Source organism: Xyrauchen texanus, chromosome 23 (genome assembly GCF_025860055.1).
Source record: "Xyrauchen texanus isolate HMW12.3.18 chromosome 23, RBS_HiC_50CHRs, whole genome shotgun sequence".
Lineage (NCBI taxonomy): Eukaryota > Metazoa > Chordata > Actinopteri > Cypriniformes > Catostomidae > Xyrauchen > Xyrauchen texanus.
In genome coordinates, this window is record NC_068298.1 from 43,112,341 (window position 1) to 43,400,698 (window position 288,358).

General features: G+C 39.6%; 1 protein-coding gene across 4 annotated transcripts; it reads left to right on the plus strand.

Moving 5' to 3' along the window:
• Positions 1 to 30,804: 30,804 nt before the first annotated feature.
• Positions 30,805 to 208,200, plus strand: LOC127617079 (ephrin-B1-like). 4 transcript variants are annotated; one of them, XM_052088959.1, is made up of 5 exons: positions 30,805 to 31,122; positions 123,310 to 123,587; positions 176,518 to 176,610; positions 194,279 to 194,392; positions 205,168 to 208,200. In XM_052088959.1, exons 1-5 carry the CDS (start codon positions 31,007 to 31,009, stop codon positions 205,542 to 205,544), a joined length of 978 nt encoding a protein of 325 aa, XP_051944919.1. In that variant the 5' UTR covers positions 30,805 to 31,006; the 3' UTR covers positions 205,545 to 208,200. The 4 variants fall into 4 exon arrangements, with proteins under 4 accessions (XP_051944919.1, XP_051944920.1, XP_051944923.1 ...); XM_052088960.1 differs by having other exon boundaries at positions 194,279 to 194,335; XM_052088963.1 differs by lacking the exon at positions 194,279 to 194,392.
• The last annotated feature ends 80,158 nt before the right edge of the window (positions 208,201 to 288,358 follow it).

Sequence of the window (288,358 nt, forward strand, 5' to 3'; positions counted from 1 at the left end):
ACACCGGGTTGTTTCCTCACTCGCTCCATGCTCCTGAATTAGAGAATCCCCTCGACTAAATAAAATTATTTAAAAATATATATATTGCACTTCTTTTAATTAACCTTGCCCTATAATTTTGTGAACTAAATTACATTCTCAGACTGTTCTACACTTTTTTAAAATCAAAAATAGATAAGACTATATGTCTAATGCGGAGTTCACTTTTAGATTTTAAATCTACCTCTCTCTGTTCATGTTTATTGAGCTTCTTCATCTGGAAATGTATAATGCATAAACTAGCCTACAGCACTAAAATACAATTAACATATTACAACCAAGACATCCCAGAAATACAATGAAGATGATCTATAAAAAAATAAGTTCCTGCAAGCGTTTTTCTCTGTAAAATCGTTGGCGGTGTACAGAGTAAAATTAAGGCTCTGCCTTTCAAGATGACACAAAATCTGATGGCACTACTTGGCTATTTTGAATAAAACTACACCCCATTTTTAAAAATAGACTTTGGAGACAGGCTCATTTTGTTTATGAGACTCTAATATACAAGATAATATACAGTTTTACAACATGAATGCTGCTCAGATTGCAGAGTTTGTTGAAGAACGATGATGAAGGGTAATTCAAGCGAGATCTCATGTAAACAATGTAGAATATATAAATATTTCTCAGCTTTATCATTTTTAAGGACAAAAAGTGCTATTGGATGTTTTTCATGAACGCTTGTCATGGACATTTGACCCAAGTGTGGGTTACTGGATTGAACTGGATTCATCTGGCTATCGTGTTTTCATAAAAAAAGGTATTAAGTCCTGTTTTGATATTGCATGTTTTCATTTGTACTCCTGGCACAAATAACTAAATTGCTATTTCTGGAGCATTGCTATCGTGAAACAGAGATCGGATATCAATGTTGAACCCTTAGAACTTTGAAAAGATATATAATTTGTTAACATTAATTACATTTATAGACGGTAAATTATATATTAAATGTAAGCAGAGTGACGTTAACATTATGCCAAGTCATTGAAGATGGTAAATTGCTAAAAGATTTTGAATGGTGTTGCCATGGCGAGGCAATAAATTAATTGCAAAAAACAGAAAGTGTCTTATTTCTTCTGCATGTATTGTGCAATTTAGATCAAAATTGAGCTGTATGTTTGGTCACTCTGCTCCAGCTCCACTCCGGGTTGTCCAATTCCCTCTCATCACTCGCTCCACGCTCCTGAATTAGAGAATCCCCTCGACTAAATTAAATTATTTAAAAATATTTATATTGCACTTCTTTTAATTAACCTTGCCCTATAATTTTGTGAACTTTCTCAGACTGTTCTACACTTTAAAATAGATAAGACTATATGTCTAATGCGGAGTTCACTTTTAGAAAAACTATCTTTTGGATTTTAAATCTACCTCTCTCTGTTCATGTTTATTGAGCTTCTTCATCTGGAAATGTATAATGCATAAACTAGCCTACAGCACTAAAATACAATTAACATATAGGCTCAGCGGTTGAGGCTCTGGGTTACTGACCAGGAGGTCAGGGGTTCAAGCCCCCGCCATGATGCCGCAAGGCCCTTGACCCTATCTGCTCCAGGGGTGCTGTATCATGGCTGACCCTGCACTCTGACCCCAGCTTAGCTGAGATATGTGAAAACAAATTAATTTCACTGTATGTGTGTATAATATGTGACCAAAAATAAAAGCTGTTTTAGGTCGTTAAAAGTTCAATTCTATTTAATGCTGGACATAGTAGCCTACAATTACATTTGTATTTTTTGTCACATTCTGTATATCATTTATATCAGAAATTCCATCTTTCCTTCATGCCAATAGTCTTTAACACTGCTTAACACATGATAAATTATTGCAATAATTAACAGGCAGAGGTGTTTCCAGCATTGAAGGACATCAGGGGCTTAGCCCAGACCATTTTATGCAAATACAGGGATCACTCGAAGAGTTTTTTTTTTTTTTACAGTAACACTTTACTTTCAGTCAAAGTACATCTTAATTGTGTAAAACATAATATGAACTGTTGTGTATTGGTATATTACATTTTAAGTCAACAAAACAACTGTCCTAGAGAGTTCAGTCAATCTCTTTTCACCTGCTCCTGTCGCTCTCCCTTCTGATCAAGTGTTGCTGTCTTTTTCTCTCTCCTTCCACCAGAAAGCTACCAGAGAGACAAAAGGTGTTTAATGTTAACATTAGTTTAACATTATGTACACACACATACACACACTCTCTCTCTCTCGACACACACACATTCAACATACAACATACACTATTCACCTCTTGCTGTCTATCTGGTGTCCTTCTCATTACTTGTTATATTTCACTCTCTCATCCCCTGCTGTTTTTCTCATCACTTGTTGTTGTTTCTCTCTCTCTAGTACTATCCTCGTCTAACTCATCCTCTCTCCTCCCTGAATCATCTGTGATGCAAAAGAACAGATACAGCACAAAACGTATTGCAAATCAGCTTCAAACAACTAATTCATCAAGTGCTACATATTTCAAATTGTAGACCAATACCATTGAAGAAAATGTATTAGGAAGAGCAGTCCTCAGTCTGTAGCTCATCTTTCTACAATACCCTCTACAAAAACATTTAATCAAATCAAAGTGTATATTTACTACAAACTAATATCACAAAACAAGTCACACATACATTTTATGTTAATGCTTATTGGTTATCCTTAGAGAAAACAACACCTGATATTCAGTGCAGTGGGATAAAAGTAGTGTTTCTGGCTATATACAGCATGAACAATAGCAAGGTAATGTAGCCTACACTTTTCTAGAAATGGGCACACTTATCTCGAAATGTGTAGCCATTGTTTATCTTCAAATGCGATGATAAGCATGCTGGTCCAAGTGCTAACGTAGCTGTGGCAGCGGGGGCATGGTCAAGCGCCCGTCCGGAGAGAAAGCGGTAAGGGCTTGCACCTGAGCTAAATTATGTTTAACACCTGTCTCTAATTTCAGTGAGCACGGGGAGAGCAGCCACAGAGCCTCCAGTTGAGAGAGAGAGTCTGATTGTGTTATATTTACTGACAAAGAGAAAACGGCAATTAAAGCCTTACCTGTGTTTTCGAAGTCCTGTTTCCTCTGTCCTCCTTCCCTCCTTGAAGATGAGTTTTACAGTAGCCTATAGTAATAACTAGCCTACTGTGGGTGAAAGCAAGCCAGATGATAATCTTCAGACTTTAAGGACCAAAACATTTTTGAATTCTTACCCACTGACTTCTTTCGGAAAAATCCCCAAAGCCTCATTTGCTTAATTTTTGCTGTCTTTCCTGCTAACTGCTGTTAACTCGCCACTAAGTAACGTTAGTTGATGTCAACGACTGTGCTAGCTCCTTCACTACCTGCTGCATATTCAACATATAGGAAGAAACGGACAGGGTCTGCAGCCAGTTTGATAGCCAATAACAGCCAATAACAGAGTATGCATCTCTAATTTGAAGTGCACAATTACACAGCAGGCACATGGTGTAGGACAAATGTATGAGAGTGCTCCGGGAAGCTTCACCACGCTTTCACAGTTGGCTTCAAAGTCTCCATTCACATCTTTATTCTCTTCCATCAAATGAATATAGATGAATTCTCCAAAATATGAGTTCTCAATTTTTTCCTATCATTACACAGAGCTGGTACGCACTCTCTGTCAATCACACATGAAACCAACAAGCCTTCATTAAACTGGATTAAGCCAGCGACTTTTGCCATGTCTAATCCTATTTCTGTTGGACAACGGACCTTCAGCCTGCACAATCGGCTATCTCTACTTGCTCTTTCAATGTGGTGTTTGACCTAATGTTTGATAGATGAATGGACCTGCTGAGTTGTGCTTGTAATGCCATTAATATGGAGAGCAATACTCATCCTATAGCCAGCTGTGCATTCATTACAACTCAACACAGCCACAAGTAAACATAATCACTTTTATCACTGCTTCAATCCCGCTAGACACAAGGCAATTTTCAGAGCTGCTCTTGATTTTTATTGTGAAAATATCTTAATTTTTAGCAGGAAACCAATGGAGTGCGTACTCCAGGTAGGGAATGAGGTTTTGCCCCAAGTGAAGGAGTTCAAGTACCTCGGGGTCTTGTTCACGAGTGAGGGGACAGCGGGGGCGGTATTGCATTCGCTCTATCGCACCGTTGTCACGAAAAGAGAGCTGAGCCGAAAGGCAAAGCTCTCGATCTACTGGTCAATTTTTGTTCCTACCCTCACCTATGGTCATGAAGGTTGGGTCATGACCAAACAAACTAGGTCGCGAGTACAAGCGGCCGAAATGGGCTTCCTCAGAAGGGTGGCGGGCTTCTCCCTTAGAGATAGGGTGAGGAGCTCAGTCATCCGTGAGGAGCTCGGAGTAGAGCCGCTGCTCCTTTGCGTCGAAAGGAGTCAGTTGAGGTGGTTTGGGCATCTGGTAAGGATGCCCCCTGGCCGCCTCCCTAGGGAGGTGTTTCAGGCACGTCCAGCTGGGAGGAGGCCTCGGGGAAGACCCAGGACTAGGTGGAGAGATTACATCTCCACACTGGCCTGGGAATGCCTCGGGGTCCCCCAGTCAGAGCTGGTTAATGTGGCTTGGGATAGGGAAGTTTGGGGCCCCCTGCTGGAGCAGCTGCCCCCGCGACCCGACTTCGGATAAGCGGTTGAAGATGGATGGATGGATGGATATCTTAATTTTTTATTTCAGAAGAAAATGTAAGCAGTGTTGCAATGTGATTGCTAGGGTGTTGTATATGGTTGCCAGGGCATTGCCGTGCAGTGTCTAAGATTGTCAAAAATGCATGTGACCACATCACATATGCATCAGACAAATTCTTTTGGAATGTCTCACTGAAGTTGCATCACGTCTTAGTGGTGTCTTTATTCATGAGCTTTTTAGGAAGTTGCGATCCCTAAGGAGTGTAAAACTTCTAAAAAATGCATCTGGAGAGCACTGCACAATCAATGCTATTTTATTGAACAGCATGTTTTATTGACATACACTGTCAATAAACCAAGCAGAGGCAGCAGAAGGAAATAAAAGAGGTAATATAGTGAGTGAGCTGAGGCACCCGGGTTCTGAGGAGAGCAAGTAAATTCACAAGGTGAGTAATGATTAATCTGCAAGAGAGTGCAAAAGATTGGCAGCACTGCGACTGGAACAAATCGACAGGAGGACAAAGCAGAAGTGAGTTTTCACACAGAACAATCTGCAAAAAAACTGCAACACAAGGGAATATAAATAGGACAAAGGTAATGGGAAACAGATGCTGCTGATCTACTGATGAGCGGTGCAAATTAGCGTAACCAAGGATACGTCACCCACATCTCCAGGTGCCACCTGTAAGCACAAAGGGTGAGGGAAAATAATCAGCTCTCCTAGACTGTTACAGTACCATCCCCTCAAGGATGCCTCCTAGCATCCACAGAAGGGTTACCAAGATAATGATGGAATTCCTCTATGAGAGAGTGATCCAGAATGTACCGGGCAGCTCTCGTCAGGACTATAACCCTCCAGGTATTGGAATCTTCTGCTTCTCCATCTAGCATCTAATAACCTATAATATAAATGTATAAGGGTAATTTCCCTTTAAAGAGCCGGGGAGTTGGAGGTATGGGTGTGGCGAGATGGAGATACGAATGGAAGATTGGTTTGATCTTGGAAACGTTGAACACCAAATTAATTCTACTAAAACAAGGACACAATTTGAGATGAACAGCTACCGGACCAAGCACCTTGGAGATGGGAAACATGCTGATAAATATGGGTCTGAAAAAGTCTGGTTTCGGTTGTCCAGATTCCAGTACGCAGAAGGCTTCTCTGGCAATTCTCAATCTGCAACAACACATTTGAATGAATGTCATGGTAAGCCATGGGAACCTCAGTTATTCCACAACCATGTCCTGCAACATAGAACAAGAAGAAACAGGCAAAAAGGGCAGACCAAGGCCATGGGACAAAAAAAGGGCTCCTAACCAAAACATGGATCTTAATCTAGTCAATATAGGGATTGTGTTTTACCAGCCATGGGTGCCACAGGACCACGAGAGTAGAAGGTGACTTGATGAGCAAAAAGGAAACCTCTTTCTTGTTTTTGCCAGAGATGGTCAAAGTGAGAAGAATTGTGGCATTGGTGAAGAAAGCTAATGGAGTGCAGCAGAGAGAACTGGTGCAATGATTTCCTTTAATGTGATGGTAGGTAATTCCTATCGGGTCGCTAGGTCAATGTTAATGAAATTTCCTTCAGCTCCTGAATCTGTTTAGGCAGAACACTGGTGAATATTGGAACCACATTGCAGCCTGGCCAGCAGAAGAGCTTCAAGTCAAGTCTAGTGGTTTTTTTATTGTCGTTTCAACCATATATAGTTAGTACAGTACACAGTGAAACGAGACAACGTTCCTCCAGGACCATGGTGCTACATAAAAACAACATAGGACAAACACAGGACCACATGGGACTACACAACTAAATAAAATACCTATATAAAATACCTATATATACCTTTATAGTGCAAACATGTGCAAAAAGTACGGGACAGTACAAGACATTTAGGCACAGGCACAGTGGACAATAGGCACAGTGAGAGACAGTGCAGCACCGACCAGTACACAGTAGTGTAAAAATATGACAGTTTCTAAAAACATAAACAACATACTGTTGGGAATGAAACTTGGATCTCGTTGTAGTTTAGCATACAACACTTCTACCATCAAGAATTCCTCAGTCCCTTTCTGTGCATGCCCAGGTAAGTGCAGCCGGGAGTCTGCGTATCTGGAGACTTCATGAAGTGAGAATAAAGAACGACAACACACAGTTGTTTATATTCAATCCACTCAAAGTTTATTACGGCAAGCATAATATTTATACCTTTCATTTGTTATTCATATAACAAAGAACAACCAATAGCCAATAGTATAGTGATAGCAATACTTGCGAGACAGCCAAGGACAATAAATATTGACCAGAATAGCGTGGGAATGGTAATCATATGAGGTCAAGCAGTCCTAGATATGTGTTATGTACGACTGAGATATTTAGCTCAAGGAAAAGAGTATGTGCTGGTTGGAGCGCAAAACATTCTGAAAGAGGATAAGACAAGAGAAACTAACAACATCTATGAAGGTCATGGACTCTTTGTGCGTGTGGTGTGATTCTGTGATTTGCACACATACATTCAGAGTTAGATGTCAAACTAAAGACAGCATGTACAATTTATATTTGTCACACATACTATGAGATAGTGTTCTATGCACATAGCAGTTATTGAGGTAGCAGACTGTTATAAAGTGACAGTAATTAAACTCAGGACACGTGTGTGTGTGTGTGTGTGTGTGTGTGTGTGTGTGTGTGTGTGTGTGTGTGTGTGTGTGTGTGTGTGTGTGTGTGTGTGTGTGTGTCAAACCAGTCTCTGAGTATTGAGGAGTCTGATGGCTTGGGGGAAGAAGATGTTACACAGTCTGGACGTGAGGGCCCGAATGCTTCGATACCTCTTGCCAGACGGCAGGAGGGTAAAGAGATTGTGTGAGGGGTGTGTGGGGTCGTCCACAATGCTGGTTACTTTGCGGATGCAGTGTTTTTTTGTAAATGTCTTTGATAGAGGGAAGAGAGACCCCGATGATCTTCTCAGCTGTCCTCACTATCCTCTGCAGGGCTTTGCGGTCCGAAACGGTGCAAGTCCCAAACCAGAGAGTGATGCAGCTGCTCAGGATACTCTCAATAGTCCCTCTATAGAATGTAGTGAGTATGGGGGGTGGGAGATGTGCTTTCCTCAGCCTTCAAAGAAAGAAGAGACGCTGCTGGGCTTTCTTGGTGATAGAGCTGGTGTTGAGGGACCAGGTGAGGTTCTCCGCCAGGTGAACACCAAGGAATTTGGTGCTCTTGACGATCTCCACAGAGGAGCAGTCAATGTTCAGCAGAGAGTGTTCACCCTGTGCTCTCCTAAAGTCAACAACCAGCTCTTTTGTTTTGTCCACATTCAGGGACAGGTTGTTGGCTCTACACCAGTCCGTTAGCCGCTGCACCTCCTCTCTGTATGCTGACTCGTCATTATTGCTGATGAGACCCACCACGGTTGTGTCATCGGCGAACTTGACGATGTGGTTCGAGCTGTGCATTGCTGCACAGTCGTGAGTCAGCAGAGTGAACAGCAGTGGACTGAGCACACAGCCCTGGGGGGCCCCCGTGCTCAGTGTAGTGGTGGTGGAGATGCTGTTCCCGATCCAGACTGACTGAGGTCTCCCAGTCAGGAAGTCCAGGATCCAGTTGCAGAGGGAGGTGTCCAGGCCCAGCAGGTTCAGCTTTCCAATCAGGTGCTGAGGAATGACTGTGTTGAATGCTGAGCTGAAGTCTATGAACAGCATTGGAACGTATGAGTCCTTTTTGTCTAGGTGGGTGAGGGCCAGATGGAGGGTGGTGGCGATGGCGTCATCCGTTGAACGGTTTGAATGATACGCAAACTGCAGTGGGTGTAGTGAGGGGGGCAGCTGGGTCTTAATGTGCCTCATGTCGAGCCTCTCGAAGCACTTCATGATGATTGGTGTGAGTGCGATGGGACGGTAGTTGTTGAGGCAGGACACTGAAGACTTCTTTGGCATGGGGATGATGGTGGTGGCCTTGAAGCACGTTGGAACGACGGCGCTGCTCAGAGAGATGTTGAAGATGTCGGAAAGAACATCTGCTAGCTGGTCTGCACATCCTCTGAGCACTCTGCCAGGAATGTTGTCTGGTCCAGCAGCCTTCCGTGGGTTGACTCTATGTAGAGTTTTCCTCACATCCGCCGTGGTAAGACAGAGCACCTGGTCGTTGGGAGGAGGGGTGGTCTTCCTCGCCACCACGTCATTCTGCACTTCAAACCGAGCATAGAAGTCGTTCAGCGCATCTGGAAGGGAGGCATCTTTGTCACAGGCAACTGATGTTGTCCTGTAGTTGGTGATGGTCTGGATGCCCTGCCACATGCGCCATGTGTCACCGCTGTCCTGGAAGTGACTGTGGATTACTGATGCTGTGTAATACTGGTAAATAAAAAGGTCTGCATCTAACAGTCACAAGCTCCAACAGCGATGGACAGTAACTAGAGACTAGCATAGAGTTTTTGCACTATTCCGTGTTGATGTAAACACACAAGCCACCACCGTGAGTCTTACCTCAGAGAGCTGTATTTCTGTCGGCACGAAACAAGGCGAGCCCATCTAGCTGAATGGCGGCGTCTGGAACTCTGTCACTGAGCCACGTCTCCGTGAAAACCAAGACGCAGCAGTCTCTAAACGCTAAACTGGAGTCGGATATAGTACAGTTTATTGTCCAGGGAGCAAACATTTGAGAGCAGGATAGACAGGAGAGCCGGCCGTCTAGTGTTTGTTTTTAGCCTAGCATGGACCCCCACCCCCCACAGCAAGCCGAATACGCGTAGCGCCTCCTGCAGGTCATCATGCAGCTAGGTTTTTGCATGAGTCTTATGTTTCAGTAGTGTCTGGCGATGGTAGACATGAACACCGGTTGCTCCGATGTCCATGTGTCGCAAAGGTCGGGCTTTTTTAACAAAAATAGCACCATTTTGGATCCGGAGTGGCTGCTGCGTGCTACCGTGTTGGATCAAAAATGCTTGGAGTATGCATTCCAAGCGTTGCCATTTGGCGTTTCTCCTCCGGATATAGCCAAGCTCTCCCCATCTGCATGGGCTCACCCTTAGCGATGGTCTAATGATCAAAAACCTTGTGAAGTTCCATGGAGAAAGACTGGAATGACAAGTGTCACGGATATTTGTTATCCTGCACAGCAGTTTCCTACTCATTAGCCAGGAGGAAAATGACAACCAATTCTCAGAATGCTATGAATGAGTTGGAACCGCAGAGGAAGTTTTGATTGATGAATGTTGTCATGCCCGAGACCCTTATCACAACACAAGTGGTCCAAAGGGACACATTGGTTAAGTTCACATGGTCAGTGTTTAGGATTGACAACCATATTTACTTAAAGGCGTAAGTCTTGAAATGTCCCGTTCATACAATATGCTGTCTGTATGAGCGAACAACCAAAATGGGGCGACGTCATAACACCGTCATATCTTATCACAATTGCTAGGGTATTATTCAATAATGAGTCCAATCGAGGTGCAAGTTCATCCATCAGATCATAAGTAACAGCAAGCGGCTTTGAATGCTTTTTAACAACGTGTAGAGCGCAACCTTTGTGTCACGCAGATTTGCCGCGAGCAGCCGGTGGAAGACAGTGGCTGAATCTTCCAATGACAAGCAGCTAATTTCTCCATCTCTGTGACATGACATACAAGACACACACGTATACAGTGCAGCGTTTCTCTTATTGTACATTACCTAATTATCAACTAGTTGTCCAGTACAGTTCAGTTCACACAGCACCAGTGGTGGACAGTAACGAAGTACAAGTATCTGTACTTTACTTGAGTATCATTGTTTTGTGAGACTTTATACTTTGACTCAACTACATTTCGAAGTGGAAAACCTTACTTTTTACTCCACTACTTTCCTAAAACCTGTCGTTTCTTTCTACGTTCCTTTCCACGACATACATGCGTGACCAGTGACAGGTCCAAATAAGTGCATGTGCTCCGCAAGTGTACCAATCAGAACACATCGTGTTTCGTGCAGTTTGGGCGCTGCTGCTGGCTGCGCTTGGCTAGAAATAGCCTAACGTTACCCCCTAAAAATGCCATTTACTTGTCAAGCTCGTTCATAGAATGTGTAGTGTGTCTAAAGAAATTCAATGTAAAATGATGAAAATGCATTTAGGCTTCTATTTGACTAGGTTTACATGCAAGTTATGATTGATTGGTAGCTACTTGAACAGTAGCCTGCGATTGATGTAGGCTAGCTAGTTACTCAGCCTTCTCGGCAGCCTACTGTACATGCAAAAAAACTATTTTCAAAATTATGAAATTGAGATATATTGCTGTGAAGATATGATGTTCATGATGTGTTTTTCCCCGTTTCTTTCCAGAGAAAGCATTCAAGTCACTTGGAAAGATACAATGCACTGACAGCCCCTCGAAAAAAGAAAAGCTGAAAACCCAGTTCCCTCCACTTCCAAACAACTGAAATTAGGAGAAACGAAGATTGTGAATCAAACAAAGGTAGACAACGTAGTCATAGATTTTGTAATTCAGAGTCTTCAACCATTTACTGTGGTAGAACAGCCCGCGTTTCATGCTTTAGTGCAAGAGCTACAGCCTAATTCACGTGTGATGTCCAGAACTACATTGCGCCGGAAAATAGAAGAGGGTGCCCAAGAAATGAAGAGAAATTAAACAAGCAATGTCCTCCATTGAATTCATTGCCACAACGACTGACTGTTGGAGTGCAAGAAGGAGAGGATTTCTCGGGGTCACTGCCCACTGGGTGGATCGAGATTCATTGAAGAGGTGCTCTGTGGCACTCTGTGGCGGATTAAAGGGCCACACACTTTTGATGTGTTGGGCAGTGCATTGAATGACATCCATTCCGAATTTGGCATAGAGAAAAAAATTGTTAGAACCACCACAGACAATGGGTCCAATTTCATAAAGGCATTTAGAGAATATGGAGAACAACAACAAGATGAGAACAATAACTGTGCCTCCAGTGAGACTGAAGAGGATGCTTGCAGTGATGATGATGAACAGGAAGAGGAAGGTGTTGATGTTGACTTCATTGAGGTAACACCGATCCTAATGGAAGATGATGGCTTACAATTTCAACTTCCAAAGCATCATCGTTGTGCATGTAATCTATTAAACCTTGTTGCCACAGTTGATGCAGCCAAGGCCAATTCCAATGACTCCTATAAAAGACTGTCACGATCAGCTTTTGCGAAATGCAATGGCTTGTGGAACAAGACATCTCGATCCTCCACTGCTTCAGACATCATAGAGGAAACATGCAAAATACAACTGATCAGGCCAAACGACACACGATGGAACTCATTATTTCTCTCTGTTGAAAGAATCGTGAGAATAATCAAAGATGAAGGAGAAGGGGCCCTGAGAACTGTATGCACTGCACTGAAGTTGCCAATGTAAGTGTAACTTTTTTTAAATATACCTTTCATTCCAATATGTAATATTGGAAAATATTGCTTAACTATTCAGTTGCTTTAAGTAAGGGGAAATGGAGGACAATTATAGTCCGAGCAGCGTCACCACTTGACACACACACACACACACACACACACACACACACACACACACACACACACACACACACACACACACACACACACACACACACACACACACACACAAGACTTAAGTGTTCTTTATGTTTGTTAGGTTGAGTTCAGTTGAAATTTACTTTCTGGAGGAATTTGCCATAACCATGGGTCCTCTCGCCAAAGCCCTCAACATCCTTCAAGCTGAGACGGATGTTCAGATGGGATGGCTTCTGCCAACTCTGACGCTCCTCATCAATAAGCTTGAACGAATCCACATAAATTCCAGGTAGAGATTCTTTCCCCCCCATGTTATTAAGGTGTATTCCTTATCATACACAATTCAACTCCCTTAAAACTTCATATAGCATACGTGTAGGAAGTTAATGTGTGCCATTAGTAAAATGATTAAAAAGAGGCATTTATGAACACATATTGACCAAGAACACAATAAATGTAAGACCGTCAAATCATATTTAACAATTTAGTATTGGGATGCTTGTTATTGTCATTGTCTCAGTATATATGCATGCTGTAAATGTTGTGATATTGTACTGTATCAGTTTCTCTCCCCCACCTCTAATTATAGGTACTGCAAACCTTTGGTGGATGCAGCCCTAGAGGGACTACAAAAGCGCTTTAAAGACATGATGGCAGAACCAGAGTTTATTGCTGCTGCCATCCTGCTCCCAAAATTTAAAACAGCGTGGACATCTGATGAGAACCTATTAAACCTAGGTATGTATCTATGTATGTACATATGTTTTGTTGCATTTTTATTTCAGATGTCATGCACTTAGTTCACAAAACAAAAGTAAACAAAAAACTAAACAAGCACATTTATATAAGTTTATTTACTTAAAAGGGTGGGGGGTGGGGGGTTGTGACCTGGATTCATATATATGCCTAAAAGTCAAGTTTGATGTAGATGGACCCCATAGCCTTATTGTTCAAGGTACTACATACTGTTCATGTTGTTCAGGAAAAAGAACAAGGAAATTTGACACAACCTAGACTGAGTTGTGGCCAGGGAAGTAAAGCTGATCTAATGGGGCATAGAAACTGATCTTTGCCCTCATATGTCAGCTTTAGCTGCCTATCCATAACTGTGCATGTTGCTCCAAAGTAGTTCATTCTTTTTCCTCTGTACTGTACACCGGAATTGCTCTATCATTTATATAACATGATTTCTGGCATCTGTCCCAATATATGTTGTATATTAGGACTTGCCTACATCAAGGACCATCTGGAGGAAGAACATTCACATCAGTCAGCACCAGCCAATGGATCGAGTGCTTCAGATGATGACGATGACTTCTTTTCAAGCATGAAGACAACTCATGGGCAGGAAAGTGTTAAACAGCTAGAAGGGTACCTTGCCTCTAAAGTAGACAACAAAGTGATACTGCAATCTTATCCTGCGGTTTGCAAATTGTCTCTTAAAATCAACACTGCCTTACCAGATTCTGCTGCATGCGAACATCTCTTTTAGCACTGCTGGACAAATTTTCAGCCCAAGAAGGGCAAGATTGGATGCCAGAAATTTTGAAAATCAGCTCCTTCTCAAACTAAACAAAAAATATTTTAGCTTTAGGTAGGTCATACAGTTAACAGTACTATTTCTGTTATTCATCTGTTATAGCACATCACTGCTAGTTAGTAGTTCTACATACTACGTAAGTCTTCAGGGAAATCTGATGGTGTGTTAGTTTCTGTTTTTGTGTGATTTATGCAAACACTGACATTTGTTTTTAGAGTGGACATACAGCTGTGTTGTAAGGAGTCATGTTTAGTAAATTGGAAAAAAGACATCCTTTGTAAACTTGAGTAAATACGTTTTTGCAAGTTATTGCACAGCTGTGATATAGTAAAGGAGCAATGTGCCATGTGATAAAGGATTTCTACATTACTTCAAACAATAAACTGTTAAAGAAATACGTGTCTAATGTGGTTTCCCCAACCCTATTTATTCCTAATCGTGTGGTTTCCATTTAGAATGATGTGCTTATGATAATTTCAAAAGATATCAGTACCAGATATCATAAAATATTGTATTTTTAGAGTGGTGTTAGTGGACTTAAATGACTTGATTGAGTGTATAAAGGACATAACAAGACATTGGAACTACATTACACCAAATTACTTTTACTTTTGATACTTAAGTACATTTGAAGCCAAGTACTTTTATACTTTTACTCAAGTTGACGTTTAAAGGGAGCACTTCCACTTTTACTGGAGTAATATTTTACACTAGGTATCTCAACTTTTACTCAAGTACATGGTCTGTGTACTTCGTCCACCACCGCACAGCACACATTTGCCGAGAATGCGGCTGAGACCTGAATATTTGCAGGTGTCAACAAAACCATATTAAGCACTCAAAACAGGACTGGCAACTAGATTCTGCTGCTTCGTGAATGTTGCCATTGAGATGCATGTCAATGTTGACCACATGGGGTCGGATCAACCATGACACATAAAACGGTCCTAGGGTGTTTTATGTAAAACCAGGTCTAAAGAGGCCACCCTCAATTCTCTATGATTTTCTGACCTCTAGATATGTGTGTTATTATTGTAATTTGGCCATTGTCAATATAATACATTTTTTTGGGTGATTTTTCCTCAGCCTTACGAAAATTGTACGTCCAATCAATAATTAATCGCTGTGAATCGATTCAAATTTTTAAACTAATTAATCACACAGTTTACTGTGATTAAACGTGATTAACAACAATTAAATAATGGTACATGATGCATTACAACAAACATTAAAATATCCTAAAAATATTTACTTTTGTATGCAAGCAATTTGTTACGCATCATTTAATTTAATAATTTAAATATGAACACGTGAAAATGTTCAGGATTTATAAAAAAAAAAAATGCGGATAGTTAATTAATTTTTATTAATTAATTATATATTTTTTATTAATTATTAATCTTTGATATAAGTATACTATGTTGCCATAAAATCAGTGGTCATGTTGTAATTACAATTTGGACAAAATCTTCTTCAGTAGACTTTTTTTTAATAATAGAATCAAATATGCAGATTCAATTAATATCTAACCTTATTGGCAAGAGAAACATATGTGTACATTGCCAATGCATTATTAGACACTATATATACAGATATAAAATATATTGACTGCTGAAGTTTAATTTGTTGTAGTTTAAAATCTCAAAACTATTATTTTCTCTTTCTGTCATTCAGTCTCTACAAGTGTACCTGTCTACAGCTTGCTGAACATCCAGGTCCTTCTCGTGCATACACTGGGTAACAAAGGCAGTAGTTTCACTTTTGACACTGGTTCAAATGAAAGTATAAGTGAGCATTTGGGTTGAGTGAAGAAACACGGCATTGTGGTGTTTATTATGCCCAGGACATGTGTTGCACATAATGAATGACATGAACAAATGTACATTGTACAGAAGTTTATCATGAAGTGTCTTGGATTAGTGTATCAGCCAATTATTGTGGATAATGTGTCCTGTAGAAAAGCATTTGTTGGTGTGGTGAATCTAGCGAATGAGAGGAGAGACATGATAACCGATGCAGAGCAGCATAATGAAGCTCAGCATTTTAATGAGAATTGGTGGCACTCACAAGTGTTTGGAGAGGGGGAGTTAAGATGGTCTGATTCACACCACGATTCAGGAGAACCAAACCTTACTAAGAAGAGTTCAGTGTATGGCTTTGTCTTTAAAATGACTGCTTTAGATGACATTCTGCTTATAGAGATTATTAATGGTGATAAACATTGTCTCCCAGGGTGCGTTCCATTCAGAATGAATCACCCCAAAGCCCTATTCACTTCGAAGACTTTACCATCCACTGTGAGTGCTGAAATGTGTGGAGCTCAAAAATAACAGCCAGGTGATGTTATTATAGTTATTATACTTTTCAATTCATGCGTCTGTTTTTTGTATTCAACATTCAAGGAAAAGGACAGCAGAGCATGTTCATCTCTTATGCATCTAAAGAGCACATACAAGTTCAGGTGTTCACTAGGTATGTGTTTATTCAGATGTTCAGACAGGATATATAGTGTGTGTACGGTGAAGGCATGACAGGTGTTTTCTGTCCAGTGAAAGAATCAATAAAGCAGTAAGACACTTGAGGCCATGTGTCCAAGTTATTTTACCATGATTTAGAGGTGTTCTTAAGTCACAATGTAAAGTGGGCAAGTAAAGCTTTCATAACTATTGTAAAATAAGTTGGTCTTGAGTGGCTGATTGCTTTTATAAAAGACACCAATGTAAAAACAATATATTTACATTTATTTAATAACAATAAACAACTAGTGTGCCTTGCAATCTACTTTATTAGTCGAACTGGAAGAAATATTGTTGATATTGATAAATTGGTACATTCATGCAAAACTGAACTGATGTGCAGTCGCAGTATTTTACAACAGCTTCAAACGCAACTCATCTGATTGCACAAGTCTGATTTTAAAGTCAGAACTTTCGGTACATGTTTTTCATTGGAATTTTTCATGAAAAACGTCTCGGGTTACATGTGTAACCCTTGTTCCCAGAAAAAAGCGGAACGAGATGCTGCGCTGCTAAGCGCTACGGGGAACAACTCTAGCTGTGAACCGAGCTGAAATAGTGTGTATAACACGTCAATGAACATTGACTGGAATTTATAGCCTCGGCTGATGTAATCATTAGATGCACCTGTGGCCAGGCTATAAATGGATACGTCACCAGGTGTCGTCAGATACTTCTTTTTGAAGAGCAGTCCTGGGACGTCCCAGTGCGGCAAAGCAGTGCAGCATCTCGTTCCGCTTTTTTCAGGGAACAAGGGTTACACATGTAACCCGAGACATTCCCTTTACAAAAAGCTTCACTTTGATGCTGCGCTGCTAAGCGCTATGGGGAACGCAATACCCACGCCGCCGCACTTGGGGCTGTCCGGACCCCTACGGTTGTGCAGTGTACTCACAAAAACGCGAGAGGTCTCAGACATGAGCTTGAGATGTTGACTCAAGGGCATAAGAGCCCGGAGTAGCATAAACATCCAAACCATTCAATTTTGATGAATGTGTGCGGAGAGGACCAGCCTTCCGCATCACAAACTTGTTCAGGCATGAGCTGAGATGTCGACTCAAGGGCATAAGAGCCCGGAGTAGCAAAGCATCTAACCCATAAAGTTCGATGAATGTGTGCGAAGAGAACCTGATCGCAACACAAACTTGTCATAAAAACTGATGAATGTGAGCGGAGAGGACCAGCCTGTCGCATCACAAACTTGTTCAGGCATGAGCTGAGATGTCGACTCAAGGGCATAAGAGCCCGGAGTAGCAAAGCATCTAACCCATAAGTTCGATGAATGTGTGCGAAGATAACCCTATCGCAACACAAACTTGTCATAAAAACTGATGAATGTGAGCGGAGTGGACCAGCCTGCCGCATCACAAACTTGTCCAGACATGAGCTTGAGATGTCGACTCAAGGGCATAAGAGCCCAGAGTGCAGAACATCCAAACTAAAAAAGTCCAATGAATGTGTGCGGAAAGGACAACCTGCCGCATCACAAACTTGCTGCAGAGGGAGACCTCTAGCCAAGGTTTTAGAGGAGGAGAGCCCTCTGGTAGAGTGCGCCCTGAAACCTACTGGCGAAGCTTGACCGCGCGCCTCGTAGGCCCGGGCAATAATGAGGATGCCACTTTGAGGGCACCCCACCCACCAAGCCGTGGCAAACCGCGGTGGCCACATAGAACCTGGCAGTGGTGAGGCAAGTGCCCGCTGACAGTTCTTTCTACAGAAAATCCAGAACTGAAGCAAACTGGCAGTTAGCTGGTTCTGTAATAAGAACTTTAGTAGAAGGAAACGCATGCAGGCTCATTTGCGTTACTACATTCAGCCCCTCCCGAGGGGGAGGGGGGGGGACTGGGCGACTCGGGGAGAAGTAGAGGAGACATTGCGCTATCAACAGAGGCGAAGAGGGCCTCTTCTGCCCTGTAAAATCTACCCAGATCAGTTCCAAGTGGAGGGAGCCCTAGCACTTGAAATGGTCTCGATAATCTCAAGAGAAAACCCTGTGAACATCATTTGGTACCCTTAGGGGCCAGACATGAAAGGTTTCACAATTCGGGCCAAGGATGAGAAGGTCCTCCCTGTTCGGAATCGCCCAAGGTGAGCCGTCGAGGAGAGGAATTAGCTCCGAAAAACATATCCTGTTCGGCCAGCGCAGCGCCATTAATAGCAGGCAAGACCCTTGCTGGTGAACATCGCCAAGACTCCTGGGAGCAGAGAAACCGGGGAAAGAAATGCATACAGACGCATTCTGGGTCATGTATGTGTCTTAACGTCCAGACCCAATGGGGCTGGGTGATTTCAGGGAGAAGTAGAGGAGACATTGCGCTAGTCATAGAGGCGAAGAGGTCCTCTTCTGCCCTAAGATCTCACCCAAACTTGTTCCAAGTGGAAAAAGCCCGGCATTTAAAAAGGTCTCGATAACCTCAGGAGAGAGCCCTGTGTCTTTCAGTTGGTACCCTCAGGGGCCAAACATGAAAGATTCCACAATTTGTGGCAGGGATGAAATATTGCCCTGTGCCTGAGATAGAAGATCCTTCCTCTTCGGAATCGCCCAAGGCGAGCCGTCGAGGGAAGAGATTAGCTCCGAGAACCAAGCCCTGTTCGGCCAGCGTGGTGCTATCAGTAAGAGGCAAAAACCCTTGCTGGCGAACTCTGGGCAACTACTACCTTAGGGTGGAGTTCTTAACTCCCCTGTTGGTATTTTCTGTCTGGACCGTAAATCTGCTCCCATATACGGGCATCCAGGGATATAACTGACCTGAGTGACAGGAGCTTGCCCTGGGCCCTAAGGAGAACCCAACGTGTCAGAAATACAGCTGACAAGAACGTGGGTCTCCTTGATGATTTGTATAAGAGGCTACCGCTGTATTGTCCACCCGCACCAAGACATGGCAGCCTCAGGAGGAGGTATTTCAGGGCCAGAAATACAGCCATCAACCCAAGACAGTGACTGTGACAACCGAGCTGACGACCCTCCTATCCCCTTAAGCTGGACTGACCACTTAAGGCCGCTACCCGCCCATCAGGGAGGCGTCTGTCGTTAGCAGCCTGCGACAACAAGACGCACCTAGAGTGGGACCCAAGGCAGAAAACCGGGGTCTGAACCACATAGAAAGGGAACGAAGCCTGAGGCGCGTAACCCTATTTAGCCTAGGGGTTTTGGCCCTTGGAAGAAATCCCCCGGCTTTTGGCCACAACAAAAATGGTCTCATGAGCAGAAGGTCCAGAGGGATCACCGTGGAGGCGTTCGCCCTGAGACCTGGAAATCGTTGATACTGATAACAGTGCAACCTTGACCTAGCCTGACTTTTCTCAGGGTGATCTGAATGGACTCAATACTAGCGGGAGACAATTGTGCCCGCATTGTGATTGAACTCCATACGATGCCCCGATAGACAGTGTTCTGAGTGGGAGAGAGGACGCTTTTCTTGCCGTTGAGCCTCAACCCCAGAGAAACAGATGAGCTAAGACGATGTCCCTGTGCTGAACTGCCAGTTACTGGAACTGCGCTAGGATCAGCCAGTCGTCTACATAATTCAGAATGCAGATGCCCCGGAGTCGCAAGGAGCCAGCGCTACATCATGCATTGTGAATGTGCGGGTAAAAAGGGCTAGGCTGAGTGAAAGAACCTGACCCTGGAAGACTTCGCCCCCGGAAGTGAACCTCAGGAACTTTCCATGTTGTGGCAGAACTTCTAAATGAAGTATAGAAGTGCGTCATAAGATTGATGGTGACCAGCCAAACGAGTTGTAGGTCTTGAGACACGACCGTCTTGACAGGCATCATCTTGGACCTGAACACCCACGGGTAGTTCGAGCTTTAAGATCTAAGCCAGACGCCACCCCTCACCCTCCATGGGAAATGGGAAGTATTTAGTGTAATAACCTAACTCTCTCTCTGGAAGGGGAACACATAACATGGCCCCTTTAACCAGGAGATTGAGTTTTTTTTGTTTTTACAAAAAAAGAAATCCGGTTTACGGTAGTGAGAACACGCCATTGAAACACGGAAAAGCGGCGAGTGAATTAAATCCTGACACCCTTATAAGACCCACAGAAAAGAATATATCCGGCAGAAGTTTCCACGCTGCCAGGATCTCTGAGATGGGTATTATATTTGAACACTTCCTGTTGAGGGGTTGTCGGGTGTTTCGCGTCCTGAATAAAATGCAGGAACAGCGAAAACACCCAATTTGGCGGAAGCCTCTGCAACCCGAAACACCAAGAGGTGGCGGGAATGGAGGGGCTTCGAGGGGGTACCGGGAGGGGTGAAGTGAAGCACGCGCCCCGTCCCGAGGGGAGCTACCCCCTAATCTAGGCACAAGACCATCAGGGTTTTCTCTTACTAGAAATGATAGCCCTGAGGTCTTGCTTCGGGGGCTGGCGACGGAGGCAAGACTGTCCCCAATCCCTGGGAGGAGGAGCACGACTCGCCGTGCTTTGCTTTTGAGCCTACGTTCCGACAGGACTAAGGCGGGTCTGAGGCTTGCTCGTCAAGCGCAGAACCCACACTCAGGTCGTCCGGGAGGTCATTCTGGTACACCTGTAAAACAGCATGGTGTGCAGAGCAGCACCAGCCTGACCTGCTGTTTGATAAGCCCTTCCCACTAAAGTGGATGGGTTGTCCTACAAGGCTTTGAGGGGAGAGAGGGCTTCTTAAGTGACGATGCCGAGCCTGGTGAGAGATAGCCTGCAAGCGTCTCTTCGACCAGCGGCATCACTGAATACCCCCGTGCCTCAGCACCCACGATGGTCAAATATAATGACGTCGAGGGTATGTGAACACAGGAAGAAAATATATATATATATATATATATATATATATATATATATATATATATATATATATAATTTATTTTATTTTATTTTTTAGGGGTTCCTCCATGAGCGAAAAAGCTCTTCATGGAGGTTATCAAAGAAGGGAAGGGACTCATGAGGCGTTCCCTTTCTTAGACTGGAAGATAAAATCTATCCCCTAATTTGGAGGGTTTGGTGTCTCTTTTTCGAACGCGCTTCGAGATCATGTGAAGGACCAGCTGGGTTTGGGGAGAGAGTGAGAGAAAGGGAATAACCCGTCTCTTGCTCCTCAGCCAAATCCATGCAAGAGCCCCACGAACGATCTTTATATTTTTTTTCGTGATTGCTGACTCCCGGAAGCAAGCGAGGCGAGCACGAAACACTCTGCCTGTTAAAGCAAATCGCAGTGCTCGCACCCACCCTGCTGCAACGCGAGAGCAGCGTGCTCTTACCCCCAAACAAACAGAGCAAAAACTGATGTGTGTCCTCTTCAGCTGTAGAGCAAGAAGAGGGGAACACGCACCGTTTGCGGCTTTCAGTCATTCTCTCTTTCTTTCTTTCTTTCTTTCTTTCTTTCTTTCTTTTTTTAGAAATGTATATATATATATATATATATATATATATATATATATATATATATAATATTTTCTAAACAGAAGAGAAAGAAAAAAGAGAACAAAAAGAACAACGTTCACTGCACACTGCCTAACAGATTCTAACTCCTAACAGAGGAAAGAAAGTTTTGACAGGGTTTGTGAAACACACAGAAACAGAATCGCTCTGAAAAAAGAGTTTCTGACGACACCTGGTGACGTATCCATTTATAGCCTGGCCACAGGTGCATCTAATGATCACATCAGCCAAGGCTATAAATTCCAGTCAATGTTCATTGACGTGTTACACACACTATTTCAGCTCGGTTCACAGCTAGAGTTCTTTCCCCATAGCGCTTAGCAGCGCAGCATCAAAGTGAAGCTTTTTGTAAAGGGAACATGTGCAACTTTAATTTAATGAGATGTTAGGCATGATCCCCTCAAGTTCCTGCTTTAAGCTTGAATCAGACAAACAATAATAAGTAGACAATAAATACAACAGGGAAATATATCTTTTGTAATAATAATAATAATTACAAGACCAATATAACAATGCTGGACACAAGTAGACGAATACGCAGTGTAGAACACAAGTGCAGTTTATTTACAGAAGTGAAAATCCCAAAAAACATAAATACACACATGAACTTGACATAGACTAGACGACATTACCAATATACTGTACACATTCAATACTAGACAATGGTAAACATGAGGGCTTAAATACATGACATGGGTAACAAGACACAACTATAAACAAGATAACAAGACTAATAAACTAAATGACAAACTAGAACTGATAATGTGTAACAAGACAATGACCATGAACCAATGGGATCAAGACACATGAACATGAAGGAAAACAGGAATCACATGACTAGGGATACAGGAACTAAACTTTTCGAAATAAAATACATGAAATACATGAACACACACATAAACATTACAACCAATAAACATTAATTACAACATAAGAATCAAGTTAAATTATTTAAGAATCCAATGGCAGCTGGGACAAAATAGTTTTTAAGTTATTTATCCTACATGTTGGCATATTACATCTGTGGCCAGAAGGAAGCAGCTTAAACTCCTTAAACGGGGTGGCTGGAATCAGACAAATTTGACTGGACCTTCTTCACCTTATTGAAAAATAAAATCAATCATGCAAGGTCGTGCCTGCAATTTTGCTTCACACTTTAATGATGAACTTCAATCTATATGTATTTTTGCGATGAAAGAAAGCATACAGAACGTAACAGATTCAATAATCAAGAATATGTCAAAAACACACATTATGTCAGCATTGTGGCACCTGACCTTTCTAAAGTTGAGTAGCCCTGTTTCTGTATATATATATTGATGTAGTAAGCTTTGTGTATGATATGCTTTTCTCTTAAAGGGCTTTAGTGGGGTGGTTTATAAGGGTTCAGAATTTATGTTTTTAAGTGTCCATCCATCCATCCATCCATCCATCCATCGTCAACCGCTTATCCTGTGTACAGGGTCGCGGGGGGCTGGAGCCTATCCCAGCTAACATTGGGCGAAAGGCGGGGGACACCCTGGACAGGTCGCCAGTCCATCGCAGGGCCACACATAGACAGACAGTTTTTAAGTGTATTCATAATAATAATAATAATAATACATTTGTTGTGTGGCCCTGTATAATGTTAGCTACTGTTTCTTCATACCTGTTTCTTCACATTTGTTCCAGCATGCTATTTCATCAGAGTTGCCACGTTGTTTGTTTTGCCAAAACATGTTGCATTACATTTGTCTTGTTTCTACATTGTACAGTACAAAACATTACATTAAATACCTCATTATAAATAACATAAGTGTGTACTGTATGTTGTTCCAGAAATAAAAACCTGACAGATTTATACAAAAAATATATTATAATGAATGCTTGCCAAACAAGAGCGATCTCTAATGAGTTGGGCTCAAGTACACTCAATAGGGCAGAAAATCAGAGTCAGCTTTATTGCCAAGTATGCTTACACATACAAGGAATTTGTCTTGGGGACAGAAGCTTTAAGTGCACAACAACACAAAACAACAACAAGACATAGATAATAATAATTAAAAAAAACACAGCCACATTGACCTTTTACATATAAATTGTATTCATTTGGCAGATACTTTTATCCAAAGCGACTTACTAAAGAGGAAAACATAAGTGAATCATATTAAGGAGACAGTGGTATAAAAGTGCCATATTACAGAATTTCACTAGCATCAGAATAGTATCCACAACATTGCAAAATTATTTATTTATTTATTAATTTGTTTTTGTGACTAGTTAAGTGCTCTTGGAAAAGATGCATTTTAAGAAGTTTTTTGAAGACAGAGAGTGAGTCTGCTTCATGGATGGAGTTGGGAAGGTCATTGCACCAACGTGGTATGATGATGCTGAAAGTCCGAATAAGTGTTTTGGTGCCTCTTTGTGTTGGTACAACAAGGCCATGTTCCTTAGCCGAAAGCAGGCTTCTAGTGGGTGTGTAGCTCTGCAGAAATGATTTTAGGTATGTTGGAGCAGACCCAGTGACTGTTCTGTATGCTAGCATCAGAGCCTTGAATTTGATACGCGCATCAACTGGTAGCCAGTGGAGAGAGACAAAGAATGGTGTAACATGTGCTGTCTTTATTTCATTAAAGACCAAACGTGCTGCTACATTCTGGATCATTTGTAAATGTCTAATTGCACATGCAAGGAGGCCTGCAATGAGAGCGTTACAGTAGTCCAGTCTAGTTATGACAAGTGACTGAACAAGCAGTTGTGTGGCATGTTCAGATAAGAAGGGTCTTATCTTCCTGATGTTGTAGAGTGCAAATCTACATGATCTTGCGTTCTTTGAAATTTGGTCTGTGAAATTTAGTTTGTTATCAATGGTTACCCCTAGATTACTGATTGTTTTTGAAGGCGTTACTGTAGTCGAACCCAGCTGCACGGTGATGTTGTGTTCAACAGCAGGGTTGGCTGGAAAGACCAGGAGTTCGGTTTTGGCTGGATTGAGTTGCAGGTGGTGTTCCTTCATCCAGGCCGAGATGTCTGCCAGAAGAGAAGTGGCCCAAGCATTGATCCCTGAGGTACCCCAGTAAGTATTTGATGTGGGTTAGGGTTGGTGGTGGGGTGGTTGGAGATGCGGAGTTTAGAAACAAAGTGTTAGTCAGAGGAGAGAATGTAGAGAAGAGTTGCATACTGGCGACAGCTGTTTGATTGGGAGTGGTGCTGTGAATGTATTGCTGATGATTGTAACCTTATTAGTAAAAAATTTGGCGAAGACATCTGCTGTCAGTAATGTGTCAGGTGGTGGTGGGGGAGGGCAAAGCAGTGTGTTGAATGTTCTAAACAAACTGCGAGTGTCTGTGGTGTTGTTGATCCTGTTCTGGTAAAAATTTGTTTTTTGCAGATTTAACATTATTAGAAAAAGTTGCTAGCAGAGACCCATATTTACCTAGATCTGCTGGATCTCTAGATTTCCGCCATCTCCTCTCAGTTGCCCTGAGATCAGTCCGATGTTCCCGAAGGACGTCAGACAGCCAAGGGCTAGGTGGTGTGGTACGTGTTGGCCTAGAGGAGAAAGGACAGACGTTGTCTAGACAGGTTATTAAAGTAGAGTTTAGTTTGATGTAAACCCATGGCAGGGTTTACATCAAGCATGGAAAATACATTTTGTGTGGGAAGAGAGGTAGAGACATGTCAGCAAATCTGCCATCTTCTGATCAGAAAATTCAATTGCATTCCCTCCCCACCAAATTATATGGAAAAATGACAATCCTGCACAGTATGAAGCTGAGCTCCACAGCACTCATGTTCAGAATATGATTATCTACACCAAATTTAGACAAGACAAGTATCAATTCGGCAACAGAACAGTTAACTAAAATATTTCATACAGTGGCCGGCAAAGCCCTGAGAAAAAGACAAATGTACAGAAGAAAGAAAATATTAAGCCGATTGGTTTGATAAAGATTGTCAAACATTAAGAAAGGAAGTACGATCATTATCAAATGAAAAACACAGTGGTGTGCAAACCAGCACACACGACCCACATATCACTAAACACTGAACATGTACAAGTCACTACTGAGAAGGAAAAGAGCTGAACATATGACAGCTAAACTCAACAAGATTGAGGAGGCTGTCAATAAAAACTACTTTTGGGATTTATGGAATAATTTAGAAAAATAAAAAACATCAAATCCATTACCATCTGTAACCCAAAACTCTGGACAGAACATTTCGGAAACCTCTATTCACAAAATGAACCAAACCTCAGCCAAAAACATTTGACCTCTCAAATAAATAATCTGGAACACACAATAAAAGATCAATTAAACAATTTGGATGCCCCCATATCTTTAAATGAACTGACTGAAAAGATGAAATCCCTCAAAAATAACAAATCTTGTGACTTGGATGGAATATATAATGAGATGCTGAAATGATTCAATCTATTATTAAAATCAGGACACTTTCCTCAGAATTGGAAGAAAAATGTCAAATAAGGGGACAAGTACAAGCCAAATATTTACAGGGGCATTACAGTCAGCAGCAACCTCGGGAAACTCTTCTGTTGCATTATAAATAACAGATTTGTGAACTTCATTCAAGAACACAAGACACTAAATAAATGTCATATTGGTTTCATGCCTAAACAAACAACTAATCATATCTACGCAATCCACTCACTTATACAGAAATATGTTCAGACAAAACAAGTCAAAATATTTGGCTGCTTCATTGACTTTAAAAAGGCCTTCGATTCTGTTTGGCATGACGGACTCTTCCTGAAACTCATTCAGAGTGGCATCGGAGGAAAGACATACACTCACCTAAAGGATTATTAGAACACCATACTAATACTGTGTTTGACCCCCTTTCGCCTTCAGAACTGCCTTAATTCTACGTGGCATTGATTCAACAAGGTGCTGAAAGCATTCTTTAGAAATGTTGGCCCATATTGATAGGATAGCATCTTGAAGTTGATGGAGATTTGTGGGATGCACATCCAGGGCACGAAGCTCCCGTTCCACCACATCCCAAAGATGCTCTATTGGGTTGAGATCTGGTGACTGTGGGGGCCATTTTAGTACAGTGAACTCATTGTCATGTTCAAGAAACCAATTTGAAATGATTCGAGCTTTGTGACATGGTGCATTATCCTGCTGGAAGTAGCCATCAGAGGATGGGTACATGGTGGCCATAAAGGGATGGACATGGTCAGAAACAATGCTCAGGTAGGCCGTGGCATTTAAACGATGCCCAATTGGCACTAAGGGGCCTAAAGTGTGCCAAGAAAACATCCCCCACACCATTACACCACCACCACCAGCCTGCACAGTGGTAACAAGGCATGATGGATCCATGTTCTCATTCTGTTTACGCCAAATTCTGACTCTACCATCTGAATGTCTCAACAGAAATCGAGACTCATCAGACCAGGCAACATTTTTCCAGTCTTCAACGGTCCAATTTTGGTGAGCTCTTGCAAATTGTAGCCTCTTTTTCCTATTTGTAGTGGAGATGTGTGGTACCCGGTGGGGTCTTCTGCTGTTGTAGCCCATCCGCCTCAAGGTTGTGCGTGTTGTGGCTTCACAAATGCTTTGCTGCATACCTCGGTTGTAACGAGTGGTTATTTCAGGCAAAGTTGCTCTTCTATCAGCTTGAATCAGTCGGCCCATCCTCTGACCTCTATCATCAACAAGGCATTTTTGTCCACAGGACTGCCGCATACTGGATGTTTTTCCCTTTTCACACCATTCTTTGTAAACCCTAGAAATGGTTGTGCATGAAAATCCCAGTAACTGAGCAGATTGTGAAATACTCAGACCGGCCCGTCTGGCACCAACAACCATGCCACGCTCAAAATTGCTTAAATCACCTTTCTTTCCCATTCTTGACATTCAGTTTGGAGTTCAGGAGATTGTCTTGACCAGGACCAGACCCCTAAATGCATTAAAGCAACTGCCATGTGATTGGTTGATTAGATAATTGCATTAATGAGAAATTGAACAGGTGTTCTTAATAATCCTTTAGGTGAGTGAGGTCATCAAAGACATGTACACAGACAATAAATGCTCTGTGAAGATAAATGACAAAAGAAGCAATTATTTCAATCAGACCAAGCCTCAGCCCAACTCTATATAATATCTATATCAATGAACTGGCCACAACCCTTCAAAAGTCATCTTGCCCTGGACTGATCTTAGATGGCACAGAAATCAAATGCCTCCTTTACGCTGACGACAACCTGCTGCTGTCCCCTAATGAAGAGGGAATACATGAAAGCCTCTCCATTTTAGAAAAATATAGTAGTGATCAGGCTTTACTATTTAACATGGAGAAGTCCAAAGTCATGAGAAAAATAATTGCATAATGAGCAATAAATATATATTCACAATCGGGGGAACAATCCTTCATCATGCCAACCACTATAATTATTTGGGTCTTACAATCTCTGCTTCAGGACAGTTTGATTTGGCAATAAAAGATCTGACTGACAAAGCCCGTAGAACATATTATAGTATAAAAAATCATTATTTAAATTCAACCCCCCCATTAAACTGTGGCTGAATGTCTTCGACAGCATCATCAAACCTATACTTCTATATGGCTGTGAAATTTTCCACCTAGAATCTGGGTTGTAGAGCAGAACTGGGCCGGTTCCCTCTCCACACTGAAATCCAGAAGAGAGCAGCTAAATTCTGGTTCCATTGGTCAGACACACCATACAAGAGACGAGGTAATGATCCGAGATGTCATCACTCTGCTGCAGAATTTCTATATTATCAACATCAACTTCATATGACAGAATTAAATCTAGCGTACGATTATGCCGATGAGTTGGTCCTGTTACATTTTGTCTGACTCCAAGAGAGTTGAGGATAGCGATAAATACTAATCCCAATGTATAATTTTCATTATCTATGTGAATGTTGAAGTCACCAAACAATTAAAGCTCTATCTACAGTAACTACAAGATCTGATAAAAAATTAGCAAATTCATCAAGGAAATCAGAATAAGGCCCGGGTGATCTATACATTGTAGCAAGGACAAAAGAGGACAGAGATTTTTTATTTATATTTGACGGTGTCACATTAAGCATCATTAGTTCAAAAGACTTGCATTTATATCCTGTCCTCTGAGTAACACCAAAAATGTCACTGTAAACCCACACACACACACACACACAAACAACAAACAAACAAAAACAAAGTCTCAATTAATGTGTCAGCGTGAAACTGGAACACAATATGCAAACAATAGCATCCTCATTTATATAACGTGTAAAACATTGGTTTACAGACGTATTTAATCAAAGAATCAATTTAAGCACAAAAACAGATTAAATGCTCCACATGGATCAGGTTAGCCAGCAGAGGCGTTTCCAGCATTGAAGGACATCCAGGGCTTAGCCCAGACAATTTTATTTTCACACTAGCAAATCTGTAGTCCAAAGCTGGTGAGAGGGTATTCTTTGAGTTTTGCTCTGGCTGGGCCTGTTTCTACAGTTCCTAAATCTTCCACTCTAGTACTATCCTCGACTAACTCATCCTCTATCCTCCCTGAATCATCTGTGATGCAAAAGAACAGATACATCACATAACTTATTGCAAATCAGCTTCAAACAACTAATTCATCAAGTGCTACATATGTCAAATTGTGGACCAATACCATTGAAGAATGGGAAGAGCAGATCAGTGGGATTGCCTTAAGATCTATCATGATTCTTGAATTTTCATGTACATTACCATAAAGTCATCGCAAAAGAGTTATATTAGAGGGAGTAAAGTGAGGTAAAAAAATGTTTTATATAAATAAACATAAATAGTCAAAATGATGGATAAGATCCTAAGTTAAAACAATACATGAATAACTTTAGTCTAAGTTCATTGACACACTATGGCATCGTACTGTATATTTACATTTATGCATTTGGCAGACGCTTTTATCCAAAGCGACTTACAGTGCACTTATTACAGGGACAATCCCCCTGGAGCAACCTGGATTTAAGTGCCTTGCTCAAGGACACAATGGTGGTGGCCGTGGGGTTAGAACCAGCAACCTTTTGATTAACAGCCCTGTGCTTTAGCCACTACGCCACCACCACTCCTATATATATAATTCTCATCATCTCATTGGGATAAACAATGTTTCACTTTTAACTTTCTCTAAAGTAAAGTGACTGATTAATTGTTACCAGTTTCCATGCCTGATTCTGGCACAGCTGCTGCTGCTCCTCAGTCTATTGCTCATCTTTGCTACACTCTACAAAACCATTTAATCAAATCAAGATGTATATTTACTACAAACTAATATCACAAAACAAGTCACACATACATTTTATGCTAATGCTTATTGGTTATCCTTAGCGAAAACAACACCTGATAAACAAGAAAAGTACACTCCGAACGGGACTCGAACCGCGGCATGAGAGGCGAAAGCGCTAACAAGAAGCTACCAAGATGTGTCAGTCTATAAATGGAGGCACACGTCTTGAGGTTTAGCCTACTATGGGTGAAAGCCAGCTAAATGATGATCTTTAGACTTTAAGGACAAAAACAAATGTGAATTCTTACCCACTGACTTCTTTCGGAAAAATCCCCAAAGCCTCATTTGCTTCATTTTTGCTGTCTTTCCTGCGAACTTGCCACTAAGTAACGTTAGTTGATGTCAATGACTGTGCAAGCTCCTCCCCTACCTGCTGCATATTCAACAGAGAGGAAGAAACGGAGTCGCCCATAGGCTACCGGCAGCAAAGGAACTTATTCTATAGGCTAGATTATGCCTATGTCTATTTTTACAGGCTGTATGCAGTATGTGCAAAGCCAAAGCACAATGAAATAAGGCAACTTATGATTTCGGAGGTTTACATAGGCTTTTGTCCGGTTTCATATTTGTCAGTCAACTTTTCAAAATACATTCGGGGCTGAAGCCCCGGCAAAATCGGCTGCCGCCGCCTTTGTTAGCCAGAGAAATTATGTGAACCGTTTTGGAAACCTGTCCAGTGAAAGGAAGAATTCGGACAAAACGAGGCTCTTAAAGGAATCGAACTTGGCGCTGTGTGTGTGCGTGCGTGTATGTGTGTGCGTTTGTGTGCGCGCGCACAAAGCGTTGTGATTGGTGGAGGGAAGCAAAGGGGTTTGTCGAGCCTCCCTGAGCAGCAGCAGTCCTCCATCATGAACATTATCGAATCAGTCCAGTCTGGACTAAACGAACATGAGTTCACTGGAGTTTGATGGATGAACGGACACATGCGATATACAGAGTAATTGAGTTTTACACACCAGCGATGAGTCTTTACAAACATTATATGACTGTGACGCCTCGGGATTACTGGATTATATACTAGAACACACAACTCATTTAATTCCTTCAGTAATCATATTTGTGCGGTGTTATTCGTCATGGCTGGACACGGATGGTTGAAATATTATCTATGGATTAATATCTTCACCTACAGGTTTATATTCGCATCATCCATATCACTGGAGACCATCATCTGGAGCTCTCAAAACCTCAAGTGAGTCCCAAAACCGCGACTCACATTTAGCAGCTTCACAAAGTTTCAAGACTTTAACATACATTTGACCCACATCACCTTTATTCAAAAGTTATCCATAATAATACAAATATTTATGTTTATGATATACATTTTTGGGGTTGTTTTACTATATTTACAATATTGTCACGTTGACAGACAGATTATATCAAGGTGGCATAAAATTAGTATCAGATTTTTTTTTGTGTGCAATATTGTAAAATGATTTGAACATGTCACTCCAGTAGAGTTTAAATGGGTAATTGATAATGACCAGGTTAAGCACTGGTTTATTCATGGGTTGAAGAGTAATTCATTTTCACCACACAAAACAATGATGAAATTGAATATCACAAATGAAAATAATGTAACCACAGCTCATGATTGCTTTTTCTCATGGTGTGATGGTGATGTCCTGTTTCCAAAATCACGATCACAGTGAACTCCTCATTATCAGTGTGTTTGCATGGAGAAACTGAATGACTGTACTGGGCTTTTCCATTATTTCCTGTTGTAACTCTTTATTCAGACGTGGTTTTTAAATACATGGTTGTTTCATTTTATAACTATTCACAGAGTAAAACACCAAACCAGAACAGATATTATAGTAAAAGCAATTAAGATTATTGTGTGTTTGATGGTTTTAGGTTCTTTCACATGTTGTTTCACTGTAAAACTGCTTTACCCATCACACTATGTGTCAGTGTCTTCATGAAGTCCAATGCAGTTGAAACACATATGACAGGACACATACAGCAGAAATCAATTAACATCCATTTAACTTCTTTCACGTGTCAGTTTCACAGTAATTGCAATTGTTCCTTTACAAGCTCATTAAAATGCTTTTATAATATTGTAGAATAGGAAGACAGGCCAATTTAGGTCAACATAAATTAGAAATCAGATACACAGTTTTTGTCAATGCTGCTACATTTAAAGTGAATATTACATTCAATGGGTTGAATGTGACTGGTTTGAAGATCAGTGCACTTGCACCACAACACAAATTACACTTACTATTTTTATGCTCTGTGCCAGTATCAATATTTAATTATCACTATGATTTTATCACATAACAGAGTCTAATTATTGAGCTTGATGATCCTCAATATTGTTAATTATAACAATGAGTTAATCATTGTCATAGTTGGTGTTAGTTAATCAGAAAGTTATTTTTGGTATTGCTCAAAATTGAAAAAATAAATAAATAATTACAAGTTTAAGAATACTTATTGAACAGACATCCTCAATAGTGGTTCTCAAATTCAGCTATATTCAGCTAATATATATATATATTAGGGATGCACCGAAATGAAACTTCTGGGCCGAAACCGAAAATCCAGGATGCACTGGGCTGAAAACCGAAACCGAAATTTGTACCTATTTAAAAAAATAAATAAATAAAAAAATGGTGTATATAATTGTATTAACTTTATACTTTTTCATTAATTTCATGAATTTAATGAATCTGAATTGAAAAACTACAAACCAATAAAATAAATCACACTTTTATTGAAAGTAACACCAAAATTGGACAAAAAATATATTAAAACTATATTAATATTCTTCTTCTTTCAGTTCTGTAAAAATCTAATTTTACAGATTTTGTTAACAATTATCCAAATAATGTAAAGTTTTAGAAAACTACTATATGAAAAACAACATTCAAGTAATGAACTTAGCTAACATCTTTCAAAAAGTTTAAATATGCAACAGTAATTTTAATTAAAACAAAAGGCAGAACACAGAATGGCAGAGGGCCTCTATTCCACTGATCTATATATAACTATAATATATAATTATATATATATATATATATATATATATATATATATATATATATATATATATATATAGATCAGTGCTCTATTCTGTGTATGTAAACGTATGTACACTTTAAGTGAAAATTATTGTGCAAAACAACAGTGCAAAACAGCAGTAATTGAACTAAATCCAACCTCAACTGTAAATGACAGATGTATCCTCGAGTGAAGAACAAGTGTAATGTAATTGCTATACACATCAAATTGGACTGCTTTCTATTTAACTACAAGTGACAGGTTTCTCTTCAAGAACAAAAGTTGCTAAACTTTCTGACAGTCTCTCCTGTCAGAAAGCTCATCAAGAACATGAGATGCTGCACTGAACAGTCTCTCACTCTCTGTGCTGGTGCTTGGGCAGATAAATACCTGTGTGCAATCCGCGCAAGCAAAGGAAAGCGGTCTTTGTTTATGCGACCGTAGTCAAGGGGATTGTCGCTTCTGGCATAGTTCCGCTAGATAAACCTCAAGTTATGTTGTAGCTGCGCTAGTTGTGACACTTTCCTGTAGAATCTCTTGCTGTACTCTATATATATATATATATATATATATATATATATATATATATATATCTTGACATTTCTGCTGAATAAACACTGCAGATCGCAAATTTGATGTCCTTATCAGAAACTTTGAAGAATTTCCACACCACTGACATGATCGGCCTTTGTTTGGAAGCGCTGTGATAAGGGCTAGATCGATCCAGAGTGAAATCTGAGCACTGAGGGGCGGGGCGAGGAGGTATTTTCGGTGCATCCCTAATATACAGTCACCTAAAGGATTATTAGGAACACCATACTAATACTGTGTTTGACCCCCTTTCGCCTTCAGAACTGCCTTAATTCTACGTGGCATTGATTCAACAAGGTGCTGAAAGCATTCTTTAGAAATGTTGGCCCATATTGATAGGCTAGCATTTTGCTGTTGATGGAGATTTGTGGGATGCACATCCAGGGCACGAAGCTCCCGTTCCACCACATCCCAAAGATGCTCTATTGGGTTGAGATCTGGTGACTGTGGGGGCCATTTTAGTACAGTGAACTCATTGTCATGTTCAAGAAACCAATTTGAAATGATTCGATCTTTGTGACATGGTGCATTATCCTGCTGGAAGTAGCCATCAGAGGATGGGTACATGGTGGCCATAAAGGGATGGACATGGTCAGAAACAATGCTCAGGTAGGCTGTGGCATTTAAACGATGCCCAATTGGCACTAAGGGGCCTAAAGTGTGCCAAGAAAACATCCCCCACACCATTACACCACCACCACCAGCCTGCACAGTGGTAACAAGGCATGATGGATCCATGTTCTCATTCTGTTTACGCCAAATTCTGACTCAACCATCTGAATGTCTCAACAGAAATCGAGACTCATCAGACCAGGCAACATTTTTCCAGTCTTCAACTGTCCAATTTTGGTGAGCTCTTGCAAATTGTAGCCTCTTTTTCCTATTTGTAGTGGAGATGTGTGGTACCCGGTGGGGTCTTCTGCTGTTGTAGCCCATCCGCCTCAAGGTTGTGCGTGTTGTGGCTTCACAAATGCTTTGCTGCATACTTCGGTTGTAACAGTGGTTATTTCAGGCAAAGTTGCTCTTCTATCAGCTTGAATCAGTCGGCCCATTCTCCTCTGACCTCTAGCATCAACAAGGCATTTTCGCCCACAGGACTGCCGCATACTGGATGTTTTCCCTTTTCACACCATTCTTTGTAAACCCTAGAAATGGTTGTGCGTGAAAATCCCAGTAACTGAGCAGATTGTGAAATACTCAGACCGGCCCGTCTGGCACCAACAACCATGCCACGCTCAAAAATGCTTAAATCACCTTTCTTTCCCATTCTGACATTCAGGTTGGAGTTCAGGAGATTGTCTTTACCAGGACCACACCCCTAAATGCATTGAAGCAACTGCCATGTGATTGGTTGATTAGATAATTGCATTAATGAGAAATTGAACAGGTGTTCCTAATAATCCTTTAGGTGAGGGTATATGTCATGGGTCTGTTGAATGCTTGATTCTGATTAGTTGACAGATGTTCTTAGGTGTTCTTAAGTAAATTCTTGAATGCATCCAGGTCTTGACCGCATAACGTTTCCATATCACTTTGCCAAGTTATTTCAGTTATTTAAAATAGGCCTACATGCTACCACAACAAAATAACGAAATAAAACAAAGACACTGGTTAAGTACATTGGATAAGAATGACAAAAAATATCTATAATATCCTAAATGTATTTCAGTTTTGATTGAAAAGTATCCTTGGGCTCTCTCTCTCTCTCAAGTCAAGTCAAGTTTATTTGTGTAGCGCCTTTCACAACACACATTGTTTCAAAGCAGCTTTACAGAAGATCAGCATTAATAGACGATAAAACTGTTATGTCTATAAAGTCGATGAATCATCATTGTGCAATTTAGATAAAATACGATTCTTAATCGTGTTTAAAAATAATTAAATAATAATTGTATTAATAACCCCAGTGAGCAAGCTGTAGGCGACTGTGGCAAGGAACACAAAACTCCATAAGATGTAGATTAATGGAGAAAACTAACCTTGGGAGAAACCAGACTCCCTGTGGGGGCCAGTTCCCCTCTGGCTAACATTATGAATAATGTAAATATTACTTGTGTATAGTTAAAATCATGGTTTAAAATGATTAAACTAAGGGTTAAGGGTCAGTGTTTAAACATCTATTGTGTTTGAACTGTAAGATTAATGACCACAGTCTTTGAAGTCCATCTAGATTAATTGCAGAAGTTCACATAGATGTTAATTGGCTGATGTAGGCTTTTGTTGGCAATTGTTAGTCTATGCATTCCATTTCAAGATCGTAGTCCATCAATAGACCGAGGTGATGCAGGTTGGAGTTGGCATCAGTTCATCCTCTGAAGTCCATCATAATAGACTGAAGTGATATATGGCTGGCACCGGCTGAATTTAGTCATCATAATTCAGCAACATGTAGCAGTGGAGTCCAACACGAACCAGGAATGGAGCTGGATCCAGCCGGTTCTGGTGACCTCAGGATAGGAGTCCCGAGGTTGAGACAGGGAAACAAATATAAAGATGTAAGCATGGATGCCATAAAATTTATTGCAGAGTTAGAGATCATGATCACTGTTTCTGGTTCCGGCAGACCCAACTAAAGCAGCCTAATTGTGGGTTGGAGGATAAATTAGGTGTATGCCTGGCTAAATAGATGAGTCTTTAGTCTAGACTTAAACTGAGAGAGTGTGTCTGCATCTCAAACAGTGTTTGGGAGACTATTCCATAGTTTAGGAGCAAAATAAGAAAAGGATCTACCTCCTTTTGTGGATTTTGATATTCTAGGAACTATTAACAGGCCAGAATTTTGCGATCTTAATGAACGTGTTGGAATATAGCGTGGTAGAAGATCACTTAAGTACTGTGGAGCTAGACCATTCAAAGCTTTGTACGTAGTTAACAGAATTTTTAAATTAATACGGAATTTAATAGGTAGCCAATGTAACGATGATAAAATGGGGCTAATATGATCATATTTCTTGGTTCTTGTTAGCACTCTGGCTGCTGCATTTTGAACCAATTGAAGTTTATTTATTGATCTTGCTGGACATCCCCCCAGTAATGCATTACAATAATCTAGTCTTGAGGTCATGAACGCATGAATTAGTTTTTCGGCATCAGCAACAGAGAGCATATGCCTTAATTTAGCAATATTTCTTAGGTGGAAGAATGCTGTTCTACAAACATTTGTAATTTGATTTTCAAAGGACAGATTGGTATCAAATATAACACCTAAGTTCTTCGCTGTTGAAGATGATGTAACAGTACATCCATCTAGAGTCAGATTATATTTTAGCGGCTTGTTTTTAGAGTTTTTTGGTCCAATAATTAGAACCTCTGTTTTGTCAGAATTGAGTAGAAGGAAATTTCTGGCCATCCAATCTTTTATTTCATTGATACATTCTGCTAATTTTGAGAATTGTGAAATCTCATCAGGTTTTGAATATCTCTCTCTCTCTCTCTCTCTCTCTCTCTCTCTCTCTCACACTCACTCTCACAACTTTGGAGGTATGCTTGTGGTCATGGTCATTGTTCATTTGGAAGACCCATTTACAACCAAGTTTTAACTTCATGGCTGATGTCTTGAGATGTTGCTTCAATATATCCACATAATTTTCCTTCCTCATGATGCCATATATTTTGTGAAGTGCACCAGTCCCTTCTGCCGCAAAACACCATCACAACATGATGCTACCACCCCCATGCTTCTTGGTTGGGATGGTTAAAAAATGTTTTCATTAGACCAGAGGAAATTTCTCCAAAAAGTAAGATCTTTGTTCCCATGTGCACTTGCAAACTGTACTCTGGCTTTTTATGGCGGTTTTGGAGCAGTGGTTTCTTCCTTGCTGAGCAACTTTTCAGGTTATGTCGAGATAGGACTCGTTTTACTATGGTTATAGATACTTATCTACCTGTTTCCTCCATCATCTTCACAAGGTCTTTTGCTGTAGTTCTGGGATTGGTTTGCACTTTTCACTCCAAACTTCATTCATCTCTAGGAGACAGAATGTGTCTCCTTCCTGAGCAGTATGATGGCTGCATGGTCCCATGGTGTTTATACTTGTGTACTGTTGTTTTTACAGATGAACATGGTACCTTCAGGCATTTGGAAATTGCCCCTAAGGATGAACCAGACTTGTGGAGGTCCACAATTTTTTTCTTGGTCTTGGCTGATTTCTATACATTTTTTCCATGATGCCAAGCAAAGAGGCACTGAGTTTCAAATCAAATCAATCAAATTCTTTATTGTCACTCAACCATATACACAAGTGTAACAGTGTGTGAAAGTCTTGGGTGCAGTTCCAAGCAACATAGCTGTATGACAATTACAATAAACGTCTGATTTACAAATCGTGTTAGACCACATATAATATACACCTAATAATATACAATACACAATATAAGAAGACTGTATTACAATAAAAATACACTGTGTCTCTGATCCTCCAAGCTTTTTACACGCCGCCTGGAATAGTTGTCCTGGAGGAAGGGAAGCTCCCCTCCGATGGAGTGTCTGGCAGTTTGCACCATACTTTGCAGGGCTTTGCGGTTGAGGGCAGTGCTGTTGCCATACCAGGCAGTGATGCAGCCAGTCAGGATGCTCTCTAAAGTGCTGGTATAGAACCGTGTGAGGATGTGGTGGTTCATTCCAAACTTCCTCAGCCATCTCAGGAAGAAGAGGCGCTGGTGAGCCTTCTTCACAACAGCCTCTGTGTGAATGGACCATGTGGACACTGAGGAACTTGAAGCTGCTGATTCTCTCCACCGGTGATCCATTGATGGTGGTGGGGCTGTGTTCTCTTTCTTGAAGGTGGACTCTCCTGAAGTCCACCACAAGCTCCTTGGTCTTACTGGCATTGAGGGAGAGGTCTGCTTGACAGGAAGTCCTGGATCCAGCAGCACAGTGAGCTGTTTAAGCCCAGAGTTTCTCATCAAGCTTGGAGGGCACTATGGTGTTGAATGCTGAGCTGAGATGTGTTCCTTTTTTAGGTGGGAAAGAGCAGTGTGTATTGTAGATGCAGTGGCATCATCAGTGGAGCAGTTGTTGCGGTAAACAAACTGCAGTGAGTCCAGTGAGGCAGGCAGCACAGGGCAGATGTAATCTCTGGTTAGCCTCTCAAAGCATTTGCTGATGATGGAGGTCAGAGCAACAGGACACCAGTCATTTAAACAAGTTTTTTTTTAGTAGATTTGGTACAGGCACAATGGTGGACAAATGGTTTTAAAGCATGTGGGGACCACAAACAAGGAGAGGGAAAGGTTGAAAATGTCCATAAAAAACCAGCCAGTTGGTTCGTGCATGCTCTGATGACACGGCACGGAATGCCGCCTGGACCTGCGGCCTTACGGATATTCACCCGTCAGAAGATGAACTAACCTCTATAGCTTCAGCCACGAGAGCTCTCTCCACAAGGGCTGAGTTGTTTCCCTTGAAACGAGCATAAAAAGAATGAATCTCTTCCGGGAGTGAGGCAGGGGTGTTCATGGCAGAGTTTTTATTCCCTTTGAAGTCAGTGATGATATTCATTTCCTGGCATATGCTTCTAGAGTCGGTGTTGATCTGTCCTTTAATCTTGTCCCTGTACTGGCGTTTGGCTGCACTGATAGATTTGCGGAGGGCATAACTGGCTTGTTTATGCTCCTCTACGTTCCTGGAAATAAAAGCGGAGGTCCGCATTAAGTGCTGCATGAACGTCACTATTAATCCACGGTTTCTGGTTAAGGTAGATCTGTATTGTTTTGGTCGACACTACATCATCTGTAGATGACCTAAAAAAACTGTCAAATAGCAAATGTTTAGTTTAGCAACTTACATCTTATCTCGCACTTGGCCGACCGTAAATTGAAGCGTGTCGAGTCGCTCCTTTACTGTCGAGTCGCTCTGCTAAATTCGCGCTGTGAACATAAAGCCCGCCTACTTTCATTTGATTGGTCATCTCAAATATTCTGACATTGACGAGCAGTGACAGACCAGTGAGGCTCAGATGAACACACACACACACACACACACACACACACACACACACACATGCTCGGCACCGCTGCGGAAGAATGCGCTGATAACAAGACTGAAGCGAACACGAAGGCTTATCACATATTTAAAGATGGAAAGGGAGAAAACAGGACAGAGTAACACGGCGAATATCGCTCATATATATTTTTTTGACGACGTAGTTAAGGCGGCAGGCATGTGTTGCTTAGGCGGCCGCCTTAGTTTCAAAGTGCTGCGGGAAACCCTGGTTGTAAGTATTTCGGTGCTATTGAGTTGCCTTTGTTAAAGTCCCCGGTCACAATGAACCCTCAGGGTGCATGGTTTCCTGCTTGCTTACACTCTCATACAGTTCCTTGAGTGCCCGGTCTGTGTCTGCTTGTGAGGGGATGTACTCAGCTATGATAAAGACCGCTGTGAATACCGTTAGTAGCCAGGAATTCAAGATCAGCAGACCAGAAAGACTTGATAGAATGTACGTTCCTCTGATCACACCAGTATTTGTTGAACTTAAAACATACACCACCTCCTCTGCTTTTACCTGTAGGTCTTTCACTCTGTCCACTTGGTGCACTGAGAACCCCTTGGGTTCGATAGCTGAGTCTCCGCAGACATCCAAATTTCTGTAAGGCAGCAGTCCCTCGTGTCTCGATGAAAAGAGATCCGCACTCTCAGCTCGCAGAGCTTGTTGTCCAGAGACTGAAAATTTGCCAGTAGAATGCTGGGTAGCGGGGGTCAATTTGTGCAACATCTTAGTCTGGCGAGAATGTCAGCTCTCTCTCCCATTTTCTGGCTACTTTTCCCCAGACAAAGGGCTGCCCAAAAATAGCAAGTCGGTGGATTGAGGAATGTAAAGTCTGGTTTTCAGTGTGCTATTGAAGAACCAATGTCCAAAGGTATTTGTCTATCATAGACAATAAGGAAGACGGCCTCTAAGATGAAAAAGACAAGAATTGTAGATAAAACAAACAAAAAATTGCAACGTTGGGTCGGAGCTCACAGTGCAGCAGCCATACTCGGTGCCATCTTTGAAGGTAGGCCTTAAAATGCATCCAGAGGTAAACCTCCATTTTAGGACACTACCTATCAGAAGATAACTGGCTAATTGTCTAAAGGATTGACATCATTTTCTGAAATTTTCCAAGCTTCTTAAAGGCACAGTTAAGTTAGTGTATGTCAATTTCTGACCCTCTGGAATTGTGATATAGTCAATTAAAAGTGAATCAATCAATCAGTCTGTAAACAATTAGAAAAATCGCTCGTCCATGCAAAAAGTAGATGTCCTAAAGGACTTGCAATAGTTTGTTAAGATGAAATCTTTGGAATGGTTAAAAAATTTGTTTTAATGACTTCAACATAAATGTATGTACATTTCTGACTTCAACTGCATTTTGCTGGAGTGTTTATGGCATGTTAAGTGTGTTTCACTGCTGTAAACTACCTCACCAAACACAGATTACACATGAAGACCTTATGTATTGCACCGTTTGATTTACATAACAACAAATGCATCGGTCTGTATCATGTGACTTGTTTTTGTTAAACGGTTTAGTTGAGCTAAATGATCCCCTGAATTGAGTATGTAAATTCTGGGATATTTTTCTTATAAATTGAGCTGTGCATATTTGAATGACATTTTGCTCAAAAATGAATAACAGTTTGTTTGTGTGAATTGAGCCTTGCTGTTTGTGTGTTAATACTTCATCCACATATTGTGTGAATCCTTTGTATGTTTGACTGACTCAGTGTAGTAGGTTTAATCGCCTGCTTGGCACCCCAATTAATTAGGTCAATCCGTTACAATGTGTATATGCTGTGTGCACAGCTTTTAAAGACAAATATGTAATATCAGGGTTTACATATGATACATTCCTGATATTCAATATTTTGAACAATCATCTAATCTAAAGCATTGCCATCACCACTGCATTATGTCTCGCACATTTGTCCAGCAACTTTTAATGACCAACTGAATTTGATTATCATCTAAAATTTATTTTAGCATCATAATGCAATTTACATTTCCTGAAGAAGCTCAGCAAATGTGATCCAAGGTAAAGAGGGTTAGATTTAAAATATTTCTCCTATTATTGTATAATTATTTTTAATTTAAAACATGTTTGTGCACAGAAATTGTATGTTTTTGCATTGTGGGCTAATTCCGTGACTAACGTCCATTATTTTTAACAGTGTGAAAAATAAACTTTAATAAATAAACGGATGTCTACCATGATTAAGTTAATGGCAAAGAGTGGCCATTCATTTGTTCTCCATGCACTCGTCGATGTGTGATACGAGATATTTGTGTTGGCACACCTGTAAGTGTTGTGTTTGCGATCAGATCTATATGCCGTTAAGATCAATCCATAATAACGTCATGATTGACACAGGCTAACGATTGTGTTAAACTCTGTCAAGTGACACTACATTATTGCGTTAATGCCAATTTTCTCGAGAAAAAGTGTTTCCAAACCAGTTTTTTGCAACATTTGAAGCGAAACTTGTGAAAGTTTTGCGATAATATGCATTTCTATCAGCTTTATTTTGATGCGCTAAAACTTTTTTTTTTTGCAAAAAATCCTTGGATGGAAACGTAGTTTTGGGCACGTTTTTTTTTTAGCTGCAGCTTGTTCTTCGGTGGAATCCATGATAAACCGGGCGCTGCCATTTTAATTATTCCATTGCGACGCGCCGACACATGTTATGCAAATCGACGTATTTCTGTAATCGATGATGTCGATGAATCGTCCCAGGCCTATTCACGATTAATTGTCAAGTTGTGCTTTTTTTCTGCATGTGTGCTTCATAGGGGTGTGCGATATTGACAAAAAATTATCTCTGTTTTCTGGGATTTTGCCGATAACGATAAACAGACGATATTTTGCATCATTCAAAACAAATATAATTTTGCATTCAGGTAAGAACAATACAAAACACTGCTCTGATGCAAGGTGAACTGTTCAGCATACAAGCAAGAAGCAAAAATATGATATTGTAATAAGTAGTGTTCTCAAAAATACCGGTACCCCGGTACTCATACAAAATTATTTACGATACCAGAATTTCTGAAGGTACCGAGCACCGGGTCTACCCGCTTTTTATTTTCTGACGATAGGAGGGAACACATCAAACTTAATAAAGCACATGAAAGACAGACACCCGGATTTATTCACGCAAATAAAGCAAGTGAGTTTAAACTTTCACAGTTTATATTATGTGCATCCCAAAGTGTTAGGGAATGATAAAAAAAATAAATAAAGTACATTCAGAAGCATGTACCGTTGTGGAGGAAACATCCCGGCATTAAATCTTAAATGCAGTCAAATGTAATGCGTTATTGCTTTAGTAAAGTTCAAATAATACAGAAGCAGATCATGTTAATAACTATAAACTCAGAAACTGGCATTTCTCTGTGTGGTCGGTGCCTCTTCTGTAAGTTGCGCGAATGTTCCAATCTAAGGGGGAGAGATTGAAACTGCACCGGCTGAGAGAGGCTCTGCCTCGGGGAACTCATCCCTCGCACGCTTAATGCAGCTAGATTAGAACGCGATTGCTCGCGACTTTAATCATAATATGATATATCTAAATATATGTCAATATGCATTTCTTATCATGAAGAAAAATGGCGAAATGCAGCTTTATTAATTTGAGAGCACTTTGCACATTAATTTGGAAATAGTTTTTTATTAATTCTATTGTATGCTTGTTTATTTAGGTTTTGTTTTTTAGTAATTGGTAAAACCAAATTAAAAGTTTCAAAAGTTGAAGCAAATCTTATATAAGTGTTTAAAAAATACTTTAAGCATACATTGTTCAGTTTTGTTATAATTAAAAAATAATATATTTAAATTAAAGTGTTGCTCAATGGCATATTTTTGTTTTTGTGTTTTGCTTTGGTACCGAAAATGGTACCAAAATTTCACTGGTATTGGTACCGACTACTGAAATTTTGGTACCGTGACAACACTAGTAATAAGTCACCAAATGCAAACTTCTTTCAAACACAGCACAAGAAAACAAAACTATTATTGCATTTGTAAACAAATTATACCCTTCTGTAAAATTTTGCATAGTTTAAAACCACCTCTCAACTGCTTGAATTGGCACCATGTCTTTTGCAATGTAATTGGTGACAGCATTTGTTATATCTTGCCATCTGTCGCTTTTTTTGTCGTAAGGAACTTTTTTGCTAAATGATTCGGCCAAAGTTTGTTGTGTTTTTTTGCTTTTACCCCTTGCTGCAGGCATGTTGTGTTCAGTTGACTCGCAAAGCTTTTCATATTCCTCATATTCAGTGTGGTTGGTAGTTCGAAGGTGGTGAAACAGGTTGGTCGTCGAGCTGCTTTTGACTGTAACCGATTTTGGGCACAGTTTGCAGATTGCTGTCTTTTGACTAGCATCTGACCTTTCAAAACCAAACCACATCCATGTTATTAATGACGACCCATGTCTAGCAATTTTATCTATGAGGTGGGTTATGAGGTTGTTGGTGTTTGATCTTCTCCTCTCGCTGTTTCTTTGCTCATTTTTAACTTCTGTCATACACACCGCAATCTAATGTGCAACATCACAACCTGAATGCGCATGTGCAGTAGTATGTACTACTCTGCTACAGCACGCAGTAAATTAATGTACACTTAATACGGCTTTTTGATTGGTTTTTGATAATGAGTAAAATACTCGATAATGTGATTTTGCATATCATTAAAACAACAATTGCGACATTATCGTAGATGATATATATCGCACACTCCTAGTGCTTCATACACCTTAATTAATTTTTACACATTTAACTTGAAATATATTTAGCAAATAATAAAATAGGGATATGATTTCCTTTTGAAGGCTTTAAAACTTTTGAATGACATGACTGACATGAAAAAGAACGTTTTAAATATCAAAATATTTCTAAATAAAAAAACGTGATTAGGTTTCTTATCTGATGTCGTAACGCGAGTGAGCCCATATTAAAGTGGAGTCAAAAGGCTTAATCTCATTCGTGTTATGTGTGATTAGAATTAGATGTTACTGTTTTTGTTGTTTTTCATCCACAACTGACGTTTTGTGGATGATTAACACCCTGTGTATGCACACCTGATGAACAAAGCAGTGATTGTGTAAAATAAAGATCGTTCCACACAAAATTATTGCAAAACAATGTGTAGCTATGTATGTAATTATGTTAAACGTGTATAAACTTTTCCAGTGAGGTAAATTACAAATGTTTATAAAGTTACGCACAAATATAATGAAGTTACAATGATGAGCAGCACTATATGCTCACATTTCAGAACCTCGCGCATGGACAGTAACTCTCTGTAACGCATGTTCATGTTAAGTGATGGTGGTGTATTGGGCTAAAGCACTAAACTGTTAAGCAGAAGGTTGTCCGTTTGATTCCCACAGCCACCACCATTGTGTCCTTGAGCAAGGCACTTAACTCCAGGTTGCTCCGGGGGATTGTCCCTGTAATAAGTGCACTATAAGTCGCTTTGGATAAAAGCGTCTGCCAAATGCATAAATGTAAGTGCAGTTTCCTTAGTTACGCATGTAAATATAATGAACGATCGTAAGGTTGCTCATGTAAATGTTCTTAACAACCACCAAGATCAGTCGTTATTGGGAAACCGGGCCTAGATCAGTCCATAGCCTTTTGCAGGGAGTCAAAATTCAAAATGCACCATATAACTAATCCAATCATTCACAGCAGTCAATTCAGTTCACCAAAGCATACCAACATATCAGACTAACCAGAAATGATGCTATGCAACTGCTATGACCTATAGTCCTTTACACATATTTTTTTATGTATTCCTACTCGGGCGTCAAATAAAAATGTGAATTTCAAATATTTGTCGAATGTAATAAAAAAATGCACATTGGAATGCAAAAAACGTGCATTCAAATTTTAGGTTTGGCAGGAGGCGCGCAAGACATAATGATGACGTAGCTGAAGCAGTTTGTTTTTGTTAGCCTATTCAGTTCAACCCATTAGATGCGGCACGGCTGCGTTGATAATTTGAAAATTGGCTGAAAAAGAGAGTGAGGACTCTGAGTCGGAGAGGATCTTACTTACACCAAAACATCTTAAAAGTGCTGTGTGGCGGTTTTCCTTTGGTTTCTGGAGTATTGAAGGCGAGATTGTTGACAAAACCAACGTATAATTTTTAAGTTGTGTAAGAAAACGCTGCTATATCACTCCACAACATCTAACTTGAGAACACACATGCAGTCTTCTCATCCCGAAGAGTTTTTTTCGAGAACATCATGATGAGGGGCCCTTATTAAAACACTCTAGGGTATTACTGGCACATTGGTCAAGAGCTGAGTGTGTGCTTTTATCAGCTGGAAAATTGTCAACAAAAACATGTTTTTGACAAACAATATGTAGATGTGAGTGAGTGGATAGTTTCAGAATAACAAGTTTGCCATTTTGTGTTAACAATACATTACGCTGTCTGTTGAAGCGTGAAGTGGAAGACCATTAGTAATATGCACTTTTTTTACCCCAAAATCCTTGCGTGCACATTTAGGAAATTATATTTGATCCATGAAAGATTGTTTAAAATAACACTTTATACAGTCATTTCATTTCAATAAAAAATGCTTGATTTGGATTATATAGGAGACAATACAGTACTGTTTTCCCTCTAACATAAAGTAATGTCTTTAGAATTTGAATATTACTATTATTTAAGAAATTAGAATTTAGTTTTTCAGCCATTTTGACAGCCCTAATTCCTACCTTTACTTAAACATGAATTCCAAGTGTCCCACCTTGAGAATCTCTAAAAGTTGTTATGTTCGCCTCTTTATCTATTGAATTCAGAAATGATGACAGCATCATCATCTTTGCTTTCTGAGTGAAAAGATCTTTAAAATCATATTTTGTGTGGCCTTTGAACAACAATTCCCTTTTAGCTCTGAATTTAACGTCACCTCTTTTACGTCATTACAAAGACTAGATAATAAACAAATATAATTGAATTACATGTCTTCTGCTTGTGTGAACCTCGCTAAAGCGTGATAAAGACCTCAAGTTCAAACACTCAGTGTTCTCTCTTGTTTTTAGGGGAATTAAAATGGAGTCAACTGTCAGTGTATGAACATGGGGCACATTTTATTTTGTGATTTGATTATCTTAACACTTTGGATAATAAGTGTCGTACAGTACATTCTCCTTTTCTTTTTTTGCTTGTATTAAAGAGACTTTTTCAATTGGAGACTGTTTATTGTAAGCGGAGTAGTTTTATGTTTGAAGTTCGTTATGAATTCGCTTATGATGCGGTGTGTAAGGGACCATCTGAAATATCCTCCAACTGCACTAAAATGTCAGTGGTTGAGATCTGGCCGACAGGGGGTGGGTTGCTCAGAGGTCAAAGTGTGGGACACTTGCTGGAAATGGCTTTCAAAACTCAACATGCAAAGGATTACCTTTATAGAGAATGAAGTCGGTGTGAGTGCAGAGAACAGATCACTTCCAAGTGTGACACCAGTGGAAAAGGGAATGTTTGGGCTGTGCTGTTGAATAGAGGAAGAGGGATAAACATCATGAGATCATGGCTCTGAGAGGAAGGGACCATGTAACGGATGGATGTGACAGGCATTTCAAAACCCATTAGAAAAGCCTTCCGAGAGGGGATCTAATCAAATGGAGCATCCTGTCCCTGCTGACCACGCTCCAGTAAGTGTGTCACCACACCAGATGGACTCTTCACGTACAATCCCCAATGTTAATTATAAAACAGTCTTAATCCACGTGGATCCAAGTAGATAAAGATTCAAGAAAAACAAAGCATTATCCATACATGGAAATGGCAGCACGTAATATATTTCCAGAGGACAGAGAGACAAAAACACACATTTTTCCATGAATCTATTTGAAAGAATTTATGGTTAGTTAGATCTACGTCAAATGGGAAAGCTGGTGAATTCCGATCTGATCCCTGATTTCTCCACCACACTGTGTCCGTGTTTCTCAAGCATCACAACAGAGCCCCCTGAAGGCCCCGTTCACTCATTTCTATGCAGACACGCAGCGTGACGTGTGCTCCCTCCGGTGCCACACGTTCATAAAAGAGTCTGTGTGAAGCTGTCCATTCGACTCTCCGAATCGATAAGACTCCAGCCTGTGACACTTTATTCCCTCACGATAGGAGCCAAAAACTGATTCACACATGTTTTACCACACTTTAATCCCATAGAAATCCCAGAGTTGCAAACGATAGCCAGGAAGCACCACTGTTTAAATCGGACACAAACTCCTGGAACAGTCACAGAAGAGGATTTTTAAACAGTATTGAAGGAGTTCCCATGTATGTTGGACAATTTTGGCTGATTTTCCTTCACTAATAAATTAGCATTTTTGTGTTATAGAAATGTATTTATGTCTACAAAACCAGTTTCAGGCATTTAAACATGAGCTTTTAGATCAAACGTTCTTTAATGATCATGAAAAACATAATTCAGTCAAGTATATCCAAATTGGCACTGTATATAAAATTCTTGGATAAGAAAAATGTATAATTAATTCCATGACCGTTCCATGACCTTTCCAGCCATTTGTGATTATTGGATACAGATTTTTGAAAATCATTTTAAGTCCATTGTGACCTATTCATTGACTGGATTTGCTCATGAATCAGACATCAGACATCACTATGGCCTGTAATATATTCTACTATATATTTATATTATTTTATTATACTATATTTTATAGAGGTGTGAATCTTCAGTGGCCTCACGATTCGATTATGATTCAAAGGGTAAGTATTCAATTATAAAACTATTCTCGATGCATCACGATGCATCTTGTCCTTCGATATCTTTCTTTTTTCAGTTTCTTCAAAATTTATTTTTAACTCTCTATTTTTTCTCTTTCATCTTTTTATTTAACAGCTGTTTTAAAAATCAGAACATAAACTGGCCTTTTACATTCAGTATGAGCAGTGAACAAAACATGGAACATCCACAAGATTAAATAAATGCTTCTATAATTTAAAAGAAGATCTCAGTTTTTCACTTTCTTTCTTTAGAACCTTATAAAAAATCTCTTAAAAGCACAAAACAATATTGGTTCTCCATCAAAACAAACCGAATACTATTACTTCAACTGAGTTTATTATTATTTTTATTTTTAAGCATTGTAAATCATTTAGTAGTATTTCATTATTATTTCAAATGAATCTATGGCATGCTATTCATTTTCATTTTGAAGCACAAATGGAAGTATATATCTGCTTCTATGAGAGTGTATCTGTCAGCTTCTCCTCACCTGCACAGGTGTTAGTAAAGCGCTTTAAATAGCGCAGTTGTTGCTTCAGAAATGTAACAAGCATCCCGTTTGCACTGCTCAATCTGTTTGCTCTGCGAGTAGAAGATAAAACCTTTATCAACAGGTGTGCGCACTGTCCTGACAAACGAGTGACCGGCAATGACAAAAGCCAATGAAATGGAGAGAGCGCAAGAGTAGAGAAAGGCATCAGGGGGTTGGGGGAGGAAAAAATCATTAAATGAAAACATCACCAGCATCTCCGAACCACTGTCTCCTCATTATTTTCTTCTGTGTTTTCCCACATTGTGTGCAAATCTGTGCAGTTATGGGTGCGAGCTCATCTTTCATGTTGTTTGTTGGCTTATCACTAATAAACTCTCCTGTTGCTATGTGCGTAGGTTTGTGAAAGAAGTTCGGGATCGTAGATTCATTCGGGCACAGATGGTCATGTGTTTGATACAGCTGGTCTGCAAACAGTCGTGTTTGTGCACTTGACTTTAGTGTATGCACTTAACTCACGTCTTTGTTTCCACATCTGTCTTTGGCGTGCACCACTGCTCTGCCGTGATTTAAACTGAACTCAGAATCGATTCTGATTCTTTTTTTTTAAACGATTCAGAATCGTTTGTCTATAAATAACGATGCATTGCTGAAACGATTTTTTTCCAACAGCTCTAAAATTTTACTTCAATTACTCTTCATTGGTCCAGGAGAGGGGTATGAGGAAAATGACCCCTTGGACCCAGCCATGCAACATGTGCTGTTCATGGCTTTTATATAATCGCTTAAAATTCCATAATTTGGACTATAAAATGTGATTGGAATTTGAAGTGCACAGCAGTCACGACAGGCTTCCAAGTTTAATGTGATTAAATTCATCAGACAGAACTCTGCCAATATGTAAGATTGAGTCAGATGAGATGAAGATGTCAGTGTCATGCTTTGGCTGGGATCACAGCGAGAGACAGAAATGTTTTGGCATGCTCTAGTTTCTCTCCACTCTTATTTTATCTTATTTTAGCAAACTGATCTGAGCTACATTTTTCTGCCCATGGTTAGGAAGCCGTCTCCTCTGGCCCCATGTGTTTTTCATTACCTCCGGTGTTTACATTTATGATGTGTTTAGGTATTAAAGCTGTGTGTCTCCATGAAATTGAATACATGATATTAGCTCATGAAAGGCTACAGAAGATGAATATTTATTTTGCAGACCACCTGAATGAGATATTATTTTCCTCTCGCAGCCGGATCGGTTGACGTCGTAAATGTGAAATGCTGAAGCAAGAATTTGTGCATAAGATGAGCTTTTTAGTTTGGTGGCATCAATAATTCATTCTTGAGTGATTATTCTGGATGTTAAAAGGCCATTGAAGCTTTTAGGATGATTTATGTCGTGTTTGTACTGGATTGTGGGTTTGCTGCTACAGTACCGTGTGAATTATTCAACACTCTCGTCATTAACTTCAGTGGCATTTTTCTCTGATTGGAATCTTTGTTGTGACAACTAATTGTATATATCATTATTTGCTGAGACAGGACTCTAAAAAGGTAATTCAAAAAGAACAATAAGTAATCATTAAATTAAATAAAAATTCTAGTGTTTCCCCTAGGATTTGTTTCAGCAGCGTGTCCCAGCTGACACGCAGCGAAATGGAAGGCAACCACACACCCGACATGCGGGCAACCAAGAGATACACAAGACAGGACCAACTAGGCAGAGAGAGTGAGGCTAATTAATTCACACCAAACAACAATCTAGCTAAAAGATACCTAGAAAATTAAGGGCGTAAGAAGGGAGTGAATTAGAGGAGAACAGGTGTTGCTCGGCACGCTAAGCAGTGGCATGATCAGCGTGCCCCTGGGAACAATCAATGTTCCTATGGAAATGCCAATCTTGCATGCTGGCTGCTTCTATGAGACATGAGGGAGAGACAACAAACCAGTTTCAGCCTGGGCCACATCAGGGTTTGTTTGTGCCCTCAAAGGGCCCTTTGAAAATGTGGCACCAGCACCTGATTTGGTAGCACCCATGCAAATACCAATAATATTTCATGCTATGTGCATTGAAATGCACATTTGACTGTACATCATTGATTTTGAGGTTGGGATGCAGATGAAAATTATGATATTAACAAAAATGGGAAAAGGAAAAAATGATCACCTACATTTTATTTGGCTTAATTGAAATATTCTAGCAGTATGACTAAGTTAGGTCTTCTTTACAGCTTCCTTTCATCAGGCTCATACTAATTAAACTACAGTTATGTCTTGGAATTTCTGAAGGCAAACAAAACAGCTTACATTTTCCTACAATCAGAGAGAATTACATGAGTACAGATTTTATATAGATGGAAAACTGATAGCTTGGTCCATAATTATGAAAATGCCCCATAGTTCTTCCATACTATCCATATTTAACAATGATATTTGTAATTAGACATTGACTGATAATCGAATATCTTTTTTGTAATATCCGATCCAAAAATAACTGGTGGAGTTTCAGAAATTGCACACAAGACAGCCATTGCGAAGTGCATGTGAGAGGTTGTCCACAGGTAATGTAACATGCTTTTGCAATGTATTGCTTGAATTAATACATTTTATTAAACGTAAGCCATTCATGCTCTAGTGAGATGTACTGCATAAATGCTTGATGTGTAGTTTAAGCGCTAAGAAATGGAGACCAACTCATGTGAAGACTGTAAAGTCCCAAAGACGTAACATTACTTCACATGAATCAACTCGAAAAACATTAGATGAGAGCATGTTGGAAATATGATGCTTTGATAATATGTTCTGTTCACTGTGTTTAATTACTCTTGTAAAGTTGCCGTTCAGGTAGATAGATGCTCATGTTCCAATAGACTGGCAATATGTCAGAATGGCCACCTTATGCCAGCGCATCCCCTCATTTCAAATTTCCTAAATTATATTAACTTTTACTTTTAAACTTTATTTCGCTATGAATCATCTCACACTAATTATCTCTGCGACACCGTTTGAGTAAAAGACATTCATGGGACAAAATACTCTTGTCACAATAAACGTGTCTAAAATAGCTTTGTGTTGGGTGACAATGAGATCATTGATGAGATTTGCATTTCATTTGCTGTAAGATAAGCTGCAACTGTACCGTTTTACAGTACTGCTCATAGGGCTGGGCGATAAAACGATATCGATATATATCACGATAAAGAAAATCCACGATTAGCTTTTGAGGAATTTTAGATATTTACTGCATGTCGCTAACACACAACCATTATGGCTTTCTCAGGCTGCGTTTCCACTGGCGCTCACAGCGCTAGGAGAGAGCTTGCTCCACACCGCTGCCAATCCTACGATCCACTTTGCGAGCATGATGCTCGGTTTCATAGGAATTAATTGAAAACGCTCTCTGCTTCGCTCACAATGCACCAGTGGTAACGTAGGGTCAGACTGGAAGAACTTGCTAATGCTAGCTGCCTTGCTAACAATTAGGTTATGTTGGACACCGGATTGATTCCATCTGCACCGCAAGACTTCATGACAATGGTTGCGTCCTCTCATCGTCTCTAGTGAAGAGCGCGACAGAACAACAGTGATGTGGACAACAGCTCTGATCTTTCTGCGCTGTAATCTTGAATATTGTTCTCTAGCACCAAACATGCATAATTTCTGCCCTGTCCCTCTCCGCACGCGTCGCCGCTTTTCCCTGCATGTGTGTAGACATGAAGCGCCGCATGAGTTTACGTGGTTTCAAAGCACCTTTTAGACCATAAAGTTTTTCCCTTCTAAATGTATCTTTATTAATCAGCATGTTACAAGCCTTTGATAATAAACAAATCCAATAAACAAATCGATTTCTGTTCTTATTTTGTGAGAATTAATTAGATGTCTGGAATGGATAAGGAAAGACTAAAATTACTAATTGGTAGACTAGTCTCTCACTTTAATGAAAATATACAAATGTTTTTTACATTTTTTTTTTTTTAAATGTTTTCTAAATTTTCTCTTGGGACCCCCCTGAACCCACATTCAACATCATTCCACAGTCACAAGGGCTTCTATGCCCCATACTTGGGTATCTGAATCTAAAGAAATATAAAAAATATTTCATTGCTGTCACTATGCTTCAGAACAATCAGATGATCATTTAACATTAATTTTCAATTGATATATGGTAAAAGATCCCGCTGACCCCTCTGCTTTGGCCGTCTCTATACCCCCTGTGCAGTTTTGTAGAGACAATTTTGACTGTTTAGAATGTATTTTTTATTCTTTTCTTCCGTCGACTTTGGGAAAAAAAAAAAAAAAAGAAAGTGCAATGTGTAAATGCATATCATGATAAATATTGATATCGAACAATATGAAAAAGATTATCATGATAACCATTTTGGCCATATCGCCCAGCCATAACTGCTCACTGGAAAACAAAACAAATATAATCTCTGTCAGCAGGTGTTTCGGAAGATGAAACATTATTAATAATTGTGATGCCATTCGGGATGGACTCTGTAATCGCAGCATTGTATTTGTTGTTTTTCAATTTCCTGAGAATGTATACTTATTCCAGTGGACTATTTGCCTTGAGCCTATTAAAAAACAACTAAACCTTTAAACTGTTAGTCTAGTTTAAAATAGTAAAATTTTTGCACATTTCTCTGTTGAACTGTAAACTAAAGATGAAATAAATAATTATTTAAAAAAATCGTTTTTGCATATCGGTTAACAGATATGTAAACATACAAACAATCGTTATCGTATCAGTTTTAAAAAATCAATATCGGTTGATCTCTATTTGTAATAGTTCATGGTAATGATAAAACCACTTCCATGGTAAGTAAATATTGTTTCTATATAAAGAACTATTTATAAGCATTTGTGTAATGAAAAAAAGAAAGTTTAATGCCACACATACCATACAGTACAGTTAGGTTGTGTTCACACTTGGCAGGTTTGGTTAGATTAAAATGAACTCTGGTGTGATTGCTCTGTTAGTCCGGTTCATTTGAACAAGTGTGAACGCTGTCACCCGAACCTTGGTGCATGTTAAACAAGCGAACAGAGACCACCTGAAAAATGGGTCTTCCAAACGAACTCTGGTGTGGTTCGATTGATCGCAACATGGACCAAAGACGTCTAAACGGACCAAAAACAGGAAGTAATTTGCCTAATACTGACCTCAAGCATAGCTGGTTCTTCTCATCATAGGAGCTATGTTGCCCATTACAGTTTGGTACAGGCGTCGGAACCGCCTTCAGCCGTCCTAGCAGCATATCTTCATTTGTGTGTGCAACGGAGGAATTCCTGGCACTGTTTTGACTCCTTTACACATATTATTAACTCTTCGGTTGTTCTCAGCTGGTAAAAATACCACCATATATACATCCAACGAGCGCATTTCGCCAGCATCGTTTTGGATGTTCGGTAATTTCCGTCAAAAAATATACGTCATAAAAGCTGTCCAATCAGATCGTGAATTTTCCCTGATGCCTTTGGTTTTGTATTGTTAGGTTTGGTGTTCAAAATGCCAGTGTGAACGCTAAACGAACTAGGACTTGGAATGTATCATTTTCATTTTTTGTCCGTGCCAAGAGAACCGAACTACAAGTGTGAACGCACCCTTTGTGTTACTTCAGTAAATCCATGGTACATTTTTCTAAGCGTTGTGATCTGTGAATTGAAAAGCATTCTAATTATTTTTCTTTGTCAGTGGTCTTTAGAATGTGGGGGCTGTTTGTTTTAAACTAGTTTCATCACCGAGACATAAGAGTTTTGCAATAGACAATTCTGTATCGGATTAAAAATGGGTTTCGCAATCCCCGCCGCACAATTCACTGGTTCACAAGCACATTTAAATAGTCTGTGCGGTTCAGACCAGTCTGCGAATTACCTCACTTGCTCTGCACGTGCTGCTCAATCCATGATTGAGCCATGTTGATAAATGACGCATGTAGCGCTGTTTCATTCCACTTTTGAAGTGAGCAAAATGCACTCAAACATACAGATGACAGGGGAAGGCTCATTTATATTCACAAGGAAAGCATTAACTGATAGTTCAGTGAAACATTGCGATCCCCTGCCATCCTATGTTTCAGAAATGAGCCTGTGGGCCACTTGAAATGAAGCGAGTTTGACACTTGTTATAAAACAGTATGTTCCATTCCTTTTAAAATCATGCTGTGGCTGTGCTGTTTGTGGTGTGCTGACTGCCCCCTGCTGACATGTACTTCAAGATTGAATTGCTCTGATGTGAGGGAAACACATACTTTTATTACAGAATTTACATGTGGGTCAGAAGGCATTGTGTACAATATTTAATGTGTTCTTTTTATATTTATTTAATCACACTAAAGGTACATGTTAAATCAACAGCCCAATATTTAATAAAATATCATTGTTTGTTGTAAAACTGTATGTATGTATGTATGTATGTATGTATGTATTTATTTTTTCATTGGGTGTTGTTATCATGAACATTTTTCACCGGTTTTGTGAGATTCAGATTCGATCTTGACTCGATTTGATTATTCTGTTAGCAGGGATGAATGTTGGTGCGTGGAGTCTTCAGACGATCTAAACATTTGTTTTCGCTTTTATTATTTCAAATGTTCATGCTATTGCTGCCATAAATATTTGATCACAGAATATATCATCCATCTTCAGATCCTGAATAGAAGGATCTATTCTATACTCCTATCTATACTGAAGCAGGAACACCTGCTTTTCACTGGTGAAAAATACATCCTCACAATATGCAGAGTAATAGCACTATCGAGGCGTCTGGATTGCTTATGTCAGATTACACGTCAAGATGGCGTATGCTGCTCTCTATATTTTGGTTGAAAAAAACAACAGGATAGAAAAATAATTTTCCAATCATACTTCTGTTCAGAAGTGATCAGCTCCCACAGCTGCGGCCTGCAGATGTTTAGTTATAAGAATCTGCTACTGGAGAGAGTCAGAAGAGTAATGGATCTGTGATGAACACAGCTGCTCACACAAATACAGTCTGAAATACAAAACACTTCCACAACACTTCTTACACAGGGCTTCAGTCATGACACCAGAAGTCACAATGATGTTTTGATGTTAATCACTAACTGCTGGAAATCTGAAAATGTTTTGTGGATTTTCTCTACAATATTCTAGTCTTTAGTTAAGAAATTGAGCCCCTCCTTTTAAAGTCAGTGTGATTTCTTTTTTCACTCACTTTATCACTGTTTTGTTTATGTTAAAGTTAAATTAACAGGATAAATATGTAATGTAAAAAGCTTTTTGAGAAAACAAGGGCAGTGAAATGGCTCTAATATGTCTCAGGATCCCGACTCTCTAGTTGAGGTTTTGTTTTCCCAGGATCCTTGTCTTTCTGTGTTTGTGCCTGTCTTGTGTATCTGGTGTCAGGATCCTGCCACTTCGGTTGGTCTTGTTGATAGTTTTTGTGGCTGGATCCTGACCATAGTGTTGTATGAGTGCACTTGGCTTTGTGTTTTCTCATTGCCATGTGCACTCGTGTCTGTACTGTCTTAAGTGAAACCCCACCCCCTTGTTTGTTATTAGTTCCTTAGTTTCACCTGCCCCTTCTCGTTACCCTATTTATTTTCTCTCCTATTTATTCTCTTTTTGTTATCTGCCATTTGCCAATTCGTTGTGGGATGTTTCTTGTGTTTATGTCCCCTATTAGTTCTATGTTGGTCATGTTCCCTGTTTATTTTGGATACTTGTCAGTTTCCTCCTCCAGCCCAGCTATCATCTGGTTTATAGCCCTCGACAGTTTTATTTATTTTTTGTATTAAATAAAACCCATTGTAACACTTTGCGTTTGATTCCTGCCCTTCCTGCTACTAAACCTGACAGAAGGTCTAGCAGCTTGGGAGGAGGATCCAGGAAGGGGGCGGAGTCTGGCGACTGGGGAGGTGGCTCCAGGAAGGGAGCAGGGTCAGGCGGCCTGGGAGGAGGATCTAGCAAGGGTTCTGGCTGGTCAAGTGATGGGATGAGGTCAGAAAGCCTCAGGACAGTGATGTGGCTGGGCAGACCAAGAGTAGGGAACGAGGTCAGGCAGCTCCAGGATAGGATTGAGGAGAAGGATGGTAGCAGCCACTGGGCAGGGGTTAGGTTGGGTGCTGGCTGCTGGGCAGGGGTTAGGCTGGACGCCGGCCGCTGTGCTAGGTAGTGTTGTCAAAAATACAGGTACCCCGGTACCAAGTTGGTACTCAAACTTTCGAACGCTCGCAACAAGCAAAAGATTGCGGCAAGCAAAGCTGCTGCAGAGCTTCAACTGAATCTTGTCGAAATGAAAAGTGGAAAAAGCCAGGTAATTTGAGGCTGATGAAAAGGGATCAGCAAAAACCTATTTGTAAATGCTGCTTTTGCAATTTTCTGACAATAGGAGGGAACACATCAAACTTAATAAAGCACATGAAAGACAGACACCCGGATTTATTCAAGCAAATAAAGCAAGTGAGTTTAAACTTTCACAGTTTATATTATGTGCATCCCAAAGTGTTAGGGAATGATTAAAAAAAAAAAAGTACATTCAGAAGCATGTACCGTTGTGGAGTAAGCGGAGGTGGAGCTCTTTAAAGGAAACATGCCGGTGTTACATTTTAAATGCAGTCAAATGTAATGTGTTATTACTTTATTAAAGTTCAAATAATACAGAAGCAGATCATGTTAATAACTATAAACTCAGAAACTGGCATTTCTCTGTGTGGTCGGTGCCTCTTCTGTAAGTTGCGCGAATGTCCCGATCTAAGGGCGAGAGATTGAAACTGCACCCGGCTGAGAGAGACTCTGCCTCGGGGAACTCATCCCTCACGCGCGCACGCTAAATGCAGCTTGATTAGAACTTATTTAATTGTAATATCTATATATATGTCACTGTGCATTTCTTATCATGAAAAAAAAAATGGCAAAATGCAGCTTTATTAATAAGAGAGCACTTTGCACATTAGTTTGGAAATGTTTTTTTATTCATTCTATTGTATGCTTGTTTATTTAGGTTTTATTTTAGTACTTGATAAAAACTTAAAGTAAAAGTTGCAAAAGTTGAAGCAAATCTTATATAAGTGTTCAAAAATACTTTAAGCATACATTGTACAGTTTTGTTATAATTAAAAAATTATATATTTAAATTAAAGTGTTGCTCAATGGCATATTTTTGTTCTTAGTTCTGCTGCTGATGTTTTGTAGACTTTGTTATTAAAAGAGTGTTGTTCAGTAACCTGTTTTTGTGTTTTACTTTGACAGATTTATCTCTCTGCTTTTACTGCTAAATCTGTGTAATATTTGATTTAATGTTGTGTTGTTCTGTGAGCATTTGGCAGTCTGCTGTGAAACCCGCTCAGGACAGGTGTTGATCTCCGAGCACAGGCTTTGGGAGAAATACGAGCTCTTTTGGGAAAGCTGGAAGACTCATTAGCCTCGTATCAGCCTAATCTCCATACTAATTCATTTGGTTCTCTGAGCTCATGTATTCATATCCCCTCCATTGCTTTCTTGTGGGATATTGCACAGTATCCATGGTGATGATTGTGTGTCATTATTTTCCAGTCAGGCAGATAATATCCCAGAGGAGAGTGCTGGCTGTTCCTCGGCTGTCTGGACTTGAGTGGCTCATTAGAATTTCAAATATGCCAGTTTTTGCTTTCATCGTGTGAGCACCATTAAAGACAATACAGCAAATGAAAGGCCACCGTTACAGAGACCAGATGATCCAAGGCACATGTCAAATGCCCTGGATGTTCAGCCATTATAACCATGATTCACTCAATGATATTAATCATGTTTCATCATCATGCATGCTTAAAGGAAACAGTTCACCCAAAAAGGATCATTCTCTCACCATTTACTGAAACTTGTATGACTTGCATTATTTTATTTATCTGTTTATTTTTGAGCAAACACTTTATTAGAATTAAAACTTGAAACCATTTATTTTATTGAAGTATTTGTTTAAAAGTCTCCCTTTTGAAAATAAAATAAATAGAAAAATAAGAAAGCTAACAGAATTATAATAATCAGAATTATAAACATGATACAAATATCATGTAACTATAACATGTTATATAACTAAAGCATGTTAGTTTACATGTTAAATGAACTACTACATGAAAAATAACATCAGCTGTGTGAACTTTAAAGTAATGTCCTATGATTATTAATAATTAACATATACTGCTCCTTTTACATTGGAAATCAAGTGTTGACCTGCCATAGATTAAACATAACCTGTATTTAATGTATCCTGGGTCGCATTTCCATTTATGTTGCATCGTTTTGTACATGATTTTCCAGTATAAGGACATGCATCAAGTGACATTATTTTTGTTGTTGATGTCAAAATCTACAGGAAGTTTCTCTCCCCCTTTTAGAAATTGAAGAGCATATTCACTTATATGGGCCCATTATTATCCTGTTTTTTGCCTAATGTTAAATATTTATACACATATTACACAGAAGGAAAGGCTCCTCATTACCATGGTCAGTGTGCTAGTCTTAAATAATAGTAATATAATAATAATGTATTTATGAAAAATAAATATTAGCTGAAACACATCTTGAAACTTTAACTACAACTGCCACTGTTGATATAAAATGAGGTCTAATAGATTCTACCTTTTAGATTATCTCTTATAAAACTAACATTTTGTCAAAATATAACAGTTATATAATAATAATGTATTTATGAAAAATAAATATTAGCTGAAACACATCTTGAAACTTTAACTACAACTGCCACTGTTGATATAAAATGAGGTCTAATAGATTCTACCTTTTAGATTATCTCTTATAAAACTAACATTTTGTCAAAATATAACAGTTACTTTTACTCATGTAAAATCCTGAGTTTTTTTTTAAAGGTGATGGTGTGTAATTTTTTATTAATTTATTTTTTTGCCGCATAGCACAGTTGCTCTTTTCCTCAGTGCTGTTTGGCGTGTCAGGGCTGCTACTGTTTGAGAGGTTCGAATTGACAATCTCCGTAACACTTTAAACTAGAAAAGTCTCACTAGAATTGAAATTGGTCGCATCAGTCGTGGTATACCGTGAAATCGGTTTCACATAAAATGTCATAAAATCATCAAATTGGTCTCATTAGATTCAGTAGGGCATATCGAGTCCAAACGATATAAAAAATTCCTATGTCGGCCATTTTGAGTTTAGTTATAAAAATTTTTTTACGAACGACTTTTGTCTTTGGCGCCATGCTCTGTAGTGACTCAAGATTTTCAGGACAGTGCCACTCTGTGGTAAAAAATTATAGTGCTATTTCATAAAAATGCTAATATCTATTGACTCCTTTTGACTACTCTCATGAATCTGGTCTTGATAGATTCTCTAGTTCATATCAAGAACAATGCAACCAATTATGTCATGATCGAGCAAACTTCCTGTCTGCCATTTTTTTATGTTTTGAAAACGTACCTTTTAAACTCGTCCTAGGCCGTTTTTCCGATTTTACAAAAATATTGGCCAGCATCATCTAGAGGCACTCACGACAAAATTTAACTTTTTCTCTGTAACGCTTTGAGGGATTGGGATTAAACTTTGTACACTGTCCCCTACTGGTCAAGAGATTGTTGTTTTGGCTTATAACTCTTGTACACTTTTTTGCATAACTATCTTGCCCAGATAGTACCTCAAAAGTGAACTAGCTATTTTTATTTAGATTTAAAATAAATGTTTGTTTTTTTATGATTTGAAGTTTAAATTTTTCTGACTCCTCATACACTGTTCATCAGACTTTTTCCAAAAACATATCACAAAGAGAATTATTATTATTCTCCTTGCGCCCCAATATCTCAGTCACTGGTCCAAAATTTTCTAATTTGGCAAATTGATACTACAGGCCAACTGGAATCCCCACACCAGAATGGCCCACATTCATGCTACAGGCCATGCCCAAAAGTCCCATTTTTCAAAGTGATGGTATTTCCACCCAATTTGTCCAATTCTTCTGAAACTTGGTGTATATGCCTCATTTCTTATGGGGAACAAAAAAGCCTCAAGGACCCATCATTTCTGCCATGATGGATTTTCTTGTACAGTGAAAATTTGGGGAAACCTACAAAATTCTTCTTCTCTTAAACTATACATCTTTGGTGTACATGCCTCATTTCTCATGGGGAACAAAAAAGTCTCAAGGACCCATAAGGTCTGCCATGATGGATTTTCCTGTACCCTGACCATTTGGGAAAACCTACACTCTTGAACCGTAGATCCAAATGACTTGAAATTTGGTACCCATGTGTAGAATTGATGTCTTTCAATGTGTTACTTGGCAAACATGAATACAATACAAAATGACTGAAAGTGGCGTATTTATGTAAATGTTCACATTGCCTCAATATATATGAGTCAATAAATCAAATGTCATTTTGACTGATGGTTTTTCAAACCTAACATTGTGTAACAGTGAAAGTTCACTTGATATGTCAAAAGATGACTGAATTACAGCTGTTTAAACCTGGGCCAAATCTGACAATGCTAGCCACTGGTTCTTTTTTTAAACAGAAACTAAAAGCAGAAATACTCAGCAATGGGAATAGCTAACTTGGCTTAGATGTTGTGCTGGTAAGTGAAGGGTCAGAGGTTCAAATCCAGCCACAGAAATCATTTTTCATTTAGGATTAAGACTGAAAGATATGGTTTTTTTTTAGGATTCGTCCATTGGGAGGGTTTAAACCTAACCCTCTACTGATCAATTTTTTAATTATTTGACATTTTGAGGAGGAATCTGCATTCATGCTTGCAGCTATATTTTTTTAGTTTTTATTAGTAATCATTCCAAAGCAGCACATAGAATTGACTGCCCTATTTTAACATTTGTAAATTACTTAATATATTTAAAGTGTTCTTCGTGTCATTCTTTCCCTACAAAGTAGGGAACCCTATGTTTTTGTAAGATTTTCTGATAATTGTTCTGTCCTAAAAATGTTTGGGCATCAGGAACCATATATCGCCGAGACCCCAAACTTGATGGGATGGTTCATAATTGCACCCACTACTCAGGAAAACAAACACTAGTTGGCACTATAATAACGTCCTCCACCTTTTCTATGTCAACTCTGGAAAAACCTACTTTTTCGAACTCCTCTTAGGCTGTATGTCCAATTTGCACGAAACCTCCTGACAAAAAGCTATCAAAAGTATTTTGATTTGTCAAAGTGTTGCAGAGATATGAATTGGTCATGTGTCATCCATTTTTTACGAATTGATGTATATCTACCAAGGAGAAGGGCAAACATAATGAAACGTGATACACATAGACAACATGTCTATGTGTATCAAGACTGCATGCAAAGTTGTGTCAAATGACGCCAACAGGGGGCACTAAAAAAAACAAAAAAAACTCCACAACCATATGATCAATGAAGTTGAAAATTGGTGGACAATTGGTTTTTCGCAAATGCGAACTTGTATTACAATATCACTTAGACAAATAAAATAACATGGCCACCCATTAGCCAATCAAATTTCAGCAGCTAATAACATCAAATGTGAATGGCTGACCATTAGGGTTAGTAGTGTCAAAACGAGGCTGTGTAACACATTTTTTGAGAATCGGCCACAAAGTGGTGCTATAATAAGCAAATTTCTGTTTGTGTTAACTCCGCATCTGCACAGACTAAAATTAAAGTTCTTGTTCCATCTGAATCCTTGCGTCAGGTCCTATGAAATGTATATCTCCATTTTATTTACATCTCTAAATTGTTTCCGTCATTCAAATTTTCTGAAAAACATACTTTTTCAAACTCCTCCTAGGGCGTTCATCGGATCTTCACCAAATTGTACATACGTCAGCTCTAGACCATGCTGGCAAAAATGTATCAAAATAATTTTGATTGGTAAAAGTGTTTTGAAGATATAAGCCAATGAAATGCCTGGGCCTTGCTCATTTGGAAAAATTTACCTATATCTGCAAAACGCAAAGCAAACTTAGGGAAACTTCATATACTTTGATAAAAAACCTTTTGAGGATGCTACAACAAAAAATATGCATGCAAAGTTTAGACCAATTTCATCTGTCATGGACGCTACAACTAAAACTGGGTTATGACTATGTTTGACTGGTCTCCTTATTAGAAGTTAAACACAACAGTTCACAAAATTACATTGTTTTATAAGTTAGAGGGCCACATGTGTTTTTTATAGAAATACATATTTGTCTTAAAAAGTGCTTAAGATAAATACTTGTGGACTTATAAAGTTTTGAAATGCTAATTTTCTCTACACTATAACAAACTAATTCTTCTATGAGCAAAAGTTCATTATAAATCTGAAATTATTTTGGGAGGGATCTTCATAGCAATTTATCACTAAACTGGTTGAGTTTCAAAAATAAATAAAAAACAATATAACAGACAATTTATTTTCTTAATATGGATATATTATAGAACTAAATACACCAAAAGTGCAAAATCAGAAACACAAACTTAAAGTAAAGTAACATTTTCCATAAACCAATCATAAAAAATAATCCCAAATATATACAAGAATAAATTATAAATGCAAAAGAATGATCTGCGACTGGATAGTTGCATATAGTGAAAGTGATAAAACTTATCTGAATTAGTCCTTTGATGAATGATGAAACCTTGTTGTTGATGTTGATGCAATCATTTCTTTAACCCTCTGGGTTCTGAGGGTGTTTTGGGCCCTGGAGATGTTTTGACATGCCTTGACATTTGTGCTTTTTTCAGTTGCTTAAGAACATATTAATGGCTAAAGTCTGATAACACTGTATTCAGCACAAACTGGGCTAAAATAATATGTAAGCAACATGTCTGTACGTCTATGTGAGAAAATAATGTTTATGCATGGGTTTGAAAAAAAATTAAATTCTAAGTCATTGAAATAAGGCCATATAAAACATACTAAACATTTGTCCACAAGCCTTTTGAGAACTGGATCTTGTAGCCTAGAGTTTTTGCTACAAAATTATGTGAAAACCATCCTGATCACTCATTCATACAAAACAATATAGTAATTGAACTTTTGTAAGACAATTTTAGTGTTGAAAGGTAATATGCGAGGAGGTGTGAACGATCATGAATATTGAGGTAATTCACACCAGAGGAGACAAAAGACCCCTCCCCTGGGCATATCAGTGAGCAATGTGACAGAAAGAGAATGAATGTGAGGAGACTTAATGATCAAAATCAAGTTTTAAGTTAAAAGAAGATATCTGACTATATATTTTCTTTACATAAAGACTTTACTTAATTTTAGACCTACCCTACCATTTAAAAGAAGTCTCTTCTGCTCACCAAGACTGCATTTATTTGACCCAAAATACAGTAAAAACAGTGATATTGTGAACTATTTTTACAATTTAAAAGAACAGTTTTCTATTTGAATATATTGTAAAACGCAATTTGTGATCATAGCTGAATTTTCAGCATCATTACTGCAGTCTTCAGTGTCACATGATCCTTCAGAAATCATTATAATATGGTGATTTTCTAATATGGGCATATTTAAAGTAGTGTTGTCACGGTACCAACATTTCAGTAGTCGGTACCAATACCAGTGAAATTTCACAGTACTCGATACCATTTTCGGTACCAAAGTAAAACACAAAAACAGGTTACTGAACAACACTCTTTTAATAACAAAGTTAACAAAACATCAGCAGCAGAACTAAGAACAAAAATATGCCATTGAGCAACACTTTAATTTAAATATATTGTTTTTTAATTATAACAAAACTGAACAATGTATGCTTAAAGTATTTTTGAACACTTATATAAGATTTGCTTCAACTTTTACTTTAAGTTTTTATCAAGTACTAAAAAACAAAACCTAAATAAACAAGCATACAATAGAATGAATAAAAAACATTTCCAAACTAATGTGCAAAGTGCTCTCAAATTAATAAAGCTGCATATTGGCATTTTTCTTCATGATAAGAAATGCATATGGACATAAATGCATTTGGCGTGCGCGCTCGAGGGATGAGTTCCCCGAGGCAGAGTCTCTCTCAGCCAGTGCGATTTCAATCTCTCCCCCTTAGATCGGGACATTCGCGCAACTCATTGAAGAGGCACCGACCACACTGAGAAATGGCAGTTTCTGAGTTTATAGTTATTAACATGATCTGCTTCTGTATTATTTGAACTATTTGAAAAGCTATAACGCATTAAATTTTACTGAATTTAACACTAGAACTACCACGGCGTTCATTTTAACAATTTTAAAATTTTGCAATGTAATAACTTAGTTGAAATAAAACCCATATAAACATAGGACCATGACTTTTCTTAAATGTGTGTATATTTTATTCTAACATTGTTATTTATTTATTTTTTTTACAATTTGTTTATTATTTTTTGATTACACAAGACAGTTATTTTGGAATATATACATGAATTTAGGCAAAATATTCATCTTCAATATATTAATCCTTACTATCAATGAAATTGGTAAAGATAACCATCTCTCTAGATCTTTTAGATGTTGATTCCATTATAGCATTATAATTTGTAGAAATTATATTTTCTAATTGGGGAACTATTTTGATACCCAAATATGTAAAGCTGGGTGATATTTTCAAGGTAAATAAATGTGATGTATTTGGATATATTATCCAGATATATTTACGAATTGATTGATCAGATCTAAATGTGCAGGTAGAGAGGCGTTTAACTGTTTTAAGAAAAGCACTACATCGTCAGCGAATAAAGCTACTTTGTTCCTTGCCACCCATTGTTATCCCTTGTATGTGATTGCTAGACCTTACGGCTATTGCTGGTGGTTCGATAGCCAAAATGAATAAAAGTGGGGACAGTGGTGAGCCTTGAGGGCACCCTCTTGTAATATTAAATGGCTCAGAAATCACCTCATTGGTTAAGATTTCAGCCACTGGATTGGAATGTAATAATTTGATCCAATGTAAAAAGGAGCTTCCAAATCCAAATTTTACACTAACGTCAAAGAGATAAGCCCATTCGATTCTATCGAAAGCTTTCTCCGTGTTAAGCGAGAGAAGAGCCATATCCTTTTCCTCTTTTTGGCTATGCTTACGTTATGAAATCCCTGTCTGCTCTTAATGAACCCACCTTGATCATCACCCACAATGCCCGGAAGCACAGTCTCTAACCTTTTTGCCAAGATTTTACATAGTATTTTGGTATCGGTATTTATTAGGCTTATAGGTCGCATATTTCCACACTTTGTGTTCGGTTTTCCTGGTTTTGGTAAAAGAATGATCAATGCCTCTCTCATAGAACTAGGAATACATTCATTATTATAACATTCTATACATATAATTTTTTGTGATCAAATTTTTATTAGGTTACAGAATGTAAATATACAAAGATCAAAAGTAAAAATAAAATAACCATAGTTCTGAACACCCCCCCTTAAATTACCCTCCCATTTCCCCAAGGCGACCATACCCCCATCCCCATCTCCCAGAAGTACATACAAAGCATGAATAGATAGCCTTAGATGAGTGTAAATCAAAATCGAAATACAATAAATAAAGACATAAAAGTAGAAATATGAGACATATATCTTACAACCGCTCCTTAATTTCTGAAATTGCATCTAGCCATGCTGAGATAGTCCTCTGAGAGGCACCATGTAACCTTGCCACTGAGAGCTCCATGTTCACAATGTCCTAGAAGAATGCATCCAGTGAGTCCACGCTAGAGAGTGTGGAGGTTTCCAACGTAAGGCAAGCATTTTCTTAGCAGCAGTAAGTCTACAGAAAAACAACTTTTTCTGCATTAAAGAGAGAGTGTAAGAGGAATCATCACTTAGAACCAAAAGTCTCGGACAGCATGGTACCTCAAACTCCAAAATGTCCTTCAACGTCGTGGAGACATGTCTCCAAAATTCTTTGACTTCAGGGCAGTCCCAAAACATGTGCATGTATGTGCCTATACACCCACTTGAGCAAAAGTTACATGCAGGAGAAGTGGAAAGCTTCATTAAATGACGCTTCCTGGGAGTGAGATACATCCTATGAATCATCTTGAAATGGATCAATTGATGATTAGGGTTTTTAGAGACATGTTTGAGGTTAGCCCATATTGAGTTCCAACATATGTCATTACTTTTATCTGAGCCAATCCCATAAATATCTCTGCTCCAAACATCTACAACTGGTAACTTTTTGTAAGAAGCCTCCAGAAACAACATGTATAGGGATGAAACTATACCCCTTGTATTTCCACATGAAGTAAGCAACGTATGCAAAGTCAGACAGGGAATACTAGAGCCCCAAGGAACCCCATATGCACGCATGGCAGATCTTAGGCGCAGATAAAAGAAAAATGAAGTGCCTGGTAAATTATATTCAGCACGGAAATCATTAAACATTCGTTAAACCATTGTCCCCCCAAACATCAGCCAAAACATGAATCCCTCTATCACTCCAGTCTGAGAAAACAAAAGGCTTATTATCTGAAAGAAGACCATGATTACGGAATAATGGAGAATGAGAATGCCATTTATAGTCATCATTGGAATACTTTGAAGCCGCCTGCCAGGTAGAAAGGAGATATGTTATTATTGGGCCAAAACGCTGTTTTATGCTCTTCAACGGAGTATTACAATAAATTAAATCCTGTAATCTATAAGGTAAAACCATATTAAATTCAATTGGTTGCCAAGATACAGCAGAGCCTGGCTTTAACCATACCGTGAGAGCTCGTAATGTAAAAGCCCAATGATAAAGCCTAAAGTCTGGAAGCGCAAGTCCACCAGCATCCTTGCAACGATTTAATGTTGAATACTTTATATGAGGGGACTTGCCATTCCATATGAATTTAGAAACCAATTTTTGCAATTTAGACCAGAAATCTAAAGGTGGAGACAGAGGTATCATAGCAGAGAAAAAATTAACACGAGGTAATATATCCATTTTGATGACAGAAATTCGAGCTTGTAAAGAAAAAGTTAGTGTTGACCAGCGAGTCAAGTCCATCTCTACATGATTATATAGACCCTGGACATTTTTCAGAGCTATTGTGTGTAGAGACGGAAATATATCCACACCCAAATATCTAAAGCTGGCTACTATTGGTATAAAAGATGGTAAAACCGACTTAGAGGATGAAGTATTTAAGTGCATTAATGAGGATTTGTATGGGCTGAAATATGTGCCACCAGAAACTGAATTTGAACCATTTATATTTGAATTTGAATGGCTAAACTTGAATAATTGCATTGAAAAACTGAATTTGAATCACATCATTTGAAATTGTATTGTTTAATTAAAATTGAATTTATTCAAAAACTGAATCTGAATTGTATCATTTGAAATTGAATTTATTCGTTTGGAACTGAAGTCCAATAAAATTTGATCCTCACTGAAAATTAAACTCTCTATATATCTTCACATTCACTTCTCACAATTCAGATTCAGTTCTCAAATTCAATTTCAAGTTACTGAGACAGACATCCGGGTAGTTGGAGGATGAAGGAAGAGCAATCGAGCGCAGATCGATAGATAGCGTTCATTGGCGCACAGGATTCCTCTTGGGCCAATCAGCACCAATGTTTTGGAGCACAGTACGTTACCTGCCATGAAACTATGTAATTACGATTGTGTCAATAATAATGAATGTAACTTTATAAAACTGAACGTAACTTTTTCAGAAACTATCAAAAATATTCCATTACAAAAGAAGAAAAACACAATTAAAATGAAAAAAAAAAATGAACTCAGTCGCATCGAATTTAACAGGCTCTTCAAATATGCTTCATTTTTTGTTAATGTTTTTCAAAGATTCGTTTTCGCAAATCGTGGATTCTGAATACATTGCCACAGATTTCAGCTTACGCTTCGCAGTTTTTCGTTTGCTGTTTTGAGACAAACCTCTCGTGGGGGTGGGCTTAACAGTGATCTACTCTGATTGGATAGTGAGCTTTTGATGGACAGGTGCTCTCTGACACGGATGTGCAGACGTCACTCAGTGGCGCGCATATTAGAAAGCTCTCGCGGTGATTTGTAGTTATGCAATACGTCGTGCTTTGTTGTATTACTTACTAACAATATGTAAATAATATTTGACCTATAATTATATAATTTAATATTATATGAGACCTTCGATCGTCTAATAATCATCTTCGATCAGTCTGTAAAGATGAGCTCTCAGGAGAGACACGGAGCGGCATCATCTTCCTCCTCTTGTCCTTCAAGGCAGCTTGAAGTAAGTTTGTGTTTCTGAAGTAACCAATAACATCGATAAAACTTTTATTCATGTAACGTTACAGTGTGCAACAGTTCTGGCTTTATTTTGCAAATTTATTGTTGTATTGTAAATGCATGCTAAATAAAATGTTGCTGTTTTGTCATTGTCATGACTGCAAAACTGAAACCTGGCCATATCTTGGTCCACTGTTTGACTCTGCCCCGACTGCTGAACGGACTGCTGCTGACCCTGCCTTGTGCTGGTATTCCCGAGCGACTGGTTAAGAATTTCAAGGTTGTTATGTACAGATGCAGCATCTGCACCAAGATTTCTGCCTTGCTGTAGAATGAAGACCAGTTTGATATCTGCACTGTCTACATTGACACGTCCTTGAATATAATAACTGTGCAAAAGAGCAAACAATCAAACTACATAACATCATGACATGACATCAGTGCATTGCAAACTTGTGAATGACAATAAAAAAATTATTAAAAAATATATAAAATTATGATATTTTATATGTGTTTATCAAAACATTGTGAATAAATATAATAAAATATATGCAATATTCCACCACTGTGTTGAAATTTAGAGTGTTTTCTGTAAAATTAGAAAATTGTATCGATGTTATTGGTTACTTCAGTAACACGAACTTACTTCAAGCTGCCTTGAAGGACAAGAGGAGGAGGAGTGGAGCATTTGTTTAATAAGCAAGGTCTTTTATTCAGATATTCAAAATTTCTTTCTGAATACCAAATACCAGTAACCCCAAAAGAATTTGCTACAGTAATGGGTGCTATTCCCTCTGGTTTATGTATGCATTTTAAAAAAAGTAATTACTTCACACCAGTATCTACTGCATCCTTTCCTAAACCTTGTGATACTTCTGTTGGTCAAATCTGTTTTTCAGAGTCGAAAGCTAAAAACTATAAGATCTTTATTTCTTAAGGATTTGATTTCTGTTCCACCTGTTATTTCCTTTTGGAATAATTTGTTTGGTAACCTTAATTGGAAAAAATCTGGTCTTTACAGCAGAAATTCATTCTCACAAATAAAGTGAAAGAAATTTCCTTTAAGTTGATACACAGGTTCTATCCTGTTAAGAAATTTATACAAAGATTTAAATCTGACATTGAGCTAACGTGCTCTTTTTGTGTGAATTCTGATGAAACAGTGGTTCATTTATTTTGGTCAGTGTCATTACACTCAGAAGCTCTGGAATGAAATTGATGTTTTTATCAAGTGTAAGATTTTGCCAGGCTTCTCAGTACATATGAGAAACATTATATTTGGGTATTTTGATTCAGACCCCACAAACGAAAATGTCTGTTTTGTTATTAATTTAATTATTTTCTTAAGCAAATTCTATATTCACAAATGCAAATTTTTAAACTGTAAACCTATCTTCTCTGTCTTCTTAAAAGAAATAGAAAATTATCTAAATTTGATTTCAGTATCTACTAATAAGAAAGCCATAAGGACTGTTAGAATCTGCATTGCATTTGATCTCTTCATGTGAACATTTTTGTGTGATGTAATGTCCTACCTCTTCTTTTATTGTTATATACATTATTATTATTATTATCTTTTTTTTTTTAATTATTATTATTTTTTCTATTTATTTTTGTCTTCTTTATTGTTTTGGTTGATATTATGTGATGTACGTATGCTTTCTCTTTTGTATGTTCCTGTTCTTTGCATTAAAAAACATATATATATATATATTTTTTTAAATAAATAAGAGGAAGATGATGCCACTCCATGTCTCTCCTGAAAGCTCATCTTTACAGACTGATCGAAGACGATTATTAGACGATCGAAGGTCTCATATAATATTAAATTATATAATTATAGGTCAAATATTATTTACATATTGTTAGTAAGTAATACAACAAAGCACTGACGTATTGCATAACTACAAATCACCGCAGAGCTTTTCAATATCGCGCCACTGAGTGACGTCTGTACATCCGGGTCAGAGAGCACCTGTCCATCAAAAGCTCACTATCCAATCAGAGTAGATCACTGTTAAGCCCACCCCCACGAGAGTTTTGTCTCAAAACAGCAAACGAAAAACTGCGGCAATGTATTCAGAATCCACGATTTGCGAAAACGAATCTTTGAAAAACATTAACAAAAAATGAAGCATATTTGAAGAGCCTGTTAAATTAGTATGCGACTGAGTTCATTTTTTTTTCATTTTAATTGTGTTTTTCTTCTTTTGTAATGGAATATTTTTGATAGTTTCTGAAAAAGTTACGTTCAGTTTTATAAAGTTACATTCATTATTATTGACACAATCGTAATTCCATAGTTTCATGGCGGGTAACGTACTGTGCTCCAAAACATTGGTGCTGATTGGCCCAAGAGGAGTCCTAGTCGCCAATGAACGCTATCTATCGATCTGCGCTCGATTGCTCTTCCTTCATCCTCCAACTACCCGGATGTCTGTCTCAGTAACTTGAAATTGAATTTGAGAACTGAATCTGAATTGTGAGAAGTGAATGTGAAGATATATAGAGAGTTTAATTTTCAGTGAGGATCAAATTTTATTGGACTTCAGTTCCAAACGAATAAATTCAATTTCAAATGATACAATTCAGATTCAGTTTTTGAATAAATTCAATTTTAATTAAACAATACAATTTCAAATGATGTGATTCAAATTCAGTTTTTCAATGCAATTATTCAAGTTTAGCCATTCAAATTCAAATATAATGGTTCAAATTCAGTTTCTGGTGGCACATATTTCAGCCCATAGATTTGTTCCAATTAATCTTATACCCAGAGAATTGGCTAAAAGAGTCAAATACTAACAAAATATGATGAATAGACACAGCAGTATTACTAACATATAAAAGAATGTCATCTGCATATAACGAGATTCTATGAGAAGTGTTACTAAATGTGATAGGACTAACCAAAGAATGTTGACGAATTTTCTGTGCAAGAGGCTCAAGAGAGAGTGCAAACAAGAGTGGTGAGAGAGGGCATCCCTGACGAGTCCCACGTAATATAGAAAATTTTGAAGATGTGTTGCCCCCTGTCATGACCACAGCAGAGGGATTAGCGTATAATACCTTTACCATATTAATGTAATCTCTGCCTAAACCAAGATGTTCCAATACTGACCAAAGGTAATGCCATTCAAGCCGGTCAAAGGCTTTCTCAGCATCTAAAGACAGAGTTGCACACGGTATGTCCATTCCACTAGTCACGTGTATGATGTGCAATAACCGGCAAACATTATCGGCCGCAAGACGAGATTTAATGAAACCAGTCTGATCATTATGCACCAATTTAGTCATGAATGCATTTAAACGGGAGGCTAAAACTTTGGCGAACAGTTTCACATCACTGTTTATCAGAGATAGTGGTCTATAATTGCCACACTGGGTCGAGTCTTTATTAGGCTTAGGTAGAAGAGTAATAATTGCCATATTAGTACTATTATTAAAAACACCCACCGAAATAGAATAATGAATCATATTCAACAGAGGCTGTCCCAGCTCATCCCAGAAAGAAAGGTATAGTTCAGGTGGGATTCCATCCCATCCCGGAGACCTACCCCTCTTCATACGTACAAGAGCATCCCTTAACTCGTCTAATGAAATAGGAACATTTAAAGATGTACCCTCTGCTTCGGAGAGACATGTAAGAGTCAAATCTTGAAAAAATTTGTTGCATAAAGTTTTACTGAAAACTAAATCCGGCCTATATAAATTCTGATAAAAATCTTTAAACTCTCTATTTATGGCTTTAGGTTCACTTATCAAGCTATTAGGAGATTGAATTGCCATAATATTTGAATTCTTTTCACCATTCCTTAATCTAAGTGCTAAAAGGTGACTTGGTTTAGAACCATTGAAGTAATAAGTTCTTCTAACTTTGTGCATTAAAAACTCAGCTCTATGTCGTAATAATGAATTAAGTTCTGTACGCATCACCTTTATTTCTTTCTGAACATCTTCAGAGTGACAAATTTGCTGACAATTCTCCAGCCTGTTTAATTTTGTCTCGAGAGTGCTTATTTCCTTCAATCTAGACTTACTTAATTGTGATGCAAAAGAAATGGAAGAAGACCGTATACAACCCTTAATAGCATCCCAGAGAAAGCGGGGATCGTCCACCGAACCAGCATTTATCTCTATAAACCAACTCAATTCTTTTTTGAGCATGGCTGTAGCGTCTGGAGGAATCAATGGACTAATCATTCTGAATAACAAAGAACCCACTGTTAAAACTCCCCTAATCACTGAAATAGCGCCAACTAGTCTCCACAGCACAATGCGCTATTGACAAAGAGACACTCCAGCTATTGACAAGCCCCCCCCTTTTCCATGTGACTCGCCTCACACCGCGTGCTTTACCATGTGAGAAAAGCCATGTGAGACTTTGAACGTAAAAATGTGTGTGTGTGTGTGTGTGTGTGTGTGTCTTTCAGTTAAAAAATAGAAATGTTTATTCTTAAGGAAATATGTATAATACCTGTACGTTGTGTATTTCTGATGATAGATCAAAACTAGTTGAAATTTGTTTAGTTGTGTAGTAAAACTCTGAGGCTGTATATTTAATAGCCTAAGAGTGTATATCCACTTTTAAGTGTACCAAATACACGTTTCTTGGTATCAAAGTAAACCTTACGACTTGATACTAGCTGAATATAAATATAAGATCACCTTAGAATTGTATTCTGCTAGGTTTTTACTGCCTTTTGAGTGAGTCAACGCAAAGTCCTGACCGAATCATAAAGTATGCAAATGAGCCTTGACCAGTCAAAGGGAGCAAACTCGCACCCAAAACGGAGGGGTCTCATTGGGTCACTTCTCCCAAAGGAGGTGTGACCTCCCTACCTTTAAAAGTCAGGACCGGCATTGAAATCGCTCTCTCTTATCTCTTCCTTCTTCTTGGCTGCTCCCAACTCCCAACTTACTTCATCTCTCCTCCCTTCCCCTTGGACTCCCCCCGGCACCCCTCTCTCTTCTCTTCTGCTGAACATTGCAACTTCTCGGAACAACCCTTCAACTCTCTCTTCAAGTGAGTCTCAACTCCATGCTCTGGAAACACCGAACCGAAATCCTCCGTCTCAAGAACGCCACGAGGACACGACATACACGCAGTCTTGCTCAGCCACATTAAGGTCCATTTTGCAAGTATTATTTCATCTGAAATCCAAACGCGGTAAAGTGTGTAATTCCATTTGCTGGCTCTTAAAGGGTTAATTGTTGTAATAAGTTGGCTATCCTTATAATAATCCATCTATTTTCCTTATTGCTTTTACTGTGTTTAACTTGCGTATTTTATGTTTATTTTATGTTATATGTTAAGTGTCTGTTTGTCAAATGTAGTGATATATCCCAGTACCTTGTATTAAAATCAATTATACGCTTGATTGTCTGTGGTTGTTGGTCATAGAACAAAGCCTCTTTAATGTGCGATTTTAAGCTACGAGCTGATATTATCAAAGTTAACGTGCTTTGATGAGTAAGCTTATAACTAAGAATAAACCTTCAAGGGAATTGATCAGGAATATTTAGCAAAGCGGTTCGCGGGACGAACTGACTGATTGCGGTAGCCTACGGGTCAATTCCATTGAGGGTTTAATTAAATTAATATAGCCTGTCTGCATATAATGTATATTCCTAATTAATTATAATTCATTGTGTTTAATTATCTATATATATTTGAAGCAGACTCTTGGACTATATAAGCCCTTTTTGGGGCGTTTTTGTATGTATTGGTATCTGGGTCAACCCGTATGATTAATCATTGATTACGATCATTGAAATTAATTGTACATTCCCCAAACCTGACCTGGATACCTTACATTGCACAGAAATCTTTATTTTGTAACAGTGTGGTATTAAAACGCCAACGTGACGCTCTAGAAGGTGCAGACACAAGAGAGATTTTAGCTAAGACCACACTATGATCAGATAAAGGACAAGACTTTATATCAACACTGTGCAATTCTGAGTATGCATGAGATATAAGTATATAATCCAACCTAGAATAACTTTTATGTCTGGCAGAGTAGAAGGTGTACTGTCTCTTTGTAGGATGAAAAATGCGATATACATCAAGTAGACTAAGATCAGACATAAACTTACGTAATTCAGTAGATAATAAAGATTGCGTTGGATAATTTTGCATGCAAGAACGATCAAAAGAAACATCAACTACCGCATTCATATCTGCACCAATGATAAGAAAACAATCTTGTATGCGCAATAAAGTTGTAGTGAGAGTAGGAAGAAAATTTGGATCAAAATGAGAAGGGGCATAAATTGAAATAAATGCAAAATTCTTACCCGCAATAACTGTTTTAATGTATGATACTCTGCCTTCCACACAACTATATCTTTCTAAAATGCTAAACGAAAGCTTCCGTTTTAACACGACCAAAGTACCCCTTGATTTACTATCTATTGAGGATGAGGCTGCTACATAATAAAACTTGTTAGAAAACCTTTGAATATCCGATTTTCTTAAATGTGATTCTTGGATAAATGCCAAATCAACCTGTTGCCTGTGTAAGTAATCCAGACAGGCTGTACGTTTAATGGGACCATTCAGCCCATTTGTATTCCAGCTAATTATATGCAGCATTTCTGTAGCCATGAATTAGCTATAAAATAGTATAAAAAGATCAGGAAAACAATGAACTGGGAATAAAACAATAAACAGAATGCACCAAAAAAATATATACTCTACAATGGGAGAAATACCCACCCACCCTGGTCGCCACAACCCAAGAGAACACCCAATTACCCACACACACAAAAAACCTCTAACAAGGCATCCGCTAACAAAGGAAAATAATTAAAAAAAAAATTATATAACAAAAGAAAAAAAAAAAAGCAATCGGGTGAACCATTCACCACCTTATGGAAAACGTGACCCCGAGAAGGGCGGCAGACACAATGTTACCGCTCCCCACTCATGATTAATATGTTGCTAACCAAACTTGGCAATGAACAAGATGAACAGAGAAGCTTACATACACTCAAATGTAAATTGTGACATTTCGTTTGTGTTATACAATTAATATACAAGAATGAACTAATGAAGAAAGGGAGAAAAACCTCTAGGACATATAATTAATGTCAGTTTATCCTTCCTCATTCTCCTGTGTAACCAAACCATTGAGAAAATCTTCAACCTCCAAAGGAGACTTGAAAACGTGCCGAGTCGAACCTTGCGTTAACTTCAGCTGTGCAGGGTACATCAAAAAGGTATGAAAGCCCATTTTCTGCGATTTATTAGTAGCCTCCAAAAAGGAATGCCGCCGGTTAATAGTGAAAGCGCTATAGTCCGCAGCAAATCGGATATCTTTCCCATCCACCTTGATTGGAGATTTTCTGGAAGTTCAGAGAATTAAATCACGATCCATATAGCGTAGCATCTTCATCATGACTGTGCGAGGCCTGCCAGAGTTGTTGGGCGGGCCGATACGATCCTCTCATTATCTCGGTTTAGCATCGCCACGAAGGAACCATACAGGTAAAGCTCCAGAGACGTATGCCGTGAGGTTCGTGGCTTCCACGCCTTCCGGGAGATTCATGACACGAACATTATCCCTACGGCTTCGGTCTTCCAAATCAGCGATCTTTTCCTCAAAGCTCATTAATCTGGCGGCAGATTTGTTGTGATTTTTCTCCACTTTACCGACCCGGCTGTTCAGACTGGAATATCCATCACGCAGTTCTCTCACCCCATTAGAGCAAATAGAATGCTCCGACTGAATCGTATCTAGTCTATCTTGCAAAGTTTTAAACTGTGCTTCAATAAACTGCTGCTGTTTCTCCATAGCAGAAGCAATCATGGCGGCGAGAGAGTCCTCTATCTTATCTGCCTCGTGCGTTTGATCACGCTGTGTTTGCTTGCTGGACGATTTTCCTTGGCGAGAAGACATGCTCATCAATATATGCCCAATATTCAAACAAAAAACTAAATGTCGAGCAACTAGCGAAAAAGCTTAAGTATATAAATGAAAATTGAGTAGGGCTGCCGGAGTCACAACACTATGCTGCCATCATGCTCACAGGTCACATGACCCTTATTCTATATACATATCATGGAGTGGCCTAAACATTTTATCTTTGAAATATTTGTATAGGTCAATGGGCAGGCCATCTGGTCCTGCTGTTTTACCACCTTTTAATGTAGTTATAGCCTCCATAATTTCTTCTGCAGTAAGCTCACTATCTAACTTAATTTTGAGTTCCTCAGATATTTTAGGGATGTTGAGATTATCAAAAAACGCGGAGTGGGTATCAGTCGTGGCTTTGTATTCAGAGCAATATAGCTTTTCGTAGAAATTTCTAAACACTTTATTAATTTCCATCGGATCTACAGTCATATTTCCATTTTCATCCTCAATATTAGTAATTGCTCTTTCTGATTCCTGTTGTTTTATACGCCAAGCAAGAAGTCTGCCTCGTTTTTCTCCCTGATCGTAAAATTGTTGCTTTAATCTTAATAAATTGGCTGCTGCTTTTTCATGTGTTATTTCATTATATTGGGTTCTTAACAATAGTAATTCTTTTTCAGAAAAACATTATCAGTATTTTGGCCTGCTTGTAAACTCTTTTCCTCAAGTAAGCGAATTTTAGTTTCAAGGGTTTTAGATTTCGCTTGTTTCTCTTTTGTCCTCCTGCTCGTATAGCTTATAATTTGTCCTCGTATAAAGGCCTTATAGGCTTCCCATCTAATTGTAGCTGATGTTTGGGTGGTGTTGTGTTCAAGATAGTAATCAATTTGTTCCCCTAAGAACTCAAGAAATCTTTTGTCTTGCATCCAGTGTATTTGAAATCTCTATTTAGTACGATTATGAATAAGCTTTGGTTCAACATATGTCAAAGATACAAGAGCGTGATCTGATATAAGAATACTACTATATTGACATTTTCTGATACAGGAAATTAGTTCAGCTGATACCAGAAAGTAATCTATTCTTGTGTATCCTTTAGAAGTACTCGACCAACATGAATATTCCCTTTTTAGTGGGTTTTGAGCCCTCCATATATCCACCAGGTTAAGTTCCTTTATAAAATGTTGTAAAGCTTTCCTAGACCTTACATGAGTGTTATCGATACCAGATGACCGGTCCTTACTGGGCTGCAAAACACAATTGAAATCACCTGCCACAATGTGTTTTCCAGGCATTGTGGAGATTCTCAAAAATAAATAATTATTAAAAATTTGCTTTATCATCGTTAGGTCCATACATATTAACCAGATTAATCAGAGTTGATAGAATATTTCCCTGTATAATCACAAATCTACCGCTGGGGTCTTTAGTTACTTTATCAATGCGCAAAGGAATAGACTTATGTATCATAATTATAACTCCTCTGGAATTAGAATAGTAAGCTGAAGACAGTACCTGACCTGGCCATCTACGTTTAATTTTGATTGTCTCATGCTCTAGCATGTGTGTTTCCTGTAGGAATATAATTTTGGCTCTTAGCTGTTTTATTCTACCTACTATTTGTTTTATTTTAGTAAGTTTACGTAGGCCTCTACAATTCCAAGATACACATTCAACCAAAACGTCTGTCATTTGCTATAATATCATGGTTAACATAAAGAGAGGTAAATTACCTTGGTGCAAGCATAGCAATAAAAAACTATAAAGGGGTACCATTTGGAATAAAACCAAAAAGAAAAGAAAGAGAGCGACCCACCCAAAACCCAGGCCTGTCCCATTAGAACATACAGGCTCCCCCAAACCCCTGAATAACTTCCCTCCACTATCGGGAATAGGTCCACGCTATACTGAGGAACTATTCTCCTGTAAACCAAAACTCAGCTCAATTGCTTGTCTATGTACAAAAATAATCCGGATAGGCCATATTTATCTAACGTTATCAACTGTATATAGAATATGCGTCATACTACATGCACGTAACTTTCAGCCCTCACTTGAGAAGCAACTAATTGCACTTTAAACGGAAAACAAAAGAAAAAATAAAATAAAATAGAGCTTTAAACAGGGCTTATTACAGTTTTTTTCAGTCGCTAAAAAGTGTTTGTCCAACCAGTTGTCACATTTTCAAAACTCTAAACACAATTAGCACAGCATCTGTCTTTTGTGGCCATACCATTCACACATTTCATGTCGTTTTCACACAATATGCAGTCAGTGAACACATTTCCACAATGCTTACATTTTCTTAACAGACAAGCTATACCTCCCAACAAAATTATGGATTGTTTTTGTAGTATTTACAAATGTTAACACACACCATCCCACAATAGCAAAAACAATATTCCAAACCTGACACACAGCTGATTTATGTTGGGTAAATTTGGCCAACCACAGCTGATTCCAGTCTGGCTTAGACTCGGTGGCAGGGGTTATTTTTTTCTATTACATTGACACTTATACAGTAAAAGGAGAACTTTGAGGAGTGATGTTTTTGGAAACAGAAACAGAAAAAGACAAACACTGTAATGTCTGGACGTGGAAGAGTAAGGGGCCCAGGGAGAAGAGCAGGCCCAGTGAGAGGTGCAGTGAGAGGTGCAGTGAGAGGTGCAGTGAGAGGTGCAGTGAGAGGTGCAGTGAGAGATACAGTGAGAGGAGCAGTGAGAGATGCAGTGAGAGATGCAGTGAGAGATGCAGTGAGAGATGCAGTGAGAGGAGCAGGAGCAGTGAGAGGAGCAGGAGCAGTGAGAGATGCAGGAGCAGTGAGAGGTGCAGGAGCAGTGAGAGGAGCAGTGAGAGGTGCAGGAGCAGTGAGAGGTGCAGGAGCAGTGAGAGATGCAGGAGCAGTGAGAGGTGCAGGGAGAGGAGCAGTGAGAGGTGCAGTGAGAGGTGCAGTGAGAGGTGCAGTGAGAGGAGCAGTGAGAGGAGCAGTGAGAGGAGCAGTGAGAGGAGCAGTGAGAGGAGCAGTGAGAGGAGCAGTGAGAGTGCAGGAGCAGTGAGAGGAGCAGGAGCAGTGAGAGGAGCAGTGAGAGGAGCAGGAGCAGTGAGAGATGCAGTGAGAGGAGCAGGAGCAGTGAGAGATGCAGTAATTTTGTGCTTTTTTTAGTTCCCCCCTTTTTATCTGGGCTTTATGCTGTTGTTTTTTTGTTCAGAATGCGCTTGTGTGTTTCATGGATATTTTGTTCACTGTAAGCAGTACTGTAAAACATTTCTGTTCTATTATACCGTGTTTCTACTGTACCTCCTGTAGTAAACAGTAAAGGAAAATAAAACTGATTTACTTTTTACTGGAATGCTTTTGAATGTGAACATTACTGTACATGTGGACATACAGTTCCCAACCAAGAAATTTAGTGTATAAATGGTGGATTGCATGTTTTGCATGCAAATACCTGTAAAACTGAAACATAAAAGTCTATGCAGTTTTTGTGATGTCAACAATAGCCAGAATTTTGAAACCTGGTGTACTTTGATTGACTGCATGTACCTTGTGAAGTGAAAACAAAAATTCTTTGACAGAATAATTTCATTTTGAGTCAGATTTCCAGTGTTTTGGTAAAGTTAGTGTGTGCAGAGAAAGATGTGTTCTAATTTGAAATGAAGTGTTAGTATATATTTAACAAAATGTGTTTTTGAGAAGAAAATGATCCATTTGGCCAATTGTGTTTTGTAGGTGTGAGTCTGTGTTAAGAGTTTAAAAAAAGTATCTGAAGTATGGGTAAGCGCTTGTTAGCGATTTTTAATACTTTATACTTGTATTTTAACCAAGTCTGTAAGTAGTACAATGTCAAGTTTCCAACAGAATTAGGCCCTACATACCTCTTAGTTTCCAACAGCCACATCTAAAGAGATTGTAAGTTTAATAAAAGTTCTCAACAAGACACACTTAGTTTAGTCATCCTCAGTCACCGGCTCGAGCTTCTTGATGTACTTGTTCACGTCCGCTGGTGTATTGAAGATGAGTCAGCAGGAGCCGTGCGGGGTATATGATCCGGTGCTTGTCCAGTCCGAGTTCCCGCAGCCGCTTCCTCATGCCGTCGTACCTCCTCTGTTGCTTGTACACCTCCGTTGGCAGGTCAGGAAGAAATCTTACTTTGTTGTTTTGGTATGTCACCTCTTTCTGTATCTGCACGGCTTTCAAGATATTTTCACTGTCCTTGTAGTTTAAACACTTGATGATGATGATGGTTCTCGGATACGTGGTGGAACTTTGGGTCACTGTTATCCGGTGGGCTCTCTCCAAAACCGGTGGGGTTATCTTCAGAATATCCGCTATCCATTTTTCCATAAAGGAGCAGGTGTCATTGCCTTCTACTTTCTCGGGTATGCCCAGTACACACAAGTTATTACGTCTGCTCCTCCCTTCTAAATCTTCGACTTTGTTAGTGAGGTTTTTTGTCTTGCTCTCAAGGTTTTCGATGGTTTCTTTCAGGGTTTGTATCTCGTCTTCTGCCGTAGATATCCGCATTTTGGCTTCCATGATACGCCCACTGCAATCTTTAATGTCCGTTTGGACATTTCTTATTTCCATCAGTACACTGTAAATGTTTGTGTTAAAGTCTTGTTTGAGTGAGGTTATGGCAAGCATAAGGTCCTTTGTTGAAGGATTATCCATGTTTTTGACTTGTTCAGCGTCCGTGGGAACAGCAGCGGGTACCTGCTCCGGTGAGCATGTTTCCCCTTCAGCTATCTCCTGGCATGACTCCTGGCCTACATCCTCACAGCTCTCCATCGTTTTCTTCTCCTTAGCCGCTTTTTTTGGCATGTTTGAAGTAGTTTACTCTTACACCATAACCGGAACTCCTAACATTGTTATTTTATTACAATTTCAAAACAAAGAGTTCTGAGTGTTTCTACCTTGAATGGCCATAACTGTCATTTTGACTATAAAGGAACGTAAAGGAACAAAGGGCGCTGTTCACCACAGAGGTGCTGAGATGTGACAATGCAAAGCTCACAGTCTATCAGTGCAAAAGAAGGAAAGCACTGTCCACACAGCTGTTGCCATCACAAGTGTCCAAAAGGCTAAACCAGAGACAGTCACATACTACAACAGAACCAAGTTCGTAGTAGAGGAGATCAAACGGCGAGGAAATACTCTGTGAAAGCATCCACATGTAGATGGCCAGTGGCTGTGTTTTATAATATCCTTGACCTGTCTGCAAAACATGCTTCCATCATGTTCAAGAAATGCACAAATGAGAGAATGTCATGGAGGAACTTCATAATGCGACAGGTAAATGAACTTCGCTACAGCCATATGAGAGCAAAAGCCACACAGCTGATGGTGTGAGGACCCAGACAGGAGCAGCTGATGATGGAGAGGGGAAAGGCAGTGCCAAGTGTGGAGAAACTGCAAGAAAAACAAAACTAAGGACACTTGTGACAAATGTCAAAAGGTAGTATGTGGGAGCTGCACATGGAAGGTAGAGAGTACCTGTGTTGACTGAGTAATCGATTCACAAGCGTCAGTGAATGATGTGCGAGGTTTGCCCCCAAAACAACCAGATGCCTTGTTCAAGTGAGCCCACTTTTAGGAGAATTCGTTCATAATGATTTTACAGCATAATATTTTCATTATAGTTTTACAGCATGATATCTAAACATTCATATTATTTTTATATCATATTACATATCATTTATATCATACAGCATACAATTTAAATACCTGCTTTAGCCAAAACAGCATTTAAATGTATCTAAAACTTGCCTATTAGGAGTCATATTTCAAATGTCAATACTCTGAATCCTGGCTGGCAAGTCTGGAAACAGTCCCACTAGTAAAATGTGTACATGTTTATATAAAATAGCATGTCAACTAATGAAATCTCAATGACTTACTCGTCCGAAATAGTATCCTCGGCTGGAATCAAGTCTCTTTTCAAAATACAAACATTCATCGGAGTCCCGCTCTTCTTCTGTGGAAAATGTGGACTTTTCCTAACCTGTGTATCCTCCCATCTTCCAAAGGCTTAGAAAGTGAATGAACTTGATGTTTTTAAGGCACAGTCGGGGGTGTTCAACATTTGCATTGATCGTCTCAGCACTTTAGCGTATGAATAGCATCCTCTGCCCGTGGGTGTGATCACATTAGGGATAATTAGCTGAGCCAGGAGAAACTGTACATCGCTTTGTTTCATACAGATTACACTGCAGGAGAATATTTGTTTTTTATTTAAAAGTAGACATTTTAAGCTTTCTATAGACATATGTTTCATGTTTATGTGATAAGTATTTGCAGAGTTTCAGTTCATTATTGTGACGCGTTTCATAAATATGCTCGCAAACCCAGAGACTGCTGAAAGCTCACCCTTTTTATTTTCTTAATTTTACAAAAGCACAAGGTTTTGTTGTTATTGTGAGTGTACACAAATAAAAGTAGACCTTTTATAGTCTCTAATGATGTCTTACACTTATCTGTATGCCCCAAAAATCCAGCAGGACATGCCGGCGCTTCCGTCTATCCCAGAGGGTTAAAACCATTAACGGTCCAAACCAAAATCCCTTTATCCACACGTTAACTCCAGACACAAGCAATAAATAGTCCCATCCTCGTGAGTAATATCCATTTTAGATGACACAATGTGATGAGATATAATACAGGCAAAGTTGTCCTTTCAGTTTCTAAAATATACCATGCAATCCCAAAATGCACCATTAGGTACAAAAAAAGGTAGAAAAAGGAAAGCCTTTTTGATTGAGCATAAAACAGTATGTTTCCGAATCAAAGCATCGGTCAATGTGGTTTGCATCAAAGCACAAAATCCATGCTTTTCTCTTACCAAACAACTTTACTTCTTGTACAACATCCCTGTATTTAAAACTAACCCACAGCAACATTAGTGCCTCCTAATGGTGGTTTGTCGCACAACAACAGAGGTAAAATGTCACTGTTTCAACACATTGGTTACCGAAGGCTCATACATTGTGTACTGGATGCACAGTAGTGTTGTAACAGTTCTCGGTAAAGGAAATCGAACCGTACAGTTAACCACCCACAATTCGGGAAGCATTGGCACCGAAGCACAAGGTTTTTAAGAAAATAAAGCATCAAATAGACATGCACAGACAACCTCCGCTAATGCTCCTGAATGGAACTGTAAATGGATACTCTCCGCCTGTGTTTCATGTGGGTCAACTTGATGACATCACTGTTTTCCATGCATTGTGTGTATTTGAAAATGGCAAGTGGAGAAAACAAGACACTGTTAGAGAAGCCCCCTGCATTTCTCCTTTCTGGGAACATTTTCTTTTTACAGCAATTACAACTGTGATGGTCCAAAAACTTTTTCAAAACAGGCACTGTGTTACGTCCCTGGGAGTATCTTTCTTTTATTTCCTTGTTACATCTGTGGATGTAGAAGTTGCATGTATATTGATTATACATTGTATGTTTTCTGTTGTCTCCCTTGTGTTCTCTTTCGTTCCATCCAGGTTAATTTACATCAGCTGCGGGTGATTAAGATCGAGTGCTGAGCAGCTCTGATTGGTACACTACCTGAATAACATGTGAATAAAGCTGAGGTGGAAAGTCTGCTAGGAGCGACTCTTTCCTCCTGCCCCAGCGTTGGTAGCCTTTGTGATTTAGTGCTGCTGTTAATTTGAAACTACAAGTTGTATTTTATGTTAAACTGTTATCCCATTTTCAACATTGTACCTATAAGATCCTTTGTTGGGTGTGCGATCATTTCCACCCATTGGTATCTACGGAAGCGGTAGATAGGTGGGTGCCATTTTCTTTGTTATTAAACCTGTTTTCTCTTGTTTATTGCTAGGTAGGGAGTGAGGCAAGATTTATGTTGTTAAGTTTCTATTTCTTTGTTTGTAAGGGTAAGTAGTTTGTGTCTCCCTTTCAGCTAGACTCATTTTGTTTGTTATTTTGCCCTGGTCCCCTCTTGAAGACTTTTTGCTTCCCTTTGTTTTGTATTTATAGAGGTAAATAAACTGTAAACTGTTTTCGTAACCTGTTGTGGTTATTGTTGGCTGGGACAGGAGTGAAGACTTCCAAAAATGATTTTTTTCTTTAAGTTCCTTATCACTTGTTAGTTTTCTTCCCGACCCCTAGACGGGGAGGAAACATAACACACTGTTTGCAGACATCGCTCGACATGAGTGCCGTATAGGCTACTGGTAATACATGGACATGTGATAATTTACACCGAAATCAATGGGAACAGATAGTTTGCAGCATGCACAGAGCAGCAGATGATCTGAAACTGCACACACTCCCTTTCGTTTTCAAGCAAGCACTCAGTGCTGATTTGAACAGGCATAAAACAATAACTAAAGTGATTGGGATTTTCATTGCCAATGATGCTTCCCTACACCGTTGACGAAGATGTGTGATTTCCACATATGATTAAAACACTCGAACCACGGCACATCCCTCATATCCATTTTAATAGCACCGTTACATCTATAGTGATGTACAGCTTCTGAATGTTAAAAATATGTGTAGTAGAGTTTGAAATGCATTTTATTTCGATGCATGTAGTGTAATAGTGCAGGTATTAAGTTAAAATGTTGATTTATTAATTAGAGAAAAGTGTTTTTTAGTTAAAAATTAACCATGGTTTTACTATAGTAATATTACAGTAACCATGACTGCTGTCACCATGGTTTCTTTGCAGATATCATGGTTTTGATACAATTAAACATGGTTTTACAACAGTAATAGGCTACTGTAGTTTCCATATATTAACCATGATTTCACTATATATTGTAAACATGAGAGTAACCATGTTAATTTTGTGGTTACTATGTTTTTACTACAATAAAAATATATTGCACAGCATGCACAGTATCTATTCTTTCAAATTTGACGGCTATGGTTCTCAAACCTGCTTGGACTGATAATTGCTGCTATATTATTAGGGGCGAAAGACCCCTATTGTTTTCGTTAGTTTTCTTATTATTATTATTCCGCTCATCGTTTGCAAGAAAGTTATGAAATTTGGTACACAGATAGAGAACAGATCTGATAGCATCTCTACCTCAAACCCTTTAGCGCCACCAACTGCCCAAATTTGCACTCACGTTTATGTAAATAACTTTTGAACCGTAACTCCTAGAAACTATTGCATCCTATGACATCATTTTCCGTCATTTCGAATTTTCTGAAAAACCTACTTTTTCGAATTCGTCCAAGGCCGTTTGTCTGATTTGCACAAAAATTGACCTGCATCATCTAGAGGCACTTACAACAAAGATTTATTCACAGAATTGTAATAAACCATACGGTTTTTGAATGGCGCTTCAATTAATTTGATGAAGATTGGGACGAAATATGGTATGTGTCATCACCATTAGACCCTGAGGTTACCTGCAGTGTTTTGGCACACTGCCCCCTACTGGTCATGAGATATGAAAAAAAGCTAATTTTTGCTTTTAACTTCTGAACAGTTTGTCATAAAATCATCAAATTGGTCTCATTAGATGCAGTGGGATTGTTACGATCCCTGGTTGTCTGCCCCGTGTTTTCCGTGTCGCCGTCACCAAGATTCCCGACCTTCATCACGGCGCCGGCGCGTCCCGCTGGATATTTTTGTCATTACAGCAGAAACTACTTAATATACTCCGTCATTTTGGGTAAGTTCCCACAGATAAGTGTAAGACATCATTAGAGACTATAAAGGGTCTACTTTTATTTGTGTACACTCACAATAACAACAAAATCTTGTGCTTTTGTAAAATAAAGAAAATAAAAAGGGTGAGCTTTCAGCAGTCTCTGTGTTCACGAGCATATTTCAGAAACACGTCACAAAAATGAACTGAAACTCCACAAATACTTATCACACAAACATGAAACTTATGTCTATAGAAAGCTTAAAATGTCTACTTTTAAATAAAACAATTCAAATTTAAAACAAATATTCTCCTGCAATGCAATCTTTTTGAAACAAAGCGATGTACCGTTTTTACTGGCTCAGCTTCATTATAGGTAATGTGATCCCACCCACCAGCAGAGCGCGCCATTCATACGCTAATGTGGTGAGACGTCAACGCAAATATACACCCCCCGACAGTGTTCAGAGGTTTGATTTAAACACATTTCATTCATTTTTCTGCTTGTTTGCAACAATATACAGGCGAGAAAGCACCAGGATAGTATGGAAGAGTTAACACATTCTTCAGAAGAAGAACGGGACTCCGATGAACGTTTGTATTTTGAAGAGAGACTTGATCCAGCCGAGGATACAATTTCAAACGAGTAAGTCATATAGTTTTCATTAGCTGACATGCTACTTTATATAAACATGTACATATTTTACTAGTGGGACTGTTTCCAGACTTGCCAGCCAGGATTCAGAGTATTGACATTTGAAATATGACTCCTAATAAGCAAGTATTAGTTACATTTAAATGCTGTTTCGGCTAAAGCAGGTATTTAAATTGTATTCTGTATGATATGTATTATGATATGTAATATGATATAAAAATAATATGAATGTTTATATTATGTTTTATCTAGAGTTTATAATGCCTCATTATCATCAACAAAGCTTGTGCATGCAAATATCTGTTCAGGTGTAAATTAGTAAAATTCACTTTAAATATGCCCATATTAGAAAATCACCATCTTATAATGATTTCTGAAGGATCATGTGACACTGAAGACTGCAGTAATGTGGCTGAAAATTCAGCTTTGATCACAAATTGCGTTTTACAATATATTTAAATAGAAAACTGTTCTTTTAAATTGTAAAAAGAGTTCAGAATATCAATGTTGTTTCTGTATTTTGGATCAAATAAATCCAGTCTTGGTGAACAGAAGAGACTTCTTTTAACAGTAGTGTAGGTCTAAAATTAAGTAAAGTCTTTATGTAAAGGAAATGTATAGTCAGATTACTTCTTGTAACTTAAATCTTGATTTGGATCATTAAGTCTCCTCACATTCATTCTCTATTCTTCATTGATATGCCCAGGGGAGGGGTCTTTTGTCTCTTCAGGTGTGAATTACACCAATAGTCATTATAATTCACGCCTCCTCACATGACCTTATTTCAGTGACTTCAAATTTTAGTTTTTTCAAAAACCATGCATAAACATTATTTTCTCAAAAATGCAAACATGTACACACATGTTGCTTACATATTATTGTAGCCCAGTTTGTGCTGAATACAGTGTTATCAGACATTTGCCATTTAATACGTTTTTAAGCAACTGAAAAAAGCACAAATGTCAAGGCCAGGGTTTCCGTTGTCCGGTAATTACAATTATTAAAAAAATTAAATGTCCGACAAAATTAAATCTCTCCGGTCAAATTGTCCGATTAAAATTGCCTAATAATCCCGTCCCCCTAACACAATCTGAATTTGAGAATAAGCCTAAAATGTATAAAGCAAAAATACACCGATCTCTTGCTATGTTATAAAGGAACAGGCTCTATCGTTTGAAAGTTATGAAACAACATCGCATGCTGCATTTCAAATAAAGCGCACGCCTAAAACGGCTGCTATATAGACCTAAACAACGAACGATTGAGTGAGACGCTTCAAATATGGCCAGGCCCAGGCAGACTAGCTTTAAAAGCTTTTTCAGAGGCCAGACGATGGTGAATCAGGAACATCTCATTATAGATAGATCAGTGCTTCTAATTCGTGCAGTTTTTTTCTCTATCACCAAAACTGAATAGCCTATGTTCATCAGTGCATGGTTACAGTCTATATCAAGCAGGGACACGTTTGTGTGCATTTTATTTTGTGATTTCACCGAATTAATAGAGAGTCTCTGCAACGGCGATAGATTGAAACGCGCGTCCTAGTGAAGATTGCGCAACTTCGCGCAGCGCGTCGTCCATGCAACTGATAGCAGCGGACACGAAGCTCAGCTTGATTTCAAAAACAACAGATTTTAGCGCTAGATCTCTTATTTAATAACGGACTAAATGAATGATCTGCTAGTTAACTGGAGATGTTTTATTTATTTGTATTAGGTACATCCGTGCCTCAATGTTTCAAAAAGTGAATGTGTGTGAAACCACAGTAAAAAACAATTGGCGTTGATTGACGCCAATCGGACGTTCATGTTTTTTTTTTCGTCTATTTGAAAGTTAAGCTAATAATAATATGTTGCATTCTATACGGCCTGATTATGTCATTTTTTAAGTTACATAGACTGCCTCCAGTTTTCCTCAACTTGACTAATTAAGAGGCGATATATTTGACCGGCATATCATCAAAATGTCCGTAAAACGAAACCTCTGCCGGTCATTTTGACCGGCACCATTTTTTTCTAGCGGAAACTCTGGTCAAGGCATGTCAAAACATCTCCAGGGCCCAAAATACCCTCAGAGGGTTAACTCGTCCTAGGCCATTTGTCTGATTTGCACGAAAATTGGCCTGCATCATCTAGAGGTATGCACAGCAAAAATTTATTCACAGAATTAAAAACAAAACATACCGTTTTCGAATGCCGTTTCAACAAATTTGATTAAGAACACGCAAATTTGAACTTGAGGCTGTATCTCCGCAACGTTTGAGGGATTGGGACGAAACTTTGTTCATGTCATCACCATTAGTCCCTAAGGTTACCTGCAGCGTTTTGGCACACTGCCCCCTACTGGTCAGGAGATAGAAAAATAGCTATTTTGGCTTATAACTCTTGAATGCTTAACCATCATGCCCAGATACTACCTGAGCAGTCTCAGAACAGCGCCTCATTCTGGACAAAAACTCTAAGAACTAGCTATTTATAGTTGTTTTTAAAATAAATCTGTTTTTTATGATTGAAAGTTTACTTTTTCGAACTCCTCATACATTGTTCATCGGACTGTAACCAAAAACTTGTCACAAAGCTTCTTTTGCTACTCAAGATGCTGATAATTGGCTTGACCCCAGTATCGCTGCTTGCAGCTATATTTTTATTTGTTTTTGTCTGTTAAATGACATGAACAAAAAAAATTACATTCAATTATCATTATTCGTATGTCAATAATCACAAGTAGAAATGTCATCAAGGACGGTACTGGTCCACCAGATAAACCAGCATTAAAGCAGAATGCTGTAGTCTAATGAGGGTTATGTCATGACACAATTTCAATATGCATCAGAAAAGCTCTTTCTGCTGCTAGTGGGACATTTCATTGACAAAAAAAGAACTTTAATTTTCATGTGAGCATTGACAGTAGAGAAAACACATGTTGTGTTGTTTTGCAGTGGGGATGAAATCGTTAAAACATCATTAGAATATTGTGGGATTTTGACTTTTCTTCAGATGACTCGTATGACTACAGATAAAGCTGATGGCTGACAGATGGGATGATCTGTTGCCTCTGTGCATCAGTCAGGACTTGTTTCATTCCCGGCCTGAAGTGTGTATGCTCTCCTGCTCTGGAATTTCCCTAAGGCCATGTTTGTTATTTAAAAGTATTTTATTGGAAGCTTGAAAACTTTGGGAATGTGAAAAGTGCCAGTTTGTTTGGATCTGTTTATTATGATCCAGGGTTTGAAACAAGCAGAAATCTACCAGTGCAGCATTGTTAGTTTGCTGTTCATTCTTTTACAGTTTAGTTAGAAGTTTACATACACCTTAGCCAAAATTTTAACAATGTGAAATGTCAGAATAATAGTTGAGAGAATTATTTATTTCAGCTTTTATTTCTTTCATCACATTCCCAGTGGGTCAGAAATGTACATACACTTTGTATTATTTGGTAGCATTGTTTTAAATTATTTAATTTGGGTCAAATGTTTTGGGTAGCCTTCCACAAGTTTCTCACAATAAGTTGCTGGAATTTTGTCCATTCCTCCAGACAGAACTGGTTTAACTGAGTCAGGTTTGTAGGCCTCCTTGCTCGCACATGCTTTTTCAGTTCTGCCCACACATTTTCTATCAGATTGAGGTCAGGGCTTTGTGATGCCCGCTCCAATACCTTGAATTTGTTGTCCGTTGGAGGGAGGCTTGGGGTCATTATCAATTTGGAAGACCCAGTTGCGACTGAGCTTTAACTCCTGGCTGATGTCTTGAGATGTTTCTTCAATATATCCACGTAATTTTCCTTCCTCATGATGCCATCTATTTTGTGAAGTGCACCTGTCCTTCCAGCAGCAAAGCACCCCCACATGATGCTACCACCCCCATGCTTCACGGTTGGGATTGTGTTCTTCGGCTTGCAAGCCTCACCCTTTTCCCTCCAAACATAATGATGGTCATTATAGCCAAACAGTTTAGTATTTGTTTCATCAGACCAGAGGACATTTCTCCAAAGTAAGATCTTTGTTCCCATGTGCACTTGCAAACTGTACTCTGACTTTTTATGGTGGTTTTGGAGCATTGATTTCTTCCTTGCTGTGCAGCCTTTCAGGTTATGTCGATATAGGACTCGTTTTACTGTGGATATATATAATTTCTACCGATTTCCTCCAGAATCTTCATTAGGTCCTTTGCTGTTGTTCTGGGATTGATTTGCACTTTTCGCACAAAACTACGTTCATCTCAGAATGCATACCTGAGCGGTATGATGGCTGTGTGGTCACATGGCGTTTATACTTGTTTATTATTGTTTGTACGTGGCACCTTCAGGCATTTGGAAATTGCTCCCAAGGACGAATCAAACTTGGCTGATTTCTTTTGATTTTTCCATGTCAAAATCTTTACCAAATCATACCTCTCATCCACACTAGAAGGGCATTTCCCCTCATTAATACTGCATACTTTGAAAGTGAAAAGTAATTTCTCAAATAATAAAAAACAGAGTTCTGTGAATGCAGCTTCTCTTTCTCACTCAGAACACATGAAATGGTTGTTTTATAATGGCTGTTGATAGCACCTCACTTTAAAGTTTAAAAGGCACCCAAAAGTATCAGAAATGTAGTTCAATGCGTCTCCTGCATCATAATCTAAGTCTTCTGAAGACATAGAATGTCGAAGTTTGTCTTTTTTTCAGTTTTCATTTTGATATCCATTGCATGTTCATGAGCGCTGTGAGAGAAGTTCATTCTTGGTGGCACACGGGTTAATGAAAGAACTCTTGTTCAGTGCTAAAAACAAGTTCTTGCTTGAATAAGATTCTCTTATAGCACTTTTTTACATTTTAAAATGAGGCGGTATCCACTGCAATTTTATTGAAAAGGATATTCATTAAAACATCTCCTTTTGTGTTCTCCACAACAAAGAAAAATGATACATGTTTTGAACAACACGAGGAAGAGTATATGATGATAGAACTGATTTTTTTTGGGTGTCCTATTCCTTTAAAAATGTAATATTTTCATTGAAAATATCATCTACTGTTACTGTTGGAGGCCTGTGTGCTCGGCTTGTGCTTCCTTAGCAATAAATGCTTTGATTAACGTTCTTGACTGATTTATTACTCTTTCTAACTGGACTGCAGTTTTACAAGCTTACAGTCTATTGTGAATGTTAGAAAAGGCAACATGTTTGTTTGTAGGCTAATTGATGAGACTCCATGAACAATGTACCAAGTGAACACAATGGAAGTACACTGCCAGAACTGTTTGCTAAGCATAATTTACTGCTGTTACTTCAGAAAAATTTAAATGACTTCCTGTTCTGTTTAGGACTGTTATTACAGTTATTATAAGATATCCTGCCCTTCTCACAATTGGAGGAATACAATAAAAGTTCAGATTGGTTTTGTGTATGTTTGTATGATAAATATCTTGAATGTCTTCTGCTGTGACACATGAACAATTGAAGTGATTTCAACCTCTGGTGTGTGTTATCTATCAGGATTCCTTTCCATATGATTCAATTGAAATTGTCAAAGCGATTATTCCCTCTGGAGATATATCGCCCACGTCCCCTCGTCATCCTTTTGTTCTCTGAGTCCAGTGAGCTGGGTTTTATTGACTGTGGTATTATGTTCACAGCTGTTCAAAGCTCCACATATTTGTGAAACACACTTCCATTACAAATAGTTTTCAGTGTGCTTTGAACGTTTGTCATAGGATATAATAGTAATAGTGTACTGGAGTAATATTATATAATAGTAATAGTGTCCTGGAGTAATATTATATAATAGTAACAGTGTCCTGGAATAATATTATATAATAGTAATAGTGTCCTGGAGTAATAGTATATAATAGTAATAGTGTACTGGAGTAAAATTATATAATAGTAATAGTGTCCTGGAGTAATAGTATAAAATAGTAATAGTGTCCTGGAGTAATAGTATAAAATAGTAATAGTGTCCTGGAGTAATAGTATAAAATAGTAATAGTGTCATGGAGTAATATTATATAATAGTAATAATGTCCTGGAGTAATATTATATAATAGTAATAGTGTCCTGGAGTAATATTGTATAATAGTAATAGTGTACTGGAGCAGTAATATATAATAGTAATATTGTCCTGGAGTAATAGTATAAAATAGTAATAGTGTCCTGGAGTAATATTATATAATAGTAATAGTGTCCTGGAGTAATAGTATACAATAGTAATAGTGTACTGGAGTAATAGTATAAAATAGTAATAGTGTCCTGGAGTAATATTATATAATAGTAATAGTGTCCTGGAGTAATAGTATACAATAGTAATAGTGTACTGGAGTAATAGTATAAAATAGTAATAGTGTCCTGGAGTAATAGTATACAATAGTAATAGTGTACTGGAGTAATATTATATAAAAGTAATAGTGTCCTGGAGTAATATTATATAATAGTAAAAGTGTACTGGAGTAGTAATATATAATAGTAATAGTGTCCTGGAGTAATAGTATAAAATAGTAATAGTGTACTGGAGTAATAATATAAAATAGTAATGGTGTCATGTAGTAATTGTATGAAAAAGTAATATATAATAGTAATAGTGTCATGGAATAATAGTATACAATAGTAATAGTGTCCTGGAGTAATATTATATAATAGTAATAGTGTCCTGGAGTAATTGTATGAAATAGTAAAAGTGTACTGGAGTAGTAATATATAATAGTAATAGTGTCCTGGAGTAATAGTATAAAATAGTAGTAGTGTCATGGAGTAATATTATATAATAGTAATAATGTCCTGGAGTAATATTATATAATAGTAATAGTGTACTGGAGTAGTAATATATTATAGTAATAGTGTACTGGAGTAGTAATATATAATAGTAATAGTGTCCTGGAGTAATAGTATAAAATAGTAGTAGTGTCATGGAGTAATATTATATAATAGTAATAATGTCCTGGAGTAATATTATATAATAGTAATAGTGTACTGGAGTAGTAATATATTATAGTAATAGTGTTATGGAGTAATAGTATAAAATAGTAATAGTGTCCTGGAGTAATAGTATAAAATATTAATAGTGTCATGTAGTAATTGTATACAATAGTAATAGTTTCCTGGAGTAATATTATATAATAGTAATAGTGTCCTGGAGTAATATTATATAATAGTAATAGTGTACTGGAGTAATATTATATAATAGTAATAGTGTCCTGGAGTAATATTATATAATAGTAATAGTGTACTGGAGTAATATTATATAATAGTAATAGTGTCCTGGAGTAATAGTATAAAATATTAATAGTGTCCTGGAGTAATATTATATAATAGTAATAGTGTCCTGGAGTAGTAATGTATAATAGTAATAGTGTACTGGAGTAATATTATATAATAGTAATAGTGTCCTGGAGTAATAGTATATAATAGTAATAGTGTACTGGAGTATTTGTATGAAATAGTAATAGTGTCCTGGAGTAATAGTATAAAATAGTAATAGTGTCCTGGAGTAATAGTATAAAATATTAATAGTGTCCTGGAGTAATATTATATAATAGTAATAGTGTACTGGAGTAATATTATATAATAGTAATAGTGTCCTGGAGTAATTGTATGAAATAGTAATAGTGTACTAGAGTAATATTATATAATAGTAATAGTGTATGGGAGTAATTGTATGAAATATTAATAGTGTACTGGAGTAATTGTATGAAATATTAATAGTGTACTGGAGTAATATTATATAATATTAATAGTGTACTGGAGTGATATTATATAAAAGTAATAGTGTCCTGGAGTAATAGTATAAAATAGTAGTAGTGTCATGGAGTAATATTATATAATAGTAATAATGTCCTGGAGTAATATTATATAATGGTAATAGTGTACTGGAGTAGTAATATATTATAGTAATAGTGTTATGGAGTAATAGTATAAAATAGTAATAGTGTCATGTAGTAATTGTATACAATAGTAATAGTTTCCTGGAGTAATATTATATAATAGTAATAGTGTCCTGGAGTAATATTATATAATAGTAATAGTGTACTGGAGTAATATTATATAATAATAATAGTGTCCTGGAGTAATAGTATATAATAGTAATAGTGTACTGGAGTAATTGTATGAAATAGTAATAGTGTACTGGAGTAATATTATATAATAGTACTAGTGTCCTGGAGTAATAGTATAAAATAGTAATAGTGTCATGTAGTAATTGTATACAATAGTAATAGTTTCCTGGAGTAATATTATATAATAGTAATAGTGTCCTGGAGTAATATTATATAATAGTAATAGTGTACTGGAGTAATTGTATCAAATATTAATCGTGTCCTGGAGTAATATTATATAATAGTAATAGTGTACTGGAGTAATATTATATAATAATAATAGTGTCCTGGAGTAATAGTATATAATAGTAATAGTGTACTGGAGTAATTGTATGAAATAGTAATAGTGTACTGGAGTAATATTATATAATAATACTAGTGTCCTGGAGTAATAGTATAAAATAGTGATAGTGTCATGTAGTAATTGTATACAATAGTAATAGTTTCCTGGAGTAATATTATATAATAGTAATAGTGTCCTGGAGTAATATTATATAATAGTAATAGTGTACTGGAGTAATATTATATAATAATAATAGTGTCCTGGAGTAATAGTATATAATAGTAATAGTGTACTGGAGTAATTGTATGAAATAGTAATAGTGTACTGGAGTAATATTATATAATAGTACTAGTGTCCTGGAGTAATAGTATAAAATAGTAATAGTTTCCTGGAGTAATATTATATAATAGTAATAGTGTCCTGGAGTAATATTATATAATAGTAATAGTGTACTGGAGTAATTGTATCAAATATTAATCGTGTCCTGGAGTAATATTATATAATAGTAATAGTGTACTGGAGTAATATTATATAATAATAATAGTGTCCTGGAGTAATAGTATATAATAGTAATAGTGTACTGGAGTAATTGTATGAAATAGTAATAGTGTACTGGAGTAATATTATATAATAGTACTAGTGTCCTGGAGTAATAGTATAAAATAGTAATAGTGTCCTGGAGTAGTAATGTATAATAGTAATAGTGTACTGGAGTAATATTATATAATATTAATAGTGTACTGGTGTGATATTATATAATAGTAATCGTGTCCTGGAGTAATATTATATAATAGTAATACTGTCCTGGAGTAATATTTTATAATAGAGATAGTGTCCTGGAGTAATATTATATAATAGTAATAGTGTCCTGGAGTAATAGTATATAATAGTAATAGTGTACTGGAGTAATTGTATGAAATAGTAATAGTGTACTGGAGTAATATTATATAATAGTAATAGTGTCCTGGAGTAATAGTATAAAATAGTAATAGTGTCCTGGAGTAATATTATATAATAGTAATAGTGTACTGGAGTAATATTATATAATAGTAATAGTGCCCTGGAGTAATTGTATGAAATAGTAATAGTGTACTAGAGTAATATTATATAATAGTAATAGTGTATGGGAGTAATTGTATGAAATATTAATAGTGTACTGGAGTAATTGTATGAAATATATATAGTGTACTGGAGTAATATTATATAATATTAATAGTGTACTGGAGTGATATTATATAAAAGTAATAGTGTCCTGGAGTAATAGTATAACATAGTAGTAGTGTCATGGAGTAATATTATATAATAGTAATAATGTCCTGGAGTAATATTATATAATGGTAATAGTGTACTGGAGTAGTAATATATTATAGTAATAGTGTTATGGAGTAATAGTATAAAATAGTAATAGTGTCATGTAGTAATTGTATACAATAGTAATAGTTTCCTGGAGTAATATTATATAATAGTAATAGTGTCCTGGAGTAATATTATATAATAGTAATAGTGTACTGGAGTAATTGTATGAAATAGTAATAGTGTCCTGGAGTAATATTATATAATAGTAATAGTGTACTGGAGTAATATTATATAATAATAATAGTGTCCTGGAGTAATAGTATATAATAGTAATAGTGTACTGGAGTAATTGTATGAAATAGTAATAGTGTACTGGAGTAATATTATATAATAGTAATAGTGTCCTGGAGTAATAGTATAAAATAGTAATAGTGTCCTGGAGTAATAGTATAAAATAGTAATAGTGTCATGGAGTAATATTATATAATAGTAATAGTGTCCTGGAGTAATATTATATAATAGTAATAGTGTCCTGAGTAATATTGTATAATAGTAATAGTGTACTGGAGTAATATGTATATAATAGTAATAGTGTCCTGGAGTAATAGTATACAATAGTAATAGTGTACTGAGTAATAGTATAAAATAGTAATAGTGTCCTGGAGTAATATTATATAATAGTAATAGTGTCCTGGAGTAATAGTATACAATAGTAATAGTGTACTGGAGTAATAGTATAAAATAGTAATAGTGTCCTGGAGTAATAGTATACAATAGTAATAGTGTACTGGAGTAATATTATATAAAAGTAATAGTGTCCTGGAGTAATATTATATAATAGTAAAAGTGTACTGGAGTAGTAATATATAATAGTAATAGTGTCCTGGAGTAATAGTATAAAATAGTAATAGTGTACTGGAGTAATAATATAAAATAGTAATGGTGTCATGTAGTAATTGTATGAAAAAGTAATATATAATAGTAATAGTGTCATGGAATAATAGTATACAATAGTAATAGTGTCCTGGAGTAATATTATATAATAGTAATAGTGTCCTGGAGTAATTGTATGAAATAGTAAAAGTGTACTGGAGTAGTAATATATAATAGTAATAGTGTCCTGGAGTAATAGTATAAAATAGTAGTAGTGTCATGGAGTAATATTATATAATAGTAATAATGTCCTGGAGTAATATTATATAATAGTAATAGTGTACTGGAGTAGTAATATATTATAGTAATAGTGTACTGGAGTAGTAATATATAATAGTAATAGTGTCCTGGAGTAATAGTATAAAATAGTAGTAGTGTCATGGAGTAATATTATATAATAGTAATAATGTCCTGGAGTAATATTATATAATAGTAATAGTGTACTGGAGTAGTAATATATTATAGTAATAGTGTTATGGAGTAATAGTATAAAATAGTAATAGTGTCCTGGAGTAATAGTATAAAATATTAATAGTGTCATGTAGTAATTGTATACAATAGTAATAGTTTCCTGGAGTAATATTATATAATAGTAATAGTGTCCTGGAGTAATATTATATAATAGTAATAGTGTACCTGGAGTAATATTATATAATAGTAATAGTGTACTGGAGTAATATTATATAATAGTAATAGTGTCCTGGAGTAATAGTATAAAATATTAATAGTGTCCTGGAGTAATATTATATAATAGTAATAGTGTCCTGGAGTAGTAATGTATAATAGTAATAGTGTACTGGAGTAATATTATATAATAGTAATAGTGTCCTGGAGTAATAGTATATAATAGTAATAGTGTACTGGAGTATTTGTATGAAATAGTAATAGTGTCCTGGAGTAATAGTATAAAATAGTAATAGTGTCCTGGAGTAATAGTATAAAATATTAATAGTGTCCTGGAGTAATATTATATAATAGTAATAGTGTACTGGAGTAATATTATATAATAGTAATAGTGTCCTGGAGTAATTGTATGAAATAGTAATAGTGTACTAGAGTAATATTATATAATAGTAATAGTGTATGGGAGTAATTGTATGAAATATTAATAGTGTACTGGAGTAATTGTATGAAATATTAATAGTGTACTGGAGTAATATTATATAATATTAATAGTGTACTGGAGTGATATTATATAAAAGTAATAGTGTCCTGGAGTAATAGTATAAAATAGTAGTAGTGTCATGGAGTAATATTATATAATAGTAATAATGTCCTGGAGTAATATTATATAATGGTAATAGTGTACTGGAGTAGTAATATATTATAGTAATAGTGTTATGGAGTAATAGTATAAAATAGTAATAGTGTCATGTAGTAATTGTATACAATAGTAATAGTTTCCTGGAGTAATATTATATAATAGTAATAGTGTCCTGGAGTAATATTATATAATAGTAATAGTGTACTGGGTAATATATAAATAGTAATAGTGTACTGAGTAATATTATATAATAGTAATAGTGTCCTGGAGTAATAGTATATAATAGTAATAGTGTACTGGAGTAATTGTATGAAATAGTAATAGTGTACTGGAGTAATATTATATAATAGTACTAGTGTCCTGGAGTAATAGTATAAAATAGTAATAGTGTCATGTAGTAATTGTATACAATAGTAATAGTTTCCTGGAGTAATATTATATAATAGTAATAGTGTCCTGGAGTAATATTATATAATAGTAATAGTGTACTGGAGTAATTGTATCAAATATTAATCGTGTCCTGGAGTAATATTATATAATAGTAATAGTGTACTGGAGTAATATTATATAATAATAATAGTGTCCTGGAGTAATAGTATATAATAGTAATAGTGTACTGGAGTAATTGTATGAAATAGTAATAGTGTACTGGAGTAATATTATATAATAGTACTAGTGTCCTGGAGTAATAGTATAAAATAGTGATAGTGTCATGTAGTAATTGTATACAATAGTAATAGTTTCCTGGAGTAATATTATATAATAGTAATAGTGTCCTGGAGTAATATTATATAATAGTAATAGTGTACTGGAGTAATATTATATAATAATAATAGTGTCCTGGAGTAATAGTATATAATAGTAATAGTGTACTGGAGTAATTGTATGAAATAGTAATAGTGTACTGGAGTAATATTATATAATAGTACTAGTGTCCTGGAGTAATAGTATAAAATAGTAATAGTGTCCTGGAGTAATTGTATACAATAGTAATAGTTTCCTGGAGTAATATTATATAATAGTAATAGTGTCCTGGAGTAATATTATATAATAGTAATAGTGTACTGGAGTAATTGTATCAAATATTAATCGTGTCCTGGAGTAATATTATATAATAGTAATAGTGTACTGGAGTAATATTATATAATAATAATAGTGTCCTGGAGTAATAGTATATAATAGTAATAGTGTACTGGAGTAATTGTATGAAATAGTAATAGTGTACTGGAGTAATATTATATAATAGTACTAGTGTCCTGGAGTAATAGTATAAAATAGTAATAGTGTCCTGGAGTAGTAATGTATAATAGTAATAGTGTACTGGAGTAATATTATATAATATTAATAGTGTACTGGTGTGATATTATATAATAGTAATCGTGTCCTGGAGTAATATTATATAATAGTAATATTGTCCTGGAGTAATATTTTATAATAGAAATAGTGTCCTGGAGTAATATTATATAATAGTAATAGTGTCCTGGAGTAATAGTATATAATAGTAATAGTGTACTGGAGTAATTGTATGAAATAGTAATAGTGTACTGGAGTAATATTATATAATAGTAATAGTGTCCTGGAGTAATAGTATAAAATAGTAATAGTGTCCTGGAGTAATATTATATAATAGTAATAGTGTACTGGAGTAATATTATATAATAGTAATAGTGCCCTGGAGTAATTGTATGAAATAGTAATAGTGTACTAGAGTAATATTATATAATAGTAATAGTGTATGGGAGTAATTGTATGAAATATTAATAGTGTACTGGAGTAATTGTATGAAATATATATAGTGTACTGGAGTAATATTATATAATATTAATAGTGTACTGGAGTGATATTATATAAAAGTAATAGTGTCCTGGAGTAATAGTATAACATAGTAGTAGTGTCATGGAGTAATATTATATAATAGTAATAATGTCCTGGAGTAATATTATATAATGGTAATAGTGTACTGGAGTAGTAATATATTATAGTAATAGTGTTATGGAGTAATAGTATAAAATAGTAATAGTGTCATGTAGTAATTGTATACAATAGTAATAGTTTCCTGGAGTAATATTATATAATAGTAATAGTGTCCTGGAGTAATATTATATAATAGTAATAGTGTACTGGAGTAATTGTATGAAATAGTAATAGTGTCCTGGAGTAATATTATATAATAGTAATAGTGTACTGGAGTAATATTATATAATAATAATAGTGTCCTGGAGTAATAGTATATAATAGTAATAGTGTACTGGAGTAATTGTATGAAATAGTAATAGTGTACTGGAGTAATATTATATAATAGTAATAGTGTCCTGGAGTAATAGTATAAAATAGTAATAGTGTCCTGGAGTAGTAATGTATAATAGTAATAGTGTACTGGAGTAATATTATATAATAGTAATAGTGTCCTGGAGTAATTGTATGAAATAGTAATAGTGTACTAGAGTAATATTATATAATAGTAATATTGTATGGGAGTAATTGTATGAAATATTAATAGTGTACTGGAGTAATTGTATGAAATATTAATAGTGTACTGGAGTAATATTATATAATAGTAATAGTGTCCTGGAGTAATATTATATAATAGTAATAGTGTCCTGGAGTAATAGTATATTATAGTAATAGTGTACTGGAGTAATATTATATAATAGTAATAGTGTCCTGGAGTAATTGTATGAAATAGTAATAGTGTACTAGAGTAATATTATATAATAGTAATATTGTATGGGAGTAATTGTATGAAATATTAATAGTGTACTGGAGTAATTGTATGAAATATTAATAGTGTACTGGAGTAATATTATATAATAGTAATAGTGTCCTGGAGTAATATTATATAATAGTAATAGTGTCCTGGAGTAATATTATATTATAGTAATAGTGTACTGGAGTGATATTATATAAAAATAATAGTGTCCTGGAGTAATATTATATAATAGTAAAAGTGTACTGGAGTAGTAATATATAATAGTAATAGTGTCCTGGAGTAATATTATATAATAGTAATAGTGTACTGGAGTAATATTATATAATAGTAATAGTGTCCTGGAGTAATTGTATGAAATAGTAATAGTGTACTAGCGTAATATTATATAACAGTAATAGTGTATTGGAGTAATTGTATGAAATATTAATAGTGTCCTGGAGTAATAGTTTATAATAGTAATAGTGTCATGGAGTAATATTATATAATAGTAATAGTGTACTGGAGTAATATTATATAATAGTAATAGTGTACTGGAGTAATGGTATACAATATTAATCGTGTCCTGGAGAAAAAGTATACAATAGTAATTTTGTCCTGGAGTAATAGTTTACAATAGTAATAGTGTCCTGGAGTAATAGTATACAATAGTAATAGTGTCCTTGAGTAATAGTATACAATAGTAACCATGTCGGTAACACTTTATTTTACGTAGTCCTTGATACAGAGTAATTACTTAGTTAATTACTTAGTAATAAACGTTGTAATTACATGTACCAAAATGTAATTAACATGTAACTAAGTTATGGTACAGCCTGTACTTACAGATTGTAATTACACACATGTAATAGGCAGCTACTGTTACACATATGTAACAAGCCGAGTCTGTTACATACGTGTTACAAACTTGGTACACTGTAATTATGTAAGAAAGTACTTAGTACCACACAATGTAACAAGAAGTACTTAAATACATTAGGCTACTAAGGTCTGCAGTTACATATGGCAAATGTGTACGTTTTGTAGCATTACATGTATGTAACATAAAATATCAAGATTGTACTTAAGTGGACTTCATGTGTATCTACATACCTTATCCATCTTAAATAACCCACTAGTTCACCGCTAAAATACATGCATTAGCTTCTTTATTACATTAAAATTACAGAAAATTACACAGGTATAAGCTACGTAAAATAAAGTGTATCAAGACTGTACTTAAGTGGACTTCATGTGTATCTACATACCTTGTCCATATGTACTTTAGTTTGAATTAACTCACTAGTTTACAGCTTAAATACATGCATTAGCTTCCTAATTACATTGCAACTACAGAATATTACACAGGTATAAGCTACGTAAAATAAAGTGTATCAAGACTGTACTTAAGTGGACTTCATGTGTATCTACATACCTTGTCCATATGTACCTTAGTTTGAATTAACTCTCTAGTTCACAGCTTAAATACATGCATTAGCTTCCTAATTACACTGCAACTACAGAATATTACACAGGTATAAGCTACGTAAAATAAAGTGTATCAAGACTGTACTTAAGTGGACTTCATTTCTATCTTACCTTATTCATATGTGCCTTAGTTTGGGTAAACTCACTAGTTCACAGCATAAATACATGCATTAGCTTCTTAATTACATTGCAACTACAGAATATTACACAGGTATAAGCTACGTAAAATAAAGTTTATCAAGACTGTACTTAAGTGGACTTCATGTGTATCTACATACCTTGTCCATATGTACCTTAGTTTGAATTAACTCTCTAGTTCACAACTTAAATACATGCATTAGCTTCCTAATTACATTGCAACTACAGAATATTACACAGGTATAAGCTACGTAAAATAAAGTGTCTCAAGACTGTACTTAAGTGGACTTCATGTGTATCTACATACCTTGTCCATATGTACCTTAGTTTGGGTAAACTCACTAGTTCACAGCATAAATACAAGCAGTAGCTTCCCAACTACATTACAATTACAGAATACTGTATTTTAACTCAATAGTGTAGAGTTGAATTGATGTGGTTATCCTTTCCATCCACCTGCCTGCACACAAAAGGTGACATTATCAAAATGACAAGTCAAATTGTAAATGTATTTTTCCCTTCAAATACAACATATAATTAGCAATGTAATTAGGAAGCTAATGCATGTATTTAAGCTGTGAACTAGAGAGTTAATTCAAACTAAGGTACATATGGACAAGGTATGTAGATACACATGAAGTCCACTTAAGTACAGTCTTGATACACTTTATTTTACGTAGCTTATACCTGTGTAATTTTCTGTAATTGTAATGTAATAAAGAAGCTAATGCATGTATTTAAGCTGTGAACTAGTGAGTTAATTCAAACTAAGGTACATATGGACAAGGTATGTAGATACACATGAAGTCCACTTAAGTACAGTCTTGATACACTTTATTTTACGTAGCTTATACCTGTGTAATTTTCTGTAATTTTAATGTAATAAAGAAGCTAATTAGGGCTGGGATAAACGATTATTTTTTAAACGATTAATCTAGCGATTATTTTTCCGATGCATCGATTAATCTAACGATTCATTTTTCCAGTCCGATTCGATTTCGATTCGATTATCTACCCATGAATTGACTAATAGAAATTTATACATGTTGATTTACATATCTGAATGAAAAAAAACATTAATTCCTTAACATTGCAATATATGTTTATTGCTCTTAAAATTCCAAAATAAAAGACTATACAAGTGCAAAGTAATGCATTCTTAGTCAGAGTTAGCATTCAATAAAACCTTGAAGCCTTGAAAACATATAGGCCTAGCTTACTGAAAAAGTGCATCTTGTAATTCTTCTTTCAGATTAAAATAACAACTTAATGTCTAGCATTCAATAAAAAAATAAAGGTCACCCAAAATACTTTTTTAGAGCAATTGAAAGAATACAGTAACCAATGTAAACTTGAGGGCTTTAAGCTAATACAGAAAGTGCTTTTCCAACAAAAAATAAATAATGAAAATAAACATTCAGAATTCAACATTTATGGGCCTAGCTTACTGAAAAAAAGCATCACATGCAAATAACAACTTACACTTTCCTTTCACCTTAAGAATAGTGTGTGTGTGTGTGTGTGTGTGCGTGCGCGTGCGTGCGGTGGCCTCTTCAGGTGCTGGTGCATTGCCGTGGTGCTAGAATGGAAGGCCATCTCCATTTTGCAAAGACGACATATCACGGAATTGTTTACTTTTAAATGAAAGAATTCCCATACTTTTGAGGAGCCAGTGCGTGCCGCCTTGCACTTCTGATAGTCTGAGGAGCTACTCGTGTTGCTACTACGCTCGGCGCCGCCATCTTTGTTTTGGGTCTGACGAATCGATGCGCATATTTTGCGTCAACGTATTTTTTGCGTTGACGTCATCGCGTTGTCCCAGCCCTAAAGCTAATGCATGTATTTAAGCTGTAAACTAGTGAGTTAATTCAAACTAAGGTACATATGGACAAGGTATGTAGATACACATGAAGTCCACTTAAGTACAGTCTTGATACACTTTATTTTACGTAGCTTATACCTGTGTAATTTTCTGTAACTTTAATGTAATAAAGAAGCTAATGCATGTATTTTAGCAGTGAACTAGTGGGTTATTTAAGATGGATAAGGTATGTAGATACACATGAATTGCACTCAAGTACAATCTTGATACACTTTATTTTATGTTACATACATGTAATGCTACAAAACGTACACATTTGCCATGTGTAACTACAGACCTTAGTAGCCTAATATATTTAAGTACTTCTTGTTACATTGTGTGGTACTAAGTACTTTCTTACATAATTACAGTGTACCAAGTTTGTAACACGTATGTAACAGACTCGGCTTGTTACATATGTGTAACAGTAGCTGCCTATTACATGTGTGTAATTACAATCTGTAAGTACAGGCTGTACCATAACTTAGTTACATGTTAATTACATTTTGGTACATGTAATTACAACGTTTATTACTAAGTAATTAACTAAGTAATTACTCTGTATCAAGGACTACATAAAATAAAGTGTTACCTACATGTCTTAATAGTATATTAACTATTAACCGTAAACTATGTTGTCACAGCTGGCCTTTCTTGCATAATCCCACAGCATGCGCATCAAAACGAAACTTGTTGTCAATTATATTTCTAAGGTACTTGTAACTACTAGCCCATTCCACCATTTGACCTTTCATGTATGTTGGTATCCTGAGTCACATTTCCTTTTTTGTTGCATTGTTTTGTTCATGCATCAAGTGACATTATTTTAGTTGTTGATGTCAAAATCTACAGGAAGTTTCTCTTCCCTTTTAGAAATTGAAGAGCATATTCACTTATATGGGCCCATTATTATCCAGTTTTTTGCCTAATGTTAAATATTTATACACATTACACAGAAGGAAAGGTTCCTCATTACCATGGTCAGTGTGCTAGTCTTAAATAATAGTAATATAATAATAAATTAATGTATTTATGAAAATAAATATTAGCTGAAACACATCTTGAAATAATATTGATATAAAATGAGGTCTAATAGATTCTACCTTTAGATTATCTCATATAAAACTAACATTTTGTCAAAATATAACTGTTACTTTTACTCATGTAAAATCCTGAAACAAATTTTAAAGGTGATGGTGTGTAATTTTTTATTAATTTATTTTTTTGGCGCATAGCATAGTTGCTCTTTTCCTCAGTGCTGTTTGGCGTGTCAGGGCTGCTACTGTTTGAGAGGTTCGAATTGACAATCTCTGTAACACTCTAAACTAGAAAAGTCTCACTAGAATTGAAATTGGTCGCAATAGTTTTGATGTCTGCGCTCCGCAATATCGAGGGAAGCCCAGTTGTTGAACGCATGCGCCAGTGAGAAGTGCAGATCATTAGCGTGAGCTCGTTACATTCGAGAAAGTGTAGATGAGAAGTGTTTAGCTGTTTGCAAGATTATCATGAAATCTGCCTCGGCAGGTAAATACTCGATCACTAGGGCGGCCGCTGAAATATCTTCAATGGGAGACCCATGGCATTGTTCTTTCCCTGCTGTCCGAATAGACCAGTTGAGAAACACTGCTTTAACTCACACACACACTCATGTCAGACCCTCTTGCCTCTCTTCTCTCTGACATCTGCTGCATGTGTGTGTGTGGTGCAAGTTGACGAGTCTGACAGACAGTCGAGAAGGAAAGGAGATGCGCATGCGCATGTGAGATTCTCCGTCCGGTTGCATTTTTCTATCAATACCGTTGATAATCAAATGTACATGGTACGATAACCGTCAATTTTCAAACCGTGATATACTGCTGCAACCCTATCCTGAATAAATTCATAGTAGTATTTGAGCTCTTGTGGGTATGCCAAATTATGCACATAGATTGCACCCAGCCTATATTGTCCTATATTTCAATGAAAAGAAACTGTTATTAGACATTGTTTTTTGATTGGTAATTGGCTGACGGTTTTAAATTGATAAGCTATAAACCATGATTTTATTGTGGTTCCCATTTATTTGCTTACAAAACCTTTTATTGTTCCTCTTTTTTTTTTTTTTTTGGGATGAGGTGTCTCCAACAAAGAGCTGGAACAAAGAGATGTCACAAGGAAAGATCTCCCCTAAGGATGCACATTTTTGACAAATTCTTGTTACCGATGTGAGGGTCCTCTGTGGACTGGGCTGCACTGATGAAAGAGCAGTTAGGGTCAAACGGTATCTCTTTTGGTATTATCTTTTAGTATACAAGCATGTTATTTAATCTGGTAAATCTTTTTTAGTTTTTTTACAATCTTGTTTTCCTTGGGTCTTCAATACAAGAACAGGCTAAGATAAAAAAAAAAAATATTTTAAATGACTTCTTAGGTGATTCAATTCCATTGTTTTTATCACACCCAAAGGAATCAAATCACCAAAGAAGTCTTTGATCAAACCACATGAGTCTCATTGATTACATTGAAGATGGCTTTACACTCACCTAAAGGATTATTAGGAACACCTGTTCAATTTCTCATTAATGCAATTATCTAGTCAACCAATCACATGGCAGTTGCTTCAATGCATTTAGGGGTGTGGTCCTGATCAAGACAATCTCCTGAACTCCAAACTGAATGTCAGAATGGGAAATAAAGGTGAATTAAGCAATTCTGAGCATGGCATGGTTGTTGGTGCCAGACGGGCCGGTTTGAGTATTTCACAATCTGCTCAGTTACTGGGATTTTCACGCACAACCATTTCTAGGGTTTACAAAGAATGGTGTGAAAAGGAAAAACATCCAGTATGCGGCAGTCCTGTGGGCTGAAAATGCCTTGTTGATGCTAGAGGTCAGTGGAGAATGGGCCGACTGATTCAAGCTGATAGAAGAGCAACTTTGCCTGAAATAACCACTCGTTACAACCGAGGTATGCAGCAAAGCATTTGTGAAGCCACAACACGCACAACCTTGAGGCGGATGGGCTACAACAGCAGAAGACCCCACCGGGTACCACTCATCTCCACTACAAATAGGAAAAAGAGGCTACAATTTGCAAGAGCTCACCAAAATTGGACAGTTGAAGATTGGAAAAATGTTGCCTGGTCTGATGAGTCTCCATTTCTGTTGAGACATTCAGATGGTAGAGTCAGAATTTGGTGTAAACAGAATGAGAACATGGATCCATCATGCCTTGTTACCACTGTGCAGGCTGGTGGTGGTGGTGTAATGGTGTGGGGGATGTTTTCTTGGCACACTTTAGGCCCCTTAGTGCCAATTGGGCATCGTTTAAATGCCACGGCCTACCTGAGCATTGTTTCTGACCATGTCCATCCCTTTATGGCCACCATGTACCCATCCTCTGATGGCTACTTCCAGCAGGATAATGCACCATGTCACAAAGCTCGAATCATTTCAAATTGGTTTCTTGAACATGACAATGAGTTCACTGTACTAAAATGGCCCCCACAGTCACCAGATCTCAACCCAATAGAGCATCTTTGGGATGTGGTGGAAAGGGAGCTTCGTGCCCTGGATGTGCATCCCACAAATTTCCATCAACTGCAAGATGCTATCCTATCAATATGGGCCAACATTTCTAAAGAATGCTTTCAGCACCTTGTTGAATCAATGCCACGTAGAATTAAGGCAGTTCTGAAGGCGAAAGGGGGTCAAACACAGTATTAGTATGGTGTTCCTAATAATCCTTTAGGTGAGTGTATATCTTTTATAGCGTCAAAGTGTTGGTCACCATTCACTTTCACTGTATGGAAACAAACGGCAGACAACTTTCGTCAAATATCTGCATTTGTGTTCATAACAACACATACAGGTTTAAAATAATGTTAGGGTGAGTAAATGTTGACAGAATTTTACATTTTAGGTGGACTATTCCTTTAAGATACACAGTTCAAACAGACTCGCCATGTATTCCTTCACTAGGCATCCCTCATCCTCACCAAGATAGATGCAAAGAGCTTTGATGATAGCTTCTCTCTTAAGATGGACATCACTTGTCTGTAAATATTACAAATTTGAGTATTACTTTACCTTCAAGCATGCAATCTATATACTGTGTTGGCATGAGGAAAATAAAAAATAAAAACACACTAAATATCAACTACCTTAAGTATAAATTTGACACCACTGTGTTGATTAATGGTAAAAAATCTAAAATACTCAGCACAAGTATACAAACCTCCTGTAAAGTCCTGAAATATTTGTCAATTTTCTGTCCAGAAACGCCTCCTTTTTTCTGGAGGACAGACTAATATTAAGATATTAGTCCAATTGTGTCATAAAGGTGTTTTCAAGGGGGACAGTAGTAATGCGTCTGAATTCAGCACCAATCTATTATAAATAGAAATATAGATGTAAACAGAGACAGCAAAAACACATTGTGGTCAGTTACCTTTCTCTCATCTTATATCAAGGATTTTCTGCTCAACCCCAAACCAATCCTTCTCCAATCATCCCATCATCCATTTTAAGACTAATGTTAACGCTTGATTAAAAGCAGAGCATCAACAGTAGCACCAGGTATATATAAAAGGAGTTTTTGGGGAAAGAGTAAACATGACCTTACCTCTTCTACCAAGTGCGGGCCACTGGAGTTTTAAGTCCCCAATCATTGGACTATTCTGTACCACATTCCTTCTGTAGGAGAACGTTTTGTACATCTTTTCTTTTACTACTGATGTTCTGTTCCTCTGTCTGAAATCAATAAGCAGCTCACTGAAGCTTCAAGGATTTCATCTGTTTCTCCAGCAGGATTAGCAGGGCAAAAGTTAACTTCTGATCATTTTGGTTTCTTCACATTTTTGGCTGGAAAGCATTCATCCCTGGGCTTGTTCTTTAGTGAATTAAGAGTAACTTTGGGAAAACCAATGTTGCGCGTCTTTGTCCTGCAATTTTGTGCTTAAGGCTGAATATCCACCCACTATACCCCTTCATCGATCCTTTTTCTCTCAAACATGGAAATTTATCAACGAGTGCCTTTGCAACCTCATCTATCTGGGGATCATGTGGGTATGTGGGGTACTGTTAAATATCTTCAGCCAGCTTTTCCAAGATGCCAGACTTGAGCCCTGGACTCATCTTCAGTGAGGTTCCTGCTTCAACAATAATTTCATTGCCACATTGAAGCTGCACTTCAACATCATATGAAAAACGAGGAATGGGAATTGTTTTGGTCATGTCTGTACTCGTAGTGCTTGAAGTTCACTATCGGATCTTGGTATAATGACAGTGTCAACTGAATCTCCTCCAGAGCACAACAATGAAGAGGAGGAAGTGTTCGAGCATTCACTTGATGTTCTAAACAATTCGGAAGCACTAGAGAATGCTTGATTGGACTGTCGGGGCTCGGATTATGACAATCATTTGCCAAGTAGATCAACTTGATGGTACTTTTGTCTTTTATATCTTGAATTGATGTTAGATTCATGAATTAATTATTAAAGTCTACATCAATGTACTGAAGCCAGAAGTCTCTTTCAATACAAAATGCTTGATGAACGGTCTCAAGTAATTCTGAACACTGTCTGGCATCCCCGATGAGAGGTCCAATCTTCTGAAGTAATTTTCTTCCACAATGACTCTGAGCTTCACACTCATCTTTACTCAATCTAATTAAGAGACAGAGAATACATATTAAGTTAGCTGCTGGACAATTGACTTTACACGAACTAAATAACATCGTAAAGTAAATGCAACTTCTATATCAGTTACGTTAGACATTTGACTGCACAAATTGTGCATTAAAACATACTGAATATAACCTCTTGCTTTTATGAATCTTTTAAGTGTCACCATTCTCCGGTCTTCAATGTGGTAATCTGCCATTGGGTAGTGGTCGAGAAGGGTATTATGATGAATGAGAGAAACTTGCAAAGTGGGGCATAACTTGAAAGCTCTGAAATGCTCCCAATACCAAGCACTCATTTCTTTCACAATGAAACTCAAACTCTACTCCACTTCAACCATCTGGACAATCTCAGCAAAATCTGGTAAGCTACCAGAAAGGCCACAAACAACAATCATGTCATTCCTGTAGTTTATTCCATCAATAGACACATTCTTTGCAAGATGAACACAAGTGACATCAGGATATGTTTGCTTAAGAGCATTAACTACATCCTGATTCAAAATACCAATAGGTACAGTTGAGACAGCTGACACAATCATGCTATTCTTTTCAATGGTAGCTGACTCCAAGGGATATGCCATCATGAACTGATGTTTCATCGCCAGAGACAAGAGTATGTTTTTAAAGCAATGTGTGTAACGAGCAACTTGCTTAAAAAATCGATGCTTTGCCTCAAATCTCAGTGTCCACATCCCTACTAAAGGGCCAAAGAATTTGATCATCCGTTGATAATGTTCCACGTAATGATGTTTCAGCAAAAGTTTCATGTCTAGAAATACTTCTTGCAACCTGTACCTATGATCACAAATTTTGCTTTCAAGGAAGGCAATCGATCAGTAGTTTGCACGGGTGCCACAACTAACTCAGCAATATCCTTAAGCTCCATAAGGACCTGCCAAGCTGGCTCATCTGGAGGTACTAGCTGTCCAACCAAGAATGGAAGTAATCGTAAAAGACTAAAATTTTCATGAGCATTGCCTCCAATGCATCTGTTGGACATGAAAGCACATGGAACAGTATGACGGTGATTCATTTTGTCTGTCCATTTGTACAGAAATTTCATGATTGATTAATTAATTGAGATGGTTGCGAGTGGAAAAATTTCATAGAAATCAACAAATTTAGCCAGCGAGTGTGAAGCTAAACACAGTTTTAAGGAAAAGATACTGTTTAAAAAAAAAAAAAAAATGTAATAAAAATTGCACTTAATGTGACGTAGAGAGAAGCGACGGAAAGCAACGGAAACAGCGGAGAGTTTATGGAAGTAAAAGCTGTTAGTGGATGCGAGCAGAGAAAACTGAGTGCAGAAAGAGGGATAAGACATCGATATCCAGTGGCACAAGTGTCTTCTATGTGGAGAAGCATTCGGGCTTAAAGACTGATGTGAGTAAAACGCGGAAAGAAGGGGAAAGCGCAACCAGCGAACGGTCATCCCAGGGACGCTGATGGTAGGATCAAACACTCTCTATTCGGGAAAGGGTTGATTATCTCTCTAAGCTGTGCTATTTAAAAACAATCATGGACTATTTAGAAATGAATTGACTGACTCATATTGTGAAACATTAGTGTTTGGAGGCAATGTACATATTGTTTGTGTGTGTTTACACTAAGTAACAGTGAACTGGGAGCACAAATTGTTTCAGTTTGTTAACTTAATGTGTATTAGGCTTAGACTTAGAAATAAGTGAATGTTGAGACAGTTGTGCATAAGAATATTTTATTCACGTAGTATTTTGTCAATATTTAAGTAAATGTTAATAGTAATGCTAGTGTTTATTTTTTGTTTCTTTAAGGTTATCAACCTATCAAAATCTATCAAAATTTTACAAAATCTAACAAAAGCTAATAAAATCCAACAAAAGCTAAGAAAAGCTAACAAGTAAGGAAGATTCATCTAAGTGGTTAAGAAAGCAAGCAACTTAACAAGCAAATTCAAGAAGGAAGCTAAAAGAACAAACTGATGTGTTTGTCTGGATTTGTGTACCACTGAATTGAATTGAAACAGAGTTTAATTGGACAATTTGAACTTTGAATCTGACTACTGTTCAATCTGTTATGGAATCTTTTGATAAATGAATACAAGTTGTGGAAAGTCCATTTGGAGTTGTTCCGTGTGTCCTTTTGAATGACTGATGCTCATTTTCCAGTTAGAGGCAGATGCTGATGTGTAAAAGTCCCTGGATAACTCGACAGTTGATAACCACTTCTGACAGTCAGCATAGCAGCAGTGGACATTTACACTCGTGGCAGCGCATAGTAGCTGGACTCATACAGTGTATGAGAGGATCGAGTTTGGTGGAGTTCATGGAAAGACTGTTAACACGAAGAAAGTGTTAAGTGGATCATCCAAAAATGGCTGAGGATGTGGTTGGAAAGCCGATCGGGCAGCTCAAGAAAGAAAGAACTTCTGCAAAGATCAGTTTTACCAGACAAGCTAACTTCCTCTGCAGAGAAGTGCACAGGTTGGTGGACCTCAAGGTAGAGCTCAAGGAAGAATTTGAGAAGCTCTCATCCATTGCAAGGAAAGTCTTTGAGACCAAAGATGACTATAAGTTTGGGCTGCTGGCTGAGGCGGAAAATGGTCAAGATGTTGGCAAAGTGGCAGCACTTTTAGTGCAGCAGGAAGCTGACTTTAGGAGGACAGCAGAGTATTGTGACTTGAAATTCGAGGAAGTCTAAGAGATTGTTCAGGATAATCTCTGGTCAAGATATGGTCAGAATGAGGTGTCAGCCGCAGTCTTCGCGGCGGAGGAAGCCTGCAATCGCGTAGCAAACATACTCATCGAAAGTGACGGGTATGAGAACTATGAAGTACAAATAAACTTTCTCACAAGGCTTATCCAGGAAGCAGGAGGAGCTTTATCAAATTGGGAGAAATGGACCCCTGAGATTGAGAGGAAAGACTTGGAAAGCCATTTAAGGAAGCTGAAAGTGACTAGTAATGAACTTGAAGCAAGAAAAGGTGAGTTTGCCAGGGCGCGGAGAGTCGCGGAGGACGCGCTAGCCACAAAGTACAGTGCGAGGGCATCATTAGGTGCAGTAGCACCCGCTGTTCAGACTAGGCCTATAGTGAGGATTAAACCAACAAGTTTACCAAAGTTCAGTGGGAACAAAAGAGACTTCTATTGTTGGAAAAGTGATTGGGAAAGCCTTCAGAAACAAGGAGAACCAACCGGGTCAGCTGAAGTCAAAAAAATCCAGCTACTGGATAGTGTAGATGACAAAATTACAAGAGATCTCAGACTGTCCTCATACAATACTGCTGAAGACATATTTAGAGTGTTTACGAATCGATATGGCAATAAAACCACAATCGCCTTGGAAATCGTCGAGGAACTGGAAAGATTTCCTGCTGTAAGGGGGAACCAGCCACGAAAGGTGATCGAGTTGATCTAGATGGTGGAGAAAGCCCTTACAGATCTCGCTGACCTTGGGGACACTGGAGCGATAAAGAACCCACTTGTAGTTAAGTCCATAGAGAGTAAGTTACCTGAGTTCATAAAGAGGGATTGGCTAGTCCTGATAACAGATCCAAGAAGTGGCATCACATCAGAGAACCACTTCGACGCACGCCTAAAATTCCTGAAAAGAGAGGAAGAGATACTAGAAAAACTTGAGCAGCTCAAAGTCACTGAGAAAGTAGAAAGACCAGAGAGGAAGTTCGAGAGAAGTCATGCTTTTACCAAGGCAACAAAGGGAGTCTCATCTGAGGGCGCATGCATTGTGTGCAGGGCTGAGAAGCACAGAGGCAAGATTTTCTTCTGTGAAAAGTTCAAAGAGCTGAAACTGATTGAGAAAAAGGCAGTCGTGAGAAAGCTGGGAGTATGCATAAGGTGCCTGGGATACCATGTGGACAGTAGCAGGTGCAGGGACACATATCTCTGCAGGAACAATGATTGCAGAGGAGGAGTCTCAGCAGACCACCACTACCTTCTCTGTCCAAAGGTAGAGCTCAAGCCTGAGCATGAGAGCAAGATTACCACCAGAGAAGGTAAGAAAAGTGGTAGATTAACAGTAGAGCAAGAGGAATTCCTATCTGAGCTTTCTCCAAATTTAGCGGAAAATTGCAGAAAAGCATTTACCAACAGAGCCAAAATAGGAAAATCCAGTAAGAACCAGCTGAGACTGTTGGAGGAAGGTGGATTGCAAGAACTACCTGTCATCATGATGCTAGTAGAGGTAACGGCAAATGCAGGGCAGAAGATTGGGACTCTGGTCGATTTGGCATCGGACACAAACTACATTACCCATGAAGCTGCTGACAGGCTCAAGCTGAGAGGTGAGGAGATCACTCTAGTAGTTCACGGAGTTGGAAAGATGGCCATTCGAGTTAGCACCAAGAGATACCTTCTCAGAATCAGAGTTAAGACCCCCAAGGGTATGGAAAAGGCCCACCAATTGGTCTGTTATGGACTAGAGGAGATCACTAAAGTGCATAAAGGTGTGAGCCCAGAGCAACTGAAGGAATTCTTCCCAGAGGTAGACCTAGCAGAACTGAAGAGACCTGAAAAAATTGAACTTCTCTTCAGTCACCGGGAAGGAAGGCTTGCTCCGCAAAGAGTAAGGATTGTCGGAGATCTCGTCTTGTGGGACAGCCCATTGGGAAAGATGGTGGGTGGAGCTCATCCAGATCTGTTGAAGCTGTGGATATGACTGCTTACGAGTCAAAGACACACTTCGCCCGGTCCATGAGAACAGCTGCAGTCAGGTATGAGGAAGTCCTCGGGAAGGTTGAATCTCTGAGTACCTCTGAGGGACCCCAGAGAAGCAAATTAGTCAGCGCTGAAACTAAAAACTCACTTGCAGGCGACAGAGAATTCCTTAAGTGGTGGAGCTGGGATAGTATTGGAGCTGCCTGTGAACCAAAATGTGGAGGTTGTCGCTGTGGGAACTGTCAGCCTGAAGGAAAGGAGATGACCCTAGCAGAGGAGAAAGTACTCGAGATCATAAGAAGGGGTCTCACCTATGTACAGGCGGATTCTCACAGCAAGTCTCCCCATTGGGATGCAAAGTATCCCTGGATCCAAGACCCTGCAGTAAAGGAGCAAGAAGATGCCCTAAAAGGACTATTTCTCGCAGCTCAGGAGAATGTGACCTTTCCAGACACAACGCTTAGTCGACTGGCTGTGTACAAAGAAGAGGACTCAGGACTTCTAGTGTGTGGTGGAAGAGTCCAAATCTTCAGCAAAGATGGGAACGCAGTCCCAATACTACCCTATGAGGCAAGGATATCCACACTACTGGCTCATGAGGCGCATAACGCAAACCATGAAGAGATCGCCGGGACTCTCCTTAGGACAAGGAAATGAGCATGGATAATGAAGGGACGGAGACTAATCAAGAAAGTAGTAGACAGCTGTGTGATCTGTAGAAAGGCAAGAGCAAGGAAATGTCGACAGATCTTGGGCGACCTCCCACCCGAAAAGACAAGACCAGCTGCGCCCTTTGAGTTTACAACCTTAGATCTGTTCGGTCCCTACGAGGTGAAGGACGAAGTCAGGAAAAGAGTGCGACTCAAGGTCTGGGGAATTGTGTACTGCTGCATGGCCTCAAGAGTTATTCACGCAGATGTTGTTAGTGACCAGTCATCTGAAGGATTTCTATTAGCCTACAAAAGGTTCACGGCTTTAAGAGGGCATCCCAGAAAGTTGTGGTCAGACTCTGGCTCAAACTTCGTAGGAGCTAAACCAGCCCTGGCGGAACTCTACGAATTCCTGAACAAAGTAGGGAAATCAGAGCTGGAACAAGAAGCTGCTAAAAATGGCACCGAATGGTCTTGGAAAATCCATCCTGCAAGCTCTCCCCACAGAAACGGAGCAGCAGAGGCCGCTGTCTGCATAGTGAAACGAGCTCTTCACGACCTTTACAAACCTTCCTCTACATGGCAGCTAACCTGGCAAACGAGACCTATAGATGCAAGGATTCAGAGTCGAGAGGAGTGTATAGAATACGTTACCCCAAACTCTCGCCTACTGGGAAGGACAGGACCGAGAGGAGATCCTGGTGACTTCGATTTCATGGGCTATCCCTACAAAATACTATGGGTCGTCCAAGAAGAAGTCAGGACCAAACTTAATTGTAAGAAGTAAATGGCACACAAAGGATCGGAACATTGATGTGGGAGATGTGGTCTGGGTGGCTGACCAAATCGCACTAAGGAGTCAGTACAAGCTGGGCAGAGTAGTCAAGGCAAATGCTGATCCCAAGGGCATTGTCAGAGATGTGGATGTAAGAGTCTTCTCAAGCTACCCAGTCCTAAGCTCAAAGTGTAGTCAAGTGAGTGCAAAAGGAGGCACCAAAGAATTGAGCAATAGAATCCCTTCAACCATCCTTCACAGAGATGTTAGGCGGTTAGTCGTGTTAATTCCTGTTGAGGAGCAACCATGAGAGCGTGAGGAAAAATAATTATGATGTGACCTCCTTGGGTTCAAGAACAAGGAGCTCAAGTGGGAGGTGTGAAGCTAAACACAGTTTTAAGGAAAAGATACTGTTTAAAAAAAAAAAAAAATTACATAAAAATTGCACTTAATGTGACGTAGAGAGAAGCGACGGAAAGCAACGGAAACAGCAGAGAGTTTACGGAAGTAAAAGCTGTTAGTGGATGCGAGCAGAGAAAACTGAGTGCAGAAAGAGGGATAAGACATCGATATCCAGTGGCACAAGTGTCTTCTATGTGGAGAAGCATTCGGGCTTAAAGACTGATGTGAGTGAAATACGGAAAGAAGGGGAAAGCGCAACCAGCGAACGGTCATCCCAGGGACGCTGATGGTAGGATCAAACACTCTCTATTCGGGAAAGGGTTGATTATCTCTCTAATCTGTGCTATTTGAAAACAATCATGGACTATTTAGAAATGAATTGACTGACTCATATTGTGAAACATTAGCGTTTGGAGGAAATGTACAGATTGTTTGTGTGTGTTTACACTAAGTAACAGTGAACTGGGAGCACAAATTGTTTCAGTTTGTTAACTTAATGTGTATTAGGCTTATTATGCTTAAACATATTATGCTTATTATGTTTAGACTTAGAAATAAGTGAATGTTGAGACAGTTGTGCATAAGAATATTTTATTCACGTAGTATTTTGTCAATATTTAAGTAAATGTTAATGTAATGCTAGTGTTTATTTTTTGTTTCTTTAAGGTTATCAACCTATCAAAATCTATCAAAATTTAACAAAATCTAACAAAAGCTAATAAAATCCAACAAAAGCTAACAAGTAAGGAAGATTCATCTAAGTGGTTAAGAAAGCAACTTAACAAGCAAATTCAAGAAGTAAGGTAAAAGAACAAACTGATGTGTTTGTCTGGATTTGTGTACCACTGAATTGAATTGAAACAGAGTTTAATTGGACAATTTGAACTTTGAATCTGACTACTGTTCAATCTGTTATGGAATCTTTTGATAAATGAATACAAGTTGTGGAAAGTCCATTTGGAGTTGTTCCGTGTGTCCTTTTGAATGACTGATGCTCATTTTCCAGTTAGAGGCAGATGCTGATGTGTAAAATTCCCTGGATAACTCGACAGCGAGACAACTCAACTGGTGATATGCCTTCAAATATGTCATGAGCAATATCGGCTGGGTTCCCAGTATTGACATCGAAATGGGAAAGACGTGCAGAAAAAACACACTGTCTTTTTACACCACAACAAGCCTGTTCAGTGTCTACTGCTGACCTTACATGCACTTTATGCATCTCTTTAGTTCTGAGAGTGAAATCATCAGAACTCACTTCCTTCTCCTGAATTTCAGACTTTTTGAAGTACAAAACCGGCACACATATTCACCAGAAAAACTCTCTACAAAGCCAGCAATTCCTTGTGCTCCCAGATTGTCTGCTATGACAGTCTGCACTGCACTTTTAATGAAACAACCAAGCTGTGAAATAAAAATTCTTTGGCTTTCCAACGTGGAAAGATCTTGCAACAAGGGCTCAAGGATTTTTTCATATACATAGGTCCTAACATCATCTGATTGGCAAAGTAGTGCCTAATATATGGAAGACAATGATGAACTTTCACCTGGTGGTAAATTTGCAAGATTCCAATATACAGCACATATTTTGTACTTTTTTCTGGAAGTGCCAAGCAGGTTGCTTAATTTAAAAATCGCCCACATACAAATTCAGCAATATTCTGAAAAAACTCACTACAAGATAAAAAATCTAAAATCTCATGTATCACATTTGTTGCATTACATTGAGAAGCAGTGCTCTACAAATAATGGAGCTCTTCCAGCAATTCACTAACTGCAGCACTTGGAACATGAAAAATACTTTCAGTTTTAGTAGCACTGCAGCTAATTTTCACTCTATTACATGCACCTGATTATCTGGAATATCTGCATCAGCATATGTAGTGTCAGAAGAACATGCAGTCTCCGAGTCTATTGGGTTGCCTGGCTCAGATTCAACTACACTACCATGTTCAATGGAATCATTTACAATGCCTTGAACTACACCATCTTTCTACACCAAATCCACCAAGGAATGTAGCTTATGTTTGCGACTTGTGTGAGACTTGAAACTACTGTATACATTAGATTTGTAGTCACAGCCTTGGAACATACAGGTGACAGTCTCATTATTTCTGAGATGATGACCTATGTGTAGAAAGTAGTCACGTTCTCTCCCAAGTTCCCAGAAAGAACATAAATCACAAGAAAATGAAAACACAGTCCCAGGTTGCTTAGAGGTATTCGTGTGATTCCTAGACAAATGTGCCAAAAGTGAATTCCAAGTTTTGAAAACACAAGGGCAGCCAGGATGAATACATTTTAAAGTGATGACCATGCCCCAAGTGGCCATGTTTAAGTTTGTAGTGTTTGAGAATTTCTGATTGCCTTATCACTTGAATGCCACAATCTTTACACTGATACATTGAAGTGACAAACAAAATACAGACAAAAAAACACAACGGTGCGAATTAATAGATGTTATAGAGCCAAAAATGAGTATCCATACTTCAATGTAAATAGGTTGCTCTGTAAGTGATTATGTGTGGAAACAAACAAAGATATCTATTACTTTTTAACATTAGTCAGCATAGATGTAAAGTCTCTTACCAAAAGCTTAGTGTCCACCGAAATGTCCCTGTTCTACCCTAGTGAACACGGCAAGTGAGCACACATAATGATTATTATTGTTAGTTTGAGATATATTCACATACCACGCCATAAAAGCTAGTGAAAAGAGGGGATGTATTTGCATTAAAGCTATTTTCTTTAATGCTCGTTAATTACAGAATCGCTATTGTGAACTTGTTGTGTGTCACTGAAAAGATAAAAAAATCCCAACACTTTATTATGAACTTTACCGATGGGGAAAAAAAGCACACGTTGACTGGCAAAGTAAAGTACTGCATACTGCAGGATCATGCATACTTGCAACACAAGTCTTAAATGTTTTTCGGTAACATTCAAACTGTAATGTGCTTGAATATGGTCTGCACTTATATAGCACTTTTTTTATTAACCTTAGAGGTTACCAAAGCGCTTTACACTGTGTCCCAATCACCCATCCACACTCACATTCACACACCAATGGCAGCAGAGCTGCCATGCAAGGCGCTAGCCTGCCATTGGGAGCAACTCTGGGTTCAGTGTCTTGCCCAAGGACACTTCGGCATGTGGAGTCGTGTGGGCCAGGATTCGAACCACCAACCCTGCGATTGGTAGCCAACCCGCTCTACCATCTGAGCCACAGCCACCCCTTAATATGAGCAACTTTACGTTCGATGTTGCCTATACTGCAAAAAACCTCAGTAACCTAAAATGTGAATGCTTTACGTTTAGCTAATTATAGTATGTGCAATCACCATTATTCTTTTTTAATCAGTCAACAGACTGTTTACTGTAATGAATGATGTAGGGCCTTGCCCAATATAAATGGCAGCGGAGACCACATGGCCCTTTGTTCTATGATCAAATGTGAGACATTAAACTCTGTTTCCCAGAATGCTTCACAGCCAGATGGGAAGTCCTGTCCATGGTGATGTGATTACAACAGGTTCATTTCATTTTCACTACGAGACAGCAGTGAATTTATTTAGAAAACACGCTTCTCTTCTCAATCGGTTTCTATCAACGTTGACTACCTACTTCATTTCTCTCCATCACTGGACCCGAGAAATAACGCAGAGATGCGTCTTTCCACTAAGGAGCGTAAGACAGAGGACCCACTCCAGATTGTTTTCTCCTGATCGCTCAACGCAACAGTAATTTCAAATGGACAACCCTGCTGAAATCACACAGGATTTCACAAGTAAGGCTTGACATCTGGGCAGATTTAGTTTAGAAACTGACTTTTCTTGTACAACTAAATCATATATTTGATGCTTAATGTTTGATGTTTTGATTACAATTGTATGTTCAACTACGATCCCTGATTGCTGTTTTGATTTGTGAGATTGTCATTTTTGGGGAAATGTTATTTTATTGAGTGATCTGAACTAATGATTCAATTGTGCTGTTACCAGCGTTTATCCTAAGTTATATTGCATGCACCCCTGTTTGTTCTCTCTCTCTCACACTCACTGAAATTCATGGAGCGAGCAGCACCGTGGTTTATGTCCGACTCAGGCTGGTGTTTTCCAATTCTCCCGCCGGTTTCGTTCAGTTCCTTTGTGTGTCTGCTCATTACCACCCGCACGTGGTATTAGCTCCGTCACCTGGTTCTGATCCAGCCATCTTTCTTTCCCTCCACATTCAAATAATCATTGGCTCCGGCCTTTACGATCTAATCCTCCATTGTTAATCTAGTTTCCATGTTGAATTCAGTTCGCCATTTTGAACCTAGTTCTCAATGTTGAAACTGATCCTCCATTTTGAAACTAGTTCCCCACGTGGAGTTTAATCTGCCATTTTGTTTCCTTTGTTACCTTATCTAGACACACACACACATACACTAGCATATAGCTCCACTATGTAGTTAGGACTTCCACTTTGTTTTTGTGTTATATTCATATAAAATTGGTGGTGTTCATTGCTGTTTGATTATAATAAATCTTGTTATATTATAATAAGAAGTACTCCTAGATGTTTGTTTGAATATTTGTGTTGAAGCCAGCCTCTGCCACGTCAAGAACTCCGCTATTACTTCAGTATTGTTAAATTGTTGTTGTTAGAAGCCAACTTTAACCAGATTACTGCTGGGTTCGTATGGCAATAATTTGACTAGCTTCTTCCCTTTTTGAGTATTTTGATTATTAATCAAAATACTCATCCTTCAGGGTGGAATTTAATGAGACTCGATCAGTCACTTACTATCATTTTTCTCTTGTCAAAGAGTGGTGGCCCGAGGATAGAATTTAACTAATTAAATTATATTATTTAATTTAATTATTAATTAATAATTAATAAACATTAATTAATAATTTATATCTGATAGTAAAACTTGTAGTGCACTCTACAATGGTACTGCATAATCTGACATACATCTTACCATGCAAATTGACGGAATAATAAAACTTCGAAACTGGAGGGAAAATGTCTTGCATTCGCAAAGTGTGGTACTGGAAATTCTCCTCTGGCACCAAGGAAACTGCGCTTGTGTCATATTCTCACGCATGTGCAGAGAGGACCTCAACTTAAACCATCTTATTTTTTTCAAACTGAATTGAATTAATTCACATAGCTTGGTTCAAAACGCATGTGATATGTATAAAAACGAATTATTATTTTTTATTAAAATCAAAAACATAATTGAAATGAATTAAATGAGCAAAACTTTTAAATGTTGAATTTAAATAGGGCCAAAATATTTTTTTTCAAATAAAAGTTCAAAATAAAAGGCTCATTAAAATCATCAAGATATTCACAAATTTGTTGTTTTTATATCGTCAGCAAATCATTGTGATTATATCATGGGTATTCAATGTATCACCCAGATTTATCCATCAACACTGGAAAGATGCTTCAGTGGTTTTAGTTCTTAAATACTTGCTGTATACTCAAAATAAAAGCTGCATTGAGAGGGCATTACTTGCAAATAAAACACTCCGAAAGTGATAGTTCACCATCATCATTTACACACCCTCATAATGCTCTAAACACTGGCTGGTTCTTTCCATGCAATTAAAGTTAATGGGTGCTGGGTTAACTTGCAGGGCTCCAAAAATAACAAAAACAGTATCATAAAAGTCTGAAAAGCATAATGGTTAATCACTGATAGTCTTCCCCTCTGCTGTTATTCTCAAATCTCACTCCCATCTCACTTCCATAAAAAAAAATATTAAAAACTAAAGATTCTTGATGTATTTGTACCATATTGAAATATATGTGTGAATAATGAATAATTCACCCTCATGACATTTCAAACCCTCATGAGGAACACAAAAGGAGAAACTTTGAAGAATATCCTGGTTGATCTTTTCCACAAAATGGGAGTAAACCGAGACCAGGGCAGTCAAGCTACAAAAAAATCTAAAATCCTGTAAAAGTCTTCTGAAGCTGTATGAAAGCTGTGTGAGGATGATCGGTATTCAATTTGGGGTGAAACATTTCTTAAAAACACTGAACTGTGAATATCAATCAAAATAACTTCAATTCAGATCAGAATAATTTGCTCTCTGTCTCTGTGTGATTCAGGTTCCAGAAGGCTAAAGGTCTGGCGATTTATCCTGATATCGGGGACAAGTTGGATATTATCTGTCCAAAAGCAGACCTGAGCCAGCCTTACGAGTATTATAAACTTTATCTGGTGAAGAAAGATCAGGCGGAGGACTGCAGTACTGTTCTGGATCCAAATGTGCTGGTCAACTGCAACAAACCAGAGATGGACATCAAATTCACCATCAAATTTCAGGAGTTCAGTCCAAACTACATGGGCCTGGAGTTCAAGAAGAACATCGATTACTACATCACCTGTAAGTCACATGTGGATCACTGCTTCAAAACTCCATGACATGGCTTGATGTACACAGTTGATGTATTTCTATTGAAACAGGAATCAAGTAGCCAGTAGTCTTTAGTAGAGGTCGACCGATATTGGTTTTTTCAGGCCGACGCTGATGCCGATATTTTGAAATCCGGGTCGGCCGATGGCCGATTAATGCTGCCGATTGATTTTGGTCGCTATTTGGCCGATATGTGCTTGTTTTTAACCTCTTATTTGAACCTTTTATTTGAAAGATAAAATGTAACACAAATAATTACTTAAGATAGACAAAATTTCTCAACAAATACATTTATTGAACACTTGACCAATATGCACTTGTACACTTAAATAAAAAATGTATAATGTAAAAACATATTGTATAAATAATGTATAACAAATATATTAAATAAACAAAGCAGGTGTTACGAACTGCTCCGAGACACGAAGGTTGAGATCCAAATGCAGCTTTAATTAAGGGGCAATCCAGACACGTAATCCAATATTCAGAGCATCCAAGAGAAGCACAGGCATAACTAGAGATGGGTACCGTTAAGGTTTTAATGGTATTACTACTCTTACCGATACTGCTTATCGATCCGGTACTTTAACGGTATTCTTAACGGTTCTTTTTGTTATATATATATATGTGACAACCGCCAAAGGAAGGGACGGAAACAGGTGTCAGCTTAAGGGGTAAGCTTTTTATTTCTCTTGTTCACTATACACAATATCGGTGTTGTGGGGTTTTTTCCTTGGACGGGTTGTCGCGCCCCATGCTCCGTCACTGCTGCCCTTTTATGCCGCTCTCCTCATGTTACTGAAATTAGACACAGGTGTTAGTCATCATTTTAGCTCAGGTGTGAGCGCCCTTACCGCTTTTCTCTCCCGGACGGGCGCTTGACCACGCCCCCGCTGCCACAATATATATTACACAAAGATAAACGTTATATAGGCACAGTGATTTAATTTCAGGAAGGTCTACTAACATTACTGTTCAGGTGTGGTCTAAAAAGAAATCTAATAAAGTAATCAATTGTAAAATAACACTGCATAGTTTATCATAGATAGATTAATGCTTATTAGTGCAGAAGTTATTCATTCAAGAGCTGTAAGTGATTTTCTCTTTGCCTTTTGTTGTTTGATTCACAGTAATGACTCAATCATCAGCATGTTCATTAGACTGTTTCCCCTTTAAGACCGAGTCTAATAGGCTCCTGATGCGCCATATTTTCTCCCAACTATTTCCATAACTACGTCCATTTAAGACATAAACTGTGTTTAAGTGACTCTCCAAGCCGGTCGTTTTGACATATTTTTGTGTATAGTTGGTCGTTTAGACGTGCACATGAGACCCAAAGTAGCCTATACTTTGCTTGTCTCGTTGCGGTCTGTTTCGGAGCACGCGCCGCCTTGGGAACGGTATCTCTTGCACTCTTTTTATTATTAAACACGTCCCGCAATTTAGCAACAGTAGCTAGACTGCATTTTACAACAATCACCGATCGTATTGATTCTGACGTTAAGTTTGAGTTTTAGGGAGAAATGTCAGTGCACCGCTGTGAAGGGAAGGAAGTTGTGCTAGACAGAAAGCGGCTTATGTATAAATATTCTTTTTATAATCTTTGGAAGGCGAAATCTAAAATAAAATCAAACTAATATCACAGATCTAAACCAGGCTACGGTTGAATGTTTAGTTCTGTCACTCATTTTGCAGGGCTCGTGTTGTGCTCGCCGTGGCACCGCGTCAGCGAGAGCTCTCTCTCTCTCTCTCTCTCTCTGACTGCGAATAGCTAAATTGCATCACAGACAAATGGTTTCATATTATTATAATACATAGAAATGGCTGGCGAGATAAAATAACTTTCTCTTTATAGCAATAATAAATTTATTTTCTTAATTTCTCCAGTACCGACAGCAGAAGCGATAACGTCCGAGCTTACCAAAGCCAGTCCTTCACTAGCCTATAGTGCGTTGGTATCTTTTTTATAACTTATTTCTCTGCATTGAGTGACAACCCTCTCAAATATAAGACACACAAACAGAACAAATAAAAGTCTCAGATTCACTGTCTGTAATTGCAAAATTCTTGCTTACTTATTGTAACATGATAGCAACCCTTCTGCTGTGATAATGCAACTTCAACTACGCTATCAATATCCAAAGTAGCCGAACGCCATGTCGCGTTTTTTCTCGAAGTTGGCAGTAACATATTAAAAGTTTTTAATTAAATATAAAGGAGTTATACAAAATTAATCCTTACCGTTTTCTCCAAGGAATTAGCTCCTTCCTCACTCTGCTGGAAAATGACTCTAGGGGCAGCGTGCGTCCAACACGTGTTCCACAACAACACTAGGCTGCCCACAGATGCGCCTGCCTAATAATCGGCTTGATATACTTGGATATTGGCTGATGCCGATAATGTTAAAAAAATTCAAAAAATCGGCCGATTAATCGGTCGACCTCTAGCCTTTAGTTCACTTCATAACCCAGCAAAACCACAAAAAAACACTTTCCTCATAACAAATTGATTGTTGGCAAGGCAATAATGCAATAAAGAGTTTTGCAGAAACTTGCTACGTTCTTGTTCTAATCTGTTTGGTCAGTCAAATCTATCAACTATCCCAGGAAGTTTAGGATCTCTATGATAATCAGTAGAATGAGAGTCCCATATCTGAGGGATTTAACCATTTAGGGTTTTAAAATCAAGAAACAAAAAGGAAAGTTTGTTCTGAAGCAGAATCTAAAAGGATATTACGATATCTGTGATACTTCTGGAGTACAGGCACCTCAACTTTGGAAAAACAACACAAAAAAGTGTTTCTCTTATATTTGGCATACAGTGCCCACCGATCAGACACAACATTAAAACCACCTGTATAATATTGTGTAGGTCCTCCTCGTGCCGCCAAAATAGCACCAACCTGCATCTGAGAACAGCATTCAGAGATAATATTCTGCTCATCACAATTGTACAGAGCGGTTATCTGAGTTACTGTAGACTTTATCAGTTCAAATCAGTCTGACCATTCTCTGTTGACCTCTCTCATCAATAAGTGTTTCATACACAGAACTGCACCTCACTGGGTGTTTTGTGTTTTTAGCACCATTCTGAGTAAATTCTAGATACTGTTGTGTGTGTTGTGTCTGTTTATTTTGAAAAGTTTTATTAAAATATTACTTTGAATGTTCAGCCGGTTCCTGCCGCCTCCTTTCGCATTTTAACCTTGTTATATTTGCGCCGAAGCCCGGGAGGGAGGAGGGATGCGCTGTTGTGGAGTACTTGCTACTGCCATCCGCCCAAAGGAGCAGCAGCAGAGGAACGGCTGCCATCCACGAGGGGAGGAGGGGCTCGCTGCCGGCCGCCTGGAGTGGTAGAGCCGCTGCCAGGGGCAGAGGGGCTCCCTACCGGCTGCCTGAACGAAGAGGGGCATTCCATCCACCAGGGGTCAGAGGACTCACTCCGGTCCGCCCGGGGAGTGTCTGGGAACTGGCGAGCGAGTTTTTTTCCCTCTCTCCTCTCACTGTCGCTCCGCCTTGCCCTTTCCCTCTCCTCTTTTTTTGTTTGTTTTTGTTTTTTTATGGATTTTTAATTCTATATGCTGTTTTGTAGTCAACATGATGTGGGTGACTTGACTCAATTAAGTTCTTGATTTTAAGTTTTTAACCACGATGAAACTGCAATGCAAACACCATCTTGGCTGCACAAACACCACACACAATTTTACCAGTTATCAGGTCCCGTGTCATTTGAAACTGCCTTGTTTAGTTTCTTTTACATTGAATACATACACATCTTTGTTTTCGTCGTGCCAGCCACCACGGTAGTTGATATTATACAGTAGGGATGCAGCGGTATTTCACAGTATGAAAATTGATGGTTATCATACCACGTACATTTGCTTATCTACGGTATTGTGAAAAAATAATCTCACCTGCGCGTCCAAATCTCCTTTCCTCCTCGTCTGCCTTTCAGACTTGTAAATTGCACCATACACAGTGCTCAAATCTAAGGATTTTTTTTCTGGCCCGATTGGGCCAGTGCTTCAGATTTTTACTGGCCCAGCAGTGGAGGAGATTATGTGTCAGTCACCCGTTTAGTCATGCTGTCATGCAACTTTTGGCCATGTGTAGTGTTTTCACACAAATGATCAAATATTTAGTCACTGAGTCAAAGATGTGATTATTGGCTAAATGTAATAAACATATGAATCCATGAGAGAGGAGACTTGCTACTAAATTGGTTGTGACTGTTTAATCAGAGGTGGGGGACTTGAGTTACATGACTTGACTCGAGTCTGACTCGAGTAGCAAATTTAAGGACTTGTGACTGACTAAATGAAGAGAATGACTTGACTTGTGAACCAGCGACTCGAGACTTGATTTGAACTGAATGACTCGAAAATGACGTGATTGTTTTTTATTATTATTATTTTAAATAACTTATTATAAACAGTAATGAAATGTGTTTAAAAAAAATGTTGCGACATCAATTAGTCATATGCAAAAATGTAATCCCGCCAGCACCACTGATCTGCATCTGCACAGTTCATGCTCCACTCACAACGTGCGAAAATGACATGATTGTTCCCAAAATAATCTCCTTTGGATATAAAGATTTCAAATTCGATCTTGTGAAAAAAAAAAAGATTTGCCAGATGCACAATAATCAATGCAAAAATATCCGATACAACCACCACAATCTCAAATTTCATCAGACATTTCAAAAAACACAAGGAAAGTAAATCATTTCATTATCATTTCAATATCCAGAAAATTTCACATGTCGAATTATTGTTCATATGTTTGAGGGTTGTCAGTAAATTAAAATGATTCATGATTAATCTCATGTTTTGTAGTGCGGCAGGTTTGAAATGACCTGACATTGCCTCTAAATGTGTGTGTGCCTTTTCTAAACCTTCTCAACAGTCAACAATATACCAGAACCATTTGTTGGCAATATAAAAACATAACAGGCAGATTTGCAGTCACAACACTTTATTTAAAATGTGACAAGTAGTATAAAATATACAGAATGACTCGTGACGAAATCCAAGTGCTCTCATAGTGATTATGACTTCTGAAGACTTTAAAGTCCTTGAATGCAATCAGTTTATGATTATTTTATTAAATGTATCACTGAAGGCAACTGACTGTCTTCAGAAAAGTTTCGATGGCATTTTCTTTTCATCTTACCGCCATACAGTGCCCAGTAAATTATTCTTTATAAGCACAGGGCTGCTTTGTGTACAGGCGTTACCAGGGTAAGAACTATATTTCTGCTGCATAAGCGCCACCTACAGTAAATACTTATAAACCTTGATAAAAATACTGTGCATGTTCATTAACGTAATTTACTATTTTATAAATATATATGTATATATATATATATTAGTATAACACATTACTGTTATACAATTCATATAAAAAATGTATGTATATACAGTCAGGTCCATAAATATTGGAACATCAACACAATTCTAGTCTTTTTGGCTCTATACACCACCACAATGGATTTGAAATGAAATGAAATGGTGTGCTTTAACTGCAGACTTTCAGCTTTAATTTGAGGGTATTTACATCCAAATCAGGTGAACGGTGTAGGAATTACAACAGTTTATGTGCCTCCCACTTTTTAAGGGACCAAAAGTAATGGGACAGATTAACAATCATAAATCAAACTTTCACTTTTTAATACTTGGTTGCAAATCCTTTGCAGTCAATTACAGCCTGAAGTCTGGAACGCATAGACATCACCAGATGCTGGGTTTCATCCCTGGTGATGCTCTTCCAGGCCTCTACTGCAACTGTCTTAGAGTTCCTGCTTGTTCTTGGGGCATTTTCCCTTCAGTTTTGTCTTCAGCAAGTGAAATGCATGCTCAATCGGATTCAGGTCAGGTGATTGACTTGGCCATTGCATAACATTCCACTTCTTTCCCTTAAAAAACTCTTTGGTTGCTTTCGCAGTATGCTTCGGGTCATTGTCCATCTGTACTGTGAAGCGCCGTCCAATGACTTCTGAAGCATATTGCCCGAAACACTTCAGAATTTCATCCTGCTGTTTTGTCAGCAGTCACATCATCAATAAATACAAGAGAACCAGTTCCATTGGCAGCCATATATGCCCATGCCATGACACTACCACCACCATGCTTCACTGATGAGGTGGTATGCTTTGGATCATGAGCAGTTCCTTTCCTTCTCCATACTCTTCTCTTCCCATCACTCTGGTACAAGTTGATCTTTGTCTCATCTGTCCATAGGATGTTGTTCCAGAACTGTGAAGGCTTTTTTAGATGTTGTTTGGCAAACTCTAATCTGGCCTTCCTGTTTTTGAGGCTCACCAATGGTTTACATCTTGTGGTGAACCCTCTGTATTCACTCTGGTGAAGTCTTCTCTTGATTGTTGACTTTGACACACATACACCTACCTCCTGGAGAGTGTTCTTGATCTGGCCAACTGTTGTGAAGGATGTTTTCTTCACCAGGGAATTGATTTGGCCACACCTAATGTTTTTGCCATCTCTCTGATGGGTTTGTTTAGATTTTTCAGCCTAATGATGGCTTGCTTCACTGATAGTGACAGCTCTTTGGATCTCATATTGAGAGTTGACAGCAACAGATTCCAAATGCAAACAGCACACTTGAAATGAACTCTGGACCTTTTATCTGCTCCTTGTAAATGGGATAATGAGGGAATAACACACACCTGGCCATGGAACAGCTGAGCAGCCAATTGTCCCATTACTTTTGGTCCCTTAAAAAGTGGGAGGCACATATACAAACTGTTGTAATTCCTACACTGTTCACCTGATTTGGATGTAAATACCCTCAAATTAAAGCTGAAAGTCTGCAGTTAAAGCACATCTTGTTCGTTTCATTTCAAATCCATTGTGGTGGTGTATAGAGCCAAAAAGATTAGAATTGTGTCTGTCCCAATATGTATGGACCTGACTGTATGTATTAAAATATTAAATAAATATTGATTTAAAGAACTAACCTCTATTTATTTTAGTACTGTGGCTTGACTCGACTTGAAACTTATCAGGACTCGACTTGACTTGAAACTCATCAGGACTCGACTTGACTTGCTTGAGGTGAGTTACTGACTCGACTTGCTTGAGGTGAGTCACTGACTCGACTTGACTTGCTTGAGGTGAGTTACTGGCTCTTCTTGACTTGCTTGAGGTGAGTCACTGACTCCACTTGACTTGCTTGAGGTGAGTTACTGGCTCTTCTTGACTTGCTTGAGGTGAGTCACTGACTCCACTTGACTTGCTTGTGGTGAGTCACTGACTCGACTTGTCTTGCTTGAGGTGAGTCACTGACTCGACTTGTCTTGCTTGAGGTGAGTCACTGACTCGACTTGTCTTGCTTGAGGTGAGTCACTGACTCGACTTGTCTTGCTTGAGGTGAGTTACTGACTCTACTTGTCTTGCTTGAGGTGAGTCACTGACTCGACTTGACTTGCTTGAGGTGAGTCACTGGCTCTTCTTGACTTGCTTGAGGTGAGTTACTGACTCTACTTGTCTTGCTTGAGGTGAGTCACTGACTCGACTTGACTTGCTTGAGGTGAGTCACTGGCTCTTCTTGACTTGCTTGTGGTGAGTCACTGACTCGACTTGTCTTGCTTGAGATAAGTCACTGACTTGACTTGCTTGAGGTGAGTCACTGACTCGACTTGATTGAGGTGAGTCACTGACTCGACTTGATTGAGGTGAGTCACTGACTCGACTTGATTGAGGTGAGTCACTGACTCGACTTGATTGAGGTGAGTCACTGACTCGACTTGATTGAGGTGAGTCACTGACTTGACTTGTCTTGATGTGAGTCACTGACTCGACTTGTCTTGCTTGAGGTGAGTCACTGACTCGACTTGTTTGAGATAAGTCACTGACTTGACTTGCTTGAGGTGAGTCACTGACTCGACTTGCTTGAGGTGAGTCACTGACTCGACTTGACTTGTTTGAGATAAGTCACTGACTTGACTTGCTTGAGGTGAGTCACTGACTCGACTTGATTGAGGTGAGTCACTGACTCGACTTGATTGAGGTGAGTCACTGACTCGACTTGCTTGAGGTGAGTCACTGACTCGAATTGACTTGATTGAGGTGAGTCACTGACTCGACTTGACTTGATTGAGGTGAGTCACTGACTCGACTTGACTTGATTGAGGTGAGTCACTGACTCGACTTGATTGAGGTGAGTCACTGACTCGACTTGACTTGATTGAGGTGAGTCACTGACTCGACTTGTCTTGCTTGAGGTGAGTCACTGACTAGACTTGCTTGAGGTCAGTCACTGACTCGACTCGACTTGCTTGAGGTCAGTCACTGACTCGATTTGACTTGTTTGAGGTCAGTCACGGACTCGACTCGACTTGCTTGAGGTCAGTCACGGACTCGACTCGACTTGCTTGAGGTGAGTCACGGACTCGACTTGCTTGCTTTGTCTGCACTGCACTTGAGACTTGATGGATAAGACTTGAGATTTGCTTGTGACTTGAACATGTGTGACTTGTTCCCACATCTGTGTGTAATATACAGTACAGTAGGTAGAATACCTGTATGGTCCAGAAATGAGACCTGTAACAGGTGTTTTATGAGGATGAAATGAAGTAGATTGTTTTAAAGCAGCTGTGAACAGCACTGATAATAATAGCCTAATAGCGGTTTTGCTTCTTTTCAAATGAAACACCATTATCATGTTGAATTATAAACATCATCTAATTAAATGTATACTTACATTTTGGATATTGAGCAGCTCTTGATTTCCAGTCATGTGTATAATCAGGGTTTAACAAAGTTAATTATGTCTCATTCTGCACTTCATCTCTAAAGGCAAATTAATGAGATTTTTTTTTTTTACATTGGGAATAAAGCTAGTGCTCTGTCCCTTAACGAGAGTGCATGCACGTTAAACAGACTATGCTGCACGGAGAGAGACCATGATGAGATATTATGCATGGAGAGACATGGATTTTCAGTCTTACAAAAATAAATTGTTAAATTCTTGTGTTCCAATGTGAGGATTACTAATTTTCACCAACATGTAAAAACAAAAAATGTGAATGTCGCACTATAAACATGGAATGTGGAGGGACAGGCCTACTTAAATTGTTGAGCAAGATGTGCAAAAGTGTTTTTTTCCTGCTATTTTCTTCACATTGGTAATAACTGGTGCTATGAAACTTTGAAAACTGTGAGGACATTGCTAGGAGAGTGCGCACTGTGTCTGCATGCTCTTATGCATGCACGCAACTGTGCCTTGTTGCATCCAGTACATTATGCTCTCCAATCTTTGCTAAATAGAATCGTACTTGCTCATCGGTTACAATACTTTGTGTGCTTATTGTAATTTTTGTGCTCTCTCGCTTGTGCTTGCTCGCTCTCTTTTCTAGTTTAAAGCATTACGGAGGAAGTCAAGTCCTCTCAAACAGTAGGTAGCCCTGACATGCCAAACAGCACTGAGGAGGAAAAGTGCAACACTGTGCGCAAATTTTTCATTATACATCATCACCTTTACAAAATTGTTTCAGGATTTTACGAGTAAAAGTAACTGTTATATTTTGACAATTTTATAGTTTCATATGAAATAATCTAAAGGTAGAATCTATTAGACCTCATTTTATTTAAACAGTGGCAGTTGTAGTTAAAGTTTCAAGATGTGTTTCAGCTAGTATTTATTTTTTCATCAATACTATAATGTATTATAATTACTATTATTCAAGACTAGCTACACTGACCTAACCATGGTAATGTCACGATGTGGGTAATCAGGAGAAGGCAGACAGAAGGTAGGATCCAAACGCGGGTTTATTGACCAAGGAGATAAACAGACATAACAAATGAAACTACCGCGATGGGCAAAATGAAAACAAGACACGAAAACACAGGAACTGGGAACACGGGAAAACAGGCATGGGAGCGAACATCAACATTCATAGGAACGGTGGGAACACGAACATCCAACAACATTCACCGATCGACAAGGACTGAACAAAACAGACAGGGTTTAAATACAAGAACATGGGACAAAGGGACCAATGAACAAACAGAACTCAAAACAAGATAACAAGGTGATAAACAGAACCCAATGGCAAACTAATGAGACAGGTGAAAACAATGACAGAGAACACGAATGCTAACAGGGAGACTATGGAGCTACACAAGGGACAAAAGTGAAAACTAAGGAATACAAAAGTGACAAAAATGGGAAACAAAGGGGCAACGGTGAAACAAGACAAGGTAATCGTTACAGAACCCCCCCTTAAAGGAGTGGATTCCAGATGCTCAAAAGTGACATAACTAAAAACAGGAAGAACAAATGTCCATTGACTGGGGGGGGAAGCTTGTGGTGGGCAGACAGACCAAGGGGAGCAATGAAGGGCAGACAGGCAGTCAAGGGGGCAACGAGGGGCAGACAGACAGTCCAGGGGGCAATGAGGAGCAGACAGGCAGTCCAGGGGGCAATGAGGGGCAGATAGGCAGTCCAGGGTGCAACAAGGGGCAGACAAGGAAAAGGGACCGGTTCGGGGGGCCTGGGAGGTGGCCACAGGACAGAGGCCGGTTTAGATGACCCGGGGGCTGGCCACTTGGCAAGGGCCGGTTCAGGGGACCTGGGAGGTGGCCACAGGACAGGGACATGTCTTGGTGGTCTGGGAGATGGCCGTAGAGCAGGGGCCGGCTCAGGGGGCCTGGGAGGAGGCCATCGGACAGGGACAGGTCCCGGAGGCGGAGCTGAGAGGGGCTCTGGGGACGAAGCTGAGGGAGGCTCAGGAGGCGGAGCTGAGGGAGGCTCTGGAAGCTCAGGAGACGGTGCTGAGGAAGGCTCAGGAGGGGGAGCCGAGGAAGGCCTAGGAGGCGGAGCCGAGGATGGCTCAGGAGGTGGAGCCGAGGGCGGTGGCACCGTAGCCAGCTCTAGAGGCGGAGACCTGGAAGGCTCTGGGGATGGAGCTGAGGAAGGCTCAGGAGACGGAGCTGAGGAGGGCTCAGGAGACGGAGCCGAGGAAGGCCTAGGAGGCGGAGCCGAGGATGGCTCAGGAGGTAGAGCCGAGGGCGGTGGCGCCGTATGCAGCTCTAGAGGCGGAGGCCTGGAAGGCTCAGGAGGCAGAGCCATGGGAGGCTCAGGAGGCAGAGCCGTAGGACGCACTAGAGGTGGAGCCCTAGAAGGCTCTGGAGTCTCTGGGCGCAGATCCATAGGAGGCTCTGGAGGCGGAGCCGTAGGAGGCTCTGGAGGCGGAGCCGTAGGAGGCTCGAGAGGTGGAGCAGTAGGAGGCCCGAGAGGCGGAGCCCTAGAAAGCTCTGGATTCTCTGGGAGCAGAGCCGTAGGAGGCTCGGGAGGTGGAGCCATAGGAGGCTCGAGAGGCGGAGCCCTAGAAAGCTCTGGAGTCTCTGGGGCAGAGCCGTAGGAGGCTCGAGAGGTGGAGCCGTGGAAGGCTCGGGAAGAAGAGCCGTGGAAGGCTGGAGAGGCTCGGGAGGCTCGGGAGGCGGAGCCCTGGAAGGCTCGAGAGGCTCGGGAGGCGGAGCCCTGGAAGGCTCGGGAGGCGGAGCCCTGGAAAGTTCGGGAGGCGGAGCCCTGGGAAGCTCGGGAGGCGGAGCTCTGTAAAGCTCGGTAGGCGGAGCTCTAGAAAGCTCGGTAGGCGGAGCTCTGGAAAGCTCGGGAGGAGCCCTGGAAAGCTCGAGCGACGGAGCTCTGGGCGGCTCGAGAGGCGCTGACACTTGAACGGGCACGACCACTGGCGCTGGCTTTTGGATGGTCATGGCTACTGGCACTGGCTCTTGGATGGTCATGGCTGCTGGCACTGGCTTTTGGACGGTCGAGGTTACAGGCGCTGGTTCAGGGACGGTCGAGGCTACGGGCGCTGGCTCACTGACTTCTGAGGCGACAGGCACTGGCTGGGTTATTGTGGTATGCACCGGCTTGGGTTCGCTGGGCGCTGAGGGCAGAGCCAAGAGGGGTTTAGCGCACGGGGCTGCGGCTGGCGGAGGCTGGAGAGCAGAGACCTTTCCCCTTGTCCTCTTCCTCCGGGCTGATGCGACTGGCGAAGCTGGGACGCTGTTCCTGGTCAGCGTGGCTTCAGGCTCGCTGGCCGTGGCTGGCAAGGGCTCAGGCTCGCTGACCGTGGCTGACGAGGGCACAGGCTCGCTGATGGTAGAGGCCGCAGACGCTGGCTCGCTCACCGTGACAGGCGTGGGCGCTGGCTCGCTCACCGTGACAGGCGTGGGCGCAGGCTCGCTCACAGTGACATGCGTAGGTGCTGGCTCGCTCACCGTGACAGGCGTGGGCTCTGGGGCAGGCGTGACAGGGAGCCCAGAGGTGAGAGCCGGGATCGAGAGAGGAGGTTCCCCGGCAGCAAATTCCTCCATGACGAGACTCACGTATTCCTGCCAGGTGTAGTCTCCAATCTCCGGCAAATCATAACCACGGTGTGTAGGTACGCCAATCCTGTAGACGGTCTTCAGGAGGTTGTCATCCCAACCGGTGTAGCCGGCCATGCAGGAGAAAAAATAGGAGAACTCATGGATGTTTAGCTCCATACGCGTCAGTCCCACGAAGAAAGCCACTGGATCCATTGTGGTCGATCGTTCTGTCACGATGTGGGTAATCAGGAGAAGGCAGACAGAAGGTAGGATCCAAACGCGGGTTTATTGACCAAGGAGATAAACAGACATAACAAATGAAACTACCGCGATGGGCAAAATGAAAACAAGACACGAAAACACAGGAACTGGGAACACGGGAAAACAGGCATGGAGTGAACATCAACATTCATAGGAACGGTGGGAACACGAACATCCAACAACATTCAACGATCGACAAGGACTGAACAAACAGACAGGGTTTAAATACAAGAACATGGGATAAAGGGACCAATGAACAAACAGAACTCAAAACAAGATAACAAGGTGATAAACAGAACCCAATGGCAAACTAATGAGACAGGTGAAAACAATGACAGAGAACACGAACGCTAACAGGGAGACTATGGAGCTACACAAGGGACAAAAGTGAAAACTAAGGAATACAAAAGTGACAAAAATGGGAAACAAAGGGGCAACGGTGAAACAAGACAAGGTAATCGTTACAGGTAATGAGGAGCCTTTCCTCCAGTGTAAAATGTGTGTTCTGTTTGAAGATAATATTGGGCTCATTTAAATAAATATGCTATTTAATTATTAAAAGGGGGACTTATTATAATTTTTGTTGTTGATATCAACAAAAAAGAAATGTCACTTGATGCATGTCCTTGTACTTTAAAACCATGAACAAAACTATGCACATAAAAGGAAATGCGACCCAGGATACATTAAATACAGGTTGTGTTTTTACTATGGCAGGTCTCCACTTAATTTCCAATGTAAAATCTGTCCATATTCATAATCATTCACGCCTCCTGGCATATTATCTTTCAACACAAATTGTCTTACAAAAGTTAAATTACTATATTGTTTTGTATGAATGAGTGATCAGGATGGTTTTCACATCATTTTGTAGCAAAAACTCTAGGCTACAAGATCCAATTCTCAAATGTCTTGTGGACAAATGTTTAGTATGTGTTATATGGCCTTATTTTAGTGACTTAAAATGTTAGTTTTTTTCAAAAACCAGGCTTAAACTTTATTTTCTCAACAATATAAACATATACACACATGTTGCTCACATATTATTGTAGCCCAGTTTGTGCTGAATACAGTGTTATCAGACTTTAGCCATTAATATGTTTTTAAGCAACTGAAAAAAGCACAAATGTCAAGGCATGTCAAAACTTCTCCACGGCCCAAAATACCCTCAGACCCCAGAGGGTTAAGAAGCGTACGTGCTGTTGGATATATGGCACGTTTCCAGTGGCTTTCTCTCCTTCCGCATGATGAGGGCAGATTTCACCCCTGGTGCTTCGACAGTGCTAAAAGTGTGTATATTCCTGCTAAAGAGTATATTTTCTCTATTAGAGCACACAAATTGACTCATCTCCGCCTCTGACTGTCACCGGCGCTGCCTCATGTGTCTGGGCAGTGCTCACACTGAAGCAGCATTTGTGGATTGTTCAAGATCTCATTGCGAGAATATGACCTTGGCAACGTCAAGGTCGCGGCTTTCCTTCTTCCGAAGCGGGATACTCTAGCCGCACTCCTGCACTGTGCCTTCTACCCATGTGTATGAGGCCGGAGCTGGAGGTGATTTGGGGAGTTCAATGGCTGCGGTCTCGCCGGGTAATTCCCCATGGACCTCCCATTCCCCCAGCATGCTCGTTTGCTCCCGTGCGGTTCTGAAATGAGACCAGCCCGCCTCATGGCCAGCTTGACGTCTCTTTCAGGGCCTGTGAGCAGAGCTGACCGCCATGCTTACCCAGGCCACCACGAGTATCGGGTTGGACTGGAATACGCCACCCTCCCCTGAGTGTTCGCTGCTTGATGATTGTTCCTGGGTTTGGGGCGCCACTCATGGCCATGCACACCCAACCACCAAGGTATTTCTTCACGGAGGTACACGACGAACTGAATAGGTCGTGGAGGGCACCTTTGCTGCCCAAAACAGACTTCTGGGTTCGTCCACTCTCACTGCCCTCGACGGCGGAGCAGTCCACGGATACACAGAGGTTCCTCAGGTGGATAGGCGGTTGCGATGCACCTGTGCCCGTAAAATGCCGGCACGTTGTGGGATCGTCTGGCAATCCCCTCCAGAGCCTTTAGGACTACGTCCTCTCCGCGACCAAAGCCCACAGTGCTGCTGGACAGGCCACCTCCGCCCTGCATCCCATGGCCCTACTGCAGGTACACCAGGCCAAGGCACTAAAAGAACTGCATGTGGGTAGTCCTGATCCCGATGTGCTGCAGGAGCTGCGTTTGGCGACCGACCTCACCCTCCGGACAACGAAGGTCACGGCGTGAGCACTCAGGCAGGCGATGTCCACCTTGGTTGTCCAGGAGTGCCACCTGTGGCTGAATCTGGTCGAGATGAGGGACGCCGACAAAGCAGGCTTTCTCAACGTGCCCACCTCCTGGATTGGACTCTATGGCGACACTATTGAGGACTTCGCCCAGCAGTTCTCGGAGATGAAGAAGCAGACGGAGGCTGGTATCCAGACCACTCCATCCCCCGGTGGAGGACTGGGAGGTAAATCTTTTATTTCCTTAATAACCCCAAACGGGCTGCTGAAAAAAAGAGCGGTTTCCTTACTCGTTGGGTCACATAATCAGTGTTCATGACCGCCACTCTCACAGCCAGGGCCCCACGAACATAGTCCCCCCGCCTTCATGCACCCAGCTGCTATGCCTACAGCCAACCATTTGTGACGACCCGAGAGGTGGTCCTCCTCAATCGCTAGCCTGCCCTATGCCAGATATGCAGAGCAAGGCAAGCAATACTCCTCAATATGGTGTCACCTGCTCCTCCCCGCCTCGAGGCCCCTCCTCCACATACGTCAGACGCGATCATCCCTTTAGTTCCCCTCGCCCGGAGCTTGGATGCATGGCTACCGCTTTCCAATCCAGCATGGTGGCTGGCCAGGACCATCCGATTCGGCTACCCAATTCAGTTTGCCAGGCACCTGCCCTAGTTCAGCGGCATCCGCATCACATCAGTGCAGGGTGTTAGACCTGAAGGAAGCGTACTTTCAGGTCTCGGATTTATCTCGACATGGACCCTTCCTACAGTTTGCCTTCGACGCTCGGGTGTATCATTTACATTTATTCATTTGGCAGACGCTTTTTTCCAAAGCGACTTACAAAAGAGGAAGAACATCAGCGAATCATCTTAGGGAGACAGTGGTACAAAAAGTGCCATATTACAAAGTTTCACTATCATCATAATAGTATACAAAACAGATTTAAGTGCAACAAGAAATGTAAATATATATATTTTTTTTAGTGACCGGTTAAGTGCTTTTGGAAAAGATGAGTTTTTAGCCATTTTTTGAAGATAGAGAGTGAATTAGCTTCCCGGATTGAGTTGGGAAGGTCATTCCACCACCGTGGTATGATGAAACTGAAAGTCCGGAAAAGTGTTTTGGTGCCTCTTTGATTTGGTACGACAAGGCGACATTCCTTAGCCGACCGCAGGCTTCTTGTGGGAACGTAGCTCTGCATAAATGTTTTTAGGTATGCTGGAGCAGACCCAGTGACTGTTTTATATGCCAGCATCAGGGCCTTGAATTTAATACGTACATGAACCGGCAGCCAGTGGAGAGAGACAAAGAGTGGTGTAACATGGGCTCTCTTAGGTTCATTAAAGACCAGACGTGCTGCTGCATTCTGGATCATTTGGAGAGGTCTAATAGCACATGCAGGAAGGCCTGCAATGAGAGCGTTACAGTAGTCCAGTCTAGTTATGACAAGGGACTGAACGAGCAGTTGTGTGGCATGTACAGAGAGGAAGGGTCTTATCTTCCTGATATTGTAGAGTGTAAATCTACAAGATCTTGCAGTTTTTGAAATGTGGTCTGTGAAATTTAGCTCATCATCAATGGTTACCCCTAGATTTCTGACCATTTTGGAAGGTGAAACTGTAGTTGGACCCAGCTGCACGGTGATGTTGTGTTCAACAGCCGGGTTGGCTGGAAAGACAAGTAGAGTTGCGTGTCATCAGCGTAGCAGTGGTATGAGAAACCATGTGACTGGATGATGGGTCCCAGTGATGTTGTGTATATGGAGAAGAGAAGTGGCCTAAGCACTGATCCCTGAGGTACCCCAGTAAGTAACTGGTGTGGCTTGGATACTTCCCCTCTCCATGCTACCTCAAAGGACCTTTCTGAGAGATAAGAGTTGAACCAGTCAAGCACAGTTCCAGTGATACCCAGTTTAGAGAGGGTGGAGAGAAGGATCTGATGGTTGACTGTGTCAAAGGCAGCAGAAAGTTCCAGCAGAATCAGAACGGATGATCTCGATTCAGCTTTCGCCTGTCTCAGCGACTCGATGACAGACAGCAGGGCAGTCTCAGTGGAGTGTCCACTTTTGAAGCCTGACTGATTGTCATCCAGCAGCTTGTTCTGTGAGAGATAGGCGGAGATCTGATTGAAAACTGCCCTTTCAAGTGTTTTTGCCATGAATGGGATGAGAGAGACTGGTCTGTAGTGTTCTATCTGTGTGGGGTTAAGTGCAGGTTTTTTCAGCAGTGGGGTCACTCGAGCCTGCTTAAATGTATTGGGAAAAGTGCCTGCAAGAAGGGATGTGTTAATTATGTGTGTAAGTGCCGGTAAGATGGACGGAGAGATGGCCTGGAGAAGGTGTGATGGAATGGGGTCAAGGGAACAGGTTGTGGGGTGGTTGGAGAGGAGGAGTTTAGAGACCTCAGTGTCAGTTAAAGGAGAGAACATAGGGAAAGAAGGGTTGCATACAGGAGCCAGGTGTTTGACAGGGTGTGGTGCTGTGAATGTATTGCTGATGGCTGTAACCTTATCAGTAAAAAATGTGGCGAATATATCTGCTGTCAGTGATGTGTCAGGTGGTGGAGGGGGAGGGAAGAGAAGTGTGTTAAATGTTCTAAACAAGCTACGAATGTCTGTGGTGCTGTTGATCTTGGTCTGGTAATATGAAGTTTTTGCAGTTTTAACGTTATTTGAAAAAGTTGCGAGCAGAAGCTGATATTTACATAGATCAGCTGGATCTTTAGATTTCCGCTATCTCCTCTCAGCTGCCCTGATATCAGTCCGATGTTCACGAAGGACATCAGACAGCCAGGGGCTGGGTGGTGTAGTCCGTGCTGTTCTAGAGGAGAGAGGACAGATGTTGTCTAGACAGGTTGTTAAAGTTGAGCTAAGTGGCAGTGTTTACATCAAGCATGGAAAATATATTTATTGTGGGAAGAGAGGCCGAGGCATCAGTGGAAAGGCGAGAGGGTGAGAGGGAACGGAGGTTATGGCGAAAGGAAACCAAAGGTGGGGTCAGTTTTACAATGGATGGGAGAATCATGTTGAATTTAACAAAGTAGTGATCAGAGACATGTAAAGGTGTAACAAGAATATTAGAGGTGGTACAGTTACGTGTAAAAATGAGGTCCAGCTGGTTGCCCGACCTGTGAGTTGCTGTGGTGCGTAGTCTTTCCAAGTCAAATGAGGCCAGAAGAGTATTCAGTTCAATGGCCTGGGGTTTGTCTTGGTATATGTTGAAATCACCAAGAACCACAAGTGGCCTGCCATCCTCTGGCAAGGAGGACAGCAGGACATCCAATTCCTCAAGAAAGCTTGTCAGCTGACCTGGGGGGCGATAGATGACAACAACATGTAATTTTGTGGGTTGCATTGTAGTAATGGCATGGAATTCAAAAGATGTATTGTTACATAGTGAAGCCTGTGGTGAAAAAGTCCAGTTATTATGAATGAGCAAACCTGTTCCCCCACCCCTACCAGTATGTTGTGGGGTGTGGGAGAAGGAGAAGTAGAGAGAGCAGCAGGTGTTCCTGTATCCTCAGGACGTATCCATGTCTCTGTCAGTGCCAGGATGCTGAGGGTGGACTGTGTGGCGAAAGCTGGAATGAAGGCAGCTTTGTTCACAGCAGACTGGCAGTTCCAGAGTCCCACTGAGAATGAGAGTGGAGCAGGTGTTGAAGTGCAAAGCGGCCGTAGGTTGGGTGGGTTGCGTTTTGTCTTGCATCTGTATCTTGTGAACGGTCTACAACAGATAACAGGGATGTGCTTGAAGGCATGTGTTATTAGTGAACTAGACATGTTAGTATGTATGTATAAGTACAAGGTCCTCCCCTTCGTCCTCTCCATGTCCCCTTGTGTCTTCACGAATGTCGCAGAGGCAGCTTTTGCCCCGTTAAGGGAAGTGGGTGTCCCCATCTACTTTGACTTCTGGCTGATTCTACTCTCGAGAGTTGCTGTCCGTACACAGGGACCTGGTGCTCGGGCACCTCAGCCGTCTTCCCCTATAATAGGTGTCCATGCGCGTCATGGTCACCATAGATGCCTCCAAGTTGGGCTGAGGTGCCGTGTGCAATGGGCAAGCAGCCGCTGGTTCCTGCCTAGAGTTGCTAGCTGTGCTGCTCATCATGTGGAGTCTATTGCCGTTGATCCGGTGCAAGCATGTGTTTGTCCAGTCGGACAACACAGCAACAGTAGTGCACCTAAATCGCCAAGGTCGGCGTACGCTCTCCTCGCATGTCGCAACTCACCAGGCATCTCCTCCTTTGGAGTCAGTGGCTGCTTAGGTTACAGCGGGCTCCTCACATCCCGGGCAGCCTCAATTCTACAGAAGACACACTGTCACAGCAGAGGATGCTCAGCGGAGAGTAGAGACTTCCCCCAGGTGGTCCAGCTGATTTGGAGTCAGTGACCTACCACCAGTAGTAGTAGACATAATCTGGCAAAGTGGCACAAATTTGTGTTCTTCCTGAGCCAAAGACCCCCAGAGATGCGCAGTTGGGTCATTGTTTTCCTTCCTGAGGGAGAGGCTGGAGGGGTGGCTGTCCCCCTCCACCTTGAAGGTATATGTAGCCACTATAGCAGCCCACCATGACTGAATCCTCCCAGGCAACGCATCTTCCCCTCATGGGATCTCTCCATGGTCCTTCGGGGAGTCCCCTTTGATCCGCTAGAGTCAGTCAAGCTGAAATCACTCTCCTTGAAGACAGCCCTCCTGATTGCGCTCACCTGCATCAAGAGGGTTGGGGACCTGCAAGCGTTTTTTGAGACCCCAGCCTGGCTGTGCCCAAGGTTCCCACAACCCCCTTCAGGGATCAGGTGGTGAGCCTGCAAGTGCTGCCCTGGGAGGAAGCAGACCCTACCCTGTCGCTGTCTCCGATACGTGCTTTGCGCACCTACTTGGATTGCACCTACTTGTTGCTGATGAGCTCACATGTCGTATTGCCACATGTTGACCTCCCCTTTGGGCAGGATGTGGTCTCCGCTGGGTCTTTTCCACCATAAAGAATAGGAACGGAAAAGGACACCTTCCCTGATGAGTATATAATAGCATTAGATGGCCCCAGCCAGTTCTAATACTCTGTGGATAGAAAACATGGCCTGCTCCTAGTTTTGTCGCTTCTCCACACTCAGGGATGTGGGGAACTAAATTATGTCTGTTTGTCCTAGTGAGTAATGCTGTCACTCCATGTGCTATAGCCTACTTCCAGGCTCATAATCACTTATACATCTGTCTGTTTGAAAAACCTCCTCACCAGCTAGTAGCCAAAACTGCGGGATGAGGGATGTTATATATTTATTAAGTTAGGTCTGAGAGAACACAATATATATACTATATAGTTAATAATAATATTAGCAAAAATTATATCTGGATAAATAGCATTGATGTTAAATATAATATTATTAATGATACAATAATACTATTACATTAACCACTTTTAGTGTATGAATCATATTTCAGACTAATCATGTTTATTTTTGCATTGTTGCATTTGGAATGAAGGAGATGCTAAGTTTTTTTAAAGGAATAGTTGATCCAAAACTGAAACTTCTCTCATCATTTACTCATGCCATCCCAGATGTGTGTGACTTTCATTCTTCTGCTCCAAAAATCACATAAAGGAAACATAAAAGTAATCCACATGACTCCAGTGTTTAAGTCCTGAAGTGATATGATAGGTTTGGATGAGAAACAGTTCAATAAATTAAGTCCTTTTTAAACTCTAAATCTCCACTTTCACTTTCAGATGTTTTATAGATTGATATTTATATAATAATTAAAAAAAAACATACATTTGGACTGTTTCTCCCCCACACCTATCATATCACTTCAGAAGATATGGATTTAAACACTGGAATCATATGGATTACTTTTATGTTTCCTTTATATGATTTTTTAATTAAGTCGTTTTATGCCTAAACCTACTCTTTTCAGGAGGTCTTCTTTTTCATATTAAAAACATAAGTACATAGAAATAAGCAGAAAGTGGGTAAAATTATAATTGTTCCATTCTCCCCATAATTTGTTTATCTTTTGATGTCATTTTGTAAATGCATGTTCTTAATTTAGCCTTTGTTAAGTTTTCCTTTTGTTTAATGCTGGATAATACATTTTACAGAGTTGTATTTTATGTCCCTTCGATATAAGGGGTGGCTGTGGCTCAGTTGGTAGAGCGGGTTGGCTGCCAATCGCAGGGCTGGCAGTTCGATTCCCGGCCCACATGACTCCACATGCCGAATTGTCCTTGGGCAAGACACTGAACCCCAAGTTGCTCCCAGTGGCAGGCTGGCACCTTGCATGGCAGCTCTGCCGCCACTGGTGTGTGAATGTGTGTGTGAATGGGTGAATGAGTCACAGTGTAAAGCGCTTTGGTAACCTCTAAGGTTAAAAAAAGCGCTATATAAGTGCAGACCATTTACCATTTACCATAATGTTCTCAAGTTAAATCATCTTGGAATAGATATCATTTGATTTTGATCCATTAATCTCAGTCACTTTATCCAAGTTTATCGCACATCACATTTTTCCTGCTAACATGACGCCATATTAAGGCAGTGCTTCTTTTCCAAGTACCACCTCGACACCACCAGTAAATATAACCCACGTGGGTAATGGAGGAACCCCTTAGTTCGTGGGTAATGGAGGAGTCAGGAGACAATGAAGCAATTTTAAGGTCAGTCTTTTTAAAGCTCAGTTTGACACAAAATTGATGGTAAACGTCAAAACAAATGAATAGATAAATAAATGACTGCACTCTCGGTGTTGGGACTTGCTGGGCACTCTCTCTCCTCTCTGACGCTCTGGCGAGCCTTTTCAGGTCTCCCTCCGCCATCACTATAATGAGAGACAGGTGTTAGAGATAATTACAACCCAGCTGACGAGCCTTGCCCCGCTCTCCCTCTCCCACAGACCGACACATGGCCACGCCCCCATGCCACAGTATTACTTTGATGTTAATATCCTGGGTCGTGTTGAGTACCACCTGAGGGCACTCCACGTACAGTTTCACAGTTTGATAACCGCTGTCTTAGTGGTCAGTTCTTAACACCTTAGCTTTCACCTGGATTGTAACATACCGCGGGCGGGCCTCTGAATATTACAAAAATAACTATGCGATGTACACAACTGCTGTGTGTACATTGGTACACATGCCACATATCTTTGGAAAGCTCCATTACTTGATTTTCTATTGATATAAACCATTTTAAGATAAAATCGCAACAGCAGGTACAATCTATATCTTTGTCAGACCACCAACATATAAACAAACAATAACAACATTTAGGCAACTCACCTATGAAGCCTCATAGTAGTCCACTGATCCATAACTTCCCGACAAAAACGGTGTTGTTACATTGTCAAATGTCCAAACGATCAAATCAAGGAAATGTTTCAGTCCAAATCACATTATTACATCAATAAATACCCACGGACTCTTGTTGCATCATTTCAAAGTACCCGGCATCTCTGCCTAATCTTTCACATATTCTCTGTCATAACTTCAGTTCAGATGTAAACATTTCCTATATCTGGTATCAAAATGGATGCTGCACTCTGACCTTTCGATTGACACCTCATTTGACCCAATAGGAGCTTCCATGTCCTGTCCTTAGCCTTCAATAGGGAACCACAGCCAGCCCCCATTCCTTTGTGTAAAGATCAAGCCAGTTACTGCCGAGTGTGAGGATGACTGGCGTATCGTGTAGCCAATGAAATTCTGAAAACAGTGATATGCGGCTTTAGTGGGAAGATTAGAGCATGGTTCTGTAATGTGTGTGCGCAAAGTTGTCTTGCCATTACCGAGTGTTTTGTGCGTCTGTGCGTAAAAGCTGAAGAGTGTTTAAATATGGCGAAACGGACGCGAAAAACAGGATTTTCGCCCCAGGAAGTGATATAAGAAGGCATTCGTTGTGAAAACGATGAGTCTGGAGATGAAATTTCTGAAAACAATACGGATGATTCAGAGGCAGAGGAAATGTTTATGGAGAGATGAGACATTGCTCTGGACAAGTAAGTGTTTTCTTGTGTTTTATAACATATATTACTGTATATTCCGCATAAATAAGCTTTAGTTTGAATAATGAATACACATTTTGTAATTACCCTTTGTCGTGTGTTTCCTCAGTGAGTGTTTGAACTGTTTGTGGGAGTTTTTTGTATTTGTTTGTGCGTGTGTGAGGTTTTAGTTCATTGTTTGTTTTATATATATATATATATATATATATATATATATATAAAAATAAATAAATATAAGTTGAAAATAAGAATATATGTTGTGTTTGAGAATCTCTTTGTTACAATGCTGAACTTATGGGGAGGTGTGTATCTCTTTGTTCCTTAGTACATTGGCAAAGTTTACAGTATTTATAGTAAATTTACATACAATAATACATATTTACACACTCGAAAAGAAAAACTATATATATATATATATATATATATATATATATATATATATATATATATATATATATAGAATACAGAAAAGATGGAAAAGTTTTGTCTAGCTTCGTAAATGACATTTATTTCTTTATTTTCACTATAGGAAATTATCTGATGAATCAGATAGCGATTGGGAGCCGGATACTTCTCCCACACTCAGCAAGCGGCCACATAGAGTGGAGCTGCAGGACAGCACCTCATCAAGAGAGGAGCCCCATGTAAAGGAGAGGTCCCTATGAACCAGAAGGCTTTCAGAGAGACCCTTGCTGAGGAGCTGGCAGAGTTGGGGTCTCACTCCACAGCCAGACCCGTATCTCCTGCTCCACGAAGAGCACATCACAGGCCGTTGCACATCACCAAATCTTGCACCGCTGGTCGTCTGAAGTGCAGGCAGTGTCATGCAAAGACACCAGTGAAGTACTCCTCCTGTGATGTGCCTTTGTGCTTTGTACCCAAACGTGACTGCTACAATGACTGGCATGTTGCTAGAAACATGAAAAAATACTTTATGTAAAAATTCATGTAAATAGTTTGTTGAGTATTTTTTATATAAACAAATTTTTTATCATAGCACTAGTTTTGACTCTTTTATATGAACAACGTTTAGTTTCAAGAAAGGAAAAGGCACTCTAATGTGTTTATGCTTCAGTTACTCTATGTCAGCAAACCTAGTAGTGGATCTAGATATGGAATATGATAGCTCTAAGTGTCATCTTTCATTAGAGCCCAAAATTATGACTGTACGTTGAAGCGTTCAAAAGTAGTAGCCTTTTTGTCCTAGGTTACAAAGGGTCCTTTTGGAGTATCCAAAAGGCACTTTTGTAAAACGCCTGGGTGTACCCTTAGAAAAACAAGTGTAAAATATAAATTTTTTAGTGTTATAAAATTTGAACTTGTTCAAGGTAATTAAGGCTTTATGCTGTGATCCCATTATGTTTTCAAGCTAATAGCTACAAGTTATAGTCATCTGAAGGCATATGTATGCAAAAATTCAGGCGGAAAAACAAACTTCTATTTCATTGTGTTCAAACTTCTATTACTCAAAATCAGAAGCACTTACAGTAATTCTGTCTGCTGGGGAAAAAACTTCAGAATTTCACCTTTCAAATGTGACCATGCATGTACTCCTAAAGGTTCAAGAACAGCTTTAAATTGACTTTGGGTATGCCTTGATTAGGCATTACAGGCTAATTTTACAGGATTGGGAAGATGTGTTTATTACCATGTGCTAAAATAACCTTCTCTCCCTTAACATTTAAAAAGGTACATCTGAAAAGGAATCAGTTTCTATTTTCCAAAACATTTGAGTCCACATAATACATTTCTAAGTTTTTTTTTCCTTTTCTGAAATAGTGCTTTTATTTGCAATTGTAACAGCTTGTAGAAATCGAGAAACAACTGAAAATATAAGAGCGTTTTCCTCAAGGTCGGCTGCCTTCTCAAAAAACGCTGCTTTTTAACTTTTAGACAAAGATGGGAAGTTGATGTCCTCAGAATTCACACGGGCCAGACTCTCTCATTGCTCCTTTCTGTAGTCCCTTATATGTTTGGACCCTCCAGCATACAAAAAGCTTTTTTTTAATTTGATGTTAGAAAGAATTTGGTAAATGACACCGCATAAAGCCCCGTTCAAACCGTTAGTGACATCAAGCAAGACAGCGACACCATCCCATTCAAATCAATCAAATCAAATCACTTTAATGTCACACTACCATGTACACAAGTGCAACAGTAGGTGAAATTCTTGTGTGCAGTTCCGAGCAACATAGCAGTCATGACAGTGACGAGACAAATACCAATTACAGTAAACAACATATTTACACAACACAATTTATATATCAAATGTACACATACTTAGACAACACAATAATTATATACAATGTACAGCAGACAATACACACAATATAGAATACCCAATATACAATAAGTAAGGAGTATATGAAATATATATATATATATATATAAGTAGTTGTATTGAGGATAATATGTTGACAGTCCAGTGTGAGATTATAGAATAAAGTGCAGTGCTAATTATTGATCCTGATAGATCAAGTGTTCAACAGTCTGACTGCTTGGGGGAAGAAGCTGTCATGTAGTCGGCTGGTGCGGGTTCTGATACCGCCTGCCTGATGGTAGCAGTGAGAACGGACCATGACTCGGGTGGCTGGAGTCTCTGAAGGTCCTCCAAGCTTTTTTCACACACCGCCTTGTATATATGTCCTGGAGGGAGGGAAGCTCACCTCCGATGATGTTCCTGGCAGTTCGCACCACCCTTTGCAGGGCTTTGCAGTTGTGGGCGGTGCTATTGCCGTACCAGGCGGTGATGCAGCCAGTCATGATGCTCTCTACAGTACTAGTGTAGAACCGTGTGAGGATGTGGTGGTTCATTCCAAAGTTCCTCAGCCGTCTCAGGAAGAAGAGGCCCTGGTGAGCCTTCTTCACAACGGCCTCAGTGTGGACGGACCATGTGAGTTCCTCAGTAATGTGGACACCGAGGAACTTGAAACTGCTGACTCTCTCTACCGGTGCTCCATTAATGGTGATGGGGCTGTGTTCTCCGTCTTTCTTCCTGAAGTCCACTACAAGCTCCTTGGTTTTACTGACGTTGAGGGAGAGGTTGTGCTCCTGACACCAGCGTGTCAGAGTGTGCACCTCCTCTCTGTAGGCTCTTTCATCATTGTCAGTGATCAGACCTACCACCGTCGTATCGTCAGCAAACTTAATGATGTATTGGAGCTATGTGTTGCCACACAGTCATGTGTGTACAGTGAATACAGGAGTGGGCTGAGAACACAGCCCTGCGGGGCTCCAGTGTTGAGGGTCAGTGATGAGGAGATGTTGCTGCCCATTCTAACCACCTGACGTCTGCCTGACAGGAAATCCAGGATCCAGCTGTACAGCGAGCTGTTTAAGCCCAGAGCCCGGAGTTTCTCATCAAGCTTGGAGGGCACTATGGTGTTGAATGCTGAGCTGTAGTCTACAAACAGCATTCTCACATATGTGTTCCTTTTTTCCAGATAGGAGAGAGCAGTGTGTAGTGTAGATGCAATGGCATCATCAGTGGAGCGGTTGTTGCGGTAGGCAAACTGCAATGGGACCAAAGAGGTGGGCAGAACAGAGCAGATGTAATCTCTGATTAACCTCTCAAAGCATTTGCTGATGATGGGGTCAGAGCAACAGGACGGTCGATGTCTTGAAGCATGTGGGGACTACAGACAGGGAGAGGGACAGATTGAATATGTCCATAAAAACACCAGCCAGTTGATTCGCGCACGCTCTGATGACGTGGCCCAGAATGCCGTCTGGACCCGCGGCTTTACGGATGTTCACCCGTCGGAAGGATCGGGTTACATCCACAACAGAGACGGAGAGTGAACCAACCTCTGTAGCGTCAGCCGCGAGTGCTCTCTCTGCGAGGGCGGTGTTATTGTCCTCGAAACGAGCATAAAATGTATTAAGTTCATCCGGGAGAGATGCAGTGGTGTTCATGGCAGAGTCTTTATTCCGTTTGTAGTCCGTGATGGTGTTAATTCCCTGCCACATACTTCTAGAGTCAGTGGTGTTGAACTGACCTTCAAGTTTGTGCCTGTACTGGCGTTTGGCTGCACTGATAGTGTTACGGAGGGCATAACTGGCTTGTTTATGCTCCTCCTGTTAGAAGAATTAAAAGCGGAGGTCCACGCATTGATTGCCGCGCGAACATCGCCGTTAACCCATGGTTTCTGGTTGGGGTATATCCTTATTGTTTTGGTCGGAACAACGTCCTCTACGCACTTCCTGATGAAACACGTTACGCTGTCAGCGTAAACCTCGATGTCGTCATCAGAGGCGGACCGGAACATCTCCCAGTCCGCGTGATCAAAACAGTCTTGTAGCGCAGAGTCTGATTGGTCCGACCAGCACTGGATCGTTCTGAGGGCGGGTGCTTCCCGTTTCAGTTTCTGCCTGTAAGCGGGCAGAATGGAAGAGTGGTCCGATTTGCCAAATGGGGGGCTGGGGAGGGATTTGTAGCCATCCCGGAAAGGAGAGTAACAATGATCTAAAACCCGGTCCCCTCGTGTGTTGGTGGTATTTTGGAGCGATTGTTTTAAAATTGGCTTTGTTAAAGTCCCCGGTAACAATGAACGCAGCCTCAGGGTGCGCGGTTTCCTGCTCACTTATGCTCCCATACAGTTCCTTGAGAGCCCGGTCTGTGTTGGCTTGTGGGGGGATGTACACAGCTGTGATGATGACCGCTGTGAATTCCCTCGGTAGCCAGAATGGTCGACACAGAAGCATGAGATATTCCAGATCAGGAGAGCAGAAAGACTTGAAATGTATGTTCCTCTGATCACACCATGATTTGTTGATCATAAAACATACACCACCACCTCTGCTTTTACCTGAGAGGTCTTTCGCTCTGTCCGCTCGGTGCACGGAAAAGCCCGTGATTTCGATGGCCGAGTCTGGAATCTCCGCAGACATCCAGGTTTCTTTAAGGCAGATAACACAGCAATCTCTCGTCTCTCATTGGAAAGAGATCCACGCTCTCAGCTTGCAGAGCTTGTTGTCCATAGACTGAACATTTGCCAGTAGTATACTGGGTAGCGGGGGTCGATTTGCACAAGGTCTTACTCTGATGAGAATGCCGGCTTGTTTTCCCCTTTTCCTTCTGCGTTTCCGCTGCCGAGCAGCCCAGACAAAGGGCTCCGTCGGCATTTAGGAATTTGAAGTCCGGTTTTCGATGTGTAATTGTAGAACCAATGTCCCAAAGTGTGTGTCTGTCGTAAACAATAAGGCAGACAACATCCAAGACAAAAAAAACAAAGAACTGTAAACAAAACAAACAATAAACCGCAGTGTTGTATCGGAGCTCGCAACGCAGCAGCCATACTCTGCGCCATCTTGAGTCCATTCATTTTCAATGAGAGCACAGCGACTTCCGGCAACATGAGCCGTCGTGACTGTTGGCGACAGAGATTGCCTTGTGGAGTGCCAAGACAAGTTGAGATAATGTCAACATTAAGCAAATACGATAAGACATTCGTGAGTGACTACCAATGAGAGTGAAGACATTGAAGCATTGTCATCCGTCTCCAGGCAGTGAATGTGATACTGGAGAAAAAAACGTTTCTGTGAGCGATTTCATTGCATGAAAAACCGTGTCGGCATTATACATACAGTTAATAATGACCATAAAATTAAATACAGCAGTATAAAATAAAAACAAAAAAGATCAGACACCATTAAAAAAAATATTTATAAACTATACTTCACACTTTTCAGTCCTGCTTTGGCCAGGTGTAGCCTACTTCACTATAGATAACATTTTTATGATAAACTCTCCTTGGGCTGGCAGTTTTTGTTCAGTTCTTTGTTCTTTTGTGGATAATATGTGAATAAAGGCTCAGGGATTGTTTAACCCCTCACCGGGGTGGACATGCAAGTGCCAGCTTTACAGGTCACATTCAGAGGTTGCTCTACGTTAACCCTCTGGGGTCTGAGGGTGTTTTGGGCCCTGGAGAAGTTTTTACATGCCTTGACATTTGTACTTTTTTCAGTTGCTTAAAAACATATTAATTGCTAAAGTCTGATAACATTGAATTTTCATACAGCATACAATTGAAATAACTGCTTTAGCCAAAACAACATTTACATGTAACTAAAACTTGCTTATTAGGACATATTTCAAATTTCAATACTCTGAATCCTGGCTGGCAAGTCTGGAAACAGTCCCACTAGTAAAATATGTACATGTTTCAAGTCAATTCAAGTGGTTTTTATTGTCGTTTCAACCATATACAGTTAGTACAGTACACAGGTACCTCCAGGACATGGTGCTACATAAAACAGCATAGGACAAACCCAGAACAACATGAGACTACACAGACTAAATAACATACCTATATAAAGTATACGTGCAAACATGTGTAAAAAGTACAGGACAGTACAATAAATTACTAACAATGAACAGGACAATAGACACAGTAAGAGACCAGTACACAGTAGTGCAAAAGATGACAGTTTCTAAAAATGCCGAATGTATACCTAACATACTATGAGATAGTGTTCTATGCACATAGCAGTTATTGAGGTAGCAGCCAGTTATAAAGTGACAAAATTAAAGTGCAACTCAGGACATGTGTGTGTGTGTCAAACCAGTCTCTGAGTATTGTGAATGTGACTCTGCATGTTCAGTATTATACAAGTATCATTGTAATAAAGAAACAAAGATGAATGTGATTAAATCATAAATAATACAAGACACATTCACTTTGAAGCTAAAATTTTGTTCTATTTTCTTTTCTTTATGCAGCATAAGCTGTTACCAAAAAGCAATACAAAACAAATTCAAAAAGAACACACATTTGGTAGCATTTTTTGGGAACACAAGGCAATTTATTAGGATTATTTTCTATGATGATTATTACAATTATCTTTACATTTATAATTGTCTTTAGTTCTTAATTTGCACCTGTTGCCGTGTACTGATACTTGCGTGATGGCAAATGGGGACGTTGGAAATGGTAAATGTTTGGATGTGGGAAGGTGGTTATATATTCAATTTTTTTATCACTTCGTTATTTTAATTTCTTTTTTAGTTTCATTTAAAGTGCAATTTGAATTTAGAAATATCTTTTACGTTTTTCGTGTTTCAATAAATGTATGTCATTTTTAAAGCAAAATAAATAGAGCAAAAATATTCACAACCTTGGGGATTGACCATATAATCAGATATCATGTTATTTTAAATGTGATTATTATTCAAATATTTTTTACATATCACTTAGCCCAAAGCAAAGTTAAATTTTTCATGAAAGTAATTTTATGGAGACCCGCACAAACACGTGTACTCTATTCCAAATTGCTAAATGTTACCTATTAATTTTATAATAATAATAATAAAACCTTTATTTAACCAGGTAAGCACCAGGTAAATACTTTCTCATTTACAATGGCGACCTGGCCAAAATTTTTTTTTATTTTTGTATATATATATTTTTTTTAGTAGTCTATAGGTAATATAAACAATTTATTTTATTAAAAACGTTGTTTTTGACAATTGTAAATTATCTCTTTTTTTAAAAAAAGCATCGACCAAAAATACAAAAATTGTCTTCTAGTGAAAAAAGTAGAAAAATTGTTGCATAATAATACATACCATAAATTATTTATTTTACCAATAATTGTATTTATTTTACATGAAAATAATAGTTAATTAAATGCTAAGAAACGGAGAAATCAAATAGTTCTGCATGATTGTAATTATTCTAATAATATATACTGTATATTTATAAATATAATAATTCACTCGCTGCTCCCAATAACGCACAGATGATGAGTGAAATAAACGTATTTAGAACAGAAATAAAATCCCTCAAAAGGCAATAATATCTATTTCCATCCATCCATCCATCGTCAACCGCTTATCCTGTGTACAGGGTCGCGGGGGGCTGGAGCCTATCCCAGCTAACATTGGGCGAAAGGCGGGGGACACCCTGGACAGGTCGCCAGTCCATCGCAGATAATATCTATTTGAATTATTTTATTTAAAATTGTAAAGGTAAATATGCTTTTGTGTGTTAAGAACAAAGTGTCTGAATTATTCTTTGTTACATAGAGGAATAAAATGGTATTCTTTTATCATTTTCAGATTTACCTGCTTCTCTACGTCTTGTAAAGGTAAACAAACTGTGGTTGCTCGCTTTACATAACCATCAGACAATCTCTTCTTATTGAAGTGAGCTGTAATAAGCTCTCAGTAGATGACGGTAATTCACTATTTTTGTTTGTGATCTGCCATTACAAAAGAAGATGATGATGCTGCACAGACAGAAATATGCTGCTAGATCGTCGAGGTTTTACCGGTAAAAGTTTGGATTCTACGCAATAAGGAAGGCTATTAGTTATTATCTGACCAACATGTAGTTTTTGGTCACGCTACACCGCTTCTTGCTGGAAAAAGTAGTTCGCTACTGGAAAAACCTCTCTGTTTTAAAAGCTGTTTTTAAGGGCTAATGTCAAGCTATTGAGAAATGTTTTAAGTTAGTAGCTTTGCTATATTAAGTTAGCTACTCCCCAACACTGTAACAAATGTATACTATACATGGACATGGAAAAACATCTGATGTATTTAGTAAAAGTGCCTTTTTCCTCTTCTCTGCATGAAAATACAGTAATGTGCGCATGTGTGTTTGAGATGCATTTAGTTTTGATACTGAAATCATATCAAATTTACTCTCGATTGCAATGGCAAATGAACACATTTTATGACCATATGTTTTGTTTTGTTTTTTGTTTTTTTAATAATGCTTGCCACATTAAACAAAGAATATCCATTGGTAGAAACGTATTATTTTGAAATCAGCATGTTCACAGACTCAAGCTGACAGCCAATCAAATGACCGTGATCTTTCATTCATCATAAACAACTCGTTTTCAATCACTTCTCTGATGGATTTATCTGTGACTTGTGCGACTGTAAAAGTTGAGATCATGTAAAAAAGTGTAAAATTTTCTCTGGCAGCAGTGAGTGTCTCTTTGTTGACCTGGAGTTTGTGTGAGTGAGTCCGGTGTTTGTACAGATGTAATCAGCATCATCTGATGTGATCTGTGTGTGTTTGGGGGTTTGTATGATGGAGTCTTTTGTTTCCTCTGCTCATGGACTTAAGCTTTGTTGTTTCTGTTTTGGTTAAATAAACAGACTTTTATGAGCCATTATGGGTTAAAGACCTTGTGGCAGACAAGCATCTCGTTCATTGGGAAAGGAACCGGATTAACAATCTAAAATACTTTAATTCATAAATCACTGAACTGAAACATAAAAAAAGCACACACACAAAACATTGTTACCCCTCTCTTTCTCTCTCTCTCTCTCTCTCTGGCATCCCTGGCTCCTCCTTTTATCTCTCTCCCACTGATCGGGCAACTAATCACCGAGCGTGAATTATATCGGCCTGGCCACACCCCCTCCTCCCCACCACCCGACATACTGACATACAACACTGCGACTGCGGCGTATATAAAACCGCCAAGGTGGCTTATGTCTGAGTCGCAACTCGCAACTGAGGTCACTGCGGGCCACTCACATCCCGAGCAGCCTCAACGCCACAGCGGACATGCTGTGCAAAGCAGACAATGCTCAGCAAAGATTGGAGACTCTACCCCCAATGTGGTTCAGCTGATTTGGTGTCAATTCGGCAAATCACATGTGGACCTGTATGCTTCCCTCCCACTGCCCACTCTGGTACTTCCTGAAGGGAGCCCCCCTTGGGACAGACACGCTGACACACAGCTGGCCCCGGGGACTGCAAAAATAAGTGTTCCCCCAGTGACCCTATTTGCACAGATCCTGTGCAAGGTCAGGGAAGACTAGAAACAAACCGTGCTCAGACCTCTGGAATCTCCATGGCTGGCCCCTCGACAGCCTGTGGAAGCCCACTGGCAGTAGTAGACATTGTCACTCAGGCCAAAGCTCCCTCTATGAGCCAGCTATTTGCCCTGAAGAGGGGTTTGGTAACATATTGGTGTTCTTCCTGAGGGAGATGCGCAGACGGTCAGTGCTGTCCCTCCTGCAAAAGAGGCTGGATGGGCTGCTGTCCTCCTCCACCTTGCAGGTGTAAGTGGCTGCTATAGCGCCATACACCTGCATGTGGTGGACGGTAAGTCCTTGAGGAAGCATGGCCTGATCATCAGATTCCTCAGAGGCACCCGGAGGCTGAATCCTCCTAGGCCACGCCTCTTCCCCTCATGGGATCTCTCTGTGGTCCTCCTGGGCCTTCATGGGGCCCTGTTTGAGCCACTAGAGTCAGTTGAGCTGAAAGCCCTCTCCTTCAAGAAAGACCTCCTGATTGCTCTCACCTCCACCAAGAGGGTTGGGGACGTACATGTGCTTTCTCTCAGCGACACTTGCCTGGAGTTTTTAGATTCTCACGTGATCCTGATACCCTGACCGGGCTATGTGCCCAAGGATCCCAAAACCCCTTTAGGGGTCAGGTGATGAGCCTGAAGCAAAGCTGCCCCAGAGGAGCCTTATCGTTTCTGTGTCTGGTGCGTGTTTTGCGCACCTATTTGGATCGCACGCAGAGCTCTAGATGCTCTGAGCAGCTCTTTGTCTGCTTTGGCGGACAGCAGAAAGGTAATGCTGTCTCCAAACAGAGGCTTTCCCACGGAATCATGAATGTCATCGTGCTGCCATACAAGGCCAGGCCATGCCTGCCCCTTTGGAAATATGAGCACACTCTACGAGCAGTCTGGCATATGGAATATGAGCGTTTCTTTCCCATGCGAGTTCATGAACCCATGATCCCTGGATGCCTTCCTCCCTAGCCCTGTGGCTTTCAAATTCGGCGGAGGAGTTTGCAGCCAGACCCACAAGGGGTACTAATATGCCGTGTAATTGGATAGGTGCTCCACAAGTGCCTACTCTGGTAACCCCATGTGATGAATTTTCCATGGTATGGTCTCCCTGTCAGCAGACATGCGTCTTCCTTTGGGCAGAGCTTTCTCTGCCCCGGTTGCTGTGATTGTAGAGCTCCTGCCACCGGATGAGCCCACGTGTCGTATTGCCACATGTTACCTCCCCTTCGGGCAGGATGTCGTCTCTGGTAAGTAAAACGTACCTCCTTTACCTAAAACTTTAACATAAATCTAACCAATAATGTGCTATAAGCAAATGATAGGTGAACAAAACAGGCACCCTTACCCTAAACCAACACCTAAGCCTAACAGATAGTGATATTCAAAATATTACATTTTGTCAACTACGTTATCATTTTCAGAATAGTGTGAAAACAGAAAATGTATAGAATGTATTTTATCGCTTAACTTGTTTACTGAACCCCATTATTAGGTAATTAAAGACTTTGCACTCTTGTTGGATTGATCAAATTAAAATAGCATGCTTTTAGTGTCTTACGGATTTGACTCAAATGACAGTAAGATTTAAGTTATGAAGTGAATAAATGTCACTTTTTAAAAAAGTTTTAAAAAAAAAAACCTGTTCCATTACATGGTTCTTTAGCTGACCTTTGTATACAAATATGTCCATTTCTAATTAATTTAGTATTAAAAAAAAAAAAAAAAGATTTAAAACATGTTTTGTCCCTTATCTCAAGTATTAGTGAGAGACATTAAAGATATGGTTTAAAACTGACAAATTACTGTCAAACATGACACCCAGGTCTTGTCGAAACATCTAGACAAAGACTGTAGTCGAACAGCTTACTTCTTGAAGCACCCAGTCTTTAATGCAATCCAATTCTGAAAATAATTCAATTGTATCTGGTTGGGAGGAAGTGTAGAGCTGAACACTGAATACAGATCAGTCATTTGTCATTTAGCAAAATCTTTTTACCCCAAAGTAAATTACAGGTGCTAATTGCAGACACAGCCCAGGTGGATGAAGACCTGGGGGGACATGCTTCGTTCGAGAGCACAATGGTGAGAGGGTTGACTCGGTAATTGTCTGGTTCACAGGTCATTCCTCTGAGGTTTGAATCTGCTGTCTCTGTTTTATGAGCTTTTATGAGGCATAACCACTGAACTACTACCATAACAACATCATATTTCAGCAAGTTAATGATTACAGAAAGACCTGTCACTCTGGAAAAATGGGTCTACCCTGCAGGGGTACAAATATTCTGCCCCTATTGGGTTTGAGACTGTGGATCTGTTCTAAACCAGCGTGAGCTACATACATTGGCAGCATTTTAAAGCATCAAAGCCATGCTTCCAATGTGAATGATGTTCCAAATGGTAACATAATTATGCTGTCTTCTAAGATACCCCTTACATCATTCTAGATGCATCACATACCATTTCAAAATATTCAAAGCATTATATTAATACAAATATAATAATTGTATCCAATATTTCTCATCACATTAACATCAAACTCTATTTAAATCAATTGTGAGCTGAGACTATCATGCACCTGTCTTCTGTTTGTATGACGCACAGAGTTGCAGCCTCCAAATCCCTTGGTTCAATTTAATTTTAAACTTTTTCAACAACTTTAGATTTAGAGGTGATGTAAGGTGAGTTTAACGGTGTAAAGTGCAGCAGAATTTTGCCACTCAACAGCTTTCAAGCATGAAATTCCATTAGACGATACTGCAATAAAGAAGAACGCAATATATACACTCATATACTCATGGAAAACCATGAATAATTGAAACGTAAAGTGTTAGCATGCTAGTAAAGTAGATCAGCATTGGCTGGTCTGATGAGAGGATCTCAGTGTGAAAGTCTTTCTTCATTGGAAGAAGCTTTGGCTATCTTACAGGTAGAAAAGATAGACTATGTTTAGTATGTAATACTACATCTTTACTTACCAGAGCATTTGAGTGGAGGGGTGATAATTCCACCTGTTACCAGTCCATGTTTTCATTATTGCCATAAATGACTCAAACAAACTTTTATGTTGAAAATATTGTGTATTTCTGGGTCGGTTGTGTCACCCAGATCCAGTTTAATCTGAAACGTGTGAATGTGCGCGGATACGAGTTTCTGAGCCATTGCACATATGTTTTATCGCTTGTAGAGGCGTGGCTTGTTTAAAGTAAATAAAGGTAATTAGAACTGAAAACAAATGTTATGGCATTATTTGAAGATGTTCAATGACACATGTGCTAACAGAGAAATATTTGACTGATTACAAATGATAATGAAGGTCTGGTAGACCCGATTATCTAACAGCCATTGTAAAGCAGTCCAAAATAAACAGCGAGAATTATATATTAAAATACAACAATGCAATCACATAATTTCAGATGTGTACATTTCTAAGCATTTGATAATTTAATACATGTCAGTCTAGCCTATATATCACCCAGAGGGGCACATTAGCTCATGTGGGCAAAGGGGCAGTTGTTTGGGCCACTGAAGTCAATCAGTGAAACCAGCCTATGAGCTATTATTAATGTTATTGTTACTGTTTTGCTTGGATGTGCTTCATTTAGTTTCAAATGCTTTTATGTGGATTTTACTCTGATTTGCTTTCCTGGGACAGTTTTATGAATGCTGTGCTGCTGGAAATTTTCTCTGGACTGTTTTCATTTAACATTTTTGAGTGAACTTATTTTACCACTATCTTCGTTGTACTGTTGAAGTGGATTCAGCGTTATTTTTGGAATATTATTTGCTCTTTGAACGGTACCTTAGGGTACTTAGGTTACCTTAGTGGAGTGGTGGTGGCATAATGGGCTAAAGCACATAAATGTTAATCAGAAGGTTGCTGGTTCGATCCCCACAGCCACCACCATTGTGTCCTTGAGTAAGACACTTAACTCCAGGTTGCTCCGGGGGAATTGTCCCTGTAATAAGTGCACTGTAAGTCGCTTTGGATAAAAGCGTCTGCCAAATGCATAAATGTAAATGTAAAATGTTGTAGGATTGAGCGTTTTTTAACATTTTGGCTGGCTATTTTTGCCTTTTTTAAAAAACGACCTTTCCTATGGCACAACTCACAACACTTACCTCCCGAACTGTATGACAGCTTCAACTTCATGGTGTGTGTTTATACTTCTGATCTACTGTGCCTGAATTCATCCTTACGCCTGCCTGCTTTCTGGGATCACACATCGCCCTCATTATGTTCACCGTCTTGTCAAAAGCATGGTGAAAGGACACACAAAATCTGTTCCTCTGGTGGCCATATACCATGTTTTTGGTCTGCTTCTCGCCGACTTGCCGCTAGACAAAGTAATGGGAGTGGTACAGTCACCTTTGGTCATCTCTGTTTGTTGGAATACTCCTCAAAGCATGCTGTATCAGACTCTATGGCTTTTAATTACAGCTTCTCCATTTAAAATAAATCTTTTATATTAAATGACATTTTTATTTCTCACAATTTGGACTTTTTATTTTTGACTGAGACCTGGCTTAATGTTGGTTATATCATCCCTTTTGGTGAACACTCCCCGGTGAATTGTACTTTTTTTTTACTTTCCTAGTACCACTGGCAGTGATGGTGGCTTAGCCACTGTCTTCATAAATCAGTTTAATTGCAGACTTTTGCCAGTAAATGGGTTTTCAAGCTTTGAAGTGCAACTTACGAACGTTGATTTATCTTGCCCTATATTCTGCACGTGCATTGTTTTCGGATTTATTGTCTTCATTGGTGCCTCGCTGTGACAAGCTGTTAATTCTTGGAGATTTTAATATTCATGTCTGTTGTACAACTAAACCTCTCATTAAAGATTTTGTATGCATTGTGGACTCTTTTAATCTCACACAGTTAGTTTCAGGTCCAACTCACTTAAAAGGTCATACCCTTGATCTTATATTAATATCTGGTTTCACAGTAACTAATATTTATGTATTGGATGCTGGCATTTCTGACCATTGTCCTATGGTGTTAGAATCAGTGCTCTCATCTCCTCCGCCTACATACCCCATACCCTTGCGCTACTCGCACCCCATTCACTCATCCACTGCTACGCAGTTTTCTGAAGCTTATACCTCTACTCACTTTTCACATATTCTGTCATTTCTAACTGCTCAGACACAACTCAGTTGGTTGAAGTTTTTAACTCCACCTGTACTTCTACTTTAGACTCTATTGCTTCCCTTAGGCCACAGAAACCATTTAACAAAGCCAATATTTGGCCCTGGCTCGATGAGCATACCTGCTCTATTAGACAGTCGTGTAGAAGGACCGAACGGAAGTGGGAAAAGGAGAAATTTCTGGTATCTTTTGAACTATTCTGAGGTAGCTTAACCAAATTTCTGTTAAGCATGCTAAATCAAATTACTTTTCTTAGCTGATTGCTAAGAATCCCCATAGGCCCAAGGTTCTTTTTAACACGATTGATACAGTTCTTAATCCTCCTTTCGCTGTCTTTCCTGCTGCTACCTCTAAGACCTGTGATGATTTTCCCAGGATATTTGATCACATATTGTGCCCTTTATTATTGATCCTTTGGAGTTTTCTCCATCACCTAGCTCATTTGATCATTTTCAGCCTGTGTCCTGGTCTCAATTATTAGACATGGTTTCTTTAATGAAACCTGCTAACTATCCTTTGGATGTCTCACCTTCCCATGCAGTGGTTCCTGCCCATTTTAAACATGCTGTAGTCCAGCCCCTGTTGAAAAAACCCACCATGACCCCACTGTTTTTAACAATTATAGGCCAGTTTCCAAGTTGCCTTTCATTTCCAAGATTTTGGAAAAAGTGGTTTTCTCACAGCTTTATCTGAATTCTTTTAACGTATTTGACAAATTTCAGATGGATTTCAGAGCACTGCACAACACTGAATATGTGCTGCTTAAGGTAACAAAGGACATTTTACTTTCCCTCGACTCTGAGAAAGGTGCTGTTTTCATTTTATTAGATGTCAGTGTAGTATTTGACACCATAGATAACAACATCCTCCTAAATAGCCTCGAGAGTGTTTTCAGCACAAAGGCTGGTGTTAAAATGGTTAAACTCTTATCTCATTGAGAGAACTATGTCTGTCTGCATTGGTGGTTTTTCTTCATCCTCTGCACCTATTACATATGGTGTTCCACAGGGTTCCAACTTGGGTTCTCTGCTCTTTTCTCTGTTTATGCTTCCTCTGGGTTGTATATTTCAAGAACACAATATCTCATATCGCTGGTATGCTGACGATTCACAACTCTATCTGCCTGTTAGGTCTACCAATAGCTGTTTATTAAGTAATAAATTTTCCTGTCTTGAGTATATAAAGTTTTGGATGTCAAATAATTTTCTTCAATTTAAGGAAAATAAATCTGAAGTTATTGCTTTTGGCTTTCCGTTATATATCTTGAGCATTGGTAACCAGTTAGGTCCTTTATCTTTTAACTTGCAAAACAATGTTAAGAACCTTGGTGTCATTTTTTATTCTGCAATGCTCTTTGATAAGCTGGTTAGAACTGTTGTTAAAGGAAGCTTCTTCCACCTTAGGTCCATTTCTAAATTAAAGCCATTTCTTTAACAGAAATATATTTGTGATCTTCACTATTATTATTTTTTATTTTATTTAAATTTCTTTCAAGGTTTTCAGTACTTTTGGGGTACATAACATGCGTGCAAAGTCTTGATAGTTTGCAAACACATCAGAGTCACTAGCCATTAGGGCATGACAAAGTTACAGGTGGGGGGGGTCTGCGGCACCACCTAGAACATGAGCATGTTCGGCGGGCTATGTAGCACATCCCGTTTGAGCTAGTCACCAAACTTTGTACACATATAGATCTCATAAAGCCGGACAGTCATAAGTTCTGCCCAAAAGGATGTTTGCCATTTTGTATTGTTTGAAAAATGCATGCCCAGGAATTTGACTCCTCCCAGGGATTTTATGTTACATGTACCAAATGTGGGCAACATCATGCCAAGCCATTGAAAATGCTAAATTGCAAAAGGATTCTTTATATATCGATCAGCGTTGACATGGCAAAGCGATAAAATAACAAAAAAATGGAATAAGGAAATATCATATCGTCATATTGTCTACGTGCATGGAGTGATTTTACGTAAAAATTGAGCCAAATTTTTGTCCTTGCAGGCTGATCACATTGATATGGCTATTGTGGGTCACGGCCATAGTGCCACCAACTGACGGAAGGAAGTGTGTCACTTTAAACACACTTTGAAATATCACTATTATGTTAACCTGAATTGCATCAAACATTTTTAGAATAATGTCAAGACAGTGCAGATTTGAAACTAGGAAGGGATTCTTGATATCTTAAATACTGTTGCCATGACAATGCATTACATCTCATCATTCATTTTTGTGTATATTCACATGTTTTTAATTTTAAAATTTATTGTTGATAAGCATATTTATTTTATTTAAATGCAATCTAATAAAATTTCAACTGACATTTAAAAATACAAGAAAACCCAGGCTAAGTCTAACCCAGTGTGTTGATTAGCAATTACAAGAAATGTCTATTAGAGAGCATCTAAGCTCCAATAATGATTCCCAAAATAACACAGAGATTTTTTTGTGTCCTGTCTAGAAGGGATCTCTCTTTCGCATGTTATGTATATGAACTACTTTGTGTATAGAGTATTGTTTGTGTGTATATAGAGCATGTGTTTTGTCTTTATCTCTCGCTCTCTCTCTTTTGTGGGTTAACCAGGTGATCTGATTGTTAATGTGCAGCACCGGCATGCAGTGTGTTTCCTTCCTATATAAATCGAGTGTTTCATGGCTGGGTTGTACCATAGGTGTTCATACCAGTGCGCTCACACACATTCATGCTGCTGGAGCAGAGTTTCCCGCAATATTTTTTTATCTACACAGTGTTGATATGGCAATAAGTAAACAAATTAAGTTTCATCTTACCAGCATGTGTGGAAACGTTTAAACTACGTGTGTGACAACTAAACCCACATTAGTTTGTGCCCCGTGGTTCTGTAGGCTATGAATCTGAAAATGGCAATATATGCTCTACACTTGTAACAATCCGCTTCACTAGCGTAGTACATGAGAAATAAAGACTTATCTTTCCTACTGTGAATGAATGTTAAAATATCAGACACAAGCAGTATGAAAAATCCAAAGTGTATTAAACATGTAAATACCATCAAACATTCAACAACAATTACCATTACCGTACACAAAGTGTGTGTGTGTGTGTGTGTGTGTGTGTGTGTGTGTGTGTGTGTGTGTGAAGCTTTCCAAAGTCCCAGTGCACAATATATACAAGTTGAGTTAGTTTCAGTCTCACCTTAATGACAGTTTATGTCAAGGGAGCACAAAGATTAATGTTCCTCTCAGGTAATTAATCCAATATGGTAGAAAACTCCTCAAAGAGACTAATAGAGTCCTCTACTGTATCCTCCAACTAGAATGTGCATAAAAGTAATCCTTAGAATGCATGTTTAATCAATGTCACTCGTGAATGTAAACACCACTCGCTTTTATAACCTTGTTTACTTCCGTACACGGGCTTAGACCATCACGTAACTGAAGTCTCACGGGAAGTAACACAGGAACGAAACACCATATTAGGGCAAACAGACAATGACAGGAAAAATCTGTGTAATTATCTTCACCACAAGTGGACACATTTGTGAGTTTGAGCTCCACCCAGTCAGACCTTCAGCATTCCACAGAATCCCTCAACACTGCAGTGAATAGTCATCTTAAGTCAGATTCATCAGCCAATCAGATTGATTTATTTGTTCTTGTGGGTGTGGTGTTTAGGATATGTTTCAGTCCACTTACCTACTACTGGCTAGCCTTGAGTGATGCAATCACGCTTTAAGTGATGAAGGTAATTTGAAATCGAAGAGTGCGAGATCTTGCTGACAGGTCGGCTGTCATCACTTCTGGTATTGTCATTAAGAAAGAGATCCTTATGGATTTACAAACCTGAGATGTTCTGCATGATCATGCGATTGATTAATTAAACAGGAAAGGGGGACTGATTTTCATTTCAAGTAAAATGGTAAGTGCTTTTTGTATTGTTATAGCAACATCAGGAGTTATCTAAGTGTAAATTAGGCTGCTTGAATATTCTGTGTCAGATCAAGTTTGAAAAGTAACCGTGTACCCTGATGAAAAAATTTATTGCATGGGCCGTGGCTGTATTTGTACAGATTTGTTGTACGTCTATTTTAAACTTGGATATGTTTATTTCATTCTCCGAGGCAGAAAATTACAATACTTAAAATACACACAGCTTTCACCTAAATGTATGCTATTTTTGTGTGCATTTTTTATTTTTTTTTTGGTTGCTAATTGCATATTCAGTTATTATGCACTAAGATGTTTACATATAATTGTATTTAAAATGTCATTAGCACAAATCAATGTAATTTGCTGCAAATTACATTGCAAATTTTGAGAAAAGCAGCAGCAAATTCAGCCATTTTGTAATTCCAGATTTTCTAAATACATCGTAATTTGATGACCAAACTTTTAATATAATAATATATTTGATTATGTTGTGACAACCAGAAAAATTTAATTCCTGTATTCATAGCCATAACTTTGGAGCGGTGCAAGTCTGTCATGACGACATTGTGGCAACATCGAAGAACAATTGTTGGTTACCAGTTGGTAGGCAGACATGCAGTATTCTAACCTAATTTATGTCCTTATTTTCCCAATATAATTTAAACTTGTAACACTTAAAGATAGGAAAGGAGGAAGCAGGTTGGCAAGCATCACCTTGTTCCCCTCACTAGGGTAACCAGAAGGATTCTGATGACTTTAATGGGGCATTGGGGAAGGGTATGTGCAGCCTGATACAGCTGGTCGCCTTTGCACGTAAGAATACCTGCCCGCTCCTGTATCAGCAGTTCACGTATACGGCTCAGTGCATGGCATGATTGAAGTGGGACCCCTAGTGTTGCTTCTCCAACACAAAGTAACCTCCATTCCCCGATGGAGGGAACGAGACGTTGTGTCTTCCCTGCCACGTCGCTGAGCCGAGCCACTGTTGTGGCCGGACCATTTCCGGCTCCTCAGAAAAATCCTGAATGAACTCCCGTATTCGCCCCGCTTAAATGCCCGTATGTCCGGGGGCGGGATATGCAAATACCGTCTGCCAACTTCTCACTGCCCTTTTTTCATAGAACAGAGGTATATATATCGGCGCTCAAGAGAGACCCCTAGTGTCGCTTCTCCGACACAACTTCTCGTTCCCTCCATCGGGGAACGGAGGTTACATACGTAACCTAGACTATCTACATATTTTTCAATAAATAATTATATTAAATTATAGCAAAAATTTATCATTTAGCAATAAAACAAAAAATAAACGTATACACATATACACTGTGTGTGTGTGTGTGTGTGTGTGTGTAGAGAGAGAGAGAGAGATATGGCAGACCTCTATCTGTCATATGGAGGGAGCAGTAGCCAGGTGAACAATCCTCATTTAGACTTTAATGCCACACTTTTCAGTGTGCATCAAAACATGTTTCAAAAGATACTAGAAATGTGTCCATACTCCAAAGGGTCCTGTAAATACAACTATTTAAGTTCAGATATGTCATTTTCAGGGTTTGTGCTCAAAAAGGGGGTGCACATCAACAGGTTAATAGGACAAATTCTCCCTGTAGAAAGTTAACCCATGTAAAACACAGAAGTGTGTCCATCTACAGAGCCACATGTTTTCACTGTAATGTTCTAACTGCAAAATAGAAATGAAGATGAAATTTTAGTTTTTAAGCTTTAGTTTGAAACCAAGTTTGTGAACACTGATGGAGTATTTGTTATAAAACAAAGTATTTGTTTTATAGCCACATTAAAATGGCCAACCTGTTGGCCAGTGACAGTTAACATGGGTGCGTAAGATGACCTCTGTAGCACCCCCATTTTCACCTACATATATCACTGTAAAATTACAGGAATATACTGGCAACAGAGTTGCCAGCTAAATACTGTATTTTGTCTTTACAGCAGACATGCTGTAATATGTTTTACAGTATTATTTTCCTTACTGTAAAATATATTACAGCAGTCATGCTGTTGTACATTTACATTTAAATTCTAAACAGTCAAAATAGTCTCTACAAAACTGCACAGGGGGTCCAGAGACACCCAAAGCAGTGGGGTTTGTGGGATCTTTTACCAAAATATTAAAATATTTTATAGTTTATCAATTGAAAATGAATGTTAAAAGATCCTCTATTTGTTCTGAAGCATAGTGACAGCAGTCCAGTATTTGTTGGAATATTTTTACATTAAAATGAAATATTTTTTAGATTCAGATACCCAAGTATGGGGCATAGAAGCCCTTGTGACTGTGGAATGATGCTGAATCTGGGTTCAGGGGTGCCCCGAGAGAAAATTTACAAAACTTTTTTTTTAATTAAAAGAACATTTGTATACTTTCATTAAAGTGAGGGACTAGTATACCAACTAGTCATTTAAATTTAATTGATTTTCATGAAATTTTAACAGAAATCGATTTGTTTATTATTAAAGGCTCGTAACATGCTGATTAATAAAAGGGAAAAACTTTATGGTCTAAAAGGTGCTTTGAAATGACATTAACTCATGCGGCGCTTCATGTCTACATACATGCATGGAAAAGAGGCAATGCGTGTGGAGCGGGACAGGGCAGAAATGATGCATGTTTGGTGCTAGAGAACAATATTCAAGATTACAGCGCAGAAAGATCAGAGCTGTTGTCCACATCACTGTTGTTCTGTTGCGCTCTTCACTAGAGACGATGAGAGGGCGCAACCATTGTCATGAAGTCTTGCGGTGCAGATGGAATCAATCCGGTGTCCAACATAACCTAATTGTTAGCAAGGCAGCTAGCATTAGCAAGTTCTTCCAGTCTGAACCTACGTTACCACTGGTGCGTTGTGAGTGAAGCTGAGAGTGTTTTCAATTAATTCCTATGAAAGCCGAGCATCATGCTTGCAAGGTGGATCGTAGGATTGGCAGCGGTACAGAGCAAGCTCTCCCCAAGTGCTGTGAGTGCCTTTGAGCGGTTTTCATCTGCCCTAGAGGAAACGCAGCCTGAGAAAGCCGAAATGCTTGTGTTTTAGCGACACGTACATAAATATAGAAAATTCCTCAAAAGCTTATTTTCAATATCGTGGATTTTATTTATCTTGATAAATATCGATATTGTTTTATCGCCCAGCCCTACATACAATGCAGCTGCTCTCTCTGCTCTTCAGCTCAAAGTTGGAATGACTGTCCAAAACACACACCACTCTCCCCTCAATGGAAACCATCCATTTTGAGCAACCTAATAGGGTATTTCCAGACATACACAGAGGTAGAGGTGTTATTAAATACTCCCTAGATATCACAAAAATGTAATGAACTATAATCCCCCTGCCCCCATCACTTGAAATAATAACAAATACTACCAAGTATGATCAGCCTTGGGATGTCGGGCAAAGACATTTGTGCTTCAATGTCCATCTGAGTCGCAGTGATCTGAAATGACAAAATACATGAACAAAAGCAATGTTGTTAACATCATGCGTAATGCAACAGTAGTAACAATATTAATCGTAACATTATACATTTTATTTGTATATGAAAACGTTTACTCACGTCTGCCAAGAGGAACAGAGAGGTGGTCTCCTCTTTAAAGTGAGCCATCAACAGAACATTGGCAGCAGTGGCTGTAAGATCTTCATTACCTCTGATAGAATCAGTCCCTTCGATTGATAACGCAACATGGACAAAATACGTCTAAATGGACTAAAAACACGATGTATTTTGTCTAATACTGACCTCAAGCATGGTTCAGGAGCTATGTTGCCCATTATAGTTTGGTACAGGCATCGGAACATCCATCAGCCGTCCTTGCAGCAAATCTTAATTTGTGTGTGCAATGGAGGAATTCCTGGTGCTCTTTTGACTAATTTACACATTATATTAGCTCTTCGTTTGATCTCAGCTGGTAAAAATACCACCATATATATACATGTATAATATAACGAGCGCAATTCGCCCCGCAGCCAGCATTGTTTTAGATGTTCGGCAAGAAGGTGATGTTGTGCAGTGCTCAGTTGTTTACTGCATTCTCACAATCACAACTGTATGCGTGGAATACCCGGTCATGGGGGTATTCCACGCATACAGAACATTTCCATACTGTTCACAGTATTCACACAATATACTGCAGAGCAGACGGTCAATAACTCCCTGACATACAGATTTAATGAAGTGTGACTGATGTAAACATCAACATGATGTTTTGCAGCTTTTTATTTTTCAATCTCCATGGATCACTTTTGTTCTGTTGAAAACAGTTTTGTCTTTCAGGCTGCTCCAATGACCAATGTGAAATTGATCATTGATTTACTGATCTATAAAACGGCAATAAAGTAATACATGAACATGGTTCTCACAGTTTGTTTTGGATTTTTAGCCGTCACAATTTATGTATGTAAATAGTGAGGAATTTATAAGCTGAGGCATCTTGGAGGTTAATGTTTGTAGCTGTAAGCAGCATTCTGTGTTTGAAAATGTCACTGGAGAGGAACACACACACACACACAGCATATTAGCTCTCAGCACTTCATCATACCGACATGTTTGTTTGTCTTGGATTCATAGAGCTGTGAATTCAATTCAATTCAATTCAATTTTATTTGTATAGCGCCTTTCACAACACACATCGTTTCAAAGCAGCTTCACAGAACATCAGCATTAACAGACGACAAAAACTGCAACGTCCATAAAGTCGATTAATCATCATTGTGTAATTTAGACAAAATTTGATTTTAATGGTTTAAAAATAATTAAATGATAATTATATTAACTCTTTCCCTTCCAAACACGGAATTTTCCGGGTTTTATGAAAAAGCTTCCGCCAAACACGGAATTTTCCTGGTATCCGTGTTTTAGGTGGAATATGGTAAGAAAGACCACGACGCATGTTTTGAAAGAGTACGCAACTCTTTGATCAAAGAAACAGACTGCGATCGTCTTAAACGTAAGTGGAGTTTTGAGAATGTAGCTCAAAATGTAGATAGAAATGCCTTTTCTCAGCTTTTTGTCCGAAATGTTGTTTTTGACAAAGCCTACCTTTAATGCCTTAATGGCATTAAAAATAACAAATGAAGATAAAATAAAATCGTTTTTTATTTGCCTAAAAGCAGAGGCTCAGATCTTTATTTTGATATATAGCATCTTCATATATTCATGGAATTAAATATTCTGCGGGCCATTAAAGTTTTGCGAAAATCGTCAAAAACCCTGGCGGTGGCTGGCAACTTTTTTTTTTTTTTTAAACGCTGGCGGGGAAAGAGTTAATAACCCCAGTGAGCAAGCCGTAGGCGACTGTGGCAAGGAACACAAAACTCCATAAGATGTAGATTAATGGAGAAAAATAACCTTGGGAGAAACCAGACTCACTGTGGGGGCCAGTTCCCCTCTGGCTAACATTATGAATGTAATGTAAATATTAATTATGTATAGGTAAAATCATGTTTTAAAATTATTAAACTAAGTGTTAAGGTGTCATTGAGTAAAAATCGATTGTGTTTGAACTGTAAGATTAATGACCAAAGTCTTTGAAGTCCATCTAGATTAATTGTAGAGGTTCACATAGATGCAAGTGTCCCTGTCAATTGGCCGACGAAGGCTTTTGTGGGCAATAGTTAGTCTATGCATTCCATTTCACGATCGTAGTCCATCAATCGACCGCATTTAGTCATCATTATTCAGCGACATGTAGCAGTGGAGTCCAACATGAAGCAGGAATGGTGCTGGATCCAGCCGGTTCTGGTGACCTCAGGATAGGAGTCCCGAGGTTGAGACAGGGAAACAAATAAAAAGATGTAAGCGTAGATGCCATTCAATTTATTGCAGAGTTTGAGATCATGCTCAATGTTTCTAGTTCCGGCAGACTCAACTAAAGCAGCCTAAGTGTGGGATAAATTAGGTGTATGCCTGGCTAAATAGATGAGTCTTTAGTCTAGACTTAAACTGAGAGAGTGTGTCTGCATCTCGAACAGTGTTTGGGAGATTATTCCATAGTTTAGGAGCCAAATATGAAAAGGATCTTCCTCCTTTTGTGGATTTTGATATTCTAGGAACTATTAATAGGCCAGAATTTTGCGATCTTAATGAACGTGTTGGAATATAGCGTGTTAGAAGATCACTTAAGTACTGCGGAGCTAGACCATTCAAAGCTTTGTACGTAGATAACAGAATTTTAAAATCAATACTGAAATTTAACAGGTAGCCAATGTAGCGATGATAAAATGGGGCTAATATGATCATATTTCTTGGTTCTCGTCAGCACTCTGGCTGCTGCATTTTGAACCAATTGAAGTTTATTTATTGATCTTGCTGGACATCCTCCCAGTAATGCATTACAATAATCTAGTCTTGAGGTCATGAACGCATGAATTAGTTTTTCGGCATCAGCAACCGAGAGCATGTGCCTTAATTTAGCAATATTTCTTAGGTGGAAGAATGCTGTTCTACAAACATTTGTAATTTGATTTTCAAAGGACAGATTTGTATCAAATATAACACCTAAGTTCTTTGCTGTTGAAGATGATGTAACGGTACATCCATCTAGAGTCAAATTATATTTTAGTGGCTTATTTTTAGAGCTTTTTGGTCCAATAATTAGAACCTCTGTTTTGTCAGAATTGAGTAGAAGGAAATTTCTGGCCATCCAATCTTTTATTTCATTGATACACTCTGTTAATTTTGATAATTGTGAAATCTCATCAGGTTTTGAAGAAATATAAAGTTGTGTATCGTCAGCATAGCAGTGGAAACTTATTCCACGATTCCTGATAATATCTCCCAGGGGAAGCATATACATGGAGAAAAGCAGAGGCCCTAAAACTGATCCCTGTGGCACTCCATATTTTACTTTTGTTTGGTTTGACAATTCCTCATTTACATAGACAAAGTGGTAACGGTCTGCTAAATATGACCTAAACCATGCTAATGCCACTCCACAAATTCCAACATAATTCTCCAGCCTATTCAAGAGAATGTCGTGATCTATCGTGTCGAATGCAGCACTAAGATCTAAAAGCACTAGAAGAGAAATGCTGCCGCGATCAGATGATAAGAGCAAGTCATTTGTAACTCTGATAAGTGCAGTCTCTGTACTGTGATGAGGCCTAAATCCAGATTGAAATTCTTCATATATACTATTTTTCTGTAGAAATGAACATATTTGGGAGGATACTACCCTTTCTAGTATTTTTGACATAAACGGGAGATTTGAAATCGGTCTATAATTAGCAAGTTCTCCAGAATCAAGTTGTGGCTTCTTAATTAGCGGTTTGATAATTGCCATTTTAAAGTTTCTTGGGACATGTCCTAAGCATAGCGAGGAGTTAATGATATTAAGAAGAGGTTCTGATATTACAGGAGATACCTCTTTTAAGAGCTTAGTTGGTATTGGATCTAACAAACAAGTTGTGGCTTTTGATGTTTCGATAAGTTTTGTTAGCTCTTCATGACCTATGATAGCGAAGGATTGAAGATGCACATGAGGGAAATTAGTCGACTCTGATTTCTGAGGTGCTATGACAGATGATTGCATAATTCCAATTTTATTTCTGATTATTTCAATTTTATCTGTAAAGAAATTCATGAAGTCATTACTCTTGAGGTGTGACGTAATATCTGGTTCGGTTGAGGCTTTATTCCTAACCAATTTAGCCACAGTACTGAATAAACATCTAGGATTGTTGTGGTTATTTTCTATGAGTTTACTAAAATATGCTGACCTGGCAGCTTTTAGTGCGTGTTTGTAGCTACAGATACTATCCTTCCATGCACCCTGAAATACTTCTAATTTTGTATTTTTCCACATGCGCTCCATTTTCCGAGCTGCTCTCTTGAGAGCATGAGTGTGATCATTGTACCATGGTGCAGGGCTTATTTTTTTATTTTTTTTAATCGAAGTGGGGCTGACAACATCAAGGGTGCTAGAGAAGACTGCATTTAAATTTTTTGTTATTTCATCAAGTTCTTCTGGGCTTTGCGGTTTATTGAGTATATGAGATAGATCTGGAAGAGTATTAGTGAAGCTATCTTTAGTGGTCGAAAGAATAGTTCTACCTAAACGATAGCGTGGTGTAGATTGAGTAACATTAGCTGATTGCAGCATGCAAGAGACGAGGTAATGATCCGAGATGTCATCGCTCTGCTGCAGAATTTCTATATTATCAACATCAACTCCATATGAAAGAATTAAATCTAGCGTATGATTATGGCGATGAGTTGGTCCTGTTACATTTTGTCTGACTCCGAGAGAGTTGAGAATATCGATAAATGCTAATCCCAATGTATCATTTTCATTATCTATGTGAATGTTGAAGTCACCAACAATTAAGGCTCTATCTACAGTAACTACAAGATCTGATAGAAAATTTGAAAATTCACTAAGGAAATCTGAATAAGGCCCGGGTGATCTATACACTGTAGCAAGGGTAAAGGACGACAGAGATTTTTTATTTATATTTGTATTTGACGGTGTCACATTAAGCATTATTAGTTCAAAAGACTTACATTTATATCCTGTCCTCTGAGTAACACCAAAAACTTCACTGTAAATTGTAGCAACACCTCCTCCTCGGCCCTTCAGACGAGGCTCATGTTTATAACAATAACCTGGGGAGTAGATTCATTTAAACTAATATATTCATCCGGTTTAAGCCAGGTTTCAGTCAAACAGAGCGCATCCAATCTATGATCTGTAATCATTTCATTGACAATTAGTGCTTTGGTAGCAAGAGATCTAATGTTTAGTAGCCCTATTTTTATATGATGTTTATTTTTAATTTGTTTGTTTTGTTCAAGTTTGACCTTAATCAAATTTTTTCTAAATGATTTAGTGAGGGTATTGTGTTTGGTAGTTCGGGGAACAGACACAGTCTCTATGAGATATCTAGGTGATACTGTCTCTATGTGTTGTAGTTTATGTGACCTGTGTGACGTCTCATGGCAGCTAGCAGACGTTCGGATTAACCAGTTTGTCTGCTTCCTGACCTGGGCCCCAGTTAGTCAATTAATATCATTAAGTCTATCATTAAGAACCAGTTCGCATGTCAAATGTTTCTAACGTACATGAAATAAATCAGGTGTGTTAGTAGTTTTGGGTATTAATACTGCAATGGAAGATTTCAGTATGCTTTTTATTGTGTTTTATAACTAAGTCAAGATGAGTGTGTAAATGATTGATTTGCAGATGAATCTTCAGTGTATTCAAATATAATTGTTTTGATACTAGCGCTGTATTCATGTTGTGTCGGAATTACTGTAATTACAAGATGGTAACTCGGAGATTCTCGGAGCCGTTCACATCCTGGGAACTCGGAGGTTATTTACACTCATCATGCCAAACGGCTTTGATGTTGATAATAGCAAGAATATTTATCACTACATCAATTAGGGATGTTACGGATTTATCGAAAATCAGTTAATTTGATCGATTAAGCTTATCAGTTATCGATTAATTAATTTCAGGACAAATGCGTTCAGTAATGCAACTAGATGTTGATAAGGCTGTCTATACAGTTTAATGTTTTCAACACACACCGTGATAGTGTTAAAGTACAACATGAGACTAAGGGAAATGAAACCAAGGCAAGCTAGCCTTACTCATGCTATAAATGCTTCATACATATTTCCCCTTCTCAAAACATTTTTTCACCATTTTGTGTCATCTGCTCTGTAAATTTGTTCAGTTTGAATGTTTCTGTCCTTGCGTATCCCTTTAATGAACTGGATAGGAGAATGGAGAGTTTCCTGAGCGAATGACTAATTTCTATATGGAGAATTACATTACTCAGGGTACCGCTCAGAATAAATGTACTATGAATCATGTGTTGTTTATTATGCTATACATTCATAAATCATGAGCAGTGTGGTGTAATTCCTCCAGCTCTGAAAGTTCACTTTCTTCTCTATATTATATGTGCTTCCTTGTGTTTTGGGACCTGATTTAAAGTTTTAAGGGCATTGTTGCTGGTTTTCATCAGCATTCAGGTAGAGCCTGACAGTCCAAGCGCAGGACATGAGAGAAGATCTTCAATTGTAGATAGGAAGAAAAGACTAACGTCTCTAAAAAGGTGTTTGTGTTGGGACTATAGGAGATGCAGGTAGTGTTAAGACCTCGTACCTCAGCATGATTCAGTCTCATCTCTCTAACAGAAAATACCAGCTGCTCTCAATCTAATCTACACACAGAGGGAGTAACTCACCTGAAATTAAAGTTAGTTCTTGTTATTCAATTGTTTGCTAATATTATTATTATTAATATTAATCTTAGCATTATGATTTGTTTGATTCATACAGTACTGTATGTGTACCAGTGTCTCATTCGGTGTCTTTAACTCTAATGGTATGGCTAGAATATAACCTAATTAAACAAACTCAAATAATCCTTGAGATATGTGTTTTTTTTTAATGTTGAACAATGTTGAATCATGGGCATGATCATCTGTTTCACAGACTATTCCAGGGCATTATCATTATGTCTTCAAAGCTCTTGTTTCTCTATAAGTTTGTGCTAAAAATGTGAAACCCCATGAGTGTGTACTGATGGTTAGCAGAGACAAATGAAGTGGAAACGAAGCCTGATTGTGTCATATCGCCGGCCCACGGCTAAACTCGGAGCTGAGCGCCTGAATACTGCGTGAATCTCTCGGCCGGCTTTTGTTCTGAAGTGATACGGAGATCCACTTTAACATCTCGTTAGATGAGCACCTTTGGGAATGGCCACTTATGTCATTTGATAACTTGACACACAAAGGAAGTCGTCGTGAAAGCAAGGAGGTGAGGAAAAAACCCAAAGATCAAAGATGAACAGTACGGGAGATCATAACTTTAACACTAGTTGGAAGAAAAAAAGGAATTTCATGACTGAATTGAAATCTCTGAAGTGCGTAATGAACATTATTTTATTGAAGTTGCACACTGTTTAATCTGCTATCATCAGCTATCAATATGTTTTAAATGGTATGTAAATGCTCATTGCCACCTCCTCACTACTGTTAAAGAGAGCTGAGACCCCTCAAGATTAAACCAAACCCCTTATTACAAGCCATGCAGAAAGAGAACATTGAAACAGCAGCAGTAATGAAAGATCAGTGCTCTCACACCTACACCAAAAGCTCAAACATTAACAGTAGCTTTCGTAAGGGCACTTCATAATGCTCCTGTTCAGTCAAGTCACACTCTCACAGCTGACTTTATCCTCTGTTCCACAGCCACATCTAATGGCTCTTTGGAAGGACTGGAGAATCGTGAGGGAGGAGTCTGCAAAACTCGCTCTATGAAGGTTATCATGAAGGTTGGACAGGGTAAGTTCACAGCTTCATGTCAACATCAAATCCAAATGTATTGGATTTTTCCCATACAGCAATTTTGCTGCCATTAAAGACATGTTACAAACATATTTTGTTGTACATGTTCTTTAAAGTACTGTATGTTGGTGTTAAAAAACTACATTTGCTTCACCGTTGTTCCATTGTGTGATCAAATTAAAGATCATAGCACTGAAAATTGACATTTATTCATTTTGATTTTATCCAAAAAGACTGATGGTGCATACAAGATTAACATCAGTATTTGTGTTCCCTGGAAATGAAACCCATGACCTTTCTATTGCTAGAGACATCGACCAGAAATGTTACGTTTTAATGTGATCATATGGGTCTTTCAAACTCAAATGACTATCTTTATTTTTCTTTTGAATGTTGTCCTCTGATGAGTCATGTTCGCTCCTCATTGACAGTTCTGTGATATCAGCAATGTCCTGCATCATGAAATCTGTCCAAAAGCAATCTGGAGAAGATGAATGTGTGTTTGTCTTGAGTCTGTTTGAGCTGATGCTGCAGGCGTGGAGAGCACATCTGTATGCCATGAGACTTTAATTGCATGTTTGGGCTCGAAGTGAAATTCCCAAAACAGAAGAATGTTCTGGACGTGGTGATCCAACAGAGCTCTTCGATGCATGAAAGTGTAAAAACTGAGTTTAACAAGCATCTGAGAAGAAACTCCCTGTATAAGGTCACTCTCTGAGTCGATGCTAGTCTTTACATATGAAAAACAGCTTTGTGACCTCATTAGTGGTCATCTTTGTCGGGCCTGGGTAGCTCAGCGAGTATTGACGCTGTCTACCAACCCTGGAGTCGTGTGTTCGAATCCAGGGTGTGTTGAGTGACTCCAGTCAGGTCTCCTAAGCAACCAAATTGGCCCGGTTGCTAGGGAGGGTAGAGTCACATGGGTAACCTCCTCGTGGTGGTGATTAGTGGTTCTCGCTCTCAATGGGGCGTGTGGTGAGTTGTGTGTGGATCGTGGAGAGTAGCATGAGCCTCCACATGCTGTGAGTCTCCGCGGTGTCATGCACAACGAGTCACGTGATCAGATGCGCGGATTGACGGTCTCAGAAGCGGAGGCAACTGAGATTTGTCCTCCACCACCCGGATTGAGGTGAGTGACTGCACTACCACAAGGACCTACTAAATAGTGGGAATTGGGCATTCCAAATTGGGTGAAAAGGGGATTAAAAATCATAAAAAATATACAAATAAAAAAGATGATCTTTGTCTTTTTTTCTAGAAAAAAGAATATCTGAACATCCCTTACAAAGGATTAATTCACCTGATGAGCAAAACTGCAAATTTCAGAGAACATGTCATCAACATAGAGATAGGTTCAAGAGCTCACATTAAAAATCTGGAAGTCATGTTAAATTCCCTTAAATTCATCTTCATTTCTCCAAACAGGCTTACATATTTGGGTCTGTAGTGACATAAATCTATCACAAATGAATCTAAAATTATGCACAGATAGTGTCACATTTAAAAAAAAATAAAAACAGAAAATAATAGAATAAAATATGACATTTTGGATGTTTTATTTTTCATATATCAAAGAGATAATGCATCAAATCAGGACAAGTCTAGAACAGGATTCATTACTTTCACACTGAAACTTCATGAGATGCAACTGTCGGTCACGCACATATTGAGCTACACATAAACTACACAAAAGTTACACATAAGGTACACATAAACTACACAAAGTTACATATATGCATTTTTCATTGCAATAGTCATTTTATACTGTTTGTGTGTTGTACTTGCAATGTTTTAATTCCATGTTGTTTCATCATCAAATGTCGATGTCAAATGTAAATCAAGTCAATCACTGAAACAACAGCATCACCTTGAGTCAGAAATTGCATATGTAATTATTTATGTGTATACGCATATGGAAAACTAATAATTCACCATTGTTAATAATTCACACAAAGTCAATGTGATATAGTATTTACTGTATTTGTAATAATATAGAACAAATTTTCCTTGTAATGAATCAAGAAATAGATATACGGTGATATGAAACTTATACAGAAATTAAATAATCATTTAAAATATTTATTTATGGAAGTGCAAAATAAAATATGAAAAAATAGTAATACATACCTCAGATTTCTAATGACCCTATACACTTTATATACATTATATATGTATATATATATATATACACCGATCAGCCACAACATTGTATAATATTGTGTAGGTCCCCCTCGTGCCACCGAAACAGAGCCAACCCACATCTGAGAACAGCATTCAGAGATTATATTCTTCTCAGCACAATTGTACAGAGCGGTTATCTGAGTTACCGTAGACCGTTTCTGAGTTCCAACCAGTCTGACCATTCTCCGTAGACCTCTCTCATCAACAAGACATTTCCATTCACAGTACTGCCGCTCACTGGATGTTTTTAGCACCATTCTGAGTACATTCTAGAGACTGTTGTGTGTGAAAATCCCAGAAATACTCAAACCAGCCCGTCTGACACCAACAATCATGCCATACTCATAATCACTGAGATCACATTTTTCCCCATTCTGATGGTTGATGTGAACATTAACTGAATTTTTATGACCCTTATCTGCATATCTTATGCACTGCACTGCTGACACATGATTGGCTAATGAGATAATCACATGGATGATTGTTGGTGTCAGATAGGCTGGTTTGAACCATAGAAACATGTTAAAAAATAATCTACAAATACTAATAATCATGTAGTTCCCCACATCCCTGAGGAGGTAAGCAACGTAATTAGCATGGGAGCAGGCCAAGCTAGACACTGCCTTTTCTCTCTATGTTTTCTCTCCACATAGTATTAGATTCGGCTGGGGCCCTCTAACGCTATTATACGTATCTGGGAAGGTGTTCTTTTTCTTTCCTATTTTTTCAGGGGGTAAAGACCCCGCAGAGACCACATCCTGCCCAAAAGGGGAGGTCAAAATGTGCCAATACGACACATGGGCTCACCAGCCGCACATGGAAGAGGCAAGGTGGTAGGTCCTGCCTTGAAAGGTAGGAGCTCTACAAACACAGCTACCGGGGCAGAGAAAGCTTTTCCCAAGGGAGACGCGGGTCTGCCGACAGGGAGACCATACCACGTAAAATACTTCACAGGGGTTTACCAGAGTAAATGGCACCTGTGGAGCACCTATCCCAGTATAGGGCATATTAGTACCCGTAGTGGACAGGCTGCAAAGTCCTCTGCTGAATTTGCGAGCCACAGGGCTAGGGAGGAAGGACATACAGGGTCCACGACTTTGTGAAGTCAAGTCATTTTTATTTGTATAGCACCTTTCACAACACACCTAATTTCAAAGCAGCTTTACAGAAGATCAGGCATTAACAAGATAAAACTGTAATATCTATGTTGTCTTCGAGTCATCATTGTGTAGTTTGATGAAATACGATTGTGTATTGTTTAAAAAAGTAATTAAATAATAACTAGGGCCCAAGCACTGACAGTGCGGAGCCCTATTGTTCTTCTAAGAATTATTAGTGGTCAAGCCCCGAAGGGGCAAAAGACCCCTATTGTTTCTGTTTTGAAGAAGAAGAAAACTAACAGAAACAATATGGGTCTTAAGCCCCTTCGGGGCTTGACCCCTAATAATAATAATAATAATAAGAAGAAAACTAACAGAAACAATAAGGGTATTTCGCCCCTTCGGGGGTTTACCCCTAATAATAATAATAATAATAAGAAGAAAACTAACAGAAACAATAGGTGTCTTTCGCCCCATCGGGGCTTGACCCCTAATGTATCACCATAGCAAATTTGGCATCTCTACTTCAAACCCTCTAGCGCCATCAATTGCCCAAACTTGCACTCATTTCATGTTAATAACGTTTGGACCATGAGACCTAGAAACAAAACTTTTCCTCTGATTCCATGGCTCAGGACAATTCAAATGCACCCTATGACATCATTTTCTGCCATGACAATTTTTCCGCAATTTAGAATTTTTAGAAAAACCTACTTTTTCAAACTCGTCCTAGGCCGTTTGTCCAATTTGCACGAAAATTGGCCTGAATGGTCTAGAGACATGCACAACAAAAATTTATTCACAGAATTTTGATAAACCATACCGTTTTCCAATGGCGCTTTAACAAATTTTATGAAGAATGCGCTGTATCTCCGTAACTCTTTGGGGATTGGGAGAAAACTTGGTATGCATTATCAGCATTAGGCCCTGAGGTGACCTGCAGCGGTGTCACGAGCGGTGTGTCACGAGATATGAAAAAAGCTAATTTTTGCTTATAACTTCAGAACAGTTTGTTGTCAGTCAAATTGGTCTCATTAGATTCAGTAGGGCATAGCCAGTCCAACGATATAAGAAATTCCTATGTCGGACATTTTGGTAATTGGCCATTTTGAATTTAGTCATAAAATTCTGTATTTTACGAAGGGCTTGGCTTATCTTTACGAAACTCGGTATGTGTCTTTGGCACCATGCTCAGAAGGGACTGAAAAAGTTCTGGGAAAGTGCCACCTTGTGGTCAAAATTTATAATGCTATTTATATAAATGCTAATAGCAATTGACTCTTTTTGTCTACTGTATTGAGACTGGTCTTGATAGATTTTGATTTTCATGCCGAGAACAATACCAATAAAGTCATGATCGAGCTAACTTCCTGTCCACCACTTTCAAATGTATTGAAAAGCTACTTTTCAAAATCCTCCTAGATTGTTTCTCCGATTTGCACAAAAATTGTTATGCATCATCTAGAGGCACTCATGACAAAGTGTTATTCACAGAATTTGAGGTTTTCTGTAATTTTGGGGTATATAATGTGTGAAACCTCTTGAAAGTTTGCACACACATCACTGGCCATTAGGGTGTTGCAGAGTTACAGGTGGGGTGTGCAGAAGGGGCTCTTCAGCGCCACCTAGAACATGGGCATGTTCGGGGGGCTATCTAGCACACCCATTTTGAGGTACAGTCACTAAACTTTGTACACATATAGATCTCATCAACCGGACAACTTTCACACTGACAGTCATAAGCTCTGACCAAAAGGAAGTTGGCCATTTTGGATTGTTTGAAAAAAATGCATGCGGAGGAATTTGATATACTCCTCCCAGGGATTTCATGGTACAGGTACCAAATGTGGGCGACGTCATGCCAAGACATTGAGGATGCTAAATTGCAAAGGGATTTTTGAAATATCGAATAGTGTTCCTATAGTGAAGCGATACAATAACGTCAAAATAATGGAATAAGGAAACGACTCCTATCTTCTGCGTGCAGAAAATTAAAAACAAAAAATGTTGCCACATGTTTGTCCTTGCAGGCTGATCACATTGCAGTGACTATTGTGGGTCACGGTCGTAGTGCCACCAACTGGCTGAAGGAAGTGTGTCACTTTTAACAGACATTGAAATATCCATATTATGTTAACCTGAATTGCTTCGAAAAAATTATATTCTTGATAACTTAAATACTGTTGCCATGGCAATGCATTAAATGTCATCATTTCTTTTTGTGCATATTCACATGTTTTGAGGTATTTGTCAAGCCATTTTTTTAATTTATTGTTAAAAACACATCTTAATTTTTTCTTTGGGGTTAATCACATGGATGTGGCTATTGTCGGTCACGTCATAGCGCCACCAACTGGCAGCAGGAAGTGGAAGTCACTTACAACAGACTGTGAAATAGTCCTCTTTTACACAAATTGCTTCAAAATTGTTTAGACACTGCAAATGGAAATTTCTGAAGGGATGCTTGATAGCTTTAATAGTGTTGTCATGGCAGTGGATTAAATTAAATTAAGTCCAACTGGAATGGTGGCATATATCTATTACACATTGTATGTTTAGGGTCCAAGTTTACATTAATGTTGAGTTGTTGCTGTGTCCATTATGCTTTTCAGAAAGCCACAGAGTGGAAATGGACCCATGGTGCTTGGGCTGTCATCGCTGCATGCAGCTATATTTGCATTTATAACCCCAGTAAGCAAGCTGAAGGTGACTCTTGCAAGGAACACAAAACTCCATAAGATGTTGGTTAATGGAGAAAAATAACCTTGGGAGAAACCAGACTCACTGTGGGGGCCAGTTACACTCTAGTTAACATCATGAATATAATGGCAATATTACTTATGCATAGTGCCAGTCATGGTTTAAAATGATTAAACTAAGTAAGTGTTAAGGGTAGGGATGTAAACGGTTAATCGATTATCGATTAATTGTCGACAAGAATTTACTCGATTAAATTAAATTAATTATCGGCATTGCGAACGTGACACGAGATTCTCACGGGCGGCAACTCGCTAGAGCCCAGACAAAAACTTGATGCGGCAAAAAAGAAACGAACATGAGGCGGTCAAAACGGAGTGGAGTGTGGGAGCATTTCAAATTAATTAATGATGACAAAGACCCCAAATGTAAACTCTGCGGTACTACAATTAAGTACAACAGCTCTACGAGTTCGTTAAGATACCACCTTCTTAACTTGCATGCAGCCGTGTTGCAGGGAGGAAGTCTGTCGCCTTCACAACCTACAATCGCTGCTGTGGTGGGAAGGCGAGTATGTGACCACAGGAAAGCGGAGGGCATTACTCAGAGGATTTGCGGCATGATCGAAAAAGATATGATGCCAGTTAGCACCATATCGTTTATATGTTATGTACCATATATTTTATATGTTATGTAGCACCATATCTTTTATATGAAAGTTAATACACTTCATGAGTTAATACACTTCATGGAGCCAGGATATAATATCCCTTCTCGAGCGACCATAACTACCCACTTGGAAGCACGCTACAAAAACAAGAAGGCTGAGCTAAAAACACAATTAGCCGCGGCTAATGTGGCTCTGACGACGGATTGTTGGACGTCACTGACTACAGAAAGCTACATTACAATTACTTGCCACTACATTGAAAACGACTGGCAGGTAAAGTCAGCAGTCCTTCTCACGGAGAGCCTCTCAGAGAGACATACAGCTGATAATTTAGCTGACAAACTCAACCAGGCTGTGGAGTCATGGGGACTCACCGGGCGTGTAATAGCCTGTGTGCATGACAATGCTCGGAACATTGTCTCAGCAAACAACCCCGCACGAGTCAGTTGGAAATCAGTTTCTTGCTTTGCACATACTTTAAATCTGGCCGTCAACGACGGATTCGCTGCTGCTGGTGTCAACCGAGTAATTGCAGCTGCTGGCAGGTTGGTCAAACACTTCAACCACAGCACACCAGCAACGAAAGCGCTAGAAGCAAAACAAAAACAAATGCAGCTACCAGCTCATCGGCTCATTCAGTCCTGTAAAACCAGGTGGAACTCTGTACATGAAATGTTTGGCAGACTCGTAGAACAGCGATGGGCCGTGTGTGCTGTACTATCAGACCGCTCAGAGACCAAGCTTACAGATGCGAGGACGCTGGAGTTGAGAGACGACATCTGGCAGCTGATGGAGGACATGGCGCCAGCACTGGAGGCTCTCAAATGTGCAACTACTGTAATGTCTGCAGATACTGAAGTATCCATACCCAACACGTACCCCATCACATTCAGTCTGATCAACACGCATCTCAAGACGGCAGATGGAGACAGCAGCAGAGTGGCCAAATTCAAATCTAAAGTGCGCACTTCGTTGGGTGAACGGATGAAGGTAAGCTATGGTGATTAATTAAACTCTTAATTGAATAAAAACGCAGTTTACACTGTGACAATGTGTCAGTGATAAGTTATTCACCCCATAATCTGTTTATATATATATATATATTTATTTACAGATTATGGGGTGAATAACATATCACTGACACATTGTCACAGTGTAAACTGCGTTTTTATGCAGTTTTACCCTTGTCATGTCAAACCTTATTAAATAAAACTCTGATGCTAGCTTTCTCATTTATTTTAACAGGTTGAGTCTGAAGACCTCACATCAACAACACCAATGATAGCAACGATGCTGCACCCTCGGCATAAGCAGCTGGGATTTCTGATCCCAGCAAGCAGGATCTCAGCTCATTCCAAACTGCTTGAACTGGCTATGGCAGAACATGTGGGCTCCACATCAACAAATGAAGCCACCACTGGAGATGATGTGCCAGTCCAGGGAGCTGTACTTCAGAGACACACTTCTGCTATGACTCTTCTAATGGGTGAAAACTATACCACCAGCAGCAACGATGACATAGAAAAGGAAGTGGACATGTTTCTGAAGGATCCCTCACCACTCCTTGATTCCAGTCCCACAGAATGGTGGAAAGTCAATGAAGGAAGATTTCCGAGGCTGGCAAATGTGGCATGACGATATCTGTGCATACCGGGCACGTCTGTCCCATCTGAACGTGTATTCTCAGCAGCTGGCCTCACTGTAAACAGGCTGCGCACACGACTTACTCCTGACCATGTTAATATGCTTATTTTCTTGAACAAAAATATAGGGGTCTAGGTCAGGAGCCTATTCAAAACACATTGAGACAGGAATGTTTTTGTTTCAGGAGAGGTAGCCTATATCTTCATTTGACTGTTCCAAGGCACGCCCTCTAATTTTACTGTCACCTTCCTCAGGGATGATTTAAGTTGTTCAGTTCTATGTTTAAATCGCAAGAGGTGAACCAGTGCACAATTCTTTTTTTATGTATTTTAATTTTCTGTGCATAATTTATTTTGTTAAAATACATAAATGCCATTATCTGTCCCAACTGTTATAATAAAACATCAATTGAGCAATATAACATGCATTTTTATTCAGTATATAAGCAATATTTAACTTTTTATGTTAAAGACACTATTGATACTGTGAGAAATTTACATTCTCAGGAAAATAGCCGCTTATCAGTTAATCGTTAATCGATCGATAAGGTTAATCAACTAATGATTAATGAATTAATCGATAATTTGCATCCCTAGTTAAGGGTCATTGTTTAAACATTAACTGTAAGATTAATGACTAATATATTTGAAGTCCATCCTAGATTAACTGCAGAAGTTCACATAGATGCAATTGTCCTTGTTAGTTGGCTGATGAACGGTTTTGTTGGCAATTAATTGATGGTCTATGTATTCCATTTCAAGAGTGTAGCCTATCATTAGACCGACATGATGCAGGCAGAAATCAGTTAGGTGCATCGCAGTTCAACCTGGCCGGTAATTTCGGTGAGGACTATCCTAAGTCCAAGGTTAAGGCAATGGCATATGAAGGATACCATGTCTTATGGTTGGAGTTTGCATCAGTTCATCCTCTGAAGTCCATTGTAGTTGTTACGATCCCTGCGTTCTCTGTTTTCACTGTCACGTTTATGTCACCTTTCATTGTGGTCCGCCCCGCGTTTTCGGTTTCACTCTCGCCAGTCGCGTCCCATGTCACTCTTCTTCGTTGTCCGTCCCGTGTTTTCCGTTTCACCGAACATGCTCCCTGTCATGTCTTCCTTGTTGCCTGCCTGTGTTTCACTGTCTCTGTTAGAACTACACTTCCCTTTGTCCTCACTCCTCATCACTCCTCATCATCAGCCTTTAAAGCCTCCTACGGTGCCACCTCCCTCGGCTGTGCCTCCAGAGCCTTCCAGGGCTTCGCCTCTAGAGCCTCCTACGGCGCCACCTTCCTCGGCTCCGCCTCCTGAGCCTTCCTCGGCTCCGTCTCCAGAGCCTTCCAGGCCTCCGCCTCTAGAGCCTCCTACGGCACCACCTCCTACGGCGCCACCTCCTATGACGCCACCTCCCTCGGCTCCACCTCCCGAGCCTTCCAGGGCTTCGCCTCTAGGGCCTCCTACGGCGCCGCCTTCCTCAGCTCCGTCTCCTGGGCCTTCCTCAGCTCCGTCCCCAGAGCCTTCCAGGCCTCCGCCTCTAGAGCTGCCTACGGCATCACCGCCCTCGGCTCCACCACCAGAGCCTCCCGAGCCTCCTACGGCTTCGCCTCCTGAGCTTCCAGAGCCTCCCTTAGCTCCGCCTCCAGGACCTGTCCCTGTCCGATGGCCTCCTCCCAGGCCCCCTGAACCGGCCCCTGCTCTACGGCCATCTCCCAGACCACCAAGACCTGTCCCTGTCCGAAGGCCGCCTCCCAGGCCTCCTAGACTCGTCCCCATCTTGTGGCCGTCTCCCAGGCCTCCTCGACCTGTCCCTGTCCTGTGGCCACCTCCCAGGTCCCCTGAACCGGCCCTTGCCAAGTGGCCAGCCCCCGGGCCTTCTAAACCAGCCTCTGTCCCGTGGCCGCCTCCCAGGCCTCCTAGACTCGTCCCCGTCTTGTGGCCGTCTCCCAGGCCTCCTCGACCTGTCCTGTGGCCACCTCCCAGGCCTCCTGACCCGGCCCCTGTCCTGTGGTCTCCTCCCAGGGCCCCTGACCCTGTTCCTGACCTGTGTCCTCCTCCCTGACCACCTGACCCGGCTCCCTTCACACACCCCCAGAGTCTGCCTGTCTGCCCCTTGTACCCCCATGGACTGCCTAATTGCCCCCTGTGCCTCCTTGATCTGCCCCTGTGTCCCTTGTGCCCCTTTTGGTCTGTCTTTTCTCCCCCTCTTCTAGCCCCCCTCGCCTGGAACATTTTGTGTTTTTGTTTTTTGAGTTTGTTTAGACCGTCTGGAATCCGGTCCTTTTGAGGGGGGCTATGTTACGATCCCTGCGTTCTCTGTTTTCACTGTCACGTTTGTCACCTCTCATTGTGGTCCGCCCCAAGTTTTCCGTTTCACTCTCACCAGTCGCGTCCCATGTCACTCTTCTTTGTTGTCCGTCCTGTGTTTTCCGTTTCACCGAACACGCTCCCTGTCATGTCTTCCTTGTTGCCCGCCTGTGTTTCACTGTCTCTGTTAGAACTACACTTCCTTTCGTCCTCACTCCTCATCACCGCTTTCACAGCGTTATTGTCCGCACCTGTCGTCTATTTTATTATCACCTGTCTTCGTTAATCTATCATTGGTTTTGTTTGCTCATTGGTTCCTTTGTTCTCTGTCTGTGTATTTAAGCCCTGTCTGTTTGTTCTGTGGTTGTCGTTCGTTAATGTCAGTATAATGTTTCCGTGTATCAGTTCCGATGTCTGCTTAAACGCTCTCTGTCCGTGTTCCCTGTCAGTCTGTCTACTCGTTCATGGTTACCCTGTTGTCCGTCCAAGGTTCCCCTGCTGTTCTCGCGCTCCTGCCTGTTTTCCCATCGTGGACTTTGCTTTGTTCTAGTGTTTGTTTATTTCTGTCCTTATCCTAATAAAGCCCGCGTTTGGATCCGCACTCTTGTCTGTCTTCCCTCATCATCACAGTAGGAGACTGAAGTGATGTTTGGCTGGCACCAGCTGCTAATAGTCATCATCTTACAGCAACATGTAGCAGTGGAGTCCAACACAAAGCAGGAATGGAGCTGGATCCAGCTAGTTCTGGTGGCCTCAGGATAGGAGTCCTGAAGTTGAGACAGGGAAACAAATAAAATAATATTAGCATAGATGCCATTCAGTTTATTGCAGAGTTATAGATCATGATAACTGTTTCTGGTTCCGGCAGACCTAACTAAAGCAGCCTAATTGTGGGTTGAAGGATGAATTAGGTCTATGTCTGGCTTAATAGAGTCTTTAGTCTAGACTTAAACTGAGTGAGTGTGTCTGCATCTCAAACAGTGTTAGGGAGACTATTCCATAGTTTAGGAGCCAAGTATGAAAAGGATCTACCTCCATTTGAGGATTTTGATATTCTAGGTACTATTAACAGTCCATATACTAATAACGATGGAATATAGTGTGGTAGAAAGTTACTTAAGTACTGTGGAGCTAGACCATTTAAACCTCTGTACGTTAGTTAACTTAATTTTAAAACTAATATGAAATTTAACAGGTAGCCAATGTAGCAATGATAAAATGTTGCTAATATGATAATATTTCTTGGTTCTCGTCAGCACTCTGGCTGCTGCCTTTTAAATCAATTGAAGTTTATTTATTGAACTTGCTGAACATCCTCCCAGTAATGCATTACAATAATCTAGTCTTGACGTCATGATCGCATTAATTTGTTTAACAGAGAGCATATGTTGTAATTTAGCAATATTTCTGAGGTGTAAGAATGCTGTTCTACAAACATTGGTAATTTGATTTTCAAAGGACAGATTGGTATCAAATATAACACCTAAGTTCTTCGCTGTTGAAGATTATGTAACAGTACATCCATGGAGTGTCAAATTATATTTTTGCGGCTTATTTTTAGTGGTTTTTCATCCAATAATTAGTACCACTGTAGAAGGAAATTTCTGTCCATCCACTCTTTTATTTCATTGATACACCCTGCAAATTTGGAGTATTGTGAAATCTCATCAGGTTTTGAAGAAATATAAAGTTGTGTATCGTCAGCATTACACTGGAAATGTATTCCAAGATTTCTGATAATATCTTCCAGGGAAGCATATACAATGAAAAAAGCAGAGGCCCTAAAACTGATCCCTGTGGCACTCCATACTTTATTTTTGTTTGGTTTTCAATTTCTCATTTACATGGACAAAGTGGTAGAAGTCTGCTAAATATGACCTAAACCATGCTAATGCAACTCTACAAATGCCAACATACTTCTCTCGCCTATTCAAGAGAATGTCGTGATCTATCGTGTCGAATGCAGCAATAAGATCTAAAAGCACTAGAAGAGAAATGCAGCCACAATCAGATGATAAGAGCAAGTCATTTATAACTCTGATAAGTGTGGTCTCTGTACTGTGATGAGACCTAAATCCAGACTGAAATTGTTCATATATACCATTTATCTGTAGAAATTAACATATTTTGGAGGATACAACCTTTTCTAGTATTTTCTATATAAACGGGAGATTTGAAATCGGTCTATAATTAGCCAGTTCTCCAGAATGAAGTTGTGGCTTCTTTATAAGCGGACAATAAGCAGAGGAGTTAATAATATTAAGAAGAGGTTCTGAGATTACAGGGAATACCTCTTAAGAGCTTGGTTGGTATTGGATTTTACAAACATGTTGTAGCTTTTGATGTTTCAATAGTTTTGAAGTTTTGTTAGCTCTTCTATGACAACGAAGGATTGAAGTTGCATATGAGAAATTATTAGACACTGTGTTCTGAGGTGCTATGACATATGATTGCATAATTCCAATTTTATTTCTGATTATTTCAATTTTATCAGTAAAGAAATTCATGAAGTCAATATCGGGTTCTGTTGAGGATTTATTCCTAAATAATTTAGCCATAGTACTGAATAAACACCTAGGAATGTTGTGGGTATTTTCTATGAGTTTGCTAAAATATGCTGACCTGGCAGCTTTTAGTGCCTGTCTGTTGCTACAGACACTATACTTCCATGCACCACAAAATACTTCTAATTTTGTATTCTTCCACATGCGCTCCATTTTCCGAGCTGCTCTCTTGAGAGCATGAGTGTGATCATTGTACCATGGTGCAGGGATTTTTTCTTTACTTTTCTTTAATCGAAGGGGTGTGACACTATCAAGAGTGCTAGAGATGACTGTATTTATATGTTTTGTTATTTCATCAAGTTCTTCTTGGCTTTGGGGTTTACTGAGTGTATGAGAGAGATCTAGAAGATTATTAGTGAAGCTATCTTTAGTGGTCGAAAGAATAGTTGAACTATAGTGTGATGTAGATTGAGTAACATTAGCGGATCGCATTATACAAGAGACAGGGTAATGATCCAAGGTGTCATCGATCTGCTGCAGAATTTCTATATTATCAACATCAACTCCATATGAAAGAATTAAATCTAGCGTATGATTATGGCGATGAGTTGGTCCTGTTACGTTTTGTCTGACTCCAAGGGAGTTGAGAATATTGATAAATACTAATCCCAATGTGTCATTTTCATTATTTATGTGAATGTTGAAGTCACCAACAATTACAGCTCTATCTACAAAATTAGCAAATTCACCAAGGAAATCAGAATAAGGCCCGGGTGATCTATATACTGTAGCAAAAGTCTACAGAGTTTTTTTATTTATATCTGACGGTGTCACATTAAGCATTATTAGTTCAAAAGATTTAAATTTACATACTGTCCTCTGAGTAACACCAACAATGTCACTGTAAATTGTAGCAACACCTCCTCCTCGACCTTTCAGATGAGGCTCATGTTTATAACAATAACCTGGGGGAGTAGATTCATTAAAACTAATATATTCATCCGGTTTAAGCCACGTTTCAGTCAAACAGAGCACATCCAAACTATGATCTGCTATAATTTAATTTACAATTAGTGCTTTGGTAGAAAGAGATCTAATGTTTAGTAGCCCTATTTTTATATTATGTTTATCTATAATTTGTTTGTTTTGTTCAAGTTTGACCTTAATAAAAAATATTCTAAATTATTTAGTTAGGGTTTTGTTTTTGGTAATTCAGGGAAAAGACACAGTCTCTATATGATATCTAGGTGATACTGCCTCTGTGGGTTGTAGTTTGTGACCTGTGTGACATCTCAAGGCAGCAAACAGACATTTGGATTAACCAGTTTTTCTGCTTCCTGACCTGGGCCCCAGTTAGTCAAATACCATCATTATTAAGACTATGAGCCAAATTACTTGAGAGGAGAGCAGCACCTTCCCTGGAGGGATGGAGTCTGTCTCTCTTTAGCAGGTCAGGTCGTGGCAGCCCGGGCAAGCATAGCGGTCGTCTCTGCGTCAGCCTCAGACTGGGCAGGCAGACCCAAAGGTGGCAGCCCAGTTGAGTCCTCAGCGTCCGACATCGCCAGTGCGCTCTCCTATGCAGTGATCTAAGTATTAACAAATCAGTTCCCATCCAATAAGGCTGGCAGTGTAGTACTGTAGCTCAGGTGGTAGAGCGGGTTGTCCACTAATCACAGGGTTGGTGGTTTGATTCCGAAGTGTCCTTGGGCAAGACACCGAACCCCAAATTGCTCCCGATGGCAGGTTAGCGCCTTGCATTGCAGCTCTGCCACCATCGGTGTGTGAATGTGTGTGTGAATGGGTGATTGAGATGCAGTGTAAATCGCTTTGAATACCGCTATGGTTAAAAAAGCGCTATATAAGTGCAGACCATTTACCATTTAGTACACAACAGAGACATTCATAATTATGATCAGATGACCACACCAACCTCAATCTACACCAGCAGTCAAACATTTGGAGACACTTCACTGAATGTTCTCATGATCTTACAAAACTTTTTATCTAAAGGTTTTAGCTTCAATGCTTGAAATTAGTTTTGTAGACAGGTGTAAATAGTATATAGGTCCCTGAAATATTTCTGTTACCTCAAAATTTTACATGATTTCTACATTCATAGTTACTACAATATCACTGTTATTCAGTCATGACAACTCTTGGAAAGATTTAGCATATTATTGTGGGTATGACACATTGATAGGATATTACTCTTGTTGGACTAGATCTACTACACTGCTGCTACTGCAGATCAAGAATGGAGACTTACTGCTGCTTGAACATACACAGACATACTGAATTGAGTATCTTAACTTGCTGCTGCACAATTAGACATACAAACAATCCCCATGTAGCAGATCTAGACATGTGGAGCTGAGGAGGAGGATTTCAGAGAAAACTCTTGCAGAGTTATTTAATCATTATTTATTTATTAGTTATTTTAAATTATTTATTTTTTTGTTGTTGTAGTGGACAGTGAACTGGTCAAGTGTCCAGCATACATATGTATACTGTTTCAAAAGCATCTCAGGATAAAGCACAACATGAAAAATGAACAGAGTGTGCAAAGTTCCACAAAAGGAGATGACTTTGAAGAAGATAAAATATTAGATAGCATCTTTTGTTGTTGATGTTGTTTTTGGTCACTACATAATTCACATACTTCTTTTTTACATTTTACTATTATTTGAAATTGTAGAGAACTGTAGAAAACTTTGACTGTTAGTATACAAAGACAAAATGGCTTACTTTAAGCTGATGTAGATTTGAATCAACACAATATGAGTATGCTCAGTTCCAGTCCAGTGTTTTAGATGTGCCATGTTCAGACACTTTGCTCTTTTAACAGTGTAAATAATATAGATCAATAAGTTCATCTGTTCGACACTTTTATTCTGTGTTTGTGTTCTTCCATTTTGAAGTGAAATGTGTAAAGTTCCTTATGGCATGTCAGGTCACTCAGTGGGCATTTATTTCAATCATACAGCTCCTACTGTATCTACATGACTAGAGAAAGACTGAAATCACATTTGGTCAAAATTATGTAATGCATCTCAAATAATAAATAAAATATAACAGCAATGGTATTATCATTTGGGATTGTTCAGCTTGAATCATGTATTTTTCAGGCTTGTTCAGCTAATGTGCATGTGTGTTCAGTATTAGAAAGGTGATTGACTCTTTCATTAGCATTACAGTTTCTCCTATACATATATGAGTGAAGCACATGAGTTATGACTAAAGGGAGGCTTTGTAATTGATCCTACGCTAAGCTCCGCACCCCTTGGTTACGTTTGCTTGCTCTGACAAGCTCTGCAGAAATCCCCATTGGGATTAATGGGAGATTGCGTGAAAAATGCGTTTTTTGGCAAAATATTCTCATAAACGGAATGGCAAATATATGTCCGTGGGCTGGTTTGAAGAGTGACATAATAATGCATATTTATCAGAAGTTTTTTGTAAAAAAAATTGTTAAATGACACAGTCATTTGATTATAAACTGCAGACTAAATCAGAATCAAGGCAAATGATTATTACATTCATTACATTAGAGTAAGTGAACAGAGCTGTTTATAACATCTTATAACATACTCATTTTGATGATATGAACTGTTTATTTTCTATCGCTTTTACTCTGACTTGAATCAATATATAAATGATATAATGGGGCAGTGGTGGCTCAGTGGTTGAGGCTCAGGGTTACTGACCAGAAAGTTGGGGGTTCAAGCCCCAGCACCACCAAGATGCCACTGTTGGGCCCTTGAGCAAGGCACTTAACTCCAGGTTGCTCCAGGGGGATTGTCCCTGTAATAAGTGCACTGTAAGTCGCTTTGGATAAAAGCGTCTGCCAAATGCATAAATGTAAATGTAAAATATAACGTTTCGTTATTAGCTTTAATTTAGTAAATGTAGGTGCCGTTGCAGATATTATATGTTCATTTGGAAATGATGACTGACATGGTTTAATCCAAAACATGCTCTTCTCCAGATTTATTTAATAAAAGAAAGAAAAACACTGCAGGTATCCTCTCTGGGTAACACATATCATTATTACAAATGACCCGGTAACATAGTGTTTTACATTTTTGGGATTATTTTTAAAAGTACTCAAACAGACATTACTCCCGTAGACTCTCATTGGAAAATAACAAACGCGTGTCAGAGTAATGGTAGCCTGACAACAGTTACTAAGACAGAATTGGTCAAAAGCGTTTTTAAGGCAGGGCTTAGCAAAGGGTAAATTGTGTAGTATGTCACAGACATGAGCGATATGTTTTCATATAGGACCCCACAGGCTTCAAATGATTTCTGCCACAATCATGTCCCGTAATTAGACAGCTGTAATACAAAATAAATCACACTGTATATCTACAGGCTGTTCAGATGGAATATGCAGATTATGAGATGTCAGCATGCATATTTAAATATTATTTTCAATAAAAAAACACTACATCAGACAGCTCATGCAAATGTCAGTTTGGGACACATATCTCTTATCTGCGTCTGCATTTGTGAGTGTTGAAAGCAGTTTTTATTATATTTGTCTTTAAAACTTTGTTTCTGTGTGTCACAGACCCAAGTGCAGTAGCACCAGTGTCACAGCAGACTGAACGGCCCATGCTTGAAGCAGGTGCGGATGTTTCCTCTGACACAGACCACGACAGACCACGGGGAGCAGCAAACACTGGTGAACTTTCACTGTCATAAGAGATAAAGTATCTATACATCCGATAGTGATGTTGTAACAAAAATACCGATCATCACGCAAAAACATTTTTTTTATTTTATTTTAAACTAGGGATATTATTATTTGGTTAACATGAACAATAATCATAAGCTTCAAATTGAAATAAATCTATTAGCAATACTTGTCCTGGATGGGAACTGTTTCTTCTTCTGTTCATATTAACATGCATGCTGAAAGGGGCCTGAAAAGAGCTCAGCAAGTAAAGATGCTGACTATCACACCTGGAGTCACGAGTTCGAATCCAGGGTGTGCTGAGTGATTCCAGCCAGGTCTCCTAAGCAACCAATTGGCCCGGTTGCTAGGTTGGGTAGAGTCTCATTGGGGTAACCTCCTCGTGGTTGCTATAATGTGGTTCGCTCTTGTTGGGGCGTGTGGGTGAGTTGTGTGTGGATGCCGCGGAGAATAGCATGAAGCCTCCACACACGCTAGGTCTCCGTGGTAATGCGCTCAACAAGCCACATGATAAGATGTGCGGAATGGCGGTCTCAGACGCGGAGGCAACTAAGATTCGTCCACCGCCACTCGGATTGAGGATCGAGTCACTACGCCACCATGAGGAATTAGAGCGCATTGGGAATTGGGCATTCCAAATTGGGGAGAACAGCTTCTGGAGTAAATTCACACTGAAACCATTGTTTTACTAAAGTAATATTGTAGTAGTAACCATGATAAATTGTGTTAACTATGGTTTAACTAAATTCCATGGGTAAACTATAGTTACTGTAGTGACACCGTGGTTAATTTTTGTAAGGGTAAACAAAACATTTCTGTTTAGTCTCACAAATGTAAAAAAAAAAAAAAAAAAAAAAAGAATTTTTACTAACTAAAAATAATATTTTATATTACCCATTATATGCCAAAAAAATCAATTTAATAGAAGTATATTGGAATCGGATTGAAAAGAAAATAAGTGGTATTGCCCATCCCTAATCTGCACATTTGATGCAGTTTTGTGTTTTTGATAAAAAAAGAAAAGATAAGAAAATGTATTAAAAAGGTTATTAAAAAGAAGCAAACTTTCATAATCTTTACCACAAGCATGTATTGAAATCTCAGGTGATTGATCATCACTTTCTCTTCTACGTGCCCTTTAAATGGACAGATCTTTCTTTTTATATTGTGCACCAGCATCAGTCAGTGTATTTGCTAGATAGAAAACTGTTATAAGATGATGTTGTAGTATGGTCAAAATAAATTAACTGTCTACACTCAGTGAGCTCTTTATTAGGAACACCTGTACATCTACTTATTCATGTGATTATCTACTTAGCCAATTATGTGGCGGCAGTGCAGTGCATAAAATCATGCAGATGTGGGTCAAGAGCTTCAGTTAAAGTTCACATCAACCATTAGAATGGGAAAAAAAATTATCTCAGTGATTTTGAGTATGGCATGATTGTTGGTGTCAGATGGGCTGGTTTGAGTATTTCTGGGACTTTCACACACAACAGTCTCTAGAATGTACTCAGAATGGGGCTAAAAACAAAAAACAGTGAGCGGCAGTTCTTTGAATGGAAATGTCTTGTTGATGAGAGAGGTCAACAGAGAATGTCCAGACTGGTTGGAACTAGATAAAGTCTACAGTTCTCAGTTAACTACTCTGTACAATTGTGCTGAGAAGAATATCATCTCTGAATGCCAGTGTTGGAAAAGCTACTCAAAAAATGTACTGTAGCTAGCAAAGCTACTAACTACTCAACAGAAAAATAAATTAAGCTAAGCTAAAAGCTACACTTCACAGGAAGTAGCAAGTTACTCTGTGTTCCACCGAACACTTTCACGGATCCGAAGGAGACTGCCGAGCAATCCGCATCTCCATCAGTTTGCCTGCAGATGTGAAGAAAGAAGAATCCCCTTCCCTCTTCAATCAAGTTGACGTCGCTGATTTCTCCGCCAGCTGCCACGAATCAGCAGCCGTACCGCTCGCCGACAGAGTGAGGAAACGGCCTCCCGTCATCCCGTTCCACATGCGTCCTCACGCGAGTAAGAGGTTAACGTCTGGGCAGAGATAGAATATTTAGGTGTGTTATGCTTGTGGATCAAGTTTCTTGCTTGTACAATTTACGGACCACCGAGTCCGCTCATTGTTGCTATTAATACTCAAGGTATTAATGTAACTTATTGTTATCACAAATGAGAGTTTGCTGTGTTGTAATCCAACCACGTTGGCCTGTTGTGTATTTACGCCATCACGGATGAGACTGCGTTTATCCATTAAAGGACCAAAGACCGCGGGACGGGTTACGAGCAGTTCACCGCGTCTCTGAGTGATAAACCAACAGTTGCCTTCTCTCCTACGATTGCGAAAGCGGCTTCGGCACCTCCACTTTATTCTCTCTCTCTTTCGTACTAACCGCGCACACACGTGACCCTTCACAAACATTTGGCTAGTAGATATCTTTGTGAAAAGCTTGGCGGAAATCTTGCGTGACGTACTCTCCACGAGAGTCACGTCCGCCATTTTGTGCGCGTCACTCCTTACACACACACACACACACACCCTCTCTTTCACACACACACACACACACATCATCTTGCATCCATCTTGGATGATCGAAGATGGCGGCGCGGTAGCACGCTGCAGCCGCTCCGGATCTAAAATGGTGCTATTTTTGTTAAATAACCCCACTGTTGCAGCACACGGACATCGGAGCAACTGGTGTTCGTGTTTACCATTGCCAGACACTGCTCAAATATAGGATTCATGCAACATCTAAGCTGCATGATGACCTGCAGGAGGTGCTATGCGAACTCTGCTTGCTGCGGAGACCAGGCCTCCAGTCCTCGGCATCGCCTGATGCTGGTTGCTGGGGGAGAGGACGTCGAAAGCTGTGTGCGAGGAAGAGGAAGCATGGCAAGAGAGCGGAGGTCCATGCTAGGCTAAAAACAAACCCTAGCTGGCCGGCACTCCCGTCTATCCTGCTCTCAAATGTTTGCTCCCTGGACCATAAACTGGACTACATCTGACTCCAGCAAGGCTACACAACGTGAGTTTAGAGACTGCTGCGCCTTTGTTTTCACGGAGATGTGGCTCAGCGACAGAGTTCCGGACGCCGCCATTCAGCTAGACGGGCTCGCCTCGTTTCGTGCTGACAGAAATTCAGCTCTATGTGGTAAGACTCGTGGTGGTGGCTTATGTGTTTATATCAACATGGAATGGTGCAAGAACTCTATGCTAGTCTCTAGCTACTGCTCATCGCTGGTGGAGCTTGTGACTGTTAGATGCAGACCTTTTTATTTACCACGGGAATTCTCCACTGTTTTCATAACCGGAGTTTACATTTCCCCCAGCGCTAACGCTAAGGAAGCACTCTGTGAACTGTATGGGGCTATGAGCAAACTGCAGAACGCTCACCCTGACAGACTGTTTATTGTCGCCGGAGATTTCAACCATGCAAATCTCAAGATAGTGCTCCCTAAATTCCATCAGTATGTGGACTTTGCAACGAGAGGGGCGAACGCGCTTGATCTTGTTTACACAAACATCCCAGGCGCATACCAGCGGAGCCCTGCACCCACCTTGGCTACTCAGACCACATCTCTGTGATGCTAATTCCAGCATACAGACCGCTCGTCAGATGCACAAAACTGCTTCAGAAGCAGGTGAAAATCTGTGCTCTTCAAGACTGTTTTGAGTGTACTGACTGGCAAATGTTCAGGGAGGCTGCAACATATGGTGACTCTACCAACTTGGAGGAATACACAGCATCAGTGACCAGCTACATCAGCAAGTGCATTGATGATTTCACTTTCTCCAAGACCATCACCACACGCTCCAACCAGAAGCCGTGGATGACTGCGGAGGTGCGCGCGGCTGAGGACCAGAGACTCCGCCTTCAGAGCAGGCGTCAAGGCAGCCCTAAGAACAACAAGGGCCAAACTGTCCCGGGCCATCAGAGAGGCAAAGTGCGCACATGCCCAGAGAATCCACAGTCACTTCCGGGACAGCGGTGACACGCGGCACTTGTGGCAGGGCATCCAGGCCATCACCAACTACAGGACAACATCAGTTGCCTGTGACAAAGATGCCTCCCTTCCAGATGCGCTGAACGACTTCTATGCTCGGTTTGAAGTGCAGAATGAGGTGGTGGCGAGGAAGACCACCCCTCCTCCCAATGACCAGGTGCTCTGTCTTACGACAGCTGATGTGAGGAAACCTCTACGTAGAGTCAACCCACATAAGGCTGCTGGACCAGACAGCATTCCTGGCAGAGTGCTCAGAGGATGTGCAGACCAGCTGGCAGATGTTCTTACCGACATCTTCAACATCTCTCTGAGCAGCGCCGTCATTCCAATGTGCTTCAAGGCCACCACCATCGTCCCCATGCCAACGAAGTCTTCAGTGTCCTGCCTCAACGACTACCTTCCCATCGCAATACACCCATCATCATGAAGTGCTTCGAGAGGCTTGTCATGAAGCACATTAAGACCCAGCTGCCCCCCTCACTAGACCCACTGCAGTTTGCGTATCGTCCAAACCGTTCAACAGATGATGTCATCGCCATCACCCACCTAGATAAAAAGGACTCAAACGTTTGAATGCTGTTCATAGACTTCAGCTCAGCATTCAACACAATCATTCCCCAGCACCTGATTGGAAAGCTGAACCTTTTGGGCCTGGACACCTCCCTCTGCAACTGGATCCTGGACTTCCTGACTGGGAGACCTCAGTCAGTCCGGATCGGGAACAGCATCTCCACCACCACCACACTGAGTACTGGGGCCCCCCAGGGCTGTGTGCTCAGTCCACTGCTGTTCACTCTGCTGATTCATGACTGTGCAGCAATGCACAGCTTGAATCACATCATCAAGTTCTCCGATGACACGACCGTGGTGGGTCTCATCAGCAAGAATGATGAGTCAGCATACAGAGAGGAGGTGCAGCGGCTAACGGACTGGTGTAGAGCCAACAACCTATCTCTGAATGTCGACAAAACAAAGGGATGTTTGTTGACTTTAGGAGAGCACAGAGTGACCTCTCTCCGCTGAACATCGATGGCTCCTCTGTGGAGATCATCAAGAGCACCAAATTCCTTGGTGTTCACCTGGCGGAGAACCTCACCTGGTCCCTCAACTACTACATCCGCAAAGTTCTGACAAAACCCTCTATAGTAACCCACCATCCCAGGAAATCGGTGTAACTCATGACAGGTAGCTGGTAGAATCCACTTTTGCATGGATAGGTTTTACACAACCCCGGCCAATCACCTTACCCAAATAGGTCACATCGTTTATCGTCAGATTGGCTTCAACTAGACGCCCAAAAAGTTCTCTAATTTGACAAAGATGTTCAGACCAAGAAGAACTATATAGAACAACATCATCCAGGTAAGCCTCACAACCTGTTATCCCGGACAACACGTGATTGATTAGCCGCTGAAATGTAGTGGAAGCATTTCTTACCCCAAAAGGCATAATGGTGTACTGAAGAAACCTATCGGGTGTAACAAACGCAGAAAGTTCTTTAGCACGAGATGTTAGGGGAACTTGCCTATATCCTTTCAGGAGGTCAAATTTGCTGATGAATTGTGCAGAGCCAACACGGTCAACACAATCATCAATTCTAGGCAAAGGATAACAATCAGGTTTTGTCAAGGAATTTAGCTCCTGTAGTCGGTGCAAAAACTATACGAATTATCAGGTTTGCTCACTAAAATACACGGAGAGCTCCAAGAACTAAAACTGGGTTCTGCCAAGTTATGAGCAAGTAAATACTCCACTTATTTCTGGAGTAATTTTCTTTTTACAGGGTTTAATCGATATGCATGCTGTTTCACTGGTTGAGCTACACCAACATCAATGTCATGCTTAATGACATGAGTTCGAGTCGGAACATCCAAAATGAACTTACTAACTTCATTATATCGGCCTTCTCAGATTCAGACAGATGAGACAAATGGTGAGCAAAGTTAGCAAGAATTTCTGAGTTATTAAGTCATCCTTCCACTTCTCCCCGAGAAGGACCTTTCATCTCCTCTGGACTGTCAGCAACCTCTGCAGATGATGCTAAAACACTTGGCTCAACCATTTCAGTAGTGGTCACAACATCAACAGACAAATAAGGTACGGGAGTCACATATGGTTTCAGTAAATTAAAATGACAAACCTGTATTTTCTTTCGACATAGGGTGTGTTTAATACATAGTTATTATTGGAGAGACACTTCGGAATCGTATAAGGTCCAGCAAACCTAGCCTGAAAAGGACTTGTCAAAACAGGTAACAACGCCAGCACTTGATCACCAATTAGAAAATTTCTGGACTTTACTTTGCGATTAAACAACCTCTACATCTTTCCTTGAGACTTACCTAGTTTTCGTAGAGCAATAGCTCTGGCTTCATAGAGTCGATAACGGAAACTACTTACATAATCTAAAACATTCTCGGGAGGGTCAGAAGTTGTCCACCCATCTGCCAAGACAGCAATAGGGCCCTTAACAGTGTGTCCAAACACCAACTCATTAGGGCTAAAACCTATGCTCTCTTGTACGACTTCACAAATAGCTAGCAACAACCAAGGAAGTCCTTCCTCCCAGTCACAATCAAGTTCAACACAATAAGACCTCAAATGTGACTTAAGAGTCTGATGGAATCTTTCTAGCACTCCCTGACTCTGAGGGTGATAAGCACTCGAGATATTGTGTTTAACTTTTAGTTGCCACATGACTTTAGAAAAGTGTCGAGACATAAAGTTCGAGCCCTGATCAGACTGTAAGGTTTTTGGGATGCCAAAAATAGACATAAAACTTGTTAAAGCCTTTAAAATAGCTTTGGTAGTAATCAATCTCAGAGGATAAGCTGCAGGATAACGTGTAGACTGACACATTACAGTGAGTAAATAAGCATTTCCACCCTTGGATCCTGGTAAAGGACCAACGCAGTCGACAATCAGGTGTTCAAAAGGGGGTGGTAACTGCAGCAATAGGCTGTAGAGGAGCCAGTGGAACTTTTTGATTTGGTTTTCCAGTCATTTGACAAGTATGGCAGGACCGAACGTAGTTAACCACATCTCGCTTGATTCTAGGCCAATAAAATTTCCTCAGAACTCTATCACATGTTTTTCGTACCCCCATGTGACCAGCAATGCCTTTGTGAGATAGCTGTAAGATGGGTTGGCGAAAACTAAATGGAACTACAATTTGGATCCTTGGTTCCTGTGAAAAATCAGAGCTCATAGGTTGTTGTTTATAAAGAAAACCATCTTGGAGGAAGTAGAAGGGAGATGAGGTTTTGTCCCCCTCTTCTCGAGCTAAAGAGAATAATTCTTGAACTGTATCATCCGCCTGCTGCACTTTAATAAGGTAATCTCGAGTCACACTATAAAGTGGAGATAAAGAACAAGTGTCAACATGGTCATCACAAATAAACAGACTTTCAAATATGGAATAGGACTTATCCATCTTACAACCAACAACAGACTGTAACTCATGCACAGGGACCACATCTTCTTCTTCAGTACACACTGTACTAAGTTCTGGCTGAGAGTCATTTTCAGAAGCAATAAAAGTATCACAAAGAACACTTTCAGCTTCATCTGGCATACTTTTATTAGCCATCGCTCGAGTTATTGCACAGGCGGGAAATAAATCAGGATGGTCAGAAGACCCAACCCACTTCTCTACAGCAGAAACTACTATAGGTGGAATAGTAGTTCATAGAGTATGAAAGTGACCCCAGGGACAGGAAGCATATCACAAACTCCAACTACCACATCGCCTGAGACAAGTTTGGAATTTAGTTGAATGCGGTGTAGAGGAACTTCCATGAACCCCATCTCAAACCCTCTCACCAATACATGTGTTCCTGTAGCAGTACGTTCAGACAAGGACAAAAGTCCTTTCAACAAAAAGGATTGCCCTGCACCAGTATCTCGAAGAATACGTACTGGCACAGTCTCCTCAGAATTAGGCAACGACACAGTCCCTTCAGAGAGAAATGGTGAAAAATCAGAGTCATTTTTAACACTCTCCACCTCAGTGATATCCACCTGTTCAAACTGCTTATTAAATTGAGCAGTATGATTCATACCTGACGTGGAAATTAAACCAACAGGTTTAGCAACTTTCTCTTTTTTTTGAGAACAATACAGTCCGAAGTTTTATGTCCTGCTTTTTACAATAAAAGCAAACCATATCACTTTTTGTGCGTGTAACTGAGGTATTGTCAGCAGAATTTGATGCAACATTCTGGCGTAACCCCATCCTTTTATTTTTAGCAGAGACACTCAATTTAGACCTACTCAGATCATTTGAGTGACTGACAAAAACTTGATAAGTGAGAACAAATACATCTGCCATTAGAGCAGCATCTGATAATGTACTTCCTTTATGCTCATTAAGATACATAGCAACGGATCTTGGAACACAGTTTTTAAACTCTTCCAAAAGAATTTTCTCTCTAAGCTGTTCTTTAGTGTTTACTTTTACCGAGGTACACCATTGGTCAAACAGATTCTCTTTCGCTCTAGCAAATTCAAGATAAGAACACTGTTTTATGTTTTTTTTTTTACTGTTTTAACAGATTTAAAGTTACTCCTAAATTTCTGGTGGTATGCCTCAGGTGCTAATTCATCAGCATGCAAAATAGCAGACTTCACAATTTCATAATCACCACTTTGTTCTATAGTCAGCGCTGAATACACCTCCTGTCCTCGCCCGACTAAAACACATTGCAACAGTAAAGTCCAAAACTCCTTAGTTTCCAACGCGCTCAAAATGTTGGAAATACTTCTCTACTTCCTTCTTCCTTCACTAGTCTAATGTTTTTATAAACATCAAAAACAGGTGCAGCGAGCACTGGTTCAACAGATGGCACGTGAAGTGGAATTTCAACCGTTTGTGCATTCAGCTCTAACTCAAGTTTCCTCAGCTGAAACTCTCTTTCCTCCCTTTCCTTTTCAAACTGTAACTCCAGTTTACGTAATTCTAATTTCTGTTGTAACTTCTTTATTTCAAAATCATTTTCTAACTCTTTCTCTTTCAGTGCACAAGCGTCACGCTCAGCACAAAGTTTATCCGCATCAACAAACAACTGTTTCTCTTGCAAAGACATCTCACTAAATTTTGCATTTCTGTCTGTATCAAAAGGAGAGGAGACTAAAGTCTCTTCAGAATGAATAACTTGAGTCCTTACCTCTAAAACACCCCGCTCGAAAAGTGCGCTTTTCACAGTTTTCATCAGAGTTTCCTTAAGCCTCTTATCATTACTGGTTACCTCCACATCAAAGTGTTCGGCAATCTGCAACAGCTCTTCCTTTGTACATTTCTCCAATAAGATTTCCGAAGGAAATATGAAGAAATCCTCGATTACTGATGACATTTCTGCAAACGAAAACGTTTGAGACGCTCCTAAACTAGAGCTTTGGAAATACAAATCCCATCAGCCACTTCGCCAGGGATCGTCACACATACACGCTCCGGGTGCAAACCCCACCTTAGTTATTAGATAAATAAAGACTTGCCACAAGTCATTCCCCAAATGATCTATTTATTTGGCAGGCATCACAAACAACAGATACGGAAAATACAACAAAGTGTCACCTTAAATGAAACTGAGACTCCAGTTCCTAACTATAATCAGAACTAACTTAACCTTCCTGCTCTTCAAAGGTGTACCAGACTCGGGGCGGCATTAAACGCTGAACTCGAAAACAATTGGCATTTCAAACCAAAAGCCCGAAGTGTACCCCCAACAGAGATTTAAAACCTCCATCCAGAATAACCTTCAAAAATAATAAAGGCAAAATAACAAAAAAAAACAAATAGTGCCACGATGGAAGGATTTTAAATCCAGCTGAGACACTCTAACTCACTGAAATCTCCTCATTTACAGGTGAACACACTGAAAACATTATGCATTTACTTACTCGTGTAGCAATCCTGGACGAGCCCCCAATTTTATGTCACGACTAGCTCGTTACAAGCCGCAACATAAAAGAGGGATCAGACAACAAGTCTAATTAATTAAAAAGAAAATGGTTTTATTGTCATTAAACAAATACCACCACAACCAATAAATAATAAACATGAGTCTAGGGATAACGAAGGGAAAAACACAGCGTTAGCAAATAATATAACTATAACAAAATCTTTATGCTACACGATATCAGAAAAGCATAAACAAGAAAAGAGGATAAATGTCAATAAGGTCTTACTGGGACCAGCCACTCCTAAGATATGAAACTATCCCAGTGAGCCCCTTTCCCAAATAACCCACAACATTTTAAACTTCTACTAATTGCTAATTAGTATGGGGAGAACCAATCGCGTCACAAGATTCAGTCACAGTGTTCTATTGATTTTAATAATTGCTAATTATTAATTATTGCTAATAACCAAACCCGCACCTAATCTGTGAGCCCTGTTCTTCAGTTATGACTTTCTATTCTTTAAATGTAGAAAAAGAAATGAGTAAACATACAGTATAAGAAAATATGAAAGAATAAAAGAAACAACATAAATGAAGTACAACATGATGTGTGTTTGCTCTTTTTAAGCAGTACACACTCAGACATCATATGGACTAGTGTTATGGTACAGATGTGGTGCTCGATTTTTTTGAAAAGTGCCATTTCACATTTTACTGCAGGTTGAAATTTTGGCACTACCTAAAAATGTCTAAATGCCAATGTAAAATTGAAGACAGCAATTAAATGATCAGAACACAGACTGCTGGATTTCTTTTGGCGTCTCATTTTTTTATCTTCCTGTTTCTTAGAAATGATTAATCAGATTCCCAGTGACAGTGATGACAGCATTCTGGGCTCAAAGATTGCCATGTTCTCCGCCATCGGTGCTGGTTGCGTCATCTTCCTAATCCTCATAATTTTTCTGGTCATTCTGCTCATCAAGATTCGCAAGCGCTCACGGAAGCCTACGCAGCCCCGATCAACCTCCCTGATGCTCAGCACCCTCACCAGCCCCAAGATGATGGGCAACGCCAGCTCCGAGCCCAGTAACATCATCATCCCATTACAGACAGAAAACAATTACTGCCCACACTATGAGAAAGACAGCGGCGATTACGGTCATCCGGTCTATATCGTACAGGAAATGCCTCCGCAGAGTCCGACCAACATCTACTACAAGGTATGAAGCTTCATGAGAGCTGTTGGACATTGTTTTTATTGCACTGACTCTCTGATATGGAGACGTTCTCAATCATTCACCAGAACAGAAATAATGGACTGAGAACCACAGGACAAAACAGAGAGAGGGACAGTTTTGTGGGAGCCTGTAACCTCAGACTTTCGCTCTGTGTGTCTCTCTTTCTCTTATATTTTAGTTTTATTACAATAACAATTTTTTTTTTTGCACATTTGTGTGAATGCAATGCATTTAAAATCTCCTGGAACAATCGAAATGGAGTTTCCTGCATATTGAGCAACCAGAAGAGCGTTTTCCATTCCTACCAGATCCTTTGGTTTCAAACAATTCCTCAGGTGTAAATTCAGACTTTTCACACTCAGGTAACAGGGCACAAGATGACAAATAATGGCGATTGTCCCCCTTCTTACAACAAAAATTTGCCTTACTAGTTTTAAACAGATTTTTGCTGTTTCTCATAGAGATTCATTTGCAGTTTTGCTTCAGGCTTCAGTTGTATAGAGTGTGTATTGTATGTAATGAACATTTGTCGATGTCGCTTTAACCTCTGTGTTTTATTGTGTATAATGTTCATTTGGCCCTTGTGCTAAACCAGCGGTTACTGCACATGTTAATGCAGGCCGAGGAGAGATACGGACATGTGGAGGGTAAAGGGGCAGTTCATCCAAAAATCATAATTTCTCACCAATCCTATATGACTTTGTTTCTTACGTGAAATATAAAAAGAAAAATTGCCAGGCTGCACTTTTCCAAACATTGAAATTGAATGGAGACTGGGGCCGCTAATATCCAAAAAAAAGGCCCCATTAAAATATTGTAAAACTGCTATATTTGACAGCTTTGTGTGATGAAAAGACAGAAACTAAAGTCATTGTTTACCAAAAAAGCAGTTCTCACATCAAATATGCTTCCACATCAGGTTTGAGTAATGGCACAACAATATTTGATGCGTGAGGTACTGTATTGCTGTGAATAACGATTTTCATTTCGAGCTCACACAAAGCTGTTGTATCACTGAGGAAATGTGCAAATGTGGAATGAACTACTTTTATCATATCTTAATGTTGATTCTTTTTTTGTCATTTTGGAGCTTTATAACTCCAGTCCTAATTCACTTTCTTTAAATAAAAATTTATAAATGACATATAAATGACGAAATGATGATAAAATAAACTGTTCCTTTGATGCATCTTGGTTTTCAATAACATCTATTTATTGCAAGTATTTGACTGGAAAATGAGGATTTGTGTTGAAGTGCACTTTTACAGTTTTGGCTGCGGTAGATATATCTGTGTCTATCAGTGAGCTGGACTGCAGAATGTTATTTGCACATGAGAGTGATGACATAATTATTCATGAAAAAACACATCCCAAACAAGTCAGTCACGATATATACACCATCACTCTGTTATAAAACGACTCGTATAATACATACAGTATATACCGTGCCCACTCCAAATATAAATATGTAGAGAAATGTCTTTCTGTCTTAGTTCTTTGGTTAAACTTGTCATTAATGTGATACTCGTTACAATTATTGTGTTCATAGTGTAAGATTTTGGTCTCTGGACAAAGGTCAACAATCTAGTCCAATAATAGAGAGAGAGAGAAATACATTTCTTCATATTATTTCTTCATCAGTGTTTATTTTTGTCCAGAGGGATCTTCTGTGCACATTAAAGTGTAGATTTTCAGTGTTCTTGCTTGTTAAAGGTTTTCATTTCATAAGGAATGAGAATTTCATTTGAAATCGTGTCTTGTCCATGTTATTAACAGTCTGGCAAATGGAGAGAACTATACAGTATACGTAGAGGGAGGATTCAAGCAATAGTATGTACATATGTGGATAAATGTAAAGAAAAAAGTGATCATTTTCACCTGAGACCCGTTTATGAATCTGGAATTTTGTAATGCAAATTTTTTTTTCAAAGATTTTCAATAATAACATTTTGTATAAATGGCATTTTTTTCCTTTCCATATTCTCCTAAAAGACCGCTAACAGCACATCAGGTCAATTGAATTACACAAACTGTACTGCATATCATTTTATTGTAGCATGTGATGGTTGATATCATTTTGATTTCAAAGCGTGTATGAGTTCATTATTTCAATATCATTGTTCCTCTGCAGGTGGCTTCTGGGCTACAGGAATAACACTTTTTTTCTCAGTGAATGCAATAGTAGTTTGCAAATAATAGTTTGTTGTCTGTCAGTTTTGATGCTAAAAAACATTTTCAATTGATTTGCCAACACATTAAATAGTCAAACATACAGGTGAAATTCTGTCCCTTACGTTTACATATTTTGTCCTTCACAATTGATCATATTTTGTCTTTTCCAAAGCAGTTAGTGAAGTGATTTGATTATTTTCATTGTTTCAAGTGTTCATTAGAATGAACACTTGAAATGTTGTTTTAAGGAATGTCTTGTAAAAAGCTACATTTCATGTTTAACACAAAGCACTCTAAATTCATTGAACATTTGTCAAAAATCTCTGTCCTCTTTATTTTACGCTTGTTTCAGTTGATTTTTTTCATGCTTTGAATGGAGACAAGTTTTGAAATATGATATTGCTTATTGACCAATACATTTTTCCCATGGAATTCTGTTCTGCCTTTTCTCACTTTACCTGTTTGCACAATAATGAAATGAAGCATACAATTATAGAAATGTTGGAACATGTCAAAGCTTGGCCTGTCTTGGTTTCCATTGTCTTGATTTCACATCTCACTAAGTGCCAAATGTGAGTACATAAATCTCGCTAGTTGGCCAAAAACTTGATTAGAAACTACAAGTGTTGATTTGTTACTCAAAAAGAGTAATGAATTACAAATGACAAATTACTGCTCTAAAATTGTAATCAGATGATTGACTTGATTACTTCATCTGAAAAGTAATCACATTATTAATTAATTTGATATTACTTTCTAAAACACTGTTTTTGTAATATCAATAATTTGTTCTTGTTCATTGATTTGTTAGAGGGCGCACAGCTGACACGAAACACAAACAGATGGACATATTACATAAAACATTTGAGATGCATTCTACATACATATTATTAAAGTCAAGTCAAGTCAATTTTATTTGTATAGCGCCTTTCACAACACACATCGTTTCAAAGCAGCTTTACAGAATATCAGCATTAACAGACGATAAAACTGTTATGTCTATAAAGTCGATTAATCATCATTGTGTAATTTCGATAAAATACGATTTTTAATAGTGTTTAAAAATAATTAAATGATAATTGTATTAATAACCCCAGTGAGCAAGCTGTAGGCTGACTGTGGCAAGGAACACAAAACTCCATAAGATGTTGATTAATGGAGAAAAATAACCTTGGGAGAAACCAGACTCACTGTGGGGGCCAGTTCCCTCTGGCTAACATTTTGAATGTAATGTAAATATTAATTATGTATAGTTAAAATCATGGTTTAAAATTATTAAACTAAGTGTTAAGGGTCAGTGATTAAACATCGATTGTGTTTGAACTGTAAGATTAATGACCAAAGTCTTTGAAGTCCATCTAGATTAATTGCAGAAGTTCACATAGATGCAATTGTCCTTGTTAATTGGCTGATGAAGGCTTTTGTTGGCAATAGTTAGTCTATGTATTCCATTTCAAGATCGTAGTCCATCTATAGACCGAGGTGATGCAGGTTGGAGTTGGCATCATTTCATCCTCTGAAGTCTGTCATAATAGATTGAAGTGATGTTTGGCTGGCACCGGCTGCATTTAGTCATCATCATTCTGCGACATGTAGCAGTGGAGTCCAACATGAAGCAGGAATGGTGCTGGATCCAGCCGGTTCTGGTGACCTCAGGATAGGAGTCCCGAGGTTGAGACAGGGAAACAAATAAAAAGATGTAAGCGTAGATGCCATTTAATTTATTGCAGAGTAAGAGATCATGCTCAATGTTTCTGGTTTCTGGTTCCGGCAGACCCAACTAAAGCAGCCTAATTGTGGGTTGGAGGATAAATTAGGTGTATGCCTGGCTAAATAGATGAGTCTTTAGTCTAGACTTAAACTGAGAGAGTGTGTCTGCATCTCGAACAGTGTTTGGGAGACTATTCCATAGTTTAGGAGCCAAATATGAAAAGGATCTTCCTCCTTTAGTGGATTTTGATATTCTAGGAACTATTAATAGGCCAGAATTTTGCGATCTTAATGAACGTGTTGGAATATAGCGTGGTAGAAGATCACTTAAGTACTGCGGAGCTAGACCATTCAAAGCTTTGTACGTCGTTATTTTGTGTGAATTTTAAAATCAATACGGAATTTAACAGGTAGCCAATGTAACGATGATAAAATGGGGCTAATATGATCATATTTCTTGGTTCTCGTCAGCACTCTGGCTGCTCCATTTTGAACCAATTGAAGTTTATTTATTGATCTTGCTGGACATCCTCCCAGTAATGCATTACAATAATCTAGTCTTGAGGTCATGAACGCATTAATTAGTTTTTCGGCATCAGCAACCGAGAGCATATGCCTTAATTTAGCAATATTTCTTAGGTGGAAGAATGCTATTCTACAAACATTTGTAATTTTATTTTCAAAGGACAGATTGGTATCAAATATAACACCTAAGTTCTTCGCTGTTGAAGATGATGTAACAGTACATCCATCTAGAGACAAATTATATTTTAGTGGCTTATTTTTAGAGTTTTTTGGTCCAATAATTAGAACCTCTGTTTTGTCAGAATTGAGTAGAAGGAAATTTCTGGCCATCCAATCTTTTATTTCATTAATACAGTCTGCTAATTTTGAGAATTGTGAAATCTCATCAGGTTTTGAAGAAATATAAAGTTGTGTATCGTCAGCATAGCAGTGGAAACTTATTCTACGATTCCTGATAATATCTCCCAGGGGAAGCATATACATGGAGAAAAGCAGAGGCCCTAAAACTGATCCCTGTGGCACTCCATATTTTACTTTTGTTTGGTTTGACAATTCCTCATTTACATAGACAATGTGGTAGCGGTCTGCTAAATATGACCGAAACCATGCTAATGCCACTCCACAAATTCCAACATAATTCTCTAGCCTATTCAAGAGAATGTCGTGATTTATCGTGTCGAATGCAGCACTAAGATCTAAAAAAAAAAATTGTAAAAAAAAAATAGTAGTTAAAAAAATAGTAAAGTAAAATAATGAAAAGTAATCAACTTAACTGAAAAAGAGTAACTGTAATCTGACTATAAATATTTTAAATGTAATGCACAACACTACTTTAAATATCAAATCCCTTTGTAATTATTAAAGATTACAGTATTGGTGTAACGGTATGAAATGTTCACGGTACGATAATCTTCATAAAAAATACAGCGGTATCAAGGTGCCTTGCTAAGGCTCAGGGTGAAATGTGACTGTTGTATCTGGAGATCAGAGACAGTGAAACGGGGGCTTTTTCACCTGTCAGTCATTGATGCTCTATATGAGAGTTTGGGCATACCAAAATGATCGCTCGAACACCTCCGGTGGCTTCACCTGCTGCTGGCAGTTTACCAATGCATCAGCGATCCCTTTGTATTTACATACTGTATATATCAGTGGTCCTATCCCGTCCCATGCGCACGCAGGAGAGAGAGGGGAGCTGCACTGCTGCCGATTCTGATCACACTTTTTTTCGACAAGGAAAACACCATCCACACCGATGATGCCTTGTGGGTATTTTAAATAACGATAGTATTCCCACACTGTAAACTTCAGGGAAATACATTTTAAAAAGTGACGGTTTAGTGAAATGGGAGATGTACAATTTAGAGATTCATTTGATCACGTTTATATGATGCTGTGTAAACATGGTATACCGTGATATGTCACATCCCTAGATTACTTACTTTAATGTGTTACTTTGTTCATTAAATGACACCAAACACTGGAAACGTCAGCATAATAAATGCTTTCAATCAATTAAATAAAGATAATAAGACCCTTCCTGATGTTGCTGATGTGATCAATACAAATCAAGGACATTAAAACCTCTAAATGTCTTTTACCTCAGTGAAAAATGTATCATCAAATATTTAGGACAGGGGTACTCAATAGGCGGACTCCGATCCGGATGGAAGGACATTTCAGTCTGGACCGAGCTCTAAATCTTTGTGCTAGTTATCTGACACCTGGCTAAGTGATTGTGTGAGCATACGTGTGTATGCGCGTGGAGCGGGAAAAAAGTGTGTTCAGCACTATAAACGCTTTATTCCCTAGTGCTGAATGTGCTTTATTCCCACTCTGCACAGGTTATAGACATGAGGTGCCGCATAAATCTTCATTTACTGTATGTAGAGTTGCAGGTGTGCTTGTTTTAACAACAGTAGTGAACACACTGCGGAGAACAAAAAAGAAGTGAAATATCTTCATCTGTCTGATGTGATGGTTCAGCTCAACCAGGTTTGTGCCAGAACAAGTGAATGTGCCGCCTTTAGACTAATGCTAATTTTGTGAAAATTAATCAGAGATATCATCATGGATGGCAAGAAAAACCTATTTGTACTTAAATTAAGCAAACAGTATTTTAATGAATCATTGTTGTTATGTAAATTGTTTGTTTGTAGATACTCACTTTAAGGAAAGTATAAAAATGGTCCATTCAGACTTTTACATTTTTATATATATATTTTTTTTGTCTAAGGGGATATCCCTGAACCCCCATACAGTGTTTTTGATTTGTCAAAAGGCCTCCTGTGTCCCATACATATATAGAAATATCAAAACAAAAACTGGACTGCTGTCATCCAGCTTCAAAACCAACGGATATTTTAATATTCATATCCAAGTGCCCTTGACTGAAGTCTCTGGGCCCCCAATGCCCTCTTCCCTGCCTAGTTTTGAAGTGACAATTTTGACTGTTTAGGATTTTTTTTTTTTTTTGCTGCAATGTGTTAAGTTGTAAATACTGTTCAAAAATAGATATTATATAATTTCATAACCATATAGGCCTAACTACTAACATCATGTAAGCTTCACATTATTATCCAGACCTTTACTGGGAAGGAAATAGAGAGACCGGAACTCTTGGAACTTTAATTGTGTACCCCTGTTTTTTTTACTCCATGTGGCCACACATATGAAGATAATTTCCTAATGCCACCAAAACAAAGATATGAGCAACAAAATCTAAACGTGTCTTCATGTTTTTGTGACAGGTGCAGTTTCCTTAAGAAATTGAGACTCTCATCTCACAGAGGAAACCAGTGCTAGTAGCAGAAGTCTAACGATAAGATTAAAAAGTGTGTTTTCTTGAGCAGATGTTTTGTGTGTTGGTTTGACACACCTAGATCAAAACCCTCTTAAAACTGATATTAAAATTAGGGCTGTTGATTTAACACATTAATTCAGTGTGATTAATTTGATTAAAAATAACGCGTTAATTGTTTTTTACATTTAATCGCAATGGCCCCCGGAACGTAATAAGGAAGATTCCTGAGTAATGCAAGCTTGTAGTACCACCTGTTTACTCCAGAGGGCTGTAATTGAAATTTTCAAGCATTCAAAATCGAATGGAGCGCAAATTCGAACTAAGGGATCTCAAGATGTGTTCTAAGTATTAAACTAAATTTAACTTGACACAGTGACCAAAAATGCACCCGAGACGCTACACAAGCATATCTGATGCAGGTGTACATTGACGAGTCCTTAAACAAGCCCTCAAAATAAATCTCAAACTGATTGACAAATTCACTTGTGAAATGGATTGCTGTGAACTGTGTATCAATGATTGACTTATGATCAATAATATGGTAGTAAACAATACATTGTATTCTAAAGCCGTTTTTTATATTGTCTTATCAATGATTAACTCCTCTGTCACAAGAATGTAATGCATTTTAATTATCTGAATATTTTTATTTTATATATATATATATATATATATATATATATATATATATATATATATATATATATATTAAATATTTAAAATAAATATGTATAAGTAGTTCATTATATATTGAATTATTGTTATATGATGGGCTTTCTCAACAAATATTTGTATTTGCAATTAATTGCGATTAATTAATCGGGACACCATGTAATTAATTTGATTTAAAAAAGTATTGATTGACAGCCCTAATTAAAATACTTTTCTGCTGAAAAGCCTCTAATATGCTGTTTAATGCTGGAGTAGATTAAAGAGTTGTTCCAAATGTTGAAATAAAATCTACACCACAGGTTTACTAGCAGGTTTCACTGTGACAACTTACCCCATATAGTGTGACAACATACCCCATTATTATACAACAACCATCTAAATGTTTAACAGTTTTTCTGTAGCCTTTAAGACTTAAAGGAATATTCCAGTTCAATGCAAGTTAAGTTCAATCGACAGCATTTGTGTCATAATGTTGATTACCACAAAAAATCATTTAAACTCATCACTCCTTTTCTTTAATCAAAGCACAAATGTGTGTTCCTGTGAGACACTTACAATGGAAGTCATTGGGGTTTAATCTGTACACATTAAAATACTCAATGTTTCAAAAGTATAGACACAAGACATCAACAATATGTGTGTTAACATGATTTTACTGTGATAAAATTACTTACTAACCACATCTGTGTGAAGTTATAGACAATTTTACAACTTCACTGCCAAGACTACAAAACGTCAACAAACACTTAAACCCTAAAATGACTGTATGGATGATGATTTAATCAACTTAACAGCTCATTAATAAATGAGCTTTAACAGAAGAATGAATGTAAGTGCATTTATAAAATTATAAGCTTCACATTTTTGCTTTTAAACCCTCCAAAAATGGACCCCATTGACTTCTATTGTATGTGTCTCTCTGGAACATGCATTTGTGCTTTTTTTGAAAAACTTTTTTTTAGGAGTGATGAGTTGAAATTAATTTTTGTGGTAAAAAATATTATTAATAAATCTTACCTATTCATATACATTATATACATGATATATAGGGGGAGGCTGGGAGACTTTTTGCCACATATGTTTGAGCTGTTTGGTTTCTTTGTTTGAATATGTTATTTCTGTCACCTGTGACCATCTTATGGACTGTTTTACTACACCATTCAGCAGTCTATAGCCCACAGGCAAATAAAATTAAATGAAAACCCTATTTTTTATTTAATCACATAAAGTCCCCACTGATCCAGACTAGAATGAATTTATTCAAATCTACCCTGTATTTATCACTTCAGTATTTGTTTGAAAACAATTGCTTCTTGCATACCACCACTTCTCAGAGTCTCCCATTATGATGTAATGTCTTTATTTAATGTAAGTCAGTGATGCGTTGTGGCCAGCTTTATCTGACCTTCTTTATCTGACCTTCCAAATGATTTTGATAAAATTGCGGGGGTAAACATCCAAACCCTCTCTGCTCAAAACACAGTGGTGTGTTTAACAACACTCAACACATGCAACAGCATCGGTGCTCGTCAAGCGATCGAGATTTGTCAGAAGGACGGTTTCTATTCTACTTGCTTCTTGACTCCGAAGAAGGACGGTGGTTTCTGCCCAGTTCTAGATTTAAGGTGTCTGAACTTGTTCATGAAAACTCTTTGCTTTCGGATGTTGCGCACAGACGACGTTCTTTGGTCAGTGACAAGCAAAGACTGGTTTGTGAGTGTCAACCTGAAGGAAGCATATTTTCATGACCCAGTTACAGTTCAGTCTAACTGTGAACGAGACTACTATACGGAGTGCTGCTTCCCATGTAAAAGCCAAATGTCAAGTTTTTAGTTACATTTCAGCACATAATGAATTGTTTCAATCTAACTGTAAGTTTCTGAGCAAATATATATTGTTGCTGGTGGATCAGGCTGCTAAAAAAGGCAAGAGTCACTTTAAGGCTGGATTACATTAACTTTAATGATGATTTTATACTACATTTTCATTTGGGCTGAGTTGCTGCATGATAGCTCCAGTCTGCAGATTTTGGGCCAGTAGGACTTGGCAGGTTTGAGAGAAAATAGTGTAGTCTATTATGGGTAATGACTTCATTTTCTTACCCTTCAACTGTATTTCCATCTAGTCGGAGAATATCAAATATGTTTGAGCCAACTATCCATGACTTCAGAGGAAATCTCATAGTTAATGGTGCTCCACGACTCAAATCTGAACTCATAAGGTGAGCAGCCAATGAAAATCAAACATGCAGGTCCACAAAGCTCAAGAAATGAAGATGGTGAACAAGTACTCAAGTGAAGATTAACTTTAAACACCACTTTCCTCATGTTGCAGTATCTAGAGGCCACACTGGCCGCGTCTTCCCACCCAAGACTGCACTCAAATGCATTTGGCCTGTGTCTTTCATGATTCGGAGCACAGAGTTACAGCAGCAACAATAACAACAGCCATTCTTTACCCATGTTTGTTTACATCTGTCATGCAACTTCTAGAACGGGAGGGTGTGTGTTCCACATGAGTTTGTGACAGGATTGGATTGACTTGAAAATCAGGTAGTGTGTGAACCCCAGGTGTTTGGTGTAATGTCTGAACCTTGGATTTAGGATGGACCACACAAAACCTCACCGAAATTACCAGCCAGGTTGAACTGCGTTTCACATCCCTGATCTCTGCCTGCATCACCTCGGTCTATTGATGGACTACGATCTTGAAATGGAATGCTTAGACTAACAATTGATAACAAAAGCTTCATCAGCCAATTAACAAGGACAATTGCATCTATGTGAACTTCTGCAATTAATCCAGGATGGACTTCAAAGACATTAGTCATTAAACTTACAGTTCAAACAAAATAGAGTGTTTAAACGCTGACCCTTAACACTTACTTAGTTTAATGATTTTAAACCATGGCTTTAACTACACATAAGTAATATTTACATTATATTCATGATGTTAGCCAGAGGGGAACTGGCCCCCACAGTGAGTCTGGTTTCTCCCAAGGTTATTTTTCTCCATTAATCCACATCTTATGGAGTTTTGTGTTCCTTGCCACAGTCGCCTACAGCTTGCTCACTGGAGTTATTAATACAACTATTATTTAATTACTTATTTTTAAACATGATTAACAATCGTATTTTATCTAATTGCACAATGATGATTCATTTACATTTACATTTATGCATTTGGCAGACTTGATTCATCGACATTATAGACATTACAGTTTGTTAATGCCTGATCTTCTGTAAAGCTGCTTTGAAACGATGTGTTGTGAAAGGCGCTATACAAATTAAATTGACTTGACTTAATGCACCTATATAGTGATAGGTACACTATACTGTAAAAAAGCACCTTTTTCAGATGAGACGTTAAACCAAGGTCCTGACTCTCTCTGTGGTCATTAAAAACAGGGCAGGTCTCGTAAAGAGTAGGGGTATAGCCCCGGTGTCCTGGACAAATTCCCCTCACTGGCCCTTATATATCATGGCCCCCTAATAATCTCCATCCCTGAATTGGCAACATCACTCTACTCTACTCTCCACCAATAGCTAGTGTGTGGTGAGTGTTCTGGCGTACTATGGCTGCCGTCGCATCATTCAGGTGGATGCTGCACACTGGTGGTGGTTCCCCTTATACTATGTAAAGCGATTTGAGTGCCTAGAAAAGCACTATATTAATGTAAGGAATTATTATAATTTACAGTAAATAAGTTTGTGATGCCAAGTATTTTAAAATCTGTTTGGAATTTAAAAGTCATGTGATGTAACCCACCCATAAGTTTCATCTTCATACTGCATGCCCCTGTTACCCACAGCCTGTTCACTGACCATTTGATGCATATCACACACAAAACTGTAATACACTTTCTCCATCTGGTAAACTCTAATCTGATTGGATGGAGTGACAGAACATCCAGGAGAAAGGGCTAACAGGCTTTTTTTTCAGTTGGCCTGGAAAGTACTGCATTGATACAAGAAGCAAATGAAATGATTAAATTACTCAATAATTGAATTAATAACTGTGTAGACTGTGAATCAGAATCAAGGCAAACGAAAAGAGAAAAACTTTTTTTTAATAGCAATTACACATCTAATAACATTAGCGTAAGTGAACAGAGCTGTTTATAAGTAAGGGATAATCCACGGCTAGCCATGCATTAAAGGATTTTAATGCACGACGTAGAGGCGAAGAACCGTTGCCTCTACGTCGTGCATTTACATCCTTTAATGCATGGCTAGCCGTGGATTATCCCGCTTATACCACGGTTATTTGCCAAGTTAAAAATAAGTTAAAGCTCTAACTGATGTTAATTTTGTAAAAATAATGTAATTTTTTAACAGACGTGTAAAAATGACGGTTATTTTCTTAAGTTACGGCTCGTTAGTTCTAGCACTCCGTCCACTTTAAATAAAGTAGAGCCATCGGATTGCTTTTATTTGAATGAATTATCACATTTATTTAAATGACAAGGCAATCTTTATTTGAAATAATCATGTCATTTTTTAAATGAATTATGTAGAGTGTGAAATAAAACCGGTGTCTCTAACCACGATTAGGCTATATAAAGACACATTAAATTTATTGAAATGCATTAAATTAAATGAAAACAAAAAAATCAAACAGTTGGAAATTTTGATAGGGGATTGTTAGACATGGAAAAGGGTAAGGTTATTTCAGTTTTAGGCTTGGAGGTGAAATTATGTTTCGCTTTGCTTGTTGAGGTTCTAGATGTCAGTATGTCACTCCATTCCCTCCTCTCTGACAAAGATGGGGCCCAATATGACCGCAAACTCGCCTCGCATCGGTGGCCTGTCACTGACACGATCTGGCGACTTTCTAGTCCTGCATCAGAGAGTCGTCCAACGGCAGTGCTACGCAAACTATGGTTTGTGTACATTTGTGAGATACCTTCCACCTGAACAACAACAATTTAAAGTATACAATTTAGATTTGGAAAATAATATAAACACAGTTTAAATTTATGGGCAAAAACGAAATATCTATTACCAGCCTCTTCACAAATACTTTTTAGCATATTGCCAAGGTAGTTGAGCCCCATCGGCTCCCTGGTGAACCACATTTCGGTGCTCTCGAGTTTGCACAGAGGGATGCGTCTCGGATGCAAATAGAACGCTCCGGTATTTTCTGGACACTTTGACAGATATTTTTTAAAGCTGTCCATGGGACAAAGTGGGTCGCCGGGCTCGCAAACATAAATCCTCGTAAATTTTCTCTATCCGATGCGGTGGGATCCTTGTGGTTTTTTGTCTCTGGGTTATGCGCCAGGGTCAGGTACTCTTTCCCATTCTCGTCTTGCCGGAGAACGAAAGACTCTTTTGATAGGTTACGGTTTCCTTCTCTTCCCTTCCGTGCAAAACACAGCTGTATGTCAAACCAAACTTTTTTTTACAAGTCCTGTGGGTGTGAAAGGGGAGAGTGCAGGTGCATTTCTAATTTTCTCCAAGTCAGACTCAGTAATACGCGGATGATGAATGCTGGTGTCTTTTCCATTTTTTCTGTAGCGCTTTAAAACTGATTTAAAGATGACATTGCTTGACTTGAAGTCTTTATCACTTACGATGTTGTATTTTGTAATGTGACGGTTTATACCTGCTCTGAGACACATCAAACTTGCAACACTGTATTCGCGTCCAGCGGTAGACTGAACAGAGGCATAAAACTCCCGCAATGTCTCATTTAAAAGAGAAGCAGAGCAGGTCTCGAAATCAAAATTTTTCTGTCTTTGGCTAAAAAGTCACTGAAAGTGTTAACTGCCCATTTAGTTGTCTTTTTCAGTATTGACCTCATCTTTGTCGTCTTCGATCTTATCTAGCTCTATCGGTGTTAATTCTTTGTGCCGCTTTTTGTCATTCAACGTCTTCTCCAAGTCTTCTATTTCGTCTTGTGCCTGGGCCCATTTCTCAAAATTGCCATATTCACCATACAAATTAAACGATATGCAAATATCATCCATTTAGCCTACCTAAATAAACGTTTTCATATGTTTCTCTCACTCTGTTTGCAAGTGTAACTGTTACTATGGTTACCAATGATTATAGTAGCGGATTAATTTCGAACTGTAATCAAACTGACTGGTACTACCTGTGCATTAAACGGTTTTACTGCACACCTTCCAGCCAATCAGAATCGAGTATATAAACAGCCCGTGGTATAACATCTTATAACATACTCATTTTGATGATATGAACTGTTTATTTTCTATCGCTTTTACTCTGACTTGAATCAATACATAAATTATGTAACGTTCCGTTATTAGCTTTAATTTAGTAAATGTAGGTGCCGTTGCAGATATTATATGTTCATTTGGGAATGATGACTGACACGGTTTAATCCAAAACATGCTCTTCTCCAGATTTATTTAATAAAAGAAAGAAAAACACTGCAGGTATCCTCTCTGGGTAACACATATCACTATTACAAATGACTGTCATAAATCTTTGCTTATTTAAACTGCTCACATTACACAATCATACATTATAATTCTGGCTTTTTGCAAGCTGAAGTCCTACTTGCTGTTTTTTGTTCATTATTTTGTTCATATGTCCCAGATGTATTTCTACTCCAGCTGTGGGAAGTGACCTGTTTGTCCCGCCGAGTGGTTCAGCTCCATCTGTTGAAGTGGCCGCACATGACACTGTGTGCCATGCTCAAACTCTGCTGGTATTTGCTGCACTCACCGCACTGGCGCCATGTGAGGCCTGACAGTGACGGCTCTGGCAGCAGCACAACTAGACGATGACCATTGACAAAGTCACAGCCGTACACTTTACAAAAGGAAAAACAATTAAATGACAGCAACATTCATCAGGATGTTTAGCTCAGATCTGTCACTTTCAGGGAGCTGCTGGTTTACTACCCTGTGCTGTTGTTCATTCTGGCTGTGACCACAAATGGGGAACTTTTCTGGAATGTTATCAGCTGTGCTAATGTGTTAATGACATTAAGTCTGGACACTGCTAATCGTGCCATGATTCCTGCTGCATGGATGAGAGCTAGTCTAACCTAGCAAGATTTTTTATGTCTGTATCTTACTCTCGGCATAAACTTCCCACTTAGGATTCGAACCGGCATTACTGCGGTATGGGTGGCGGGCATGATAACGAGGTGGCTAAAGGCTACTGCCGCTAGCGTCAGTTGCTAGAGCACTTCTTAAAGTCAAGTGAGTGAGGTTTACACATTCTGCACAGCTATCACGTACCAGCTGGCTCCCGTTACAGTTGGTCTCTATGGGAATAAGTTTTACCTTTTTATTGCCTCAAACAAAACTGTAAATACTATGAAGGGATTAGTTCTTCCTCACAAGCGCTCATAATATAAATTCATATGGTTGGCAGACTGATAAAAATCTGTGCACTGCTGGAAGTTGTTTCATTCAGCCAATCTGATGAAAGCTTGTAGTTTCCTTTGCAATGGATTGCTTATGGATGGCATTGTTGACATAGAGGTGAAACTTATCCGTAAAACACTTTTGTGACTGTCAATCTCCACAAACGAACAGCTCCAGTTACTACAGTTTCAACTCAACAAATCTCCTGATAATGTTTGTGGTGTTTGACACGTGATAGTCCATTAAAATTAAGCTAAAATAATACAATTCACTATTAAACATATGTCCTATATTTTTTGGAGTGAATTTTTGCACTCCAATAGTCTGGTGGAAACAGAAATTGAAGAGAACTGCACCCCTAGTGTTTCTGCAATGGCTTGGGGTGTAATGACAGTGTGGTGGCTGTGCTGAGCATTTTGACGTGCGTTCAACCTGGGTTGGATTCCATTCCGCCTGTCCTATTGTTCACCGTCCTTATTCTTGTCTCCCCTCTCAATATTTCCTTTAACACTACTACCGTTTAGGGGCCTGGGTAGCTCAGCAAGTAAAGACGCTGACTACCACCCCTGGAGTCACAAGTTCGAATCCAGGGCGTGCTGAGTGACTCCAGCCAGGTCTCCTAAGCAACCAATTGTCCTGGTTGCTAGGGAGGGTAGGGTCACATGGAGTAACCTCCTCGTGGTCGCTATTATGTGGTTCTCGCTCTCGGTGGGGCACTTGGTGTGTTGTGCGTGGATTCCACGGAGAATAGTGTGAGCATCCTCAAGCGCTATTTCTCCGTGGTAACGTGCTCAACAAGCCACGTGATAAGATGTGCGGATTGACGGCCTCAGGCACGGAGGCAACTGAGATTCATCCTCCACTACCCGGATTGTGGCAAGTCACTACGCCAGCACGAGGACTTAAAGCACAATGGGAATTGGGCATTCCAAATTAAGGAGAAAATGGGAGAAAAAAAACACTACTACACTTTACTATAATAATAAATAAAAACTATTTTAATTATGTGGTACTATTATGGTTACTAAAGTAATATGGAGTTAATAGAGTAACCATGTTTAATTTTGTGTTTTTTATGATTTTACAACAAAAATACCATGGTGATACTATGGTTACTATAGTAAAATGTAATGTAACATTTTTGTAAGGGAGGGTGAGGTGTAGGGGTAGGGTGTCTATGGGACTCTAAATAAACACAGTAAACATGCTATATATCAGGCGTTCCTGTTATAGGACACCAGCAGGACTGAGATGCTTTACTGTTTGTATCACTCCACTTGTGATAGCAGTGTAAAAAGCTAGATGTGGGGAGTTTTATTCATCTCTGTGACAAAATATTTCAGCTAGCAAAATAACAACTTTCAGTCAAATCAAATCACTTTATTGTCACACTACTGTGTACACAAGTGCAACAGAAGGTGAAAGTCTTGTGTGCAGTTCCGAATAACATAGCAGAACTGATTACAATAAACAACATATTTACACAACACAATTTACATAACAAATGTACACATACTTACACAACACAATATACAATGTACAGTAAACAATATGCACAATACACATACAATAAAAATAAAAAATAAGGGTAAGGGTATATAAAATATATATACAGTAGTTTAATTGGGGATAATATATTTGACAGTGTGTGATCCAAAATGATAATTAATAAAGTGCAGTGCTGACTGTTGATCGTGAGAGATCAAGTGTTCAAAAGTCTGATTGCTTGAGGGAAGAAGCTATCATGTAGTCGGCTGGTGCAGGTCCTGATGCTGTGATACCGCCTGCCTGATGGTAGCAGTGAGAGCAGCCCATGACTCGGGTGGCTGGAGTCTCTGATGATCCTCCAAGCTTTTTTCACACACCGTCTGGTATAGATGTCCTGGAGGGAGGGAAGCTCACCTCCGATGATGTTTCTGGTAGTTCGCACCACCCTTTAGAGGTCTTTGCGGTTGTGGGTGGTGCTATTGCCGTACCAGGCGGTGATGCAGCCAGTCATGATGCTCTCTACAGTGCTGGTGTAGAACCGTGTGAGGATGTGGTGGTTAATTCCAAACTTCCTCAGCCGTCTCAGGAAGAAGAGGCGCTGGTGATCCTTCTTCACAACGGCCTCAGTGTGGACGGACCATGTGAGTTCCTCAGTAATGTGGACACCGAGGAACTTGAAACTGCTGACTCTCTCCATCGGTGCTCCATTAATGGTGATGGGGCTGTGTTCTTTAACTGAAGGTTATCTTCCCGGCCCTCCACCGGGGGATGGAGTGGTCGGTTTACCAACTCCGGAGCAAACGTCTCGATCTCTGGGTCGTTGTGCTCCTGACACCAGCGTGTCAGAGTGTGCACCTCCTCTCTGTAGGCTGTTTCATCATTGTCAGTGATCAGACCTACCACCGTCGTGATAATGACCGCTGTGAATTCCCTCGGGAGCCAGAATGGTCGACACAGAAGCATGAGATATTCCAGGTCAGGAGAGCAGAAAGACTTGATAAAATGTACGTTCCTCTGATCACACCATGATTTGTTGATCATAAAAAATACACCAGCACCTCTGCTTTTACCTAAGAGGTCTTTCACTCTGTCCGCTCGGTGCGCGGAGAACCCCGCGGGTTCGATGGCCGAGTCTGGAATCTCCGCAGCCAGCCAGGTTTCTCTAAGGCAGATAATGCAGCAATCCCTCGTCTCTCGTTGGAAAGAGATCCGTGCTCTCAGCTTGCAGATCTTGTTGTCCAGAGACTGAACATTTGCCAGTAGTATACTGGGTAGCGGGGGTCTATTTGTGCGACGTCTTACTCTGATGAGAACGCTCTTTTTCCCCTTTTCCTTCTGCGTTTCCGCGGCCGGGCAGCCCAGACAAAGGGCTCCGCTGGTGTGTTTGTAAACAGCGGGTCGGCGTTGAGGAATTTGAAGTCCAGTTTTTGGTGTGTAATTGCCGAACCAATGTCCAAAAGTTGTTCAGTGTTTTATGGGTTAAGAGCGAGTCGAGTTGTTATTCTGAGTCTATGCTGTCAGTCAGTGAGCTCACTCCATGATTATTTCTACACTACAGCTGAGAAATAGTTAAACCAATAGCCTTAGCTTGGTTTAAGTCTTATTTATCAGACCGCTATCACTTTGTCTGTGTAAATGAGGAACTGTTAGATCAACAGTCAAAATAAAGTTAAGTATGGAGGGATCAGTTTTAGGGCCTCAGCTTTTCTCTTTATAAGTTAAGGTTAGGGTTAGGGTTAAGGAATTAGTTTTCACTGTTACTTCAACGATACCCAACTTAATATTTCAAAGACTGGATTGAAATTATCTTCTACACAATTCTGACAGTCTTTAATCATTGGAATAAAAACCACTAAAAATAAGCCGCTAAAATATAATTTTACTCTTGATGGATATACTACTACATAGTCTTCTTCAGCAAAGAACTTAGGTGTTATATTTGATACCAATCTGTCCTTTGAATATCACATTTCCAATGTTTGTAAAACAGCATTTTTCACCTAAGAAATATTGCTAAATTACAGCACATGCTCTCTGTTGCTGATGTCTCAAGGCTAGATTATTGTAATGCATTACTGGGAGGATGTCCAGCAGTTCAATAAATAAAAGGTTAAGTGTTCTCCATTAACTAACCAGGCCTGTCTCCAAGGGTGGGCACACACCTATGAAAAGTTATTTATTTACTTGTTTGTTGAACTGTTGTATAAAAGAAATATCACTCTCGCAATTGTGGTCTTGTTTATGTGATATTGCTTTTATCTAATTAATTACGACATGTAGATTAATTATTTGAATTAATCACATATATCATTATTTGCTGAGAAAGGCACCCAAATAAAGATTATTTATTTAAATACTGCATAATAATTCAAATAATCATAAATATAATACAGTATGTAGGGCATATAATAATGGATAGAAATTCAGTTTGAAATACATTTTATTATTATGGCAGAAAAATAAAGCATTGATTACAAAATAAAAAAGTGGCTTAAGAACTCAATATATTGTTTGTTTTATTCAAATTTTATTGAACAAGCTTACAGTTGACAGCAATCTATTTTGTATTGAGTTCGTCAATGTGTCCAGTTCTCACAGGATGCATATTCTAAATACTGTAAAAAATAAATATTATTAAATATTAGTTCCCCGTCTGTCAATCACTTCGATGCTGTGTCGAAGAAGCGACACTAGGGGTCTCTCTTGAGTGCCGAATATACCTCTGATCTATGAAAAAAGGCCAATGAGAAGTTGGCAGACAGTATTTGCATACCCCGCCCCCGGAAATACGGATATAAAAGCGTGCCCCTGGGTGCTTCGACAGCGTAGTCAAAAGAGTTATTTTCTCTAAAAGAGTTAGTTTATTTAAAAAAAAAAGCAAATACACAGCTGGCGTTGAACGTCCTTTTCAGGACGTGTCTTTATCTGGATGTTTCTGGATGCGGTTAATTTCTCCCCACCTCTGACGGTCATAAAAACTGCCGCGCGTGTCTGGGCTGCGATCACACGCAGGCAGCGTTCTATGAATGGTCAGCATTGCGGTCGCGGCTTTCTTTCTTTCTTTTTTCTTTCTTTTGAAAGCCACTTCAGCCCCCGTGCCTCACCTCTTTCCTACGGGATTGGGGCAGGCGCCGTGGGCGATGAAGGCGATTTGGGGGCTGCCCACTTCAAGGCCGTCCCTTGAGCTCCCGGAATTGGATGAAGACATCGCCGCTGCATCGGAGAGCGTTACAACGGCGTCTGATGCTGATGACTCGCCTGGGCCGCCACCCTCGTGTCTGCTCGCCCAGTCTGAGCCTGATGCACAGAGGTCCTCTATGCTTTCCCGGGTACTGCGAGTGCGAGGGTGGACCACCTCAACCAAGAGTGGGCCCAGCTCTCAGGCCCAGTGTCGAGCACCCCGCAGGAAGCGCATGCCCCCCATCTCACGTACCCCTTCGAGGACTCCTGAGACAGACAACCCAGAGATCAAGACGTTTGCTCCGGAGTTGGTAAACCGACCACTCCATCCCCCGGTGGAGGGCCGGGAAGAGAACCTTCAGTTAAAGGTATTTTTTGCACTTTTTTCAATAATAGAGCAATTTCCTCTTTCTGGGTCACCTGGCCCGCAAATGCCGTTTTCATGGCACTCTGCCGCCACACCTCAACATTCCCGGCACGCTGGACGTGGACCCCCAGCCCTTGCCCCACTCTGAGAAGCCGGCATTCGCATACTCAATTACCTCGATGACTGGCTCATTCTGGCCCACTCCTAAGAGTTACTATCCTTTGGAGCCAGCAGCGACTCAAGTCGCAGCGCGCCATTCACATCCCCGGCAACCTCATTGTGGTAGCGGACGTGCTGTTGCGACAACGCTTGCCCAGTGGAGAGTGGAGGCTTCACCCCCAGTCGGTCCAGCTGATTTGGGAACGATTCAGCAAGGCCCAGGTAGACCTGTTTGCCTCTCGAGAGACCTACCAATGCCCGCTCTGGTATGCCCAAACAGAGGCTCCCCTCAGGGCAGACGCACTGGCACACAGCTGGCCCTCAGGGCTGTGCAAGTACGCATCTCCCCCAGTGAGCCTTCATGCACAGGTGCTGTGCAAGATCAGGGAGGACGAGGAAAAAGTCACCCTGGCTCCCTACTTGCCCACCCGGTCCTGGTTCTCGGACCTCATGCTCCTCGCGACAGCCCCTCCCTGGCGAATTCCGCTGAGGAAAGACCTTCTTTCTCAGGGATGGGGCACGCTCTGGCATCTGCACCCAGACCTCTGGATCCTCAACTTCTGGCCCCTGGACGGGACGCAGAAGATCGTGCTGGTCTACCATTTGCTGTCGTAGACACGATCAACCAAGCCAGAGCCCCCTCTACCAGGCAACTTTACACCCTGAAGTGGCGCTTGTTCGCAAATTGGTGCTCTTCCCGGGCTGAAGACCCACAGAGGCATGCAGTTAGGTCAGTGCTCTTATTTCTGCAGGAGAGGCTGGAGGGGAGGCTGTCCCCTTCCACCTTGAAGGTGTACGTTGCTGCTATCACGGCCCACCACGACGCAGTAGATGGCAAGTCTCTGGGTAAGCATGACTTAATCATCAGGTTCCTAAGAGGCGCCCTGAGGTTAAATCCTTCCCGGCCAAGCCTGTTCCCCTCCTGGGATCTCCTGGGATAGGTCCTGGCGGGCCTTCAGAGACCCCCCTTCGAGCCGCTAGAATCAGTTGGACTCAGGGCCCTCTCTCTAAAGACTGCCCTGCTGATTGTGCTCGCCTCCCATCAAGAGGGTCGGGGACCTGCAAGCGTTCTCTGTCAGCGACACTTGCTTGGAGCTTGGTCCGACAGACACATATGTGATCCTAAGACCGTGCCCGTGCTACGTGCCCAAGGTTCCTACCACGACCTTTAGAGAGCAGGTAGTGAACCTGCAAGCAAAGCTGCCCTGGGAGGAGGCAGGCTCAGCCCTTCGTTGCTGTGTCCAGTACGTGCTTTGCGTACCTACTTGGACAGCACGCAGAGCTCTAGATGTTCTGAGCAGCTCTTTGTCTGCCTTGGTGGACAGCAGAAAGGGAACGCTGTCTCCCAACAGAGGCCTTCCCACTGGGTAGTTGACACCATTACATTAGCTTATCACACCCAGGCCGTGCCACTCCCGTTGCGGGTCCGAGCACACTCGACAAGGAGTGTTGCTTCCTCACGGGCACTGGCCAGAGGCATCTCCCTGTCAGACATATGCAGAGCAGCGGGTTGGGCAACACCTAACTAATACCCTTGCGAGATTTTAAAATCTCTGAGTAGAGTGAGATTTGTCCCGTGTTTTTTCAGGTCCGAACCGGTAGAACTCGGTAACATGCTGACGGATTGACCGGGTGGACTGCTTGCGCCTAGCACCCTTTCCCTCGGCTGAGTTAAAAACGTGCGCTTTTTCTCCCAGGAGATCCCACTGGGGGCCGGACCATTTCCTGCTCCTCAGATAAATCCTAAATAAACTTGACGAATTTCCCCGCTTTTATACCCGTATGTCCGTGGGCAGGGTATGCAAGAAATTTTGGAACACTTTTTATCACTGTTTATAGTCCTCATTGTAATTCGACATCTTGTCATGAAGATTGAATGAGTACATTTTCCAGAACACTATGATTAGATCTGATATGGAAAGATATGTTAACTTGGATCAATGCTGTATTTAGAAATAGAAATGAAAACACTTTTTATAACATATTTCAATATCAGCATAACTTTCCTTTGACAGTGAATGTAATATAAAATTTTTTAAACAATTATGACCTCAAGGCTGCACAGTATTCTACCCTTCTATGACTCAAGTGATAACAGGACATACAGTATGTACTAATGTCACACACTTCCATGAAGTGAGAAAACCAAGTAAAGAACAATATATGTGAGTGCACAAATCATAATAATTATTTTCAAAAACCTTTTCAATCACATTTTTCAGTGTGAAAAGTATTTAATGAATATCACAAATTAATTAATGATTTTAAAACCACATGTTCATGAGGTTTCACCATTTGACAACATAAACCAAGCGTGTCATGTTATAAAAAGGACATCATTTAACTTCATGAATGGGTATATTGTAACATGAAAACAAAAAGACTTCTAAAGCAGGTCATATAAATATATACACAACAGTTAGTTCCAGTCCTCGAATCTGATTGGACGAGAGACATTCCATGAGCACTGATGGTCTTACACCATCAGCACTCGGACGCTTCACTGTGTGTGTCACTCCGCTTGTGTTCATGCTGTTCTAAGCTAAAGTGTAAGAGTAGTGCAGATCTGTTAAGAGCTATGGTTTGTAATATTTTTTTTTTACATTACATATGTTAGCCAGTAGGTGGTGGCAAAAGATAATATTTGTGTGTAATATGTGCCAGTTAGGTGAGGTGAACATACATACAACAGCTCTTCGTTATCGCTTACTACACTTACTAGGAAATAGCTTTAAATGGCTTTAAACTAACAACTTCAGCATTAGGGCTCATCACAGCTGAGAGACACAACAGATTGATTAATTACACAATGGGTGCTGTTTAAAATGGTGGAGGACATTCCGGTTTCTATAGTGATCGACTCTTGTGCACCGGCTACCTCGAAATAGGGAGAAATACCCCGTTGGATGCTATTTTATCACTGAGAAATCTGATCTTCAGGAAGCTGACAGCATCTCTGCTTGGGAGTGGCAACAGGTGATTGCACATCCTCCGTCTCTCTCTCTCTCTCTCTCTCTCTCTCTCTCTCTCTCTCTCTCTCTCAATATCATTTTAAAGTACTTTATTGGCATGATTGTGTTTACATACAATATTGCCAAAGCATTAATACACAAAACAGATAATTAAGACAAATAATAATAATAAAATAGTAACAAATAACAATAAAAATGTAATTAAAATAAGGTGCCAGGTAATTAATAAAATTCATAAAGATCTGTAAATTTCTCACAGTGAAGGAGAAAGTGAGTCTCTGTCTCAACCTCACCCATGTTACAGTGAGCACAGACTCGTTCTTCCTTTGGAAACCTTCTTTTTCTGTGTTGGCCTTTTTCTATGGCCATACTGTGATCACTGAGTCTGTATTTGGTGAGGATCCGTCTCTATTTTGGATCTCTTACAGTGTGGAGATATACTCACTCACACAAACACACACACATCCATCCTTGTTTATCCAATAACTTGTTAGAAACAGCACAGACCGTGACACTATTTCTGAAGTGAAATGTTTTGAATTACTAAGTCATCATTTGGTTTGAACCAGCAATGTCAGATTCTGATCGGTCGTCAAACGTAAAAACACATGCAAACGCAAGAGTTACATGAAATAGGACGCCTGTTTTCAATTTCCAGTCTTCAGTGTTTTCACTAGCATTAGCATGTACTTAGTGGACCATGTGATGTGTAAAGTATCACATTTGTAAAGATCGACATAAAAAAGGGTCCAAAGTGTTGTCTAGTACTTTAGAGTCAGGATGATCTGTTTATGACAGTGTAACTAATATGTGTAAATAACTAATATGTAAATGGTTGTCTCCATCTGGATCATTCATTTCAGAAGTTTTAACATTACTTCTTGAGACCAGACACTGAAAACAGGCAATTAGAATCATCATGGCGCTGCCCAGTAGATATTCAGAAAAACTGTGGATACTTTTATTTCGGAGAGATTGATGAATTCAAATGCATAATGGATGGCTGTGGACTGTAGGCCAATGATAGGGTTATGTTAAATCATATTGAAATAAACAATATATTTCCTTCTAATGCCACTCTTTGTGTCGTCTGATCAATGCTTTACTTGTCTGCCACAATATTATAATGCATATTAATTCTATAAATTATTATGTTTAAAATATATCATTATTTATTTAACATACCTTTTCAAAATTGTTTAATCATTATATATTTAATTATTATTTGAGATCACACAAACATGTAATATATAAATATATTGTGTTGTTTTGAAGCAGTCTGCTGTTGTTATTGTTGAGGTCAGACGGCTGTCTGTGTGCACTTCATTAACTCGACGATGTGTCGATTGTAGTGACACAAGGGACTTCTTTCGGGAGCTTCGGATATCTCTGAATATGAAAAAGGCCAATGGCTGGGATCGTGCATCTGTTCAGTCAGATTCTTTCTTCGGAGCCGAACGGTTGTGTGTGTTCAGCGAGCTGAAACCTCACTCTGTTCCACTCACCTCTAAAAGAGAGCTTTCCTGGTGGATCTACTGCACATTGCCAGCAGCTTTCTCCCTCCTCTGCATGCCAGTGCAGTCCATGCCCCTGGCGCTTAGGACAGGGCATAAATGGAGCGTGTTCGGTGTTAGAGAAAATTATTCAACAATACAGCGCAGAAAAATCAAAGCTGGTGTACACTGTTGTTTTGTTGCCCTGCTCACTAGATACGATGAGAAGGTGCAACCATCGTCACAAAGTCTTCATGTCGGACCGTGGTATAGCCTAATCTAGCAAGGCAGCAAATGTAAGCAACTACATACAGTCTTAGAAAGCCAAACTGCTTGCGTTTTTTAGTGACACGTGCCTGGTCGTCTAAATATAGAATGTAAGCTAAATATAAAAAATTATTCAAAAGCTTATTATCATTATTGTGGATTTGTTATCGCAATAAATATAGAGATTGTTTTATTGCCCAGCCCTACTTAGTGCAGCCTACTTAGGCGCAATGTATTCAGTGCCTTATAAGTGCCCACCAGCATCATCTCCCTCAGATTTCTGCTCTTCAGGCTACCGAAACAATATGTGGCCTGAACAACAACATGCGTTAACACATTATTGAGTCATGTCTTGTATAAGTGCTAGGGTGGTAAGAGTGATCAAATAGCTGTCCAATCAGTACAAATGCATGAATTGACCAAATGTAAAAAAAAAACACTTGTGGAGAGCAGGGTGGGCCAAGCAACAGCAGGGTGGGCCAAGAGACAACTGTGTGGAACAAGGCCACGATGGACACCTGCAGGGAATTATCTCGCCCAGCTGTTGGTGAATGCAGTGTTGGCGGGTGGGGGATAAAGCCGCAATGAGGGCTGCAGTCGAGAGAGGCACAGAGAGAAAGAGAGAGAGATGTAACGAAGCTGTGTATCTAGGTTGAGCTGAAAAGCTCCCAGTTAATGTGTGTTCATGCTGCTGAAAAGCAGTGGTTTTGAATGCCTTTGTTATACTGAAAATTGCTGACAATAAAGTGCCTTATGTTGTATGTATGACTAGCTCCCGCCTCCTTCAGAGAGTTCACTTTGTTACCCTGGTGCCGAAACCCGGGACTTTGAAAGATGACCATGCTGTCTTGGAGACCTCGCTGCTGCCTCAAGAACACAACGACGAGGATATACAGTTTGGTGATACTGATGCGGTTCATCATCAGGCTACCGAAAGGGATGGCTGAGTGAATCCAGTGCCATCACCTGGCATCGCTGACGGATGTGTTCCAGCTGGCTGAGGAACAGGTGGGCGACATGTTCGGGAGCCGATGAGGTTTTTTTTCTCTCTCTCTCTTTCTCAATTGCTCTCTCCTTCTCTCGCTCCTCCCTCTCTCCTCTCCTTCCCCTAGAGCTGTTCCTGTTTCACAGAAGCAGGGAAAAACATCCAGCGCTTGGTTGGCCGAAAAGGGCAGTGGCTGCTCTCCAGAATTGGGGGGAAGTAAGGCACAGCCCAGAGAGCTCCCCGGCCTGAGTCAGTGATTGGGGTATGTGGAGAGCGGGGTCGACCGAGCAACAACTGTGCAGAGTGAGGCCGGGATGGACACCTGGAGCGAATTATCTCAGCCAGCAGTTTGTGATTGCGGTGTTGGCGGGGGGGGATAAAGCCGCAATGAGAGCTGCAGTTGAGAGAGACACCGGGAGAGAGAGAGAGAGGATGAGATGCAACCAAGTCCAGTGGGGCTGGCGGAGTAAAAATAGTCAAAGTCAAGAGCTCAGTCAAAAACAAGTGGAGCAAAAGAGACAGGCAAACTAATATGATAATGAGGCAGACAGGAAATGTAGTCAGAGTCAGGCAAAATCATGGATCTGGAAACAGACAAAAATCAGACACAAAAACAACTCACACAAGCAGGGCAATCTGGCACACCACACATAAGGAGGAAATAAATAGCTAATAACGTGAAATGGGTAACAAGCTGCCATGCCAGTTGAGATTTTGCAAGGAACCATGTGCTAATGGTAGCATGCAGCATGCAGGACCTGAAATAAACACACACGCACACACACACACACACACACACACACACACACACACACACACACACACACACACACACAAAGAATATAGACGCAAGGAAAACAAGGGAGCACATGGACAAGACTAAGAGGAGAACCTGTAGTATCCCCTTCACCAGAAGCGCCTTCAGAGACAAGCATCAGAACGCTAGTGGAGGTCAGTGAGAAACAGAAGCCGGTAGGTGTTTGGATGACATCTAGAGTTTCCAACAGGTTCACCCCACTCAGTGATGCACCAACTGAGATTCATGTTGAAAGTGCCTTGGTTATAGGTGATTGTATAGTAAAGAACATGGCAATAGAGTCACTATTATTCAATGTTTACCTGGAGCCAGAGCAACTAACATCAGATCAAATTTAAAAGTGCTGGTTAATGCTAAATGTGGATTTTCTAAGATTGTTTTTCATGTCAGAACTAATGGCTGGATGTTTGAGTGGTGTTGGGATAATAGCATAGGATTTATAGACAATTACACAAGTTCTGCGGGGTAGACCTGACCTACTAAAGAGAGACAGACTACATTCCTCCAGGGATGTTGTCGTTCTCCTCTCTAATAATTTGGCTCATGGTCTTAATAGTGATAGTATTTGACTAACTGGGGCCCAGGTTAGTGAGCAGGCAGACTGGCTTAACATCCATCTGCAAGCTACCTTGATATCGCACAGGTTACACAAAATACAACAAATAGAGACTAGGGGTGTGATGATTCGCTCTGACAATTCCAGATTCTCTACCTAACAATTACAATGCATCATGAAATCTGAAACCAGTAATTACAGATGAAATTTCCAGGTTTTAATTGAGCAGGGTCATAGAATGAAAAACAGTTTATTTGTAGCATGTAAATGTGGTTACATGGTATATAACCATGATTTCCCTATTCATTTTGGGATATAGAAAGTGGCACCAAGCAGCTAAATGCTGACACATCTGCTTGTATATCACGTTCACGAGAATCAAATCGCATTTTCATGAAGGACTGTTTGTGGCATACACTGCAAAAGATACAATTGTTTGATCTTTACGCGGCTGCAACGTGTCATTGACCAATCACAGGTGACTGTAATTAACTGGTTAGTTCCCTTCAGAACAGTCTGAAATCGCTCCCTATTCTGTAGCATTCACTATAAAGAGAAATAATTAATGAGTGAAGTGTTTTCCTTCACATCCGATGTCTGCCCACCAATCACATTTAAGTTCTATTCATGGTTAAACAGTTTTATGGAGAAATTACACATATATGGAGATACAAAAGCAATATTAACATAATATATATTGCAGTAAGGGAAGAAGGCAACAACAATGAACTTACATTGGTCATTGGATGAAAACAGTTTTAAATAATGACACAGAAAGCCAAACTCGGCAGTCCATACAGCCATCCATCTATCTAGATCATTTATCCATCCGTCCATTCATTTTATCTTATGTAGGTTTGCGGGGTGAACAAAACATTATTTCAAAGTATGCTTTCTTACGCTTTAATCTCATGGGCATACTCCTCTCTGTGTCTGTTGCGAGAAGGTTTGTGTACTGTAATATAAGATGGACACATTGGGTGTTAATATATAATAATAATCGATTATTTTTTTCTCAATTAACATTTTATATTGATTCATGGACATATAAAAAAGAAAAGATACAACATATATACATTGAATCAACATTTAACATTTAACCCCCACTAATTACCCCTCCCCAATCTCCAACCCCACCTTGACCCTTGAAAATTGAACCAAATTTTCAAAAGATCTCAACACTCATATAGGTAACAGAGTGTAGTAAAATCCTCACAATCCACTCTGTCCAGCAGAAAGGGGACTTATTAATACATAATTTAGGGTTCAGCCATATGATTGAGGCAACATTTAAATAAATGTCTGGACACTTTTGTCCATTCCGAGTGCCAATGCGAGAACGCGGTGTAACTTCTCAGATTTGTTTGATAAAAAGTCTTTGCAATGGTGAAATATGGGCAAGAACTTCCTGTTCAATACAAAACCATGGAGGGGCTCTCTCAGGTGGAAGTGACCAATAAGCCAAATGTCTGAGACCGAATTCATATTAATAAAACAAAATGTTGGGTAGGCCTAGGACACCTTTGTCAATCAGCCTATATAACTTATTAAAATGTAATCTAGGATGCTTACCATTCCAAATAAAGGACTTCACTATGCTATCAAATTGCTTGAAATAAGAGAGGGGCAACATCTACAGGGAGAGACCATAGCAGGTAGTTACATGTTGGAATACAATTCATTTTAATAACATTAACCTTCCCAATCATAGATAAATGTAATGAAGTCCACCAGCCCACACAGCTCGAACACCTTTTTATTAAGGGGTGAAAATTAACTCTAAATTTGCTGGGAATAAAAATGCCCATATTCTTAATACTTAGTGTTTGAGCCACTGAAAGGCGCCCAGCTGGAAAGCCATTACTGGGCAGAACGCTGACAGAGGCAAAGCTACGAATTTAAACCAATTGACTCTGTATCCTGAGAACTTTAAAATGGAATTAATAATTCTTTGGAGGCAAGGCATAGATCTAATGGGGTCAGAGACAAATAATAAAATATCAGCTGCGTAAAGCAAAAGCTTATGTGCCACACCTCCCGCTATCAACCCTGGAAAATCATCTTGTCTTCTTATTGCGGCTGCTAATGGTTCCAGGGCAAGACAGAACAATAATGGTGAAAGAGGGCAACACTGCCTGGTGCCCCATCCAGAGTAAAATAATTTTAAATTAATCAATTTGTTTTTACCCCCCCTACTGGGATAAAGTAACTTAATCCATCCAATAAAAGTATTTCCGAACTTGCATATTTCCAAAATCTTAAAACGATAATCCCATTCTACAATGTGAAGCGCCTTTTCTGCGTCAAGGTATATGGCATCGACCGGAGTCTGATCATTCGCCACTGACCACATAATATTGATGAAACACCTAATGTTATCAGAAGAGATGCGGCCCGAATAAACCCCACCTGATCTATATGTATAAGAGATGTCTGAAATTTACTTAATTGGTTAGCCAGAAATGTTGACAATATTTTTATATCTAGCTGGATCAGGGAATTGGACGGTAATTCTTCGAAAAGTGTAGTGGTGTAACTCAGGTGTTCAGGCCAAATTCCCCCCATTGGCCCTTATCAATCATGGATTCCTAATAATCCCCATTCATTATTTGGATTTATCACTGCACTCTCTCCTCTCCACCAATAGTTGGTGTGTGGTGAGCGTACTATGGCTGCCGTCACGTCATCCAGGTGAAAACCCACATTCCACAAGCTGAGTTTTCTGTGATGACGCGGTCCAGTCAGAGAGAGAAAGGTGAACAATGGAAAAAAGTAGCGGTATAGGCGACATCGCATTTTATTTTAAGCGAAAAAGAGATGAGGAGAAAGAGGATTTTGGCGAGGGGGATTCGCAAGGTTCAACTAACGAAGTCTCTTCACAAGGTTTACCGGAGACGGCTAACGTTAAGGATGCTGAGAGCAAAGCTACCGTGACCACAGCTGTCACTTCAACGTCCACTGTAGCCGGTGAAGGGAGAACATGTAGATTCAATGCAAATTGTCTCAAAATGTTCCCATGGCTAGAGTTCGAAAACAACGTCATGTTCTGCAAATATTGTAGAGGGCAGAAACAGGTGGGCACCTCGTCCTTCGTGTCAGGAAACCCGCATCTGAAATAGTGATGGGCCATTTGCGAACGAGTCAGCTCTTGTAGGTGAACGTTGGGAGCCGGCTTGCATATCAGAATCTATTTATACAAATATATAAAAAAAATTAAGATATGAATAATCAAAAGATTAAAAAATAACGAAAAAATCTAATTAAATAATATAGGCCTAAATGCTCAAGCGCGCACATTAGTTCTGACTGTCTGCTCAGACTAAAAGCCTCACCTGTTGTTCCTGTCAATCAGACACGCAGTGTCAACCAATGAACCAAAGATGCGTGAGGGAGGGCGGAGCCAACATATGTCGTTCGGATTGTATTTGAATTGTTACATTTATATGCACTTTGTTTATATACATTGAAAAGTTATACTTTAAATGCACATGTGAAATATCATCCTTCTTTTTTACATTTATTTCAATTTGTCGGATGCTGCAGTTTTGCAAATTATTAATTTTTCTTTGATATGGTGCATTATTCTATTATCAGTAGGCTACTGCTGCTACCTACATGCATACTACGTAGTTTGCATAGGGCATCAACTCCCTAAGGGGGCACCATCTTACCCTAGGATGGCACCAGAAAGTCCACTGGCTGCCCTTACTCGTTCGCTATACGTTATTCAAGGACCCGAAAGCAGTTGTGGAACACAGACAATCGCTTCACCCTCATATCACGCGTAGGGCATCAATTTGGCCAGTGGTGGCCCTGTCTATTATGATGTTCAGACTGTATTCGTTTTGAATGGTTAGATTTATATGGACTTTGTTTATATACAATAAGTTATACTTTAAATGCAAATGTTTAATAGTATTATTTTTCTTAACAAATCAATGCATTTTTAAATAAATTGTGGTTAAGGTAGAGTGTAATTTCATTTAATAATTTAATTCAAATTGTTTTAACACCAATTATGAAAAGAGCCAGAATGCCCATTGCTAATCTGAAAAGAGATAGTGTAGCGAAACATCTCACGGCAGCATATCCAGTGCTCTGGATGAGACCGGAGAAACATCAGGCTCTGTGTAAGCAGCCTTGAGAAGGCAAGTGCTGCAGTCTGAGGAGGAGAAGAGGAAGCAGCTGAAAATAAAGATAAACATTGCATACTTCATTGTGAAAGAAGAAGAACCTTTCATCAAATTTGGGCCGCTTATCAGACTCCACCACAAAAACTGAGTTTACATTAATCCCACATACGACAATGTGCGGAGATGATCGGTCAAATTGCTGACATAATGAGAGATCGCTGGCTGACCTCTAAGTATGCCAGACGGTCAACATACAAAAGCAGCTGGACAACTGATATCCTTTGATTTTAGTAGGCATGGGTTCAATGTGTGATTTGGGAGGTATGTGCTGTTCCACAGATGTGTGTCCCTTAATACACGCACACACACTCATACACGCAGTATAAATATGTATGTAATAAATTGTTTGTTAATAAACTCTGTATTTAATTTTCACTGTGCTCCTAATTTTCTTTGTGTGCTCCTAAATCTTTTCATTTAGGATCACATGTACTCCTTGGGAAAAAAGTTAGCGTAGAGCCCTGTCTTTGTCCTTTTTAAGAATCAGACTGATCCAGGCTTGTGTATTGTTGGTGGAAGCTTTCCATTATTTAAAGATTTCATATAAACTTCAAACAAAAATGGAGCCAGTTCTGTAGTATAAGATCTAAGCTGGCAAGGCCTTGATTACCTTGCCAAGCTCCTCCAAGTTTATCTCAGAATCAAGAGAATGTATTATCATCAGTTTAGGGAGTTCTAATGGTTTCACAAAGTTTCTAATATCTTCATCAGTAGATGAAGATGTGAAACTATAAAGATCAAGATAGAATTCTTTAAAATCACTATTAATATCAATGGCCGAGGTAAAAATTTCACGAACAGCAGATTTCACTGAGTGAATGTAAGAAAAAGACTCTCTCTGCTTTATATATTTAGCCAAAAGCTTCCCTGCTTTGTCCCCCATCTCAAAGAATGACTGTCAAAAGGGATACATTAAATATGATTTCCTTTTCACCAATATGTGGCAACACCTCTAAACTCACCAGGGCGTGACCTGAGACAAAGATGTTTCCAATTGAGCAATCAACAACAGATAACATGAGGGAATTAGATATATCAAAAAATCTATTCTAGCATAAATCTTATGGACTGATGAAAAAAAAAATTATAGTCCCTAACGGATGGGTTACAAAAACTCCAAATATCTGTAAGACCAAGATGTTTACACATTTTACACTCCTGCCAATAGACATAATAAACACAAAGAATGTGTAGATTCATCCACATAGCTGTCCTGAAGGTGTGCTCCTTCACAAATCATGCTCCAGCTGATAGGCAGAACCAGCACAAAAAAAAAATTAATTTCCCAAGGCAGTCAAACGAATGTTCAGTGAGTCAGGCCCATTCAGCTGTTACATGAGTGCAACAAATGACTCAATCACTCCAATGTGCTGCAAGAAATACTCCACAAAACAAACTCCAACCAATAGGAGGCATAAGCACAAAGGACGTGCAGATTCATCTACAACACTGTCCCAAAGGAGTGATTCTACAAAACAAACTCCTGCCACTAGGTGGAACTAGTACGAAAAGAATAAAAAAGGAGCTAAGTTTCCTCGGACGGTCAAATGAATGTTCAGTGAGTCAGGCCCACTCAGCTGCAACGTGAGAATCACACAATGTGTTATGTGTTTTGTTTTCTCTCTGTTTGTTTTCTGTTGCAGGAGCCTACCCCCCCATTTGTTCCTCCATTTGCATTTGTTCCAGCGAATCACCACCTGTCTTGTGTGATCAGCCAATCGCATGTGGAGACCTGAGATCACCTAGGTCTATAAAATTCAAGATGGCTGTTAAATGAGAGAACCTGTTTTGTATTGTTTGTGGTTTTTGTTGACAAGCCTTTCAGTTTGTTTTCTGTGCTTTGTTTTCTTCTTTCAACTTTGTAAGGTCCTTGGACCTTTCTGGATAAATGTTATATTTTTTAATTGGGTACAGGTTAGGGGCCCTGCACATGTTGCAACATGTAGACCTTAACACTGTTTAGTAAACACCAGTTTCTTTTTGTTGGCAACACTCTTGATCCCTTTTCACCATTTTTGTGTTTTCTTTTATTGGATCATATGTATGTGAATATGTAAATTCATTTAATTATTCTCAGTAAAGTCTGCTTACGCTTCAAGCCTCGTTGGTGGTCTGCTTAAGCTTCTTTCTGTTTATTTGCACAAGGATGTTATAGGTGGTTCTATTCTGGTTTATTTGCACAAGGATGTTATAGTTGGTTCTATTCTGGTTTATGTTGATGTCCCTTTGATACCCCTAGATTAATAGGGACATAACATGTAATCGGAGCTCGTCCAGGATACATTTGAAATCCTTGAAAATAGTTAAAACAGTGAACAGAATTTGAGTAGTATCATGGCATTGTTTGATATAAACCAGTTTGTTAGTAAACCTAGTGTTGAACAACTTGATAAATGCCGTAAGGATGATTTATAGGCTATTACAGACCACTTTGGTATTTCTGTATCTAGAAGTCTTGTTAAGAAACAGTTAAAACTGGTAATTTGGGAAAAGCTAGTGGAGTTAAGAATCAGTACAATATGATGCAGATAGATTTGAATCTGATGTTGTGGGGGCAAGTATGCATGACTATGATGGTGAAGAAGATGCATTGCAGGCGGATGTTAGTGGAATTAAGATTTAAGACTTACCAGGTTTTGATCCATTTTCTCCAGTCTCCTCTAATTTGTCTCAGTCCAGAGGAGATGCCAGGTTAAAGGTCTATTTGGCACATCTCCAAATGGAGGCTCAAGAGAGGGCCCAGGTTCGTAAGGCTGAGATGGAGCTTCGTTTAGAAGTACGTAAGTCGGAAATTGAAGCTGACACAGCTGTTCGTCTGCGTAAACTGGAACTGGAATATGCACAAGCTCCAGTACCAGCCAGTTTAATGTATCTTCCTCAGACCAACCTACTACATTTTATGTGAGTAAATATATTATTTTAGAACCTCCTTTCCGAGATACTGAAGTAGATTCTTACTTTAGTGCTTTTGAGCACATTGCGGCTTGTTTCCGGTGGCCAAAGGAAGTATGGCCTCTTTTACTGCAGTGCAAATTGACTGGAAAGGCTCAGGAAGTAATCTATCTACAGGAGTCTGCAGTTGTATGTAAGTAGTAGTAGCCCTTAATTGTCACATAGTAAACCAGTGAAATTGGCCATCAACCTGTCCCTGTGTGTTTATTTCATTGTTTTATGTTGTTATAGAGTGGTATTCATTGTGTAGGATATTTGGTATGCGACATTTAGGAGGGAACTTTAATCCTCTGGGGTCTGAGGGTGTTTTGGGCCCTGGAGAAGTTTTGACATGCCTTGACATTTGTGCTTTTTTCAGTTGCTTAAAAACACATTAATGGCTAAAGTCTGATAACACTGTATTCAGCACAAACTGGGCTACAATAATATGTGAGCAACATGTATGTACAGGTTTGTATTTCTGAGAAAATAACGTTTATGCGTGCTTTTTGAAAAACATTTTTTTTAAGTCATTGAAATAAGGCCATATAACACATACTAAACATTTGTCCACAAGACTTTTGAGAACTGGGTGTTGTAGCTTTGCATTTTTGCTACAAAATGATGTGAAAACCATCCTTATCACTCATTCATACAAAACAATATACAAATTTAACATTTGTAAGACAATTTTAGTGTTGAAATATTATATGCTGGATCAAGTCTCTCTTCAAAATACATCGAAGTCCCGCTCTTCTTCTGAGGAAAATGATAACTCTTCCTTAATATCCTGGAGTTTCATCACCTGTGTATCATTACAAACGCACCGAAAAATGAATGAATTGTGTTTAAATCAAACCTCACTGTCGGGGGCGTGTACATTTGCTTTGATCGCCTGAGCACATTAGCGTATGAATGGCGCTAACGTCTAGGTTATGAATGTAACCTCCATACCCCGATGCAGGGAACGAGACGTTGTGTCGGAGAAGCGACACTTGGGGTCTCTCTTGAGCACCGAATATACCTCTGATCTATGAAAAAAAGCCAATGAGAAGTTGGCAGCTAGTATTTGCATACCCCGCTCCCGGACATACGGGTACAAAGGCAAGGCAAATACTAGAGTTCATTCAGGATTTTTCTGAAGAGCAGGAAATGGTCCGGCCACTACAGGACACAGGAGTGGGCAGGTGTTTTTTATGTGCCAGACAACCAGCTGTATCAGACTACACGTACCCTTCCCCAATGTCCCACAAAAGTCGTCGGAATCCTTTTGGTTACCCTGACAGGGGAACAAGGTGACGCTTGCCAACCTGGGAACGGGCCAAGCCTGGCTGGGCCTCTTTTCTCTCTATGTTTCTCGCATAGAGCAATAGAAAGCCGGGGCCCTTACACGCACTGTGGGACGGGGGTCTTACCCAATTTCACCATCACCATCTTGGGTTGATGGTGAAAAAGTCACTGGCACAGTTATGAAGGATCATTCTACTCTATCTGCACTAAATGCTTCAGTTTTTCTCTTCATTAAAAGTTTCATGGCCAAGAGCATTGATAGACACGTTTGGTGCTCATTGCATCACATGCCAAGGCCAACAGGAAGGGATCTGCTCAGATCTGCATCGGCTGAGATTCCAATCAGTATTTGCAAACAGCTGTATGGGGGCTCCCTAACCCTTCCTACGGGAGGGTATGAGGTGAGTGTCTCTGACCCCCCTTAATTCACACTCTGAATTTGGAGCACATGAATTGCTCCAAAAGGTAGGAAAATCCCATATTACAGGTTTTATGCACCATAAAGATTTATTAGTTGACAATATCTGTACATTTTGCCTTTGCACCAGTAGATGGTGCCAAATTACCTTTTATGTTTTGAACAAGTAATTGCACTGAACCAAAAGCACAATTATTCATCACAAACAGAATAAGTCAAATGATACTTTAATCAAATTCTATAATTGTAGTAAGAGACAGTGTTGTTAGATGCTGTACTGCCATCTTTCGACGTGGATCATCATGATCATCTCTACTGCCCCTGCCAGCTCTGGAATATTATTTGCATCTGGAAAATGTTGGAGTTTGAGGTAATTTATAAAGTTTTATATTACTCTTATAATATCATTGCTTTGCCTAAAATAAGAATCAGAAATCAAGCAAACAGACTTCTGCATTTAAGGACAGATTATTATTGTCCCTCATATCAATAATCTTTGGAGACTGTCTATGCTTCACGTTATTTCTAAAGACAGTTATTACCTTGATTAGAGAACTGCTTGTTAAGTTATGTTTCTTTTACTGCACATGTGTGAAGAGCACCTTTTATGGGGGAGCGCGTTTTTTTGCAGAGTTCAGTCTGGCGTTCTATGAGAGGTAGAGCAGCTGTGTTATGTGATGAAACAATAAATAATCTATTGTCTGATAACTGTTGTAGTTATTGAATTAACACTGCTTAGCATAAAATAAACATAAATTATCAAGCTATATAGAATGTAACGGTAAAGGAAAGCTTAGAATAGTTTTTGATGATTAAATTTAGCCTGAATAAAAGTATATGGTGAACTTTTTATGTTCCCAAGCAACCAAAGTCATGGTTTACACAAAATCCACAACAATAGACAAAAATACAAGTCTAAAAAAATATTATCCCAGGTAGCAAGGAGATGTCGATTCAACATCTATTTTTAGTTGTAAAGGTCGGGATCAGTTGTCAATTAAATTTGAAAGTTGAATCAACATTCACTATTTGGCTAGTACATCAGAACGTTGTTAGGTTGAAAATAGAACTCAACATGTACTGCCGACCGATTTGGTCAAAATCAACGTTTGATCTATGTTGAAACATGGATTTTTCTGCATGCACTGTTTTTAATCAGCAATGGCCAACCGTCAGTGGATGCATCGCCAGAAAAAGCTAAGCATAAATGTATTTGTATTCAACATTTTACACAGTTGTTTGTCAGTCTCTCATTGAATATCTCTTTATATTTTAATAGTTTTATCCATCAGTGATTTTAAAACATTCTCGCTTGGTAATTTTGTAATTAAATGCCCTATTTGCGCACTGCCCAGTCTTCTGTAAGGCAGCCGGTAGCTGAGATAAATTTACATAATTCACCATGTTGGACTCATGCAAACAGTATTTTCTAAACTTTAACTTTAGTTCATTAATTTGCCTTTCATTCGCGAATGTCCTATGACACGCACGAGCCCACAGTGGTGTTGCCTTAGCTATACTGCATGAATAACACACAAGGTGAATAGATGTTAAAACTTTTGTTACTTTCTCAAAGACTGTTAAATTTTAGGGACAAACCTTGTGTCATTTTCTGCACTAATGTTCGTGGAGGTCCAACTGAGCTTGGCAAAGGTAGAAGTTTCAAGTTATTTGTATAATATTACTATTGTATGTCTGACAACAATATAACAAACATTTAAATTCATTCAAATGTGATGTACCTGTAAATTGTGTTGGGAAACCGTTGGTGTCTTTTGTGTTTTACCTAAAGGAATAAATATCAAGAATCCTTTATTTTGGTCACACATTATACACACAGTTTTTTTGCATATATACAGTGAAATTTATTAGTTTTCACATATCCCAGCTAAGCTGGGGTCAGAGTGCAGGGTCAGCCATGATACGGCGCCCCTGGAGCAGATAGGGTTAAGGGCCTTGCTCAAGGGCCCAACAGTGGCATCTTGGTGGTGCTGGGGCTTGAACCCCCAACCTTCTGGTCAGTAACCCTGAGCCTCAACCACTGAGCCACCACTGCCCTGAACTGAAATATGATGATTTGATTATGATTATTAGTAGTAGAACTGTTAATAATACTGTTTAATAATGTCACTTGTTCATATTTCTCTATCTACCTATACTGTAGGGTGGATTTAAAATAGTATAACTTGTTATTTGATTTATAAGCAAGATGGACGGGTTAGGGTCATGGACTACTGTTTTTGTTACTTTTGTTTGTTTGTCATGATTTTATCACTCTTTCCCGATCAGTTTCACCAGGGTGAACTGTTGAATATTCATATAGCATACCAGATCATGTTTTTCTGGTGTTTAATTATTCAGATGTTTTTTTAGACACCTTAGTTGGAGGTGCAGCGGTGCTCTACAAGTGATACAAGAGATGCATGCGAGGGAAAAGATCCGGTGCGCTTGTGAAGCTCTGTCAATGCAGCTTTAGGACTCCACTGCTGAGTATTCGTCTGGCGAGTGTCCGCTCCCTCACCAACAAACGGACCAACTGCTTCTGCTCACTCAAACAAATAAAGACTTTTCTAATTCCGCTGCTCTGTGTTTCACGGAAACCTGGATGAATTAATCCATCCCGGACAGCACATTTCATCTGCCGGTCTTTCAGCTGTTCAGAGCGGATTGCATTGTGGAATCATTGGGGAAAACGAGAGGCAGCATGACATGCTTTTACATCAACGAAAATTGGTGGACAGAAGTAACAGCATTGAAAAAGATGTGCTGTCCTAATTTAGAAGTACTGTTCATTAACTGTAAGCCTTTCTAGGGTCCACATCAAATAAAGTTTTATTTTTTTATTTTTTAAGTTTTCAGCTAATGATCCTGCATGTGTGTGGAGAGGCCTGAAGCACATCGCCAATTACAAGACACCACCCCCACTCTGTAGAGAATAAACAAATGGCTGATGACCTGCAGGTTTGAAAAGCCCAGACTCACGCCCCACCCCCGCTCTGATCTTAACATCACACGCCCACTTAGACATCCTGCAACCCCCCTCCTTCCCCCTCCTGCTACACAACCTGGACTTGTGGTCTGTGAGGAGAGTGTGTGCCATATCTCCAAGAAACAGAAGACTATGAAAGCTTCAGGCCCAGATGGTGTTTCACCTGCCTGCCTGAATGTCTGCGCTGACCAACTGGCCCCCATCTTCACATATACCTTCAAGAGATCACTGAAGCAGTGTGAAGTTCCCTGCTGCTTCAAACACTCCACCATCATTCCGGTCCTCAAAAAACCCCCAAAATGACAGGACTTAATGACCACTGACCTGTCGCTCTCACATCTGTGGTCATGAAGTCTTTTGAGAGAATGGTTTTGGCCTACCCGAAGGACATCACTGAACCCCTGCTAGACCCTCTTCAGTTTGCTTACAGAGCAAACAGGTCTGTGGATGTTGATGACAACATGGGACTGCGTTATATCCAGCAACACCTTGACAGACCTGGGACCAATGCAAGGATCCTGTTTGTGGACCTCAGTTAAGCCTTCAATAACATTATTCCTGATATTCTCTCAATCAAACTGACCCAGCTCTCCATGCCCACCCCAATCTGTCAATGGATCACCAGCTTTCTGACAGATAGGCTGCAGCTAGTGAGACTGGGGAAAGTCACATCCAGGACCCTCACTATTAGCATTGGTGCTCCTCAGGGATGCGTTCTCTCTCCACTGCTCTTCTCCCTGTACACGAATGACTGCACTGCAAAGGACCCCTCTGTCAAGCTCCTGAATTTTTATTTTTTAGGGATATTTGACCCAAAAATAAAAATTCTCTTCATCACTTACTCACCCTCAGTTGTATATGAAGAACACATTTGAAGAAAAATAGAAAACAAATCTAGTATCTAGTAAATATCAGAGGTATCCGCATTCACGAGGCCGCTGCATACTCTCGTGTGATGAATTTGCGTTGACATGTTACGAGTGTAATCTCACATTTTTCTCTCGGTTGAGACATCCAGGATAAGCACACATGCGCACTATTGTGAGTAAGCTTCTGTACAGCATTCCTTCTACTCCGTTGTAAACAGTGCCGCTCTTCCACGTGTGAACAGTGCTGCTCATACTGCTGCTGACCAGAAGCGATGATTTAGAGATGAAAAGTAATGAAATATTGATATTTTCCACACCAAAAGTGATTGTGTCGCTTTATAAGACATTATTTTAACTTCTGAAGCCATATCAAATGACGTTTAAGCTGACTGTCTGTGATTTTTTGAGCTTCAAAGGTCGATCACAATCCAGTTGCATTTTAATGACCTGCTGAGCTAAAATATTTTCCTTCAAATGTGTTCTGCTGAAGAAAGAAAGTCATACTTTATACACCTGGTATGGCATGCGGATGAGTAAATAATGAGATCGTTGAAATTTTGGGGTGAACTAACCCTTTATTATTGCTCTCTCACAATAAATTATCCACAGTTTTACTTTAGTAATATTGTAGCAAACATGACTTTAGTAACCATAGTAAATCTTGTAGAAATGATTTTCAAATACCATGGTTAAACAATGGTTTCTGTAGTAAAACAAGTTCTCTTACGAGAGGTTCTCTCGTATTGCGTAAGCTAGCTTACGCTACGGGAAAGATTCATCTTTTCTGAGATATTGAAGCCAAAAAATTATCCTTAATTTTGTATCCATTGTCAACGCAGTGCGGCAGCTGCAGACCTTGAACGGGCTAGCTAGCGAGCTCATTGGTTGCTCTGCGGCAACTGCTGCAGCCTATAGACGAGCTTGGGCGAACGAACGACGGCCCAGACAGACTGTCCAGAGACAATATTCCCTCAGGGGAATGGTCCCTGCATGCTCAAACAGTCCAGACGTTATGGCGCATATTCGGCAGAGCAGAGATAGACCTCTTTGCGTCAGAAGAGAACTCTCACTGCCCAATATTTTTCTCGAGCGAGGGCAGCTGGCCCAGGACTGGCCCAACCGCCCGCTTTACGCCTTCCCTCCCGTCTCGCTATTGCCACAGGTAATGCAGAGGATCAGGGAAGCAGCGCCACTCGGTGCTCCTCATAGCCCAGCGCTGGGAGAATCAAACATGGTTCCCGGAGCATACGCAGCTGTCACTGACAGCGCCGTGGCCCATCCCAGTGAGAGCAGATCTCCTCTCACAAGCTCGCGGAACGATCTGGCATCCCCACCCAGAGTGCTGGGCGCTACACGCGTGAGTGATCAACGACTACCCGTCGCTTTGCCAGAAGGAGTAATAAACACCATCATACACGCTAGAGCCCCCTCCACGAGAAGACTCTATGCGTCAAAATGGTCTGTGTTTTCAAAATGGTGCACTGACAGAGACCTGGACCCACGGACATGTGGGGTGTCACCGCTGCTCGTGTTTTTACAAGAGCTGCTGGATAAGGGCAGATCCCCATCCACGCTCAAAGTGTACGTGGCGGCCGTCGCGGCGTTCGATGAACCCCTGCATGGCCAGTCACTGGGCAAAAACGAGCTGGTCATCTGCTTCCTCAGGGGAGCTAGAAGGATGAACCCTCCGCGCCCCCCATTGGTTCCTATCTGGGACCTTTCTATAGTTCTCGAAGCTATGAAAGCCCCCTTTCGAACTGCTTCAATCCGTGGATGTGAAACACCGCTCACTTAAAACCGTTTTTCTAACTGCCCTATCATCAGTTAAATGGGTGGGAGACCTTCACGCGCTATCTGTCAGCGCTGCGTGTCTTGAGTTTGGACCAAGTGACTCCAAGGTCATTTTAAAGCCTAGACACGGCTACGTCCCCAAGGTGGTCGGTACTCCTTTCAGAGCACAGATCATTTCCTTGTCGGCGCTACCAGCATCTGATAGCGAACGCGACGCCAATCTCCTTTGCCCAGTCAGAGCACTGAGATTGTATACTGCGCGCTCCGCATCTTTCAGAAGCTCCGAGCAGCTTTTCGTTTCGTTAGTAGGGCGCACCAAAGGTCTCGCCGCCTCGAAACAGACACTGTCCAGATGGATAGTGGACGCTATTGCTGCCGCATACTGGCGTCAAAAGACCTACCATGCCCGCTAGGCATTAAGGCTCACTCCACTAGAGGCATGGCCTCCTCGTGGGCATGGTCCAGCGGGATTTCCATTCCACGACATATGTGTGGCAGCGGGCTGGGCTTCCCCTCCACCTTTGTCAGATTTTACAATCTGGAAGTACCCGCTCTGCAGGCTAAACTGCTAGCGGTTTAATACGCTACAGCTCCCCTGGTGAGCTGCATTAATGGGACACAGTCCACACAGACCGGCACCGCTGCTCTGTCTATGTGCTTATGTACTACACACACACTGGCCCGCACTCTTGCCGGCCAAATATTAATTCCCCACTCACAAGGGCTCCCCGGGTCCCCTTAATTCCCTGGGGCTCATGCAGTGGATGCTTGGCCCACACGGCGTTGACAAAGGGTTCCCGTAGCGTAAGCTAGCTTACGCAATACGAGAGAACCTCTCGTAAGAGAACGAATCGGTTACTAACGTAACCTCGGTTCTCTCTAGATGAGGAGCAGTATTGCGTAACCGGCCGTGCTTTCAGCGCCACGGCGATTTTTCAGCTTCATTCAATGAAAACCAGGGTTCCAGCCTATGAACTACGCTTATATGCACTCTAGTCACGCCCTTTTTGGCGGGCTTTGATGCAGTGAGCACGCGGACGCCTCTCATTGGATGCGAGTTCGCCCAAGCTCGTCTATAGGCTGCAGCAGTTGCCGCAGAGCAACCAATGAGCTCGCTAGCTAGCCCGCTCAAGGTCTGCAGCTGCCGCACTGCGTTGACAATGGATACAAAATTAAGGATCATTTTTTGGCTTCAATATCTCAGAAAAGATTAATCTTTCCCATAGCGTAAGCTAGCTTACGCAATACTCGTTCCCTCATCTAGAGAGAACCGAGGTTACGTTAGTAACCGATTCGGTTTCATTTGTTTTATAACGGGTAAATGTTTTTTATTTTTTTTTATTTTTTAGCAGTAACAATAGTTTCATTATGGTAGTAATACCAAAGGAACCCCAAAATTCTAATTTTATTATAATATTTTTGATTGTCCTGTGATAATACAATGGTTTCACTACAAGTATCATGGTTAAAATCATGGTTACTACTAAAACCATGGTAAGTTTTGTGGTTATGGTTTTACTATAAATACCGTTGTTCAACTATGGATACTGTACTAAAACCACATTTTGTTTTTGTTTTTTGTGAGGGAATGCAAAACTATTTTAAGGGAATGCTGGGGGGGGGGGTTCCCTCTCTGTCCTCTTGATGGGCTCTGTATGTTTCAAACCTGTATTTTATTCTTGTGAAACACAAAAGATGATATTGCAATATTGAATTTCAAACAACCACTCACTTATATAGAAAATAAATATGCAATGAAAGAAAATGTTGACTGAGAATGTCAGTCCCTCATGTTCTGCCTTATCTCCTTTTGTGTTTCACAGTATAAAAATGTCTAAGGTTCAGAACAACATGAGAGTGTGTATTTGATGACAGCATTTACATTTTATGGATGAACTAACTTTAAAATCTGTAAAATTGAAACTACCTTTAAATTAGCCTGTAATTTGTTATTATACATCCATTTGTGAATATAATAGTGTGAAGGCCACCGTCTGGAGATTGAACACTAGCCTCTTAAATGATCCCCAATGTATAGAGTATATTAAAAAAGAAATTAAAGAGTACATAGAATTTAATAATAATGAGGAAATGTCATCAAGTGTTCTATGGGACGCTGCTAAGGCAGTGTTAAGAGGAAAGCTGTTAAAGTGGTCCTCAAGGAAAAAAAAAGAAAAACAGAAGATATTGTCTGATTTATCAAACTTACTAAAAACACTGGAACAAAAACATATTGAATTAAATAAACCTCAAATTTTAGAAGAAATAAAAGTAAGAAAACAGCAAATAAACAAGATACTTGATAAACAAGTAGAGATCAAACTTAAATATGTCAAACAGCAGTACTATGAAAATGGACCCAGAGCTAAAAAACTGTTAGCATGGAAACTCCGTAAACAGCAAACTGAAAGGTCAGCTTTCAAAATTAGAAATCCAGAAACCAATGAAACGTGCTATAAAACAGAAGATATATTAAGTTCGTTTGAAATCGACTATAAACAATTATATTCTCAACCAGAAGCAGCGGACCCTTCCAAGTAACTCTAACTCTCTGGTAATTAGCCGCGATGTCGAAAAGGCTTTTGATTCAGTGCGATGGGGATTTTTGTACCTGGTACTGCATCGTTTTGGCTTCAATGAAAAGGTTATAGGATGTCTTAAACCACTATATAATTTACCGACGGCACAGGTTAAAATAAATGGTAGTATTTCTAGTTCAATTACACTGGAACGGGGATGTCGCCAGGGATGCCCTTTAAGTCCTACACTTTTTGCACTATTCATAGAGCCACTTGCTCAAGCAATTAGAGAAGATTTAGAAATACCAGGATTCCAATTTAAAGGAAATGAACACAAAATATGTCTATATGCAGATGATATTCTTATGACAATCTCTGACCCCGACTCCAGTTTACCTAAACTTATGTAATGCCTTGAGCAGTTTGGTTGGTACTCAGGATATAGATTAAATTTAGACAAAACTCAAACCCTCTCTTTTAATTATTCACCACAGGAGAACATACGTAATAAATATAATTTTAAGTGGAAAACTAATATTAAATACTTAGGAATTAGCATACCAAAGAATATGACAAAAATTTACACTAAAAAATTGTGAACCCAAAACTAAAGAACTAAAAGCAGATTTGGACAGATGGATGCCCTTACCCCTTGGTTTATATAATCGAATTGAAAGTATAAGAATGAACGTTTTACCACGATTACTGTTTCTATTCCAATCGCTGCCTGTAGAGATTCCGAAAAAACTGTTTAATGACTGGAACCGAATGATTTCTAGATTCATATGGAAAAATCAGAAACCTAGGGTCAGACTTAAAACACTACAATTATCAAAGGAGAGAGGAGGACTGTCTCTTCCCTGTTTGGAAGATTACTACAAAGCGGCACAGCTGAAATATCTAGTTTGTTGGTGTAATAATGAGTATGAAGCAAGATGGAAATAATTAGAATTTAGCCAGCTGGGCATTCCCCTCCCCTCCTTATTGGGGGATAAAACCACTAAGACTAAATACTCTAATGAACTGAGTCATTGGACGATGGTTCCTCTCAATGTCTGGTTCAAGGAATGTAACAATTTCAAGCTCGAGAAGCAAGCACGGTTGTTAAGATGGGTGGCCTATGACAATGATTTTAAACCTGCACAGTTAGATTCAAGGTTTAAACAATGGTCGTTGAAAGGCATTACATCATATTGTATAATCTCAACCAACACCGGTTTAAAGAGCTTCGAACATCTTACTGACACCTACATTTTAGAAAAAAAAGATTTCTTTAGATATTTACAACTTAGAAACCATTATAATAAAAATATAAAAAATAACGATAAAATTGAAATGAATATGATCAATATTTTTATTGATGCGTATAAGAATGGAACTCACAAGAAACTGATATCAAGAATATACTCAAGTATACAATCTTCTAAAAATCACTCTACAGTATATGTGAAAGATAAATGGGAGAAGGAAGCGAACATAATTTTATCCGATGAAGAGTGGTTAAACATTTGCAAAACACAGTATACTACCACCAGTTCAGGTCAATGGAGAAAATTCTCATGGAAGAATATCATAAGATTCTTTATTACTCCCAAGAGAAAATATTTACAGAATGGTAAACCAGATTCTGCATTTTGTTGGAGACAATGTAATACCTCTATGGCAGATTACTTTCACATATTCTGGAAATGTCCAACGATTCAGCCTTTTTGGTTAGAGATAATCTTTGAAATAAAATTGATACTGGGATTCGAGACGGAGTACAGTTTCAGTACTATATATTTAGGAAATATACCAACTAATCTTAATACTCAAGACAAATACCTACTTAATGTATTATTAGTTGCGTGTAAAAAAAACATAACTAAGAAATGGCTGCATGAGATTCCACCAACAAAAGATGAGTGGATAGTGATTGTAAGTCATTTATATGATATGGAAAGCTGATGTATGATGGCTAATGTATAGAATCAGTGAGTGAATATAAGGAGATATTGTGAGTGTAATGCAAATTATTATTATTTTTATTTTATGTATTCTTTTCTCATTCAAATACTTATCCAATGAAAACATGCTGGAACTGAATGTTGTATGATGGGACCTTGAACCTTTTATTGACTTGAAGGGACAATTACAATTATTCTCCTGATATTATTATAAAGGAAGGAAGAGAGGGGGAAAAAGGAAAAGGAAAAGTTCTTTCTCACTCCTCTGAGACTATTGGGAAAGTAACCCCTGATTTGACATTAACAGTTTATGAACAACATAATTGTATGTTATAACCCTAGTGACCTGTTTGTTCTGTTCTTTTGTGTTCTACTAAAAACCATATAAAACAATAAAAAATAAAAAGAAATGGTAAAAAAAAAATAGTGTGAAGGCATTTTTTCTATAATTGGCTGTTAAGTATTAAAGATTTATATACTGTAGAAAAAGTTAACTTCAAAGAATTTTGGATTTGTAAGTGTATATTTTTAATAAATAAAACAACAAGTAACTGAATGTGCTGTGTGTATAATAAAGAGTACATGATAGGCTGATTTATAAATTTGAAAGTATAAGGGATTAAAAAAAAAGTAGAAAATATATTGATTATATAACATTGTTTCACCCAAATGTAATCAATATTGTTTCAACAGCAGGTAAGCAAACCAATTAGATACATTTTATGTTTGTTTCAGAGGCGTGAACAACGTAGATTCAACATGACTTCAATGAGCAAAAAGATACGGAATCAACGTTGGAGATCAATGGTTTGCTATCTTGGATGTTTAAATAAAGCTGGGCCTGACTTTTATCAAGACAGTACAAATTTAACAAAAGCCTAAACATCTAGTAAAACTGTGCAACAAAGCATAACATTTCCATTTGTAATTCATGTCATTTTAACTCTATGGTCTTCACTCATTTTTACACATTCATAAATTGGGGATTATATTTGGTGCAAACAATAAATTTTACCCCTTCCTCTCCTTGTTGAACGCAAAAGACTCACATGCCAAACTGAAAGAACAATATGCCTACTGTCATTTAGTCAGTCAGTAGATCTTCATTCACGAACAAGTTGACAGAGTGATTAATTGAACGAGTTAATCAGTACATTTAGTTCGTTCATGAACGACAGCTCTCATAACTAGTACTAGTACCTCTTCACCCTCCTACTACTGTCTGGCAAGAGCTACCAAAGCATTCAGGCCCTCACGGCCAGCCTGTGTAACAGCTTCTTCCCCCAAGCCATCAGACTCCTCAATACTCAGAGACTGGACTGACACACACACACACACACACACACGACCGCAACCAGGAACTGCAAGTAGACTGAAAGGCATCTTGAAAAAGACACTCTCCACTAGTGCTTCGCTCTTTTAGAGAAAGTACTCTTTTAGATATGTGACTGCTGAAGTGCCCAGGTGCGTTCTCTGCACTTATCTGTGCGAGGAGAGAGAACCCGCTGTAAATGTGCCATATATCCAACAGCTTGTACACTTTTAGAGGTGAATGGAACTCCAGTGGGCAACTCTATACTTATCGGCTCTGAAGAACAAATCTGAATGAGTGGATGCAAGCCGTCTGCTTTTATACTCGTATAAAAAGTGTGATGCAAATTCCACTCACCAATTCTCATTAGCCTTTTCTCAAATATCAGAGGTGTTAGGGGCTCCCAAGTCCGACCCCTAGTTTCACTACATCCACCGTGTGACCAATAGGGAATTATTTTTTCTAATTGCATATTTTGTTTGACTCCACTTTATGTTGTGGTCGGGAATGAGCTTGCCATAACGGTATACGTTCAGTGGTTCAAACTAATTACACGCTTCTTTTCAGCCTGCTCTCTAATCCTAATGGCCCACGCTGGTCTTTACAGGCATGAAAAGCCACCAAAGCGAACAAGAAATATTAATGTATGGAGAAATATGTGTATGGAGATGAACGAGAACGATTCATTTTCTTAAAAGATTAATTTAAATAGAGAACTTGCTCACAAATGAAAGTTCACTAGTTAGTATGGACGGTTTAACCACTGCTGGTAAATGCAGGAACTACATCTTGAGTCAAAAAGCTTCTTTCTCCATTCACAGCCATTCGAAAGTAATGTGTAGAAGTGTATTGTGATTAATTTGATATTTTTTTTAAAGGGGTCATGAAATGCTGTTTTTACATATATATATATATGTATTATTATTTGTATTTTTATTTTTTGCATTCAAACAGTTGATCATTTTATACCTTGTCTCAGGCCCTCTGTCTGCAAAAGCTTGGTTCTGGCCTCACCTCCTCATTTAAATGTCAATGTAAATGCCCACTGTTCAGGCTAACATCATGCAGCCCCTCAAATTTAGCCATATTTGAAACTCAGTAAGAAGAGAATGAACAAACTCCACAAGACCACAGAATTTAACTAAATGTCAAGGTTTATACATAACACGCATCCAACACATTGCATACAAATATATAAAAATGTTCATCTCAAGCACAACTGTTAACACGCACTCTGTCTACACCGGACATGAGAGTTGAGTAAAAAGAAATAGAATCCATTATAATCAATGATGCTGTCTTTTGTGGAAGCATCTATTGCGGTACGTCACGTCAACAGTAAACAGGTGTCCCATTCCATTTTGCGCTGACACTACTACTGCCAATAACATAAATGGATTAGAAAGTTTGTATCGACACACCCGTGTAGATTGCCTCAAGTCGTTGTGGCACGTCAATGAACACGCCCGGTGTAAACAGTGTGTCAGCACCATAAAACAGCCAATTAAACAGTCATGACATTTGAAATATTCATGAATGGAAATGTTTACTTACGTTTTTTGAACTTCCCCATCCTTCCATAACAATTCCTTAGCAAAGCTTGAATCATTTTATGACTGGTTCACAAGGAATCACACTGATACATGTCAACAACACATGCAATCCACTCAAACATGAAATACACTGATGACACATCTACATGATGCACACACATGGTCTAAAAAGACAATGAAGATCCAAAGAAATGCACATCATTGGAAACGCATCAAAACTGTCAAAGGCATTCATCTACTAAAATATTAAAAATAGCGCAGATGGGCAGTGTTCAGGTATAGTTAGGCCACACTGAGTCCCAGCTTCAGAAGGCATGCCCATAGACTGTGTACTAATGGACTGATGCTTATCACCATGGAAATCTAGGCCCGCGGACGGGCCCTTAAATGTACAAAATAAAAGTATGCGATAAACAAAACAGCTGTGTGTTACATTGGTACACATGCCACATATCTTTGGAAAGCTACATTTCTTGATTTTCTATTGATATAAACCATTTTAAGATACAATCACAACAGCAGGTACAATCTATATCTTTGTCAGACCACCAACATATAAACAACCAATAACAAAATTTAGGCAACTCACCTATGATGCCTCATAGTTGTACACTGAGCCATAACTTCCCGACAAAAACGGTGTTGTTTCATTGTCAAATGTCCAAATGATCAAATCAAGTAAAATGTTTAGTCCAAATCACAGTATTACATCAATAAATATCCACAGACTCTTGTTGCATCATTTCAAAGCACCTGGCAGCTGTGCCTAATCTTTCACATATTACCAGTAATAACTTCAATTCAGATGTAAACATTTCCTATATCCGGTATCAAAATGGAAGCACGCACTCTGACCTTTCGATTGACACCTCATTTGACCCAATAGGAGCTTCCATGTCCTGTCCACAGCCTTCAATACCCAACCACCATCTGTGTCGAGTGTAAGGGCATACCCACTTTCCTTTGTTTACTGATCAAACCAATTACATTGAAGAGTGGAAATGACTGACGCATCGTATAGCCAATGAAATTCTGAAAACAGTGATATGCGGCTTTAGTGGAACGATTAGATGACGGCTCTGTTGTGTGTGTGCGTAAAGTTTCCTCGAGTTTACCCACTGCTGTAGCCTCCAGCGTAAATGCATGCAGAGCTGCTTTGGAACTGTTTACACATTTGGCGATTTAAATATGGTGAAACGGACCTGAAAAACAGGATTTTCACCCCAGGATGTGATATAAGAAGGCATTCATTGTCAAAATTCTGAGTTTGGAGATGAAATTTCTGAAAACAATACAGATGATTCAGAGGCAGATGGAGAGATGAGACACGGCTCTGGACAAGTAAGTGTTTTCTTGTGTTTATAACATATATTACTGTATATTCCGCATAAATAAGCTTTAGTTTGAATAATGAATACACATTTTGTAATTACCCTTTGTCGTGTGTTTCCTCAGTGAGTGTTTGAACCGTTTGTGCGTGTTTTTAGTTCATTGTTTGTTTCAGATCTATTGACATGCTATATAGATGTTTTGTATATTTACTGTAAATATATATATATATATATATATATATATATATATAGTAAATAAATCAATAAATATAAGTTGAAAATAAGAATATATGTTGTGTTTGAGAGTCTATTTGTTACAATGCGGGGAGGTGGGGGAGGTGTAGGGCCATCTATTTGTTACAGTGCTGAATTCATGGGGGAGGTGTAGGCCCATCTCTTTGTTCCATAGTACATTGGCAAAGTATACAGTATTTACAGTAAATATACATACAATAATACATTTTTACACACTCGAAAAGAAAAACTATATATATATATATATATATATATATATATATATATATATATATATATATATATATATATATATATATATAGAATACAGAAAAGATGGAAAAGTTTTGTCTAGCTTTGTAAATTACATTTATTTATTATCCCCCACTCAGCAAGCGGCCACATAAAGTGGAGCAGCAGGACAGCACCTCATCAAGAGAGGAGGGCTTTCAGAGATACCCTTGCTGAGGAGCTGGCAGAGTTGGGGTCTCAATCCACAGCCAGACCCGTATCTCCTGCTCCACGAAGAGCACATCACAGGCTGTTGCACATCACCAAATCTTGCACCGCTGGTGCGTCTGAAGTGCAGGCAGTGTCATGCAAAGACACCAGTGAAGTACTCTCCTGTGTTGTGCCTATGTGCTTTGTACACAAATGTGACTGCTACAATGACTGGCATGTTGCTAGAAACATGTACAATTTTATAATGGTTTGTAAATACTTTATGTAAAAATTAATGTAAATAGTTTGTTGTGTATTTTTATATAAACAAATTGTCCACCATAGCACTAGTTTTGACTCTTTTATATGCACAACATTTAGTTTCAAGAAGGGAAAAGGCACTCTAATGTGTTTATGCATCAGTTACTCTGTGTCAGCAAAACTAATAGTGGATCTGGATATGGAATATGATAGCTCTAAGTGTCATCTTTCATTAGAGCCCAAAATTATGACTGTACGTTGAAGCGTTCAAAAGTTGCAGCCTTTTTGTCCTAGGTTTCCAAAGTGACCTTTTGGAGTATCCAAAAGACACTTTTGTAAAACGCCTGGGTGTACCCTTAGAAAAACATGTGTAAAATATTCATTTTTTATGATATTGTTATAACATTTGAACCTGGACTAGGTAAGGATTCATGCTGTGATCCCATTGTGTTCTCAAGCTAATAGCTACAAGTTATAGTCATCTGCAGGCATCTGTATGCAAAAAAAATTTCAGGCGGAAAAAGAAAATTCTATTTCATTGTGTTCAAGAACAGCTTTAAATTTACTTTGGGTATGCCTTGATTAGGCGTTTTAGGCTAATTTTACAGGATTGGGAAGAGGTTATAGCACATAACATTGGAAACGCTTTCATAGTCCAGTCAGACCAAATCTGATTGACTAACCCTAACCCTAACAGGATTTCCGAGAGCCTAGTTTGCGCTGGTCCAGATGGAAGCACGAGTCAAATTCACAAGGTTCTTTTGAGGACTAAATAATCACAGAATTTGCCTAAGTTGTCCAGGTTAGTGACATCAATTATTTTTAAGCATATGGTTTGAGGCACATTTCAGAAAGTAAAGTGGATTTCCATGAGCAGAGCTGCATATTCTGCTTTGTTTACCTAGTTATGTCTGTTATGTGTGAAATACTCAGTGATCAAGTTTTCTGTGTTGTACTTACTCTCTCTACAAATCCGCTATTTTCCTGTGTGTGTGTGTGTGTGTGTGTGTGTGTGTGTGCTGAACAATCCGCGAAATGTGTCTGAACACAAGTCAAGTGGTTTTTATTGTCGTTTCAACCATATACAGTTAGTACAGTACACAGCAAAACGAGACAACGTTCCTCCAGGACCATGGTGCTACATAAAAACAACAAAGGACCAACATAGGACCACATGAGACTACACAAGTCTAATTAAAAGTCTAAGTCTTATCATCTTACACAACTTTTTAACTTTACAACTTTGTTCAAGTAATTCTCAAGGACCCAGTGTAGCTGAATTGCAACATTTGTGTGCAGCAATTAAATAATACCTATTTCTATTACAAATGGTAAAAACTATCTGAGGGATATGGACGTTTATATATTTAGTAGGGGAAAACCATAATTACAGATGTATTTTTTTTGTATGTGTTTGTTATTTAAATTTTTTTTTTTTTGCAATATTGACATTGAAATATTCTACTATAGATTATTCCCAGACACTTGTAAATCTTTTTCCCTGTGTTTTCTATATATTCAGCAGCCTCTGGAAAGTGATGTTGCTATTTTCAGCCTGATCATTAATCCAAAGCAGTAAATGAGCAGGAGTGTGTTATTCAGCGCTCTTATTCAGAGCCGTGATGTGCTCACTGTGACAGTGTGTTCACTTTAACAAGCAGGCTAGTGAGCTGAGCTTAAACAGCCAGCATCAGTTTCCCAAATCCACTGAGGCTTATGAACGAGGGAACGCTGACATCCAGCCCTATTATAGCTCAGGTAATGGAAGACTTGGGTAAGCGCACATTAGTTTTACATTCACAAAATCTGTTCCTACTGCACTGTATAGTTACCGCCACTTTACATAACACACCAGCAAACAGCAGGCATGTCAAAAACTGCAGCTGTGTTATACAGTTCAGCATAAGTTATTATTGGCTGCTTATTACAGTCAAATAAATGTAGATTATTATAGGACAAAAAGGTGTTTGTATGTGTGTTTGACTAATAAATTAAAGACCCAACACACTGTGCAATATTGTCTTGTACTGAGAAAGGTATTATAATATTACTTGGTCAATACACATACAATACACATAGTTTCAAGCAGCTTTACAGAAAATGTTTGAATTCATCACATCATCACAACAACAATCCGCAATCAGACATGGCCAATTTATACCAGCCAGTAACTTGCAGGCAATGCATTGCAGGACGAGACGAAGAGATGCAGATATATATATATATCTCAAGTGCAGATTAAAAAAAAAAAAAAAGGCAAAACGACAGCCTGAGAACTAAATTGAACAACGTTAAATTAACAATATGAGACAAAACACAGAGGCAAACATAGGACTTAAATACATAGACAAGAGTAACAAGATGACATGACAACCAATGACAGAACAGAACAAATCAACAAGATAACAAGACATACCTGAGAGGAATCAATGGGAACACAGTGAACAAAGACAAGACCACAACATTATACTTCAAAATAAAAGTCTCAAAACACAACGTTACACAAACCAGCTTCCAAGATTGTTAGAATCATGGTGGTTGACTAGTTATTTACCTACATATATACTGTATTATTCAAAAACAGTCTCCTTACATAGTTTGAATGTTGACGTAATCTAACTAGAGATTCAATTCTGCTACCGACCCACAGACACAGAGAGAGACTGGCTATACAGTTATTATCATATGTGTAACCCTAACCCAATTATTATATAAAAGTTACAATATGAGGCATGTTATGTTCAGCCATACCATTAGGGAGCACTATACCCCAGGTGTTGTATAAATGTTGAGTGTGTAGCAGGAGAAGACAGATGTTTTTTTTGAGGCGGAAGGCCGTCGGAGCGTGAAGGCGATGAACGGTTACCAGACCTGGAATGGTGGCAACACTGGGTTGTGACTGGAGCAAAGATGGGTGGAAGTTTTGTAGAATCTTGAAGTGATCTGGAAATGAAGGAAGATGTAGTGGGGAATATGAAGGATTTAACAAAAGTAACTGGAATTTAATAGAGAATCGGAAAAGGAAAAAGAGTGTTAGTCATGCATCTGTTACAGATAGTGAGAGAGAAAACCATCAGACTATAAGGAGGAAGGAAGAACATAAGGAAAAATCATAGATCATAGAAAAAATGGATTGCCTCTCTGTAACGTTACATTTCGATGAAGAAATAATGCCAGAACGAGTGTTTTTAGGATTCATGAGTTACATAGTAAGGTCATACATTCCACCACCACTGAGATGTTACAAGTGCCAAAAATATGGACATGTGGCAAAGGTATGTAAATGGAAGCAACATTGTGCAAGATTTGGTGAAGACCATGAGTATGGAAAATGTGAGGAATTAGTGAAACCTTAATGTTGCAATTGTGGGGGTGATCATAGTGCTGGATACGGATGACGTCAGGTTAGAAAGAATGCTGCTAAAATACAAAATGTCAAGATAACAGAGGGATTAATTTACGCTGAAGCATTAAACAAGTAGAATGGATAGAACAGAAAGAAACAAAAGAGAATGAAGATGAATCAAGGAGGCAGTGCAAATGGTTGAATCAAGGCATAGTAAATTATAACTACATCACTGTAGATAAACTGGCATTCATTACGTTTATTGCAGAAGTAGTAATTTGCTCGGCCCAAACTGAAAGTAGAACAGACAGAATATGTATGAGAATTAGAGCAGCAGATAAGTACCTAAAAGTGGATGGATCAACAGCTGATCAAGTCGATGATAAACTGAAGATGCAAACAACAAATTGGAGGATCATAATGGTGTTGATTGTCTTGCAGTGGAATGCAGTCTAATAGCAAATGGACAGGAATTTAAAAATGTATAGATGATAATATAGAAAAACCTCATATTATATAAAACTCAGCAAAAAAGAAATGCCCTCTCACTTTCAACTGCTTTTATTTTCAGCAAATTGAACATGTGTAAATATTTGTATGAACAAAAAGATTCAACAACTAAGACATAAACTGAACAAGTTCCACAGACATGTAACTAACAGAAATGGAATAACTGAACTGGGGTGGGGCAATATCTGGGGTGACCACCTGCATTAAGGACTTATTAGAAAGATTGTCAGGTGTGCTGTGGAAAATTATAAAATTCACCAAAATAAATACATTTATGAAAAAAAAAATTATTTCAGGGATCCAAACTCAGGGATTAATGTGCAAAAATCACTGATATTTATACATGTTAAGGGTCTTTAACATGACTCGCATCAGCGCTGCAGAATACATTGAAATCTATGAAGTGACGCCACTTTACACCAAATTGTTTTTCACACACACACATTTTTGCTTCACCAATGATGCCTTTGAGAGTACTAAGTAACAAGAATATTAAAAAAATTTGTGAAGAGACATCGAACGTCTCGTAAATTCTTTTAATTAAATATAGACCCCAGTTATTGAACTAATTTAAATTCACCAAGAAAACGCTACATAAACATAAACAAGTCTTTTTATTACTTTCTACTATCAAAGCAACTTCAAGCTTTTTTCCTCTCTTCCAAATACATGTTTTCAATGTTTATTGTGTACACCTCCCACTTTTTTTACATGGCACATTTGAAAAATCGCCCCTCTGTGATGCTTTCTGCAACTCTTGACATGTGGAGGACAATGCGACGGTTGACGCTGGCGTTGAACGGAGCGTTGACACCTCGACTCAACTCATGAAAAATGCACTTTACAATGACAAATTAACATTATTGAAACTCAAAATGTATATTATTTGTCTAATATTGTGGTCTTTTCTGTAAAAACCATGCTCAGCATAAATAAATACATAAATAAAAGGAAAAAATACCGTAGATCTGCTTTGTGTTTATAATTCTTATACTAAAGTCAGTAGATTTGTAGCCATGCAAGTTTTAATAAAGAAGAAGTTAAGGATGTTATTGAAACTCCCCATTATTAGACTATTATTGTTGTCTTTTTGGATGAAAAATAATACTCAGACAGAAAGATGACTATAGATCTGCTTTGTTCTTTTAATGCTTAAACTCTTTAAAGTATCTTGGTAGTTTTGGTCATGAATGACTCACTCATAGCACATAAGATGCTCATTTGTTGCCACCTAGTGACATTTCCAGAAGGGGTCACTGAACTAATCAGTTACTAAAATTGAACAAATTTGTGAAACAGTAGAAAGCCTCACGAAAATACCCTTTGCTTTCCTGTCACTCACTCGACGTTGTGTCGATGTAGTGACACTAGGGGTCACTCTTGAGAGCCCCAAAACACCTCAGATCTTTGAGAAAAGGCCAATGAGAATTGGCGATTGGAATTTGCATGCCACTCCTCTGGACATTCAGGTTTAAAAGGAGCTGGAAAGCCCATACCACTCTCATTCAGATTTTTTCTTCAGAGCAGAGCGGTTGTGTATCAGCAAACTGAATCCCATTGCTGTTCCATTCACCTCTGAAAGAAGCGTATACTGTTGGATATACGGCACATTCCAGCGGCTTTCTCTCCTTTTGCATGATTAATGCAGATTACGCCTCTGGCCGCTTCGACAGTGCTACTAAAAGAGTATATATTTCTGCAAAGAGTATATTTTCCCCTATTACAGCAGCACATTGACATGCCTTTCCGTCTTTGTGTAATTCTTAGATGTGGTAGTTATCTCTCTTCGCCTCAGATGTCCACGGGCACTGCCTCACTTGTCTGCGCCATGATCACACTGAGGCAGTGTTTGTGGATGGTTCGTGTTCTCATTGCGACATGACCATGGCAACGTTGCGGTCGCAGCTTTCCATCTTCCGGAAAAGCCACTCCAGCCGCCCCCCCATGCTGTGCCCTCTAGCTACTATCAGGAGTCCTGCCTGGCTGGCGCTGGAGGTGATTTTGCACTTGCAGCCCCCCGCCTTCACTCGCCCGGCCACACTACACATACAACCATGGCCAGACGGGACGGCCCAAGAGGCCCCCTCCTCATTCGTTTGGGGGCATGTGGCTCAGGAGGTAGAGCGGGTTGCCACTAATCGTAGGGTTGGTGGTTCGATTCCCGGCCCACAGCCACCTTGGGACAAAGCTTCGCTCTTTGACGTGCCGTTGCCTGGTGGTACGTCAGATGCAATCGTCCCCTTAGTGCCCCTTTTCCAGAGCTTGGACACATCACGTTGGCTGGACCATCCGACTCAGCTATGTGATTCAATTCGCCAGACGCTGCCACTGTGCAGAGATTGCAACCCTTCTGCGCAAGTGTGCGATAGCACCTGTTCCTGCAGCCGAGATGAGGAAAGGGTTCTACTGCCCTTACTTCATCATGCCAAAGAAAGGTGGTGGGTTGCGGCCAATCTTGGACCAGTGAATTCTGAACCGGGCCTTACACAGACTCATGTTAAAGATGCTGATTCAGAGGCACGTTTTGGCATGCGTCCAGCATCAAGATTGGTTCGTGGTGGTAGACCTGAAGAATGCGTACTTACCCGTCTCGGTCACGTCACTTTCAGAGGCCCCTGGGGCATATGGCATCCTCGGTGGCGGTCATGCCACTCGGGTTGATGCACATGAAACCGCTTAAGCACTGTCTTCAGACTTGAGTCCCGAGATGGCCATTATGCCACGGCACACATCGCGTGGCTATCACTCCGATCTGCCAACACTTATTCAGCCCTTGGAGAGACTCATGCTTTTGCAGGCAAGAGTCCCACTACAGCAGGTGTCCAGATGTGTTATGGTCACCACAGACTCCTCCAAGTCGGGCTGGGGTGCCGTGTGCAATGGGCACTGTGTTGGCACTAGAGTTGCTGGCTGTACTGCTTGCCCTGTGGAGGCTATTGCCATTGATCCGGGGCAAGCATGTGTTGGTCCAGTCCGACAACACAGCAACAGTACGCCATCTCCTCCTCTGGTCAACAGCGGCTGCCCACTCACATCCTGGGCAGCCTCAACACCACAGCGGATGTGCTGTCACGGCAGGCAATGCTCAGTGGAAAGTGGAGACTCAACCCCCAGGTAGTCCAACTGATTTGGAGTCGATTCGGCAAAGCACATTTAGACCCGTTCACTTTCAGGGAATCCTCCCATTGCCTCCTTTGGCATTCCCTGACTGGAGCCCCCCTCGGGATAGATGCACTGGCACACAGCTGGCCCCAAGGGCTGTGCAAATACACGTTCCCCCAATGAGCCTACTTGCACAGACCCTGTGCAAGGTCAGGGAGTACGAGGAACAAGTCACCCTCATGGCCCCATACTGGCTCACCCAGACATGGCTCTCGGACCTCACATCCTCGCAACAGCACCTCCCTGGCAAAGAAGAACCTTCTTTCTCATGGATGGGGCACAATCTGGCACACGCGCCCAGACCTCTGGAATCTCCATGTCTGGCCCTTGAATGGGACGTGGAAGACCTAAGTGGCCTACCAGTGGTAGACACAATTACTCAGACCAGTCCCTCTACGAGGCAGCTCTATGCAGTGAAGTTACATTTGTTCGTGAGGTGGTGTTCATTCGGTTGTGGATTCTGCCTTCTCTATTAAGAATCACTCGAAGTCTTGGTGTTTTGATATCAGAAGATAGACTTTATTCAAGCCGAGTCAGTCTGCAGAGCAACTGACATGTCTCGAGTTTGCACTCGCTTATATAGGTCTATCAAGGTGTGACTAAAACATGTCTCAATCTGTAGTGCTTTGAGCAGAAAAAACATCTGTGGGGCCCCACCATTATATCCCCTCCATCTTCAAAACAGAAGGCTTCAGTTACATTCTATGAGCAATTTTAACCTATGTAACATTCCATTAAGAGGGGCCTCCTCATATATTTTCAGATATTTTCTTTAGCTTCAAAACAAGAAGTGAATAGGAAACATCTATGAGCCATTTATGTGTGAGTGTACATGTACCTTTTCCTACATTCCATTCTCAGGCCTCTATGCTGAAACACTCACCCTGCCCACTACCTTTTTGAACTGTTGCCTTCTGGCCGACGCTTCAGAGCTCTGAGCACCAGAACCTTCAGGCACAGGAACAGTTTTTTCCCACAGGTTATCTATCTAATGAACAATTAAATTGCCCCATTGAGCAATAATTATGTGCAACTGTATTTTTGTTCTTTATATAACAGATTGTTATAGATTTGCACTACGTGGGTGTGTATGAAGGTGAGTGTATGTACGTATATGTATAATTATTTATTTTCATTCTTTTTTGTTTTTGTTTTAATTACCTTTGTCTGCTGTTGTTTTTGGTATTGTTTGTATTTTTGTACACTGGAAGCTCCTGTCACCAAGTCAAATTCCTTGTATGTGTAAGCATACTTGGCAATAAAGCTGATTCTGATTCTGACTTACACATAGAGCAGGACACATATGCTGGACCATCAAAAACAATCCGGGCCACGTCATCAGAGTGTGCGCGAACCAACTGGCTGGTGTATTTACGGACATTTTCAGCCTGTCCCTCTCCATTGTGCCTGTACCTAAGCAAGCCAAAATCACTTGCTTAAATGAATGCCGCCCTGTTTCTCTGACACCCATCATCAGCAAATGCTTTGAGAGGCTAATCAGAGATCACATCTGCTCTGTGCTGCCCACGTCTTTGGACCCATTGCAGTTTGCCCACCGCAACAACCACTCCACTGATGATGCCATTGGATCTACAATACAAACTGCTCTCTCCCACCTGAAAAAAAGGAACACATATGTGAGAATGCTGTTTGTAGACTACAGCTCAGCATTCAACACCATAGTGCCCTCCAAGCATGATGAGAAACTCCGGGCTCTGGGATTAAACAGCTCGTTGTGCAGCTGGATCCTGGTCTTCCTTTCTGGCAGGCGCCAGGTGGTTAGAATGGGCAGAAACATATCATCACTGATCCTCAACACTGGAGCCCCGCAGGGCTGTGTTCTCAGCCCACTCCTGTATTCCCTGTACACACATGACTGTGTGGCAACACATAGCTCCAATGCCATCATTAAGTTCGCTGACGATACGACGGTGGTAGGTCTGATCACTGACAATGATGAAACAGCCTACAGAGAGGAGGTGCACACTCTGACACTCTGGTGTCAGGAGCACAACCTCTCCCTCAACGCAAGTAAAACCAAGGAGCTTGTGATGGACTTCAGGAAGAAAGACAGAGAACACAGCCCCATCACCATTAATGGAGCACCAGTGGAGAGAGTCAGCAGTTTCAAGTTCCTCGGTGTCCACATCCTTCGAGGCAGGACCTACCACCGCACCTCTTCCATGTTCGGCTGGTGCACCCATGTGTCATATTGCCATATGTTACTTACCCTTCGGGCAGGATATGGCCTCCACTGGGAATTTTTACCCTGATAGAATAGGAAAGGAAAAGAACACCTTCCCCGATGCATATAATATCTTTAGATGGCCCCAGCCGAATCCAGTACTCTGTGGAGAGAAAACATAGAGAGAAAAGGCCACGGCTGGCACTCCCATTCTAGTTACGTAACTGCCCCCCCCCTCATGGGTGTGGGGAACTACATGACATCTTGTGGAAGGTTACATGCAGACTGATGCACCTGCTGTTATGCACGCAGAAGCTTGCTTGCACCTACATTGGCAGTTAACATAACACGGTTCAGCTGTTGTGGCGTTTTGTGGCGTGTCACTTCATCAACACAATGTTGAGTGAGTGACAGAAGGGGAACATCTTGGTCACTGTCGTAATCTCCATTCCCTGATTGAGGGAACAAGATGTTGTGCCTCTTTCGCTGTACAAGTCCTTTTATACCCATATGACCGGGTGAGTGGCATGCAATTTCCACTCGCCAATTCTCGTTGGCCTTTTCTCAAAGATCTGAGGTGTTTTGGGGCTCTCGAGCAACCCCTACTCTCACTACATCGACACAACGTCTCGTTCCCTCCCTCAGGAAACTGAGGTTAGGACAGTAACTGAGATGTCATTTTACATCTAATTATGAACAATTGTAAACTTGAATAATCTTGAATCACTAAAATAGCTGGAATTGGTGCTTTTAGCTTATTCTTTAAATAAAACATCCCCAGAATTGTTTTTTTTTGTGGACTACTGATTGTCTTACCTTTTTCACCCCTCATAAGTTTGTATACCTGTAATTTGTTCTGTCATTGCAAGAACAAATCTAAAAATTTGAAAAGAAGTACATTTGTTTTTTGGTTATAAAAAGTGTACCATGGCAGAAAAAGGTTGGGAAACACTGCTCTAAATGGTTGCTAGTGCATGGCTAAGTATGATGATTATACTTGATGATACTTGAAGAATGATTGCTCACCCAAGTAAAACAAGCCAATTGTCATTTCTCTAGGACATTCTAATCCAAAGATATCACTGTCTGTTTGAATGGAAGTCAATGGGGTGTGGTTGCTAGGGTCCTCTAAATGGTTGCTATGGCATGGCTCAGTAGTTTCAATGATGACAACTAAAGTCAATTTTGTCAAGTCAAGCAAGCCAACTGTCACACCTCCACAACCACTAATTAGGCTATTATTATTGGTACTTCTAGGCTACTACCACAAAACTACTACATCTTTTTATTAAGAAACTTTTTATTAAGCTATCACCATTCCATTTTAAATTCAGTTTAATTTTGAGATTGAAATGTTTTGAAAAAATATAACCAAACACGTTTGTCTTTTTAAAATATATTGTGAACACACTTTGCAACACATTTTTACCACATTCAAGCAATTGGGAAACTGTTAAAATGATCCTTATGAACATAATCCTCTAATCAAAAAACTAAACAAAGTATACAGCCCTATATAAAAAGAGCCAACAAAATCAGACATATAACTGATCACAGAACAAATAACCCTCAATGGTCAAATAACTAAACTGGAAACATGTTCATTAACTACTAATGTTATCTCAACTGAATAAGAGCTATTTTTGAGATTTTAGTCTACTTAAGTCAATTCAACTTTGAAAACATCAACATCATTTACACTTATGCATTTTGCAGATGCTTTTATCCAAAGCAACTTACAGTGAAATTAGTACAGGGACAATTCCCCCGGAACAACCTGGAGTTAAGTGCCTTGCTCAAGGGCACAATGGTGGTGGCTGTGGGGTTTGAACCAATGACCTTCTGATTAACAGCCCTGTGCTTTAGCTACTACACCACCACGACTCCATCAACATCAGATATCAGATATCAAACACCATCAGATACACAACATCAGATATCAAAGACATCAACAAGATGGACAGTGCTGTTTTGTCACAGTATCAAATGCATACAAATAATTTCCATATAGGCCTATGTTAAGGAAAAAGAAAAGAAAAAATCCAATAGCCGGTTTTGCCTCTTCATTTTCATCATCCCTAGATCAGTGGGAACAATGGGTCCGGCTTTTTGATGCGCACAGGTGATCGATGCGAGGCTGCACGGTAGAAATGAATAAACGTAAATAGTCCTCCACCTGCAGCCTTGACCGGTAATTTGCTTTTAAGCAGGGTCAAAGCGGAAAACCCGCCCTCACATAAGTAAAAGTGAAGGTGAAGGGATGAGGACTTTCATAGCCTTTCGAGAGAGGTGGGGAAACTCAGTTAATACAAAGTGATCCATTTTGCAACACACATATGCATAACATGCACTTTAACATGCAAGCTAGAAGGACAGATGTGAACCGTTATCAGGGTTCATATACATTTTTACCAATCATTTTCCATGACTTTGAGGCAAATTTTCATGACCTTACATTTCCTAAAACATCTATGTACACATCCCAAATAACAAAAATCCATGTCAAAATTTATCACAGCATACCTTAACTAAAATGAATTACAAATGACAAGCTATGTGGTTTACTAGAAAATAGAAATGTATTTAAACAACACTCATTGACACCAGTATGACTGTTAAATAATATAATGTGTCAAACCCTGAGAACTCCATTGTGTAGCCTTCATAAACATAAATGTCTCAGACGGACAAGAATGTTTGAAAAAAAAAGAGAAAAAGGAAATAAATGTGTCCAGTAACACTGACATTAACTTAATTAAGTTTAAAACAGCGGAGTTTAACACTGTGGAGGCGCGTTAGGTCCCAATGCAAGATAACTCCAAGGAAAGAATGCTTTTAGGATAAATGAGAAACGTGTGTGTTTGTTTTTGTGCAACCGATGATGTAATCATGCTTAAATAGGCAAAAACGCATGTGCACGTCATTTTCTGCAAAAATGTTTTCACATTAACAAATTTTCATGTGAACCGTAATGTATACGGTATGTGATACTGAGACTTTTAATGATTGCTCCTCAAGAAGTGAATAATAACACTGCTCAGACTCACAAGCAAACATCCCCATAAGCTTAATTAACATGGCAAGTTATTACATACAAACATTTAAAGCCTTAATATATAATGTAAATATGAAATTTACTAATTCCTTGTACACTATCCATATGAACTTGAGCAATCGTGAGCAAACTTTTCTGCTGTTAATGAGGCGTTGGCTCTGAGTAGCGCTTATTCATATTATTATATTATCTCCTGAAAATATTTTTCAGAAAATTACATGACTATTCCAAAATATTCAATGTTAACTTGTTTTTCCATGACTTTTCCAGGCCTGAAAAACACAAATTCTAAATTTCATGACATTTCCAGGATTTTCATGACCACACGAACCCGAGCTGCACCTCCCCTGGGGCTCTCTGGTGCCCCCCATCAACTGAAAACCTCTGCTCTAAATGGTTGCTAGGGCATGGCTAAGTAGTTTCCATGATGATACTTGAAGAATGATTGCTCACCCAAGTAAAACAAGCAATTGTCATTTCTCTAGGACATTCTGATCCAAAGATATCCCTCTCAGCCTGTTTGAATTGAAGTCAAAGGGGTGTGGTTACTAGGATGCTCTAAATGGTTGATAGGGTATGGCTAAATAGTTTATATGATGATACCTGAAGTCTGATTTCTCACCCAAGTAAAACAAGCAAACTTATTAGATAATTTTGTCATCCAATGTTGGCTCAGCTGAGGGAAGAAAGAAATGACACAGAGAACCAGTGCTATCAAATCTCTCTTCAACGTTAATTGTTTCAGCATTCTGTTATATGGTCCAGAAAACCACATTCCACTGGACCCTCACCAATGAAATAGTTCTTTACCTTATATGTGGGTGACATACATGTTTGAACTATGTGTGAAACGTGAGAGTAGAGAGAAAAAACAGATTCCTTAGAACATGTTTAGAACAGGGGGTAGCTGCAGCTACCCAACAAAAGAAGTTTGAAAGAGGCCTTCATTATTCCACATTACATCACCAGAGAAGTTGTTGAGAAGCATTCATTATTCCACAAAACTATAATTTCTCTAGGACATTCTGATCCAAACATATCACCCTCAGCCAGTTAGAACGGAAGTAAATGGTGCTTGCTTGTTTGGCTGCTCTAAATAGTTGCTAAGGCATGGCTAAGTAGTTTCCATGATGTTACTCAAAGAATGATTGCTCACCCAAGTAAAACAAGCCAATTGTCAATTCTCTGGGACATTCTGATCCAAATATATCGCTCTCAGCCAGTTTGAATGGACGTCAACAGGGCTTGTTGCTCTAAATGGTTGCTAGTGCATGGCTAAGTAGTTTGCATGATGATACATGAAGTAAGATTGCTCACATAAGTAAAACAAGCCAACTGTCATTTCTCTAGGACATTCTGATCCAAAGATATCACTATCAGCCTCTTTGAATGGAAATCAATGGGTTTGGTTTCTAGGGTGCTCTAAATGGTTGCTAGGGCATGGCTATGTAGTATCTATGATGATATCTAAAGTCTGATTGCTCACCAAGTAAAACAAGCCAACTGTCAAAGGTGATATTTGAATATCTATAATCATTTTGGAAATCTCAGATTTATTTGCATGCTAATATAGTCAAATTCAGAAGACATTGTCAGTTTACAACCTTTCTTCAAATAAATGTATGTGCATTCATAAACTCATTAAAGCCTTAGACTTAAAATTATTTATTATCCTGTGGCTTAAAATTTGCTGTTAGTTCATCATAAATCAATGAAATTTAGTATAATTCCTCAGAATGTCATGTTTTCCATATTTACATTATTTTGTGTAGTTTGTCATTTGTACACACAAGATACAGGGATATTAGTCATAATTGGTCACACTAGTCAAATATATTGGATTGTATCTTCTAGACAATTTAATGGATCAAAATTCTTTGATTACTTTTTGCCTGCATGGTCAAGCTCTGACCTGGGCCAAGTTTGGTGAAGATCTGATTAACGCCCTAGGAGGAGTTAGAAAAAAATAGGGTTTTCAGTAAATTAGAATGGCAGAAACATTTTATAAAATTAAATAAAACTGGAGATCTACATTTTGTAGGACTTGATGCAAGGATTTAGAGGTAAAATGCATTTTGATTTTCAAATGGCCTAGGACGAGTTCTTTTTTTATTTTTATCAAACAATCCAAAAAAAACGGGAAAACGAAGGGTCGGAGCAAAAATCTGTCAGGAGATAAAACTATTCAGTATGACGCAAGGAATCAGAGGATTGAAGAAGAAGAAGAAGACGAAGAAGACGAAGACTAACAAAAACAATAGAGGTCTTTTCGCCCCTTTGGGTCTTGACCCTAATAATAATAAGAAAATCGGAACAAATACAATAGGGTTCCTGTACCTTCAGTGCTTTGACCCCTAAAAATCCTTACAATTACAAGAGGGTTTCAGAACTTGAACCCTTAATAAGAATAAAATCCTGATTTGACTCAGCAGTAACCACTTATTTTAGTTGAAAACCTCAGGCCTCAGTATTGTATTGAACTACAGTACATCTCTCCATATTAAGACAATTCATTCGTTCATCGATCTTCTGGTTTCAGGTCCAAGTACGGTGTATAGTAAATTAAATGTAGACTACAATGTACGATGATCTTTAAAGCAAAAGTTGCCAAGTTACAGGCAAACTATTTCAAAGCTATTCAAATTTCTTTACGGTTTAAAGCGAGGATAAAGTATAAATAGATCAGTTAAATTAACAATGCTATGATGACTGCAAACGCTGTTCCTGTAGGTCTTTTTTAATCTTGATATTAGTAGAACATTTCAAATTTTTGACCTGATCAGGAATAATCTAAAAATAAAATACCATATATTTTTTACTAGAATATAAGTTGTTTGTGCCATGTCATTTGAAGTAATGACATCATTGAGTGAAAGTATGTGGCAGCACTGCACCATCTACTCTTTTAAAAGAAGACGTGCCTCAGCCCATTTGTGAGAAAATCAAGAAGGTGGTAGAGAAAATTTTGCCAAGCGAGTCCAGATTTTCTTTGAGAAGCGGATTGTGTTTGTTTGCAAAACTTTCTATTTGTTTGTTTACATTTGTCAGAAATCTGGCTCCATATAAAAAACTCTCTAAAGTATTACATCATAACTTATACTGTGTTTGTTTGTGTCTGTCTGTTTTCTCTCCCTTCCACTATCCATTGATACAGTGTTTGATTTGCAGTCCTTTGAGCAGGATTCCGATTTGAATTTCTCTATAAACTAATGTTCTCTGTGCAAATGAGCAGAAACTGAATACACAGTAAAATGAGGATAGAGACGATGAATTCTCATGTTGTATATTTTACATGCAAAGTCTGAGAACCAAGGAGAGCACTTTGATTTGGCACAAGTTTGCATGTTTATAAAGTCAAGCCTCATTGAAATACTGCCGTGAGATCAGTGTGTGTGTTACAGATGCATATTAAGGGTCTCTTAACTTTCATTTACCTGATCCCTAGAGAGGTTGTAATAATATTGTAATAATCCTTTATTACTGGAATTTATCGCAAGGTTATAAAATATATGTTGCCATCATAAAGTCTGTCCCAGAAGTGTTTGTGAAAACTGAGGATCTGAGGATGCTGAGATAATATTATATGAATCGCTTTTCAAAATATTCTGACAATTTTTCTTAGCCTCAACCTTGCTCACTCTTATATTGATTCTGTTTCACGTCAAAGCTCTTGAAATACAGAGCTGTTCAGTTTGTAATCCTAAAATCCAGAAGAGAATTGGCATTTTTAAGCCATGGGTTCCTCGGGAATTTGAGTGTGTTTTTATAAAAAAACTTTTTCCCTCTGCAAACTAACAGTGTTTATATCACAATGTTTTAGGACACAAGAAACCTTCACAGAATAAATTAAAAGAATCAATCATTGATAAAACATGGTACTTTTTTGTTAGTAGGCTTTTCAGAGATTGTTTCACATCCTGATTTGGATTGAAATGCAGTCATTATTTTATTTGTATTTTTCCAGACTAAAAGTTTCACTTTTAATTGACTATATCACGATTCCAGTGGGTCAGAAGTTTACATACCCTAAGTTAACTGTTCCTTTAAGCAGTTTGTAAAATTCCAGAAAATTATGACAATCCTTTAGACAATTAGCTTCTGACAGGTGTACTGAATTGGACGCTGTACCTGTGGATGTCTTTTTTTTTTGGTAATTATTTTTTTTTATTCTTTTTATTATAAAGAAAAGAAAAAACATATACACAATCAACATTTAAAATCTTGAATTGCATAAGGTGCACTCTTGCATTTCTAGATGCAGACTTGAAACTTTTTAGAATCCTAGCCCACACTCCATCCTCCAATACAAAGTTGAAATCTTTTTCTCATAATCTTTTGATAGAAGTTAAAGCTCTGTCCCAAATGAAGGACTTTGCTATGCTACCAAATTGCTTGAAATAAGAGAGGGGGACATTCATTTTGGAATACAATTCATTTTAATAACATTAACCTTCCCAATCATTGATAAATGTAAACTGAAACCCACCTGCCCACATCGCTCGAAAACCTTTTTATTAAGGTATTTAACTATATCAGTCAAATTTGCTGGGAATAATATGCCCAAATACTTAATGCTCTGTTTGGGCCACTGGAAGGTGCCTGGCTGGAAAGCCGTTACTGGGCAGTATGCTATCAGAGCCAGTGATTTATACCAATTCATATTCTGTGGAGGCAAGGCATAGATCTAGTGGGGTCGGAGATGAATAATAAAATATAATCTGCATAAAGCAAAAGCTTATGCACCACACTTCCCGCCACCACCCCTGGAAAATCATATTTCCTTAGGGTTAGGAGCTGCTAATGGTTCCAGGGCAAGACAAAACAATAATGGGAAGAGGGCAACCCTGCCGGGTGCCCCTATCCAAAGTAAAATAATCTGAAATTAATCCTTTTGTTTGTACCACCGCTACCAGGTAAAATTGGATGGATTAAAGTAGTTTAATCCATCCAACAAAAGTACTCCCGAACAAGTACATTTCCAAAATATCAAAAAGATAATCCCATTCTACCATACCAAATGCCTTTTCAGTGTCAAGTGAGATGGCAGCAACCGGAGTCTGATCATTCAAGATTATGAATCAAGATAATTTTTTTGCTCAGTTGTCAGTTTAGGGAGTTCTAATGGTTCCACAAAATGTCTAATATCCTCATCAGTAGATGAAGTCATGGAAATATAGATCAAGATTGAATTTTTTAAAAGCATTATTAATATCAATGGCCGAGGTAAAATTTCACCACCAGCAGATTTCCATGAGGGAATGGTAGAAAAAAATTTAGTGATTGTTTTCATATTTTTACATATTAGAAAAAATGTATTGTGTGTCAAAAATAAAATTATAAAGACCACATTCCAACATTAGTACAACAGTCAAACCCCAAACAAAACAAACAGAAAAAAGATAAATGTGCACATTAACTCCGTGCACAACAGCTCCAACTGGCTTCCATCCCTCTAAACAGTCCATGTATGCCTACGAGAGTCTTTGTGAAAAATTTGCCATCAGATTGCTCAAGTCCGGTGCTTCTGTGCACATTTTGTGAGACAGAATTACATAACAGAAAATAATCTATAAAACAAACTTCAGCCAATAGGCAGAATAAACACACAGAATGTGTAGATTCAGTCTTAAATCTTTCTTGAAGGTGTGTTCCTCCACAAAACAAACTCCATCTGCTAGCGGAACAAGCATACACATACACATTCATTTTTCTCAGCCAGTTAAATGAATGTTCAGTGAGCCTGCAGTACATGAGTGCAGCAGATTACCTAACCCTTCCAATATACAGCAAAAATACTCCACAAAACAAACTCCAGTGAGTAGGAGGCATAAACACAAAGGAACAACTGTCCCGAAGACGTGTTACTTCACAAAACAAACTCCAGCCACCAGGCAGAGCCAGCACTAAAGAAAAAAAAAAAAAGGTCAAGCTCACTTTGGATCAACATGAAAAAAAAAAAATTCACCAAATGGCTCACTCACTCCAAGGACAGTGCTTGCTGTGGACATGTAAATTCTCTACGGCCAACCTTAATATCTATTCTCTATTTGGTGGGAAACATAAATGAAAAAGAGATCTTCAATTGAATCGATCACATTTCTCTCGCAAAGTCTGAGCACAACAAAATGTTGTGGTTCTTCCAAGAAGGCGGCTTCCTTCACGCCTCGCGTAATACAAGGTCTTTATTGGATGATTTCAGAAATTTGGCCAGAATTGATCGGGCCTGTCTCCCTCAGCGGATCTCCGAGCTATGGCATGTTATTTTGAGCAAACTCAGAGCTCATCTAGGAATTTCACCATATCTCGGGCTCAGGAATTCCAACAATTCAGATGTTGTTATGTTGATTATGATTCTCAAAGTCTTCCAACTTTTCCCAAACGCATTCCAAATCTACTTTGGTCGCTAACGTGTTCCCTCTCCAATGACTCCAGATACTAGATCTGTTTCTCGCCAATTCCCTCTCCAATGACTCCAGATACTAGATCTGTTTTTCGACATCCCCGATTCTTGTAACCAACTCAAGTGAATTTCGTCTCCAGCAAGATCCTCCAAGTCTGCTACAACCTTTGCCAGCATTACAGACATGTTGGACAGCTGACGTTGAATTTCTCCCGCCGCACCATCCAAATTGAGTCCTTGGTCTGCGGCCCTGTCTGGGGTATCGGCTTGAGCACATAAGTGTCTTTTAATATCTCCAGAGCCTGAGGATTTTGAATTATTTGTCATGTTGCCTTCATAGTACAGTTATGTAGCAGGGTGTATCAAATTTCACAAGTTTATGACTACTAAACTAGCAAAGTGCACAGAGCTCACAGTTCACACACCTGACCCCCGCATGGTGCCACGCGACTCCACCAAATGTGGTCATTATCAAATATAAGTTCATATCGTATGTTTCATACTGGAGTACATCACCAGTCTGTGTGGTATTGTTTTGTTTGGAGACCTGCAGAGAAACTTCACAGAATCAGTTATTTCCATTGATGTTTGGCATTATTGGCTTTCAACACAAACTGAAGAAAAGGAATGAGGGCTCATTTGATTGGGCCACACACATCATTACACAACAGACAAATGAAGAACAAAAGAAGAAGAATCAATCTTGCTTTCCATTACATAAACACACCAAAACCAAAAGTACAGCAGAATAGCCAAAAGAGTCTTAGCAAGTCATCATGTCAATTGACCCTTAAACAGTGTTTGTGTGTGATTGAGTGAAATTCAATGTTACAGCTAAATTCTTCCTCGGTTTTCACAGTTTCCTGTCCAATATCACCCTGAAACATGATCAAGTGTTCATTCAGCACATGAATGAATTCTGATTTAGTTTTTGAATCACACTGTCATCCACAACTAGTTGAGTGTGTTTGTGAAATGGCAAAGGTTGTGTATTCTGTCAGCAGGATATACTGTAGATTAAACCAAAGTAATTCTAGCAAGTCAGTCCACTGTCAACCAACTTTGGAACACTCGCAAGAGACTATTTCAATCATGCCAGTGCAGCTCCTATAAACTTGAATGGGAAAAGACCAAAATCTTCTAAACGTTTGGTCAAAGATTACGATTAAAGGACATATTTGAAATCAGCAACCCTGGTATCATAAATCGTGCTTCTTTGCCTCAGATTACTCACCTTTTATTTTCAGAATTTTCTCACCTTTTATAGCTAATGCACATGCATGTTGTTGAGTTGATTGACAGGCAATGTCTGTATCTAAAAGGTGATTGACTCTTTTACCTTTAAGGCGGGACTTCCTTTCTACATCAGTTGACCGTTGGCTGCAGTGTGGCATTCCAATTTCTGCCATTTATTTTAATAGAAGTGGGCCATCTCTGCTAAATAATCTCTGATTAAACTCATTTAGAGATGGCATCGTTAGCAGTAGTTCTGTCAGGAAGACTAGTAGCAGCTCTATGCCCTTCATTCAATTCAGGTATCTCACCCAATCATAATCTAGCCTCTGCTTCATAAACTTGCAGCTGTTGTGATTGCTTGGCGTTTGATTTCGCAACCAGTTTAGGTCCCATCCTGTTGTAGGGGTATATAGTATTCCTATCTCCCTCATTCATCCTTTTCCGGCAGGATCTGACAGTTCGGGCAACAATCTGAGCTCAGAACTGTAGGACAGGACTTATGTCAAGGAAATTATTCTGTATCTATATTCTTGATTAATTTTCAATTATTGTAAGTCTTTCTGGTAGAACTGAGAGTGGTCTGCTGTAGGTGTGTAACATTCTCAGTTAAAAAAAACTAACCAAACGTTCGCCACTCACGGTTTGGTAAGCATTGGCATCGCGGTCGGTTCACCTCAAATTTAATTATGAATCTGTTGCACAGTGTTTGGTGAAGAAAAAAAAGCATAAAATAGACACATTTACAACCTCCGCTAATAGCCCTGAATGGATCTTTAGATGGATACACTCTGCCTGTGTTTCACATGAGTCAACTTAATGACATCACTGTTCTGCAAGCGTTGTGTGTAGTTGAAAATGGCAATGTGGAGAAAACCAGACACTGATAGAGAAGCCCCTTGCAGTTTTTGCAGTCAGTTAAAACAGCGATGGTCAAAAAACATTTACAAAGGAGGCACTGTTTGCAGACGTCGCTCGACACGAGAGCCGAATGGTAATATCTGTCAATAATGCGCATGAGGGTTTATTTCAAACACAAAAGCAAGTTCTTCCATTCAGCCGTGGCTGTAATCTACGGTGAGCATCAAAAATGTGATTTGACTAATGGAGTTAAGATGCCATTATAGTTGATATATGATTAATAATTTTCGCTGACATCACCCAGGGAAAGAGCCACAGATGAGCCGAAACTGCACACACTCCCTTCCATTTTTAAGCATTTTCTCTGTGCTAATTCCAACAGACATGAAACAATAACTAAAGCTCTTGGGATGTGCATTTCAACGTATGATTAACATACTCCCAAAATCCCTTGTCATAGGCATTTTAATAGCAAGGTTATTCCTTATCTAGTGATGTAGAGTTTCCGAATATTGAATACATGTTGAGATGAATTTAAAGTACAATTTATGTTGATGCATGTAGTGTTTTTAGTGCAGGTATTTAGATAAAATGTTGATTTAGTAACTAGAGAAAATATTTTTTAAGTCAAGGACCCTGACAAAAATTAAACATGTCTTATAGTAATATTGTAGTAACCGTGTGTTACGAACACTCCCCTCGATAACCACCAGAGAGCGCCGTCACCCGAGTATTAACTGTGCTTATGAACAATGATTCCCATTTTCCTCATCGGGACTGATTACATTGCACCTGCATCTCATTTCATGGACTATTTAAGCACTACAAACACTGGGTTCAGTGTGAAGTCTTGTTTTTGCCCCAGCTAACAATTTGGATCGTTTTTCTATTCTAGTCTGCCTGTGCTTATATTGCCATCAACCAGAACATTTATGAGCAACCAGTCCCGTATGACCAGTACAAACCTCTAAACCGGCGGTGAGTAAAGTTTCTCTACCTCTCCATGTAACCTCATGTATTGATGTGCCGATAACAATTTCCTTTGCAAATAAGTCTTTACCACTTCCCTGTGAATCTCCCTTGGCAGTGGCAGTGCTAGATGGAACGGCCATGTTCAATTCACCACCACAGACATCAACCTTCAAGTGGGCATCATACACTGAACTCACACATCTCTATATAATTCGCTCACCACACAGTCCTGTCATTCTTGGACTACTCTGGCTTCAGCAACAGGTTATGTGAGCACAGATCTCCTGGAGAGAGAAACATTTACAATAAAATTTATGCATTTGGCAGACGCTTTTATACAAAGTGACTTACAGTGCACTTATTACAGGGACAATCCCCCCGGAGCAACCTGGATTTAAGTGTCTTGCTCAAGGACACAATGGTGGTGGCTGTGGGGATCGAACCAGCAACCTTCTGATTACTAGTTATGTGCTTTATACCACTACACCGCCACCACTCCACTCCAGAAACAGATATCACAATGGGATTCCACATGCTTATCCATCTGCCTGAGGTCAGTAATTCCTATATCTGTTGGAGCTGCATCAGTCACAGAGATACTGTAATTGGGGGCAGTGGTGGCTCAGTGGTTGAGGCTCAGGGTTACTGACCAGAAGGTCAGGGGTTCAAGCCCCAGCACCACCAAGATGCCACTGTTGGGCCCTTGAGCAAGGCCCTTAACTCCAGGTTGTTCCGGGGGGATTGTCCCTGTAATAAGTTCACTGTAAGTCGCTTTGGATAAAAGCGTCTGCCAAATGCATAAATGTAAATGTAAATGTAAATTGCTGAGGTACAGAATTATCAAACGAATACACAGATCTGGTGGAAGCATTCAGTAAGACCAAAGCTTCACATATTCCCCTCACCGTTCCAGTGACTGCGCCATTGAATTTTTACCAGCCACGATACCACCACGAGGTAGGATTTTACCTTTATCTGAGCCTGAAGCAAAGGCCATGGAAAGTTACATTGAGGAGGAGCTGGCCAAGGGTTTCATACGACCATCTACTTCACTTGCACTTGATTCTTCTTCGTGGGCAAGAAGGATGGTGGTCTCCGACCTTGTATCGATTATCGCGCTGTGATATCAATGATATCACTCTGAAATTACGTTAATGTAAAGGGATCAATGGAAAGGAGGCGAGAACCAGCTTTTCAATATAAATAACAATTTTAATGATAAACTCAAAAGACCACATAAACACACACGACGGACATGTCCGTAAACAATCTCTCTCTCCCGCACGGTCCCCTGCAGTCAGCCTTTAACCCTCAAGGAGGCATAATTAGCCTAATACGGGACCGGGTGCATAGGATCACGACCCGGCCCCGCCCCCCGCCCGACCCGGGGAGCCCCCAGCCTGACGTACACCCCCCCCTTTCCCTGGGGGAGGGCGCGCCTTCTGCGCTGTCTGCCGTCAGGTCATCCCCATCTACCTGGACGAGGGAGGGGACAAGGGGAGGGAAACAGAAATAATTAAAATGGGGGGTACTTCCTGTAACAGTGTAGTACCCCCCCAAAACACTTTAAAATTTGAAAGAGGGTAAAGGCCAACGCAGAGCGACAGTGAGAGAAAGAGAGAGAGAGGAGAGGAGAGGAAAAAAAACTCTTACTCGCCAATTCTCCGATACGCCGTAGCTTGTTCCTCAGCCACTCCTCCACCCTCTATCGGACAACAGCCGTGCCTCTCCGGGCAGATCCGAGGCAGTCCTCCAGCCCCTGGCGGATGGAACACCCCACCGCGTTCTCGGGAAACAGAAGGGGTCTCCCCCGCCCCTGGCAGCGGTTCTCTCGCTCCAGGCGGCCGCCAGTGAGCCCCTCCCCGCTCGCGGTCAGCGGTCTTAAACCCAGCTGTGTTTCAGTGGCCGGTAGGCGACTCTGCGCCCCTGGCAGCGGCAATGACCGCTCCAGGCGGTCGGCTAGGAGCCCCTTCTCCCCTCACGGTTGCCGGCCATCGTCTTCTTTCAGGCGGCTGGGCTCCTCGTCCCCCGGCAGATGGCCGTGGCTGCTCCGTTGGGGTGGACGGTAGTGGCGAAAACTCTACTACGGCATATCCCTCCTCCTTCCCGGGCTTCGGCACCAGTGTAAAGGTATTCAATGGAAAGGAGGAGGCGTTTCAATATAAATAATAGTTTTAATGATAAACTCAAAAGACCACATAAACACACACATGACGGACATGTCCGTAAACAATCTCTCTCTCCCGCACGGTCCCCTGCAGTCAGCCTTTAACCCTCACGGATGCATAATTAGCCTAATACGGGACCGGGTGCGTATGATCACGACCCGGCCCCGCCCTCCGCCCTGCCACAGTTACCCTTTACCATTAGTTCCAGCAGCACTTGAACAGCTATGAACCTCCAAGTACTTCACCAAACTGGATTGCGCAGCGCTTACAACCTCATTTGCATCGGAGAGGGGGATGAATGTAAGACAGCATTTTCCACCAGCAGTGGGCACTATGAATACTTGGTCATGCCCTTTGGCCTTGCCAATAGTCCTTCAGGGTTTCAGTCCTTTATCAATAATGTCTTCAGAGATATGTTAAACTGATGGGTGACCTTGATTGGTTCCTGGAATACTCTGTCATTGTTTTCTGCCTGCCTTGACCCTCTGCATGTTTGTGACCACGCTTATTGGATTTGCCTATGGTGTGGTATATTTTGGATACTGACCTCTGTCAAGTCAAGTCAATTTTATTTGTATAGCACCTTTCACAACACACATTGTTTCAAAGCAGTGTGTAATTAGATTAAATACGATTGTTTATCATGTTTAAAAATAAGTAATGAAATAATAATTGTTTTAATAACCCCAGTGAGCAAGCTGAAAGCGACTGTGGCAAGGAACACAAAACTACATAAGATGTTGATTAATGGAGGAAAAATAACCTTGGGAGAAACCAGACTCACTGTGGGTGCCAGTTCCCCTCTGGCTAACATCATGAATATAATGTAAATATTACTTTGGTATAGTTAAAGTCATGGTTTAAAATTATGAAACTAAGTAAGTGTTAAGGGTCAGTGTTTAAACATCGATTTTGTTTGAACTGTAAGATTAATGACCAATGTCTATGAAGTCCATCCTGGATTAACTGCAGAAGTTCACATAGGTGCAATTGTCCTTGTTAATTGGCTGATGAAGGCTTTTGTTGGCAATTGTTAGTCTATGCATTCCATTTCAAGATCGTAGTCCATCAATAGACCGAGGTGATGCAGGCAGAGATCAGGGATGTGAAACGCAGTTCAACCTGGCCGGTAATTTCGGTGAGGTTCGGTGTGGTCCATCCTAAATCCACGGTTCAGACAATGGTATATGAAGTATACTGTGTCTTATGGTTAGAGTTGGCATCAGTTAATCCTCTGAAGCCCATCATAAAAGACTGAAGTGATGTTTGGCTGGCAAACAGGCTGCATTTAGTCATCATCATTCAGCGACACGTAGCAGTGGAGTCCAACATGAAGTATGAATTGTGTTGGATACAGCCGGTTCTGGTGACCTCAGGATAGGATTCCCAAAGTTGAGACAGGGAAACAAATTAAATAATATAAGCATATATGCCATTCAATTTATTGCAGAGATATAAATCATGATGAACAATGTTTCTGGTTTCTGGTTCTAGCAGACTAAACTAAATCAGCCTAATTGTGGGTTGGAGGATAAATTAGTTGTATGCCTGGCTAAATAGAAGAGTCTTTAGTCTAGACTTAAACTGAGGGAGTGTGTCTGAGTCCCGAACAGTGTTAGGGAGACTATTCCTTAGTTTAGGAGCCAAATATGAAAAGGATCTTCCTCCTTTTGTGGATTTTGATATTCTAGGAACTATTAACATGCCAGAAATTTGTGATAGTAATGAACGTGATGGAATATAGCGTGGTAGAAGGTCACTTAAGTACTGCAGAGCTAGACCATTCAAAGCTTTATACATAGTTAACAGAATTTTAAAATGAATACAGAATTTAACAGGTACCGTAATTTCCGGACTATAAGCCGCAACTTTATTCCCACGCTTTGAACCTCGCGGCTTATACAGTGACGCGGCTAATATATGGATTTTTCCCGCTTTCAAATTTTATAAAAAAAAAAAAAAAACATTCTGTGACGTGCTCAGTTTTTTAGCGGCGTGAAGCTTTCATTAGACCAATGAAATTGCCGAACGGGTTAAGGTCTAAACAACTTTTTTTGTTTACTGTTTAGATTAAATCGAGCACGCTCAAACTTCCCATCATTCTGATTACGGTAGTAATTTTGTCACCCTCACCATGGCAAAGACATGGAGAGATGAATATGATGCAGATTGATCTGGCTGTTGGAAAAGGAAATAGAGCTGCTGCACGGGAGCTTGGTCTTGATGAGTCGATAATAAGACGTTGGAAACAGCAGCATGAGGAATTGACTCAGTGCAAAAAGACAACTAAATCTATTCAACTCCGACACCGAAGGAGATGACTTCAGTGGTTTCAGTGCACAGGACGAGGAAGATAGTGACCAATTACTTTCTTGGCAGGCTACTGTTTACTGCAAATGTTTTATTACAAGCCGTGTGTGGCAGCGGGGGCGTGGTCAAGTGCCCATCCGGGAGAGAAAAGCTGTAAGGGTGCTTACACCTGCGCTAAATTATGTCTAACACCGGTGTCTAATTTCAAGTGCCCTGCTTCACGTGTCCTTCTTGGGAAAACTGTCACACGGGCACCAGTGTAACAGTTTTCAGCAGGGCACTTGACGTTCCAGGTAAGGCTTTTAATGGCCACAGCAATGTTTACAATCAATTTTATAAAGTTTCTCAATTCTTCTATGCGCCAACACTAGACTGACGTGTGTCACTCTCTCAGCTCTGTGGCTGCTGCCTTTTTATGCCGCTCTCCCCATGCTTACTGAACTTAGACACCGGTGTTAGACATAATTTAGCTCAGGTGTAAGCGCCCTTACCGCTTTTCTCTCCCGGACGGGCGCTTGACCACGCCCCCGCTGCCACACCGTGTTTCGTTAAAGCCTATTTATTTTTGTTACAAGCCGTGTTTCGTTAAAGCCTGAGTAAAGTTCATTTGTTTCAATGTACCGGTAGGCACCTGCGGCTTATAGACAGGTGCGGTTATTTATGTTCAGAATCAGTGGGTGCGGCTTATATTCAGGTGCGCTCAATAGTCCGGAAATTACGGTAGCTAATGTAACGATGATAAAATGGGGCTAATATGATCATATTTCTTGGTTCTCGTTAGCACTCTGGCTGCTGCATTTTGAACCAATTGAAGTTTGTTTATTGATCTTGCTGGACATCCTCCCAGTAATGCATTACAATAATCTAGTCTTGAGGTCATGAACGCATGAATTAGTTTTTCGGCTTCAGCAACAGAGCATGTGGTGTAATTTAGCAATATTTCTTAGGTGGAAGAATGCTGTTATACAAACATTGGTAATTAGATTTTCAAAGGACAGATTGGTATCAAATATAACACCCAAGTTCTTCGCTGTTGAAGATGATGTAACAGTACATCCATCGAGAGTCAAATTATATTGTAGTGGCTTATTTTTAGAGTTTTTTGGTCCAATAATTAGTACCTCTGTTTTGTCAGAATTGAGTAGAAGGAAATTTCTGGCCATCCAATCTTTTATTTCATTGATACACGCTGCTAATTTCGAGAATTGTGAAATCTTATCAGGTTTTGAAGAAATATAAAGTTGTGTATTGTCGGCATAGCAGTGGAAACTTATTCCACGATTCCTGATCATATCTCCCAGGGGAAGCATATACAAGGAGAAAAGCAGAGGCCCTAAAACTGATCCCTGTGGCACTCCATATTTTACTTTTGTTTAGTTTGACAATTCATCATTTACATAGACAAAGTGGTAGTGGTCTGCTAAATATGACCTAAACCATGCTAATGCAACTCCACAAATAACAACATAATTCTCTAGCCTATTCAAGAGAATGTTGTGATCTATCGCGTCGAATGCAGCACTAAGATCTAAAAGCACTAGAAGAGAAATCCAGCCACGATCAGTTGGTAAGAGCAAGTCATTTGTAACTCTGATAAGTGCAGTCTCTGTTCTGTGATGAGGCCTAAATCCTGACTGAAATTCTTCGTATATACCTGTATTTCTCTGTAGAAATGAACATATTTGGGAGGATACTACTTTTTCCTAGTATTTTTGACATAAATGGGAGATTTGAAATCGGTCCATAATTAGCCTGTTCTCCAGGATCAAGTTGTGGCTTCTTAAGTAGTTTGATAACTGCCATTTTAAAGTTTCTTGGGAAATGTCCTAAGCATAGCGAGGAGTTAATAATATTAAGAAGAGGTTCTGAGATTACAGGTGATACCTCTTTTAAGAGCTTAGTTGGTATAGGATCTAACAAACATGTTGTGGCTTTCAATAAGTTTTGTTAGAAGCTCCTCTTCATGACCTATGACAGAGAAGGATTGAAGTTGCATGTGAGGAAAATTATTAGACATTGTTTTCTGAGGTGCTATGACAGATGATTGCATAATTCCAATTTTATTTCTGATTATTTCAAATTTATCTGTAAAGAAATTCATGAAGTCATTACTCTTGTGCTACGACAGAATATCTGGTTCTGTTGAGGCTTTATTCCTAACCAATTTAGCCACAGTACTGAATAAACATCTAGGATTGTTGTAGTTATTTTCTATGAGTTTGCTCAAATATGCTGACCTGGCAGCTTTTAGTGCCTGTCTGTATCTACAGACACTCTCCTTCTATGCACCACAAAATACTTCCACATTCGCTCCATTTTCCGAGCTGCTCTCTTGAGAGCATGAGTGTGATCATTGTACCATGGTGCAGGGCTTATTTCTCTAATTTTCTTTAATCGAAGTGGGGCGACAATATCAAGAGTGCTAGAGAAGACTGCATTTATATTTTTTGTTATTTCATCAAGCTCTTCTGGGCTTTGGGGTTTATTGAGTGTATGAGATAGATCTGGAAGATTATTAGTGAAGCTATCTTTAGTGGTCGAAAGGATAGTTCTACCTGAAAGATAGCATGGTGTAGATTGAGTAACATTAGCTTATTGCAGGATACAAGATAATGATCTGAAATTGCATCGCTCTGCTGCAGAATTTCTATATTATCAACATCAACTCCATATGACAGAATTAAATCTAGCGTATGATTGTGGCGATGAGTTGGTCCTCGCCTGACACCAAGAGAGTTGAGAATATTGATAAATGCTAATCCCAACGTATCATTTTCATCCCTTGGGCCCACCACTCATTGGAGAAACCGCAGGAGTCGGGCGCGCTGCCATATGGGCGGCAGTGAAGGCCGTGGGCCTCGACAGACCAGACCCGGGCAGCAAAGGCTTGCTCTGGGGACGTGGAGTAGTAGGGGACTCCATAGTGATGCTGGGTGACTTCAACGCACACGTGGGAAATGACAGGGACACCTGGAAAGGCGTGATTGGGAGGAACGGCCTCCCTGATCTGAAGTCAAGTAGATGTTTGTTATTAGACTTCTGTGCTAGTCATAGATTATCTATAACAAACACCATGTTCGAACATAAGGATGCTCATAAGTGTACGTGGTACCAGAGCACCCTTGGCCGAAGGTCAATGATCGTTTTTGTAATCGTGTCATCAGATCTGAGGCCATAGGTTTTGGACACTCGGGTGAAGAGAGGGGCAGAGCTGTCAACCGATCACCATCTGGTGGTGAGTTGGGTCAGGGGGTGGGGAAAGACTGTACAGACCTGGGAAGCCCAAGCGAGTAGTGCGGGTGAACTGGGAACGTTTGGAGGAGGTCCCTGTCCGTGAGATCTTCAACTCAGACCTCTGGCGGAGCTTTTCAGGCATCCCTGCAGAGGTTGGGGACATTGAACCGGAGTGGGCAATGTTCAAAGCTTCCATTGCCGAAGCCGCGGTGGAGAGCTGCGGCCTCAAGGTTTTAGGTGCCGCAAGGGGTGGTAACCCTCGAACACCGTAGTGGACACTGGTGGTCAGGGTTGCCGTTCAACTGAAGAAAGAGGCCTTCCCGGGATTTGTTGTCCCGGAGGTCTCCGGAGGCAGTTGCAAGGTACCGATAGGCCTGAGGGGCTGCGGCCTCGGCCATGAGGGAGGCAAAGCAGTGGGTGTGGGAAAAGTTTGGAGAAGCCATGGAGAAGGACTTTCGGTCCGCACCAAAGTGCTTCTGGAAAACGCCCTCTATGGTAGAGGCAGAGCCGGAGGCTGATGGGGGATGAGATTCTATTTCCCTGGGGGAGGCCACTGAGGTAGTCAAACAACTCTGCAGTGGCAAAGCCCCGGGGATTGATGAGATCCGACCAGAAATGCTGAAAGCTTTTGATGTGGAGGGGGTGTCATGGATGACACGCCTCTTCAACACTGCGTGGAAATCTGGGACAGTGCCTAAGGAGTGGCAGAACGAGGTGGTGGTTCACCTCTTCAAAAAGGGGGATCAGAGAGTGTGTGCCAACTACAGGGGTATCACACTTCTCAGCCTCCCTGGTAAAGTTTACTCCAAGGTGCTGGAGAGGAGGGTTCGGCCGATTGTCGAACCTCAGACTGAAGAGGAACAATGCGGTTTTCGTCCTGGCAGTGGAACGACGGACCAGATCTTTACTCTCGCAAGGATCCTGGAGGGGGCCTGGGAGTATGCCCATCTGGTCTACATGTGTTTTGTAGATCTGGAGAAGGCGTGTGACTGGGTCCCCCGGGAGAGACTGTGGGAGGTGCCGCAGGAGTACGGGGTGGGGGGTCCCTTCTTAGGGCAATCCAATCCCTGTACGTCCAAAGCGAGAGCTGTGTCCAGGTCCTCGGCACGAAGTCGAGTTCATTCCATGTGGGGGTTGGTCTCCGCCAAGGCTGCGCTTTGTCACAATCCTGTTTGTGATATTCATGGACAGGATATCAAGGCGTAGTCGGGGTGGGGAAGGTGTGCAGTTCGGTGGGCTGGGGATCTCATCGCTGCTTTTTGCAGATGATGTTGTCTTCATGTCAACATCGGTCCGTGACTTTCAGCTCTCACTGGATCGCTTGGCAGTCGAGTGTGAAGCAGCTGGGATGAGGATTAGCACCTCTAAATCTGAGGCCATGGTTCTCAGCAGGAAACCGATGGAGTGCGTACTCCAGGTAGGGAATGAGGTTTTGCCCCAAGTGAAGGAGTTCAAGTACCTCGGGTCTTGTTCACGAGTGAGGGGACAATGGAGCGGGAGGTTGGCCGGAGAATCGGGGCAGCGGGGGCGGTATTGCATTCGCTCTATCGCACCATTGTCACGAAAAGAGAGCTGAGCCGAAAGGCAAAGCTCTCGATCTACCGGTCAATTTTTGTTCCTACCCTCACCTATGGTCATGAAGGTTGGGTCATGACCGAAAGAACTAGGTCGCGAGTACAAGCGGCCGAAATGGGCTTCCTCAGAAGGGTGGCGGGCTTCTCCCTTAGAGATAGGGTGAGGAGCTCAGTCATCCGTGAGGAGCTCGGCGTAGAGCCGC

What these genes read in the sequence shown, in the direction of transcription:
- LOC127617079 (XM_052088959.1), top strand. Translation starts at nt 31,007, where the DNA reads ATGGCTGGACACGGATGGTTGAAATATTATCTATGGATTAATATCTTC. An exon ending in TGGAGCTCTCAAAACCTCAA is followed by an intron (nt 31,123 to 123,309) that starts GTGAGTCCCAAA and finishes TGTGTGATTCAG; the next exon opens with GTTCCAGAAGGCTAAAGGTC. An exon ending in TATCATGAAGGTTGGACAGG is followed by an intron (nt 176,611 to 194,278) that starts GTAAGTTCACAG and finishes TGTGTGTCACAG; the next exon opens with ACCCAAGTGCAGTAGCACCA.